General features: G+C 40.3%; 29 protein-coding genes, 2 long non-coding RNA genes and 2 pseudogenes across 31 annotated transcripts; 14 read left to right on the forward strand and 19 right to left on the reverse strand.

The window, feature by feature from the left end:
- Window positions 1-1046: 1046 nt before the first annotated feature.
- On the reverse strand, window positions 1047-3862 carry LOC141770762 (extracellular calcium-sensing receptor-like). The gene is made up of 5 exons (XM_074640608.1): window positions 3611-3862; window positions 2648-3463; window positions 2331-2561; window positions 2093-2216; window positions 1047-1960 (listed from the first exon to the last, which is right to left on the reverse strand). Exons 1-5 carry the CDS (start codon window positions 3860-3862, stop codon window positions 1047-1049), a joined length of 2337 nt encoding a protein of 778 aa, XP_074496709.1.
- A 156-nt stretch (window positions 3863-4018) lies between these two features.
- On the reverse strand, window positions 4019-10252 carry LOC141770865 (extracellular calcium-sensing receptor-like). Its single transcript, XM_074640710.1, has 7 exons — window positions 10053-10252; window positions 9671-9959; window positions 8614-9417; window positions 8299-8526; window positions 7966-8089; window positions 5695-6590; window positions 4019-4132 (listed from the first exon to the last, which is right to left on the reverse strand). Exons 1-7 carry the CDS (start codon window positions 10250-10252, stop codon window positions 4019-4021), a joined length of 2655 nt encoding a protein of 884 aa, XP_074496811.1.
- Window positions 10253-11629: 1377 nt separating this feature from the next.
- Window positions 11630-16623, reverse strand: LOC141770763 (extracellular calcium-sensing receptor-like). The gene is made up of 6 exons (XM_074640610.1): window positions 16472-16623; window positions 16089-16377; window positions 15039-15842; window positions 14724-14951; window positions 14394-14517; window positions 11630-12839 (listed from the first exon to the last, which is right to left on the reverse strand). Exons 1-6 carry the CDS (start codon window positions 16606-16608, stop codon window positions 11932-11934), a joined length of 2490 nt encoding a protein of 829 aa, XP_074496711.1. The 5' UTR covers window positions 16609-16623; the 3' UTR covers window positions 11630-11931.
- Window positions 16624-18781: 2158 nt separating this feature from the next.
- Window positions 18782-23515, reverse strand: LOC141770764 (extracellular calcium-sensing receptor-like). Its single transcript, XM_074640611.1, has 6 exons — window positions 23316-23515; window positions 22934-23222; window positions 21884-22687; window positions 21569-21796; window positions 21239-21362; window positions 18782-19689 (listed from the first exon to the last, which is right to left on the reverse strand). Exons 1-6 carry the CDS (start codon window positions 23513-23515, stop codon window positions 18782-18784), a joined length of 2553 nt encoding a protein of 850 aa, XP_074496712.1.
- Window positions 23516-24572: 1057 nt separating this feature from the next.
- On the reverse strand, window positions 24573-30630 carry LOC141771716 (extracellular calcium-sensing receptor-like). Its single transcript, XM_074642275.1, has 6 exons — window positions 30584-30630; window positions 30113-30410; window positions 29179-29973; window positions 28799-29026; window positions 27989-28112; window positions 24573-26612 (listed from the first exon to the last, which is right to left on the reverse strand). The coding sequence occupies exons 1-6, from the start codon at window positions 30613-30615 to the stop codon at window positions 25705-25707; spliced, it is 2385 nt and encodes a 794-aa protein (XP_074498376.1). The 5' UTR covers window positions 30616-30630; the 3' UTR covers window positions 24573-25704.
- A 5220-nt stretch (window positions 30631-35850) lies between these two features.
- LOC141771718 (extracellular calcium-sensing receptor-like) lies at window positions 35851-40366 on the forward strand. The gene is made up of 7 exons (XM_074642276.1): window positions 35851-35863; window positions 36458-36617; window positions 36699-36987; window positions 37242-38045; window positions 38132-38359; window positions 39171-39294; window positions 39462-40366. The coding sequence occupies exons 2-7, from the start codon at window positions 36481-36483 to the stop codon at window positions 40364-40366; spliced, it is 2487 nt and encodes an 828-aa protein (XP_074498377.1). The 5' UTR covers window positions 35851-35863; window positions 36458-36480.
- An 866-nt stretch (window positions 40367-41232) lies between these two features.
- LOC141770765 (extracellular calcium-sensing receptor-like) lies at window positions 41233-45250 on the forward strand. The gene is made up of 6 exons (XM_074640612.1): window positions 41233-41399; window positions 41481-41769; window positions 42024-42827; window positions 42914-43141; window positions 44004-44127; window positions 44295-45250. Exons 1-6 carry the CDS (start codon window positions 41248-41250, stop codon window positions 45188-45190), a joined length of 2493 nt encoding a protein of 830 aa, XP_074496713.1. The 5' UTR covers window positions 41233-41247; the 3' UTR covers window positions 45191-45250.
- Window positions 45251-56261: 11011 nt separating this feature from the next.
- Window positions 56262-60122, forward strand: LOC141770866 (extracellular calcium-sensing receptor-like). The gene is made up of 6 exons (XM_074640711.1): window positions 56262-56461; window positions 56543-56831; window positions 56879-57322; window positions 57409-57636; window positions 58446-58569; window positions 58737-60122. The coding sequence occupies exons 1-6, from the start codon at window positions 56262-56264 to the stop codon at window positions 59639-59641; spliced, it is 2190 nt and encodes a 729-aa protein (XP_074496812.1). The 3' UTR covers window positions 59642-60122.
- A 387-nt stretch (window positions 60123-60509) lies between these two features.
- Window positions 60510-64417, forward strand: LOC141770766 (extracellular calcium-sensing receptor-like). The gene is made up of 6 exons (XM_074640613.1): window positions 60510-60676; window positions 60758-61046; window positions 61301-62104; window positions 62192-62419; window positions 63223-63346; window positions 63513-64417. Exons 1-6 carry the CDS (start codon window positions 60525-60527, stop codon window positions 64415-64417), a joined length of 2502 nt encoding a protein of 833 aa, XP_074496714.1. The 5' UTR covers window positions 60510-60524.
- Window positions 64418-65344: 927 nt separating this feature from the next.
- LOC141770767 (extracellular calcium-sensing receptor-like) lies at window positions 65345-69304 on the forward strand. The gene is made up of 6 exons (XM_074640614.1): window positions 65345-65511; window positions 65593-65881; window positions 66135-66938; window positions 67025-67252; window positions 68116-68239; window positions 68409-69304. The coding sequence occupies exons 1-6, from the start codon at window positions 65360-65362 to the stop codon at window positions 69302-69304; spliced, it is 2493 nt and encodes an 830-aa protein (XP_074496715.1). The 5' UTR covers window positions 65345-65359.
- A 1870-nt stretch (window positions 69305-71174) lies between these two features.
- Window positions 71175-75597, reverse strand: LOC141770768 (extracellular calcium-sensing receptor-like). The gene is made up of 6 exons (XM_074640615.1): window positions 75446-75597; window positions 75064-75352; window positions 74001-74801; window positions 73687-73914; window positions 72441-72564; window positions 71175-72282 (listed from the first exon to the last, which is right to left on the reverse strand). Exons 1-6 carry the CDS (start codon window positions 75580-75582, stop codon window positions 71378-71380), a joined length of 2484 nt encoding a protein of 827 aa, XP_074496716.1. The 5' UTR covers window positions 75583-75597; the 3' UTR covers window positions 71175-71377.
- A 2473-nt stretch (window positions 75598-78070) lies between these two features.
- On the reverse strand, window positions 78071-83081 carry LOC141771720 (extracellular calcium-sensing receptor-like). Its single transcript, XM_074642277.1, has 6 exons — window positions 82978-83081; window positions 82505-82802; window positions 81572-82366; window positions 81192-81419; window positions 80314-80437; window positions 78071-78978 (listed from the first exon to the last, which is right to left on the reverse strand). Exons 1-6 carry the CDS (start codon window positions 83064-83066, stop codon window positions 78071-78073), a joined length of 2442 nt encoding a protein of 813 aa, XP_074498378.1. The 5' UTR covers window positions 83067-83081.
- Window positions 83082-85387: 2306 nt separating this feature from the next.
- On the reverse strand, window positions 85388-89948 carry LOC141771722 (uncharacterized). The gene is made up of 3 exons (XR_012594758.1): window positions 89899-89948; window positions 86303-86387; window positions 85388-85653 (listed from the first exon to the last, which is right to left on the reverse strand). It is a non-coding gene; the product is annotated as an uncharacterized LOC141771722 (long non-coding RNA).
- A 278-nt stretch (window positions 89949-90226) lies between these two features.
- Window positions 90227-101066, forward strand: LOC141771719 (extracellular calcium-sensing receptor-like; annotated as a pseudogene).
- Window positions 92077-93522, reverse strand: LOC141771721 (uncharacterized). The gene is made up of 2 exons (XR_012594757.1): window positions 92282-93522; window positions 92077-92160 (listed from the first exon to the last, which is right to left on the reverse strand). It is a non-coding gene; the product is annotated as an uncharacterized LOC141771721 (long non-coding RNA).
- Window positions 101067-101788: 722 nt separating the features above from the next.
- Window positions 101789-105686, forward strand: LOC141770769 (extracellular calcium-sensing receptor-like). The gene is made up of 6 exons (XM_074640616.1): window positions 101789-101955; window positions 102037-102325; window positions 102580-103383; window positions 103470-103697; window positions 104501-104624; window positions 104791-105686. Exons 1-6 carry the CDS (start codon window positions 101804-101806, stop codon window positions 105684-105686), a joined length of 2493 nt encoding a protein of 830 aa, XP_074496717.1. The 5' UTR covers window positions 101789-101803.
- A 2471-nt stretch (window positions 105687-108157) lies between these two features.
- On the forward strand, window positions 108158-112219 carry LOC141770771 (extracellular calcium-sensing receptor-like). The gene is made up of 6 exons (XM_074640617.1): window positions 108158-108309; window positions 108391-108679; window positions 108933-109736; window positions 109823-110050; window positions 110968-111091; window positions 111259-112219. The coding sequence occupies exons 1-6, from the start codon at window positions 108173-108175 to the stop codon at window positions 112152-112154; spliced, it is 2478 nt and encodes an 825-aa protein (XP_074496718.1). The 5' UTR covers window positions 108158-108172; the 3' UTR covers window positions 112155-112219.
- An 11270-nt stretch (window positions 112220-123489) lies between these two features.
- On the forward strand, window positions 123490-127456 carry LOC141770772 (extracellular calcium-sensing receptor-like). Its single transcript, XM_074640618.1, has 6 exons — window positions 123490-123656; window positions 123738-124026; window positions 124280-125083; window positions 125170-125397; window positions 126261-126384; window positions 126552-127456. Exons 1-6 carry the CDS (start codon window positions 123505-123507, stop codon window positions 127454-127456), a joined length of 2502 nt encoding a protein of 833 aa, XP_074496719.1. The 5' UTR covers window positions 123490-123504.
- Window positions 127457-132194: 4738 nt separating this feature from the next.
- Window positions 132195-135779, reverse strand: LOC141770867 (extracellular calcium-sensing receptor-like). The gene is made up of 5 exons (XM_074640712.1): window positions 135559-135779; window positions 135177-135465; window positions 134246-134914; window positions 133287-133410; window positions 132195-133128 (listed from the first exon to the last, which is right to left on the reverse strand). Exons 1-5 carry the CDS (start codon window positions 135777-135779, stop codon window positions 132224-132226), a joined length of 2208 nt encoding a protein of 735 aa, XP_074496813.1. The 3' UTR covers window positions 132195-132223.
- A 9483-nt stretch (window positions 135780-145262) lies between these two features.
- Window positions 145263-151078, reverse strand: LOC141770773 (extracellular calcium-sensing receptor-like). Its single transcript, XM_074640619.1, has 6 exons — window positions 150927-151078; window positions 150545-150833; window positions 149481-150284; window positions 149166-149393; window positions 146379-146502; window positions 145263-146211 (listed from the first exon to the last, which is right to left on the reverse strand). Exons 1-6 carry the CDS (start codon window positions 151061-151063, stop codon window positions 145307-145309), a joined length of 2487 nt encoding a protein of 828 aa, XP_074496720.1. The 5' UTR covers window positions 151064-151078; the 3' UTR covers window positions 145263-145306.
- Window positions 151079-153168: 2090 nt separating this feature from the next.
- LOC141770774 (extracellular calcium-sensing receptor-like) lies at window positions 153169-159135 on the reverse strand. The gene is made up of 6 exons (XM_074640621.1): window positions 158936-159135; window positions 158554-158842; window positions 157477-158280; window positions 157161-157388; window positions 154404-154527; window positions 153169-154236 (listed from the first exon to the last, which is right to left on the reverse strand). The coding sequence occupies exons 1-6, from the start codon at window positions 159133-159135 to the stop codon at window positions 153332-153334; spliced, it is 2550 nt and encodes an 849-aa protein (XP_074496722.1). The 3' UTR covers window positions 153169-153331.
- A 1869-nt stretch (window positions 159136-161004) lies between these two features.
- On the reverse strand, window positions 161005-164683 carry LOC141770775 (extracellular calcium-sensing receptor-like; annotated as a pseudogene).
- A 2548-nt stretch (window positions 164684-167231) lies between these two features.
- Window positions 167232-171500, reverse strand: LOC141770776 (extracellular calcium-sensing receptor-like). Its single transcript, XM_074640622.1, has 6 exons — window positions 171334-171500; window positions 170952-171240; window positions 169890-170690; window positions 169574-169801; window positions 168463-168586; window positions 167232-168302 (listed from the first exon to the last, which is right to left on the reverse strand). Exons 1-6 carry the CDS (start codon window positions 171483-171485, stop codon window positions 167407-167409), a joined length of 2490 nt encoding a protein of 829 aa, XP_074496723.1. The 5' UTR covers window positions 171486-171500; the 3' UTR covers window positions 167232-167406.
- A 2518-nt stretch (window positions 171501-174018) lies between these two features.
- On the reverse strand, window positions 174019-178282 carry LOC141770777 (extracellular calcium-sensing receptor-like). Its single transcript, XM_074640623.1, has 6 exons — window positions 178131-178282; window positions 177748-178036; window positions 176685-177485; window positions 176369-176596; window positions 175250-175373; window positions 174019-175089 (listed from the first exon to the last, which is right to left on the reverse strand). Exons 1-6 carry the CDS (start codon window positions 178265-178267, stop codon window positions 174194-174196), a joined length of 2475 nt encoding a protein of 824 aa, XP_074496724.1. The 5' UTR covers window positions 178268-178282; the 3' UTR covers window positions 174019-174193.
- Window positions 178283-180755: 2473 nt separating this feature from the next.
- Window positions 180756-185054, reverse strand: LOC141770778 (extracellular calcium-sensing receptor-like). Its single transcript, XM_074640624.1, has 6 exons — window positions 184903-185054; window positions 184521-184809; window positions 183633-184436; window positions 183317-183544; window positions 181806-181929; window positions 180756-181651 (listed from the first exon to the last, which is right to left on the reverse strand). The coding sequence occupies exons 1-6, from the start codon at window positions 185037-185039 to the stop codon at window positions 180756-180758; spliced, it is 2478 nt and encodes an 825-aa protein (XP_074496725.1). The 5' UTR covers window positions 185040-185054.
- Window positions 185055-191563: 6509 nt separating this feature from the next.
- LOC141770868 (extracellular calcium-sensing receptor-like) lies at window positions 191564-196703 on the reverse strand. Its single transcript, XM_074640713.1, has 6 exons — window positions 196552-196703; window positions 196170-196458; window positions 195104-195907; window positions 194789-195016; window positions 192636-192759; window positions 191564-192468 (listed from the first exon to the last, which is right to left on the reverse strand). The coding sequence occupies exons 1-6, from the start codon at window positions 196686-196688 to the stop codon at window positions 191564-191566; spliced, it is 2487 nt and encodes an 828-aa protein (XP_074496814.1). The 5' UTR covers window positions 196689-196703.
- A 3188-nt stretch (window positions 196704-199891) lies between these two features.
- LOC141770869 (extracellular calcium-sensing receptor-like) lies at window positions 199892-203872 on the reverse strand. The gene is made up of 6 exons (XM_074640714.1): window positions 203673-203872; window positions 203291-203579; window positions 202204-203007; window positions 201888-202115; window positions 200964-201087; window positions 199892-200796 (listed from the first exon to the last, which is right to left on the reverse strand). The coding sequence occupies exons 1-6, from the start codon at window positions 203870-203872 to the stop codon at window positions 199892-199894; spliced, it is 2550 nt and encodes an 849-aa protein (XP_074496815.1).
- A 2842-nt stretch (window positions 203873-206714) lies between these two features.
- Window positions 206715-209736, reverse strand: LOC141771725 (extracellular calcium-sensing receptor-like). The gene is made up of 6 exons (XM_074642281.1): window positions 209516-209736; window positions 209143-209431; window positions 208311-209045; window positions 208002-208229; window positions 207785-207908; window positions 206715-207622 (listed from the first exon to the last, which is right to left on the reverse strand). Exons 1-6 carry the CDS (start codon window positions 209734-209736, stop codon window positions 206715-206717), a joined length of 2505 nt encoding a protein of 834 aa, XP_074498382.1.
- A 4205-nt stretch (window positions 209737-213941) lies between these two features.
- LOC141771723 (extracellular calcium-sensing receptor-like) lies at window positions 213942-217844 on the forward strand. Its single transcript, XM_074642279.1, has 6 exons — window positions 213942-214135; window positions 214291-214588; window positions 214746-215540; window positions 215715-215942; window positions 216121-216244; window positions 216937-217844. The coding sequence occupies exons 1-6, from the start codon at window positions 214047-214049 to the stop codon at window positions 217842-217844; spliced, it is 2442 nt and encodes an 813-aa protein (XP_074498380.1). The 5' UTR covers window positions 213942-214046.
- A 1544-nt stretch (window positions 217845-219388) lies between these two features.
- On the forward strand, window positions 219389-223208 carry LOC141771724 (extracellular calcium-sensing receptor-like). The gene is made up of 6 exons (XM_074642280.1): window positions 219389-219492; window positions 219648-219945; window positions 220105-220899; window positions 221069-221296; window positions 221480-221603; window positions 222301-223208. The coding sequence occupies exons 1-6, from the start codon at window positions 219404-219406 to the stop codon at window positions 223206-223208; spliced, it is 2442 nt and encodes an 813-aa protein (XP_074498381.1). The 5' UTR covers window positions 219389-219403.
- Window positions 223209-224810: 1602 nt separating this feature from the next.
- On the forward strand, window positions 224811-228578 carry LOC141770779 (extracellular calcium-sensing receptor-like). Its single transcript, XM_074640625.1, has 6 exons — window positions 224811-224857; window positions 225013-225310; window positions 225468-226262; window positions 226434-226661; window positions 226844-226967; window positions 227666-228578. Exons 1-6 carry the CDS (start codon window positions 224826-224828, stop codon window positions 228571-228573), a joined length of 2385 nt encoding a protein of 794 aa, XP_074496726.1. The 5' UTR covers window positions 224811-224825; the 3' UTR covers window positions 228574-228578.
- A 1801-nt stretch (window positions 228579-230379) lies between these two features.
- On the forward strand, window positions 230380-233564 carry LOC141770939 (extracellular calcium-sensing receptor-like). The gene is made up of 6 exons (XM_074640791.1): window positions 230380-230543; window positions 230654-230942; window positions 231135-231947; window positions 232031-232258; window positions 232372-232498; window positions 232645-233564. The coding sequence occupies exons 1-6, from the start codon at window positions 230380-230382 to the stop codon at window positions 233562-233564; spliced, it is 2541 nt and encodes an 846-aa protein (XP_074496892.1).
- Window positions 233565-238682: 5118 nt separating this feature from the next.
- Window positions 238683-241951, forward strand: LOC141770940 (extracellular calcium-sensing receptor-like). The gene is made up of 6 exons (XM_074640792.1): window positions 238683-238882; window positions 238970-239258; window positions 239450-240253; window positions 240383-240610; window positions 240822-240945; window positions 241032-241951. The coding sequence occupies exons 1-6, from the start codon at window positions 238683-238685 to the stop codon at window positions 241943-241945; spliced, it is 2559 nt and encodes an 852-aa protein (XP_074496893.1). The 3' UTR covers window positions 241946-241951.
- The last annotated feature ends 2797 nt before the right edge of the window (window positions 241952-244748 follow it).

Raw genomic sequence — 244748 nt, forward strand, 5'->3', positions numbered from 1 at the left:
TATACTATAACTGATACGCAGAGGCCCAACTGGCCTGATTCTAACTAGCACTGGTATCTGCAAGACTGCTGTGCATGGGTCAACAGAATATAGAAACTTGTGTTGCTCACTGAGAGTTTCTGAATGAGTCTGTGTCTTGAGTTAAAAGATTATAAGCTGTATGTCTTTATTTTACATACAGTTTAAGGTTCTAGATAAATGAGAGTGACAGACTAGGCACCAAGTGTTTTAATTATGTTTAATTAAGAATGAACGACTTCCTGATACGTTGATTCATACACTGACTCAATGATTCATTTTGAAATGATTACGTCTCTGTAATGTGTACTGCACAGCAATTCTGTGTAATAGAGTTTACTGTGGATGTGCAGTTTTGTACTGTGATGTGAACTACTATGGTGAATATTTTTTCATGGCTGTGAATTACAACACAAAAAAGACTGCACATTTCATGCAATATTTAAATTTTATTTCTTTTTTCTTTATACATATTGTTTAAATGCAAACATGTCTTTAAATTCAATTCAATTCAATTCAAAGTGGCTTTATTGGCATGAAAGTTTAAAAAAACAATATTTCCAAAATATCAAAATACATAAGTATACAATAATATTTATATGAATATTAACACAACATTACAATTGTTATATAAGAATGATATACATACAGTATAACAATTATATTTCAATAAATAAATATGTCTGTGTTAAATTAAATATAAATTAAATTATTTTTTTATGTTCAAGTTGAACATTGAGGTTCATTCTTGACTTTAGGGACACATCAACAGTGATAAGTTAAATAAAACTACATTTATTTTCAAGTCAGCTGAGTTGTTCATATACAGACATCATAAGGACGTTTTAAAGCAGAGCTATAACTTGTTTTTCATTTAAGCTAGTGAATCAACCCTTTTTTAAATTATTTTGTGTACTTACAGTATGACCTGAAAATTGTAATTTCCTCAGAAATTACTATATTTTAAGTATATATATACATAGAAAAGAAAATACAAACAAATATAGTGCTGCGATTTAACAAATAAATCAAAGGGCTCTTGGGGTCACTTTACCCAACAGATGTTTCTTTGTATTGTTCTCAGGCTTTAATAAAATGATGTAGCACTTGGGCAAAAAAATACAAAACAGCATTCCATAACTGGAGGCTAAAATAGCAAATATCTCCACAGCCACAGTGAACTTCCCAGGAGAGCTGGCATAAGCTGGGATAAATGTGATCCAGACTGCACAGAATATCAGCATGCTGAAGGTGATGAATTTAGCTTCATTGAAATTATCAGGCAGCTTTCGAGCCAAAAAAGCGATTACAAAACACAACACAGCTAGGAGCCCTATGTATCCTAACACAGCCCAGAACCCTACAGGTGATCCCAGGGCACACTCTAGTATAATCTTCTCTTTATAGTGGTTCATATTTTTGAAGGGAAAAGGAGGGTTGATTGTCAGCCAAAGTATGCAAATTAAAACCTGTATGAGAGTGAAACCCAGGACGCTGAGCCTCTGCTGTGCAGGCCCAAACCATTTCATCATATTACTACCTGGAAATGTCGCTTTAAAGGCCATTAACACTACTATAGTTTTCCCTAGAACACAAGAGATGCAGAGGACAAAGGTGATGCCGAACGCTGTGTGTCGCAGCATGCAGGACCACTCAGAGGGCCGGCCGATGAAGGTCAGTGAACACAGGAAACACAGAGTCAAGGAGAAGAGCAGCAGGAAGCTCAGCTCAGAGTTGTTGGCCCTTACGATAGGAGTGTGCCTGTAGTGGAAAAATATCAGGGCTATAGTCATCGCCAGGCAGGCGCCGAAGACAGAAAAGGTGACCAACAGTATACCCATCAGTTCCCTGAAGGTGAGGAACTCAATAGCTTTCAAGTCACAGTGATTCCTCTCTTCGTTGGACTTGTACTCGGGGAGGCATTTGTCACATTTCACTGCATCTGAAAGCATAAATATGTTTAGGCTGTACAGCGCGCACATCTTCAGGTAGACCAGTAAAGTGCTGGCGGTGATTTTACCCAACAGAAAGCCTACGAGCGCTAGAGTAAAGGCTAGGAATCCCGCTGTCTCACTTGTGCTGTTGCTGAACTCCCCATCAGCACAGGCGATGCAATCGAAACAGCAGATAGGCTTGCCCTTGACGAAAGCCCGGCGGGTCCCTGGCAAGCAGCTCTCACTGCAAACAGACCTCGGTACCTGCATCACAGTGACAGCATTAAAAAATATGTTTTGTCAAAGAATTGTTTATCGCTCATGATAAAAGGAAGAATGTTACGTTAAAAAAGCTCATGGCTGTCTAGAGTTACTTACTTCCAGATTCTCGCCTGCCCAGATAGCTCTCACATCTAGTTTCATCTCAAACTGCTGACCCTCAGGCTGGGAGGCATCGTAGAAACCAATGGTTTCAAAGACTATGTAATCCGTCTCATCCATCTGCCAGTTTACCAGTGCGTAACGTGCCACAGGGTCGCCGAACTCATCAAAGAACACATTTTCACCAATCTTAGTGGTGAAATTGACCTGCGTTAGGTAGTGCAGCACCTGCAGGGAAACAGAGATGCTGTTATTTAACTACATAATCCTACAGTAGTTTTGATTTAGGCTCAGAATTTTGTTTTCATGTTTACCTGCCATGGTTGAACATTTTCCCTATCAGCGCAAGTATTGTTCTCAAAAGGCCCCTTTCCATCTTTGCAGGTAAACAACATGTGCAACGCTTGAGCGACAGCATACGTGGCCTTGTAAACATTATTCAGCAAACTGGCATCTGAAACATCTGTGAAGCGTGTGTTCGTGTCCCACAGAGACTCTTTCCCAGTGCACGGGGCTGCGACTGAACCCTCTGCTTGGGGAGTCAGGGTGCAGCCGAACACCGTCTCCCACAACTCCACCAGTCCCTGGTCCCCCGGCATGGTGGAGGGCCGGCTGTTAGCCAGGAACTCCTGCAGCCCGGGAATGTGAGCGTTTAGCGCCGCAAAGCCCACCGCCCCCTGCACCACGGCGTAGTTCACCGGAGAGGCAATGTAGCGATAGGTGATCCAGCCCTCGCTGCCCACCCACTGCAGGCCTGTCACATTCTGAGCGTGAAGCTCCTTAATAAGTATGTCGAGGTCTGTACCGTCAGCAAACGCCACTATCACCTTAGAGGTGGATTTCTTTATAATGTCTACCACCTCTAGGAACCACTTCCTGGGATCAGTTCTGTAAATAGCCACCGAGTACTCGACACACACGCCTTCCCTTTCTGCTGCTTCCAGGAAAGTGGCCATGCCGCCGTTCCCATAGTCACTATTAGTTCTAATAGCGCCTACCCAGGTCCAGCCAAAGTGTTTCACAAGCTTTGCTAGGGCTTTGCTCTGGTAAATGTCACTAGGTATGGTTCTGAAGAAAGATGGATAGTCTCTTCTGTTGCTAAGACATGCACAAGTGGCTGAATGACTGATCTGAAATACAAGTAAAACAGAGAAATTGCTATTTTTCGTAGATGCCTTCAATGCCCACACATGTAATAAAACATTTTCTCTCATTCAACAACACAAATTCACTTGACAGTTTGTGTGCAGAGAGCGTGCATGCCCCCCAACACTCACCACAGGTATATGGAAGGGTCCCATGGTGCGTGCAATACCTATTGTAGAGGTAGATGTGGTTTCCCCTATGACAGCGTGCACATTTGTGAGTTTGCTACAGCTGCCTTCCCCACTGTCATATCTATTCATCAGGTTTAGCGACGCCCTGATGGACAGAGGGATGCTGGGGCAGGAGTCGAAGATCCTGTAACCCAGCGTCACTCCCGGCAGCATCTCTGAGCTGTTGTTGATCTCCTCTATGGCAAATATCATAGTGTACGCGTACTGAAGCTCTCCTGGGTCCAGTCTTACAAATAAAAGAGAGGGATCAAATTGTACAATTTGTGAAAAATACAGGATTTATACGTACAGTAAAACATGACTAAACAATACATATTGTCAAAAGATTTTCATTTTTATATCCCTCTCTTACCCTTCACACTGGATTGTTCCCGGGTTGACTTGGTGAGCTGGATTGACACTGACTGGGTTCTGATGGAAGGAGAAAATGCCTCCAATGTTGATGTCTCCCTCCTTAGAAAACTGAGACCGTTCTTTTGTGCCATATGTTTGACACATGGGCTTCCCTCCTCTGACAGCCAGAAGAGAAAGAAGCAGCAGATCTGCTATCAGCAGCATCATAGTTCACCTCAATATTTACTACCCAAGGCCCAAAGATAAAACCCCTCAACTCTGACCATTTTATAGGCTTTTTTCTTCTAGCTATCACAGAGCCACAGGAACCTAGGGGCAACCTATGTGAATACTGTGTTTCTGTCCACCAATGGCAGCGCTTGTGGTGTGACGGAGAGGTAAATGGGCCTATTAGAGGGCCTACTACATGTATGTCATCTTTGTTTTTGGCATAACTAATTCCTTGCAATAATAATTTTCAGAAACCTGCGTCCATGGGGATATCTGAGCTGTTGTTGTGTATTGGATATTATATTTCCTTTTTTTATTTTTTATTTTGAGCTAGGTGTTAATTAATATAACCCTTTAGGTTTTAAAGAGCTGAACTCTGTTCAACACATCAAATTTGTCATTGAGAAATCATTCTGCATAAAATGGCCAAAGTTAAACCAAATCTGAAACAGTGCATTTTAAAGCTGGAGTAGGTAGAATTGGAGCAAATATTAAAAAAAGTTATTTTTATAAAACGGTCAATATATCCTGACACTAGTTCATGAGACAGGTAATCTGAAATAAATCATGTGCCTCTGTGTCCTCCGGTGCTCCTAACGGCATCTGCAAGATTTCACAGACCGGAGGAAAACAACCAATCAGAGCCGAGCTGGAGACTTGCCGTCTCTGAGCAGCTGCCAATCACTTGCAAACTCTGATCAAACTGTCAAACTAGGCAGCGCTGATAAAATATGAATCAATATTCTGTTACTGTAATGCCTATTTCTTGCTTCATGTTTTCAGAAACATCTTGTAGTGTACTGTTTAGCTGTAAAATTAGAGAGTTTGTGACCCGGCAGCCATGTTGAGATCAGTTGAGGAAATAACAAGCACCGCCCACTATGCGGAGCAAACTTTCTCATTTTACAGCTAAACATTTTACAGCTATATTTGATCAGCGCTGCCTAGATCGACTGTTTGATCGGAGTTTGCGAGTGATTGACAGCTGCCTCCATTGAATGAACAGCCAATAGGAACGCTTTCTCTTTGCAAAGTCTCCTGTCACGGGATAGTTTTTTTAACACCTGAAAACAGAGCCATGAGGAGGTGCAGAAGTCTAGTTTTCTCTCAAAACACTTGAATTACAAAATGCTGAAAGATTATTATGGAATTTTTGCACAATGATGCCAAAAATATTATGACTTCTGCCGCTTTAATGCATGCTGCTATGCTTCCCTTTCCCGTATTATAAATGTATGCATTTATTCAGGTATTTAGTTCAGTACGGCTGAGATTTTTCAATTTAGAATTCAGCTTCAGGAATGGTAATGCACTGAAATTGTTTATCGCATAAAAAAAACAACTGCAAATATGGCCAGTCTAAGTGCTCTGCTCATGGCCTGCAAAGTCATGATCTATAGTCTTTAATAAATTAAGCTTAAAACAGCATTCATACATTTTAGTGTTACTATTCTGCATACTCTGATTCTCCCCATCATTTGTTTTTTAGTGTTTCTCTCCGGTTTTAATAGTAAAATATAACACTTTGGGGCAAATACACAGAAAAGCAACCCAAAGCTAGAGGCAAGAATAGCAAATATCTCCACAGCCACAGTGAACTTCCCAGGAGAGCTGACATATGCTGGGATAAATGTGATCCAGACTGCACAGAATATCAGCATGCTGAAGGTGATGAATTTAGCTTCATTGAAATTATCAGGCAGCTTTCGAGCCAGAAAAGCGAAGACAAAGCACAGCACAGCCAGGAGTCCTATATACCCCAACACAGCCCAGAACCCGATAGGTGAACCTAAATCACACTCTAGAATAATCCTTTCAGTGGCATGAGCTGTATTTTTGTAGGGGAATGGCGGGGCAAGAGTTAACCACAGCACACAAATTAACACCTGCAGTAAAGTACAGCTGAGAACGCTTGTTCTCTGAAGTGGAGCAGAGCACCGAGGAACTGTGTTAGCTGGCCTTTTGGCCTTAAAGGCGTTCACCACTGCCATGGTTTTAGCCAAGATACAAGACATGCACAGGGCAAAGGTGATGCCAAAAGCTGTGTGTCGCAGCATGCAGGACCACTCAGAGGGCCGGCCGATGAAGGTCAGAGAGCACAGGAAACACAGAGTCAAGGAGAAGAGCAGCAGAAAGCTCAGCTCAGAGTTGCTGGCTTTGACGAGAGGTGTGTGACGAAAGCGAAAGAATACACATGACACCACCAGTGTTAAACCTGCTCCGAACAACGAGAAAGCAGCGAGGAGAACGCCCATGGTTTCTCCATAAGATAGGAACTCGATCACCTTTGGAACACACTGGCTGTGATCTTCATTTGACCAGTACTCCAGTGGACACCGCAAACACTCGGCAGAATCTGAATGGAAAAATATGGAACGCTGAAATGTGCTATGAGAGCAGAGATCATATTAAAATAAGCCATGGCTGTACAGAGCTCAACATGAGGTTTCCAGAAGTGAAAATCCCATTCATATTCTGAATCAAGGATTTTATTATTAACCACAATGTTGTAATCATCCAAGGTAGACTTACCACGAGCTACGTAAGGGATAATGTACAGGGAGCCGGTATAACTCCGACAGGGCGAAGCAGAGGGGTCTTGCATCGCCCTGCTTCACGTTTTGGTTTATTTCACTACAATGACCTGCTAGCTGTACATTATCCTGTTTATTACACAGCTACTTAATTAAGAAAATCAATAATTTGAAACAAAAACAGTCCACTGGAGTCCGACATCAGGACTGCGTCCATAACAATGGTCTGTTAAACATTGCAACGCTCTGCTATAAAGAAATAACAGACCGTAGAAAGCCATGATTGACCAATCAGAATTGAGTATTCAACAAAGCTGTGTAATAAGAGATTGTGAATGATGGTAGGCTATATCCTCCTGTAGAAGCCACAAGTCCATATGTAAAAATAGGGATGTGAATTGATTAAAATATTTAATCGTGATTAATCCCAATTTTTTATTTGTTCATAAATGTACCTTAAAGGGAGATTTGTCAAGTGTTTAACTTTGTCTCAGTGCGCTGACTTGACTATGACTTGCCCAAAACTGCATGTTATTATCATAAAGTGGGCATTTCTGTAAAGGAGAGACACCTGGGTAACCATAGAAGCCATTTTGATTCACATATCTTGAGGTCAAAGGTCAAGGGAACCCTTTGAAAATGGCCAAGACAATATTTTCTCGCCAAAATTTTGCGGAAGTTTGGAGCATTAATAAACCTCATTCACGACAAGCTAGGATGGCAAAATGATTTTCTAGTTTCATATGATACCAGTATCTTCACTCTAGCTTTAAAACTGAGTCCGCTACAACCTGAAAATTGCAAGTTGTGTTAATGCATTAAAGAAATTAGTTGCGTTGAAATGAATTTGCGTGAAAGCATTATTAGCACGTTAACTATGACAGCCCAAGTACACAGTCTTGTACCTATGCCGTTTTTCCATTTTCAAATATTATTTTTGTTCTGAATCAAATATTTTATGGTCGCGATTCATATCGTAGCTGATTGCATTGGTTCCATTCTTAAAACTCTGTATATGAGGAATTTCTGAAATGTCAATGGAGTGAATGAATGGGAAATTCACTTCCCGAAACGGAGCTGTTCAAAAAATGGGCAGTCAGTGTTGAACTGTATTTAGAGACTGATAGAGATACTGGACAGAATATATTTTGTACAACTATCACATGATAAATTACAGACAGGAAAGTTTCTACTCACTGCTGGAGTTGCTGATCTCTCCATCAGCACAGGCAATGCAGGAGAAACAGCAGATGGGTTTGCCTTTAATCACAGCCTGCCGGAAACCTGGCAGACAATTCTCACTGCAGACAGACTGTGGCCTCTGTAACAACACCACAACTCATCAGTTGTTCATAGTTTGTTGCCCCTGTAATCCAAAAACTTAATTTACCTCCAAAACAATGCGGAATTGACCAATTTTTAATGATGGAAATGACTCAGGGAGCAGTTATCACTTTTAAAATCAACCCTCACAATTGTTATTGAATTATATAAGTATTATTATAGAAGTATTTCATGTTTGTTTGATACCTTTGGGGATCCGGCAGCCCATGTTGTGTTTATTCCGTTCATAATAAACTGCTTTCCATTCGGTAGTGAGGCATCGTAGCTCCCTACAGCCACAAACACAGTATCTCCTGCTTGGTTTCTCTGCCAGTTCACCAGCTCATAAGTTGCTGCAGGGTCTCCGTTTTCATCAAAACCCACAGTTTCTCCTGACTGAAGAGTAAAATTCACATCTTGGAGGTGTTTCGCAATCTACCAACAGAGAAAAATGGTGAATAACTTAAAGTACAGGGTTATGAGTTCAAATTATTTACTTATTTCTTGAAGGCGACCTTTAACCTGTTTTGGCTCTAAAAAATCTTTCCAGATACAAGACTGATTCACTGCTTCACCACTTTGTCCACATTTCAACATGTTGTGCATGGCATGAGCCACAGCATACACAGCCTTATACACATTGTTGGAAATCCTTAGCTCTGACACATCTGTGAAAAGATTGTTGATGTCCTCTAGTCTCTCAGAACCAGAGCACTGGGTCTGACCATGCAGACTGGGTTGGAAACTGCAACCAAATGTGGCTTCCCAGAACTCTCTCAGCAGATTATTACGAGGGTCTTGACTTGGGTTAACCTGCAAAAGAAACTCTCGCAGGCCCGGGATCTTTGCTTTTCTGATGGTGAAGCCCAGAGACCCTGTGAGGATTCCAGAGTACCCCTTGGTGGCCAGATAGCTTGATGTAATCCAGGACTCGCTGCCCACCCACTGCAGCCCAGTTAAATTCTGCTTCAGAGCTTCCTTAAGCAGCATTTCCAGCCCCTGGGAGATGAAGGCAACTAAAACCTTTGCACTGCCGCTTTGGATCACTCTGACCACCCTGGCAATATGCCCACTGGGGTCAGTGCTTGAGATGGCCTCTGAGTACTCAATACAGACCCCCTCCTGCCTTGCTTCTGTGATAAATGTTTCCATGCCATTGTTACCATAGTCATTGTCACTTCTAACTGCCCCAACCCATGTCCAGCCAAAGTGCTTTACCAGTTTTGCCAAGGCTCTGCTCTGATAGTAGTCACTAGGGATGGTTCTGAAGAAGGAGGGGTACTCCTTTCTGTTACTCAGACAAGCACAAGTGGCAAAGTGACTGATCTAATAGAAAAGAAAAGGAGGGAAAAAATGTATAACATTCGAGGATAAGTAATAACTGACAAAAGGTAGACTTTTGACTTAATCTGCTGCATCTGTGCAAACCCTGTCAACCTTAATCCTGACCTTAAAGCCCTGAAATGAACCATACTACTACCAGAATTCAGTCTTTGTTGGTGGTCCCTTCATGCTAAGTTATAAAAAGGAATATGGTGAAATCAGTCAAAAAATAAATAGAAATATGACACATATTTACCATTGGTATTTGGAAAACCCCTGCAATTCGTAGCATTGCAATGGTTGAGGAGGAGTCAGATGGTCCGATGATGGCATGAACAGATGACTGGCCAGAGCAGCTTTGACCCAAAGTCCTTTCCTGCCCATTCATTAGACCCATCATCACACTCGTTGAAGACTGTGTTGAACCACATTTGTCAAACACCTTATAACCAATTGAGATATTAGGCAGCAGAGAGCTGCTATTATTGATCTCCTGGATGGCAAAAATCATTGTTTGGGCGAATTGAAATGATCCCATACTTATCCTGAAAAGAGAGAGAACAGTTTTAACTAACATCTTTTCGACTTTTCTTCTGTGAAGTAAGAAAACAAATGAGAAAGGAGACAACAAACAGTACCCGGAGCATACTATAGGTTCTGGAGCATTTGTGAAGGAGGGCGGAGGCTGCAGTATTGAATTGTGGATGTAGAAAACTCCTCCAATAGTGATATCTCCTTCCTTAGATAACAGAGGAAACTCTGGCCTCCCCAGCATCTCACAGAGCGCCGTGTCTTCCTCTGCTCCAAAGGCTCCCACAAAAAGCACAAACAGTAACATGACATAGGCACAGTCACACATCTGGTACAAACAGGCACACACTAACCTGTATACGCTGTGATGAGTTCTTCTACCGCTGACCAACAGGTGCGCCTCCTGTCATGGGCAGAGCTTTATACTTCTGCAGATGGTCCTCTTATCGAATCATTGTATAATGATGTCATATCGCTTTGTTGTTCTTTCAGATGATTCTGTTTCTAAGACCATTATGTCATTATTACTCTAAGTTAAATTGTAGGGGGGAGTGATGATGGAAACACAGAATTTAAACATATTTTAGCTGCAAACTGAGGATATCAAGAAGTTTGTTTTGAAGCTAAAGATTTTTTTTATTTGACAAATCTACAACAATGAAAAGGGAAAAATAGAAAAAAGAAAAGCTGGGAATCAAACTCAATAATCAGGAGAGTATTTGGAGAATCACTATAGAATAATTGTTATTCAGACAAATATGGTGAACAAAAATGTGAAACTTGTCCAGCCGGCTCCTCGGCACCGTAATGCCGGCAGCACATGCAGATCGGTGCCCATCTGAATCCATGCCACCGGGTAAGCAGAGCAGATTTAGAAATGGGTGGCAGACTGAAACAGAGTCGGTGATTGTTGAAAAGACTAACCAAGACGGTTTTAGTGACTTTTATTTGTTTCTGTTGAGTTTTGAACAGCTTATCCTCCAGCAGAAACTACGGCAGCGGGGGACGGGGTGTGTGCACTGCACCGTAGACACACACACACACACACACACACACACACACACACACACACATACACACACACACACACACACACACACACACACACAGTTGTGTACTTCTATCTTTTTGAGGACACTGATGGACATAATGCATTCCCAAGCCACTAAACCCTGACCTTAACTATCACAAGTAAATGCCTGACCCCAACCTTTACTCTTACCCTAACCTAAACATAACTCTAACCTAAACCTTAAAACCAAGTCTGAACCCTCAAACAGGTCTTTGATGGTCTGTTTGAAGGTGAGGACCTGGCAAAATGTCCTCATTTTTCAAATATGTCCTCACTCTGAAGGTCTAAAACTCATATTGGTCCCCACAAAGATAGCTGTACAAGCACACACACACACACACACACACACACACACACACACACACACACACACACAGACACACCTGATGTATGTCTATAGCTACATGTTGCAAAATGACTTCTCTACCACGAAAGATTCATCACGTTACATGTCTGTCTGTCTGAGTCATTCCACTCAACCATAAATATGGTCATGTCTAGAAGGTAACAAACGCGTTGGGAAACTCTTGCGAGTTGGTTAAGGTTAGGCACTGATCTTGAATGCTTATGGTTAGTATAGGTCGCCTGGCTGCGAGTCTTGCGTGAGTTTTTGCAAATTTTTGCGGATTTCAGATCAGATTTAGCAATTTGTGAATTACCTTCTAGACACAACCATACAATATGCATGTTGTGCAACAAACTGGCAACCAGTGCGAAGTGAATGCAATGGGATGGGGGAGGGAGAATGCAACATATAGTGGCCGAAAGAATATACTATTTATATATATTCAGTATATATATATATATATATATATATAATAATGGCAATAATAAATGACGATAGACTAATTCATAGACTGATTAACAAATGATTATGTAAAAATTATTATGGTACTAGAATGCCTTTTGTAAAATTATTTTGGTGCCCCCTTCCCCATTATATTCGTTTTTGTATTCTTCTCAGGTTTCAGTAAAATAATATAACATTTTGGAATAAAAATACAAATGAGCAGTCCAAAACTAGAGGCCAGAATAGCAAATATTTCCACAGCAACACTGAACTTCCCAGGAGAGCTGACATATGCTGGGATGAAAGTGATCCAGACTGCAGAGAATATCAACATGCTGAAGGTGATGAATTTGGCTTCATTGAAATTATCAGGCAGTTTCCGGGCCAGAAAAGCAAGAATGAAACATAACATGGCCAGAAGTCCTATGTATCCAAGTACAGCCCAAAAGCCTACAGCTGAGCCCAGAGCACACTCTAAGATTATTTTGTCCTTGAATTGCTTAAAATTCTTAAATGGAAAAGGAGGAGAAATTGTTAACCAGAGGATACATATGATAACTTGTATGAGAGTGAAAGCCAGAACACTGAGCCTCTGCTGTACAGGCCCAAACCATTTCATCATATTACTACCTGGAAGTGTGGACCTAAAGGCCATTAACACCACTATAGTTTTCCCCAGAACACAAGAGATGCAAAGGACAAAGGTGATGCCGAACGCTGTGTGTCGCAGCATGCAGGACCACTGAGAGGGCTGACCGATGAAGGTCAGAGAGCACAGGAAACACAGAGTCAAGGAGAAGAGCAGCAGAAAGCTCAGCTCAGAGTTGCTGGCTTTGACGAGAGGTGTGTGACGAAAGTGAAAGAAGACACATGACACCACCAGTGTTAAACTTGCTCCGAACAATGAGAAAGCAGCGAGGAGGGCGCCCATGGTTTCTCCATAAGATAGGAACTCAATCACCTTTGGAACACACTGGCTGTGATCTTCATTTGACCAGTACTCCAGTGGACACCGCAAACACTCGGCAGAATCTGAATGGAAAAATATGGAACGCTGAAATGTGCTATGAGAGCAGAGATCATATTAAAATAAGCCATGGCTGTACAGAGCTCAACATGAGGTTTCCAGAAGTGAAAATCCCATTCATATTCTGAATCAAGGATTTTATTATTAACCACAATGTTGTAATCATCCAAGGTAGACTTACCACGAGCTACGTAACGGATAATGTACAGGGAGCCGGTATAACTCCGACAGGGCGAAGCAGAGGGGTCTTGCATCGCCCTGCTTGGCATTGGGGTTTATTTCACAACAATGACCTGCTAGCTGTACATTATCCTGTTTATTACACAGCTACTTAAATAAGAAATTAATAATTTGACACAAAAACAGTCCGCCGGAGTCCGACATCAGAACTGCGTCCATAACAATGGTCTGTTAAACATAGCAACGCTCTGCTATAAAGAAATAACAGACCATAGAATGATTGACCAATCATAATCGAGCTGTGTAATAAGAGATTGTGAATGATGGTAGGCTATATGCTCCTGTAGAAGCTACAAGTCCATATGACAAACTAGGGCTGTGAATCGATTAAAACATTTAATCATGATTAATCGCATGATTGTCCGTAGTTAATCGCGATTAATCGCAAATTAATCGCACATTTTTATTTGTTCAAAAATGTACATTAAAGGGAGATTTGTCAAGTATTTAATACTCTTATCAACATGGGAGTGGGCAGATACACTTACTTTATGCAAATGTATGTGAATATTTATTATTGAAAATCAAATAACAACACAAAACGATGACAAATATAATCCAGAAACCCTCACAGGTACTGCATTTAACATAACAAATAGGTTAACTATGAGTCAGTGTGCTGACTTGACTATGACTTGCCCAAAACTGCATGTGATTATCATAAAGTGGGCATTTCTATAAAGGAGAGACTCCTGGGTACCCATAGAAGCCATTTTGATTCACATATCTTGAGGTCAAAGGTCAAGGGACCCCTTTGAAAATGGTCATAACATTTTTATTCTCGCCAAAATTTTGCGGACGTTTGGAGCATTAATAATCCTCCTTCACGAAAAGCTAGGATTGCATTACGATTTTCTAGTTTCATATGATACCAGTATCTTCACTCTAGCTTTAAAACTGAGTCCGCTACAACCTGTAAATTGCAAGTTGTGTTAATGCATTAAAGAAATTAGTTGCGTTGAAATGAATTTGCGTGAAAGCATTATTAGCACGTTAACTATGACAGCCCAAGTACACAGTCTTGTACCTATGCCGTTTTTCAATTTTCAAATATTATTTTTGTTCTGAATCAAATATTTTATGGTTGCGATTCATATCGTAGCTGATTGCATTGGTTCCATTCTTAAAACTCTTTATATGAGGAATTTCTGAAATGTCAATGGAGTGAATGAACGGGAAATTCACTTCCCGAAACGGAGCTGTTCAAAAAATGGGCAGTCAGTGTTGACCTGTATTTAGAGACTGATAGAGATACTGGACAGAATATATTTTGTACAAATATGACATAATAAATTACAGACAGGAAAGTTTCTACTCACTGCTGGAGTTGCTGATCTCTCCATCTGCACAGGCGATGCAGGAGAAACAGCAGATGGGTTTGCCTTTAATCACAGCCTGCCGGAAACCTGGCAGACAACTCTCACTGCAGACAGACTGTGGCATCTGTAACAACACCACAATTCATCAGTTGTTCATAATTTGTTGCCCCTGTAATCCAAAAATTTAATTTACCTCCAAAACAATGCGGAATTGACCAATTTTTAATGATGGAAATGGCTAAGGGAACAGTTATCACTTTTAAAACCAACCCTCACACTTGTTATTGAATTATATAAGTATTATATAAGTATTTCATTTTTGTTTGATACCTTTGGGGATCCGGCAGCCCATGTTGTGTTTATTCCGTTCATAATAAACTGCTTTCCATTCGCTAGTGAGGCATCGTAGCTCCCTACAGCCACTAACACAGTATCTCCTGCTTGGTTTCTCTGCCAGTTCACCAGCTCATATGTTGCTGCAGGGTCTCCGTTTTCATCAAAACCCACAGTTTCTCCTGACTGAAGGGTGAAATTCACATCTTGGAGGTGTTTCACAACCTACCAAAGGAGATCAATGGTGAATAACTTAAAGTACAGGGTTATGAGTTCAAATTATTTACTTATTTCTTGAAGGCGACCTTTAACCTGTTTTGGCTCTAAAAAATCTTTCCAGATACAAGACTGATTCACTGCTTCACCACTTTGTCCACATTTCAACATGTTATGTATGGCGTGAGCCACAGAATACACAGCCTTATACACATTGTTGGAAATCCTTAGCTCTGACACATCTGTGAAAGGATTGTTGATGTCCTCTAGTCTCTCAGAACCAGAGCACTGGGTCTGACCATGCAGGCTGGGTTGGAAACTGCAACCAAATGTGGCTTCCCAGAACTTCCTCAGCAGATTACTATGAGGGTCTTGATTTGGGTTAACCTCCAAAAGAAACTTTCTCAGGCCCGGGATCTTTGCTTTTCTGATGGTGAAGCCCAGAGACCCTGTGAGGATTCCAGAGTACCCCTTGGTGGCCAGATAGCTTGATGTAATCCAGGACTCGCTGCCCACCCACTGCAGCCCAGTTAAGTTCTGCTTCAGAGCTTCCTTAAGCAGCATTTCCGGCCCCCGGGAGAGGAAGGCAACTAAAACCTTTGCACTGCCGCTTTGGATCACTCTGACCACCCTGGCAATATGCCCACTGGAGTCAGTGCTTGAGATGGCCTCTGAGTACTCAATGCAGACCCCCTCCTGCCTTGCAGCAATGATAAATGTTTCCATGCCGTTGTTACCATAGTCATTGTCACTTCTAACTGCCCCAACCCATGTCCAGCCAAAGTGCTTTACCAGTTTTGCCAAGGCTCTGCTCTGATAGTAGTCACTAGGGATGGTTCTGAAGAAGGAGGGGTACTCCTTTCTGTTACTCAGACAAGCACAAGTGGCAAAGTGACTGATCTAATAGAAAAGAAAAGGTGCGATACAAAAAAACACATTTATAACATTAGAGTATAGACTTTTGACTCAATTTGCTCTATCTGTGCAAACCCTGGCAACCTTAATCCTAACCTTATAGCCCTGAAATGAACCATACTACTACCAGAATTAAGTCTTTGTTGGTGGTCCCTTCATGCTAAGTTATAAAAAGGAACATGGTGAAATCAGTCAAAAAATGAACAGAAACACATACAGACAAATATTTACCATTGGTATTTGGAAAAGCCCTGCAATTCGTAGCATCGCAATGGTTGAGGAGGAATCAGCGGGTCCAATTATGGTATGAACAGATGACTGGCCGGAGCAGCTTTGACCTAAAGTCCTTTCCTGCCCATTTATTAGACCCATTACCACACTCGTTGAAGACTGTGTTGATTCACAGCTATCAAATACCTTATAACCAATTGAGATATTAGGCAGCAGAGAGCTGCTATTGTTGATCTCCTGGATGGCAAAAATCATTGTTTGGGCATATCTAAATGATTCCATACTTATCCTGAAAAGAGTGAGACCAGTTTTAACTAACAGCTTTTCAACTTTTCTTCTGTTAAAAAAAATAAATAAATGAGAAAGGAGACAACAAATAGTACCCGGAGCATATGAGAGGTTCTGGAGTATCTGTGAAGGAGGACGGAGGCTGCGGTATTGGATCGTGGATGGTGAAAACTCCTCCAATAGTGATATCTCCTTCCTTAGATAACAGAGGAAACTCTGGGCTACCCAGCATCTCACAGAGCACCGTGTCTTCCTCTGCTCCAAAGGCTCCCACAAAAAGCACAAACAGTAACATGACATAGGCACAGTCACACATCTGGTACAAACAGGCACACACTAACCTGTATACGCTGTGATGAGTTCTTCTACCGCTGACCAACAGGTGCGCCTCCTGTCATGGGCAGAGCTTTATACTTCTGCAGATGGTCCTCTTATCGAATCACTGTATAATGATGTAATGTTGCTTTGTTGTTCTTTCAGATGATTCTGTTTCTAAGACCATTTTGTCATTATTACTGTGTTAAATTGTAGGGGGGAGTGATGATGGGAACGCAGCATTTAAACATATTTTTGCTGCAAACTGAGGATATCAAGAACTTAGTTTTGAAGCTGAAGATTTTTTTTATTTGCCAAATCTACAACAATGAAAAGGGAAAGAAATAAAAAAATAAAAGCTGGGAATCAAACTCAATAATCCGGAGAGGATTTTGAGAATCACTATAGAATAATTGTTATTCAGACAAATATGGTGAACAAATATTTGAATCATTTTTAAAATAATTCTTTAGTTACAACCGACACACTTGAATAAGCTACTCTATCAGAAAGTAAGCACAAATACAAGCCAAGTAAACCTTTCTGTAGGCCTATAAGGTAAGAATACTTAACTATACATTTCTAAACAATATCCCAGTCAAAAGATTAAGTACAATTAGGCCTTTAAGCCAAGCATACTTAGACTTTTCTGTATATTTGTCAGGATGAGCCAAGTATACTTATGTATACTTTTGTAAAGTATATTTCTGATAAGTATATAACAGGTAAACTTAAAGTTAACTCTCTTATTTTAAGTTTGAATGAAGTATACTAATAGCACACTTGAATAAACTTCTTTTTGGTAAGGGAATGTCATGTAATGCTCCCAAAGGGAAACTTGGCCAACCGGCTCCTCTGCATCATAGTGCTGGCAGAACATGCAGATCGGTGCCTGTCTGAATCCATGCCTCCGGGTAAGCAAGGAGCCCCAGCAGTTTGCACAGTAATTCCCTCAAACAATATAAAATGAAGGTACATATCAGAGGGGTTTTAGAAATGGGTGGCAGACTGAAACAGAGTTGGCAATTGTTGAAAAGACTAACCAAGATGGTTTTAGTGACTTTTATTTGTTTCTGTTGAGTTTGGAACAGCTTATCCACCAGCTGAAACTACGGCAGCGGGAGACGGGGTGTGTGTGCCGCACCATAGACACACACACACACACACACACACAAACATACACACACACACACACACACAGTTGTGTACTTCTATCTTTTTGAGGACACTGATGGACATAATGCATTCCCAAGCAACTTACCCTGACCTTAACCATCACAAGTAAATGCCTGACCCCAACCTTTACTCTTACCCTAACCTAAACATAACTCTAACCTAAACCTTAAAACCAAGTCTGAACCCTCAAACAGGTCTTTGATGGTCTGTTTGAAGGTGAGGACCTGGCAAAATGTCCTCATTTTTCAAATATGTCCTCACTCTGAAGGTCTAAAACTCAAATTGGTCCCCACAAAGATAGCTGTACAAGCACACACACACACACACACACACACACACACACACACACACACACACACACACACAGACACACCTGATGTATGTCTATAGCTACATGTTGCAAAATGACTTCTCTACCACGAAAGATTCATCACGTTACATGTCTGTCTGTCTGAGTCATTCCACTCAACCATAAATATGGTCATGTCTAGAAGGTAACAAACGCGTTGGGAAACTCTTGCGAGTTGGTTAAGGTTAGGCACTGATCTTGAATGCTTATGGTTAGTATAGGTCGTCTGGCTGCGAGTCTTGCGTGAGTTTTTGCAAATTTTTGCGGATTTCAGATCAGATTTAGCAATTTGTGAGTTACCTTCTAGACACAACCATACAATATGCATGTTGTGCAACAAACTGGCAACCAGTGCAAAGTGAATGCAATGGGATGGGGGAGGGAGAATGCAACATATAGTGGCCGAAAGAATATACTATTTATATATATTCAGTATATATATATATATATATATGTATATATACATATAATAATGGCAATAATAAATGACGATAGACTAATTCATAGACTGATTAACAAATGATTATGTAAAAATTATTATGGTACTAGAATGCCTTTTGTAGAATTATTTTGGTGCCCCCTTCCCCATTATATTCGTTTTTGTATTCTTCTCAGGTTTCAGTAAAATAATATAACATTTTGGAATAAAAATACAAATGAGCAGTCCAAAACTGGAGGCCAGAATAGCAAATATCTCCACAGCAACACTGAACTTCCCAGGAGAGCTGACATATGCTGGGATGAAAGTGATCCAGACTGCAGAGAATATCAACATGCTGAAGGTGATGAATTTGGCTTCATTGAAATTATCAGGCAGTTTCCGGGCCAGAAAAGCAAGAATGAAACATAACATGGCCAGAAGTCCTATGTACCCAAGTACAGCCCAAAAGCCTACAGCTGAGCCCAGAGCACACTCTAAGATTATTTTGTCCTTGAATTGCTTAAAATTCTTAAATGGAAAAGGAGGAGAAATTGTTAACCAGAGGATACAAATGATAACTTGTATGAGAGTGAAAGCCAGAACACTGAGCCTCTGCTGTGCAGGCCCAAACCATTTCATCATATTACTACCTGGAAGTGTGGACCTAAAGGCCATTAACACCACTATAGTTTTCCCCAGAACACAAGAGATACAAAGGACAAAGGTGATGCCAAAAACTGTGTGTCGCAGCATGCAGGACCACTCAGAGGGCTGACCGATGAAGGTCAGAGAGCACAGGAAACACAGAGTCAAGGAGAAGAGCAGCAGAAAGCTCAGCTCAGAGTTGCTGGCTTTGACGAGAGGTGTGTGACGAAAGTGAAAGAAGACACATGACACCACCAGTGTTAAACCTGCTCCGAACAATGAGAAAGCAGCGAGGAGGGCGCCCATGGTTTCTCCATAAAATAGGAACTCAATCACCTTTGGAACACACTGGCTGTGATCTTCATTTGACCAGTACTCCAGTGGACACCGCAAACACTCGGCAGAATCTGAATGGAAAAATACGGAATGCTGAAATGTGCTATGAGAGCAGAGATCATATTAAAATAAGCCATGGCTGTACAGAGCTCAACATGAGGTTTCCAGAAGTGAAAATCCCATTCATATTCTAAATCAAGGATTTTATTATTAACCACAATGTTGTAATCATCCAAGGTAGACTTACCACGAGCTACGTAACGGATAATGTACAGGGAGCCGGTATAACTCCGACAGGGCGAAGCAGAGGGGTCTTGCATCGCCCTGCTTGGCATTGGGGTTTATTTCACAACAATGACCTGCTAGCTGTACATTATCCTGTTTATTACACAGCTACTTAATTAAGAAATTAATAATTTGACACAAAAACAGTCCGCCGGAGTCCGACATCAGAACTGCGTCCATAACAATGGTCTGTTAAACATAGCAACGCTCTGCTATAAAGAAATAACAGACCATAGAATGATTGACCAATCAGAATTGAGCTGTGTAATAAGAGATTGTGAATGATGGTAGGCTATATGCTCCTGTAGAAGCTACAAGTCCATATGACAAACTAGGGCTGTGAATCGATTAAAACATTTAATCATGATTAATCGCATGATTGTCCGTAGTTAATCGCGATTAATCGCAAATTAATCGCACATTTTTATTTGTTCAAAAATGTACATTAAAGGGAGATTTGTCAAGTATTTAATACTCTTATCAACATGGGAGTGGGCAGATACACTTCCTTTATGCAAATGTATGTGAATATTTATTATTGGAAATCAAATAACAACACAAAACAATGACAAATATAATCCAGAAACCCTCACAGGTACTGCATTTAACATAACAAATAGGTTAACTATGAGTCAGTGTGCTGACTTGACTATGACTTGCCCAAAACTGCATGTGATTATCATAAAGTGGGCATTTCTATAAAGGAGAGACTCCTGGGTACCCATAGAAGCCATTTTGATTCAAATATCTTGATGTCAAAGGTCAAGGGTCCCCTTTGAAAATGGCCATAAAAGTTTTTTCTCGCCAAAATTTTGCGGAAGTTTGGAGCATTAATAAGCCTCATTCATGACAAGCTAGGATTGCATTACAATTTTCTAGTTTCATATGATACCAGTATCTTCAGTCTAGCTTTAAAACTGAGTCTGCTACAACCTGAAAATTGCAAGTTGTGTTAATGCATTAAAGAAATTAGTTGCATTGAAATTAATTTGCGTGAAAGTATTATTAGCACGTTAACTATGACAGCCCTAGTACACAGTCTTGTACCTATGCCTTTTTTCAATTTTCAAATATTATTTTTGTTCTGAATCAAATATTTTATGGTTGCGATTCATCTCGTAGCTGATTGCATTGGTTCTATTCTTAAAACTCTTAAAACTCTTTCTGAAATGTCAATGGAGTGAATGAACGGGAAATTCACTTCCCGAAACGGAGCTGTTCAAAAAATGGGCAGTCAGTGTTGACCTGTATTTAGAGACTGATAGAGATACTGGACAGAATATATTTTGTACAAATATCACATGATAAATTACAGACAGGAAAGTTTCTACTCACTGCTGGAGTTGCTGATCTCTCCATCAGCACAGGTGATGCAGGAGAAACAGCAGATGGGTTTGCCTTTAATCACAGCCTGCCGGAAACCTGGCAGACAACTCTCACTGCAGACAGACTGTGGCCTCTGTAACAACACCACAACTCATCAGTTGTTCATAGTTTGTTGCCCCTGTAATCCAAAAATTTTATTTACCTCCAAAACAATGCGGAATTGACCAATTTTTAATAATGGAAATGGCTAAGGGAACAGTTATCACTTTTAAAATCAACCCTCACACTTGTTATTGAATTATATAAGTATTATATAAGTATTTCATTTTTGTTTGATACCTTTGGGGATCCGGCAGCCCATGTTGTGTTTATTCCGTTCATAATAAACTGCTTTCCATTCGGTAGTGAGGCATCGTAGCTCCCTACAGCCACTAACACAGTATCTCCTGCTTGGTTTCTCTGCCAGTTCACCAGCTCATAAGTTGCTGCAGGGTCTCCGTTTTCATCAAAACCCACAGTTTCTCCTGACTGAAGGGTGAAATTCACATCTTGGAGGTGTTTCACAACCTACCAAAGGAGAACAATGGTGAATAACTTAAAGTACAGGGTTATGAATTCAAATGATTTACTTAATTCTTGAAGGCGACCTTTAACCTGTTTTGGCTCTAAAAAATCTTTCCAGATACAGGACTGATTCACCGCTTCACCACTTGGTCCACATTTCAACATGTTATGTATGGCGTGAGCCGCAGAATACACAGCCTTATACACATTGTTGGATATCCTTAGCTCTGACACATCTGTGAAAGGATTGTTGATGTCCTCTAGTCTCTCAGAACCAGAGCACTGGGTCTGACCATGCAGGCTGGGTTGGAAACTGCAACCAAAAGTGGCTTCCCAGAACTTCCTCAGCAGATTATTTTGAGGGTCTTGATTTGGGTTAACCTGCAAAAGAAACTTTCTCAGGCCCGGGATCTTTGCTTTTCTGATGGTGAAGCCCAGAGACCCTGTGAGGATTCCAGAGTACCTCTTGTTGGCCAGATAACTTGCCGTAATCCAGGACTCGCTGCCCACCCACTGCAGCCCAGTTAAGTTCTTCTTCAGAGCTTCCTCAAGCAGCATTTCCGGCCCCTGGGAGAGGAAGGCAACTAAAACCTTTGCACTGCCGCTTTGGATCACTCTGACCACCCTGGCAATATGCCCACTGGAGTCAGTGCTTGAGATGGCCTCTGAGTACTCGATGCAGACCCCCTCCTGCCTTGCAGCAATGATAAATGTTTCCATGCCGTTGTTACCATAGTCATTGTCACTTCTAATTGCCCCAACCCATGTCCATCCAAAGTGTTTTACCAGTTTTGCCAAGGCTCTGCTCTGATAGTAGTCACTAGGGATGGTTCTGAAGAAGGAGGGGTACTCCTTTCTGTTACTCAAACAAGCACAAGTGGCAAAGTGACTGATCTAATGAAAAAGAAAAGGAGGAATACACAAAAACACATTTATAACATTAGAGTATAGACTTTTGACTCAATTTGCTCTATCTGTGCAAACCCTGGCAACCTTAATCCTGACCTTATAGCCCTGAAATTAACCATACTACTACCAGAATTAAGTCTTTGTTGGTGGTCCTTTCATGCTAAGTTATAAAAAGGAATATGGTGAAATCAGTCAAAAAATGAACAGAAACACATACAGACAAATATTTACCATTGGTATTTGGAAAAGCCCTGCAATTCGTAGCATCGCAATGGTTGAGGATGAATCAGAGGGTCCGATTATGGTATGAACAGATGACTGGCCGGAGCAGCTTTGACCTAAAGTCCTTTCCTGCCCATTTATTAGACCCATCACCACACTCGTTGAAGACTGTGTTGAACCACATTTGTCAAATACCTTATAACCAATTGAGATATTAGGCAGCAGAGAGCTGCTATTATTGATCTCCTGGATGGCAAAAATCATTGTTTGGGCATATTGAAATGATTCCATACTTATCCTGAAAAGAGTGAGAACAGTTTTAACTAACATCTTTTCGACTTTTCTTCTGTGAAGTAACAAAACAAATGAGAAAGGAGACAACAAATAGTACCCGGAGCATATTAGAGGTTCTGGAGCATCTGTGAAGGAGGACGGAGGCTGCAGTATTGGATCGTGAATGGTGAAAACTCCTCCAATAGTGATATCTCCTTCCTTAGATAACAGAGGAAACTCTGGGCTACCCAGCATCTCACACAGCGCCGTGTCTTCCTCTGCTCCAAAGGCTCCCACAAAAAGCACAAACAGTAACATGACATAGGCACAGTCACACATCTGGTACAAACAGGCACACACTAACCTGTATACGCTGTGATGAGTTGGTCTACCGCTGACCAACAGGTGCGCCTCCTGTCATGGGCAGAGCTTTATACTTCTGCAGATGGTCCTCTTATCGAATCACTGTATAATGATGTCATATTGCTTTGTTGTTCTTTCAGATGATTCTGTTTCTAAGACCATTTTGTCATTATTACTGTAAGTTAAATTGTAGGGGGGAGTGATGATGGGAATGCAGCATTTAAACATATTTTAGCTGCAAATTGAGGATATCAAGAACTTTGTTTTGAAGCTGAAGATTTTTTTTATTTGCCAAATCTACAACAATGAAAAGGGAAAAAAATAAAAAAATAAAAGCTGGGAATCAAACTCAATAATCAGGAGAGGATTTTGAGAATCACTATAGAATAATTGTTATTCAGACAAATATGGTGAACAAATATTTGAATCATTTTTAAAATAATTCTTTAGTTACAACCGACACACTTGAATAAGCTACTCTATCAGAAAGTAAGCACAAATACAAGCCAAGTAAACCTTTCTGTAGGCCTATAAGGTAAGAATACTTAACTATACATTTCTAAACAATATCCCAGTCAAAAGATTAAGTACAATTAGGCCTTTAAGCCAAGCATATATATATTTGTCAGGATGAGCCAAGTATACTTATGTATACTTTTGTAAAGTATATTTCTGATAAGTATATAACAAGTAAACTTAAAGTTAACTCTCTTATTTTAAGTTTGAATGAAGTATACTAATAGCACACTTGAATAAACTTCTTTTTGGTAAGGGAATGCCTGGTCATGTAATGCTCCCAAAGGGAAACTTGGCCAACCGGCTCCTCTGCATCAAAGTGCTGGCAGAACATGCAGATCGGTGCCTGTCTGAATCCATGCCTCCGGGTAAGCAAGGAGCCCCAGCAGTTTGCACAGTAATTCCCTCAAACAATATAAAATGAAGGTACATATCAGAGGGGATTTAGAAATGGGTGGCAGACTGAAACAGAGTTGGCAATTGTTGACAAGACTAACCAAGACGGTTTTAGTGACTTTTATTTGTTTCTGTTGAGTTTGGAACAGCTTATCCACCAGCTGAAACTACGGCAGCGGGAGACGGGGTGTGTGCGCCGCACCATAGACAAACACACAAACACACACACAAACACACGCACACACACACACACACACACACACACATACACACAGTGTACTTCTATCTTTATGAGGACACTGATGGACATAATGCATTCCCAAGCCACTTATCCTGACCTTAACCAACACAAGTAAATGTCTGACCCCAACCTTTACTCTTACCCTAACCTAAAATTAACTCTAACCTAAACCTTAAAACCAAGTCTTAACCCTCAAACAGGCCTTTGAAGGTCTGCTTGAAGGTGAGGACCTGGCAAAATATCCTCATTTTTCAAAAATGTCCTCACTCTGAAGGTCTAAAACTCATATTGGTCCCCACAAAGATAGCTGTACAAGCACACACACTCACTTACACACACAAACACACAAACATGCACACACACACACGCACACACACGCACACACACACACACACACACACACACACACACACACACACACACACACACACACACACACACACACACACACACACAGACACCTGATGTAGGCCTTTAGCTACATGTTGAAAAATGACTTCTCTACCACGAAATATTCATCAAGTTACATGTCTGTCTGTCTGAGTCATTCCACTCAACCATAAATATGGTCATGTCTGGAAGGTAACACACGCGTTGGGAAACTCTTGCAAGTTGGTTAAGGTTAGGCACTGATCTTGAATGCTTATGGTTAGTAAAGGTCATCTGGCTGTGAGTCTTGCGAGAGTTTTTGCAATTTTTTGCAGATTTCAGATCTGATTTAGCAATTTGTGAGTTACCTTCTAGACACATCCATAAAATATGCAGGTTGTGCAACAAACTGGCAACCATTTGTTGTGAAGTGAATGCAATGGGATGAAGGAGGGATAATATGAGAATGCAACATCTAGTGGCTGAATGAATATACAGTATATATATATATATATATATGTATAAAATAATGGCAATAATAAATGACGATAGACTAATTGACAGTCTGATTAACAAATGATTATGTAACCATTATTATGGTACTAAAATGCCTTTCACAGAATTATTTTGGTGCACCCTTCCCCATCATATTCTTTTTTGTATTCTTCTCAGGTTTCAGTAGAATAATATAACATTTTGGAATAAAAATACAAATGAGCAGTCCAAAACTGGAGGCCAGAATAGCAAATATCTCCACAGCAACACTGAACTTCCCAGGAGAGCTGACATACGCTGGGATGAAAGTGATCCAGACTGCAGAGAATATCAACATGCTGAAAGTGATAAATTTGGCTTCATTGAAATTATCAGGCAGTTTCCGGGCCAGAAAAGCAAGAATGAAACATAACATGGCCAGAAGTCCTATGTATCCAAGTACAGCCCAGAAGCCTACAGCTGAGCCCAGAGCACACTCTAAGATGATTTTGTCCTTGAATTCCTTAAAATTCTTAAATGGAAAAGGAGGAGAAATTGTTAACCAGAGGATACATATGATAACTTGTATAAGAGTGAAAGCCAGAACACTGAGCCTCTGCTGTACAGGCCCAAACCATTTCATCATATTACTACCTGGAAATGTGGACCTAAAGGCCATTAACACCACTATAGTTTTCCCAAGAACACAAGAGATGCAAAGGACAAAGGTGATGCCGAACGCTGTGTGTCGCAGCATGCAGGACCACTCAGAGGGCCGGCCGATGAAGGTCAGAGAGCACAGGAAACACAGAGTCAAGGAGAAGAGCAGCAGGAAGCTCAGTTCAGAGTTGTTGGCCCTGACAATAGGAGTTTTTCTGTATCTGAAGAAAATGAATGCCACAACAGCTGTGAGGCATGTTCCAAATAAGGACGCTGCAGTGAGCAGCGCTCCCATGATCTCTTCATATGATAGAAACTCGGCCTCTTTCTTCACACAGGCATCTCTTCTCTCATTTGACCAGAACTCAGGGTGGCATCGCACACAGGTGATAGAATCTGAAAAATAATATTAAAGCAGGTTATATTCTTGTTCAGTACATTTCAATACATACACACTACATGAGTACCAGATAATAAATTGACAGCCTTATGACAGTTGTATGGTAAAAGTATAGTATGTAAGTACAAGATACAGTATAAAGAGCTATTATTTACACATTTTTCTTTGTCTTGTTTAATTTCTTTAATGTTCTTCTCGACTGGTAGAGAACATTTCAAGTTTAATGGGTTGAACTTAACTCAATTAACTCTAAGCCATCTACACCATTCAGTTTAGGTATGTTATGCTAAAAAAAATGCACTATTTGTCACTGTGTCTTTAAATAGCATGCCTTTTCAGTCCGCATTCTTACAGGAAGTTAGCAACAAAAAAAGTCACGCCAGACATGAGGACTCTGTTTGGTCTAATTGCCAAAGGCAGGCATATTTTCTTCAACATATCATAGTTTCAGAGGCCTTAATGAACAGAATCATATAACTTGATACAAAAAAGGTGCAAAAAAATTTATAAGAACATGCTTTAACAAACAGTTCAGTTGTCCTTTCATGGTAAAGGTAGTAAAGCTGATGATGTAATTCAAATTTACCATTTTCTACAAAATAAAAAAAAAACAGGTGATCATTGCTAAATAATATGATACTTTTAAGGCTATTCCATTATTTTGTATGCTGAAATATTGTATTATTATGATTATTATTATTATTAATAATACTACTACTACTACTAATAATAATAATAATTATTATTATTATTATTTTTATTATAATTATATCTGCATGTTTTTTCATCATTTCTGACATGTTCTCTAAGTAGCCTACTGTAAAAAGGCCTGTGTTAAATATCTAGAATAAATATATGGAATAATATTAGTAATGGTAATACAACTAATTATATGGCAACAAACAGACATATGTTGCTATACTAACCTATTACTAGCATAATAACAGCACATAGTTTGTATTTTTATTTTACCATGAAGCAACATCTGAATCATTTGGTAAGGGCCTACATTTAAAAAAACAAACAAAAAAAAAAAAAAACGTTGATTATTTTTATTGTTGCTCCAAGGACATAAAAAATGCAAAGATATATTTTGTCCCATTATTTTTTTCTAAGTGATGACATTGAAGGGTTATATACAATTTTAAATGTCAATTTTCAATGCTGCTGTACAAACACCACAAAATTCACACTTAATGCATTCATTTCAGAGAGAGAGAGAGAGATGTCACATGAGACCAACACTATCTGCATGCTCAGATACCACTAGGAGTTGAAAAAATACTGTAGACTTGTTTGTAATATGAGCGAGCTGACCCTTTAATGACCACTTTTTTAAATTAACTTTTTTACCAATATAATATTACTACACCTGTAATGTTGCTTATTTCTCCCTCTGCACATCTTAAACAGTCATAGCAGCAGACAGGCTTTCCTTTCTGGAGAACCTTGCGAGTTCCTGGAGGACACTTCTTGCTGCAAACTGACAAAGGCACCTGCATGGACAAAACAACTATGAGAAGAAATGTATGGGCATTCACTTTGACAAGGCCTTGTCTTTGCAAGCCTCTATCGTACATTTGATGCAACAAAACCAAACAGTATTATGTCACATTAACTAATCACATATACGCTTATAACCAGTGATGGAAAGTAACTAAGCACATTTACTCAAGTACTGTACTTAAGTACAATTTTTAGGTATTTGTACTTTACTTGAGTATACCATTTTCTGCTACTTTATACTTCTACTCCACTACATCTCAGAGGAAAGTATTGTACTTTTTACTCCACTACATTTATTTGACAATATTAGTTACTTTGCAGATTGATAATATTAAATATAATCAACATATAAATTATGTTGTAATAATAGATCAAGATAAATCTTTATTGATCTCTGTGGTAAATTCACAAATTACCCAGCAGTATATAATTAAAGTAATTAAAGGTGAGCTTATATATAATATAATAGTATATATTATTCAGCATAATGATTACTTTTACCTTTGGTACTTTATATTTTAATGCTAATATATTTCTACTTTTACTGAGGTAAGATTCTGGACATATAGAATATTTCCACACTATGTTATTATTTTTTTTTACTGCAGTACTTCTTCCACTTCTTATTATAACATAGATGCTAATTATCAGTTAAAGTGACCACATTGCATCTTACCTGTTTTGAGTTCTGTGCCCAAATGAAAGACTTATTTTGCAGATTCAGCTGTTTGTCTGCAGGTAAAGATGCATCATAAAGACCAACTGTGACAAAGTCCACAATTCCATTGTCTGTTGGCTGCCAGTTTATAATTTCATACTTTGCTGCTGGTTCTCCATTTTCATTAAAGTAGACCTCATCTCCTTCCTTTGTTTTGAACTGAATCTTTTTTATGTGCTGTAAAATCTAAGTCAATATAAATTGAATTAATACATTGTAAATCAATGTAAATCATTATCAAACAAACATTTTGTAGGCCTATTGGTTCAACAGACTGCAACAGTTTATTTTTCAAAATTCAAACAATTTTCCTTGTTAATGTGACTCAAAAAACTCACCGTAAATGGATCTAGCTGCACCTTGTTGTCACATGTTTTGTTACAGCTCAGAATGTTATGAAGTGCGTGGGCCACAGCATACACTCCTTTATAGATATTGTTAAAGATAGGCATGAACGACATATCTGTGAAGCTGTTTTGCACTCCAGTCAGATCTTCATGTCCAGTACATTTTCTCTGATTCCCTTCTGAAGACTTTGACTGGTTGAATTTACAGCTGAACAATGTCTCCCAAAACTCTGTGAACATTTCATTACTAGATGAACTGAGTGGCTTCACATCCAACATGAACTCTCTCATGCCACTGACATGTGCTTTGGGGATGGACATGCCTATGGCACCATCCAAAATGTGATGCCTATCCATGGCTGCAATTTGGGGATCAAAGATCCAGGCCTCACTGCCTACCCACTGGTACCCAGTCAAGTTGTGGTGAGACAACTCATGTAGTAACACATCCATATCCATGTGGGAGAGGAAAGTGAAAATCACCTTGGCAGTGGAAGCCTTGATAATATCAATTATCTTTTGTATTTTGTCTAGTGGATCTGTTCTAAAGAAAGATACTGAGTACTCCAGACAGATGCCCAGCTGATGGGCGGTTTCTATGAATGTGGCCATGCCATTATTGCCGTAATCAGCATTTGATCTAATAGCTCCAACCCAAGTCCAACCAAAGTGCTTGACCAACTGGGCCAGGGCTCTGCTCTGGTAGTAGTCACTGGGTATTGTTCTGAGGAAGGATGGGTACTTGGTTTCATCACTGAGACAAGCACAAGTAGCAAAGTGGCTGATCTAAAAGAAAAAAAAAGAAAAATAACCTAAATTTCAAGATAAAGATGTGAAATATAAAACATTCATACAGCCAACTCCAATTATTTAAAACCCATTTTGCTATGACATGCTGGAAGAAGTAAAGATTAATAATAGCCACCATTGGGATATGAAAAGGTCCGATGACAGTAGCTATAGCCATGCAAGGAGAGGAAGAGGTCTCTCCCATAATGGCCTGCACTTGGGCAAGTTTTGTACATGGTGCCTCGGAGGGTGCAGATGCCACTTCATTACCATTAGCCAAGGCCAGTGCTACCCTCACACTTTTGGCCACGGAGCCACAGGTATCGTAGATCTTATATCCCAGAGAGATGCCAGGCAGTAGGTCTGTGCTGTTATTAATCTCCTCTATGGAAAAGAGCATCGCCTGGGTAAACTGGAATTCTCTGAAATTCAAACTAGATGCATACAGTTATAAATATTTGGTATCTGTTTGTGAAATAGAAACAATAGCATAGTAAATGGAAATATTTGATGGTATTAATAGACACAACAGGGAATATTTATCATTTTATATACTCAGTTTGACTTCCTCTTAAATATTTTAAATCTAAATAGATTTGTAATTTACCTGGTGCATTGCAGTGGCAGTGGTTTGTGCATGTAGGTATCCTCTCTGTTTTTCCAGCTGCTGTGTAAAGAGAAGATTCCCCCCAACATAATATCCCCATCCTTAGATAGCTGGGGGTTCTCAGGATCCCCTCTCTGCCTGCACACAGGCTCCTCGGCCTGAGAGAAAGATGCCACCAGCAACAGCTGTAAGAGTGCCCATCCCTGCTCTGGCCACCTCTCTGTGGATGGCATACCGTCTGAGAGAGCTAAACCACTGGGTGGCATCACATGTACCTTAATGTAAATTCAAAGCTTGCACTGGTATTTATACATGTTGGAGCAGCATGGACAATAATAATAGAAAGTAAGGTTTTATGTCTGTGGAGTTACAAGGTTGGGCAAGAGGAGGGAGGTGCCCAAACAGAAAAAGGGTCTGGGGCCTTAGCAAGAATGGCAAGTATGAAAGCTTCCACCACCAAATGTCATGGGCTCTGTTGGTCCTTGTGTGCTCTCTATGATTGACACCAAGCAGTCACCAGCCTTGCCTGCCATTTTCTTGGTATGAGTATGGAATTACCAACGAACCCTTACCAAATGAATACACAGGCTTCTTGAAATCCCCCCCCGCTTCTGGAAATGGGACCCCAAATTTATCCATGAAGTAACATTCTTCAGGTGACATTTTTTTGCAAGCACAGTTTCAGATCCGGTTTCTCCTGAACCCATCACTCCAGGCTCTTCTGCAACTCACTTAGCTAACCTCCAGCCTGCAATCTGGCCTGCCTGAAGATCTGGCAGGGCATCGGCGGAGACAGCGAACTGAAGATCTGGCTTGGCGTCAGTGGTGATGGCCAATTGGATGACAGAGATTAGTGGCAGGTGGTCTATGGCACAGGGCAGCGCAGGCTCTGTGGTGCTGGGCAACCGAGGCACCAAGTAGCTGCGCAGCAAAGAAAACCAGCCTGTCTGCCCTGATCCTGTATGTCCTGATCCTGTACGTCCTGAACACTATGAGCCTTTAATGGACCTGTTGAGGAGCCACCCTGTTGTACGGCGGCCATCTCTCATTGGGTCTCACCTTGCCATTTTCGGGGGTCCCTAAAAGAAGGTATGGACCATGCTATCTCGATGGACCCAAGCCACAATCTTTCCATGTAGCCTACCCCCTGGCAACTGCAGTAGTTAACCACGAGGTACTGGGAATCACTGTTTTAGACAATAGTATACTTCCAACTTTGTGGCCGACATCAGTGCCCAACTTAATTTATTCCTAATTCTAAGACACTTGTGGTTGAGTGGGAGGAAATTTCAGCAGCCAAGTTTAGAAATGCTGTGGACAGTCTTCAAAGGAGAGTGTCGTAGAGCTGCATATTAATACCCATAATTTTAGTGCAATATGTTCAACAGTTATAATGTGCTAATACAATGTTATATGTAAAACAGGAACATGTGGCGAACAGTCAATGCATGGTTGGGTCCTTTCTTCAATTTGTTCTTGTTTTGATTGTCTTAATGTGAGCTAACCACTCAGCCATTATGCCGATCGACGTGATAATAGTGCTTTTAAATTGTAAGTATTCAGTAGAACTAGTCATTCCTGTTTGCACACCTTTTTGCCCCAAAATGGAATAAAATGTTTTTTCTTTCAGAATGGAAATATAATTTTGTAGATCCAGGAAATATATCTTATTACATATAAATCGTCACATTTTCTCACAATAAAAATATTGTAAAATATTTAATAACATTCCTTTGTCATGTGCTTTTCGTTGTGAAGTTACTGTCAAATCTAAACTGTCTAGTTTAGGAATTGACATCTGGATGTTTTCTGTAAACCATTTAGCACACCACAATAAGTTTTGAATCCCCTTTCAATATTTTTAAAAAAAGCATGTAAACTTAAATGTATGTCTTTATTTATTTTATTCATTATTGAAGTTTGGTGAGTTCAACAGGCAACATCATGGTCAAAGGGCACTGTCTTGTACAAAGGCCTCACAAGTTCTCCAGTAGCAATCTTAAGGGGATCATGATGAAACAGCCCTGACGGGAAGTTTCCAGTGTAAGCCTTGAGGACAGGTATGGAGTGGATGTAGGCTGGAGACACTGTGAACTCTTGAGGGAGTTTGTTAGTTCGTTAGAGTGCTTGTGAGCGGGAAGAGCTTGAGGTGTAAGTCATGGTCAGGCCTGAGGCACACGCACTTCACCACATGTGCTCCAATCAACCCCCAAAGGACATAACCTCTGGAGAGGTCCAAAGTGTTTCATAAACTAACAGGCATCTCTGCAAACACACAAACAACAATTTCATTTTAATTAAAGAAGGCCTATGAGGCATATCAGCTGACTATTAAACATCCCTTTGACTGGAAAATAACAATAGCACCAAATTAAATATCACATGGCCCAATGCCTCGCAAAATCAGGTGTGTGTTAAATTGTTTATTTTGATCCGCTGTCAAAAGTGTAACTTTAATTCCATCATCCAAATGCAGAATTCCCTAAAAATGATGTGACATGTAGGGTAAAATAATAGAAACAGCACCGGAGCAGCTGTGGCTCGTTACGAAGTAGTGAACTGGCAGCGCGGATCAGATGACTCAGTCCAGTTTAAACCTGTTGGCTATTATGAATGTTTGTCCTCAAAACTGAAGCCATAATGAGGCCTGGAGGAAAGACAGAGGCAAATATCATAATTGACAGTAACATGTACATTTATGTAATTCAAGGGTTTGACATACAATTTGACAATGAAAAACATTTTCTTTGATTCAAAGTCACCTGTGTCAATGTGCAGTGAGAGCTGTCGTCCAGGAACTTATAAAGTCCCGCAGAAAGGAAAGCCGGCCTGCTGCTATGACTCTATACCATATGCAGAGGTATATGCTCCACAGACCTGAGATGAGCCAATTTGCATACATTGTTTACTTTACACACTCTATGTTATATATTAAAGCTCGCTATGGTACAGTCTCTTATTTACGTTTTTAGGTTGTAAACTGATAAAATTACAATAACCGTGACAATATTTCTATTACAGATTCTTATGACTGCAAAAAGTGTCCTGAAGAGTATTGGTCCAATCATAACAGAGATGTATGTGTACTGAAACATGTTGAGTTCCTCTACTTCACTGAGTCTGAGCTGAGCTTCCTGCTGCTCTTCTCCTTGACTCTGTGTTTCCTGTGTTCTCTGACCTTCATCGGCAGGCCCTCTGAGTGGTCCTGCATGCTGCGACACACAGCGTTCGGCATCACCTTTGTCCTCTGCATCTCTTGTGGTCTGGGGATAAAGATAGTGGTGTTAATGGCCTTCAGGGCTACACTTCCAGGTAGTAATGTAGTAATGTGTAGTGTGTAATGTGATGAAATGGTCCGGGCCTGCACAGCAGAGGCTCAGTGTCCTGACTTTCACTCTCATACAGGTTGTAATTTGCATACGTTGGCTGACAATCAACCCTCCTTTTCCATCAAAAACATGAAACGCTATAAAGAGAAGATTATACTAGATCATGCCCAGCAGCTCTCCTGGGAAGTTCACTGTGGCTGTGGAGATATTTCCCATTCTGGCCTCCAGTTATGGACTACTTCTCTTTGCACCAAAGTGCTTTATTATTGTTCTCAAACCTGAACTCAACACAAAAATACATCTCATGGGGAAAACAGGATCTCATTAAACATAAATGAAATGACAGCATTTTACTATTTTATTTCATGGCTTGTGGTTTGGCTTTAATTTTGAAGTGACCCCAGAATTATTTTCACTTAAAAATACATATAATATAGCTTTCTTTTTTCTCTGTATCAAAATCTAAATAAATGCTACAAAGCAACTATATATTCTTTCCAAAGTCAACTCAACATTGTTGACTGGCAGTTAAACTCACATTTTGATTTTAGGTAATTCCATGATGTAGGGAATCCTACCTATTGGGTGCTTCAATAGACAGTTAAAAAATACTTTCGGCGAAAAATACTTGCAGCGATGATTGGGCCCTCGCACCTTTGCGTGCGTCTGGGGTACTGGCGGGACACCGATTGACGCGGCCGGGCACAATGAACCTGGAACTATGCTGAGTGCAATGATGCCTGCAACTAGAGTCTGCGACCAAACGTTCATGGATTCTGAAAAGGGACGGGGCTAAAGTGTTCGGGGCGGGGAACACCGTCATTAATGAAAGAGGATCTCCGTAGTGAGTCCAATGATGCCTCTCACGACTCAGACAAAAGTCTACGACAAACGGTTCAAGAGTTATGAACGGGGGCGTTGCTATGTGTAGGGGGCGAGAATAACCATACCAATGGATCTGCTGCGTGCAATGACTCCTCCCACAAGAGTCTATGACAAACGGTTCATGAGTTATGGAATGGGGCGGAACTTATGTGTAGGGGCGGGGCTCTGAGTTTATATTGGCATGTGAATGACGGCAGGCCTGCACCATTATCATGGCTGTGAAATTTGGAGCAGATTGGACTATGTACAGTGGAGTTACAATAACTTCCTGTTTCATGGCGAATGGCCCAAATTGGCCGCCACACCACAGCAAATTCGTTCAATGAAAACTCAAGATTTTAATAACTTTTCATCCTTAAGGTCTTTAGATGGTCCTGACCAAATTTCTGATCAATCTGATTAATTAATGGAGGAGTTTGTTACACGGCCTATAAAACGCTAAAAATGGGCAAAAATGGGCAAAAATGGTACACTGAATTCAAAATGGCTGACTTCCTTTTGAGTTTGGGTATACCTCCAAGAAGCTTTTTTGTGCGTCCCCACATGTTAATTTGCATTTAATATATACAATTTTTTTTTAAATCATGTTCTGTAATATCTTACACTTGTATTGTTACCACTTTATTTTATTTCAATAAAAATAAGTAAAAGAATGTAAAAACTATTCATGACTTCCTGTCTCTTCATTTTAATGAGAACAATAGGGCCCTCACCATGTACACTGTCATCACAAGAGAACAATATCAACATTTACAAAAAACAAAAAGGTGAAAAGGCATTGTTAATATGAAAAAAAAACACTTGAAAATAACCTGAACCGGGTTCTCTTTTTCAGGAATGCCATGTTCACACTCAAACAGTTACAAATATTCACACCTTGAACCCGACTAGTGGATATAGCTCCACTGAATTTAACCTTTAATCTTAAAGACCTTGCTTAAGGGCTCATCGGTGGTCTGTCGATTGAACCAGCGACCAAAAGTCACAAGAAAGCATACGATATATCATGAATATATATATGTATATATACTAAACATGTTTTCAGGGTTTCATTTAGTACACACCAGCAAAACGTAGGCTACATTAGTACATTGACATGCATGCTAACAACCATCGAAACCTATCGTGCTGGTGTTAGCATAACATTTAGCATGTTAGTATGCTAAATAAAACACTGCTATTCAGAGCCACTTGCTGGACAGTTAATATATAGTAATTGTGATGAATGTATCCAAATAAAACTACTTCTTTGATATGTACAAATACATATAAGGTATAGTTGAAATATACGCAGCTCTTGTTGTAGATTTGGCGAAATAGAAAAATTCTCGTGATTTGAAACAAACTTGTTGATATCCTCAGTCTGCAGCTTAAGTATGATTTAACTTACAGTAATATTTACATAATGGTCTTAGAAACAGATTGTACCATCTCAAATCAAGAACAACAAAGTGATATGACATCATTATAGAGTGATTCGATAAGAGGACAATCTGCAGAAGTATAAAGCTCTGCCCATCACAGGAGACGCACCTGTTGGTCAGCGGTAGAAGAGCTCATCACAGCGTACAGGTTAGTGTGTGTGCCTGTTTGTACCAGATGTGTGACTGTGCCTATGTCATGTTACTGTTTGTGCTTTTTGTGGGGGCCTTTGGAGCAGAGGAAGACACGGCGCTCTGTGAGATGCTGGGTAGCCCAGAGTTTCCTCTGTTATCTAAGGAAGGAGATATCACTATTGGAGGAGTTTTCTACATCCAAAAAGAAATGTTGAAGACTTCGCTTTCTTTCACAGATGCTCCAGAACCTCTCATATGCTCCGGGTACTATTTGTTGTCTTCTTTGTTATTGGTTTTGATTTAAGTCGAAAAGTTCTTAGTTAAAACTGTTCTCTCTCTCTTCAGGATGAATATGATACAATTTCACTTTGCCCAAACAATGATTTTTGCCATCCAGGAGATCAACAATAGCAGCTCTCTGCTGCCTAATATCTCAATTGGTTATAAGGTGTTTGACAACTGTGCTTCAACACTGTTTTCAACGAGTGTTGTGATGGGTCTAATAAATGGGCAGGAAAGGACTTTGGGTCAAACCTGCTCTGGCCAGTCATCTGTTCATGCCATCATCGGACCCTCCGATTCCTCCTCATCCATTGGGATGCAACAAATTGCAGGGCTTTTCCAAATACCAATGGTAAATATGTGTCATATTTTTAATAATATTTTTACCATGTTCCTTTTTACAATGTAGCATAAAGGGACCATCAACAAACACTGAATTATGGTGGTATTATGGTTCATTTCAGGGCTATAAGGTCAGGATTAAGGTTGCCAGGGTTTGCACAGATGCAGCAAATTGAGTCAAAAGTCTACCTGTTGTCAGTTATTTCTTATATTATAATGTTATAAATGTGTTTTTTTTGTATCCCACCTTTTCTTTCCTATTAGATCAGTTACTATGCCACTTGTGCTTGTTTGAGTAACAGAAAGGAGTACCCCTCCTTCTTCAGAACCATCCCTAGTGACTACTATCAGAGCAGAGCCTTGGCAAAACTGGTAAAGCACTTTGGCTGGACATGGGTTGGGGCAGTTAGAAGTGACAATGACTATGGTAACAATGGCATGGAAACATTTATCACAGCTGCAAGGCAGGAGGGGGTCTGCATCGAGTACTCAGAGGTCATCTCAAGCACTGACTCCAGTGGGCATATTGCCAGGGTGGTCAGAGTGATCCAAAGCGGCAGTGCAAAGGTTTTAGTTGCCTTCCTCTCCCAGGAGATAGAAATGCTGCTTGAGGAAGCTCTGAAGCAGAACTTAACTGGGCTGCAGTGGGTGGGCAGTGAGTCTTGGATTACGGAAAGTCCTCTGGCCACCAAGGGGTACTCGGGAATCCTGACAGGATCTCTGGGTTTCACCCTCCGAAAAGCAAAGATCCCAGGCCTGAGAGAATTTCTTTTGCAGGTTAACCCAAGTCAAGACCCTCATAATAATCTGGTGAGAGAGTTCTGGGAAGCCACATTTGGTTGCAGTTTCCAACCCAGTCTGCATGGTCAGGCCCAGTGCTCTGGTTCTGAAAGACTAGAGGACATCAACAATCCTTTCACAGATGTGTCAGAACTAAGGATATCCAACAATGTGTATAAGGCTGTGTATGCTGTGGCTCATGCCTTGCATAACATGTTGAAATGTGGACAAAGTGGTGAAGTGGTGAATCAGTCCTGTATCTGGAAAGATTTTTTAGAGCCAAAAGAGGTTAGAGGTCCCCTTCAAGAATTAAGTAAACATTTTAAATAAAAACCCTGTACTTTAAATTATTCACCATTATTCTCTTTTGGTAGATTGTGAAACACCTCCAAGATGTGAATTTCACCCTTCAGTCAGGAGAAACTGTGGGTTTTGATGAAAACGGAGACCCTGCAGCAACTTATGAGCTGTTGAACTGGCAAAGAAACCAAGCAGGAGATACTGTGTTTGTGGCTGTAGGGAGCTACGATGCCTCACTACCGAATGGAAAGCAGTTTATCATGAACGGAATAAACACAACATGGGCTGCCGGATCCCCAAAGGTACCAAACAAACATGTTAGGTATGAAATAGGCTAAACATTATGGAGGTTGATTTTAAAAGTATTATCTGTGATTCCCATCATTAAAAATAGGTACATTCTGCATTGTTTAGGAAGTCATATAAAAGTAAAAACATGACATGCCAAGTGTACAGAGTTTTACTTCTGATGTATATTGATGTCCAAGATCAAGGTATAAAGCTTAAACTAGTTTTTAGGAACCCTAGAAAAGACCCTAATGCTGATTAAATCAAACCAATTAAATTAAAGCTGCTGTCAGTAACTTTCAGCAAATATGATAAAAAGTTAATTTTATAATACTGTCACTATATCCTGACAATAATACATGAGACAGATTATTTGTGAAAAAAATGATTCTTCTTCTGCATAGTCCTAGTGCCTCTAATAGCATTTGAAATTTCCTACCGTGCCCAAATAAACACAACCAATCAGAGCCAAGGAGTCTCTAGAGCCGCTGTCAGTCACTGCTCGCGAAATTCGCGAACTCCGATCAAACAGTCAAACTAGGCAGCGCTGATCAAACATATTCTAAAGACTCCTCGGCTCTGATTGGCTGTCTTCCTTCAGTGCTTTGAAATATAGAAAAATCATAAGCAGAGCAGTACACAAAGTAATATGAATATTTTTTCTTTTCAGATTATCTGTCTCATGCACCTCTGTCAGTGTATAGTCACTGTTAAAAAAAAACTTTTTTTTATCATATTTTCTCAAAGTTACAGACTGTAATTTTAAGTATTTAGACTACAAGGCAACAAACTATGAGTAACTGATGAGTTGTGGTGTTGTTACAGAGGCCACAGTCTGTCTGCAGTGAGAGTTGTCTGCCAGGTTTCCGGCAGGCTGTGATTAAAGGCAAACCCATCTGCTGTTTCTCCTGCATCGCCTGTGCTGATGGAGAAATCAGTAACTCCAGCAGTGAGTAGATCTGTAATTTATTATGAAATATTTGTATGAAATCAATGCTTTCCAGTATCTTTATAAGTCACTTAATACAGCAGGTGCTTATTTTAATATGAGCTCTGCTCTAATAACTCGCAGCTGACAGCATAAACACATTTCAGCGTTCCATGTTTTCCATTCAGATTCTGCCGAGTGTTCACGGTGTCCACTGGAGTACTGGTCAAATGAAGATCACAGCCAGTGTGTTCCAAAGGTGATCGAGTTCCTATCTTACGGAGAAACCATGGGCGCCCTCCTCGCTGCTTTCTCATTGGTCGGAGCAAGTTTAACACTGGGGATATCATGTGTCTTCTTTCGCTTTCGTCACACACCGCTCGTCAAAGCCAGTAACTCTGAGCTGAGCTTCCTGCTGCTCTTCTCCTTGACTCTTTGTTTCCTATGCTCTCTGACCTTCATCGGCCGGCCCTCTGAGTGGTCCTGCATGCTACGACACACAGCATTCGGCATCACCTTTGTCCTGTGCATGTCTTGTATCTTGGCTAAAACCATGGCAGTGGTGAACGCCTTTAATGCTAATAGGCCATCGAACACAGTTCTTCAGTGCTCTGCTCCGCTTCAGAGAACAAGCGTTCTCAGCTGTACTTTACTGCAGGTGTTAGTTTGTGTGCTGTGGTTAACTCTTGCCCCGCCATTCCCCTACAAAAATACAGCTCATGCCACTGAAAGGATTATTCTAGAGTGTGATTTAGGTTCACCTATCGGGTTCTGGGCTGTGCTGGGGTATATAGGACTCCTGGCTGTGCTGTGCTTCGTCTTCGCTTTTCTGGCTCGAAAGTTACCTGATAATTTCAATGAAGCCAAATTCATCACTTTCAGCATGCTGATATTCTGTGCAGTCTGGATCACATTTATCCCAGCGTATGTCAGCTCTCCTGGGAAGTTCACTGTGGCTGTGGAGATATTTGCTATTTTAGCCTCCAGTTATGGACTACTTCTCTGTATATTTGCACCAAAGTGCTTTATTATTGTTCTCAAACCTGAATTGAACACAAAAAAACATCTGATGGGGAAAACAGGATCCCATTAAACATAAATTAAATGACAGTCTTTGACTTTTTTATTTCTAGACTTGTGGCTTGGTTTCAATTTGGAAGTGACCCCAGAATACTTTTCATGATAACATATGTATTATTTAGCTTTCTTTTTTTCTTTATCAAAATATAAAAAAAGCAACAAAGCAGCTGTAATGTTTTTTCTTTTTCGAAGTCAATTCAACATTGTTGACACTCCGCGACCCCTAATGGGATAAGCTGTTGCAGATGATGGATGATGAATTTGCATTTCATGTGAAAAAAAACAACAACTTTAAAAAATATCTTTAGCACACCTGACTCATTGAACTTTTATCTGACTAAAGATTGTTAGAATCGGTGGCCCCAACCATGGCTCTGAAATATCAGTTGCCTAACTGTACTGTGTATTGGTAAATCCATGACGCGGTCCATGGTGCTGAACTTGCAGATGGATTTGTAATTCAGACTTTTTATCTGTGTCTGTTCTGTTTTACCTTTTTCATTGTTATAGATTTGGCAAATAAAAAAATCCATCTTTGAAACAAACTTGCTGATATTCTCAGTTTCCAGCTAAAGTATGTTTCCCCCTCATCACACCCCCCTACAATTTAACTTACAAGATTAATAACATAATGGTCTTAGAAAAAAAATATACCATCTGAAATGAAGAACAACAAAGTGATGTCACATCATTAAAGAGTGATTCGACAAGAGGACCATCTGCAGAAGTATAAAGCTCTGCCCATCACAGGAGACGCACCTGTTGGTCAGCGATAGAAGAGCTCATCACAGCGTACAGGTTAGTGTGTGTGCCTGTTTGTACCAGATGTGTGACTGTGCCTATGTCATGTTACTGTTTGTGCTTTTTGTGGGGGCCTTTGGAGCAGAGGAAGACATGGTGCTCTGTGAGATGCTGGGAAGCCCAGAGTTTCCTCTGTTATCTAAGGAAGGAGATATCACTATTGGAGGAGTTTTCTACATCCAAAAAGAAATGTTGAAGACTTCGCTTTCTTTCACAAATGCTCCAGAACCTCTCATATGCTCCGGGTACTATTTGTTGTCTTCTTTGTTATTGGTTTTGATTTAAGTCGAAAAGTTCTTAGTTAAAACTGTTCTCTCTCTCTTCAGGATGAATATGATACAATTTCACTTTGCCCAAACAATGATTTTTGCCATCCAGGAGATCAACAATAGCAGCTCTCTGCTGCCTAATATCTCAATTGGTTATAAGGTGTTTGGCAACTGTGCTTCAACACTGTTTTCAACGAGTGTTGTGATGGGTCTAATAAATGGGCAGGAAAGGACTTTGGGTCAAACCTGCTCTGGCCAGTCATCTGTTCATGCCATCATCGGACCCTCCGATTCCTCCTCATCCATTGGGATGCAACAAATTGCAGGGCTTTTCCAAATACCAATGGTAAATATGTGTCATATTTTTAATAATATTTTTACCATGTTCCTTTTTACAATGTAGCATAAAGGGACCATCAACAAACACTGAATTCTGGTGGTATTATGGTTCATTTCAGGGCTATAAGTTCAGGATTAAGGTTGCCAGGGTTTGCACAGATGCAGCAAATTGAGTCAAAAGTCTACCTGTTGTCAGTTATTTCTTATATTATAATGTTATAAATGTGTTTTTTTTGTATCCCACCTTTTCTTTCCTATTAGATCAGTTACTATGCCACTTGTGCTTGTCTGAGTAACAGAAAGGAGTACCCCTCCTTCTTCAGAACCATCCCTAGTGACTACTATCAGAGCAGAGCCTTGGCAAAACTGGTAAAGCACTTTGGCTGGACATGGGTTGGGGCAGTTAGAAGTGACAATGACTATGGTAACAATGGCATGGACACATTTATCACAGCTGCAAGACAGGAGGGGGTCTGCATCGAGTACTCAGAGGTCATCTCAAGGACTGACTCCAGTGGGCATATTGCCAGGGTGGTCAGAGTGATCCAAAGCGGCAGTGCAAAGGTTTTAGTTGCCTTCCTCTCCCAGGAGACAAAAATGCTGCTTGAGGAAGCTCTGAAGCAGAACTTAACTGGGCTGCAGTGGGTGGGCAGTGAGTCCTGGATTACGGCAAGTCATCTGGCCACCAAGAGGTACTCGGGAATCCTGACAGGATCTCTGGGCTTCACCATCCGAAAAACAAAGATCCCAGGCCTGAGAGAATTTCTTTTGCAGGTTAACCCAAGTCAAGACCCTCATAATAATCTGGTGAGAGAGTTCTGGGAAGCCACATTTGGTTGCAGTTTCCAACCCAGTCTGCATGGTCAGACCCAGTGCTCTGGTTCTGAAAGACTAGAGGACATCAACAATCCTTTCACAGATGTGTCAGAACTAAGGATATCCAACAATGTGTATAAGGCTGTGTATGCTGTGGCTCATGCCTTGCATAACATGTTGAAATGTGGACAAAGTGGTGAAGCGGTGAATCAGTCCTGTATCTGGAAAGATTTTTTAGAGCCAAAAGAGGTTAGAGGTCGCCTTCAAGACTTAAGTAAACATTTTAAATAATAACCCTGTATTTTAAGTTATTCACCATTATTCTCTGTTGGTAGGTTGTGAAACACCTCCAAAATGTGAATTTCACCCTTCAGTCAGGAGAAACTGTGGGTTTTGATGAAAACGGAGACCCTACAGCAACTTATGAACTGGTGAACTGGCAGAGAAACCAAGCAGGAGATATTGTGTTTGTGGCTGTAGGGAGCTACGATGCCTCATTTCCGAAAGGAAGACAGTTTATCATGAACGGAATAAACACAACATGGGCTGCCGGATCCCCAAAGGTATCAAACAAACATGTTAGGTATGAAATAGGCTACATAATGTGGAATTTGATTTTAATTAAAGTATTAAGTGTGATTACCATTATTAAAAATAGTTCAATTCTGCATAGTTTAGGAAGTCTTATAAAAGTTAAAAACAAAACAAAACAAAAATACACATATATAAAAATGATTGATATGCAAGATCAAGGTATAAAGCTCAAGCAATACTTTTTAAAGCATGAATAAGACCGTAATGCTGATAAAATTAAACCAAATAAATTAAAGCTGGTCTCAGTAACTTTGAGCAAATATGATGAAAATGTATTTTTACAAAACAGTCACTATATCCTGACAATAGTACAAGAGACAGATAATCTATTAAAAAAACATCATCTTCCTCTGTATTGTCCTAGTGCTTCTAATGGCATTTGAAATGTCCTACCCTGCCTGAACAAACACAACCAATTAGAGTTGAGCAGTCTCTGGGCAGCAAAAGCTGTGAACTCCGAACAAATGGTAAAACTAGGAAGCGCTGATCAAAAATGAATCAAGATTGTGTTACTGTAGTGCTTATTTCTCGCCTCAAATGTTTTCAAACATTTTTCAGCTAAACAGTAGACTAAAATATATTTCTGAAAACATTTGAGGCAAGAAATAGACATTACAGTAACATCATTTTGTTTCATGTTTGATCAGCGCTGCCTTTTTTGGCATTGTGATCGGAGTTTGTGAGTTTTGCAAGCAGCGATTGACAGCTGATCTATAGACCCCTTGTCTCCAATTGACTGTTTTTATCATATTTGCTCATTATTTGCTTTAAGTAATTGGATAACAGGGGCAACAAACTATGAGTAACTGAGGAGTTGTGGTGTTGTTACAGAGGCCACAGTCTGTCTGCAGTGAGAGTTGTCTGCCAGGTTTCCGGCAGGCTGTGATTAAAGGCAAACCCATCTGCTGTTTCTCCTGCATCGCCTGTGCTGATGGAGAGATCAGTAACTCCAGCAGTGAGTAGATCTGTAATTTATTATGTAATATTTGTATGAAATCAATGCTTTCGAGTATCTTTAAAAGTCACGAAATACAGCAGGTGCTTATTTTAATATGAGCTCTGCTCTAATAACTCGCAGCTGACAGCATGAACACATTTCAGCGTTGCATGTTTTCCATTCAGATTCTGCCGAGTGTTCAGAGTGTCCACTGGAGTACTGGTCAAATGAAGATCACAGCCAGTGTGTTCCAAAGGTGATCGAGTTCCTATCTTACGGAGAAACCATGGGCGCCCTCCTCGCTGCTTTCTCGTTGTTCGGAGCAAGTTTAACACTGGTGGTGTCATGTGTCTTCTTTCACTTTCGTCACACACCTCTCGTCAAAGCCAGCAACTCTGAGCTGAGCTTCCTGCTGCTCTTCTCCTTGACTCTGTGTTTCCTGTGCTCTCTGACCTTCATAGGCCGGCCCTCTGAGTGGTCCTGCATGCTGCGACACACAGCATTCGGCATCACCTTTGCCCTGTGCATGTCTTGTATCTTGGCTAAAACCATGGCAGTGGTGAACGCCTTTAAGGCTAAAAGGCCCTCAAACACAGTCCCTCAGTGCTCTGCTCCGCTTCAGAGAACAAGCGTTCTCAGCTTTACTTTGCTGCAGGTGTTAGTTTGTGTGCTGTGGTTAACTCTTGCCCCGCCATTCCCCTACAAAAATACAGCTCATGCCACTGAAAGGATTATTCTAGAGTGTGATTTAGGTTCACCTATTGGGTTCTGGGTTGTGTTGGGGTATATAGGACTCCTGGCTGTGCTCTGCTTCGTCTTCGCTTTTCTGGCTCGAAAGCTGCCTGATAATTTCAATGAAGCTAAATTCATCACCTTCAGCATGCTGATATTCTGTGCAGTCTGGATCACATTTATCCCAGCGTATGTCAGCTCTCCTGGGAAGTTCACTGTGGCTGTGGAGATATTTGCTATTTTAGCCTCCAGTTATGGACTACTTCTCTGTATATTTGCACCAAAGTGCTTTATTATTGTTCTCAAACCTGAACTGAACACAAAAAAACATCTGATGGGGAAAACATGATCCCATTAAACATAAATTAAATGACAGTCTTTTACTTTTTTATTTCATGACTTTTGGCTTGGTTTCAATTTTGAAGTGACCCCAGAATACTTTTCATGATAACATATGTATTATTTAGCTTTCTTTTTTTCTTTATCAAAATATAAACAAAAGCAACAAAGCAGCTGTAATGTTTTTTTTTTTTCTAAGTCAATTCAACATTGTTGACTGGCAGCTAAACTCACATTTTGATTTCAGGTATTTCCATGATGTAGGGAATCCTACCTATCTGGTGCTACAATCCGTAGTTGAAAATACTTGCGTTGAAATAGTAATAATAATAATTATTTGCATTTCATATGAAAAAAAACAACAACTTTAAAAAACATCTTTAGTACACCTGACTCATTGATCTTTTATCTGACTAAAGATTGTAAGAATCGATGGCCCCAACCATGGCTCTGAATATCAGTAGCCTAACTGTACTGTGTATTGGTAAATCCATTACGCTGTCCCTGGTGCTGAACTAGCAGATGGATTTGTAATTAGGGCCCGAGCACGAAGTGCAAGGAAACCTATTGTTTATCTTGATATTATTATTATTTTTCTGCCCGGAGATTGCCTTTTTGGGACCTTTCCCATCCCCAAAAAGTCACTAAAAGTGGAATATGCGTCAGAAGTGGCGCGAAATTCAATATTCTGGAGTGATTGGGCTTGGGTGTCACCAGCGGGCGAGGTAGCGCCCCCTAATGTAGGCAGTTTTTCAGGGAAAGTTTTTTTGATCTTCACTAAATTCTAGTATGTCATTGTTCACATCCTCAAACCCGTATTATTTTTTCGGCCAACAGGAAGTCAGCTATCTTGGACTTCCTGCGTGATTTTAAAATTTACGAACACATGTTTGAGGACTTTTGGATGCACAAAAACTCATGACACTTTACACGCACATCTAAACTAGTAATTACTTTGATTTAGTGGTAAAATGTTGCTGGGGCGTGGCATTTTGGCTCTCTAGCGCCCCCTTATGTCTTTTATCTTTTGAACATGTCTATGATGCCCTTGGTATACTCGAAAACTCATGAAAGTTGTCAAAAAGATGGACACCTGCGATTTAATTCAGCGTGTTTAGTGGGCTCTATAGCGCCCCCTAATGCGTGGAAGGTCGTAGTTTGGTCAAAGGTGATCCTATATTCATGAAATTTGTTAGGTACATCCTGCTCATTATTGCTAACATATTCGTCATCGGGTTTCATTAGCTCCGCCCACCCGGAAGTCGGCCATCTTAGAATATGTGCGTTTTTCATTTATTTTTTGCATACTTTTACAAACTTCTCCTAGAGAGTTCATCAGATTCGCGTGAAATTTGGGTGGTATAACCCTCAAACTACTGTGAAGGAAGTTTTGATCGCTCAAACGGTGATGTCGTACGTGAATTTCGATTAGTCGCCATGACACAGGAGGCTGTTGTTACTTGACTTTACATAGTCTGATCTGCCCCAAATTTCACAAGCTGGATAATAGTCCAGGCCTAAAGACATATATGTGCCATTATGAGTGAAAGTCATAGCGTCCCTACAGGAAACAGGAAATTCTTGTAAATTGATTTTACATTGTCTGATCTGCCCCAAATTTTGTAGGCATAATCCTCCTCATTATTTCAGACATATTCCTCATTGGGTTTCATTAGCTCCGCCCAACCGGAAGTCGGCCATCTTGAATATTAGGTCATTTTGTTACCATATCCAGGCGCTGTACTTTAACGAACTCCTCCTAGATATTTAACCCGATCAACTTGAAATTTGGTCAGTAGTATCTTAAGACCTTTGTGATGAAAATCTATTCAAAGATCAAAAACTTATTGAACTATGTTGCCGTGGTAGGGCGGCGAAAATGCGCCTTTCGCCAAAAAACAGGAAGTTGTTGTAACTTTGGCGTATGGTAACCAATCTGCTCCAAATTTCTCATGCGAGATAAAAGTCCCTGTGTGACGACATCCACATGCAAATTTGGGCTCGCAGTCATAGCGCCACCTAGTGGTAACAGGAAATATCATGTTTTAGACGTTGATGTTCTCTGCATCAAAAATGATTCACATCTACCTCAAATTAGGTCAGAAAAGCCTTAAGACCTCGATGATGCTTCCTTTCGAAAATCGGGAGTTTCTATTGAATGGCATCGCCGTGGTGGCATGGCGAATTTCGATGAGTCGCCATGACACAGGAGGCTGTTGTTACTTGACTTTACATAGTCCGATCTGCCCCAAATTTCACAAGCTGGATAATAGTCCAGGCCTGAAGACATATATGTGCCATTATGAGTGAAAGTCATAGCCCCCTCTACAGGAAACAGGAAGTTGTTGTAAATTGACTATGCATCAACTATGTCCAATCTTCATCAAATTTGACATGTTTTACATGAGTCCCGGCCTGAAGACGTATAAGTACCATTATTGAGTTATGGTGATAAGGCAAACTATTGGACTGTCTGTAAACTGACTGTACAGCATTGTGTTGCAACGGGATCCAGAGCAGCACGTCAGAGTGCTTCATGAAATTGTCATTTTGGTCAAGACAGAGATATAGGATTTCTGATAAGAAGTTGAAATTGGGTAATATCTGGAAACAAGTATTGAAACAGACATGAAAATGCTGTACAATATTTACATGTGTGAATGTAAGGAATGATTGTACTGTAGTTACATGTCTAACATGTAGTGGTAGCTAGCCATGACACCAAGGTAGATTAGAGTGGTTGTTATTGGAAATTAGTTTGTGCAATAACTTCATTCACATGCTTAATAAGAATCCATGCCTGTGGACATATGTTTGTAAATTGTGAGTTATACTGTTGACAGTTGTCAACAAGAAGATACTTGTATGTGACACATATGTTTGGGAAGTGTAGGATGAGCCTTAACAATAAACAAGGACACTGCAGGGAGTCGAACCCCATCCCTGTAAACAGAGAGTCCATCACCAGTGTCTTTTCTTTTTGTGGCTAAATTGTTAGAAAAAGCAAAACCTGCATTACATTATCAATGTTTAGCATTTTTAGAATACTTTTTAGAATGAATGCACAATAGGCATGGGATTGGAAATAATTTGACTTATAGACAAGCTATTGTAATGCAGAACAATACATAAAGTAGATGTTGTGTTAATTTGTTAGAATACTTACACCATGTGATTGTAGTTCGACTAGCTGTATTTGTTATATTGTTACATAACCCAAGTTATTGTACACTTTGTTATTGCTATAATATGTGGCGGATTAGAAATCCAGACAACAGTTATGCATCAACTCGACAGGGATGAAGGCAACATTTGCATGTCACCTCTCCCTATTTCAACCGTCAATACATAAGCAAAATTACCTCTCCCTATCTCAACCGTCAATACATAACCCAAGTTATTGTACCTTATGTTATTGCTTTAAGAAGTTGCGGATTAAAAATCCAGACAACAGTCATGTATCAACTCAATAGGGATCAAGATAACATTTGCATGTCACCTCTCCCTATCTCAGCCGTCAATACATAACCAAAAACATGTACATTATGTTATCGCATTAAGAAGTTGCTGATTAGAAAACCCGACGGTCAGGCATGTCTTTCTCTTTTTTGTTGAATGTACAATGAACGGCTTCATGTGTACTAAAATAAACAGGCACAACCTGTGTGTTACTATTATATTGGCTTGTGTGTTTTATGTAGACATGATCAATCATTGTTCCACTTTCTGTAGTGGGTTCTGTTACTGTCTGCATGTATCCTAAACTTGCCACTAAAGTTGACACTGACAATGACTTCAGCTCGTTGTGGTTGAAGTCTCCCAAAATTACAATATTGTCTGATGTCGAAGCAATAATGTTGCTCAGCTGTTTCACATTCTTTTTGAATAAAGATAGTGGATATGTGGGTGGCCGGTAAAGTACCGCTACAATCATGTCTTCTCTAATGAAATGACAGCATATGCATTCTAGATCAACATTTGGTGTATCCATGATTTGGTACTCCAAATGTTCCTGACAATAAATGCCAACACCTCCATGTTGCATGTCTTTGAATGATTTCAAAGTAGTGTTGTCTGTGTTGTATGCATAGCAACGTGGAGCGCTATGGAAATTATAATTTTCAATAACAGTATGGTTATTTGGTACACTTGCAGGTAGCCAAGTTTCTGTGACTGCTATACAACTGACACTATATGGCTGGACTGAAACTCTTAAGTCAGGCAAATGTCCACGTAAACTTTGCACATTGACTAGGAATGCTGTGAATAATTGACTGTTGTTTGCTAGCGTATTAGCAGAGGATACCAATTTTGGCATTTGTATAATGGAACTGTGGATGTTTTCTTTGCAGTAAATTGCTTTCTCTGCAAAATTGTGGATGGTCAGCCCAGTTAGTCTTTTGACACGGCTTAAAGCAACATATGCCTGACCTGCAGCACAAATCTTCTTAAGCGAAACTACAGCTTCCTCAACAGTTAAACCCTGCACTTTGTGTACTGTGCAAGCCCATGCTAATTTTAATGGGAATTGCCTACGGGATCCTCTCTTACTGCTAACCCTGTCTGCCTCCATATAAATTGGAGTAGCAAACCTATTTTCACTAGGTAATTGTCTACTCTGCCTTCTTTTTCTTCCTACATTTTCCTCATCAAAGTGCACTAACACAGTGCTGGCAACGGTATTATTAACATTTGTGACAAGGTCGACTACAACCCCACAAACTCCATTAACCAATCCATCAGACACATCGATGTTCTTCACCAACATCACACAGGCACCCTTTCCTAACATAAATTTTTGGGGTAAACAAGAATTGTACACCTTTGAGAAGTGCCCCGTTTTCAGCTCTAGACGTCCTGTTGATTTATTTTTCTCAAAGTCCTGAGCCTCTAGACAAATGAAGTCTGGGCAGCACACAGTCAACTGTTTAACATTGTGCTCATCCACTTTTTGTGGGAAAAATAAGCAATGCAGAAGAGCCTTCCCCAGTTTCACATTTTTTCAGCAAGTCAACATCACTAGCTTGAAGCGGTGTGCCCTTAGCATGTGTACGCAACCTGTTGAGAAGTTCTGCGAAGGTAGAATTTTGCTGACGAACAATAGTTGTCAATTCGACAACTGCAAAATTGCCATTCCACAAATCAATTGGAGTATTCTCCAAATACATTGGCTTTCCCCTTACTGGGCTCAGTTGGAAGAAGTCTCCTACTGCTATTATGCATACCTTACCAAAAGGTGAATGGTCACCAGTCTGCTTAATCTGTCTAAGTCTACCATGAACATAAGCCAGCAAGTTATGGTCTACCATGGAAATCTTGTCAATTACCAATATCTGCAAATCAGATAAAGAAGCACATATGGTATTGACTTTTTCCTCCCCTAAAGGTGTGTATGGTAGTTTGACATCTATTCCTATAGAGAAAGTGCTGTGGATTGTGCCAGCTCCTAAATTAAATGCAGCAATCCCAGTTGGAGCAGTCAACAACATAGTGACTCTGTCTGGTGCACTTGCTACTTGTGACAGCAACCTAGTTGCTTCATAGTGAATGGCCTTAATCAGATGTGTCTTGCCTGTCCCAGCACCTCCTGTAATAAATACAGGGAAAGGTTCTGGCTTCAACATCAACATGTTCATTATCCACTTTTGGTTGCTCTCGAATTTCCTGTTCACATTCTAACTGCTCTAGCTGGTGCTCAGGACACATTTCACACCATGCATCTTCAAGACCACCTGTGCCATTGAATACATTCTCAGCATGAACAATGTCTTCGCCTTCCTTTTCATACTTTTGCCTGTTGACATCAACTACAGCCTTAGCATTTTGAACAATGCCATTAAATGTACACTGACCATTATGATAATAATAATAATAATAATAATATCTTGGATTTATATAGCGCCTTTCATGAAACCCAAGGACGCTTAACAAAGACATAACTAAATACAACAAATGTAACAGTAGCTAGAGGCCATAGGCCTTGGTGAAGAGGTGGGTTTTGAGGAGTCTTTTGAAGGTGTCCAGAGATGGTGCGTTGCGGAGCTCTATGGGGAGAGAGTTCCCAAGTGTGGGGGCTGTCACACTGAAGGCTCTGTCCCCAAAAGTTCTCATTCTTATGTGAGGGACGGAGAGCTGACCCGTGCCTGAGGATCTAAGGTTCCGGGGCTGTGTGTAAGGGTGGAGGAGGTCAGATAGGTACTGAGGAGCCAGGGCATTGAGGGATTTGTAGGTGAGGAGGAGGATTTTGTAGGTGATGCGGGACTTGACCGGGAGCCAGTGGAGGTGGATGAGGGTGGGGGTGATGTGCTGCTAATATTGTTAAAAATTTTGATAGGCTGTTGGTTTCAAATCAACATCCAAACAATAAGGTAGGAAAAGTTGCAAAATGCTTTGGAAGTATTTCTCAGAGTCAGAGTCTGGTTTGAAGCGTGCATATCGCACAACTGCTGGCTGTGTCCTCGTTCTCTTCCTAACAAAACCTAAATCTTTCCCCAATTTTATTTTTGCTGTCGCCTTCTCTGTCTTGGCTAAAACTCGATATTCTGACACAAATGTAGCTAAACACATCTCATTGAAGATGTTCTCCTCTGGCCTGGCTTTATAACGATCAACATGACTCGTCATCCACATATCCTGCTCACTGAGGTCCTGTGTCTGTACCTTCAGAGGCAAACTCAAACGTGTAGAATGTAGGTATAAACATAACCTTACGAGAACATTCCTTGAGATGCATATTTGTTACCCTATATACTGCCTCTTGTGCACACACATCGCGGTTGTGTAAATACACACTGCCCAACTTTTTCAAAGTGGCTTTGGCATCTGTATTACCTTGCTTAGCCTCATTCTGAGCATTACTTAACAATAATCCCATCTGACGTTCAGCTTTGGATATGTATGAAATAATGTACACAATGCAGGCATATGCGTCTACAATATATTGTATGTCCATGTTTGCATTCCAAGCCTTAAGCAGATCTTTGTTATATGGATTTACCCACACATCGTTAACTTGACGTTTCAACACAACTTCAGATTTCTTAACTACGCATTCACATGCTGATTCAAACTTGTGTTGGTCAATACCTAGACTGTCAAACAACTGTGTCACTGAAGTAAAGGCAGATTTTTCATCTGTTAATGCCCATTTAACTGAAGACATTATTTTACTAGCCTGTTCTTTGGTCAATTTATCTGTCAATTTCTCATGTTTTACAGAACAAGAACATGTATTGTCTGTACAATCACAAGTTTTCCCTGCAACATCTGCATTACTGACTCTGGGAATAAATGTGCGCTCACTAGGTGGTCTTGGGAAATTGAATCGGCATACCGTATTCTTCTTCCTGCACGTCTTTGAATGTCTCCTTTTCCATTTGTACAGTTGAGACTATTTCAAGAAGTTCCTCATCATCATGTGGTAGTTCACATGTGATATATTTGTCAACAAATGTAACTACATGCTCATCACTCTGTCTATCAACTTGAGGGCTGTTTTCTATCCAGAAAATTGCGTGAATGTGAGGACTCCCTCTCTGCTGAACCTCAACACGATAGAAATAATCTACTACTTTCCCTATTGGTTGACTGGGTGAAAATATGACATCCTTCAAAAAGGTATGCCATCTGTAGTCAAACATGCGAGCAGCAGTAACAGGGTTGCGTCGCAAAAGATCACATTTGGCTGCCCAGTCTAAATCTTCAGGATTCTCACTTCTACCCTCTTGATGCAACATACAACTTAACAAATTTCCCTATGTCATGTCAGCTGATGAGAAAGAACAGAAGAAAGTAGGCAGACCAATCTGTCTAACCATTGCAAACAAATCCTTTTGGATCCCAGACCAAAAAGCAGGGGTGCCTCGAATTGGCTTCATAAACCTATATCCCTCATCATTCTGAAAGAAACGTTGCAAAGACTGGTTGTTATTCAGCATGTCAGCTGAGATTTTAGATGTATTATTCCAATCATGCCCCTTGCATAAAGCTATTGAAATGTTGGATGAAACCTGATCCACTTCACTCATGTATTGGGCGTAGAAAATATATTCAAAATTTGTAGCAAACCTGCCATCAGCATTCAAGATGCTATTATTAACATAGCGTGACAAAGTCAATCTATTGTTACTCGGAAGTCCAACATATCATGACTTCCGATTGGGAATAAAGTTGGGAAACTTTTTGCCTCATTAGTTTTATCTTGGAGGACTTGAACAGGGGGTTGCACCCTCAGCAGGTGCAACATTTAAATTTTTGTCAAAGTGATCTAATATCTCCTGCCCTAAGTCTATTGGTTGAAGGCATGTATCCATGAACATGCCATGTGATTGGCGATAATGTAAATTGTCTGCTTCAGCACTTGCCTCCCCTTCCACATCCACATGCATAGCTTCATCGTTGCCTTGTTCAAAATCATTTAGCCAATCATTATTGAATGCTATATCCAAGGCCAACATCTTCATAAAAGGAATGTGTAATGCAACCAAATGCTGTTCTAAACTATTAAGACAACTCAGCTCTGGAGGAATAGGATACAAATGCAAGTTGTTAACAATGCTCTCTGCTGGCATTTCACCTCGATTTGACTTAAAACCACTTCATAAACCGAAAAACAATCACCCACTGCAACATTATTGACCAGATGCTGTTTTATAAGTAGGCTAAATGGATATTAAATTAAATACAAAAAAACTCACCTTCACACCAAAATTAACTGGTTTGGAGATCAAACTTCGTAGAATCCTATGAGGGGTCCTCAAAGCAGATTGTACTCTCTCGTTAAAAATCAAGAAAGTGGGTTCCTGCTGAGAGAATCTCGAATATATGGGCCAACATGTGGGTTTCTGTGGGCGTGTCTAAAAACAAGGAACTAATCACAACACATGTGTGGTTCTGTGGAAGACACCAAAAACAAGGCACCAACGAAACAAAACACCATCTGGGAAAAACTCTACATAAAAATACAATTTAAAAAGAATATAATCTTTTCTTGTGGGTTAATCCGTGATAAAAATACTAAGAACATATTAAGAAATATGAATCTTGTAACCTCCAATGATGAAACAAAACTTTTCCTTCTAACTTTTCCATATATATATATATATATATATATATATATATATATATATATATATATATATAACACATATAACCAAGCAATCTGTAACAGAGGGTTTCTCATATTATACAAACAGGCTAAAGTAATGTTTTACAAAAACCCTGGAAAAGGTAAAAGTTTTTCATGGACCCACAAGCTACTTCAGAAAGAAGTGCTCATTTATGTATTAAGAAAATTCTCATAATAATCAAGCTAAATAAACTATATAAAAAATCTCTTGGATCCTAATAAAATACATGTATTGTGACAATGCCCCACAGTAACTGTTTTATAATATTTGTACTTGTGTTCAAGGTATCCTATTGTTCCAGTATTGTAGTGTTCAGCAACACAATGTGGCAAACAGAAAAACTATGTGACACATTTCAAAATGCACAAAGATGAAAACTTTTATTGTCATTTCACAAATATACTGGACATGTTTTAACTGTTTAATGGTAAAATAGCTGAATCAGTACCAGTGTTGGTACTTTAAATCAGAGCTCATTTACACATTCTTGCACCAGTTAATGGGCCAAAGGTGGGTCATTGTCATCAAACCAGTGTTGGTACTTTTACATCAGAGCTCATTTACACATTCTTGTACCAGTTAATGGGCCATAGGTGGGTCATTGTCATCAAACCAGTGTTGGTACTTTACATCAGAGCTCATTTACACATTTTTGCACCAGTTAATGGGCCATAGGTGGGTCATTATCGTCAAACTGGCATTTACAGTCTAATCAAGCAGCTGATATGCATATGTATGGTACCAAGTCTATAGTGAAACCTGTTTAAAAGACATGCAGATTATTTACATTTAAAACCTTGCATGGAACCAATTGTTGAGTCTTGATATTAGTTTGATTACATGTTAGGTACACCAAAACATTTTAATATATGAATAATATAGTACATACATATGACTTTCTAAAATTACATTTTGTAGTATCACTTTTGGAGTAAATGTGATGTTTGTCGATGCACTTAAACCAGAGAAAAGCTGAGATCAAATGAGACTGATTACCTCTGTGAGACCCACAATAGACCTGTTTTTGTCTTCATTAGGGGTGTCCAGGGGGTCTTTAAGGGGGGATAGCAGGTCTACAGTAGATGTTCCATAGAAGAGCGGAGAATTTACATGATTCGCCATTGAAAGACAAACTGTTGTTGACTGTACTTGGTCCAATCTGCCCCAAACTTGATCTACTTCATAAGAGTTCAGGCCTGAGGACATTTACATGGCAATATTGATTCATAGTCACAGCCCTACCTACTGGCAACAGGAAGTCAGCGATATGTGAAAAACATAATCTGATTCATGAAATTTACATTGTGTGGTCTACACTTGATAATGATCAACATGATGAATGTTTAACTGTGTTCACTAGCGCCTCATAGTGGACACAGGAAAAGGTGAAAAATTGCAATACGTAATTTCCTGTCCCACTCAGTACACACAGGAAATAACGTCTAACTTGTGCATGCAGTGTCCGATGGTCACTGAAATGTACAGGTATGTTGTCCGGCATCCCGCCAGTACCCCCGATGCACCAGGAGGGGCGAGGGCCCGCTCATCGCTGCTCGCAGCTTTAATTCAGATTTTTTATCTGTGTCTGTTCTGTTTTACATTTTTCATTGTTGAAGATTTGGCAAATAAAAAAAATCCATCTTAGAAACAAACTTGTTGAAATTCTCAGTTTGCAGCTAAAGTATGTTTCCCCGTCATCACACCCCCCTACAATTTAACTTACAAGAATAATAACATAATGGTCTTAGAAAAATAATATACCATCTGAAATGAAAAACAACAAAGTGATGTGACATCATTAAACAGTGATTCGATAAGAGGACCATCTGCAGAAGTATAAAGCTCTGCCCATCACAGGAGAAACACCTGTTGGTCAGCGATAGAAGAGCTCATCACAGCATACATGTTAGTGTGTGTGCCTGTTTGTACAAAACGTGTCATTGTGCCTATGTCATGTTTCTGTTTGTGTTTTTTTTGGGAGCCTTTGGAGCAGAGGAAGACATGGTGCTCTGTGAGATGCTGGGGAGGCCAGAGTTTCCTCTGTTGTCTAAGGAAGGAGATATCACTATTGGAGGAGTTTTCTACATCCAAAAAGAAATGATGAAGCCTTCGCTTTCCTTCACAGATGCTCCAGAACCTCTCATATGCTCCAGGTTCTGTTTGTTGTCTCCTTTCTCATTGGTTTTGATTTAAGTCGAAAAGCCGTTAGTTAAAACTGTTCTCTCTCCTTTCAGGATGAAAATGAGACAATTTCACTTCGTCCAAACAATGATTTTTGCCATACAGGAGATCAACAATAGCAGCTCTCTGCTGCCTAATATCTCAATTGGTTATACGGTGTTTGACAACTGTGCTTCAACACTGTATTCTTCAAGTGTGGTGATGGGTCTAATAAATGGGCAGGAAAGGACTTTGGGTCAAACCTGCTCTGGCCAGTCATCTGTTCATGCCATCATCGGACCCTCCGATTCCTCCTCATCCATTGGGATGCTACAAATTGCAGGGCTTTTCCAAATACCATTGGTAAATATGTGTCATATTTTTAATAATATTTTTACCATGTTCTGAAGCAGAACTTAACTGGGCTGCAGTGGGTAGGCAGTGAGTCTTGGATTACGGAAAGTCCTCTGGCCACCAAGGGGTACTCGGGAATCCTGACAGGATCTCTGGGCTTCACCCTTCGAAAAGCAAAGATCCCAGGCCTGAGAGAATTTCTTTTGCAGGTTAACCCAAGTCAAGACCCTCATAATAATCTGGTGAGAGAGTTCTGGGAAGCCACATTTGGTTGCAGTTTCCAACCCAGTCTGCATGGTCAGTCCCAGTGCTCTGGTTCTGAAAGACTAGAGGACATCAACAATCCTTTCACAGATGTGTCAGAACTAAGGATATCCAACAATGTGTATAAGGCTGTGTATGCTGTGGCTCATGCCTTGCATAACATGTTGAAATGTGGACAAAGTGGTGAAGCGGTGAATCAGTCCTGTATCTGGAAAGATTTTTTAGAGCCAAAAGAGGTTAGAGGTCGCCTTCAAGACTTGAGTAAACATTTTAAATAAAAACCCTGTACTTTAAATTATTCACCATTATTATCTGTTGGTAGCTTGTGAAACACCTCCAAGATGTGAATTTCACCCTTCAGTCAGGAGAAACTGTGGGTTTTGATGAAAACGGAGACCCTGCAGCAACTTATGAGCTGTTGAACTGGAAAAGAAACCAAGCAGGAGATACTGTGTTTGTGGCTGTAGGGAGCTACGATGCCTCACTACCGAATGGAAAGCAGTTTATCATGAACGGAATAAACACAACATGGGCTGCCGGATCCCCAAAGGTACCAAACAAACATGTTAGGTATGAAATAGGCTACACATTGTGGAGGTTGATTTTAAAAGTATTATCTGTGATTCCCATCATTAAAAATAGGTACATTCTGTATTGTTTAGGAAGTCATATAAAAGTAAAAACATGACATGCCAAGTGCACAGAGTTTTACTTCTGATGTATATTGATGTCCAAGATCAAGGTATAAAGCTTAAACTAGTTTTTAGGAACCCTAGAAAAGACCCTAATGCTGATTAAATCAAACCAATTAAATTAAAGCTGCTGTCAGTAACTTTCAGCAAATTTGATAAAAAGTTAATTTTATAATACTGTCACTATATCCTGACAATAATACATGAGACAGATTATTTGTGAAAAAAAATGATTCTTCTTCTGCATAGTCCTAGTGCCTCTAATAGCATTTGAAATTTCCTACCGTGCCCAAAAAAAACAACCAATCAGAGCCAAGGAGTCTCTAGAGCCGCTGTCAGTCACTGCTCGCGAAATTCGCGAACTCCGATCAAACAGTCAAACTAGGCAGCGCTGATCAAACATACTCTAGAGACTCCTCGGCTCTGATTGGCTGTCTTCCTTCAGTGCTTTGAAATCTAGAAAAATCATAAGCAGAGCAGTACACAAAGTAATATGAATATTTTTTCTTTTCAGATTATCTGTCTCATGCACCTCTGTCAGTGTATAGTCACCGTTATATAAAACTTTTTTTATCATATTTTCTCAAAGTTACAGACTGTAATTTTAAGTATTTAGACTACAAGGCAACAAACTATGAGTAACTGAGGAGTTATGGTGTTGTTACAGAGGCCACAGTCTGTCTGCAGTGAGAGTTGTCTGCCAGGTTTCCGGCAGGCTGTGATTAAAGGCAAACCCATCTGCTGTTTCTCCTGCATCGCCTGTGCTGATGGAGAGATCAGCAACTCCAGCAGTGAGTAGATCTGTAATTTATAATGTAATATTCTTACGAAATCAATGCTTTCCAGTATCTTTATAAGTCACTAAATACAGCAGGTGCTTATTTTAATATGAGCTCTGCTCTAATAACTCGCAGCTGACAGCATGAACACATTTCAGCGTTCCATGTTTTCCATTCAGATTCTGCCGAGTGTTCACAGTGTCCACTGGAGTACTGGTCAAATGAAGATCACAGCCAGTGTGTACCAAAGGTGATCGAGTTCCTATCTTACGGAGAAACCATGGGCGCCCTCCTCGCTGCTTTCTCATTGGTCGGAGCAAGTTTAACACTGGGGATATCATGTGTCTTCTTTCGCTTTCGTCACACACCGCTCATCAAAGCCAGTAACTCTGAGCTGAGCTTCCTGCTGCTCTTCTCCTTGACTCTTTGTTTCCTGTGCTCTCTGACCTTCATAGGCCGGCCCTCTGAGTGGTCTTGCATGCTACGACACACAGCATTCGGCATCACCTTTGTCCTGTGCATGTCTTGTATCTTGGCTAAAACCATGGCAGTGGTGAACGCCTTTAATGCTAATAGGCCATCGAACACAGTTCTTCAGTGCTCTGCTCCGCTTCAGAGAACAAGCGTTCTCAGCTGTACTTTACTGCAGGTGTTAGTTTGTGTGCTGTGGTTAACTCTTGCCCCGCCATTCCCCTACAAAAATACAGATCATGCCACTGAAAGGATTATTCTAGAGTGTGATTTAGGTTCACCTATTGGGTTCTGGGCTGTGCTGGGGTATATAGGACTCCTAGCTGTACTCTGCTTCGTCTTCGCTTTTCTGGCTCGAAAGCTGCCTGATAATTTCAATGAAGCCAAATTCATCACTTTCAGCATGCTGATATTCTGTGCAGTCTGGATCACATTTATCCCAGCGTATGTCAGCTCTCCTGGGAAGTTCACTGTGGCTGTGGAGATATTTGCTATTTTAGCCTCCAGTTATGGACTACTTCTCTGTATATTTGCACCAAAGTGCTTTATTATTGTTCTCAAACCTGAATTGAACACAAAAAAACATCTGATGGGGAAAACAGGATCCCATTAAACATAAATTAAATAACAGTCTTTGACTTTTTTATTTCTAGACTTGTGGCTTTGTTTCAATTTGGAAGTGACCCCAGAATACCTTTCATGATAACATATATATTATTTAGCTTTCTTTTTTTCTGTATCAAAATATAAAAAAAGCAACAAAGCAACTGTAATGTTTTTTCTTTTTCGAAGTCAATTCAACATTGTTGACCCTCCGCGACCCCTAATGGGATAAGCTGTTGCAAATGATGGATGATGAATTTGCATTTCATGTGAAAAAAAACAACAACTTTAAAAAACATCTTTAGCACACCTGACTCATTGATCTTTTATCTGACTAAAGATTGTTAGAATCGGTGGCCCCGACCATGGCTCTGAAATATCAGTAGCCTAACTGTACTGTGTATTGGTAAATCCATGAAGCGGTCCATGGTGCTGAACTTGCAGATGGATTTGTAATTCAGACTTTTTATCTGTGTCTGTTCTGTTTTACCTTTTTCATTGTTATAGATTTGGCAAATAAAAAAAATCCATCTTTGAAACAAACTTGTTCATATATTCTCTTTCCAGCTAAAGTATGTTTCCCCCTGATCACACCCCCCTACAATTTAACTTAGAAGAATAATAACATAATGGTCTTACAAAAAAAAATATACCATCTGAAATGAAGAACAACAAAGTAATATGACATCATTATACAGTGATTCGATAAGAGGACCATCTGCAGAAGTATAAAGCTCTGCCCATCACAGGAGACGCACCTGTTGGCCAGCGATAGAAGAGCTCATCACAGCGTACAGGTTAGTGTGTGTGCCTGTTTGTACCAGATGTGTGACTGTGCCTATGTCATGTTACTGTTTGTGTTTTTTGTGGGAGCCTTTGGAGCAGAGGAAGACATGGTGCTCTGTGAGATGCTGGGAAGCCCAGAGTTTCCTCTGTTATCTAAGGAAGGAGATATCACTATTGGAGGAGTTTTCTACATCCAAAAAGAAATGTTGAAGACTTCGCTTTCTTTCACAAATGCTCCAGAACCTCTCATATGCTCCGGGTACTATTTGTTGTCTTCTTTGTTATTGGTTTTGATTTAAGTCGAAAAGTTCTTAGTTAAAACTGTTCTCTCTCTCTTCAGGATGAATATGATACAATTTCACTTTGCCCAAACAATGATTTTTGCCATCCAGGAGATCAACAATAGCAGCTCTCTGCTGCCTAATAACTCAATTGGTTATAAGGTGTTTGACAACTGTGCTTCAACACTGTTTTCAACGAGTGTTGTGATGGGTCTAATAAATGGGCAGGAAAGGACTTTGGGTCAAAGCTGCTCTGGCCAGTCATCTGTTCATGCCATCATCGGACCCTCCGATTCCTCCTCATCCATTGGGATGCAACAAATTGCAGGGCTTTTCCAAATACCAATGGTAAATATGTGTCATATTTTTAATAATATTTTTACCATGTTCCTTTTTACAATGTAGCATAAAGGGACCATCAACAAACACTGAATTCTGGTGGTATTATGGTTCATTTCAGGGCTATAAGTTCAGGATTAAGGTTGCCAGGGTTTGCACAGATGCAGCAAATTGAGTCAAAAGTCTACTTGTTGTCAGTTATTTCTTATATTATAATGTTATAAATGTGTTTTTTTTGTATCCCACCTTTTCTTTCCTATTAGATCAGTTACTATGCCACTTGTGCTTGTTTGAGTAACAGAAAGGAGTACCCCTCCTTCTTCAGAACCATCCCTAGTGACTACTATCAGAGCAGAGCCTTGAAAAAACTGGTAAAGCACTTTGGCTGGACATGGGTTGGGGCAGTTAGAAGTGACAATGACTATGGTAACAATGGCATGGAAACATTTATCACAGCTGCAAGGCAGGAGGGGGTCTGCATCGAGTACTCAGAGGTCATCTCAAGGACTGACTCCAGTGGGCATATTGCCAGGGTGGTCAGAGTGATCCAAAGTGGCAGTGCAAAGGTTTTAGTTGCCTTCCTCTCCCAGGAGATAGAAATGCTGCTTGAGGAAGCTCTGAAGCAGAACTTAACTGGGCTGCAGTGGGTGGGCAGTGAGTCTTGGATTACGGCAAGTCATCTGGCCACCAAGAGGTACTCGGGAATCCTGACAGGATCTCTGGGCTTCACCATCCGAAAAACAAAGATCCCAGGCCTGAGAGAATTTCTTTTGCAGGTTAACCCAAGTCAAGACCCTCATAATAATCTGGTGAGAGAGTTCTGGGAAGCCACATTTGGTTGCAGTTTCCAATCCAGCCTGCATGGTCAGACCCAGTGCTCTGGTTCTGAAAGACTAGAGGACATCAACAATCCTTTCACAGATGTGTCAGAACTAAGGATATCCAACAATGTGTATAAGGCTGTGTATGCTGTGGCTCATGCCTTGCATAACATGTTGAAATGTGGACAAAGTGGTGAAGCGGTGAATCAGTCCTGTATCTGGAAAGATTTTTTAGAGCCAAAAGAGGTTAGAGGTCCCCTTCAAGAATTAAGTAAATCATTTTAAATAATAACCCTGTATTTTAAGTTATTCACCATTATTCTCTGTTGGTAGATTGTGAAACACCTCCAAGATGTGAATTTCACCCTTCAGTCAGGAGAAACTGTGGGTTTTGATGAAAACGGAGACCCTGCAGCAACTTATGAGCTGTTGAACTGGAAAAGAAACCAAGCAGGAGATACTGTGTTTGTGGCTGTAGGGAGCTACGATGCCTCACTACCGAATGGAAAGCAGTTTATCATGAACGGAATAAACACAACATGGGCTGCCGGATCCCCAAAGGTACCAAACAAACATGTTAGGTATGAAATAGGCTAAACATTGTGGAGGTTGATTTTAAAAGTATTATCTGTGATTCCCATCATTAAAAATAGGTACATTCTGCATTGTTTAGGAAGTCATATAAAAGTAAAAACATGACATGCCAAGTGCACAGAGTTTTACTTCTGATGTATATTGATGTCCAAGATCAAGGTATGAAGCTTAAACTAGTTTTTAGGAACCCTAGAAAAGACCCTAATGCTGATTAAATCAAACCAATTAAATTAAAGCTACTGTCAGTAACTTTCAGCAAATATGATAAAAAGTTATTTTCATAATACGGTCACTATATCCTGACAATAATACATGAGACAGATTATTTGTGAAAAAAATTCATCTTCTTCTGCATAGTCCTAATGCCTCTAAAAGCATTTGAAATTTCCTACTGTGCCCTAAAAAACACAACCAATCAGAGCCGAGGAGTTTCGAGAGCAGCTGTCAGTCACTGCTCGCGAAACTCGCGAACTTTGATCAAACAGTCAAACTAGGCAGCGCTGATCAAACATACTCTAGAGACTCCTCGTCTCTGATTGGCTGTTTTCCTTCAGTACTTTGAAATCTAGAAAAATCATAAGCACTGCAGCACACAGAGTAATATGATTTTTTTCAAATTATCTGTCTCATGAACTTCTGTCAGCGTATAGTCATCTTTATATAAATCTTTTTTTATCATATTTGTTCAAAGTTACCAACTGTACCTTTAAGTATTTGGACTACAGGGGCAACAAACTATGAGTAACTGATGAGTTGTGGTGTTGTTACAGAGGCCACAGTCTGTCTGCAGTGAGAGTTGTCTGCCAGGTTTCCGGCAGGCTGTGATTAAAGGCAAACCCATCTGCTGTTTCTCCTGCATCGCCTGTGCTGATGGAGAGATCAGCAACTTCAGCAGTGAGTAGATCTGTAATTTTTTATATAATATTTTTATGAAATCAATGATTTCCAGTATCTTTATAAGTCACTTAATACAGCAGGTGCTTATTTTAATATGAGCTCTGCTCTAATAACTTGCAGCTGACAGCATGAACACATTTCATTGTTCCATGTTTTCATTCAGATTCTGCTGAGTGTTCACGATGTCCACTGGAGTACTGGTCAAATGAAGATCACAGCCAGTGTGTTCCAAAGGTGATCGAGTTCCTATCTTACGGAGAAACCATGGGCGCCCTCCTCGCTGCTTTCTCGTTGTTCGAAGCAAGTTTAACACTGGTGGTTTCATGTGTCTTCTTTCGCTTTCGTCACACACCTCTCGTCAAAGCCAGCAACTCTGAGCTGAGCTTCCTGCTGCTCTTCTCCTTGACTCTGTGTTACCTGTGCTCTTTGACATTCATCGGCCGGCCCTCTGAGTGGTCCTGCATGCTGCGACACACAGCATTCGGCATCACCTTTGCCCTGTGCATGTCTTGTATCTTGGCTAAAACCATGGCGGTGGTGAACGCCTTTAAGGCTAATAGGCCATCGAACACAGTTCTTCAGTGCTCTGCTCCACTTCAGAGAACAAGCGTTCTCAGCTGCACTTTACTGCAGGTGTTAGTTTGTGTTCTGTGGTTAACTCTTGCCCCGCCATTCCCTTACAAAAATACAGCTCATGCCACTGAAAGGATTATTCTAGAGTGTGATTTAGGTTCAGCTATCGGGTTCTGGGCTGTGCTGGGGTATATAGGACTCCTGGCTGTACTCTGCTTCGTCTTCGCTTTTCTGGCTCGAAAGCTGCCTGATAATTTCAATGAAGCCAAATTCATCACTTTCAGCATGCTGATATTCTGTGCAGTCTGGATCACATTTATCCCAGCGTATGTCAGCTCTCCGGGGAAGTTCACTGTGGCTGTGGAGATATTTGCTATTTTAGCCTCCAGTTATGGACTACTTCTCTGTATATTTGCACCGAAGTGTTTTATTATTGTTCTCAAATCTGAACTGAACACAAAAAAACATCTGATGGGGAAAACAGGAACCCATTAAACATAAATTAAATGACAGTCTTTTACTTTTTATTTCACGACTTGTGGCTCGGTTACAATTTTGAAGTGACCCCAGAATACTTAATGTGATAACACGTATTATTTAGCTTTCTTTTTTTCCGTATCGAAATATAAACAAAAGCAACAAAGCAGCTGTAATTTTTTATTTTTTTTTAAAGTCAATTCAACATTGTTGACTGGCAGCTAAACTCACATTTTGATTTCAGGTATTTCCATGATGTAGGGAATCCTACCTATCTGGTGCTACAATCCGTAGTTGAAAATACTTGCGTTGAAATAGTAATAAAAATAATTATTAGCATTTCATATGAAAAAAAAACAACTTTAAAAATCATCTTTAGTACATCTGACTCATTGATCTTTTATCTGACTAAAGATTGTTAGAATCGGTGGCCCCGACCATGGCTCTGAAATATCAGTAGCCTAACTGTACTGTGTATTGGTAAATCCATTACGCTGTCCATGGTGCTGAACTAGCAGATGGATTTGTAATTCAGACTTTTTATCTGTGTCTGTTCTGTTTTACATTTTTCATTGTTGTATATTTGGCAAATAAAAAAAATCCATCTTTGAAACAAACTTGTTGATATTCTCAGTTTGCAGCTAAAGTATGTTTCCCCCTGATCACACCCCCCTACAATTTAACTTACAAGAATAATAACATAATGGAAAAAGAATATACCATCTGAAATGAAAAACAACAAAGTGAAGTCACATCATTAAACAGTGATTCGATAAGAGGACCATCTGCAGAAGTATAAAGCTCTGCCCATAGCAGGAGACGCACCTGTTGGTCAGCAATAGAAGAGCTCATCACAGCTTACAGGTTAGTGTGTGTGCCTGTTTGTACCAAATGTGTGACTGTGCCTATGTCATGTTACTGTTTGTGTTTTTTGTTGGAGCCTTTGGAGCAGAGGAAGACATGGTGGTCTGTGAGACGCTGGGGAGGCCAGAGTTTCCTCTGTTGTCTAAGGAAGGAGATATTACTATTGGAGGAATTTTCTACATCCGAAAAGAAATGTTGAAGCCTTCGCTTTCCTTCACAGATGCTCCAGAACCTCTCATATGCTCCAGGTACTGTTTGTTGTCTCCTTTGTCATTGATTTTGATTTAAGTCGAAAAGCTGTTAGTTAAAACTGTTCTCTCTCCTTTCAGGTTAAAATTGAGACAATTTCAATATGCCCAAACAATGATTTTTGCCATCCAGGAGATCAACAATAGCAGCTCTCTGCTGCCTAATATCTCAATTGGTTATAAGGTGTTTGACAACTGTGCTTCAACACTGTATTCTTCGCGTGTGGTGATGGGTTTAATAAATGGACAGGAAAGGACTTTGGGTCAAAGCTGCTCCGGCCAGTCATCTGTTCATGCAATCATCGGACCCTCTGATTCCTCCTCAACCATTGCGATGCTACAAATTGCAGGGCTTTTCCAAATACCAGTAGTAAATATGTCTCATATTTTTAATAATATTTTGAACATGTTCCTTTTTACAATGTAGTATGAAGAGGCCATCAACAAACACTGAATTCTGGTGGTATTATGGTTCATTTCTGGGCTATAAGGTCAGGATTAAGGTTGCCAGGGTTTGCACAGATGCAGCAAATTGAATCAAAATTCTACCTGTTGTCAGTTATTTCTTATACTCTAATGTTATAAATGTGTTTTTTTGTATCCCACCTTTTCTTTCCTATTAGATCAGTTACCTTGCCACTTGTGCTTGTCTGAGTAACAGAAAGGAGTACCCCTCCTTCTTCAGAACCATCCCTAGTGACTACTATCAGAGCAGAGCCTTGGCAAAACTGGTAAAGTACTTTGGCTGGACATGGGTTGGGGCAGTTAGAAGTGACAACGACTATGGTAACAATGGCATGGACACATTTATCACAGCTGCAAGGCAGGAGGGGGTCTGCATCGAGTACTCAGAGGTCATCTCAAGGACTGACTCCAGTGGGCATATTGCCAGGGTGGTCAGAGTGATCCAAAGTGGCAGTGCAAAGGTTTTAGTTGCCTTCATCTCCCAGGATATAGATATGCTGTTTGAGGAAGCTCTGAAGCAGAACTTAACTGGGCTGCAGTGGGTGGGCAGTGAATCCTGGATTACGGCACCTTACCTGGCCACCAAGAGGTACTCGGGAATCCTGACAGGGTCTCTGGGCTTCACCATCAGAAAAGCAAAGATCCCAGGCCTGCGAGAGTTTCTTTTGCAGGTTAACCCAAGTCAAGACCCTCATAATAATCTGCTGAGAGAGTTCTGGGAAGCAACATTTGGTTGCAGTTTCCAACCCAGCCCGCATGGTCAGACCCAGTGCTCTGGTTCTGAGAGACTAGAGGACATCAACAATGGTTTCACAGATGTGTCAGCGCTAAGGATATCCAACAATGTGTATAAGGCTGTGTATGCTGCGGCTCATGCCTTGCATAACATGTTGAAATGTGGACAAAGTGGTGAAGCGGTGAATCAGTCCTGTATCTGGAAAGATTTTTTAGAGCCAAAAGAGGTTAGAGGTCCCCTTCAAGAATTAAGTAAACATTTTAAATAATAACCCTGTATTTTAAGTTATTCACCATAATTCTCTGTTGGTAGGTTGTGAAACACCTCCAAGATGTGAATTTCACCCTTCAGTCAGGAGAAACTGTGGGTTTTGATGAAAACGGAGACCCTACAGCAACTTATGAACTGGTGAACTGGCAAAGAAACCAAGCAGGAGATATTGTGTTTGTGGCTGTAGGGAGCTACGATGCCTCATTTCCGAAAGGAAGACAGTTTATCATGAACGGAATAAACACAACATGGGCTGCCGGATCCCCAAAGGTATCAAACAAACATGTTAGGTATGAAATAGGCTACATAATGTGGAGTTTGATTTTAATTAAAGTATTAAGTGTGATTACCATTATTAAAAATAGTTCAATTCTGCATAGTTTAGGAAGTCTTATAAAAGTTAAAAACAAAACAAAACAAAAATACACATATATAAAAATGATTGATATGTAAGATCAAGGTATAAAGCTCAAGCAATACTTTTTAAACCATGAATAAGACCGTAATGCTGATAAAATTAAACCAAATAAATTAAAGCTGGTCTCAGTAACTTTGAGCAAATATGATGAAAATGTATTTTTACAAAACAGTCACTATATCCTGACAATAGTACAAGAGACAGATAATCTATTAAAAAAACATCATCTTCCTCTGTACTGTCCTAGTGATTCTAATGGCATTTGAAATTTCCTACCCTGCCTGAACAAACACAACCAATTAGAGTTGAGCAGTCTCTGGGCAGCAAAAGCTGTGAACTCCGAACAAATGGTAAAACTAGGAAGCGCTGATCAAAAATGAATCAAGATTGTGTTACTGTAGTGCTTATTTCTCGCCTCAAATGTTTTCAAACATTTTTCAGCTAAACAGTAGACTAAAATATATTTCTGAAAACATTTGAGGCAAGAAATAGACATTACAGTAACATCATTTTGTTTCATGTTTGATCAGCGCTGCCTTTTTTGGCATTGTGATCGGAGTTTGTGAGTTTTGCAAGCAGCGATTGACAGCTGATCTACAGACCCCTTGTCTCCAATTGACTGTTTTTTATCATATTTGCTCATTATTTGCTTTAAGTAATTGGATAACAGGGGCAACAAACTATGAGTAACTGAGGAGTTGTGGTGTTGTTCCAGAGGCCACAGTCTGTCTGCAGTGAGAGTTGTCTGCCAGGTTTCCGGCAGGCTGTGATTAAAGGCAAACCCATCTGCTGTTTCTCCTGCATTGCCTGTGCTGATGGGGAGATCAGTAACTCCAGCAGTGAGTAGATCTGTAATTTATTATGTAATATTTGTACGAAATCAATGCTTTCGAGTATCTTTAAAAGTCACGAAATACAGCAGGTGCTTATTTTAATATATGAGCTCTGCTCTAATAACTCGCAGCTGATAGCATGAACACATTTCAGCGTTGCATGTTTTCCATTCAGATTCTGCAGAGTGTTCAGAGTGTCCACTGGAGTACTGGTCAAATGAAGATCACAGCCAGTGTGTTCCAAAGGTGATCGAGTTCCTATCTTATGGAGAAACCATGGGCGCCCTCCTCGCTGCTTTCTCGTTGGTCGGAGCAAGTTTAACACTGGTGGTGTCATGTGTCTTCTTTCACTTTCGTCACACACCTCTCGTCAAAGCCAGCAACTCTGAGCTGAGCTTCCTGCTGCTCTTCTCCTTGACTCTATGTTTCCTGTGCTCTCTGACCTTCATAGGCCGGCCCTCTGAGTGGTCCTGCATGCTGCGACACACAGCATTCGGCATCACCTTTGCCCTGTGCATGTCTTGTATCTTGGCTAAAACCATGGCAGTGGTGAACGCCTTTAAGGCTAAAAGGCCCTCAAACACAGTCCCTCAGTGCTCTGCTCCGCTTCAGAGAACAAGCGTTCTCAGCTTTACTTTACTGCAGGTGTTAGTTTGTGTGCTGTGGTTAACTCTTGCCCCGCCATTCCCCTACAAAAATACAGCTCATGCCACTGAAAGGATTATTCTAGAGTGTGATTTAGGTTCACCTATTGGGTTCTGGGCTGTGTTGGGGTATATAGGACTCCTGGCTGTGCTCTGCTTCGTCTTCGCTTTTCTGGCTCGAAAGCTGCCTGATAATTTCAATGAAGCTAAATTCATCACCTTCAGCATGCTGATATTCTGTGCAGTCTGGATCACATTTATCCCAGCATATGTCAGCTCTCCTGGGAAGTTCACTGTGGCTGTGGAGATATTTGCTATTTTAGCCTCCAGTTATGGACTACTTCTCTGTATATTTGCACTAAAGTGCTTTATTATTGTTCTCAAACCTGAACTGAACACAAAAAAACATCTGATGGGGAAAACATGATCCCATTAAACAAAATTAAGTGAGAGTCTTTTACTTTTTTAATTCATGAGTTGTGGCTTGGCTTTAATTTTGAAATGAGCCCAGAATACTTTTCATGATAATATATGTTGGGACCCACCAATGTGACTCCTGGCAAGTGACCACATGAACCCAGTAATATGATCCATGACCCATTGACTCAGCCCAGTAGCCATTGGCTACTGTAGCATTCACACATACTTGTGAAATTCACACTAAAATCAGAGGAATCTCTTTGTTCCTCCTTTTTCTTCGCCCCTCTTCACCGCTATTTTAGCCTCCAGTTATGGACTACTTCTCAGTATATTTGCACCAAAGTGCTTTATTATTGTTCTCAAACCTGAACTGAACACAAAAAAAACATCTGATGGGGAAAACAGGATGCCATTGAATATAAATGAAATAACAGCCTTTTACTTTTTTATTTCACAAACTTGGCTTTGATTTTAAAGTGATCCCAGAATACTATTAATTAAAACATACATTTTATTTAGCATTCTTTTTTTCGCTCTGTATCAAAATATATACAAAAGCAACAAAGCAGTTTTTGTCAATTCAACATTGTTGACTGGCAGTTAAACTCACATTTTAATTTTAGGCAATTCTATTTTGTAGTGAATCCTACCTATCCTACCTATCTGCTGCTAAAATAAAAAGTTAAGAAATACGTTAACATAATAATAATAATAATAATATGCACTTCATATGAATAAAAACACTTTTAAAAACATGTTTTGCATTATCTAACACATCTTATTATATTGTTACCACTTTTTTGCATGATCAAAATAAAGAAAACAAATAAAAAAGTATCCATGACTTCCTGTCTCTTTGTTTTAATTCCTATTATAGGGCTTTCACCATGTACACTGTATTCACACAAGCATATTATACACATATTTTACAGAAAACATACGGGTGAAAAGGTTTTTTCATTTATGAAAAAGACTCTTGAAAAGAACATGCACTTGACACTAACCTATCCCACACAGACGGTCTTGTCTTTAATATCCCCAAATATAAAGTAGCTAATGTAATAACAGAGATCTTAACCTTAATTCATTCAGGGTAGTTATATTGCGAACAGGGTTCTCTTTTTCCGGGATGCCCTGTTCACACTCAACCAGTTACAGACATTCACATCAAACCTTGAACATGGCCAGTGCATATAGCTCCACTGAATCAGGTTTAATCTTAAAGGCCTGGCTCATCAGTGGTCTGTGGATTGAACCGGCGACCAAAAGTAACAAGAAATCATAATATATATTTTAAGTATGATATTTACTGAACATGTATTCAGGGTTTTCATTCAGTAAACACCAGCAAAAAAGAGTAGGCTACATTAGTTGATTAACGTGCATGTTAACAATCATCAAATCCTAACATGCTGGTGTTAGCATAACATTTAGCATGTTAGCATGCTAAATAAAAGACTTCTATTCAGTGCCACTTGCTGTATAGTTAATATATTGTAATTGTGATGAATGTATTAAAATAAAAAAACTTCACTGATATGTTATGTGCATATATATATATAGTGTATATGGTTATATTAAAACCCAGATTAGGTTCAGTCCCAACATTTAAAGAAATGTTCTCCATAATCTGTACGACTATGTTAATTAAAATGAAGGGACAGGAAGTCGTGGATAGTTTTTATATTTATTTTATTTATTTTTATTGTGCAATAAATTGGTAACAATACAAGTGTAAGACAATGCAAAACATTTTTTTTTTAATATTTATATGAAATGCAAATTACTATTACTATTATTATTATTATTATAACTCAAACATGTTTTAACTGTCTATTGTAGCAACAGATAGGTAGGACTCCCAACATCATGGAATTATCTAAAATCAAAATGTGAGATTAACTGCCAGTTAACAATGTTGACACAGTTGCTTTGTAGATTGTGTCTGAATTTTGATTAAAAAAAAGCAAGCTAAATAATATGTATGTTATAATTAATAGTATTCTGGGGTCATTTCAAAATTAAAGCCAAGCCACAACTCGTGAAATAAAAAAGTAAAAGACTGTCATTAAATTTATGTTTAATTGGATCCTGTTTTCCCCATCAGATGTTTTTTTGTGTTCAGTTCAGGTTTGAGAACAATAATAAAGCACTTTGGTGCAAATATACAGAGAAGTAGTCCATAACTGGAGGCTAAAATAGCAAATATCTCCACAGCCACAGTGAACTTCCCAGGAGAGCTGACATACGCTGGGATAAATGTGATCCAGACTGCACAGAATATCAGCATGCTGAAAGTGATGAATTTAGCTTCATTGAAATTATCAGGCAACTTTCGAGCCAGAAAAGCGAAGACGAAGCAGAGCACAGCCAGGAGTCCTATATACCCCAGCACAGCCCAGAACCCGATAGGTGAAACTAAATCACACTCTAGAATAATCCTTTCAGTGGCATGAGCTGTATTTTTGTAGGGGAATGGCGGGGCAAGAGCTAACCACAGCACACAAACTAACACCTGTAGTAAAGTAAAGCTGAGAACGCTTGTTCTCTGAAGCGGAGCAGAGCACTGAAGAACTGTGTTCGATGGCCTATTAGCCTTAAAGGCGTTCACCACCGCCATGGTTTTAGCCAAGATACAAGACATGCACAGGGCAAAAGTGATGCCGAATGCTGTGTGTCGCAGCATGCAGGACCACTCAGAGGGCCGGCCTATGAAGGTCAGAGAGCACAGGAAACACAGAGTCAAGGAGAAGAGCAGCAGGAAGCTCAGCTCAGAGTTGCTGGCTTTGACGAGAGGTGTGTGACAAAAGCGAAAGAAGACACATGACACCACCAGTGTTAAACTTGCTCCGAACAACGAGAAAGCAGCGAGGAGGGCGCCCATGGTTTCTTCGTAAGATAGGAACTCGATCACCTTTGGGACACACTGGTTGTGATCTTCATTTGACCAGTACTCCAGCGGACACCGCGAACATTCGGCAGCATCTGAATTGAAAACAGTGAAAGCTGAAATGTTTCATGCTGCAATTTATGAGAGCAGAGCTCATGTTAAAATAAGCGCTTGCTATATTTTCTGACTCAAAAGCTACTGTAAAGCATTGATTTTGTACAAATATTACATAGTACATTACAGATCTACTCACTGCTGGAGTTACTGATCTCTCCATCAGCACAGGCGATGCAGGAGAAACAGCAGATGGGTTTGCCTTTAATCACAGCCTGCCGGAAACCTGGCAGACAACTCTCACTGCAGACAGACTGTGGCCTCTGTAACAACACCACAACTCCTCAGTTACTCATAGTTTGTTGCCGGTGTAGTCCAAATTCTTAAAGCGAATATGATAAAAAAAAGTTATTTTCATAAACGGTCATTATACAATGATAGTAGTGCATGAGACATGTAATCTGAACAAAATAATGTTACTTTGTGCCCTCCTGTGCATCATGGCATTTGCAAGATTTCACAGCAACGAAGGAAAGCAGCCAATCAACACTGAGGAGTCTGTAAGAACCTTTAAATTACTGCTCGCAAAACGCATGAACTCCAATAAAACTGCCCATCTCGGCAACACCGATCAAATATGAATCAAGATTTTGTTACTACAATGCCTATTTCTTGCCTCAAAAGTTTTTAGAAAGATATTTTAGTTTGCTGTTAAGCTCTTAAATGAGAAAGTTTGCTCCGGCTGGTGGGCGCTTGGTATTGGTATTGTTTCATGATGGCCAGGTCACAAGCTTTCTCATTTTACAGCTAAACAGTACACTAAAATATGTTTCAAAAAACATTTGACCTGAGAAATAAGTATTACAGTTACATAATGTTGATTATGCTAGTTTGACCGTTTGATCTGAGTTAACAGGTTTTGCTGCTCAGAGACTGCTCAACTCTAATTGGTTGTTTTTGTTCGGCACGGTTTGAAATTTCAAATGCCATTAGAAGCACTAGGACGATGCAGAGGAAGATGATGTTTTTTTTCATAGATTATCTGTCTCATGTGCTATTGTCAGGATATAGTGACAGTTTTGTAAAAAATAACTTTTCATCATATTTGCTAAAAGTAACCAACTGCAGCTTTAATTTAGTTGTTTAAATTTAATCAGCATAAGGGTCTTTTTTAGGATCTAAAAACTCTAGTTTAAGCTTTATACCTTGATCTTACAAATTAATCTACATCAGAAATGAAATTCTTGGCACTTGGCATGTCAGTCTGCAAAATCCACAGTATTTTTATATATGTGTATTTTTTATTTTATTTTTGTTTGCTTTTCTATGACTTCCTAAACGATGCAGAATTGACCTTTTTTAGTGATAGAAGGGGCTCTCATTAGTTTTTAAATCAACCTTCACAAGTGGTAACCTATTTCATACCTCACATGTTTGTTTGATACCTTTTGGGATCCGGCAGCCCATGTTGTGTTTATTCCGTTCATGATAAACTGCTTTCCATTCGGTAGTGAGGCATCGTAGCTCCCTACAGCCACAAACACAGCCTCTCCTGCTTGGTTTCTCTGCCAGTTCACCAGTTCATAAGTTGCTGTGGGGTCTCCGTTTTCATCAAAACCCACAGTTTCTCCTGACTGAAGGGTGAAATTTACATCTTGGAGGTGTTTCACAACCTACCAACAGATAATAATGGTGAATAACTTAAAGTACAGGGTTATTATTTAACATATTTACTTCATTCTTGAAGGTGACCTCTAACCTCTTTTGGCTCTAAAAAATCTTTCCAGATACACGACTTTTTCACTGCTTCTCTTTGCCCACATTTCAACATGTTGTGCATGGCATGAGCCACAGCATACACAGCCTTATACACATTGTTGGATATCCTTAGCTTTGACACATCTGTGAAAGGATTGTTGATGTCCTCTAGTCTCTCAGAACCAGAGCACTGGGTCTGACCGTGCACACTAGGTTGGAAACTGCAACCAAATGTGGCTTCCCAGAACTCCCTCAGCAGATTATTACGAGGGTCTTGACTTGGGTTAACTTGCAAAAGAAACTCTCGCAGGCCCGGGATCTTTGCTTTTCTGATGGTGAAGCCCAGAGATCCTGTCAGGATTCCTGAGTACCTCTTGGTGGCCAGGTAACTTGCCGTAATCCAGGACTCGCTGCCCACCCACTGCAGCCCAGTTAAGTTGTTCTTCAGAGCTTCCTCAAGCAGAATTCCCAGCCCGTGGGAGAGGAAGGCAACTAAAACCTTTGCACTGCCGCTTTGGATCACTCTGACCACCTTGGCAATTTGCCCACTGGGGTAAGTGCTTGAGATGACTTCTGAGTACTCGATGCAGACCCCCTCTTGGCTTGCAGCTTTGATAAATGTTTCCATGCCATTGTGACCATAGTCATTGTCACTTCTAACTGCCCCAACCCATGTCCAGCCAAAGTGCTTTACCAATTTTGCCAAGGCTCTGCTCTGATAGTAGTCACTAGGGATGGTTCTGAAGAAGGAGGGGTACTCCTTTCTGTTACTCAGACAAGCACAAGTGGCATAGTGACTGATCTAATACAAAAGAAAAGGAGGAATACAAAAAAACACATTTATAACATTTGAGTACAAGTAATAACTGACAAAAGGTAGACTTTTGACTCAATCTGCTGTATCGGTGCGAACCCTGGAAACCTTAATTCTGACCTTATAGCCCTGAATTGAACCATAATACTACTAGAATGCATTATTTGTTGATGGTCCCTTCATACTAAGTTGTAAAAAGGAACATGGTGAAATCAGTCAAAAAAATTATACAAATATGACACATATTTACCATTGGTATTTGGAAAACCCCTGCAATTTGTAGCATCGCAATAGTTGAGGATGAATCAGAGGGTCCGATGATGGCATGAACAGATGACTGGCCAGAGCAGGTTTGACCCAAAGTCCTTTCCTGTCCATTTATTAGACCCATCACCAGACTCGTTGAAGACTGTGTTGAACCACATTTGTCAAACACCTTATAACCAATTGAGATATTAGGCAGCAGAGAGCTGCTATTGTTGATCTCCTGAATGGAAAAAATCATTGTTTGGGCAAAGTGAAATGCTCGCATATTCATCCTGAAAAAGAGAGAGAACAGTTTTAACTAACAGCTTTTAGACTTTTCTTTTGTTAAAAACAAAACAAATGAGAAATGAGACAACAAACAGTACCCAGAGCATATGAGAGGTTCTGGAGCATCTGTGAAGGAGGGCGGAGGGTTAAATGTTGGTTTGTGGATGGAGAAAGCTCCTCCAATAGTGATATCTCCTTCCTTAGATAACACAGGAAACACTGGGCTCCCCAGCATCTCACAGAGCACCGTGTCTTCCTCTGCTCCAAAGGCTCCCACAAAAAGCACAAACAGGAACATGATATAGGCACAGTCACACATCTGGAACAAACAGGCACACACACTAACCTGTACGCTGTGATGAGTTTGTCTTTCGCTGACCAACAGGTGCGTTTCCTGTCATGGGCAGAGCTTTATACTTCTGCAAATGGTCCTCCTATCGAATCACTGCATCATGATGTCATTTAACTTTGTTGTTCTTCATTTGAGATGGTACATTCTGTTTCGAACACCATTATGTCATTATTACTGTCAGTAATAAGTTTATTTCGAAGCTGGACATTCTTTTATTTTTGCCAAATCTATGCCAATGAAAAGGGAGAAACAGAAAAAAAGAAACGCTGGAAATCAAACTCAATAATTAGGAGATGAGTTGGAGAAACACCATAAAATAATTGTTATTCAGGCAAATATGGAAAAAAAAAATTTGAGGCAGTGCTTTGATGTTATACTTGAATAATTTGTTTAAATAATTATATAGTTACAACAGAACTACAAATGTTGTTAGGCTCTTCATGTTTGTTTGGGGCAGTACACTTTAAATGTTTCAGGCCCAGATACCAAAAAAATGAGTACATTAGAGTGTGTGTGAAGAAAGCTTCTGACAGAGTTCAGTCGAGATGAAGAATATAGCTTTATGATATGTTGTATGAACTATTTTGGTACAGTATCAGCAGAAATACAGGTGGTGTATCAGTGCAAACCAAACATTTAAATCCCTCAAGTCCTGTCTGTTTACAAACATATGTGTTTTGTGTGTTTATATGTGTGTGTGTTGGGAGTGTGGTTGTGGGCATATGTTTTATCATATGTGTTTATTTATTATTAAACAATCTTTACAAAAACATACATAATATGTCAGCACCAGTATTCCTAAGATTTACATCTGTATTGGACGATTCTACTACACCTCACGATTAAGTACAATGTTCAGTGCCAATGCAGGACATAGTTAGTGGTGTGGAGGTTATGGTGGTGAAAAAGCATGTAGCAAATCTGGGTTGGAGATTGGATCCTGTTACAGTTCGCTCTTTCCCAAACCTTAACCAGTGTTTTTGTTGCTTGACCCTAACCATAATTTAACCACCATTCATTCACCAGAAGCATGATCTTTCCTTAACTTTAACCTTAACATAGTTTTGCAGAAATGTTATGTAGTTAAAATTTCAAAAATAATATGATTGAACCTAATCTGGGGTTTCACAGCATCTTCAAATACTGAAGGTCATTTAATAGAGTTACATATGTATACACTATGTATGTATTGTATATGTATATATTAAATAGTTTTATTTGAATCATTTCATCACAATTACATATATATTAACTGTCCAGCAGGTGGCACTGAAGAACATCCTTTTATTTAGCATGCTAACATGCTAAATGTTATGTTAACATCAGCATGTTAGGAGTCAATGGTTGTTAACCTGCATGTTAATGTTCTAATGTAGCCTCCTCTTTTTCTGGTGTTGGCTGAATGAAACCCTGAAAACATGCTCAGTAATTATCAGATATGTTATGATATATCTTAGGCAACTTTTGGTGGCTGGTTGAATCAACAGACCACTGATATGCCGTTGAGCAAGGCCTTTAACTCTTAACCTATTTCAGTGGAGCTATATGCATTAGCTGAGTTCAGGGTGTGATTGATTGTAACTGTTTGAGTGTGAACAGGGTATCCCTGAAAGTGACACCCTGGTTCGCAATTGAACTTCCCTGAATAAATTATGATCTTTATTATTTCATTAGCTACTGTATATTTGGGGATATTAAAGACAGGATATTCTGTGTCGGAGAGGTTTGTGTCAAGTTCAGGTTCTATTCAAGTAGTTTTAATAAAATAACTAAGCTTTTCACCTACATGTTTTTGTAAAACATTTGCATATTATGTTTGTGTGATGACAGTTTACAAGGTAAAGGCCATATTATACAAACTTAAATGAAGAGACAGGAAGTCATGGATAGTTTATATATGTTTTTTTATTTTTTTTTTGTGAAATAAAATGGTAACAATACAAATGTAAGATAATACAAAACATGTTTTTAATATTTTTTTTTAATATGAATTGTAAATTATTATTATTTTAACGCAAGCATTTTTTAACTGTCTATTGTAGCACCTAGCTTTTTTCTAGATTCTGATTCAGAAAAAGCAAGCTAAATAATGTGGTTGTTTTAATGAATAGTATTCTGGGGTCACTTCAAAATTAAAGCCAAGCCACAAGGCGTGAAATAAAACAGTAAAAGATTAATTTCATTTATGTTTATTGGGATCCTGTTTTCCCCATCAGATGTTTTTTTGTGTTCAGTTCAGGTTTGAGAACAATAATAATGCACTTTGGTGCAAATATACAGAGAAGTAGTCCATAACGATAGACTAATTGACAGTCTGATTAACAAATGATTATGTAACCATTATTATGGTACTAAAATGCCTTTCACAGAATCATTTTGGTGCACCCTTCCCCATCATATTCTTTTTTGTATTCTTCTCAGGTTTCAGTAGAATAATATAACATTTTGGAATAAAAATACAAATGAGCAGTCCAAAACTGGAGGCCAGAATAGCAAATATTTCCACAGCAACACTGAACTTCCCAGGAGAGCTGACATACGCTGGGATGAAAGTGATCCAGACTGCGCAGAATATCAACATGCTGAAAGTGATCAATTTGGCTTCATTGAAATTATCAGGCAGTTTCCGGGCCAGAAAAGCAAGAATGAAACATAACATGGCCAGAAGTCCTATGTACCCAAGTACAGCCCAGAAGCCTACAGCTGAGCCCAGAGCACACTCTAAGATGATTTTGTCCTTGAATTCCTTAAAATTCTTAAATGGAAAAGGAGGAGAAATTGTTAACCAGAGGATACATATGATAACTTGTATGAGAGTGAAAGCCAGAACACTGAGCCTCTGCTGTACAGGCCCAAACCATTTCATCATATTACTACCTGGAAGTGTGGCCCTGAAGGCCATTAACACCACTATAGTTTTCCCCAGAACACAAGAGATGCAAAGGACAAAGGTGATGCCGAACGCTGTGTGTCGCAGCATGCAGGACCACTCAGAGGGTCGGCCGATGAAGGTCAGAGAGCACAGGAAACACAGAGTCAAGGAGAATAGCAGCAGGAAGCTCAGCTCAGAGTTGTTGGCCCTGACAATAGGAGTTTTTCTGTATCTGAAGAAAATGAATGCCACAACAGCTGTGAGGCATGTTCCAAATAAGGACGCTGCAGTGAGCAGCGCTCCCATGATCTCTTCATATGATAGAAACTCTGCCTCTTTCTTCACACAGGCATCTCTTCTCTCATTTGACCAGAACTCAGGGTGGCATCGCACACAGGTGATAGAATCTGAAAAATAATATTAAAGCAGGTGCAATTCTTCTTCAGTACATTTCAATACATACACACTACATGAGTACCAGATAATAAATTGACAGCCTTATGACAGTTGTATGGTAAAAGTATAGTATGTAAGTACAAGATACAGTATAAAGAGCTATTATTCATACATGTTTCTTTGTCTTGTTTAATTTCTTACTCTTTAATGTTCTGCTTGACTGGTAGAGCATATTTTGAATTCAATGTGTTGAACTTAACTCAACCTGACTGAGCCATCTCCACGACTCGGTTAAGGTATGTTAATGCTAAAAAAATCCACTAGATGTCACTGTGTCTTTAAATAGCATGCCTTTTCAGTCCGCTTTCTTACAGGAAGTTTACAACAAAAAAAGTCATGTCAGACTTACTGGTCTAATTGTCAAAGGCAGGCATATTTTTTTCAACATCATAGTTTCAGAGGCCTTATTGAACAGAATCATATAACTTGCTGATCGAATCAAATTTACCATTTTCTACTAAATAAAAAAACAGGTATATACAGTATATATATATATATATATATATATATATATATATATATATTTATTTATGTTTTACTGTCGAAAATGTTCTACCAAACAGTTGAATTGTCCTTAACTGGTGAAAGAAGTGATGTTAAGATAATAAATTAAAGATGTTCCTGAAAAAAAACATATTATTAACAATCACTGCTGTTGATAGCATTTGTTAATATGATATATTTAATTTTATTTCATGATATATTTGGTGAAGAAAAATATATCTGCATGATTTCTAATAATTTCTGACATATTTTCAAAGTAGCCTACTGTAAATAGGTTTGTGTTAAATATCTAGAATAAATAAATGGAGAATAATATTAGTACTGTTAATACTACTAATTCTATGGCAACAAACATACATATGTTGCTATACTGACCTATTACTAGTATAATAAGAGCACATAGTTTGTATTTTTATTTTACCATGAAGCAACATCTCAATCATTTGGTAAGGGCCTACATTAATTATTTTTATTGTTGCTCCAAGGACATACAAATGCAAAGATATTTTTGTATCCATTATTTTGTGATGACATTGAAGGGTAATATATATTTTCAAATTTCATTTTTCAATGCTGCTGTACAAACACCACAAAATCCACACTTAATGCATTAATTTCAGAGAGAGAGAGAGATGTCACATGAGACCAAAACTATCTGCATGCTCAGATACCACTAGGAGTTGAGAAAATACTGTAGACTTGTTTGTAATATGAGCGAGCTGACCCTTTAATGACCTTTCTTTTTTTTAAATAACTTTTTTACCGATATAATATTACTACACCTGTAATGTTGCTTATTTCTCCCTCTGCACATCTTAAACAGTCATAGCAGCAGACAGGCTTTCCTTTCTGGAGAACCTTGCGAGTTCCTGGAGGACACTTCTCGCTGCAAACTGACAAAGGCACCTGCATGAACAAAACAACTATGAGAAGAAATGTATGGGCATTCACTTTGACAAGGACTTGTCTTTGCAAACCTCTATTGTAAATTTGATGCAACAAAATCAAACAGTATTATGTCACAATAACTATCACATATACGCTTATAACCAGTGATGGAAAGTAACTAAGCAAATTTACTCAAGTACTGTACTAAAGTACAATTTCGAGGTATTTGTACTTTACTTGAGCATACCATTTTTTATTACTTTATACATCTACTCCACTACATCTCAGAGGAAAGTATTGTACTTTTTACTCCACTATATTTATTTGACAATATTAGTTACTTTGCAGATTCATAATATTACATATTATCAACATATAAATTACGTTGTAATAATATATTAAGATACAACTTTATTGATCCCTGGGGTAAATTCACAATTTACCCTGCAGTATATAAAGTAATTTAAATGAGCTCCACCTTTAATGCCGCAACATTATAGTGATGAACACATTAATGCATCAATAATTATAATCCAATAATATTATATATATATATATATATATATTATTATTATTCAGCATAATGAGTACTTTTAACTTTGGTACTTTATATTTTAATTCTAATACATTTATACTTTTACTGACGTAAGATTCTGGACTTACAGAGTATTTCCACACTGTGGTATTACTATTTTCACTGCAGTACTTCTTCCGCCCTTTTATTATAACATAGACTGTAATTAACAGTTACAGTGATCACATTGCATCTTACCTGTTTTGAATTCTGTGCCCAAATTAAAGGCTTATTTTGCAGATTCAGCTGTTTTTCTGCAGGTAAAGATGCATCATAAAGACCAACTGTGACAAAGTCCACAATGCCATTTTCTGTTGGCTGCCAGCTTATAATTTCATACTTTGCTGCTGGGTCTCCATTTTCATTAAAGTAGACCTCATCTCCTTCCTTTGTTTTGAACTGAATCTCTTTTATGTGCTGTAAAATCTAAGTCAATGTAAATTGAATTAATACATTATAAATCAATGTCAATTATTATCTAACAAACATTTTATAGGCCTATTGGTTCAACAGACTGCAACAGTTTATTTTTCCAAATTTGAACAATTTTCCTTGTTAATGTGACTCAAAAAACTCACCGTAAATGGATCTAGCTGCACCTTGTTGTCACATGTTTTGTTACAGCTCAGAATGTTGTGAAGCGCGTGGGCCACAGCATACACTCCTTTATAGATATTGTTAAAGATAGGCATGAGCGACATATCTGTGAAGCTGTTTTGCACTCCAGTCAGATCTTCATGTCCAGTACATTCTCTCCGATTCCCTTCTGAAGACTTTGACTGGTTGAATTTACAGCTGAACAATGTCTCCCAAAACTCTGTGAACATTTCATTACTAGATGAACTGAGTGGCTTCACATCCAACATGAACTCTCTCATGCCACTCACATGTGCTTTGGGGATGGACAGGCCTATGGCACCATCCAAAATGTGATGCCTATCCATGGCTGCAATTTGGGGATCAAAGATCCAGGCCTCACTGCCTACCCACTGGTACCCAGTCAAGTTGTGGTGAGACAACTCATGTAGTAACACATCCATATCCATGTGGGAGAGGAAAGCGACAATCACCTTGGCAGTGGAAGCCTTGATAATGTCAATTGTCTTTTGTATTTTTTCTGGTGGATCCGTTCGAAAGAAAGGTACAGAGTACTCCAGACAGATGCCCAGCTGATGGGCGGTTTCTATGAATGTGGCCATGCCATTATTGCCGTAATCAGCATTTGTTCTAATAGCTCCAACCCAAGTCCAACCAAAGTGCTTGACCAACTGGGCCAGGGCTCTGCTCTGGTAGTAGTCACTGGGTATTGTTCTGAGGAAGGACGGGTACTTGGTTTTGTCACTGAGACAAGCACAAGTAGCAAAGTGGCTGATCTAAAAGAAAAAAAAAGAAATTAACCTAAATTTCAAGATAAAGATGTGAAATATAAAACATTCATACAGCCAACTCCAATTATTTAAAACCCATTTTGCTATGACATGCTGGAAGAAGTAAAGATTAATAATACCCACCATTGGGATATGAAAAGGTCCGATGACAGTAGCTATAACCATGCAAGGAGAGGAAGAGGTTTCTCCCATAACGGCCTGCACTTGGGCAAGTCTTGTACATGGTGCCTCGGAGGGTGCAGATGCCACTTCATTACCATTAGCCAAGGCCAGTGCTACCCTCACACTTTTGGCCACGGAGCCACAGGTATCGTAGATCTTATAGCCCAGAGAGATACCAGGCAGTAGGTCTGTGCTGTTATTAATCTCCTCTATGGCAAAGAGCATCGCCTGGGTAAACTGGAACTCTCTGAAATTCAAACTAGATGCATACAATTATAAATAATTGACATTTGTCTGTGAAATAGAAACAATAGCATAGTAAATGGAAATATTTGATGGTATTAATACACACAACAGGGAATATTTATCATTTTAAATAATCAGTTTCAAACTTTCTCTTATATATTTTAAGTCTAAATAGATTTATAATTGACCTTATGCATTGCAGTGGCAGTGGTTTGTGCATGTAGTTATCTTGTCTGTCTTTCCAGCTGCTGTGTAAAGAGAAGATTCCCCCCAACATAATGTCCCCATCCTTAGAAAGCTGGGGGTTCTCAGGATCCCCTCTCTGCCTGCACACAGGCTCCTCGGCCTGAGAGAAAGATGCCACCAGCAACAGCTGTAAGAGTGCCCATCCCTGCTCTGGCCACCTCTCTGTGGATGGCATACCGTCTGAGAGAGCTAAACCACTGGGTGGCATCACATGTACCTTAATGTAAATTCAAAGCTTGCACTGGTATTTATACATGTTGGAGCAGCTTTGACAATAATAATAGAAAGTGAGGTTTTATGTCTGTGGAGTTACATGGTGGGGCAAGAGGAGGGAGGTGCCCAAACAGAAAAAGTGTTTGGGGCCTTAGCAAGAATGGCAAGTATGAAAGCTTTCACCACCAAATGTCATGGGATCTGTTGGTCATTGTGTGCTCTCTATGATTGACACCAAGCAGTCACCAGCCTTGCCTGCCATTTTCTTGGTATGAGTATGGAATTACCAAGGACCCTTTACCAAATGAATACCCAGGCTTCTTGAAATCCCCCCCTGCTTCTGGAAATGGGACCCCAAATTTATCCATGAAGTAGCATTTGTCAGGTGAAATTTTTTTGCAAGCACAGTTCCAGATCCGGTTTCTCCTGAACCCATCACTCCTGCCTCTTTTGCAACTCACTTAGCTAACCTCCAGCCTGTAATCTGGCCTGCCTGAAGATCTGGCAGGGCATCGGCGGAGACAGCGGGCTGAAGATCTGGCTCAGCGTCAGCGGTGATGGCCAATTGGATGATAGAGATTCGTGGCAGGTGGTCAACGGCACTGGGCAGCGCAGGCTCTGTGGTGCTGAGCAGCAGAGGAACCAGGGGGTTGATAGCCAGGGGGACCACGCCTTCTGATCTGCCTGCCCTGAGCTGGGTAGTCCGCCGCCTGTCTCCCCTGATCCTGTATGTCCTGACAACTATGAGCCTTTAATGCACCTGTTGAGGAGCCACCCAGTTGTACGGCGACCATCTCTCATCGGATCTCACCTTGCCATTTCCGGGGGTCCCTAGAAGAAGGTATGGACCATGCTATCTCCATGGACCCAAGCCACAATCTTTCCATGTAGCCTACCCCCTGGCAACTGCAGTAGTTAACCACGAGGTACTGGGAATCACTGTTTTAGACAATAGTATACTTCCAACTTTGCGGCACTAGTTAGCCCTTCCGTGCCCTTCAACTTGACAATGTTGTCCTGCATACAGCCAGGTCCATGAAAATGGGAGTTTGGTATGGACGAATCGGATTAGCCTCCACAGAGCCCTGGTCTTCACCCCATCAAAAGCCTTTAGGTTAAACTGAAACACAGACTGTGATCCAGGCTGTATCACCCGACATCAGTGCGTAAATTAATTTATTCCTAATTCTAAGACAATTGTGGCTGAATGGGAGGAAATTTCAGCAGTCAAATTTAAAAATCCTGTGGACAGTCTTCAAAGGAGAGTGTCGTAGAGCTGCATATTATACCCATAATATTAGTGCGATATGTTCAACAATTATACAGGGATGTAAAGTTTGGGTAACCACATCATTTTGGTCATATCATCTAGATAGATAGATAGATAGATAGATAGATAGATAGATAGATAGATAGATAGATAGATAGATAGATAGATATATCATCGTTAATGTGCTAATACAATGTTATATGGAAAACAGGAAGTGAAGTGAGTGTCAAATCTAAACTGTTTATTATAGGAATTGAAATATGGATGTTTTCTGTAAACCATTCATCAAACCACAATAAGTGTTAAATCCCCTTTCAATATTTTAAAAACAAAAGCATATGAACTTAAATGAATGTCTTTATTTATTTTATTCATTATTGAAGTTTGGTGAGTTCAACAGGCAACATCATGATCAAAGGGCACTGTCTTGTACAAAGGCCTCACAAGTTCTCCAGTAGCAATCTTAAGGGGATCATGATGAAACAGCCCTGACGGGAAGTTTCCAGTGTAAGCCTTGAGGACAGGTAAGGAGTGGATGTAGGCTGGAGACACTGTGAACTCTTGAGGGAGTTTGTTAGTTCGTTAGAGTGCTTGTGAGCGGGAAGAGCCTGAGGTGTAAGTCATGGTCAGGCCAGAGGCACATGCACTTCACCACATGTGCTCCAATCAACCCCCAAAGGACATAACCTCTGGAGAGGTCCAAAGTTTTTTCATAAACTAACAGGCATCTCTGCAAACACACAAACAACAATTTAATTTTTAATTAAAGAATGCCTCTGAGGCATATCAGCTGACTATTAAACATCCCTTTGACTGGAAAATAACAATAACACCATATTAAATATCACATGGCCCAATGTCTCGCAAAATCAGGTGTGTGTTAAATTGTTTATTTTGATCAGTTGTCAAAAGTGTAACTTTAATTCCATCATCCAAATGCAGAATTCCCTAAAAATGATGTGACATGTAGGGTCAAATAATAGAAACAGCACCGTAGCAGCTGTGGCTCGGTACGAGGTGGTGAACTGGCAGCGCGGATCAGATGACTCAGTCCGGTTTAATCCTGTTGGCTATTATGAAGCCTCCCTACCTCCTGGACAGAAGTTTGTCCTCAAAACTGAAGCAATAATGAGGCCTGGAGGGAAGACAGAGGCAAATATCATAATTGACAGTAACATGTACATTTATGTAATTCAAGGGTTTGACATGCAATTTGACAATGAAAAACATTTTCTTTGATTCAAATTCGCCTGTGTCAATGTGCAGTGAGCGCTGTCGTCAAGGAACTTATAAAGTCCTGCAGAAAGGAAAGTCGGTCTGCTGCTATGACTGTATACCCTGTGCAGAGGTATATGCTCCACAGACCTGAGATGAGCCAATTTCCATATATTGTTTACTACACACTCTATGTTATATATTAAAGCTCGCTATGGTACAGTCTCTTATTTACGTTTTTAGGTTGTGAACTGATACAATTACAATAACAGTGACAATATTTCTATTAAAGATTATTATGACTGCAAAAGTGTCCTGTAGAGTATTGGTCCAATCATAACAGAGATGCATGTGTACTGAAAAATGTTGAGTTCCTCTACTTCACTGAGGTTATGGGTATAATACTTATAAAAAATAGTAATTTTCACTTTGTTTGGCGTGTTCCTCACTTTAATTGTGACCACTCTATTTTTGATCATTATGGACTCTCCCTTTGAGAGGGCCATCAACTCTGAGCTGAGCTTCCTGCTGCTCTTCTCCTTGACTCTGTGTTTCCTGTGCTCTCTGACCTTCATCGGCCGGCCTTCTGAGTGGTCCTGCATGCTGCGACACACAGCGTTCAGCATCACCTTTGTCCTCTGCATCTCTTGTGCTCTGGGGAAAATGATAGTGGTGTTAATGGCCTTCAGGGCTACACTTCCAGGTAGTAATGTAGTAATGTGTAGTGTGTAATGTGATGAAATGGTCCGGGCCTGCACAGCAGAGGCTCAGTGTCCTGGCTTTCACTCTCATACAGGTTGTAATTTGCATACGTTGGCTGACAATCAACCCTCCTTTTCCATCAAAAACATGAAACACTATAAAGAGAAGATTATACTAGAGCAGTGGTCTCAAACTCAATTTACCTGGGGGCCGCTGGAGGCAGAGTCTGGGTGAGGCTGGGCCGCATCAGGTATTCCACAAAAAAAGCTTTGTTAAAAAAAAAAACAATCTTCTCAAACGTCATTATTAACAGTTCTTTAACTTGAATGGGTTCTTCTGAACATGAACTGTCCTGAACATTAATGGAACATTGAAGAACATGAACGGTTCTTCTGAACATGGCCTCTATTGCGTCTCCCACTTTTCCTGAAATTGTCTGTGCTCGTCACCAACCTTTCTCTTCACTGCAGGCTTTGAAAAAGACATGATTGGGGCTGTGTGACAAGATATATATTCATTCCACTTGGTGTCACTCCGCAATAAAGTTGTGCCTGCTGTGTTTGTGTTGCTCTGCAATTACACCACCAAACCGCTAGTTGGCGGCGGCGTCTCTATGAGTTTCCTTCTTCTTCTTGTACTACAAACAGAAACTGAGCGGAGTTGGAGCTAATAACTGTTGAACCACAGAACTTTTACTGACATTACTGCAACGCCGAAAAGAGAAAATATATCTGAGTGGATTTGTGTGAACAAACATTGAAAAGATGGAGGCAGAGAGAAGTAGAACTTTCTGTGGTTGTCCGGGGTCCTGGCCGCTCAGCATCGCTGAGAGACTGGACCAATCACAGCTGTTGCGGTCTGCGTCGCCGCGACGTGTAGTTACATTTCTGGAGAGGTGCACGTCAGGCTACGGCGTCGATTCAACGCAGAAGTATAAATCAAGCTTTAATCAAGCTTATGCGATGTTACACGGGCGCCGCCACAGTTGTTGTGAAATGTTTCTCTGCTTGCATCAAGCCCGGCCGATTGCCCGTCCCCGGGAGCCATATACCCCACTGTGATTGGTAGGTTCGTTCAGCTCGGGCTCGCGCAACAAAGGGACCTTCAACGGCAAACTGCCATTCACATAAAACTCGCGGGCCGAGGGCGCCTGGTTAGCTCAGTTGGTAGAGCGGGCGCCCATGTAACAAGACTTGGTCCTGACCGCGGCGGCCCGGGTTCGAATCCGGCCTGTGGCCCTTTACGCATCCACTCTCTCTCTCCCCCCTTTCCAAGACTCTATCCACTGTCCTGTCAATAAAAATGAAAAAATGCCCCCAAAAAAAACTTTATAAAAAACTTTATAAAAAAAAAAAAAATTTGCGGGCCGCACTAACATTAAACTTTCATATCAAGGTGGGGGCCACAAAATATCGTCTTGCGGGCCGCAATTGGCCCGCGGGCCGCGAGTTTGAGACCCCTGTACTAGAGCATGCCCAGCAGCTCTCCTGGGAAGTTCACTGTGGCTGTGGAGATATTTCCCATTCTGGCCTCCAGTTATGGACTACTTCTCTTTGCACCAAAGTGCTTTATTATTGTTCTCAAACCTGAACTCAACACAAAAATACATCTCATGGGGAAAACAGGATCTCATTAAACATAAATGAAATGACAGCATTTTACTATTTTATTTCATGGCTTGTGGTTTGGCTTTAATTTTGAAGTGACCCCAGAATTCTTTTCACTTAAAAATACATATAATATAGCTTTCTTTTTTCTCTGTATCAAAATCTAAATAAATGCTACAAAGCAACTATATATTCTTTCCAAAGTCAACTCAACATTGTTGACTGGCAGTTAAACTCACATTTTGATTTTAGGTAATTCCATGATGTAGGGAATCCTACCTATTGGGTGCTTCAATAGACAGTTAAAAAATACTTTCGGCGAAAAATACTTGCAGCGATGATTGGGCCCTCGCACCTTCGCGTGCGTCTGGGGTACTGGCGGGACACCGATTGACGCGGCCGGGCACAATGAACCTGGAACTATGCTGAGTGCAATGATGCCTGCAACTAGAGTCTGCGACCAAACGTTCATGGATTCTGAAAAGGGACGGGGCTAAAGTGTTCGGGGCGGGGAACACCGTCATTAATGAAAGAGGATCTCCGTAGTGAGTCCAATGATGCCTCTCACGACTCAGACAAAAGTCTACGACAAACGGTTCAAGAGTTATGAACGGGGGCGTTGCTATGTGTAGGGGGCGAGAATAACCATACCAATGGATCTGCTGCGTGCAATGACTCCTCCCACAAGAGTCTATGACAAACGGTTCATGAGTTATGGAATGGGGCGGAACTTATGTGAAGGGGCGGGGCTCTGAGTTTATATTGGCATGTGAATGACGGCAGGCCTGGACCGTTATCATGGCTGAGAAATTTGGAGCAGATTGGACTATGTACAGTGGAGTTACAATAACTTCCTGTTTCATGGCCCAAATTGGCCGCCACACCACAGCAAGGTTGTTCAATGAAAACTCAAGATTTTAATAACTTTTCATCCTTAAGGTCTTTAAATGGTCCTGACCAAATTTCTAATCAATCTGATTAATTAATGGAGGAGTTTGTTACACGGCCTATAAAACGCTAAAAATGGGCAAAAATGGGCAAAAATGGTACATTGAATTCAAAATGGCTGACTTCCCTTTGAGTTTGGGTATACCTCCAAGAAGATTTTTTGTGCGTCCCCACATGTTAATTTGCATTTAATATATACAATTTTTTTTTTTAAATCATGTTCTGTAATATCTTACACTTTATTTTATTTCAATAAAAATAAGTAAAAGAATGTAAAAACTATTCATGACTTCCTGTCTCTTCATTTTAATAAGAACAATAGGGCCCTCACCATGTACACTGTCATCACAAGAGAACAATATCAACATTTACAAAAAACAAAAAGGTGAAAAGGCATTGTCAATATAAAAAAAAAACACTTGAAAATAACCTGAACCGGGTTCTCTTTTTCAGGAATACCATGTTCACACTCAAACAGTTACAAATATTCACACCTTGAACCCGACTAGTGGATATAGCTCCACTGAATTTAACCTTTAATCTTAAAGACCTTGCTTAAGGGCTCATCGGTGGTCTGTCGATTGAACCAGCGACCAAAAGTCACAAGAAAGCATACAATATATCATGAATATATATATGTATATATACTAAACATGTTTTCAGGGTTTCATTTAGTACACACCAGCAAAACGTAGGCTACATTAGTACATTGACATGCATGCTAACAACCATCGAAACCTATCGTGCTGGTGTTAGCATAACATTTAGCATGTTAGTATGCTAAATAAAACACTGCTATTCAGAGCCACTTGCTGGACAGTTAATATATAGTAATTGTGATGAACGTATCCAAATAAAACTACTTCTTTGATATGTACATATACATATAAGGTATAGTTGATACATACGCAGCTCTAGTTGTAGATTTGGCGAAGTAGAAAAATTCTCCTGATTTGAAACAAACTTGTTGATATCCTCAGTCTGCAGCTTAAGTATGATTTAACTTACAGTAATATTGACATAATGGTCTTAGAAACAGAATGTACCATCTCAAATCAAGAACAACAAAGTGATATGACATCATTATAGAGTGATTCGATAAGAGGACAATCTGCAGAAGTATAAAGCTCTGCCCATGACAGGAGACGCACCTGTTGGTCAGCGGTAGAAGAGCTCATCACAGCGTACAGGTTAGTGTGTGCCTGTTTGTTCCAGATGTGTGACTGTGCCTATGTCATGTTACTCTTTGTGCTTTTTGTGGGAGCCTTTGGAGCAGAGGAAGACACGGCGCTCTGTGAGATGCTGGGAAGCCCAGAGTTTCCTCTGTTATCTAAGGAAGGAAATATCACTATTGGAGGAGTTTTCTACATCCAAAAAGAAATGTTGAAGACTTCGCTTTCTTTCACAGATGCTCCAGAACCTCTCATATGCTCTGGGTACTATTTGTTGTCTTCTTTGTTATTGGTTTTGATTTAAGTCGAAAAGTTCTTAGTTAAAACTGTTCTCTCTCTCTTCAGGATGAATATGATACAATTTCACTTTGCCCAAACAATGATTTTTTGCCATCCAGGAGATCAACAATAGCAGCTCTCTGCTGCCTAATATCTCAATTGGTTATAAGGTGTTTGACAACTGTGCTTCAACACTGTTTTCAACGAGTGTTGTGATGGGTCTAATAAATGGACAGGAAAGGACTTTGGGTCAAACCTGCTCTGGCCAGTCATCTGTTCATGCCATCATCGGACCCTCTGATTCCTCCTCATCCATTGGGATGCAACAAATTGCAGGGCATTGCTGGTATTATGGTTCATTTCAGGGCTATAAGTTCAGGATTAAGGTTGCCAGGGTTTGCACAGATGCAGCAAATTCAGTCAAAAGTCTACCTGTTGTCAGTTATTTCTTATATTATAATGTTATAAATGTATTTTTTTTGTATCCCACCTTTTCTTTCCTATTAGATGAGTTACTATGCCACTTGTGCTTGTTTGAGTAACAGAAAGGAGTACCCCTCCTTCTTCAGAACCATCCCTAGTGACTACTATCAGAGCAGAGCCTTGGCAAAACTGGTAAAGCACTTTGGCTGGACATGGGTTGGGGCAGTTAGAAGTGACAATGACTATGGTAACAATGGCATGGAAACATTTATCACAGCTGCAAGGCAGGAGGGGGTCTGCATTGAGTACTCAGAGGTCATCTCAAGGACTGACTCCAGTGGGCATATTGCCAGGGTGGTCAGAGTGATCCAAAGCGGCAGTGCAAAGGTTTTAGTTGCCTTCCTCTCCCAGGAGATAGAAATGCTGCTTGAGGAAGCTCTGAAGCAGAACTTAACTGGGCTGCAGTGGGTGGGCAGTGAGTCTTGGATTACGGAAAGTCCTCTGGCCACCAAGGGGTACACGGGAATCCTGACAGGATCTCTGGGCTTCACCCTTCGAAAAGCAAAGATCCCAGGCCTAGAGAATTTCTTTTGCAGATTAACCCAAGTCAAGACCCTCATAATAATCTGGTGAGAGAGTTCTGGGAAGCCACATTTGGTTGCAGTTTCCAACCCAGTCTGCATGGTCAGACCCAGTGCTCTGGTTCTGAGAGACTAGAGGACATCAACAATCCTTTCACAGATGTGTCAGAACTAAGGATATCCAACAATGTGTATAAGGCTGTGTATGCTGTGGCTCATGCCTTGCATAACATGTTGAAATGTGGACAAAGTGGTGAAGCGGTGAATCAGTCCTGTATCTGGAAAGATTTTTTAGAGCCAAAAGAGGTTAGAGGTCCCCTTCAAGAATTAAGTAAACATTTTAAATAAAAACCCCGTACTTTAAGTTATTCACCATTATTCTCTTTTGGTAGGTTGTGAAACACCTCCAAGATGTGAATTTCACCCTTCAGTCAGGAGAAACTGTGGGTTTTGATGAAAACGGAGACCCTGCAGCAACTTATGAGCTGTTGAACTGGCAAAGAAACCAAGCAGGAGATACTGTGTTTGTGGCTGTAGGGAGCTACGATGCCTCACTACCGAATGGAAAGCAGTTTATCATGAACGGAATAAATACTGTAGCTCTCTTCACAACAACACAGACACAGGTCGGTTCTTTGATACGGGCGTTTATTGCTTGGACACGTCTTTCTCTGATGCTTCACTTCTGAGTCACGTCATGCACACGCCGTGAAAACTACGAATCAACATAGCACAAGCATATCGGTAAAATACACTTGACATAGCATGAGAACAAAGGAAAATACAAATTGGCGGGAACATGAGTTAAATTGCATTTACAGGTAGAACAACAATACCTCGTTGGCCGCTTGTCATGAAAAGAGGTTCTTGAGTCCATGAAAGTCCTTTTGAAAGTCTCTTTGACTGTCTGCTTTTAGCTTCAGACGTCGATAATCATAGCTTTAAACACTTTACAGAGCCTGCGAAAGGCATCTGCTCCTTCACTTACGTTGGATTGTTTCAGTCCCTCAATGAATTCCGTCGTAGTGGTACTACACAGGGAACATTGGTTCCGGGGCGGAACGTAAAACACAGTGGACTAATGTACTTTTGACTGAAACACTTCTACCTGTTACACATTTTGAACTGTATGAAACAAATAATTTTACTCACATCATATTTAAATTTTTAACCTTACATTAAATGAATTATCTATTTATTTATTTATTGCATGAACTTATGGGATCAATTACTAATTATATATCATGAACACATTTATGCAACGGCACTTACACTCCCACCAAATCACTCATTAACTCTGAATGTGGGATTTTCTTTAAAACAAAGATTATGAAAAGAATCAATAAAGTGTTTTAAGTCGGAATGACTGATCTTATGTATGTGACTTAGTTGGCCTCTAGCAAGGTAACTACTTTGTGAATAGGCCTTTCAAGGTAAACTGATGTAGTATGTGGTTTTCCTTTATCAAGTGTAGTGTCACTGACTAGTAGCTTCAGCTTTCGCACCATGCCGTCTGCACTGGGGTGAGCTTCCACAACTCTGGCGAGCTTCCACTCGTTTCTTGGTGAGCTGTCATCTTGTAGAATCACAATGTCATCTACTTGTGAATTCCGGGATGTTCTTTGCCATTTCTGTCGTTGTTGAAGGTTGAGCAGATATTCCCTCTTCCATCTTTGCCAAAATTCGTTGGCTAGGAACTGCACTCTTCTCCACCTTTTACACAGATAGAGGTCTTCTTTGCAGAATTGTCCAGGAGGGGGCAGAATAACTGATGATTTCATGGTTAGTATATGGTTGGGTGTGAGAGGTTCTGGGCCGGTAGGATCGTGAAGATGTTCGACACTTAGTGGCCTGCTGTTGATTATAGCCATTGTTTCGTAAAGAAACGTCCTCAGAGTTGTAGTGTCGAGTCTGCTTGCTGACTTATCAAGCATGACAGTTAGAATGCTTCGGATTGTTCGAATTTGGCGCTCCCAGACTCCACCCATATGGCTTGCCGATGGGACGTTCATCACAAATTCACAACCGATAGCTCTTTGACGTTCTTGATCCATTCCCTTGAGCAACTCAGAAAACACTCTCTTAGCGCCCATGAAATTTGTTCCCTGGTCGCATCTTAATTGACGTACAGGTCCTCTGATGGCTACGAATGTGCGCAGCGCATTCATGAATGCGTCTGTTGTCAAGTCGTCAAGTGTTTCTATATGTACTGCTTTCGAGCATAAGCAGGTAAACAACAATCCATATCGTTTTAATTCCTTTCTTCCTTCCTTTACGATGAAAGGGCCAAAACAATCGATGCCGCAGTAGGTAAAGGGAGGGGATGTCTCAGTTCTCTCTTCCGGCAGATCCGCCATTTGTTGAACCTCTGTAGTTCTTCTGTATCTTCTACATTTTACACACTTGTAAATGTGTGAGGAGACAGCATTTCTGCATCCTAAGATCCATATTCCGTTTGCACGCAACTCGTTCATAGTCATGCCTCTTCCTTGGTGGTGTATACATTCATGATGATGTTTGATGAGCAGCGCTGACACATGAGATTTCTTCGGAAGTATTGCGGGATGCTTTACGTCATGGTGTAAGGCTGATCGGGATAGCCGTCCTCCCACCCTGAGGACATTGTTCTTGTCCAAGAAAGCATTCAACTGGTGTAACTTGTTGTGCTTGTTCAGGGTGTTTTCTTTCTGGAGTTTGATTTTTTGAATGCCTTCAGCAAAGGCTTCTTCTTGCACCAACTTGATAATGAAGATTTCTGCTTCTCTTCTTTCTTCAAGACTGGTTGCTTCGTTCGTTCTTTTCTGAAGTGCCTTGAATTCTCTGACATATCTCTTGAGCCTGGCGACTGCTCTCACGGCTCTGGACCAGTCAGAAAACTTAGTGAAGCGGTTCGCCATTGAATCCACTTCTTTCGTCTTGACTGCGTGAACATGTGCTTTGCGAAGCTCAGGGTCAGTCGTTTCTACTTCTCCCACCATTTCCTCTTCACATGGGAGATTAGGTTTGTCTGTCTTGAAAGGAAGTGGGAGTTCATAGTGGCCATCTTCTTTCTGCCTTATACCTTCTTTCACTTTAGACAAGAAGAGAAGGTCTTCCTGAGAGACTAGGTTATCGTCTGCAGTGTGCTCTGTGAAGTCAGCTTCGAGAGCCTTGATGATGTCTGTTGGATTTATCTCTTTGACTTGAGTTTTGCACACAAAGTGCACTTCTTTCTTTAGCTCAACTGATGGTTGCACAGCAGGTGTCACTTGTCGCACTATGACTCTGTGACTGGTTCCTATAGCATCACCGTAGTCAGTTGCTGGATTTGAGCAGCCAACGATGCTCCAGCCAAGATCAGTCCGCTGTGCGTATGGATAATTTTCTTCACCGGACAGGATCTCTCTTGGAAGAAGGGCTTGTTGACAGTTATAGCCAATCAGAAGGCCTACCTCGCAATCCAATGGTGGTGGAATCTTGTCTGACAATTGTTCAAGATGAGGCCATTTTAGAGCTGTTTCAGAAGTCGGAATGTGCGACCTTTCTGCTGGAATGAACTCTCGTGTGAAAAGTGATGGCAATTGAATCCTCTTTTCCAAGTTGTATCCTCTTACTTGTAGATTTGACAGTTTCTGGCAGGGTATGACTGTCGACTTTGTTGACATTGTAGACAGTCGCAAACTAACGTTCTCCTTGTTTGTATTGAGGTCTTGGGCCACTTCGTCCAGGATAAAGGTTGTATCGCTTTGCGTGTCTAAGAGTGCATAGACAAGAACTTCTTGATCTGGCTGTTTAGTGGATGAGACCCAAACTGGTATGATTGAAGACGTTTGTGTGCTTTGGCCGTCTTGCATGACTCTGTTGGTAGTTGCGGTTGCAGCTATTTCTTTGGTGTCTACGTTGTACTTTGAGTTGTCTGCTCCCTTTGGAGCTGTCGACCTTTGATCTTTGAACTTGTCATCATGCAAACATGTCGGGTGTTTTTTCTGACACCTTTCACATGTGCTCTTGTTATCACACTTTCTTGAGTGATGACCAGTCTTCAAACATCCAAAACAAAGCTTCTTTGCATACACAAACTTGACACGCTCTTGAACTGTCTTTTCAACGAACCTTCTGCACTTGGCAAGAACATGTCCTATTCTTTCGCAGAAGATGCATGTCGGAATGCTGCTCTGTGTTGTGTTTGTGGACAGTGTCTTTGCTTGAATGGTTTGACTTCGTGAATATTTTGGTTTCTCGCTTTCCATATTCTTGAGCACTTGTATCGAGGTTATGGGATCACAAGCAATATCTGCTTCCTTCGATACAAAGTCTACAAACACTTTGAATGGTGGGTACTCAGCATTTGCTTGTCTGACTTCAATCGCTTTGCGGCTCCATCTGGACGCCAACCAATCTGGCAATTTCAGCAGAATTTTTTGATTCTCATTGCAGTCATTGAGAACTTCCAATGACTTTATGTGGGACATTGCTGCCTCGCAGGTCCTGAGGAAGTCTGCAAGTTCTCTTAGCTCACAACCATCTTTAGAGCTTACTTTTGGCCATCCGTGCAGCTTATCTCTGAAGGACTTCCCTATAATGAATGGGTCTCCAAAACGTTTTTCCAACAGCTGCCAGGCTGCGTCGTACGCTGCTTCGGTGCCCAGTAGGAAAAATCCTTCGACTGCTTTCTTTGCGTTGCCACCCAAGTACTTTCTTAGGTAATAAAGTTTTTCAGTCTTTGGAATGTTTTTCCTATCTATTAATGTTTCAAAGGATAGTCGCCAGTCTTTGAATTTCAAAGGATCTCCAGTGAACAATGTAGGCTCTGGTGTTGGAAGACGATTGGCACTTATAGCTTCTGCTAGCATGCTGACCAAATCAGAGCTGATCTGCACTTGAGACATGGATGTTAAAGTTGTTGGAGCTTGACCTGTAACTGGTAGGGGTCGAGGAACGAATGGGGGACTTGAGGCATTTAGGCTTGGTGTTACAACTGGCAGTGATTGAGGAATGACTGTAGGAATCGTGAGGTTTAGAACTTGGCTTTCTCCTGCTAGTTCAACATCTTGCGGCAAGTCAATAGCTTCAAAGTTTTCTTCAACTTGATTGTAGACCTTTACTCGAGCTCTTGCAGCGTTCAACTTCTTGACTTCCTGTAGGCGCTCAAGCTTTCTACGCTTGTCTTGCATTGCCTGTTGCCTGGCTAGGTTCTCAGATTCAAATTGTGCCAGCTGCTGTTTATCTTCAGCCTCGAGCCTTTGCAGTTCTGTCACTTCCTTTTCTTGTTCAGCCAACACTGCTAAAACTTCCTGAGACGCGGCAGCTTCAGCCACAGCTTCATTTCTTTTGACTGAGTAGATGCTAGACCGCGTAGAACCACATTTTGATTGACGAGACAGTGGTCTTGATAAAGAACCTGTTGAGTCTAGGATCGAACCAACATCAGGCCAAGATTCTTCTTCTTCATCTGCTGTAGGCCCTTTAAGTTGCCTTTTTGCCTTTTGAATAATGAATCCTGAAAGCGACATGCATGTGTCAACTCTGCGTCGCAGTTCTGGTTCAGGAGCTTGTGTTCGTCGTAACTCTTCATAAATTACCTTTATATCAGAACATGTGCTTTCTATGTTCTCAACTAGTTCATTCAATTCATCGTTGGAAGCTTCATCAATCAATATTTCCTTGCCTATTCTTGCATGATACCTCCATTTCTCATAAACGATTCTGAACCTGCGTTGTACACTCTTAAGCCTTTCCCTTTCAAGTTCTCTTCCTTTCTCTGTCAGGGTTCGTGTTCTTTCACTTCTTCGAAACCCTTCCACTTCTTCTTCAGATTCAGTGTCTGTAGCTTTTGGTTGAGTGGGTAATTTGGCATTTTCAAGGCAGGTCTCAGTGCTTGAAACTGACATTTTGAGATAACTTGAATGGCTAAAGAGTATGTGCAAATATTGAATTGGATTTCTATTAGACTATGTGTACATGTAAGTTACAGCAAGCCTAAATGTGAGTAACAAGGACGGTTGTTAACTGTATGAAATCCTTGGTAACTGTGTGAAGACTATATGAGAAGCCTAACCCTTTTAATATAGACTTCAATATTGTATCAAGACAACTGTATCAACATTTAAAGTTATCTAAACTTCAAGTGGACTTCAATTTCGAAACAAAAAAATAAGATTTGAAATCACTTTTGGCACAAATATGCAAACAAACCTTAATTTCAGAGCTAATATGCTTAGAAATGCATTAAATCATTTATCCTTCACATAAGAAAGTTTTCACTATCAATAGAGTAACCCTTTAAATTTCACTTAAGTTGCCCTTTAAACTTGGTTACTTTCGTAAAATGCACAATTTTACAAATCTTAATGTCCTATTTCCTTTAATCTTTACAAAGGACTTTCACTTACTTATGGATTCATATTACTGTTAAACCTCACTTATGGGATGGAGTTCCCCTTTAAACCTTATAACATGTAACAACCACGAACACCAGCACATTAGATTTATCCCCAAACACATAGGCTAAGCACACTGTAAAAGGTTAATAGACATGAGTCCTTAGTTGCAGTTTCCAAGTTGAACCACTTCTCACACCACTTTCACTTGAAGATTGTGGTAGAGCACTTCTTGGCTTCAGCATGAAACACTGCGCTTTCAACACAGTCTAATCACCGTTGCTTGAGGTTGCTATGGCAACAATGCGCCATGGGCTTTGCTTATCTGTTGCTGGATCTCCGTCGCGCCGTTACCCGCTGCGGTGTCGTCTCTCCTACCCGTGTTGAGCAGGCGAGTTTTCACTGTAGCTCTCTTCACAACAACACAGACACAGGTCGGTTCTTTGATACGGGCGTTTATTGCTTGGACACGTCTTTCTCTGATGCTTCACTTCTGAGTCACGTCATGCACACGCCGTGAAAATTACGAATCAACATAGCACAAGCATATCGGTAAAATACACTTGACACAGCATGAGAACAAAGGAAAATACAAATTGGCGGGAACATGAGTTAAATTGCATTTACAGGTAGAACAACAATACCTCGTTGGCCGCTTGTCATGAAAAGAGGTTCTTGAGTCCATGAAAGTCCTTTTGAAAGTCTCTTTGACTGTCTGCTTTTAGCTTCAGACGTCGATAATCATAGCTTTAAACACTTTACAGAGCCTGCGAAAGGCATCTGCTCCTTCACTTACGTTGGATTGTTTCAGTCCCTCAATGAATTCCGTTGTAGTGGTACTACACAGGGAACATTGGTTCCGGGGCGGAACGTAAAACACAGTGGACTAATGTACTTTTGACTGAAACACTTCTACCTGTTACACATTTTGAACTGTATGAAACAAATAATTTTACTCACATCATATTTAAATTTTTAACCTTACATTAAATGAATTATCTATTTATTTATTTATTGCATGAACTTATGGGATCAATTACTAATTATATATCATGAACACATTTATGCAACGGCACTTACAAATACAACATGGGCTACCGGATCCCCAAAGGTACCAAACAAACATGTTAGGTATGAAATAGGCTACACATTATGGAGGTTGATTTTAAAAGTATTATCTGTGATTCCCATCATTAAAAATAGGTACATTCTGTATTGTTTAGGAAGTCATATAAAAGTAAAAACATGACATGCCAAGTGCACAGAGTTTTACTTCTGATGTATATTGATGTCCAAGATCAAGGTATAAAGCTTAAACTAGTTTTTAGGAACCCTAGAAAAGACCCTAATGCTGATTAAATCAAACCAATTAAATTAAAGCTGCTGTCAGTAACTTTCAGCAAATATGATAAAAAGTTAATTTTATAATACTGTCACTATATCCAGACAATAATACATGAGACAGATTATTTGTGAAAAAAATGATTGTTCTTCTGCATAGTCCTAGTGCCTCTAATAGCATTTGAAATATCCTACCGTGCCCAAAAAAAACAACCAATCAGAGCCAAGGAGTCTCTAGAACCGCTGTCAGTCACTGCTCGCGAAATTCGCGAACTCCGATCAAACAGTCAAACTAGGCAGCGCTGATCAAACATACTCTAGAGACTCCTCGGCTCTGATTGGCTGTCTTCCTTCAGTGCTTTGAAATCTAGAAAAATCATAAGCAGAGCAGTACACAAAGTAATATGAATATTTTTTCTTTTCAGATTATCTGTCTCATGCACCTCTGTCAGTGTATAGTCACCGTTATATAAAACTTTTTTTTATCATATTTTCTCAAAGTTACAGACTGTAATTTTAAGTATTTAGACTACAAGGCAACAAACTATAAGTAACTGATGAGTTTTGGTGTTGTTACAGAGGCCACAGTCTGTCTGCAGTGAGAGTTGTCTGCCAGGTTTCCGGCAGGCTGTGATTAAAGGCAAACCCATCTGCTGTTTCTCCTGCATCGCCTGTGCTGATGGAGAGATCAGCAACTCCAGCAGTGAGTAGATCTGTAATTTATAATGTAATATTCTTACGAAATCAATGCTTTCCAGTATCTTTATAAGTCACTAAATACAGCAGGTGCTTATTTTAATATGAGCTCTGCTCTAATAACTCGCAGCTGACAGCATGAACACATTTCAGCGTTCCATGTTTTCCATTCAGATTCTGCCGAGTGTTCACAGTGTCCACTGGAGTACTGGTCAAATGAAGATCACAGCCAGTGTGTTCCAAAGGTGATCGAGTTCCTATCTTACGGAGAAACCATGGGCGCCCTCCTCGCTGCTTTCTCATTGGTCGGAGCAAGTTTAACACTGGGGATATCATGTGTCTTCTTTCGCTTTCGTCACACACCGCTCATCAAAGCCAGTAACTCTGAGCTGAGCTTCCTGCTGCTCTTCTCCTTGACTCTTTGTTTCCTGTGCTCTCTGACCTTCATAGGCCGGCCATCTGAGTGGTCTTGCATGCTACGACACACAGCATTCGGCATCACCTTTGTCCTGTGCATGTCTTGTATCTTGGCTAAAACCATGGCAGTGGTGAACGCCTTTAATGCTAATAGGCCATCGAACACAGTTCTTCAGTGCTCTGCTCCGCTTCAGAGAACAAGCGTTCTCAGCTGTACTTTACTGCAGGTGTTAGTTTGTGTGCTGTGGTTAACTCTTGCCCCGCCATTCCCCTACAAAAATACAGCTCATGCCACTGAAAGGATTATTCTAGAGTGTGATTTAGGTTCACCTATTGGGTTCTGGGCTGTGCTGGGGTATATAGGACTCCTGGCTGTACTCTGCTTCGTCTTCGCTTTTCTGGCTCGAAAGCTGCCTGATAATTTCAATGAAGCCAAATTCATCACTTTCAGCATGCTGATATTCTGTGCAGTCTGGATCACATTTATCCCAGCGTATGTCAGCTCTCCTGGGAAGTTCACTGTGGCTGTGGAGATATTTGCTATTTTAGCCTCCAGTTATGGACTACTTCTCTGTATATTTGCACCAAAGTGCTTTATTATTGTTTTCAAACCTGAATTGAACACAAAAAAACATCTGATGGGGAAAACAGGATCCCATTAAACATAAATTAAATAACAGTCTTTGACTTTTTTATTTCTAGACTTGTGGCTTGGTTTCAATTTGGAAGTGACCCCAGAATACCTTTCATGATAACATATATATTATTTAGCTTTCTTTTTTTCTGTATCAAAATATAAAAAAAGCAACAAAGCAACTGTAATGTTTTTTCTTTTTCGAAGTCAATTCAACATTGTTGACCCTCCGCGACCCCTAATGGGATAAGCTGTTGCAAATGATGGATGATGAATTTGCATTTTGTGAAAAAAAACAACAACTTTAAAAAAGATCTTTAGCACACCTGACTCATTGATCTTTTATCTGACTAAAGATTGTTAGAATCGGTGGCCCCGACCATGGCTCTGAAATATCAGTAGCTTAACTGTACTGTGTATTGGTAAATCCATGAAGCGGTCCATGGTGCTGAACTTGCAGATGGATTTGTAATTCAGACTTTTTATCTGTGTCTGTTCTGTTTTACCTTTTTCATTGTTATAGATTTGGCAAATAAAAAAAATCCATCTTTGAAACAAACTTGTTCATATTTTCTCTTTCCAGCTAAAGTATGTTTCCCCCTGATCACCTCCCCCCCTACAATTTAACTTAGAAGAATAATAACATAATGGTCTTACAAAAAAATATATACCATCTGAAATGAAGAACAACAAAGTAATATGACATCATTATACAGTGATTCGATAAGAGGACCATCTGCAGAAGTATAAAGCTCTGCCCATCACAGGAGACGCACCTGTTGGTCAGCGATAGAAGAGCTCATCACAGCGTACAGGTTAGTGTGTGTGCCTGTTTGTATCAGATGTGTGACTGTGCCTATGTCATGTTACTGTTTGTGTTTTTTGTGGGAGCCTTTGGAGCAGAGGAAGACATGGTGCTCTGTGAGATGCTGGGAAGCCCAGAGTTTCCTCTGTTATCTAAGGAAGGAGATATCACTATTGGAGGAGTTTTCTACATCCAAAAAGAAATGTTGAAGACTTCGCTTTCTTTCACAAATGCTCCAGAACCTCTCATATGCTCCGGGTACTATTTGTTGTCTTCTTTGTTATTGGTTTTGATTTAAGTCGAAAAGTTCTTAGTTAAAACTGTTCTCTCTCTCTTCAGGATGAATATGATACAATTTCACTTTGCCCAAACAATGATTTTTGCCATCCAGGAGATCAACAATAGCAGCTCTCTGCTGCCTAATATCTCAATTGGTTATAAGGTGTTTGACAACTGTGCTTCAACACTGTTTTCAACGAGTGTTGTGATGGGTCTAATAAATGGGCAGGAAAGGACTTTGGGTCAAAGCTGCTCTGGCCAGTCATCTGTTCATGCCATCATCGGACCCTCCGATTCCTCCTCATCCATTGGGATGCAACAAATTGCAGGGCTTTTCCAAATACCAATGGTAAATATGTGTCATATTTTTAATAATATTTTTACCATGTTCCTTTTTACAATGTAGCATAAAGGGACCATCAACAAACACTGAATTCTGGTGGTATTATGGTTCATTTCAGGGCTATAAGTTCAGGATTAAGGTTGCCAGGGTTTGCACAGATGCAGCAAATTGAGTCAAAAGTCTACTTGTTGTCAGTTATTTCTTATATTATAATGTTATAAATGTGTTTTTTTTGTATCCCACCTTTTCTTTCCTATTAGATCAGTTACTATGCCACTTGTGCTTGTTTGAGTAACAGAAAGGAGTACCCCTCCTTCTTCAGAACCATCCCTAGTGACTACTATCAGAGCAGAGCCTTGGCAAAACTGGTAAAGCACTTTGGCTGGACATGGGTTGGGGCAGTTAGAAGTGACAATGACTATGGTAACAATGGCATGGAAACATTTATCACAGCTGCATGGCAGGAGGGGGTCTGCATCGAGTACTCAGAGGTCATCTCAAGGACTGACTCCAGTGGGCATATTGCCAGGGTGGTCAGAGTGATCCAAAGTGGCAGTGCAAAGGTTTTAGTTGCCTTCCTCTCCCAGGAGATAGAAATGCTGCTTGAGGAAGCTCTGAAGCAGAACTTAACTGGGCTGCAGTGGGTGGGCAGTGAGTCTTGGATTACGGCAAGTCATCTGGCCACCAAGAGGTACTCGGGAATCCTGACAGGATCTCTGGGCTTCACCATCCGAAAAACAAAGATCCCAGGCCTGAGAGAATTTCTTTTGCAGGTTAACCCAAGTCAAGACCCTCATAATAATCTGGTGAGAGAGTTCTGGGAAGCCACATTTGGTTGCAGTTTCCAACCCAGTCTGCATGGTCAGACCCAGTGCTCTGGTTCTGAAAGACTAGAGGACATCAACAATCCTTTCACAGATGTGTCAGAACTAAGGATATCCAACAATGTGTATAAGGCTGTGTATGCTGTGGCTCATGCCTTGCATAACATGTTGAAATGTGGACAAAGTGGTGAAGCGGTGAATCAGTCCTGTATCTGGAAAGATTTTTTAGAGCCAAAAGAGGTTAGAGGTCCCCTTCAAGAATTAAGTAAACATTTTAAATAAAAACCCTGTATTTTAAGTTATTCACCATTATTCTCTGTTGGTAGATTGTGAAACACCTCCAAGATGTGAATTTCACCCTTCAGTCAGGAGAAACTGTGGGTTTTGATGAAAACGGAGACCCTGCAGCAACTTATGAGCTGTTGAACTGGAAAAGAAACCAAGCAGGAGATACTGTGTTTGTGGCTGTAGGGAGCTACGATGCCTCACTACCGAATGGAAAGCAGTTTATCATGAACGGAATAAACACAACATGGGCTGCCGGATCCCCAAAGGTACCAAACAAACATGTTAGGTATGAAATAGGCTAAACATTGTGGAGGTTGATTTTAAAAGTATTATCTGTGATTCCCATCATTAAAAATAGGTACATTCTGCATTGTTTAGGAAGTCATATAAAAGTAAAAACATGACATGCCAAGTGCACAGAGTTTTACTTCTGATGTATATTGATGTCCAAGATCAAGGTATGAAGCTTAAACTAGTTTTTAGGAACCCTAGAAAAGACCCTAATGCTGATTAAATCAAACCAATTAAATTAAAGCTGCTGTCAGTAACTTTCAGCAAATATGATAAAAAGTTATTTTCATAATACGGTCACTATATCCAGACAATAATACATGAGACAGATTATTTGTGAAAAAAATTCATCTTCTTCTGCATAGTCCTAATGCCTCTAAAAGCATTTGAAATTTCCTACTGTGCCCTAAAAAACACAACCAATCAGAGCCGAGGAGTTTCGAGAGCAGCTGTCAGTCACTGCTCGCGAAACTCGCGAACTTTGATCAAACAGTCAAACTAGGCAGCGCTGATCAAACATACTCTAGAGACTCCTCGTCTCTGATTGGCTGTTTTCCTTCAGTACTTTGAAATCTAGAAAAATCATAAGCACCGCAGCACACAGAGTAATATGATTTTTTTCAAATTATCTGTCTCATGAACTTCTGTCAGCGTATAGTCATCTTTATATAAATCTTTTTTTATCATATTTGTTCAAAGTTACCAACTGTACCTTTAAGTATTTGGACTACAGGGGCAACAAACTATGAGTAACTGATGAGTTGTGGTGTTGTTACAGAGGCCACAGTCTGTCTGCAGTGAGAGTTGTCTGCCAGGTTTCCGGCAGGCTGTGATTAAAGGCAAACCCATCTGCTGTTTCTCCTGCATCGCCTGTGCTGATGGAGAGATCAGCAACTCCAGCAGTGAGTAGATCTGTAATTTTTTATATAATATTTTTATGAAATCAATGATTTCCAGTATCTTTATAAGTCACTTAATACAGCAGGTGCTTATTTTAATATGAGCTCTGCTCTAATAACTTGCAGCTAACAGCATGAACACATTTCATTGTTCCATGTTTTCATTCAGATTCTGCTGAGTGTTCACGATGTCCACTGGAGTACTGGTCAAATGAAGATCACAGCCAGTGTGTTCCAAAGGTGATCGAGTTCCTATCTTACGGAGAAACCATGGGCGCCCTCCTCGCTGCTTTCTCGTTGTTCGGAGCAAGTTTAACACTGGTGGTTTCATGTGTCTTCTTTCGCTTTCGTCACACACCTCTCGTCAAAGCCAGCAACTCTGAGCTGAGCTTCCTGCTGCTCTTCTCCTTGACTCTGTGTTTCCTGTGCTCTCTGACATTCATCGGCCGGCCCTCTGAGTGGTCCTGCATGCTGCGACACACAGCATTCGGCATCACCTTTGCCCTGTGCATGTCTTGTATCTTGGCTAAAACCATGGCGGTGGTGAACGCCTTTAAGGCTAATAGGCCATCGAACACAGTTCTTCAGTGCTCTGCTCCACTTCAGAGAACAAGCGTTCTCAGCTGCACTTTACTGCAGGTGTTAGTTTGTGTTCTGTGGTTAACTCTTGCCCCGCCATTCCCTTACAAAAATACAGCTCATGCCACTGAAAGGATTATTCTAGAGTGTGATTTAGGTTCAGCTATCGGGTTCTGGGCTGTGCTGGGGTATATAGGACTCCTAGCTGTACTCTGCTTCGTCTTCGCTTTTCTGGCTCGAAAGCTGCCTGATAATTTCAATGAAGCCAAATTCATCACTTTCAGCATGCTGATATTCTGTGCAGTCTGGATCACATTTATCCCAGCGTATGTCAGCTCTCCGGGGAAGTTCACTGTGGCTGTGGAGATATTTGCTATTTTAGCCTCCAGTTATGGACTACTTCTCTGTATATTTGCACCGAAGTGTTTTATTATTGTTCTCAAACCTGAACTGAACACAAAAAAACATCTGATGGGGAAAACATGATCCCATTAAACAAAATTAAGTGAGAGTCTTTTACTTTTTTAATTCATGAGTTGTGGCTTGGCTTTAATTTTGAAATGAGCCCAGAATACTTTTCATAATAACATATGTTGGGACCCACCAATGTGACTGCTGGCAAATGACCAAATTAACTCAATAACATGATCCTTGACCCATGGACTCAGCTCAGTAGCCATTGGCTACTGTAGCATTCACACATATTTGTGAAATTCACCCAGGACAAAACCAGAGTAATCTCTTTGTTCCTCCTCTTTCTTCACCCCCTTCTCACCCTTTGGCCCTGCTGGAGGTGAGCTGCTGCTCTCCAGACCAGAAGCTGTAGAAGCAGCTCCGCTCTGATCTATGGCCTGTTAGGAAACAGCCATAGAAACACAAGGAACTTTTCTTCTAAGCAGAAGACGCGAGAGCCTGCCTTTTTACCAACTAACTTCAATCAACAACAGCAAGGAAGTTAGCACCAAGCTATCAAGCTGCTGGGATGAAAGTATTGGAGCGACCAGCTTCCTCCAATCTGCACAACTTGATTTGAGCACAGCAAAGACAACATCTTTGACTTGGAACCACAACTTCAACACATGGAATTACCAACCTTTTCTTCCATGAATTGGTAACATATTGGGCTTATCTTAGCATTAGTAACTACACACGGCTGAGCAAGACTGTTCAACTTTGATTTCTGAAATGTACCTATATTGATATGTTTAAAGTTATTCATTGAGTTTGACTGTTGTGATGTTATTTGTAGTTAAGATAATTGGGCAGCTGGCTTTGCCACATCTGATATGTTTAGTCTATGCTTCACATAGACAAGGTATTGCATACAAACTAACCATCTTCCTAACCCACTGCATTATCTGACACACATTAAGATCACATACATAAACTGTGAATTAGTGTTAAACATAAACATACACATTCAGATAATCTCAACCCCCACATCACACCCCCTTTGTCCTTCCTGAGCACATGTGCTCCGAAGAATAAAGAGGCCATATAGTAGTATGTTGACGGCCGTCTTTGATCCCGCCATCTTTGTAGTTTTACAGTGCTCGCCATTTTGTCTGTAGGCACATGCAGACATCTTGAGACAAGTAGTCAGCCATCTTGTCTCTCTCTCTCTCTCTCTCTCTCTCTCTCTCTCTCTCTCTCTCTCTCTCTCTCTCTCTCTCTCTCTCTCTCTCTCACACACTGTGTTTGGATTGTTTAGTTTAGTTATTTAGTTAGATTATTATTGTGTTTTACACCTTTATTATCTTGGAAATAAATGTTTGTGGAATATACATGATGGTCTTTTTAATGATGTACAAGAGTGAATAATACCAACCTCTGCTATGTCAAGAACTCCAATATCCTTCAACCTTTACTATCTATTTTGGTTATAGTTATTAATTTAATTATTAATCAAAGTTCCAAATGGATAGTTTAGTAAATTTAATTAGACTATTTTAACGTTTTGGTTATTGGTCCCTGATTCTAGGGTGGTGCCCCGTTTATTATTAATGTTTATTGATCATTTTTATTAATACTAATAATTATTTTATTATTATTAATGAATTTGCTAATAACCAAACCTGTTCCTACTAAATTCCCACACATACATATTATTTAGCTTTCTTTTTTTCTGTATCAAAAAATAAACAAAAACAACAAAGCAGCTCTAATGTTTTTTTTTTTCAAAGTCAATTCAACATTGTTGACTGGCAGTTAAACTCACATTTTGATTTCAGGTATTTCCATGATGTAGGGAATCCTACCTATCTGGTGCTAAAATAGACAGTTGAAAATACGTGCGTTGAAATAATAATAATAATAATAATATATTGCACTTCATATGTAAAAAAACAACAACTTTAAAAAACATCTTTAGTACACCTGACTCATTGATCTTTTATCTGACTAAAGATTGTAAGAATCGATGGCCCCAACCATGGCTCTGAATATCAGTAGCCTAACTGTACAGTGTATTGGTAAATCCATTACGCTGTCCATGGTGCTGAACTAGCAGATGGATTTGTAATTCAGACTTTTTATCTGTGTCTGTTCTGTTTTACATTTTTCATTTTTATAGATTTGGCAAATTAAAAAAATCCATCTTTGAAACAAACTTGTTGATATTCTCAGTTTGCAGCTAAAGTATGTTTCCCCTTCATCACACCCCCCTACAATTTAACTTACAAGAATAATAACGTAATGGTCTTAGAAAAAGAATATACCATCTGAAATGAAAAACAACAAAGTGATGTCACATCATTAAACAGTGATTCGATAAGAAGACCATCTGCAGAAGTATAAAGCTCTGCCCAACGCAGGAGACGCACCTGTTGGTCAACGATAGATGAGCTCATCACAGCGAACAGGTTAGTGTGTGTGCCTGTTTGTACTAGATGTGTGACTGTGCCTATGTCATGTTACTGTTTGTGTTTTTTGGGGGAGCCTTTGGAGCACAGGAAGACTTGGTGCTCTGTGAGATGCTGGGGAGGCCAGAGTTTCCTCTGTTGTCTAAGGAAGGAGATATCACTATTGGAGGAGTTTTCTACATCCAAAAAGAAATGATGAAGCCTTCGCTTTCCTTCACAGATGCTCCAGACGCTCTCATATGCTCCGGGTACTGTTTGTTGTCTTCTTTCTCACTGGTTTTGATTTAAGTCGAAAAGCTGTTAGTTAAAACTGTTCTCTCTCTTTTCAGGATTAAAATGAGACAATTTCACTTCGTCCAAACAATGATTTTTGCCATCCAGGAGATCAACAATAGCAGCTCTTTGTTGCCTAATATCTCAATTGGTTATAAGGTGTTTGACAACTGTGCTTCAACACTGTATTCTTCACGTGTGGTGATGGGTCTAATAAATGGACAGGAAAGGACTTTGGGTCAAAGCTGCTCCGGCCAGTCATCTGTTCATGCCATCATCGGAACCTCTGATTCCTCCTCAACCATTGCGATGCTACAAATTGCAGGGCTTTTCCAAATACCAGTGGTAAATATTTGTCATATTTTTAATAACATTTTGACCATGTTCTTTTTTACAATGTAGTATGAAGGGACCATCAACAAACACTGAATTCTGGTGGTATTGTGGTTCATTTCTGGGCTATAAGGTGAGGATTAAGGTTGCCAGAGTTTGCACAGATACAGCAAATTGAGTCGAAAGTCTACCTGTTGTCAGTTATTACTTGTACTCAAATGTTGTAAATGTGTTTTTTTGTATCCCACCTTTTCTTTCCTATTAGATAAGTTACTATGCCACTTGTGCTTGTCTGAGTAACAGAAAGGAGTACCCCTCCTTCTTCAGAACCATCCCTAGTGACTACTATCAGAGCAGAGCCTTGGCAAAACTGGTAAAGCACTTTGGCTGGACATGGGTTGGGGCAGTTAGAAGTGACAATGACTATGGTAACAATGGCATGGAAACATTTATCACAGCTGCAAGGCAGGAGGGGGTCTGCATCGAGTACTCAGAGGTCATCTCAAGGACTGACTCCAGTGGGCATATTGCCAGGGTGGTCAGAGTGATCCAAAGTGGCAGTGCAAAGGTTTTAGTTGCCTTCATCTCCCAGGATATAGATATGCTGTTTGAGGAAGCTCTGAAGCAGAACTTAACTGGGCTGCAGTGGGTGGGCAGTGAATCCTGGATTACGGCACCTTACCTGGCCACCAAGAGGTACTCGGGAATCCTGACAGGGTCTCTGGGCTTCACCATCAGAAAAGCAAGTATCCCAGGCCTGCGAGAGTTTCTCTTGCAGGTTAACCCAAGTCAAGACCCTCATAATAATCTGCTGAGAGAGTTCTGGGAAGCAACATTTGGTTGCAGTTTCCAACCCAGTCTGCATGGTCAGTCCCAGTGCTCTGGTTCTGAGAGACTAGAGGACATCAACAATGGTTTCACGGATGTGTCAGCGCTAAGGATATCCAACAATGTGTATAAGGCTGTGTATGCTGTGGCTCATGCCTTGCATAACATGTTGAAATGTGGACAAAGTGGTGAAGCGGTGAATCAGTCCTGTATCTGGAAAGATTTTTTAGAGCCAAAAGAGGTTAGAGGTCGCCTTCAAGACTTAAGTAAACATTTTAAATAATAACCCTGTACTTTAAGTTATTCACCATTATTCTCTGTTGGTAGGTTGTGAAACACCTCCAAGATGTGAATTTCACCCTTCAGTCAGGAGAAACTGTGGGTTTTGATGAAAACGGAGACCCTACAGCAACTTATGAACTGGTGAACTGGCAGAGAAACCAAGCAGGAGATATTGTGTTTGTGGCTGTAGGGAGCTACGATGCCTCACTTCCGAATGGAAAGCAGTTTATCATAAACGGAATAAACACAACATGGGCTGCCGGATCCCCAAAGGTATTAAACAAACATGTTAGGTATGAAATAGGCTACATAATGTGGAGGTTGATTTTAATTAAAGTATTAAGTTTGATTACCATTATTAAAAATAGGTCAATTCTGCATAGTTTAGGAAGTCTTATAAAAGTAAAAAAACAAACCAAAAAAAATACACATATATAAAAACACTGTATATTTTGCAGACTGACATGCAAATTCCCAAGATTTTTACTTTTGAAGTAGATTGATGTGTAAGATCAAGGTATAAAACTCAAGCAAGAGTTTTTAAACCATGAATAAGACCCTAATGCTGATTAAATTAAACCTATTAAATTAAAGCTGCTGTCAGTAACTTTATAGCAAATATGATGAAAATGTATTTTTACAAAACAGTCACTATATCCTGACAATAGTACAAGAGACAGATAATCTATGAAAAAAAACATCATCTTCCTCTGCATTGTCCTAGTGCTTCTAATGGCATTTGAAATGTCCTACCCTGCCTGAACAAACACAACCAATTAGAGTTGAGCAGTCTCTGGGCTGCAAAAGCTGTGAACTCCGATCATATGGTCAAACTAGGAAGCGCTGATCAAATAAGAATCAAGATTGTGTTACTGTAGTGCTTATTTCTCGCCTCAAATGTTTTCAAACATTTTTCAGCTAAACAGTAGACTAAAATATATTTCTGAAAACATTTGAGGCGAGAAATAGACATTACAGTAACATCATTTTGTTTCATGTTTGATCAGCGCTGCCTTTTTTGGCATTGTGATCGGAGTTTGTGAGTTTTGCAAGCAGTGATTGACAGCTGCTCTATAGACCCCTTGTCTCCAATTGGCTGTTTTTATCATATTTGCTCATATTTGCTTTAAGTATTTGGACAACAGGGGCAACAAACTATGAGTAACTGAGGAGTTGTGGTGTTGTTACAGAGGCCACAGTCTGTCTGCAGTGAGAGTTGTCTGCCAGGTTTCCGGCAGGCTGTGATTAAAGGCAAACCCATCTGCTGTTTCTCCTGCATCGCCTGTGCTGATGGAGAGATCAGCAACTCCAGCAGTGAGTAGTTCTGTAATTTATTATGTAATATTTGTATGAAATCAATGCTTTCCAGTATCTTTATAAGTCACTAAATACAGCAGGTGCTTATTTTAATATGAGCTCTGCTCTAATAACTCGCAGCTGACAGCATGAACACATTTCAGCGTTGCATGTTTTCCATTCAGATTCTGCCGAGTGTTCACGATGTCCACTGGAGTACTGGTCAAATGAAGATCACAGCCAGTGTGTTCCAAAGGTGATCGAGTTCCTATCTTACGGAGAAACCATGGGCGCCCTCCTCGCTGCTTTCTCGTTGTTCGGAGCAAGTTTAACACTGGTGGTGTCATGTGTCTTCTTTCGCTTTCGTCACACACCTCTCGTCAAAGCCAGTAACTCTGAGCTGAGCTTCCTGCTGCTCTTCTCCTTGACTCTGTGTTTCCTGTGCTCTCTGACCTTTATCGGCCGGCCCTCTGAGTGGTCCTGCATGCTGCGACACACAGCATTCGGCATCACCTTTGCCCTGTGCATGTCTTGTATCTTGGCTAAAACCATGGCAGTGGTGAACGCCTTTAAGGCTAAAAGGCCATCGAACACAGTCCCTCAGTGCTCTGCTCCGCTTCAGAGAACAAGCGTTCTCAGCTGTACTTTACTGCAGGTGTTAGTTTGTGTGCTGTGGTTAACTCTTGCCCCGCCATTTCCCTACAAAAATACAGCTCATGCCACTGAAAGGATTATTCTAGAGTGTGATTTAGGTTCACCTATTGGGTTCTGGGCTGTGTTGGGGTATATAGGACTCCTGGCTGTGCTCTGCTTCGTCTTCGCTTTTCTGGCTCGAAAGTTACCTGATAATTTCAATGAAGCTAAATTCATCACCTTCAGCATGCTGATATTCTGTGCAGTCTGGATCACATTTATCCCAGCGTATGTCAGCTCTCCTGGGAAGTTCACTGTGGCTGTGGAGATATTTGCTATTTTAGCCTCCAGTTATGGACTACTTCTCTGTATATTTGCACCAAAGTGCTTTATTATTGTTCTCAAACCTGAACTGAACACAAAAAAACATCTGATGGGGAAAACATGATCCCATTAAACATAAATTAAATGACAGTCTTTTACTTTTTTATTTCATGACTTTTGGCTTGGTTTCAATTTTGAAGTGACCCCAGAATACTTAATGTGATAACATACGTATTATTTAGCTTTCTTTTTTTCTTTATCAAAATATAAACAAAAGCAACAAAGCAGCTGTAATGTTTTTTTTTTTTCTAAGTCAATTCAACATTGTTGACTGGCAGCTAAACTCACATTTTGATTTCAGGTATTTCCATGATGTAGGGAATTCTACCTATCTGGTGCTACAATCCGTAGTTGAAAATACTTGCGTTGAAATAGTAATAATAATAATTATTTGCATTTCAAATGAAAAAAAACAACAACTTTAAAAAACATCTTTAGTACACCTGACTCATTGATCTTTTATCTGACTAAAGATTGTAAGAATCGATGGCCCCAACCATGGCTCTGAATATCAGTAGCCTAACTGTACTGTGTATTGGTAAATCCATTACGCTGTCCCTGGTGCTGAACTAGCAGATGGATTTGTAATTAGGGCCCGAGCACGAAGTGCAAGGAAAAATATTGTTTATCTTGGTATTATTATTATTTTTCTGCCCGGAGATTGCCTTTTTGGGACCTTTCCCATCCCCAAAAAGTCACTAAAAGTGGAATATGCGTCAGAAGTGGCGCGAAATTCAATATTCTGGAGTGATTGGGCTTGGGTGTCACCAGTGGGCGAGGTAGCGCCCCCTAATGCAGGCAGTTTTTTAGGGAAAGTTTCTTCGATCTTCACTAAATTCTAGTATGTCATTGTTCACATCCTCAAACCCGTATTATTTTTTCGGCCAACAGGAAGTCAGCTATCTTGGACTTCCTGCGTGATTTTAAAATTTACGAACACATGTTTGAGGACTTTAGGATGCACAAAAACTCATGACACTTTACACGCACATCTAAACTAGTAATTACTTTGATTTAGTGGTAAAATGTTGCTGGGGCGTGGCATTTTGGCTCTCTAGCGCCCCCTTATGTCTTTTATCCTTTGAACATGCCTATGATGCCCTTGGTATACTCGAAAACTCATGAAAGTTGTCAAAAAGATGGACACCTGCGATTTAATTCAGCGTGTTTAGTGGGCTCTATAGCGCCCCCTAATGCGTGGAAGGTCGTAGTTTGGTCAAAGGTGATCCTATATTCATGAAATTTGTTAGGTACATCCTGCTCATTATTGCTAACATATTCGTCATCGGGTTTCATTAGCTCCGCCCACCCGGAAGTCGGCCATCTTAGAATATGTGCGTTTTTCATTTATTTTTTGCATACTTTTAAAAACTTCTCCTAGAGAGTTCATCAGATTCGCGTGAAATTTGGGTGGTATAACCCTCAAACTACTGTTATGCTAATCTCCAAAGGAAGTTTTGATCGCTCAAACGGTGATGTCGTACGTGAATTTCGATTAGTCGCCATGACACAGGAGGCTGTTGTTACTTGACTTTACATAGTCTGATCTGCCCCAAATTTCACAAGCTGGATAATAGTCCAGGCCTAAAGACATATATGTGCCATTATGAGTGAAAGTCATAGCGCCCCTACAGGAAACAGGAAATTCTTGTAAATTGATTTTACATTGTCTGATCTGCCCCAAATTTTGTAGGCATAATCCTCCTCATTATTTCAGATATATTCCTCATTGGGTTTCATTAGCTACGCCCAACCGGAAGTCGGCCATCTTGAATATTAGGTCATTTTGTTACCATATCCAGGCGCTGTACTTTAACGAACTCCTCCTAGATATTTAACCCGATCAACTTGAAATTTGGTCAGTAGTATCTTAAGACCTTTGTGATGAAAATCTATCCAAAGATCAAAAACTTATTGAACTATGTTGCTGTGGTAGGGCGGCGAAAATGCGCCTTTCGCCAAAAAACAGGAAGTTGTTGTAACTTTGGCGTATAGTAACCAATCTGCTCCAAATTTCTCATGCGAGATAAAAGTCCCTGTGTGACGACATCCACGTGCAAATTTTGGCTCGCAGTCATAGCGCCACCTAGTGGTAACAGGAAATATCATGTTTTAGACGTTGATGTTCTCTGCATCAAAAATTATTCACATCTACCTCAAATTAGGTCAGAAAAGCCTTAAGACCTCGATGATGCTTTCTTTCGAAAATCGGGAGTTTCTATTAAACGGCATCGCCATGGTGGCATGGCGAATTTCGATGAGTCGCCATGACACAGGAGGCTGTTGTTACTTGACTTTACATAGTCCGATCTGCCCCAAATTTCACAAGCTGGATAATAGTCCAGGCCTGAAGACATATATGTGCCATTATGAGTGAAAGTCATAGCCCCCTCTACAGGAAACAGGAAGTTGTTGTAAATTGACTATGCATCAACTATGTCCAATCTTCATCAAATTTGACATGTTTTACATGAGTCCCGGCCTGAAGACGTATACGTACCATTATTGAGTTATGGTGATAAGGCAAACTATTGGACTGTCTGTAAACTGACTGTACAGCATTGTGTTGCAACGGGATCCAGAGCAGCACGTCAGAGTGCTTCATGAAATTGTCATTTTGGTCAAGACAGAGATATAGGATTTCTGATAAGAAGTTGAAATTGGGTAATATCTGGAAACAAGTATTGAAACAGACATGAAAATGCTGTACAATATTTACATGTGTGAATGTAAGGAATGATTGTACTGTAGTTACATGTCTAACATGTAGTGGTAGCTAGCCATGATACCAAGGTAGATTGAGTGATAGAGTGGTTGTTATTGGAAATTAGTTTGTGCAATAACTTCATTCACATGCTTAATAAGAATCCATGCCTGTGGACATATGTTTGTAAATTGTGAGTTATACTGTTGACAGTTGTCAACAAGAAGATACTTGTATGTGACACATATGTTTGGGAAGTGTAGGATGAGCCTTAACAATAAACAAGGACACTGCAGGGAGTCGAACCCCATCCCTGTAAACAGAGAGTCCATCACCAGTGTCTTTTCTTTTTGTGGCTAAATTGTTAGAAAAAGCAAAACCTGCATTACATTATCAATGTTTAGCATTTTTAGAATACTTTTGAGAATGAATGCACAATAGGCATGGGATTGGAAATAATTTGACTTATAGACAAGCTATTGTAATGCAGAACAATACATAAAGTAGATGTTGTGTTAATTTGTTAGAATACTTACACCATGTGATTGTAGTTCGACTAGCTGTATTTGTTATATTGTTACATAACCCAAGTTATTGTACACTTTGTTATTGCTATAATATGTGGCGGATTAGAAATCCAGACAACAGTTATGCATCAACTCGACAGGGATGAAGGCAACATTTGCATGTCACCTCTCCCTATTTCAACCGTCAATACATAAGCAAAATTACCTCTCCCTATCTCAACCGTCAATACATAACCCAAGTTATTGTACCTTATGTTATTGCTTTAAGAAGTTGCGGATTAAAAATCCAGACAACAGTCATGTATCAACTCAATAGGGATCAAGATAACATTTGCATGTCACCTCTCCCTATCTCAGCCGTCAATACATAACCAAAAACATGTACATTATGTTATCGCATTAAGAAGTTGCTGATTAGAAAACCAGACGGTCAGGCATGTCTTTCTCTTTTTTGTTGAATGTACAATGAACGGCTTCATGTGTACTAAAATAAACAGGCACAACCTGTGTGTTACTATTATATTGGCTTGTGTGTTTTATGTAGACATGATCAATCATTGTTCCACTTTCTGTAGTGGGTTCTGTTACTGTCTGCATGTATCCTAAACTTGCCACTAAAGTTGACACTGACAATGACTTCAGCTCGTTGTGGTTGAAGTCTCCCAAAATTACAATATTGTCTGATGTCGAAGCAATAATGTTGCTCAGCTGTTTCACATTCTTTTTGAATAAAGATAGTGGATATGTGGGTGGCCGGTAAAGTACCGCTACAATCATGTCTTCTCTAATGAAATGACAGCATATGCATTCTAGATCAACATTTGGTGTATCCATGATTTGGTACTCCAAATGTTCCTGACAATAAATGCCAACACCTCCATGTTGCATGTCTTTGAATGATTTCAAAGTAGTGTTGTCTGTGTTGTATGCATAGCAACGTGGAGCGCTATGGAAATTATAATTTTCAATAACAGTATGGTTATTTGGTACACTTGCAGGTAGCCAAGTTTCTTTGACTGCTATACAACTGACACTATATGGCTGGACTGAAACTCTTAAGTCAGGCAAATGTCCACGTAAACTTTGCACATTGACTAGGAATGCTGTGAATAATTGACTGTTGTTTGCTAGCGTATTAGCAGAGGATACCAATTTTGGCATTTGTATAATGGAACTGTGGATGTTTTCTTTGCAGTAAATTGCTTTCTCTGCAAAATTGTGGATGGTCAGCCCAGTTAGTCTTTTGACACGGCTTAAAGCAACATATGCCTGACCTGCAGCACAAATCTTCTTAAGCGAAACTACAGCTTCCTCAACAGTTAAACCCTGCACTTTGTGTACTGTGCAAGCCCATGCTAATTTTAATGGGAATTGCCTACGTGATCCTCTCTTACTGCTAACCCTGTCTGCCTCCATATATATTGGAGTAGCAAACCTATTTTCACTAGGTAATTGTCTACTCTGCCTTCTTTTTCTTCCTACATTTTCCTCATCAAAGTGCACTAACACAGTGCTGGCAACGGTATTATTAACATTTGTGACAAGGTCGACTACAACCCCACAAACTCCATTAACCAATCCATCAGACACATCGATGTTCTTCACCAACATCACACAGGCACCCTTTCCTAACATACATTTTTGGGGTAAACAAGAATTGTACATCTTTGAGAAGTGCCCCGTTTTCAGCTCTAGACGTCCTGTTGATTTATTTTTCTCAAAGTCCTGAGCCTCTAGACAAATGAAGTCTGGGCAGCACACAGTCAACTGTTTAACATTGTGCTCATCCACTTTTTGTGGGAAAAATAAGCAATGCAGAAGAGCCTTCCCCAGTTTCACATTTTTTCAGCAAGTCAACATCACTAGCTTGAAGTGGTGTGCCCTTAGCATGTGTACGCAACCTGTTGAGAAGTTCTGCGAAGGTAGAATTTTGCTGACGAACAATAGTTGTCAATTCAACAACTGCAAAATTGCCATTCCACAAATCAATTGGAGTATTCTCCAAATACAATGGCTTTCCCCTTACTGGGCTCAGTTGGAAGAAGTCTCCTACTGCTATTATGCATACCTTACCAAAAGGTGAATGGTCACCAGTCTGCTTAATCTGTCTAAGTCTACCATGAACATAAGCCAGCAAGTTATGGTCTACCATGGAAATCTCGTCAATTACCAATATCTGCAAATCAGATAAAGAAGCACGTATGGTATTGACTTTTTCCTCCCCTAAAGGTGTGTATGGTAGTTTGACATCTATTCCTATAGAGAAAGTGCTGTGGATTGTGCCAGCTCCTAAATTAAATAAAGCAATCCCAGTTGGAGCAGTCAACAACATAGTGACTCTGTCTGGTGCACTTGCTACTTGTGACAGCAACCTAGTTGCTTCATAGTGAATGGCCTTAATCAGATGTGTCTTGCCTGTCCCAGCACCTCCTGTAATAAATACAGGGAAAGGTTCTGGCTTCAACATCAACATGTTCATTATCCACTTTTGGTTGCTCTCGAATTTCCTGTTCACATTCTAACTGCTCTAGCTGTTGCTCAGGACACATTTCACACCATGCATCTTCAAGACCACCTGTGCCATTGAATACATTCTCAGCATGAACAATGTCTTCGCCTTCCTTTTCATACTTTTGCCTGTTGACATCAACTGCAGCCTTAGCATTTTGAACAATGCCATTAAATGTACACTGACCATTATGATAATATTGTTCAAAATTTTGATAGGCTGTTGGTTTCAAATCAACATCCAAACAATAAGGTAGGAAAAGTTGCAAAATGCTTTGGAAGTATTTCTCAGAGTCGGAGTCTGGTTTGAAGCGTGCATATCGCACAACTGCTGGCTGTGTCCTCGTTCTCTTCCTAACAAAACCTAAATCTTTCCCCAATTTTATTTTTGCTGTCGCCTTCTCTGTCTTGGCTAAAACTCGATATTCTGACACAAATGTAGCTAAACACATCTCATTGAAGATGTTCTCCTCTGGCCTGGCTTTATAACGATCAACATGACTCGTCATCCACATATCCTGCTCACTGAGGTCCTGTGTCTGTACCTTCAGAGGCAAACTCAAACGTGTAGAATGTAGGTATAAACATAACCTTACGAGAACATTCCTTGAGATGCATATTTGTTACCCTATATACTGCCTCTTGTGCACACACATCGCGGTTGTGTAAATACACACTGCCCAACTTTTTCAAAGTGGCTTTGGCATCTGTATTACCTTGCTTAGCCTCATTCTGAGCATTACTTAACAATAATCCCATCTGACGTTCAGCTTTGGATATGTATGAAAAATTTACACAATGCAGGCATATGCGTCTACAATATATTGTATGTCCATGTTTGCATTCCAAGCCTTAAGCAGATCTTTGTTATATGGATTTACCCACACATCGTTAACTTGACGTTTCAACACAACTTCAGATTTCTTAACTACGCATTCACATGCTGATTCAAACTTGTGTTGGTCAATACCTAGACTGTCAAACAACTGTGTCACTGAAGTAAAGGCAGATTTTTCATCTGTTAATGCCCATTTAACTGAAGACATTATTTTACTAGCCTGTTCTTTGGTCAATTTATCTGTCAATTTCTCATGTTTTACAGAACAAGAACATGTATTGTCTGTACAATCACAAGTTTTCCCTGCAACATCTGCATTACTGACTCTGGGAATAAATGTGCGCTCACTAGGTGGTCATGGGAAATTGAATCGGCATACCGTATTCTTCTTCCTGCACGTCTTTGAATGTCTCCTTTTCCATTTGTACAGTTGAGACTATTTCAAGAAGTTCCTCATCATCATGTGGTAGTTCACATGTGATATATTTGTCAACAAATGTAACTACATGCTCATCACTCTGTCTATCAACTTGAGGGCTGTTTTCTATCCAGAAAATTGCGTGAATGTGAGGACTCCCTCTCTGCTGAACCTCAACACGATAGAAATAATCTACTACTTTCCCTATTGGTTGACTGGGTGAAAATATGACATCCTTCAAAAAGGTATGCCATCTGTAGTCAAACATGCGAGCAGCAGTAACAGGGTTGCGTCGCAAAAGATCACATTTGGCTGCCCAGTCTAAATCTTCAGGATTCTCACTTCTACCCTCTTGATGCAACATACAACTTAACAAATTTCCCCATGTCATGTCAGCTGATGAGAAAGAACAGAAGAAAGTAGGCAGACCAATCTGTCTAACCATTGCAAACAAATCCTTTTGGATCCCAGACCAAAAAGCAGGGGTGCCTCAAATTGGCTTCATAAACCTATATCCCTCATCATTCTGAAAGAAACGTTGCAAAGACTGGTTGTTATTCAGCATGTCAGCTGAGATTTTAGATGTATTATTCCAATCATGCCCCTTGCATAAAGCTATTGAAATGTTGGATGAAACCTGATCCACTTCACTCATGTATTGGGCGTAGAAAATATATTCAAAATTTTTAGCAAACCTGCCATCAGCATTCAAGATGCTATTATTAACATAGCGTGACAAAGTCAATCTATTGTTACTCGGAAGTCCAACATATCATGACTTCCGATTGGGAATAAAGTTGGGAAACTTTTTGCCTCATTAGTTTTATCTTGGAGGACTTGAACAAGGAAACCGGTGGTTTGCCTACTCCGGGTAGGGAATGAGTCCTTACCCCAAGTGAAGGAGTTTAGGTATCTCGGGGTCTTGTTCGCGAGTGAGGGGACGATGGAACGTGAGATTGGTCGGAGAATCGGAGCAGCAGGGGCGGTATTGCATTCGCTTTACCGCACCGTTGTGACGAAAAGAGAGCTGAGCCGGAAGGCAAAGCTCTCGATCTACCGTTCAATCTTCGTTCCTACTCTCACCTATGGTCATGAGGGTTGGGTCATGACCGAAAGAACGAGGTCGCGGGTGCAAGCGGCCGAAATGGGTTTCCTCAGGAGGGTGGCTGGCGTCTCCCTTAGAGATAGGGTAAGAAGCTCAGTCATCCGTGAGGGACTCGGAGTAGAGTCCTTGCTCCTTTGCGTCGAAAGGAGCCAGTTGAGGTGGTTCGGGCATCTAGCACGGATGCCTCCTGGGCGCCTCCCTTGGGAGGTGTTCCAGGCACGACCAGCTGGGAGGAGACCACGGGGAAGACCCAGGACTAGGTGGAGAGATTATATCTCTACTCTGGCCTGGGAACGCCTCGGGATCCCCCAGTCAGAGCTGGTTAATGTGGCCCGGGAAAGGGAAGTTTGGGGTCCCCTGCTGGAGCTGTTGCCCCCGCGACCCGATCCCGGATAAGCGGTTGAAGATGGATGGATGGATGGACTTGAACAGGGGGTTGCACCCTCAGCAGTTGCAACATTTAAATTTTTGTCAAAGTGATCTAATATCTCCTGCCCTAAGTCTATTGGCTGAAGGCATGTATCCATGAACATGCCATGTGATTGGCGATCATGTAAATTGTCTGCTTCAGCACTTGCCTCCCCTTCCACATCCACATGCATAGCTTCATCGTTGCCTTGTTCAAAATCATTTAGCCAATCATTATTGAATGCTATATCCAAGGCCAACATCTTCAGAAAAGGAATGTGTAATGCAATCAAATGCTGTTCTAAACTATTAAGATAACTCAGCTCTGGAGGAATAGGATACAAATGCAAGTTGTTAACAATGCTCTCTGCTGGCATTTCACCTCGATTTGACTTAAAACCACTTCATAAACCGAAAAACAATCACCCACTGCAACATTATTGACCAGATGCTGTTTTATAAGTAGGCTAAATGGATATTAAATTAAATACAAAAAAATTCACCTTCACACCAAAATGAACTGGTTTGGAGATCAAACTTCGTAGAATCCTATGAGGGGTCCTCAAAGCAGATTGTACTCTCTCGTTAAAAATCAAGAAAGTGGGTTCCTGCTGAGAGAATCTCGAATATATGGGCCAACATGTGGGTTTCTGTGGGCGTGTCTAAAAACAAGGAACTAATCACAACACAGGTGGGGTTCTGTGGAAGACACCAACAACAAGGCACCAACGAAACAAAACACTGTCTGGGAAAAACTCTACATAAAAATACAATTTAAAAAGAATATAATCTTTTCTTGTGGGTTAATCCGTGATAAAAATACTAAGAACATATTAAGAAATATGAATCTTGTAACCTCCAATGATGAAACAAAACTTTTCCTTCTAACTTTTCCATATATATATATATATATATAACACATATAACCAAGCAATCTGTAACAGAGGGTTTCTCATATTATACAAACAGGCTAAAGTAATGTTTTACAAAAACCCTGGAAAAGGTAAACGTTTTTCATGGACCCACGAGCTACTTCAGAAAGAAGTGCTCATTTATGTATTAAGAAAATTCTCATAATAATCAAGCTAAATAAACTACATAAAAAATCTCTTGGATCCTAATAAAATACATGTATTGTGACAATGCCCCACAGTAACTGTTTTATAATATTTGTACTTGTGTTCAAGGTATCCTATTGTTCCAGTATTGTAGTGTTCAGCAACACAATGTGGCAAACAGAAAAACTATGTGACACATTTCAAAATGCACAAAGATGAAAACTTTTATTGTCATTTCACAAATATACTGGACATGTTTTAACTGTTTAATGGTAAAATAGCTGAATCAGTACCAGTGTTGGTACTTTAAATCAGAGCTCATTTACACATTCTTGCACCAGTTAATGGGCCAAAGGTGGGTCATTGTCATCAAACCAGTGTTGGTACTTTTACATCAGAGCTCATTTACACATTCTTGCACCAGTTAATGGGCCATAGGTGGGTCATTGTCATCAAACCAGTGTTGGTACTTTACATCAGAGCTCATTTACACATTTTTGCACCAGTTAATGGGCCATAGGTGGGTCATTATCGTCAAACTGGCATTTACAGTCTAATCAAGCAGCTGATATGCATATGTATGGTACCAAGTCTATAGTGAAACCTGTTTAAAAGACATGCAGATTATTTACATTTAAAACCTTGCATGGAACCAATTGTTGAGTCTTGATATTAGTTTGATTACATGTTAGGTACACCAAAACATTTTAATATATGAATAATATAGTACATACATATGACTTTCTAAAATTACATTTTGTAGTATCACTTTTGGAGTAAATGTGATGTTTGTCGATGCACTTAAACCAGAGAAAAGCTGAGATCAAATGAGACTGATTACCTCTGTGAGACCCACAATAGACCTGTTTTTGTCTTCATTAGGGGTGTCCAGGGGGTCTTTAAGGGGGGACAGCAGGTCTACAGTAGATGTTCCATAGAAGAGCGGAGAATTTACATGATTCGCCATTGAAAGACAAACTGTTGTTGACTGTACTTGGTCCAATCTGCCCCAAACTTGATCTACTTCATAAGAGTTCAGGCCTGAGGACATTTACATGGCAATATTGATTCATAGTCACAGCCCTACCTACTGGCAACAGGAAGTCAGCGATATGTGAAAAACATAATCTGATTCATATGAAATTTACATTGTGTGGTCTACACTTGATAATGATCAACATGATGAATGTTTAACTGTGTTCACTAGCGCCTCATAGTGGACACAGGAAAAGGTGAAAAATTGCAATACGTAATTTCCTGTCCCACTCAGTACACACAGGAAATAACGTCTAACTTGTGCATGCAGTGTCCGATGGTCACTGAAATGTACAGGTATGTTGTCCGGCATCCCGCCAGTACCCCCGATGCACCAGGAGGGGCGAGGGCCCGCTCATCGCTGCTCGCAGCTTTAATTCAGATTTTTTATCTGTGTCTGTTCTGTTTTACATTTTTCATTGTTGAAGATTTGGCAAATAAAAAAAATCCATCTTAGAAACAAACTTGTTGAAATTCTCAGTTTGCAGCTAAAGTATGTTTCCCCGTCATCACACCCCCCTACAATTTAACTTACAAGAATAATAACATAATGGTCTTAGAAAAAGAATATACCATCTGAAATGAAAAACAACAAAGTGATGTGACATCATTAAACAGTGATTCGATAAGAGGACCATCTGCAGAAGTATAAAGCTCTGCCCATCACAGGAGACACACCTGTTGGTCAGCGATAGAAGAGCTCATCACAGCATACAGGTTAGTGTGTGTGCCTGTTTGTACAAAATGTGTCATTGTGCCTATGTCATGTTTCTGTTTGTGTTTTTTCTGGGAGCCTTTGGAGCAGAGGAAGACATGGTGCTCTGTGAGATGCTGGGGAGGCCAGAGTTTCCTCTGTTGTCTAAGGAAGGAGATATCACTATTGGAGGAGTTTTCTACATCCAAAAAGAAATGTTGAAGCCTTCACTTTCCTTCACAGATGCTCCAGAACCTCTCATATGCTCCAGGTTCTGTTTGTTGTCTCCTTTCTCATTGGTTTTGATTTAAGTCGAAAAGCCGTTAGTTAAAACTGTTCTCTCTCCTTTCAGGATGAAAATGAGACAATTTCACTTCGTCCAAACAATGATTTTTGCCATACAGGAGATCAACAATAGCAGCTCTCTGCTGCCTAATATCTCAATTGGTTATAAGGTGTTTGACAACTGTGCTTCAACACTGTATTCTTCGAGTGTGGTGATGAGTCTAATAAATGGGCAGGAAAGGACTTTGGGTCAAAGCTGCTCCGGCCAGTCATCTGTTCATGCCATCATCGGACCCTCTGGTTCCTCCTCAACCATTGCGATGCTACAAATTGCAGGGCTTTTCCAAATACCAGTGGTAAATATGTGTCACATTTTTAATTATATTTTGACCATGTTCCTTTTTACAATGTAGCATAAAGGGACCATCAACAAACACTGAATTCTGGTGGTATTATGGTTCATTTCTGGGCTAGAAGGTCAGGATTAAGGTTGCCAGGGTTTGCACAGTTGCAGCAAATTGAGTCAAATGTCTACCTGTTGTCAGTTATTTCTTATACCCTTAATTTATAAATGTGTTTTTTTGTATCCCACCTTTTCTTTCCTATTAGATCAGTTACCTCGCCACTTGTGCTTGTCTGAGTAACAGAAAGGAGTACCCCTCCTTCTTCAGAACCATCCCTAGTGACTACTATCAGAGCAGAGCCTTGGCAAAACTGGTAAAGCACTTTGGCTGGACATGGGTTGGGGCAGTTAGAAGTGATAATGACTATGGTAACAATGGCATGGAAACATTTATCTTAGCTGCAAGGCAGGAGGGGGTCTGCATCGAGTACTCAGAGGTCATCTCAAGGACTGACTCCAGTGGGCAAATTGCCAGGGTGGTCAGAGTAATCCAAAGTGGCAGTGCAAAGGTTTTAGTTGCCTTCATCTCCCAGGAGATAGACATGCTGCTTGAGGAAGCTCTGAAGCAGAATTTAACTGGGCTTCAGTGGGTGGGCAGTGAATCCTGGATTACGGCACCTTACCTGGCCACCAACAGGTACTTGGGAATCCTGACAGGGTCTCTGGGCTTCACCATCAGAAAAGCAAAGATCCCAGGCCTGAGAGAGTTTCTTTTGCAGGTTAACCCAAGTCAAGACCCTCATAATAATCTGCTGAGAGAGTTCTGGGAAACCACATTTGGTTGCAGTTTCCAATCCAGCCTGCATGGTCAGACCCAGTGCTCTGGTTCTGAGAGACTAGAGGACATCAACAATGGTTTCACAGATGTGTCAGCGCTAAGGATATCCAACAATGTGTATAAGGCTGTGTATGCTGTGGCTCATGCCATGCATAACATGTTGAAATGTGGACAAAGTGGTGAAGCGGTGAATCAGTCCTGTATCTGGAAAGATTTTTTAGAGCCTAAAGAGGTTAGAGGTCGCCTTGAAGAATTAAGTAAACATTTTAAATAATAACCCTGTATTTTAAGTTATTCACCATTATTCTCTGTTGGTAGGTTGTGAAACACCTCCAAGATGTGAATTTCACCCTTCAGTCAGGAGAAACTGTGGGTTTTGATGACAACGGAGACCCTACAGCAACTTATGAGCTGGTGAACTGGCAGAGAAACCAAGCAGGAGATATTGTGTTTGTGGCTGTAGGGAGCTACGATGCCTCACTACCGAATGGAAAGCAGTTTATTATGAACGGAATCAACACAACATGGGCTGCCGGATCCCCAAAGGTATCAAACAAACATGTTAGGTATGAAATAGGCTACATAATGTGGAGGTTGATTTTAATTAAAGTATTAAGTGTGATTACCATTATTAAAAATAGGTCAATTCTGCATAGTTTAGGAAGTCTTATAAATGTAAAAAAAAAAAAAAAAAATAAAATACACATATATAAAAATGATTGATATGTAAGATCAAGGTATTAAGCTCAAGCACGAGTTTTTAAACCATAAATAAGACCCTAATGCTGATTATATAAAACTAATTAAATTAAAGCTGCTGTCAGTAACTTTGAGCAAATATGATGAAAATGTATTTTTACAAAACAGTCACTATATCCTGACAATAGTACAAGAGACAGATAATCTATGAAAAAAAACATTATCTTCCTCTGCATTGTCCTAGTGCTTCTAATGGCATTTAAAATGTCCTACCCTGCCTGAACAAACACAACCAATTAGAGTTGAGTAGTCTCTGGACAGCAAAAGCTGTGAACTCCGATCAAATGGTCAAACTAGGAAGCGCTGATCAAATATGAATCAAGATTGTGTTACTGTAGTGCTTATTTCTTGCCTCAAATGTTTTCAAACATTTTTCAGCTAAACAGTAGACTAAAATATATTTCTGAAAACATTTGAGGCGAAAAATAGACATTACAGTAACATCATTTTGTTTCATGTTTGATCAGCGCTGCCTTTTTTGGCAGTGTGATCGGAGTTTGTGAGTTTTGCAAGCAGTGATTAACAGCTGCTCTACAGACCCCTTGGCTCCAATTGGCTGTTTTTATCATATTTGCTCATATTTGCTTTAAGTATTTGGACAACAAGAGCAACAATCTATGAGTAACTGGGGAGTTGTGGTGTTGTTACAGAGGCCACAGTCTGTCTGCAGTGAGAGTTGTCTGCCAGGTTTCCGGCAGGCTGTGATTAAAGGCAAACCCATCTGCTGTTTCTCCTGCATCGCCTGTGCTGATGGAGAGATCAGCAACTCCAGCAGTGAGTAGATCTGTAATTTATAATGTAATATTCTTACGAAATCAATGCTTTCCAGTATCTTTATAAGTCACTAAATACAGCAGGTGCTTATTTTAATATGAGCTCTGCTGTAATAACTCGCAGCTGACAGCATGAACACATTTCAGCGTTCCGTGTTTTCCATTCAGATTCTGCCGAGTGTTCACGGTGTCCACTGGAGTACTGGTCAAATGAAGATCACAGTCAGTGTGTTCCAAAGGTGATCGAGTTCCTATCTTACGGAGAAACCATGGGCGCCCTCCTCGCTGCTTTCTCGTTGTTCGGAGCAAGTTTAACACTGGTGGTGTCATGTGTCTTCTTTCACTTTCGTCACACACCTCTCGTCAAAGCCAGCAACTCTGAGCTGAGCTTCCTGCTGCTCTTCTCCTTGACTCTGTGTTTCCTGTGCTCTCTGACCTTCATAGGCCGGCCCTCTGAGTGGTCTTGCATGCTACGACACACAGCATTCGGCATCACCTTTGCCCTGTGCATGTCTTGTATCTTGGCTAAAACCATGGCGGTGGTGAACGCCTTTAAGGCTAAAAGGCCATCGAACAAAGTCCCTCAATGCTCTGCTCCGCTTCAGAGAACAAGCGTTCTCAGCTTTACTTCACTGCAGGTGTTAGTTTGTGTTCTGTGGTTAACTCTTGACCCGCCATTCCCCTACAAAAATACAGCTCATGCCACTGAAAGGATTATTCTAGAGTGTGATTTAGGTTCACCTATCGGGTTCTGGGCTGTGCTGGGGTATATAGGACTCCTGGCTGTGCTCTGCTCCGTCTTCGCTTTTCTGGCTCGAAAGTTGCCTGATAATTTCAATGAAGCTAAATTCATCACTTTCAGCATGCTGATATTCTGTGCAGTCTGGATCACATTTATCCCAGCGTATGTCAGCTCTCCTGGGAAGTTCACTGTGGCTGTGGAGATATTTGCTATTTTAGCCTCCAGTTATGGACTACTTCTCTGTATATTTGCACCAAAGTGCTTTATTATTGTCCTCAAACCTGAACTGAACACAAAAAAACATCTGATGGGGAAAACAGGATCCCATTAAACATAAATTAAATGACAGTCTTGTGTTGTGTTGTGGCTTGGTTTCAATTTTGAAGTGACCCCAGAATACTTTTCATGATAATATATGTTGGGACCCACCAATGTGACTGCTGGCAAGTGACCACATGAACTCAGTAATATGATCCTTGACCCATTGACTCAGCTCAGTAACCATTGGCTACTGTAGCATTCACACATACTTGTGAAATTCACCCAGGACAAAATCAGAGGAATCTCTTTGTTCCTCCTTTTTCTTCGCCCCTCTTCACCGCTATTTTAGCCTCCAGTTATGGACTACTTCTCAGTATATTTGCACCAAAGTGCTTTATTATTGTTCTCAAACCTGAAATGAACACAAAAAAAACATCTGATGGGGAAAACAGGATGCCATTGAATATAAATGAAATAACAGCCTTTTACTTTTTTATTTCACAAACTTGGCTTTGATTTTAAAGTGATCCCAGAATACTATTAATTAAAACATACATTTTATTTAGCATTCTTTTTTTCGCTCTGTATCAAAATATATACAAAAGCAACAAAGCAGTTTTTGTCAATTCAACATTGTTGACTGGCAGTTAAACTCACATTTTAATTTTAGGCAATTCTATTTTGTAGTGAATCCTACCTATCCTACCTATCTGCTGCTAAAATAAAAAGTTAAGAAATACGTTAACATAATAATAATAATAATAATATGCATTTCATATGAATAAAAACACTTTTAAAAACATGTTTTGCATTATCTAACACATCTTATTATATTGTTACCACTTTTTTGCATGATCAAAATAAAGAAAACAAATAAAAAAGTATCCATGACTTCCTGTCTCTTTGTTTTAATTCCTAATATAGGACCTTCACCATGTACACTGTATTCACACAAGCATATTATACACATATTTTACAGAAAACATACGGGTGAAAAGGTTTTTTCATTTATGAAAAAGACTCTTGAAAAGAACATGCACTTGACACTAACCTATCCCACACAGACGGTCTTGTCTTTAATATCCCCAAATATAAAGTAGCTAATGTAATAACAGAGATCTTAACCTTAATTCATTCAGGGAAGTTATATTGCGAACAGGGTTCTCTTTTTCCGGGATGCCCTGTTCACACTCAACCAGTTACAGACATTCACATCAAACCTTGAACATGGCCAGTGCATATAGTTCCACTGAATCAGGTTTAATCTTAAAGGCCTGGCTCATCAGTGGTCTGTGGATTGAACCGGCGACCAAAAGTAACAAGAAATCATAATATATATTTTAAGTATGATATTTACTGAACATGTATTCAGGGTTTTCATTCAGTAAACACCAGCAAAAAAGAGTAGGCTACATTAGTTGATTAACGTGCATGTTAACAATCATCAAATCCTAACATGCTGGTGTTAGCATAACATTTAGCATGTTAGCATGCTAAATAAAAGACTTCTATTCAGTGCCACTTGCTGTATAGTTAATATATTGTAATTGTGATGAATGTATTAAAATAAAAAAACTTCACTGATATGTTATGTGCATATATATATATAGTGTATATGGTTATATTAAAACCCAGATTAGGTTCAGTCCCAACATTTAAAGAAATGTTCTCCATAATCTGTACGACTATGTTAATTAAAATGAAGGGACAGGAAGTCGTGGATAGTTTTTATATTTATTTTATTTATTTTTATTGTGCAATAAATTGGTAACAATACAAGTGTAAGACAATGCAAAACATTTTTTTTTTAATATTTATATGAAATGCAAATTACTATTACTATTATTATTATTATTATAACTCAAACATGTTTTAACTGTCTATTGTAGCAACAGATAGGTAGGACTCCCAACATCATGGAATTATCTAAAATCAAAATGTGAGATTAACTGCCAGTTAACAATGTTGACACAGTTGCTTTGTAGATTGTGTCTGAATTTTGATTAAAAAAAAGCAAGCTAAACGAGAGCTGCACGCAGCTATGAAAGGGCCCTCGCCCCTGCTCGCGGGTCGGGGTTGCTGGCGGGACGCCGACCGACGCGAAACCAAAACTCTGACGAGCGCCACGACGCCTGCCGCAAGGCTCTACGACAAGCGGTTCACGAGTTATGAAGGGGGGCGTGGCTAATGTGTAGGGGGCGGGCATAACTTTCACCAATGAAACAGGCACTCTCTGCTGAGTGATATGACACTTCCCACAAGACTCTACGACAAACGGATCATGAGTTATGAAAGGGGGCGGGGCTAATGTGTAGGGGGCGGGCATAACTTTCACCAATGAAACAGGCACTCTCTGCTGAGTGATATGACACTTCCCACAAGACTCTACTACAAACGGTTCATGAGATATGAAAGGGGGCGGGGCTAATGTGTAGGGGGCGGGCATAACATTTACCAATGAAACATGAACTCTCTGCTGAGTGATATGACACTTCCCTCAAGACTCTACTACAAACGGTTCATGAGATATGAAAGGGGGCGGGGCTAATGTGTAGGGGGCGGGCATAACATTTACCAATGAAACAGGCACTCTCTGCTGAGTGATATGACACCTCCCGCAAGACTCTACGACAAACGGTTCATGAGTTATGAAAGGGGGCGGGGCTAATGTGTAGGGGGCGGGGCTGCCCTTAACGAATAAAACAGGAACTCTCTGCTGAGTGATATGACACCTCCCATAAGCCTGTACGACAAACGGTTCATGAGTTATGAAAGGGGGCGGGGCTAACGTCTTAGGGCGGGGCTATGAGTATAATTTTTCATATACATGTCCTCAAGACTGGACCACCATCATACCTGAGAAATCTGGGGCAGATCGGACTATGTACAGTTGAGTTACAATAACTGCCGAATGGCTCAAAATGGCCGCCACGCCACGGTCCGCTCGTTAAGTGAACACTCACCATTTTAATAACTTTTCATCCTCGAGGTCTTGAGATGGTCCTGACCAAATTTCAACTCGATATGATCAAATCTGTAGGAGGAGTTCGTTAAAGTACGCTGCCAATAAAACGCAAAAATTGGGAAAATCGTACATAAAATCCAATATGGCCGACTTCTGGGTGGGCGGAGCTAATGAAACCCAATGAGGAATATGTTTCAAATGATAATTTGGGGCAGATCGAACTATGTACAGTTGAGTTAGGGTTAACCCACTCTCTGCTGAGTGATATGACACCTCCCACAAGACTCTACGACAAACGGTTCATGAGATATGAAAGGGGGCGGGGCTAACGTCTTGGGGCGGGGCTATGAGTATATTTTTTCATATACATGTCATCAGTACTGGAGCACCATCATACCTGAGAGATTTGGGGCAGATCGGACTATGTACAGTTGAGTTACAATAACTGGCGAATGGCTCAAAATGGCCGCCACGCCACGGTCCGCTCGTTAAGTGAACACTCACCATTTTAATAACTTTTCATCCTCAAGGTCTTGAGATGGTCCTGACCAAATTTCAAATCGATATGATCAAACCTGTAGGAGGAGTTCGTTAGAGTACGCGGCCAATAAAACGCAAAAATTGGGAAAATCGTACATAAAATCCAATATGGCCGACTTCTGGGTGGGCGGAGCTCATTGAGTATGAGTATATTTTTTCATATACATGTCATCAGTACTGGAGCAACATCATACCTGAGAGATTTGGGGCAGATCGGACTATGTACAGTTGAGTTACAATAACTGGCGAATGGCTCAAAATGGCCGCCAAGCCACGGTCCGCTCGTTAAGTGAACGCTCACCATTTTAATAACTTTTCATCCTCGAGGTCTTGAGATGGTCCTGACCAAATATCAACTCGATCTGATCAAATCTGTAGGAGGAGTTCGTTAAAGTACGCGGCCAATAAAACGCAAAAATGACATAAAAATCCAATATGGCCGACTTCTGGGTGGGCGGGGCTAATGAAACCCAATGAGGAATATGTTTCAAATGATGAGTGGGATATGCATACCAAATTTCATGAATATCGGATCAACTTTGACAAAGTTAAAATTTCAACGCGTTAGGGGGCGCTATAGAGCCGAATAAAAACACACCGAGCCTAATGGCTATGCAGTTACATAAAGTTCACAGGTGTCTATCATTTTGCCAAATTTTATGAGATTCCGAGCACCTAAAGGTATGTTCGAAATCTGAAAGACATAAGGGGGCGCTAGAGAGCCAACATGCCACGCCCAAGCAAAATTTCACCACTAAAATTAAGTAATTACTAGTTTGGATGTGTGTGTAAAGTTTCATAAATTTTTGTGCATCCTAAAGTCTTCAAATATGCGTTCGTAAATTCTAAAATCACGCAGGAAGTCCAACATGGCTGACTTCCTGTTTGCCGAAGAAATCTCAAAATCATTTAATCCAGGTATGAGGGCGTGAGCAACGACATACTTGAATTTCGTGAAGATCGAAGAAACTTTCTCGGAAAAACTGCGTACGTTAGGGGGCGCTATGGAGCCCCCTGGAGACACCCGAGCCCAGTCACTCCAGAACATTGAATTTCCCACCAGTTCTGACGCATACTCCACTTTTCGTGAGTTTTGGGGATGGCTAAGGTCGTCAAAAACGCGTTCTTGCAGCGGAAAAAGAATAATAATCTGCAGAAAAACAATAGGTTCCTTGCACTTCGTGCCAGGACACCGTTGGGTCCTGGCACTTTCGTGCTCGGGCCCTAATAATATGTATGTTATAATTAATAGTATTCTGGGGTCATTTCAAAATTAAAGCCAAGCCACAACTCGTGAAATAAAAAAGTAAAAGACTGTCATTAAATTTATGTTTAATTGGATCCTGTTTTCCCCATCAGATGTTTTTTTGTGTTCAGTTCAGGTTTGAGAACAATAATAAAGCACTTTGGTGCAAATATACAGAGAAGTAGTCCATAACTGGAGGCTAAAATAGCAAATATCTCCACAGCCACAGTGAACTTCCCAGGAGAGCTGACATACGCTGGGATAAATGTGATCCAGACTGCACAGAATATCAGCATGCTGAAAGTGATGAATTTAGCTTCATTGAAATTATCAGGCAACTTTCGAGCCAGAAAAGCGAAGACGAAGCAGAGCACAGCCAGGAGTCCTATATACCCCAGCACAGCCCAGAACCCGATAGGTGAACCTAAATCACACTCTAGAATAATCCTTTCAGTGGCATGAGCTGTATTTTTGTAGGGGAATGGCGGGGCAAGAGCTAACCACGGCACACAAACTAACACCTGTAGTAAAGTAAAGCTGAGAACGCTTGTTCTCTGAAGCGTAGCAGAGCACTGAAGAACTGTGTTCGATGGCCTATTAGCCTTAAAGGCGTTCACCACCGCCATGGTTTTAGCCAAGATACAAGACATGCACAGGGCAAAAGTGATGCCGAATGCTGTGTGTCGCAGCATGCAGGACCACTCAGAGGGCCGGCCTATGAAGGTCAGAGAGCACAGGAAACACAGAGTCAAGGAGAAGAGCAGCAGGAAGCTCAGCTCAGAGTTGCTGGCTTTGACGAGAGGTGTGTGACAAAAGCGAAAGAAGACACATGACACCACCAGTGTTAAACTTGCTCCGAACAACGAGAAAGCAGCGAGGAGGGCGCCCATGGTTTCTTCGTAAGATAGGAACTCGATCACCTTTGGGACACACTGGTTGTGATCTTCATTTGACCAGTACTCCAGCGGACACCGCGAACATTCGGCAGCATCTGAATTGAAAACAGTGAAAGCTGAAATGTTTCATGCTGCAATTTATGAGAGCAGAGCTCATGTTAAAATAAGCGCTTGCTATATTTTCTGACTCAAAAGCTACTGTAAAGCATTGATTTTGTACAAATATTACATAGTACATTACAGATCTACTCACTGCTGGAGTTACTGATCTCTCCATCAGCACAGGCGATGCAGGAGAAACAGCAGATGGGTTTGCCTTTAATCACAGCCTGCCGGAAACCTGGCAGACAACTCTCACTGCAGACAGACTGTGGCCTCTGTAACAACACCACAACTCCTCAGTTACTCATAGTTTGTTGCCGGTGTAGTCCAAATTCTTAAAGCGAATATGATAAAAAAAAGTTATTTTCATAAACGGTCATTATACAATGATAGTAGTGCATGAGACATGTAATCTGAACAAAATAATGTTACTTTGTGCCCTCCTGTGCATCATGGCATTTGCAAGATTTCACAGCAACGAAGGAAAGCAGCCAATCAACACTGAGGAGTCTGTAAGAACCTTTAAATTACTGCTCGCAAAACGCATGAACTCCAATAAAACTGCCCATCTCGGCAACACCGATCAAATATGAATCAAGATTTTGTTACTACAATGCCTATTTCTTGCCTCAAAAGTTTTTAGAAAGATATTTTAGTTTGCTGTTAAGCTCTTAAATGAGAAAGTTTGCTCCGGCTGGTGGGCGCTTGGTATTGGTATTGTTTCATGATGGCCAGGTCACAAGCTTTCTCATTTTACAGCTAAAAAGTACACTAAAATATGTTTCAGAAAACATTTGACCTGAGAAATAAGTATTACAGTTACATAATGTTGATTATGCTAGTTTGACCGTTTGATCTGAGTTAACAGGTTTTGCTGCTCAGAGACTGCTCAACTCTAATTGGTTGTTTTTGTTCGGCACGGTTTGAAATTTCAAATGCCATTAGAAGCACTAGGACGATGCAGAGGAAGATGATGTTTTTTTTCATAGATTATCTGTCTCATGTGCTATTGTCAGGATATAGTGACAGTTTTGTAAAAAATAACTTTTCATCATATTTGCTAAAAGTAACCAACTGCAGCTTTAATTTAGTTGTTTAAATTTAATCAGCATAAGGGTCATCTGTGAAAGGATTGTTGATGTCCTCTAGTCTCTCAGAACCAGAGCACTGGGTCTGACCGTGCACACTAGGTTGGAAACTGCAACCAAATGTGGCTTCCCAGAACTCCCTCAGCAGATTATTATGAGGGTCTTGACTTGGGTTAACTTGCAAAAGAAACTCTCGCAGGCCCGGGATCTTTGCTTTTCTGATGGTGAAGCCCAGAGATCCTGTCAGGATTCCTGAGTACCTCTTGGTGGCCAGGTAACTTGCCGTAATCCAGGACTCGCTGCCCACCCACTGCAGCCCAGTTAAGTTGTTCTTCAGAGCTTCCTCAAGCAGAATTCCCAGCCCGTGGGAGAGGAAGGCAACTAAAACCTTTGCACTGCCGCTTTGGATCACTCTGACCACCTTGGCAATTTGCCCACTGGGGTAAGTGCTTGAGATGACTTCTGAGTACTCGATGCAGACCCCCTCTTGGCTTGCAGCTTTGATAAATGTTTCCATGCCATTGTGACCATAGTCATTGTCACTTCTAACTGCCCCAACCCATGTCCAGCCAAAGTGCTTTACCAATTTTGCCAAGGCTCTGCTCTGATAGTAGTCACTAGGGATGGTTCTGAAGAAGGAGGGGTACTCCTTTCTGTTACTCAGACAAGCACAAGTGGCATAGTGACTGATCTAATACAAAAGAAAAGGAGGAATACAAAAAAACACATTTATAACATTTGAGTACAAGTAATAACTGACAAAAGGTAGACTTTTGACTCAATCTGCTGTATCGGTGCGAACCCTGGAAACCTTAATTCTGACCTTATAGCCCTGAATTGAACCATAATACTACTAGAATGCATTATTTGTTGATGGTCCCTTCATACTAAGTTGTAAAATGGAACATGGTGAAATCAGTCAAAAAAATTATACAAATATGACACATATTTACCATTGGTATTTGGAAAACCCCTGCAATTTGTAGCATCGCAATAGTTGAGGATGAATCAGAGGGTCCGATGATGGCATGAACAGATGACTGGCCAGAGCAGGTTTGACCCAAAGTCCTTTCCTGTCCATTTATTAGACCCATCACCAGACTCGTTGAAGACTGTGTTGAACCACATTTGTCAAACACCTTATAACCAATTGAGATATTAGGCAGCAGAGAGCTGCTATTGTTGATCTCCTGAATGGAAAAAATCATTGTTTGGGCAAAGTGAAATGCTCGCATATTCATCCTGAAAAAGAGAGAGAACAGTTTTAACTAACAGCTTTTAGACTTTTCTTTTGTTAAAAACAAAACAAATGAGAAATGAGACAACAAACAGTACCCAGAGCATATGAGAGGTTCTGGAGCATCTGTGAAGGAGGGCTGAGGGTTAAATGTTGGTTTGTGGATGGAGAAAGCTCCTCCAATAGTGATATCTCCTTCCTTAGATAACACAGGAAACACTGGGCTCCCCAGCATCTCACAGAGCACCGTGTCTTCCTCTGCTCCAAAGTCCCCCACAAAAAGCACAAACAGTAACATGACATAGGCACAGTCACACATCTGGTACAAACAGGCACACACACTAACCTGTATACGTTGTGATGAGCTCTTCTACTGCTGATGTGGTATATTTTCAGGTGTTACACAAGACAGCGGGGCCCCTAAATGTAAACATGGGTAAACAGCATAACGGGGACACAGGGTCGGACCAAAGTCCAGTGGTTGAAAGATAAACATGTAGGACATACATGTTTTTATGCTCAGCTCGCATGTTGCATGACAGATGTTGCATAACATCTGAGCCCGATATAAGGAGGCACGAGAGCCCCGAAGTGCAGGACTTTCAGATTTGAGTTGAGACCTTCGGACGCTCTAGACGTTCGTTATGACATTTGTTGCTTGTTTGTAATAAACTCTATTATGCCAAAAAAAGAACAGTGTCCGCGGAGCATCCTTCCTCATCACTTCAACAGCACTGTCGCAGGAAAGATACGACAAATTTGGCGTCACGAATACAGGATCGGAGGTGGCCTCAGCGACAACTTCACAGACGGTGAGCTCACTCGATTGAATGCTTGTCATTAATTGGGGCTGTTATGTGGAGTTGTTTGGACACACCGTAAATTAAGAACCTTCTTGTTATGGACATGTCCTGTTGATTTGATGTTTAAAGTGAGGCTCCGTGCTAAATTTAATGAAAAAAGGGGGAATGAATAGAGAAAAGATATAAAGTGAAGAAAAGAAGTATGAGAAATAGTTTAGAATAGCTTCATGGTAACGATAAGGTGGGCTAAAAAGTATCGTGCAAGATTAATGAAGAGGGGCCCTCAACTTCTTAACGGTAAGACGCATGCATATTAGCCACTGCGTAACGATGGCTCTGACATAGTCCGGAATTAAGTTAGAAAGACAAAATTGGGAAACCTGGATCCAGGTAATTCGAATAAATAAATGTAAAGAGTGTTAAGAGACAGAGTGATAAAAGAGAGATAAGGAAATAAAGAGAGAGATAAGGAAATAAAGGAAATAAAGGAAATAAAGGAAATGATCATATGACAAGCCGCAAATCGGATAGAATAGAGCCCTCAAGTGTAGGAGCATGTAGTACGGGCCGATTAAAACCTAGAACGACATCTTATGGTCAGTTTAATAACTGGAGAGTGTAGAATCACAATTCGAATGACCGTTACCACTCTGACGTTTGTTGACGAACGGTGTCTGAAGCAGCCTCTCGTCGAAGATTTTACACCTCAGAGGTAGCATAAATTTTATGAGAAAAAGTAAGGAAATAGCGGCAGAAAGCATGCTGTATGAATGAAGATATCTAAAACTGGTGAAGAGAATGTGTGTGTGTGTTTACTTTGGGATGAGCAGAAGCGGAGGGGGATGTGTGTGCTGAATGTGTGTGTGTGTTTACTTTGGGATGAGCAGAAGCGGAGGGGGATGTGTGTGCTGAATGTGTGTGTGTGTTTACTTTGGGCCATATGTGTGCCATAAAATGCATGGGAAGAGAATATATGTGTCAAAGTTAATAATTTGTAAGAATAGATACGTGGCCCGATGTATTGTATAAAACCATGAGCTTCTGTTTCCAGAAGACTAAATGAATTAAATAATGTAAAACATAAGCTGTTGATTGTGGGAATTTCTCTGGATCAGAGATCGAAGCGCACCCTCTCTGGATCACTGTTGTCACTCACGCCGTTGGGCGTGATGGCACGGCCGGTAGGAGTGGACGCTTGTTTTCTCTGCAAAAGAGGGATTTCCGGGAGATACAGTAAAAAGAATAAAACGATGAGCCACTGAAATGAGCCTGGTTACGATAAACGCATACACATAAGATAAATAACTATAAACCAGGACAAATAAAGTGGAGTTGTGTAACTGCAGTACCCGTATAACCCTTGGAAAAGAATAGAAATATATAATAATAAGAATAAATAATGTATAAAACCATGAACTTCGTTTAAGAAGGGTAGCGTTTGAAACCCCCCCCTCTCACTCGTCTCAGAATTCCCTAGAGGAGGTTGGAATGTGGGAGTATCCTTTGTCGTTTGAACTGTTTGGTTCAGTGGGGTTCACTAAGTGCTTTAATGTGTAGGTAGGGGTTTAAGTTAGGAATAAAATTGATGATGCTGTTAAAGGGACCTAATGGGTTCACAAGAGACTAAATCATTGCATGTTTTTTGTCTGTTATGTCATTTATGGTGAATGAGAATTGAGACGGGAGGCAAGGCAGCGGGCCGGCACATCACGGAGTGTGGCTTGCTGACGTCCACAGGGAGGCTTCCGCTTCAATCTATTAAAGGCCGGTACAAATTTATCCACAGACTCTTTAACAAAAACAAAACCTGCATTTCCATATTTGTATATGTTCTCAGTCGTAAGCAATATTGATGGTACACATATAAACCTGCTTTCATTTATAAAATAAGAGGATACTGACCTGCTCCTATACACCTGAAAGAGTACATGCTCTAGGCAGTTAGGAGAAATAAATAAATGAATAAATAGAAAACTTGGCAACGGATTGATCAGTTAATACATTTGATTAATTAATGGCATATGATTGTTTAGTTTAACCCCTGCTGACAATGCAGATGTTCATTTATGTTATTGTGCGTGGTTTGTCTGATCTGTGATGTGGTGGATATTCAATGCGGTGACTGTTTGACGAATTGAGCTGAAAAAGGGGGAAGTAATCTAAATAGCCTTGAGTAGTTTTAAGTTTAGCAATTACTTCTTAAAGTACAATAACGGAACATAAGGAAGCCGTTATAATGGGGAAAAAGAACACTAAAAATCCAAAAGTAATCACTCCTGTTGAGATAGTACAGAAGAATAATCCTTTAATTAGGGGCATCGCAAACATTGCAAAAATATCGGAAAAATGGCACAAACGCTGGCCTGAAATTGACCAACCATGGCCAATGGAGGGGACTCTTAACCCAGATGTAATTAAAATAATGCCGGTACTTGTATCCACATACAAGTACCGGCACATCCACATACAAGGCAGAGCAAAAGAAGGGAAAAAAGGGGAGAAAACGCAAGGAGAAGAGGCAAGTGGAGCTTGGCATTCTCCAGTTGTTTGAAGATGAGGGACAGAAACTGATCAAAGCTGCAAACGATAAAAGGGATAAAGTTGTAGAAGAAATAAAACAAAATACAGAACAAACAGAAAAACTGAGGAAAGACACCAATTCATCGTTCTCACATATGAACCCAGTGAAGGGACCACCACCTTATGAGGTAAAGACGAAGGCTAAGAAAATCTATCCTCAGATCCCGGTGATCAGTCAGGAGGGTGACTACCGTATCAGAAACGAGGAGGACAGAACAATAGAAACAGGACGAGCGGAGACAACTATAACGATGTATCCAAGATCCAAAAATAAGAATAAAGCAAGGTTTGGGTCTGGGAAGCAAAAGCGGGACCATGGAAACGAGAGTGACCAAAGCGATCAGGAAGGGAGCAGGGGAGGATATGACCCTGCAGTCAGACGGATGTTGGCAAGAGCGGAAATAAGAGGAAATGTTATCTCTGATGACAGTGAGGATGAAGAGGGCCATGAAGAGGAAGCCCGGAAGGCTTTAAGAAAGATCAAAATAAGCATAGACCGATGTCACCGCGAACGACAAAAAACTGATAATCCAGAAGAACTAAGAGATCTAGAGTACCAGCTAGAGGAATTGCAGTTTCGGAAGGAAGAGTTAGAGAATGAAAACTACGAACAATCTGCCCCGACAACTAGAGGGCGCTATAGAAAACAGTCGAATCCCAAAAAGATGATTCCAGTGGTCATCCGAGGACAGAATTTGGAGTATAAGCCTTGGCAGAGTACAGATATGTCAAACATACTTGAAAAGTTACCTACTCTTCAAGATGGAGCACATCCTTGGATTTCAAAGTTGGAAGAGATCATAGTGGGAGAGCAACCGGCCATGGGAGATATCAAGAGACTCTTGGCCAACCTCATTGGAATTCACGGTATGGGAGAGATTCTACAGAAAGCTGGACTTAATCGATATGTGGGAACTGCTGTGAATGATTCAGAGCTGTTTGCTGCAAGTAGAGGTCAAGTGTGCAGGGCGCTGAAAGAAACATTTCCGACAAATGTACATCCTGACAATATTTTTATTGAACCACTGGGACAAGAGGAAAACCCGAGGGCCTATGTGTCGAGAGTTCATCAAGTGTGGAGAAATGTCACAGGAAATGACCCGGATTTGAATAAAATGGAGCAGTCGATTTTGCGAACCAGAATACAGAAGGGGCTGCCCCTGCCAGTGAGAAGCAAATTGGCAGAGGTGGTTGGTCTTGGAAGCATGGCAAAGAGTGTTTATACGGATCATATAGCCCACCAAGTGGAGCTGTATAGGAAAAAGGAACGTGATCAAAAAGACCAGGACCACGAGACCCTCAGGAAACTTAATCAAATACAACTGATGGATAACAAGAGGATGGAGAAGAAGCAGGCTCTGGTTATGCAGAATCAGGCTCCACTAAATCAACTAGTACCACAACCACAGCCGAACCAGGTTCAGCTCCAATCGTTCCAGCCACCGCCGGTGGTTCCAGTTGTCTCCTACCCACAGCCAGCTTTTGATCAAGCGCAGCCCTGGAGAGGAAGAGATCAAAGAAATTAACAGTTGTGGCTAGACCGAGGTGCCACCCGAGATGCTACTGGACTTTGGAGAAATCATGAGGGGCTGATACTATCACCTCCAGACCTGTTGGGTCTGATGATTCAGGAGGCGCATGGCTTAGCTCACGTTGCAAGGGGGGAAGTTAAGAGAAAGATTACAAAAGAGTATGATTTTTGGGCACCATGTTTGCTTGAACAGATTGATTATGTCATAGGCAGGTGTAACTAGTTGTGGACTATGTTGACATGATAAAACCGATTGAAGGGAATGCTCAATCGGTTGCCAAGTTCTTATGTAGAGAGGTCATAAGCAGGTGGGGACTTCCAGATCGAATATCCTCAGACAATGGGAAAGAGTTTGTGGATAAGACGGTGAAATTGATTTTGCAAAAACTAGGAATTAAACAGCGTACAATTTACTACAGTAACCACTGCAAAGGTAAATAACACACGGATAGAAGCTGCTATTTTAAATTTGAAATCAATAAATAATGATAATGCTTTCGATCAGAATACTACCTTGGCGGCAACATTAACGCCTAGGAAATTGGAGAATGGGACACAGACACTTGATAAAGTATCCTTGAAAGTGAAAGAGATGGTAAATAAGAACCGGAAGTCTATGTTAGAGATGGGGATTAGTGTGTATAGTAGGAAGGAGATTGAGGAAGTGAAGGTTGTAAATTCATCTGAGACTGTTCAGAAGAATATTGTAGAAGTGGGAAAGGAGTTTGTTGACTCGGATCAGATATCACAGGAGATGTTTGAACAGAACCATGTATTGCAGAAGAGAGAAGCTAAGTGGAAAGCATATGGATTTGATGCTTCAGCGTTGGGAATTGTAGACCCATGGGCAGGTAGAAATTTATGGTTTCAGCAGTTAACACACTCAGTGAGATCAATCAAGAAATTGAAGGGTCCATGTTTGTTGAAAGTACCAACACCAGGTACATGGCCTTCAATTTTGGAGGCGGTACCGGAACCATTAACTACTTCATGTCAATCTTCTGTACTGTCATGGCTCTTGTATCAACAGCAATCATCAGTGGATAAAGTGATGGCTTTATCAATGAACCTTTTTAAGCCTAGATTGAATTGTTCTTGGTTGGCAGGATTACCATATGAGAATTTACTTGAACAACATGAAAATGTGATGACAGCGGTACCTGATCCGATGGAAGTGAAACCTGTGAGGGCAAAGTACTGTTTTTGCTCAAATGAAACTAAGAAGGGGTCTGGAATGTTTATGGGAATATCAGAGTGTGATGGTTATATGATGGATTTAGGAAAGCGTGAGGATAAGGATGTGAATAAGTTGTATGAAGTGATTTTTCAAGTGTCAAAGCGTAAGCCGAGTAGAACTTTGATGGTAGAACATCAAGTTTTGCCTGGTAATGTGACTATAGGCAATTTCAGGGATATTTGGTGGATTTGTGGTGAAGGAATATCCATTTTAAATATATCAGATGATTATAATCCTATGATTTACCTCTGTTTTTGCTTGCGTAGTTTGTAGTGTTGATTTGGGTTTGCTCTTTCGAGACTTTGTTTAGTCTCGAAGGGGGGGTATGGCAACAAATGAACAATATGATTAATGGATAATATGATTTCTAATTTCACATTTTTTACTTATAGAAGTGTTCGTATTCTGTGTTTGATGTTTTAATTTGTATCTGTTATGTATGCAAAAGATACTGGTTTTCTTTTCTTTCATTCTATGGTGGTGGATTGTCAGGGACTCCGATGGGCTGAATGGATTCAGACACTTCAAACATGAAAATACGAATGGCCTGAAGAACTCTGAACGTGGACTGGCGATACAACATCCAGAGTCAAGACGTCATCGATACTACACCTGAGTCAAGGCTGCTGAGAAACCGCAGCGTTATACAGTCTTATGTCTTCTCTTAGATGTTACCTTAGTATTATTGAAAATGAATTTTCTTTTTTGTGTATTACATGCTTGGGAAATGATGGTTTCTAAATATAATGGGACCTCAGATGTTTTCTTTTTCTTTTTCTCGATGTTTAGGGACAGTGGGGTAGGCAGGAAAAGGTCCATAGAAAGGTGCGATGGGTCGACCAGCCTGACTTTGGACATTATCTTGTTTTGATTTGCTGAGAGTTCCATATGCATTTGCTTAAGTCATTTCCATACACAAATTGCTAAAATTCCTCATTTCAGTGTTATGGAGTACTACGTATGGTCGCCTTGGCAGAGGGACCGTGAGAGAATTTTCCTGTCTACATTGTTTAATGGATATTTCAAGAAAGATTAGCTGCCTGACAGGTTTTTCACTCTCATTTTTATACTCCATGTAGTTGTTTCAATGGTAAAAAGGAAGGGTTGTTAAATTTGTCATGTTTATACACCTGTATGTCTTTTCTTTTATTTTTTCGAGACTTTGTGTAAGTCTCGAAGGGGGGAATATGTGGTATATTTTCAGGTGTTACACAAGACAGCGGGGCCCCTAAATGTAAACATGGGTAAACAGCATAACGGGGACACAGGGTCGGACCAAAGTCCAGGGGTTGAAAGATAAACATGTAGGACATACATGTTTTTATGCTCAGCTCGCATGTTGCATGACAGATGTTGCATAACATCTGAGCCCGATATAAGGAGGCACGAGAGCCCCGAAGTGCAGGACTTTCAGATTTGAGTTGAGACCTTCGGACGCTCTAGACGTTCGTTATGACATTTGTTGCTTGTTTGTAATAAACTCTATTATGCCAAAAAAAGAACAGTGTCCGCGGAACATCCTTCCTCATCACTTCAACAGCACTGTCGCAGGAAAGATACGACACTGACCAACAGGTGTGTCTCCTGTGATGGGCAGAGCTTTATACTTCTGCAGATGGTCCTCTTATCGAATCACTGTATTCGTGATGTCATATCACTTTGTTGTTTTTCATTTGAGATGGTACATTCTGTTTCGAACACCATTATGTCATTATTACTGTCAGTAATAAGTTTATTTCGAAGCTGGACATTCTTTTATTTTTGCCAAATCTATGCCAATGAAAAGGGAGAAACAGAAAAAAAGAAACGCTGGAAATCAAACTCAATAATTAGGAGATGAGTTGGAGAAACACCATAAAATAATTGTTATTCAGGCAAATATGGAAAAAAAAAATTTGAGGCAGTGCTTTGATGTTATACTTGAATAATTTGTTTAAATAATTATATAGTTACAACAGAACTACAAATGTTGTTAGGCTCTTCATGTTTGTTTGGGGCAGTACACTTTAAATGTTTCAGGCCCAGATACCAAAAAAATGAGTACATTAGAGTGTGTGTGAAGAAAGCTTCTGACAGAGTTCAGTCGAGATGAAGAATATAGCTTTATGATATGTTGTATGAACTATTTTGGTACAGTATCAGCAGAAATACAGGTGGTGTATCAGTGCAAACCAAACATTTAAATCCCTCAAGTCCTGTCTGTTTACAAACATATGTGTTTTGTGTGTTTATATGTGTGTGTGTTGGGAGTGTGGTTGTGGGCATATGTTTTATCATATGTGTTTATTTATTATTAAACAATCTTTACAAAAACATACATAATATGTCAGCACCAGTATTCCTAAGATTTACATCTGTATTGGACGATTCTACTACACCTCACGATTAAGTACAATGTTCAGTGCCAATGCAGGAAATAGTTAGTGGTGTGGAAGTTATGGTGGTGAAAAAGCAGTTCGCTCTTTCCCAAACCTTAACCAGTGTTTTTGTTGCTTGACCCTAACCATAATTTAACCACCATTCATTCACCAGAAGCATGATCTTTCCTTAACTTTAACCTTAACATAGTTTTGCAGAAATGTTATGTAGTTAAAATTTCAAAAATAATATGATTGAACCTAATCTGGGGTTTCACAGCATCTTCAAATACTGAAGGTCATTTAATAGAGTTACATATGTATACACTATGTATGTATTGTATATGTACATATTAAATAGTTTTATTTGAATCATTTCATCACAATTACATATATATTAACTGTCCAGCAGGTGGCACTGAAGAACATCCTTTTATTTAGCATGCTAACATGCTAAATGTTATGTTAACATCAGCATGTTAGGAGTCAATGGTTGTTAACCTGCATGTTAATGTTCTAATGTAGCCTCCTCTTTTTCTGGTGTTGGCTGAATGAAACCCTGAAAACATGCTCAGTAATTATCAGATATGTTATGATATATCTTAGGCAACTTTTGGTGGCTGGTTGAATCAACAGACCACTGTTATGCCGTTGAGCAAGGCCTTTAACTCTTAACCTATTTCAGTGGAGCTATATGCATTAGCTGAGTTCAGGGTGTGATTGATTGTAACTGTTTGAGTGTGAACAGGGTATCCCTGAAAGTGACACCCTGGTTCGCAATTGAACTTCCCTGAATAAATTATGATCTTTATTATTTCATTAGCTACTGTATATTTGGGGATATTAAAGACAGGATATTCTGTGTCGGAGAGGTTTGTGTCAAGTTCAGGTTCTATTCAAGTAGTTTTAATAAAATAACTAAGCTTTTCACCTACATGTTTTTGTAAAACATTTGCATATTATGTTTGTGTGATGACAGTTTACAAGGTAAAGGCCATATTATACAAACTTAAATGAAGAGACAGGAAGTCATGGATAGTTTATATATGTTTTTTTGTTTTTTTTTGTGAAATAAAATGGTAACAATACAAATGTAAGATAATACAAAACATGTTTTTAATATTTTTTTTTAATATGAATTGTAAATTATTATTATTTTAACGCAAGCATTTTTTAACTGTCTATTGTAGCACCTAGCTTTTTTTCTAGATTCTGATTCAGAAAAAGCAAGCTAAATAATGTGGTTGTTTTAATGAATAGTATTCTGGGGTCACTTCAAAATTAAAGCCAAGCCACAAGGCGTGAAATAAAACAGTAAAAGATTAATTTCATTTATGTTTAGTGGGATCCTGTTTTCCCCATCAGATGTTTTTTTGTGTTCAGTTCAGGTTTGAGAACAATAATAATACACTTTGGTGCAAATATACAGAGAAGTAGTCCATAACTGGAGGCCAGAATAGCAAATATCTCCACAGCCACAGTGAATTTCCCAGGAGAACTGACATACGCTGGGATAAATGTGATCCAGACTGCACAGAATATCAGCATGCTGAACGTTATAAATTTAGCTTCATTGAAATTATCAGGTAACTTTCGAGCCAGAAAAGCGAAGACGAAGCACAGTACAGCCAGGAGTCCTATATACCCCAACACAGCCCAGAACCCAATAGGTGAACCTAAATCACACTCTAGAATAATCCTTTCAGTGGCATGAGCTGTATTTTTGTAGGGGAATGGCGGGGCAAGAGTTAACCACAGCACACAAACTAACACCTGCAGTAAGGTACAGCTGAGAACGCTTGTTCTCTGAAGCGGAGCAGAGCACTGAAGAACTGTGTTCGATGGCCTATTAGCATTAAAGGCGTTCACCACTGCCATGGTTTTAGCCAAGATGCAAGACATGCACAGGGCAAAGGTGATGCCGAATGCTGTGTGTCGCAGCATGCAGGACCACTCAGAGGGCCGGCCTAAGAAGGTCAGAGAGCACAGGAAACAAAGAGTCAAGGAGAAGAGCAGCAGGAAGCTCAGCTCAGAGTTGCTGGCTTTGACGAGAGGTGTGTGACGAAAGCGAAAGAAGACGCATGACACCACCAGTGACAAACTTGCTCCGAACAAGGAGAAAGCAGCGAGGAGGGCGCCCATGGTTTCTTCGTAAGATAGAAACTCGATCACCTTTGGAACACACTGGCTGTGATCTTCATTTGACCAGTACTCCAGTGGACACCGCAAACACTCAGCAGAATCTGAATGGAAAACATGGAACGCTTAAATTTATTTATGATGTCAGCTCCGAGTTATGAGAGCAGAGGTCATATTAAAATAAGCACTGGCTGCATTTCGTGACTTATAGAGATACTGGAAAGCATTGTTTTTGTACAAATATTACATAATAAATTACAGATCTACTCACTGCTGGAGTTGCTGATCTCTCCATCAGCACAGGCGATGCAGGAGAAACAGCAGATGGGTTTGCCTTTAATCACAGCCTGCCGGAAACCTGGCAGACAACTCTCACTGCAGACAGACTGTGGCCTCTGTAACAACACCACAAATCGAGTGTAGCGTTAGTTCAGGCAGGCCATGATGTCAAGCTCTGCTCATATGATGGCTATCAGCTGACAACAGCTGATCTTAAGCCAGCCCAATCAGCTGATGCATCAGCTGACGGATCAGCTGATTCCTCTCTATGCATTCATTGGTAAATTTCATACAGGGCGCCTTATTTAAGCTGCTTCAGCCGGCCTACCGTTGCTGCTTCCTCTACAAGCCGCTCGCAACCCACCTCCACCCCACCACCTGCTTTTAATACTGTTTCTAGGGCTGGGCGGTATGGCCTAGGAATAATATTGCGATATTTTAGGCTATATCGCAATACACGATATATATCGCAATATTTTCAAATATCCTCTAAGCACTTTATAAATGCTCAATTTAACCCTTTGATGCATACAATCACACCAATATTATGATTCTTGTAGTCCCTGCAGCATATGTCTGCATTTAAACCTTCTGTTGATATTCATTAGTGGTTCTTTGGAACAATTTTAATCTTTCATACAAAAAGGGATGGCTTGGAAACATTACATGACAATTTGTGTTCGATGTTCGCGATGTAGTCATTTTCTGTACCACGCAGGGGACAAGCCACGATACATCGACTGTATTCGATGTGTCGCCCACCCCTAACTGTTTATGACTTAATCAATGTCAATTCTGTTGTCATTGATGCCGGCTCTGTTCTGCACCCAGGGGGGTCTTTGCTGCTGCTCTCCCTGCCTTTGGCTTTCCATGTCTGCACATGGAAGGGCAAGGAGGTGTGCTCTACTTGCCTCATGCTACCACGTAGGCTTGTGGATCCACGCATGCGCGTGGATGGGCAGGGAGGGCCCAGAACAGAGCCATACCGCCAAATATAATGTGTATATTACTGCAAATGGAATAAGTGTCTTTGACTAAAGTGGTCCTGACTGAACTCATCAGTTACTTATAGTTTGTTGCCCCTGTAGTCCAAATACTTAAAGCTACAGCCTGTAATTTTGAGCAAATATCCATCCATCCATCCATCCATCTATCCATCAATCCCTCCATTTTCTCCCGCTTAACCGGGCTCGTGGGGGGAAGCAGGTCCAGACATTCGTCTCCCCAGCTACGTTTCCAGCTCTTCCTCGGACCCCTTAAGCGTTCCCAGGCTAGACGAGATAAATAATCTCTCCAGCGTTTTCTGGGTCTATCCCGGGGCCTCTTACAAGTTGGCCGTGTCTGGAAAACCTCCAAAGGGAGGTGTCCAGGAGGCATCCTGATCAAATAACTGAACCACCTCAGCTGGCCCCTTTCGACGCAAAGGAGCAGCGGCTCTACTCCGAGCTCCCTCCAGATATCTGAAATCCTCAACCTATCTCTAAGGCTGAGCCCAGCCACCCTACGAAGGAAACTTATTTTGGCCGCTTGTATCGGCGTTCTTTTGGCCACTACCCAAAGCTCATGACCATATGTAAGGATTTGAACGTAGAAAGATTTGTAAATCGAGTGCGAGAAATTCTTCCGGAGGTGGGAGTTGAAGACCTCGCGTACAGGGGCCTCAGCCAGACATTCCCAGTTCACCCTCAATACATGTTTTGGTTTCCCAGGTCTGCCCAGCAGCCTCCCCCGCTATCTGATCCAACTCACCACCAGGTGGTGATCAGTTGACAACTCCGCTCCTCTTCACCCAAGTGTCCAAGACATCAGATCTGATGATACAACCACTAAGTCGATCATCAATCGTTAGCCTAGGGTGTTCTGGTACCAAGTACACTTATGAACCACCCTATGCTTGAACATTGTGTTTGTTATGGTCAATCCATGACTAGCACGGAAGTCCAACAAGAAAGCACCGCTCGGGTTCGGATCAGGCAGGCCGTTCCTCCCAGTCACCCCCCTTCAGCTTTCTCCATCGTTGCCCACATGGGCAATGAAGTCCCCCAGCAGAACTATAGAGTCCCCAGTCGGTGCCCTTTCCAGGAAGCCAGACAGAGACTCCAAGAAGGTCATGTACTCTGAGCTGCTGTTTGGTGCATAAGCATCAACAACAGTCAGAGACTTCCTCAGTAGAGACTCGCAGCCGCAAAGAGGCGACCCTCTTTTTCTCTGGGGAGAAAGCTGGGCAAAACTAAGCTGGAGGCTCGTGAGTATCCCCACACCATAGTAACCATAGTAAGGTAGACAATGAGCTACAACCTTGTTTTAAGCAAGACGAGACGTCCTCCGACCTGGACACATAACATTGGTCTCTATGCGCAGCCGGCTGTGAGACGAGTGGTCAGGCACCGTCTACAAAGTGCAACGGCAAAAAGAGATGCTATGAAAATATTCAATAACTTCACTGTTATACAGTGTAGTACCACCAAAATTACTTCACACATCAATGGTCTCCTCATAGTTGTACTACAATATTTAGTTCGAAAAAATATGCTCTTGTATAATTTTGGTAAATCTCTAATCAGAAGTGAAACTCTTAGCACTTGACAAGTCAGTCTGCAAAATGCACAGTATTTTTATTTATGTGTATTTTTCATTTTAATTTTGTTCTACTTTTATATGACTTCCTAAACTATGCAAAATTGACCTATTTTTAAAATGATGGGTATGGCACTTCTTACTTTGAAAATAACCCTGACAATGTGTAACCTATTGCATAACTAACATGTTTATTTGATACCTTTGGGGATCCGGCAGCCCATGTTGTGTTTATTCCTTTCATGATAAACTGCTTTCCATTCGCTAGTGAGGCATCGTAGCTTCCTACAGCAACAAATACAATATCTCCTGCTTGGTTTCTCTGCCAGTTCAGTAGCTCATAAGTTGCTGCAGGGTCTCCGTTTTCATCAAAACCCACAGTTTCTCCTGACTGAAGGGTAAAATTCACATCTTGGAGGTGTTTCACAACCTACCAACAGAGAATAATGGTGAATAACTTAAAGTACAGATTTATTATTTCAGATTTTTTACTTAATTATTGAAGGCGACCTCTAACCTCTTTAGGCTCTAAAAAATCTTTCCATATACACGACTGATTCACCGCTTCACCACTTTGTCCACATGTCAACATGTTATGCATGGCATGAGCCACAGCATACACAGCTTTATACACATTGTTGGATATCCTTAGCTTTGAAACATCTGTGAAAGAAGTGTTGATGTCCTCTAGTCTCTCAGAACCAGAGCACTGGGTCTGACCATGCAGACTGGGTTGGAAACTGCAACCAAATATGGCTTCCCAGAAATCTCTCAGCAGATTATTATGAGGGTCTTGACTTGGGTTAACCTGCAAAAGAAACTCTCGCAGGCCTGGGATCTTTGCTTTTCGGATGGTGAAGCCCAGAGATCCTGTCAGGATTCCCGAGTACCTCTTGGTGGCCAGACGACTTGCCATAATCCAGGACTCACTGCCCACCCACTGCAGCCCAGTTAAATTCTGCTTCAGAGCTTCCTCAAGCAGAATTCCCAGCCCGTGGGAGAGGAAGGCAACTAAAACCTTTGCACTGCCGCTTTGGATCACTCTGACCACCCTGGCAATATGCCCACTGGAGTCAGTGCTTGAGATGACTTCTGAGTACTCGATGCAGACCCCCTCCTGCCTTGCAGCTGTGATAAATGTTTCCATGCCGTTTTTACCATAGTCATTGTCACTTCTAACTGCCCCAACCCATGTCCAGCCAAAGTACTTTACCAGTTTTGCCAAGGCTCTGCTCTGATAGTAGTCACTAGGGATGGTTCTGAAGAAGGAGGGGTACTCCTTTCTGTTACTCAGACAAGCACAAGTGGCAAAGTAACTGATCTAATAGGAAAGAAAAGGTGGGATACAAAAAAACACATTTATAACATTTGAGTACAAGTAATAACTGACAACCGGTAGACTTTTGACTCAATCTGCTGCATCTGTTCGAATCCTGGAAACCTTAATTCTGACCTTATAGCCCTGAAATGAACCATAATTATACCATAATTCAGTCTTTGTTGATGGTCCCTTCATACTAAGTTGTAAAAAGAAACATGGTGAAATCAGTCAAAAAATAAATACAGATATGTCATATTTACCACTGGTATTTGGAAAACCCCTGCAATTTGTAGCATCGCAATGGTTGAGGAGGAATCAGATGGTCCGATGATGGCATGAACAGATGACTGGCCAGAGCAGGTTTGACCCAAAGTCCTTTCCTGTCCATTTATTAGACCCATCACCAGACTCGTTGAAGACTGTGTTGAACCACATTTGTCAAACACCTTATAACCAATTGAGATATTAGGCAGCAGAGAGCTGCTATTATTGATCTCCTGGATGGCAAAAATCATTGTTTGGGCATATTGAAATTGTCTCATAATTATCCTGAAAAGAGTGAGAAGAGTTTCAACAAACAGCTTTTCAACATTTCTTCTGTTAAAAAACAAAACAAATGAGAAAGGAGACAACAAAAAATACCCAGAGCATATGAGAGGTTCTGGAGTATCTGTGAAGGAGGACGGAGGCTTTGATATTGGATTATGGAGGGAGAAAACTCCTCCAATAGTGATATCTCCTTCCTTAGATAACACAGGAAACTCTGGACTTCCCAGCATCTCACAAAGCGGTGTGTCTTCCTCTGCTCCAAAGGCTCCCACAAAAAGCACAAACAGTAACATGACATAGGCACAGTCACACATCTGGAACAAACAGGCACACACACTAACCTGTACGCTGTGATGAGTTTGTCTTTCGCTGACCAACAGGTGCGTCTCCTGTCATGGGCAGAGCTTTATACTTCTGCAAATGGTCCTCTTATCGAATCACTGCATCATGATGTCATTTAACTTTGTTGTTCTTCATTTGAGATGGTATATTCTGTTTCTAAGACCATTATGTTTCTTTCAATGCTGGAGATTTTTTATTTGTCAACAAAAAAAGGGATAAACAGGATAAAAAAATGATGGAAATTAAACTCAATAATTAGGGGATGATTTGGAGAAACACCATAAAAAATTATTATTCAGGCAAATATGGGAACCAAACTTTGAGGTAGTGCTTTGATTTTATACTTGAATCATTTTTTTTAAATAATTATGTAGTTATCATAGAACTAAACATTTTATTAGGGCCTTCATGTTTGTTTGGGGCAGTACACTTTAAGTGTTTCAGGCCAAGATACCAAATCTGAGAACATGAGAGTGTGTGTGACGAAAGCTTTTGACAGAGTTCAGTGGAGACGAAGAATATAGCTTCATGATATGTTGTATTAATTATTTTGGTGCAGTATATCAGTAGAGAGACAGGTGGTGGATCAGTGCAAAACCAAACTTTTAAATCCTTCAAGTCCTGTATGTGCTCAACCATATATGTTTTGTGTGTTTATGTGTGTGTGTGTTGGGAGTGTGGTTGACGACATATGTGTTATCATAATTGTTTATTTATCATTAAACAATTTGTTTAAAAAAATCCGTACAAAAAAAAAATATGTCAGCATCTGTATTCTTAAGAATTACGTCTGTATTGGACGATTCTTCTACACCTCACGATTAAGAACAATGTTCAGTGCCAATGCAGGACGTAGTTAGTGGTGTGGAGGTTATGGTGGTGAAAGAGCATGTAGCAAATCTGGGTTGGAGATTGGATCCTGTTACAGTTCACTCTTTCCCAAACCTTAACCAGTGTTTTTGTTGCTTGACCCTAACCATAATTTAACCACCATTCATTCGCCAGAAGCATGATCTTTCCTTATCTTTAACCTTAACATAGTTTTGCAGAAATTTTATGTAGTGAAAATTTCAAAAATAATGAGATTGAACCTAATCTGGGGTTTCACAGCAACTTCAAATACTGAAGGTCATTTAATAGAGTTACATATGTATACACTATGTATGTATTGTATATGTACATATTAAGTCATTTTATTTTAATCATTTCATCACAATTACATGTATATTAACTGCCCAGCAGGTGGCACTGAAGAACATCCTTTTATTTAGCATGCTAACATGCTAAATGTTATGCTAACACCAGCATGTTAGGAGTCAATGGTTGTTAACCTGCATGTAAATGTACTAATGTAGCCTCCTCTTTTTCTGGTGTTGGCTGAATGAAACACTGAAAATTATCAGATATTTTATGATATATCTTAGGCGACTTTTGGTGGCTGGTTCAATCAACAGGGTACTGATATGCCGTTGAGCAAGGCCTTTAACTCTTAACCTATTTCAGTGGAGCTATATGCATTAGCTGAGTTCAGGGTGTGATTGATTGTAACTGTTTGAGTGTGAACAGGGTATCCCTGAAAGTGACACCCTGGTTCGCAATTGAACTTCCCTGAATAAATTATGATCTTTATTATTTCATTAGCTACTGTATATTTGGGGATATTAAAGACAGGATATTCTGTGTCGGAGAGGTTTGTGTCAAGTTCAGGTTCTATTCAAGTAGTTTTAATAAAATAACTAAGCTTTTCACCTACATGTTTTTGTAAAACATTTGCATATTATGTTTGTGTGATGACAGTTTACAAGGTAAAGGCCATATTATACAAACTAAAATGAAGAGACAGGAAGTCATGGATAGTTCATATATGTGTTTTTATTTTTTTTTTGTGAAATAAAATGGTAACAATACAAATGTAAGATAATACAAAACATGTTTTTAATATTTTTTTTTAATATGAATTGTAAATTATTATTATTTTAACGCAAGCATTTTTTAACTGTCTATTGTAGCACCTAGCTTTTTTCTAGATTCTGATTCAGAAAAAGCAAGCTAAATAATATGGTTGTTTTAATGAATAGTATTCTGGGGTCACTTCAAAATTAAAGCCAAGCCACAAGGCATGAAATAAAACAGTAAAAGATTCATTTAATTTATGTTTAGTGGGATCCTGTTTTCCCCATCAGATGTTTTTTTGTGTTCAGTTCAGGTTTGAGAACAATAATAATGCACTTTGGTGCAAATATACAGAGAAGTAGTCCATAACTGGAGGCCAGAATAGCAAATATCTCCACAGCCACAGTGAATTTCCCAGGAGAACTGACATACGCTGGGATAAATGTGATCCAGACTGCACAGAATATCAGCATGCTGAACGTTATAAATTTAGCTTCATTGAAATTATCAGGTAACTTTCGAGCCAGAAAAGCGAAGACGAAGCAGAGTACAGCCAGGAGTCCTATATACCCCAACACAGCCCAGAACCCAATAGGTGAACCTAAATCACACTCTAGAATAATCCTTTCAGTGGCATGAGCTGTATTTTTGTAGGGGAATGGCGAGGCAAGAGTTAACCACAGAACACAAACTAACACCTGCAGTAAAGTACAGCTGAGAACGCTTGTTCTCTGAAGCGGAGCAGAGCACTGAAGAACTGTGTTCGATGGCCTATTAGCATTAAAGGCGTTCACCACTGCCATGGTTTTAGCCAAGATACAAGACATGCACAGGGCAAAGGTGATGCCGAATGCTGTGTGTCGCAGCATGCAGGACCACTCAGAGGGCCGGCCGATGAATGTCAGAGAGCATAGGAAACACAGAGTCAAGGAGAAGAGCAGCAGGAAGCTCAGCTCAGAGTTGCTGGCTTTGACGAGAGGTGTGTGACGAAAGCGAAAGAAGACGCATGACACCACCAGTGACAAACTTGCTCCGAACAAGGAGAAAGCAGCGAGGAGGGCGCCCATGGTTTCTTCGTAAGATAGGAACTCGATCACCTTTGGAACACACTGGCTGTGATCTTCATTTGACCAGTACTCCAGTGGACACCGCAAACACTCAGCAGAATCTGAATGGAAAACATGGAACGCTTAAATGTATTTATGATGTCAGCTCCGAGTTATGAGAGCAGAAGTCATATTAAAATAAGCACTGGCTGCATTTCGTGACTTATAGAGATACTGGAAAGCATTGTTTTTGTACGAATATTACATAATAAATTACAGATCTACTCACTGCTGGAGTTGCTGATCTCTCCATCAACACAGGCGATGCAGGAGAAACAGCAGATGGGTTTGCCTTTAATCACAGCCTGCCGGAAACCTGGCAGACAACTCTCACTGCAGACAGACTGTGGCCTCTGTAACAACACCACAAATCGAGCGTAGCGTTAGTTCAGGCAGGCCATGATGTCAAGCTCTGCTCATATGATGGCTATCAGCTGATAACAGCTGATCTTAAGCCAGCCCAATCAGCTGATGCATCAGCTGACGGATCAGCTGATTCCTCTCTATGCATTCATTGGTAAATTTCATACAGGGCGCCTTATTTAAGCTGCTTCAGCCGGCCTACCGTTGCTGCTTCCTCTACAAGCCGCTCGCAACCCACCTCCACCCCACCACCTGCTTTTAATACTGTTTCTAGGGCTGGGCGGTATGGCCTAGGAATAATATTGCGATATTTTAGGCTATATCGCAATACACGATATATATCGCAATATTTTCAAATATCCTCTAAGCACTTCATAAATGCTCAATTTAACCCTTTGATGCATACAATCACACCAATATTATGATTTTTGTAGTCCCTGCAGCATATGTCTGCATTTAAACCTTCTGTTGATATTCATTAGTGGTTCTTTGGAACAATTTTAATCTTTCATACAAAAAGGGATGGCTTGGAAACATTACATGACAATTTGTGTTCGATGTTCGCGATGTAGTCATTTTCTGTACCACGCAGGGGACAAGCCGCGATACATCGACTGTATTCGATGTGTCGCCCACCCCTAACTGTTTATGACTTAATCAATGTCAATTCTGTTGTCATTGATGCCGGCTCTGTTCTGCACCCAGGGGGGTCTTTGCTGCTGCTCTCCCTGCCTTTGGCTTTCCATGTCTGCACATGGAAGGGCAAGGAGGTGTGCTCTCCTTGCCTCATGCTACCACGTAGGCTTGTGGATGGGCAGGGAGGTCCCAGAACAGAGCCATACCGCCAAATATAATGTGTATATTACTGCAAATGGAATAAGTGTCTTTGACTAAAGTGGTCCTGACTGAACTCATCAGTTACTTATAGTTTGTTGCCCCTGTAGTCCAAATACTTAAAGCTACAGCCTGTAATTTTGAGCAAATATCCATCCATCCATCCATCAATCCCTCCATTTTCTCCCGCTTAACCGGGCTCGTGGGGGGAAGCAGGTCCAGACATTCGTCTCCCCAGCTACGTTTCCAGCTCTTCCTCGGACCCCTTAAGCGTTCCCAGGCTAGACTAGATAAATAACCTCTCCAGCGTTTTCTGGGTCTATCCCGGGGCCTCTTACAAGTTGGCCTTGCCCGGAAAACCTCCAAAGGGAGGTGTCCAGGAGGCATCCTGATCAAATAACTGAACCACCTCAGCTGGCCCCTTTCGACGCAAAGGAGCAGCAGCTCTACTCCGAGCTCCCTCCAGATATCTGAAATCCTCAACCTATCTCTAAGTCTGAGCCCAGCCACCCTACGAAGGAAACTTATTTTGGCCGCTTGTATCTGCGTTCTTTCGGCCACTACCCAAAGCTCATGACCATATGTGAGGATTTGAACGTAGAAAGATTTGTAAATCGAGTGCGAGAAATTCTTCCGGAGGTGGGAGTTGAAGACCTCGCGTACAGGGGCCTCAGCCAGACATTCTCAGTTCACCCTCAATACACGTTTTGGTTTCCCAGGTCTGCCCAGCAGCCTCCCCCGCTATCTGATCCAACTCACCACCAGGTGGTGATCAGTTGACAACTCCGCTCCTCTTCACCCAAGTGTCCAAGACATCAGATCTGATGACACAACCACTAAGTCGATCATCAATCGTTAGCCTAGGGTGTTCTGGTACCAAGTACACTTATGAACCACCCTATGCTTGAACATTGTGTTTGTTATGGTCAATCCATGACTAGCACGGAAGTCCAACAAGAAAGCACCGCTCGGGTTCGGATCAGGCAGGCCGTTCCTCCCAGTCACCCCCCTTCAGCTTTCTCCATCGTTGCCCACATGGGCAATGAAGTCCCCCAGCAGAACTATAGAGTCCCCAGTCGGTGCCCTTTCCAGGAAGCCAGACAGAGACTCCAAGAAGGTCATGTACTCTGAGCTGCTGTTTGGTGCATAAGCATCAACAACAGTCAGAGACTTCCTCAGTAGAGACTCGCAGCCGCAAAGAGGCAACCCTCTTTTTCTCTGGGGAGAAAGCTGGGCAGCACTAAGCTGGAGGCTCGTGAGTATCCCCACACCATAGTAACCATAGTAAGGTAGACAATGAGCTACAAACTTGTTTTAATCAAGACGAGACGTCCTCCGACCTGGACACATAACATTGGTCTCTATGCGCAGCCGGCTGTGAGACGAGTGGTCAGGCACCGTCTACAAAGTGCAACGGCAAAAAGAGATGCTATGAAAATATTCAATAACTTCACTGTTATACAGTGTAGTACCACCAAAATTACTTCACACATCAACGGTCTCCTCATAGTTGTACTACAATATTTAGTTCGGAAAAATATGCTTTTGTATAATTTTGGTGAATCTCTAATCAGAAGTGAAACTCTTAGCACTTGGCAAGTCAGTCTGCAAAATGCACAGTATTTTTATTTATGTGTATTTTTCATTTTAATTTTGTTCTACTTTTATATGACTTCCTAAACTATGCAAAATTGACCTATTTTTAAAATGATGGGTATGGCACTTCATACTTTGAAAATAACCCTGACAATGTGTAACCTATTGCATAACTAACATGTTTATTTGATACCTTTTGGGATCCGGCAGCCCATGTTGTGTTTATTCCTTTCATGATAAACTGCTTTCCATTCGCTAGTGAGGCATCGTAGCTCCCTACAGCAACAAATACAATATCTCCTGCTTGGTTTCTCTGCCAGTTCAGTAGCTCATAAGTTGCTGCAGGGTCTCCGTTTTCATCAAAACCCACAGTTTCTCCTGACTGAAGGGTGAAATTCACATCTTGGAGGTGTTTCACAACCTACCAACAGAGAACAATGGTGAAAAACTTACAAGTACAGGGTTATTATTTCAGATTTCTTACTTAAATATTGAAGGCGACCTCTAACCTCTTTAGGCTCTAAAAAATTGTTCCATATACACAACTGATTCACCGCTTCACCACTTTGTCCACATGTCAACATGTTATGCATGGCATGAGCCACAGCATACACAGCTTTATACACATTGTTGGATATCCTTAGCTTTGACACATCTGTGAAAAAATTGTTGATGTCCTCTAGTCTCTCAGAACCAGAGCACTGGAACTGACCATGCAGACTGGGTTGGAAACTGCAACCAAATGTGGCTTCCCAGAACTCTCTCAGCAGATTATTATGAGGGTCTTGACTTGGGTTAACCTGCAAAAGAAACTCTCGCAGGCCTGGGATCTTTGCTTTTCTGATGGTGAAGCCCAGAGACCCTGTCAGGATTCCTGAGTACCTCTTGGTGGCCAGACGACTTGCCATAATCCAGGACTCACTGCCCACCCACTGCAGCCCAGTTAAATTCTGCTTCAGAGCTTCCTCAAGCAGAATTTCTATCTCCTGGGAGAGGAAGGCAACTAAAACCTTTGCACTGCCGCTTTGGATCACTCTGACCACCCTGGCAATATGCCCACTGGAGTCAGTGCTTGAGATGACTTCTGAGTACTCGATGCAGACCCCCTCCTGCCATGCAGCTGTGATAAATGTTTCCATGCCGTTTTTACCATAGTCATTGTCACTTGTAACTGCCCCGACCCATGTCCAGCCAAAGTGCTTTACCAGTTTTGCCAAGGCTCTGCTCTGATAGTAGTCACTAGGGATGGTTCTGAAGAAGGAGGGGTACTCCTTTCTGTTACTCAGACAAGCACAAGTCGCATAGTAACCGATCTAATAGAAAAGAAAAGGAGAGATACATAAAAAACAGAACATAAAACACATTTATAACATTTGAATACAAGTAATAACTGACAAAAGTTAGACTTTTGATTCAATCTGCTGCATCTGTTCGAATCCTGGAAACCTTAATTCTGACCTTATAGCCCTGAAATGAACCATAATTATACCATAATTCAGTCTTTGTTGATGGTCCCTTCATACTAAGTTGTAAAAAGAAACATGGTGAAATCAGTCAAAAAATAAATACAGATATGTCATTTTTACCACTGGTATTTGGAAAACCCCCGCAATTTGTAGCATTTTAATGGTTGAGGAGGAATCAGAGGGTCCGATGATGGCATGAACAGATGACTGGCCGGAGCAGCTTTGACCCAAAGTCCTTTCCTGCCCATTCATTAGACCCATCACCACACGCGTTGAATACAGTGGTGAACGACAGCTGTCAAACACCTTATAACCAATTGAGATATTAGGCAGCAGAGAGCTGCTATTATTGATCTCCTGGATGGCAAAAATCATTGTTTGGGCATATTGAAAGTGTCTCATAAGTATCCTGAAAAGAGTGAGAAGAGTTTCAACAAACAGCTTTTCAACATTTCTTCTGTTAAAAAACAAAACAAATGAGAAAGGAGACAACAAAAAATACCCAGAGCATATGAGAGGTTCTGGAGTATCTGTGAAGGAGGACGGAGGCTTTGATATTGGATTATGGAGGGAGAAAACTCCTCCAATAGTGATATCTCCTTCCTTAGATAACAGAGGAAACTCTGGGCTTCCCAGCATCTCACAAAGCGCCGTGTCTTCCTCTGCTCCAAAGGCTCCCACAAAAAGCACAAACAGTAACATGACATAGGCACAGTCACACATCTGGTACAAACGGGCACACACTAACCTGTACACTGTGATGAGCTCTTCTACTGCTGACCAACAGGTGCGTCTCCTGTCATGGGTAGAGCTTTATACTTCTGCAGATGGTCCTCTTATCGAATCACTGTATCATGATGTCATTTAACTTTGTTGTTCTTCATTTGAGATGGTATATTCTGTTTCTAAGACCATTATGTTTCTTTCAAAGCTGGAGACTTTTTATTTGTCAACAATGAAAAGGGATGAACAGGAAAAAAAAATGCTGGAAATTAAACTCAATAATTAGGGGATGATTTGGAGAAACACCATAAAATAATTGTTATGCAGGCAATTAAATAATTATGTAGTTATGATAGAACTAAACATGTTATTAGGGCCTTCATGTTTGTTTGGGGCAGTACACTTTAAGTGTTTCAGGCCAAGATACCAAATCTGAGTTCATGAGAGTGTGTGTGACGAAAGCTTTTGACAGAGTTCAGTTGAGACGAAGAATATAGCTTCATAATATGTTGTATTAATTATTTTGGTGCAGTATATCAGTAGAGAGACAGGTGGTGGATCAGTGCAAAACCGAACTTTTACATCCTTCAAGTCCTGTCTGTGCTCAACCATATATGTTGTGTATGTTTATGTGTGTGGGTGTGTTGGGAGTGTTGTTGACGATATATGTGTTAGCATATGTGTTTATTTATCATTAAACAATGTGCTTAAAAAAATCCTTACAAAATAAAATATGTCAGCATTAGTATTCTTAAGAATTACGTCTGTATTGGACGATTCTTCTACACCTCACGATTAAGAACAATGTTCATTGCCAATGCAGGACGTAGTTAGTGGTGTGGAGGTTATGGTGGTGAAAGAGCATGTAGCAAATCTGGGTTGGAGATTGGATCCTGTTACAGTTCACTCTTTCCTAAACCTTAACCAGTGTTTTTGTTTCTTGACCCTAACCATAATTTAGCAAAATAGCGAAAATTAAAAAAAATAATGAGATTGAATCTAATCTGGTGTTTCACAGAATCGTCAAATACTGAGGGTCATGATATTTGATCCAGTTACATATGAATACATTATGGTATATGTATATATTAAATAGGTTGTTTCATTTGAAAACATTCATCACAATTACAATATATTAACTGTCCAGCAGGTGGCACTGAAGAACATCCTTTTATTTAGCATGCTAACACGCTAAATGTTATGTTAACATCAGCATGTTAGGAGTCGATGGTTGTTAACATGCATGTTGATGTTCTAATGTAGCCTCCTCTTTTTCTGGTGTTTACTGAATGAAACACTGAAAATATGCTCAGTAATTATCATATATTTTATGATATATCTAAGGCAACTTTTCGTGGCTGGTTCAATCCACGGGGTACTGATCTGCCGTTTAGCAAGGGCTTAACTCCCAACCTATTTCAGTGGAGCTATATGGATTAGCTGAGTTCAGGGTGTGAATGATTGTAACTGGTTGAGTGTGAACAGGGCTTCCCTGAAAATGAGAACCTAGTTCGCAATGGAAATTCCCTGAATGAATTACGATCTTTGTTATTTCATTAGCTACTGTATATTTAGGGATATTACAGACATGATATTCTGTGGGGGAGAGGTTTGTGTTGAGTTCATGTTGTATTCAAGTATTTTTATTTAATGACAAGACCTTTTCATCTGTATGTTTTTGTAAAATATGTGCATATTATGTTTGTGTGATAACAATATACATGGTGAAGGCCCTATTATACAAATTTAAATGAAGAGAGAGGAAGTCATGGATAGTTTATATATATTTTTTAATTGTATTTTTTGTGCAATAAAGTGGTAACAATACAAGTGTAAGACAATACAAAACTTATTGTTAATATTTTTGTTATTGATATAAAATGCAAATTATTATTATTTTAAGGCATGCATTTTTTAACTGTGTTTTGTAGCACCGACCTTTTCTAGATTTTGATACAGAGAGAGCAAGCCAAATAATATTGTTGTTTTAATGAAGAGTATCTTGGGGTCACTTCAAAATTAAAGCCAAGCCACAAGTCTAGAAATAAAAAAGTCAAAGACTGTCATTTAATTTATGTTTAATGGGATCATGTTTTCCCCATCAGATATTTTTTTGTGTTCAGTTCAGGTTTGAGAACAATAATAAAGCACTTTGGTGCAAATATACAGAGAAGTAGTCCATAACTGGAGGCTAAAATAGCAAATATCTCCACAGCCACAGTGAACTTCCCAGGAGAGCTGACATACGCTGGGATAAATGTGATCCAGACTGCACAGAATATCAGCATGCTGAAGGTGATGAATTTAGCTTCATTGAAATTATCAGGCAGCTTTCGAGCCAGAAAAGCGAAGATGAAGCAGAGCACAGCCAGGAGTCCTATATACCCCAGCACAGCCCAGAACCCGATAGGTGAACCTAAATCACACTCTAGAATAATCCTTTCAGTGGCATGAGCTGTATTTTTGTAAGGGAATGGCGGAGCAAGAGTTAACCACAGCACACAAACTAAAACCTGCAGTAAAGTACAGATGAGAACGCTTGTTCTCTGAAGCGGAGCAGAGCACTGAAGAACTGTGTTTGAGGGCCTTTTAGCCTTAAAGGCGTTTACCACTGCCATGGTTTTAGCCAAGATACAAGACATGCACAGGGCAAAGGTGATGCCGAATGCTGTGTGTCGCAGCATGCAGGACCACTCAGAGGGCCGGCCGATGAATGTCAGAGAGCATAGGAAACACAGAGTCAAGGAGAAGAGCAGCAGGAAGCTCAGCTCAGAGTTGCTGGCTTTGACGAGAGGTGTGTGACGAAAGCGAAAGAAGACGCATGACACTACCAGTGACAAACTTGCTCCGAACAAGGAGAAAGCAGCGAGGAGGGCGCCCATGGTTTCTCCATAAGATAGGAACTCGATCACCTTTGGAACACACTGGCTGTGATCTTCATTTGACCAGTACTCCAGTGGACACCGCAAACACTCAGCAGAATCTGTAAGGAAAACAGGGAATACTGAAATATGTTTATGCTGTCAGATGCGAGTTATGAGAGCAGAGGTCATATTAAAATAAGTACTGGATGTATTTAGTGACTGATAGTGAAACTGAAAAGCATTTTTTCATACAAATATTACATAATAAATTACAGATCTACTCACTGCTGGAGTTGCTGATCTCTCCATCAGCACAGGCGATGCAGGAGAAACAGCAGATGGGTTTTCCTTTAATCACAGCCTGCCGGAAACCTGGCAGACACTCTCACTGCAGACAGACTGTGGCCTCTGTAACAACACCACAACTCCTCAGTTACTCATAGTTTGTTGCACCTGTAGTCCCAATACTTAAAGCTGCAGTCTGTAACTTTGAGCAAATGATAAAAAAAAGTTATTTTTATAAAAGCTCTAGTTTATACTTAATACCTCGGTTTAGCACATCAACCTAAATCAGAAGTGAAACTCTTGGCACTTAACATGTCAGTCTGTGAAATATACATACTTTTTTAATATTTTCTTTTAACTTTTAATTACTTCCTAAATGATGCACAGTTCTATGTTTAATGATGGGAATCACACTTATTACTTTCAAAATCAACTTCAACAATGTGTAGCCAATTTCATATATATCATGTTTGTTTGATACCTTTGGGGATCCGGCAGCCCATGTTGTATTTTTTCCATTCATGATAAACTGCTTTCCATTTGGTAGTGAGGCATCGTAGCTCCCTACAACCACAAACACAACATCTCCTGCTTGGTTTCTCTGCCAGTTCACCAGCTCATAAGTTGCTGCAGGGTCTCCGTTTTCATCAAAACCAACAGTTTCTCCTGACTGAAGGGTGAAATTCACATCTTGGAGGTGTTTCACAACCTACCAACAGAGAACAATGGTGAATAACTTAAAATACAGGGTTATTATTTAAAATGTTTACTTAAATCTTGAAGGCAAACTCTAACCTGCTTTGGCTCTAAAAAATCTTTCCATTTACACGACTGATTCACCGCTTCATTACTTTTTCCACATTTCAACATGTTGTGTATGGCATGAGCCACAGCATACACAGCCTTATACACATTGTTGGATATCCTTAGCTTTGACACATCTGTGAAAGAATTGTTGATGTCCTCTAATCTCTCAGAACCAGAGCACTGGGTCTGACCATGAACACTAGGTTGGAAACTGCAACCAAATGTGGCTTCCCAGAATTTCCTCAGCAGATTATTATGAGGTTCTTGACTTGGGTTAACCTGCAAAAGAAATTCTTTCAGGCCTGGGATCTTTGCTTTTCTGATGGTGAAGCCCAGAGACCCTGTCAGGAGTCCTGAGTACCTATTGTTGGCCAGATAACTTGCTGTAATCCAGAACTCACTGCCAACCCACTGCAGCCCAGTTAAGTTCTGCTTTACAGCTTCCTCAAGCAGCATTTCTATCTCCTGGGAAAGGAAAGCAACTAAAACCTTTGCATTGCCGCTTTGGATCACTCTGACCACCCTGGCAATTTGCCCACTGAGGTCAGTCCTTGAGATGACCTCTGAGTACTCGATGCAGACCCCCTCCTGGTTTGCAGCTGTGATAAATGTTTCCATGCCGTTGTTACCATAGTCATTGTCACTTCTAACTGCCCCAACCCATGTCCAGCCAAAGTGCTTTACCAGTTTTGCCAAGGCTCTGCTCTGATAGTAGTCACTAGGGATGGTTCTGAAGAAGGAGGGGTACTCCTTTCTGTTACTCAGACAAGCACAAGTGGCAAAGTGACTGATCTAATAGAAAAGAAAAAGAGGGAAAAAAACAAAACTTTTATAACATGTGAGTATAAGTTATAACTGACAAAAGGTAGACTTTTGACTGAATCTGCTGCATCTGTGCAAACCCTGGCAACCTTAATACCGACCTTATAGCCCTGAAATGAACCATAATACTACCAGAATTCAGTCTTTGTTGATGGTCCCTTTATACTAAGTTGTAAAAAGGAACATGGTAAAATGATTCAAAAAATGAATACAACTATGACACATATTTACCACTGGTATTTGGAAAAGCCCTGCAATTCGTAGCATCGCAATGGTTGAGGAGGAATCAGAGGGTCCGATGATGGCATGAACAGATGACTGGCCTGAGCAGCTTTGACCCAAAGTCCGTTCCTGCCCATTTATTAGACCCATCACCACAAGCGTTGAATACAGTGTTGAACGACAGCTGTCAAACATCTTATAACCAATTGAGATATTAGGCAGCAGAGAGCTGCTATTGTTGATCTCCTGGATGGCAAAAATCATTGTTTGGACAAATTGAAATTGTCTCAAATTTATTCTGAAAAGAGGGAGAACAGTTTTAACTAAAAGTTTTTCGTCATTTCTTTTGTTAAAAACAAAACAAATGAGAAATGAGACAACAAACAGTACCCAGAGCATATGAGAGGTTCTGGAGTATCTGTGAAGGAGGACAGAGGCTTTGATATTGGATCGTAGATAGAGAAAACTCCTCCAATAGTGATATCTCCTTCCTTAGATAACAGAGGAAACTCTGGGCTCCCCAGCATCTCACAGAGCACCGTGTCTTCCTCTGCTCCAAAGGCTCCCACAAAAAGCACAAACAGGAACATGACATAGGCACAGTCACATATCTGGAACAAACAGGCACACATACTAACCTGTTCACTTTGATGAGCTCTTCTACCGCTGACCAACAGGTGTGTCTCCTGTCATGGGCAGAGCTTTATACTTCTGCAGATGGTCCTCTTATCGAATCACTGTATAGTGATGTCATATCGCTTTGTTGTTCTTCATTTGAGATGGTATATTCGGTTTCTAAGACCTTTACGTCATTATTCCTGTAAGGTAAATTGTAGGGGTGTGTGATGAGGGGGAAACCTACTTTAGCTGCAAACTTAGAATATCAAGAAGTTTATTTTGAAGATGGAATTTTTTTTGTTTGCCAAATCTACAACAATGAAAATGGAAAAACAGAACAGCCTCAGAGAAAACTTTCAATTACAAATCCAAAGCAATCGTCAGTCAGATAAAGGATGAATGAGTCAGGTGGACTAGACTAACATATTAAACAAAACAACCCACATGCCCCTTCACTGTCTCTGTCTCTACTACTAAATGATATGGGGGAGGGGGGGGGGGTTAACAATGTGTACTTATATTAAATAAATCAACACAGAAAAAATATATAATATTCCAGGTCAATGTTCCTAAGAATTATATGTATATTGGATGATTCTACTACACCTTACGGTGAAGGACAGTTCCAATGTGTAGTACTAGGGATGCTATTTTGGAAAAAAATTCTTACCCAATAACTGACCCTCGTTAACCGTTTATTAACCGTTAACCGACAAGATTTATGCCTCGCATGCAGCGGTGCGCCAGCTGTTGTGTAGGAGCACAACAGACAACTGAGTCCCCAGTTCCCCCGTCCGGGAGCTTTAACTAAGCAGCCACTGTGTTGCATGTAGTGTTGCGGAGATGCTGCCATTTTCCCAGTAAACGTCTCCACCGCACATTTAGTTTAGTTTAGCAGGTTGTCAGCTGTGTGTCTGCCCACCGTAACGATACTTTGTCTGCCCAGATTAACTTTAGCGAGTGTCCGACAAACAGTGTGTGTATCTGTACTACGTTAGCAGCTCTAGCATTGCCGGAGGCTTCGTGCTCACCGCCGCCACACACGTAGGCTAGAGTCTGCGTAACTTTAGCGAGTTTCCGACAGACCGTGTGTGTGGGTTGGCGGGGAGTGTGAGGTTGTTGGTGACGTTATAGCTGTGAACGTAGGTGTAGCAGTGTGTGCACAGTTTATTTGTTGGTGAATAAATACAACGAAACTACAACTCCTCCGTTCCGCTCAAGCCATGGATGTATTAAAAGAACTGGATACAGCGTTGGAAGCGGGGCCCCGGTCATTCCTATGAGAGTTGCTCATTGGTACATGAAGCCTAAATGGCTCCACTGTCGTCTGGAAAAGTGTTCGGATCTTGGCGAAGTAGCGTCCGAGATGATTGGCGGAGTAGTGTCCGCTCGTCACGCCGTCGTCATGGCTTGCGCTCCAGCCTCGGTCTGGGTCTCACTCACATGAACAGAGGAAGGGAAATAACTCTGGATTGCCTATTAGTGTGTTTTACTACTTTAAAAATTATTTTTTAAATAAGGGCTATTTAGGTGTTTGTACTGGGAAGTTGATTAACCTAAAAAAAAATATCCGCTGAGTTATAGACGTCTCTTTCCCAATGTAAGTCTATGGTAAAAAGTATTTTTGGGCCCAATGGCATCACGTAACTGACACGGAAGTTGCAGTACCGCCGTTTGGCCACTACGAAAGTCCGGATCGATGCCCGGCGCTCTTCCTCGGGGCTTGGCTCAAGCAAGCTTGAGAGACAGGGGTCAACTTCCTGTATCCTGCAACTCCGGCTCCGCCTCTTAAGGTGGGCTTCTAAGGTGGACCAGCTTTTCTCTTTAAAGTGACAAGCCGCTCCTCTGAGCCGCTCAGCTTTTTAATTAATTAATAACATTTCTTTTAACCGTTGGTTACATGGACATGTAACAAGCCTGTCTTCAAGCAGCAGACTGGAGTTTGGATCCTGATTCAGTGGAGCTATATGCACTGGTCGGGTTCAAGGTGCTAATGTCTGTAACTGGTTGAGTGTGAACTGGGCATACCTGAAAAAGAGAACCCGGTTTGTAATGGAACTTAGCTGAATAAATTATGGTTAAGATCTTTGTAATTTCATTAGCTACTGTATATTTGGGGATACTAAACACAGAACAGTCTGTGTGGAAGAGGTTAGTGTCAAGTTCAGGTTCTCTTCAAGTTTTTTTTATATAATAACAAAGCCTTTTAACCTGTATGTTTTTGTAAAATATGTGCATATTATGCTTGTGTAATGACAGTGTACATGGTGAAGGCCCTATTGTGCTAATTACAATGAAGAGACAGGAAGTCATGGATAGTTTTTTCTTTTTAAAATGTATTTTTATCATGCACAAAAGTGGTAACAATCCAAGTGTAAGACAATAAAAAACATATTGTTAACATTTTTTGTATTGATATGAAATGAAAATTATTATTATTTTAATGCAAGCATTTTTTTAACTGCATATTGTAGCATTTACATTTTCTAGATTTTGATACAGGAAAAAGAAAGAAAAATAATATGTATGTGTAAATGAATAGTATTCTGGGGTCACTTCAAAATTAAAGCCAAGCCACAAGCCGTGAAATAAAAAAAGTAAAAGATTGTCATTTCATTTACGTTTAATGGGATCATGTTTTCCCCATCAGATGTTTTTTAGTGTTCAGTTCAGGTTTGAGAACAATAATAAAGCACTTTGATGCAAATATACAGAGAAGTAGTCCATAACTGGAGGCCAGAATAGCAAATATCTCCACAGCCACAGTGAACTTCCCAGGAGAGCTGACATACGCTGGGATAAATGTGATCCAGACTGCACAGAATATCAGCATGCTGAAGGTGATGAATTTAGCTTCATTGAAATTATCAGGCAGCTTTCGAGCCAGAAAAGCGAAGACGAAGCAGAGCACAGCCAGGAGTCCTATATACCCCAACACAGCCCAGAACCCAATAGGTGAACCTAAATCACACTCTAGAATAATCCTTTCAGTGGCATGAGCTGTATTTTTGTAGGGGAATGGTGGGGCAAGAGTTAACCACAGCACACAAACTAACACCTGCAGCAAAGTACAGATGAGAACGCTTGTTCTCTGAAGTGGAGCAGAGCACTGAGGGACTGTGTTCGCTGGCCTTTGGGCCTTAAAGGCGTTTACCACTGCCATGGTTTTAGCCAAGATACAAGACATGCACAGGGCAAAGGTGATGCCGAATGCTGTGTGTCGCAGCATGCAGGACCACTCAGAGGGCCGGCCGATGAATGTCAGAGAGCACAGGAAACACAGAGTCAAGGAGAAGAGCAGCAGAAAGCTCAGCTCAGAGTTGCTGGCTTTGACGAGAGGTGTGTGACGAAAGTGAAAGAAAACACATGACACCACCAGTGTTAAACCTGCTCCGAACAACGAGAAAGCAGTGAGGAGGGCGCCCATGGTTTCTCCGTAAGATAGGAACTCGATCACCTTTGGAACACACTGGCTGTGATCTTCATTTGACCAGTACTCCAGTGGACACCGCAAACACTCGGCAGAATCTGAATGGAAAACATGGAACGCTGAAATGTGTTCATGCTGCAAGTTATGAGAGCAGAGGTCATATTAAAATAAGCACTGGCTATATGTAGTGACTTATAAAGATACTGGAAAGCACTGATTTCGTGCGAATATTACATAAAAAATTACAGATATACTCACTGCTGGAGTTGCTGATCTCTCCATCAGCACAGGCGATGCAGGAGAAACAGCAGATGGGTTTGCCTTTAATCACAGCCTGCCGGAAACCTGGCAGACAACTCTCACTGCAGACAGACTGTGGCCTCTGTAACAACACCAAAACTCATCAGTTATTTATAGTTTGTTGCCCCTGTAATCCAAATACTTAAACCTACAGTCGGTAACTTTGAGCAAATATCCATCCATTCATCCATCCATCCATCCATCCATCCATCCATCCATCCATCCATCTATCTATCCATCCATCCATCCTGTTTGCCTTGGGAGACCCTGCCAGGTGCTAATCCCCCCGACAACACAACTCCTAGGATCACTGGGGCACACAAAGTGTACTGTTTAGCTATAAATTGAGAAAGTTCTCTCTGGCTGGTGGGCGCTGCTTGGTTTTGTCTAGACTGTTTTTTTCATGGAGGCCGGTTGACCAACTTTCTCATTTTACAGCTAAAGAGTAGAGTAAAATATGTTTCTGAAAACATTTGAAGAAAGAAATAGATATTACAGTAACAGAATATTGATTCATATTTGATCAGAGTTCATAAGTTTCGCGAGCAGTCATTGACAGCAGAGACTGTTCGACTGATTGGTTGTTTTTGTTTGGGCATGGTAGAAAATTGCAAATGTCATTAGGAGCAATAGGATGATGCAGAAGAACATAATTTTTTTTCACAGATTATATTCTCATGTACTATTGTCAGGATATAGTGACAGTTTTATAAAAATAACTTTTTATCATATTTTTTCAAAGGTAAAGACTGCAGTTTTAATGTAATTGCTTTAATTTTATCAGCATCTGGGTCTTTTTTAAGGTCTCCAAAAACTGTAGTTTAAGCTTTATACCTTGATCTTAGACATCAATCTACATCGGAAGTAAAACTCTTGGCATTTGGCATGTCAGTCTGCAAAATACACAGTATTTTCATATATGTGTATATTTTAAATTCTTTACTTTTATATGACTTCCTAAACTATGCAGAATTGACCTATTTTTAATTATGGATGTGACACTTAATACTTAAACAAATTACCTCCACAATGTGTAACCTATTTAATGCCTAACATGTTTGTTTAATACCTTTGGGGATCCGGCAGCCCATGTAGTGTTTATTCCGTTCATGATAAGCTGCTTTCCAATTGGTAGTGAGGCATCATAGCTCCCTATAGCCACAAACACAATATCTCCTGCTTGGTTTCTCTGCCAGTTCACCAGCTCATAAGTTCCTGCAGGGTCTCCGTTTTCATCAAAACCCACAGTTTCTCCTGACTGAAGAGTCAAATTCACATCTTCGATGTGTTTCACAACCTACTGACAGAGAGCAATAGTGAGTAACTTACAAGTACGGGATTAGTATTTCAGATTTTTTACTTAATTATTGAAGGCGACCTCTAACCTGTTTTGGCTCTAAAAAATCTTTCCGAATACATGACTGATTCACTGCTTCACTTTGTCCACATTTCAACATGTTATGCATGGCATGAGCCACAGCATACACAGCCTTATACACATTGTTGGATATCCTTAGCTTTGACAAATCTGTGAAAGGATTGTTGATGTCCTCTAGTCTCTCAGAACCAGAGCACAGGGTCTGACCATGCACACTAGGTTGGAAACTGCAACCAAATGAGGCTTCCCAGAACTTCCTCAGCAGATTATTATGAGGTTCTTGACTTGGGTTAACCTGCAAAAGAAATTCTTTCAGGCCTGGGATCTTTGCTTTTCTGATGGTGAAGCCCAGAGACCCTGTCAGGAGTCCTGAGTACCTCTTGTTGGCCAGATAACTTGCTGTAATCCAGAACTCACTGCCAACCCACTGCAGCCCAGTTAAGTTCTGCTTTACAGCTTCCTCAAGCAGCATTTCTATCTCCTCGGAAAGGAAAGCAACTAAAACCTTTGCATTGCCGCTTTGGATCACTCTGACCACCCTGGCAATTTGCCCACTGAGGTCAGTCCTTGAGATGACCTCTGAGTACTCGATGCAGACCCCCTCCTGGCTTGCAGCTGTGATAAATGTTTCCATGCCGTTGTTACCATAGTCATTGTCACTCCTAACTGCCCCAACCCATGTCCAGCCAAAGTGCTTTACCAGTTTTGCCAAGGCTCTGCTCTGATAGTAGTCACTAGGGATGGTTCTGAAGAAGGAGGGGTACTCCTTTCTGTTACTCAGACAAGCACAAGTGGCAAAGTAACTGATCTAACAGAAAAGAAAAAGAGGGAAAAAAGCAAAACATTTATAACATGTGAGTATAAGTTATAACTGACAAAAGGTAGACTTTTGACTGAATCTGCTGCATCTGTGCAAACCCTGGCAACCTTAATCCTGACCTTATAGCCCTGAAATGAACCATAACACTACCAGAATTCAGTCTTTGTTGATGGTCCCTTTATACTAAGTTGTAAAAAGGAACATGGTAAAATTATTCAAAAAATGAATACAGCTATGACACATATTTACCACTGGTATTTGGAAAAGCCCTGCAATTCGTAGCATCGCAATGGTTGAGGAGGAATCAGAGGGTCCGATGATGGCATGAACAGATGACTGGCCTGAGCAGCTTTGACCCAAAGTCCGTTCCTGCCCATTTATTAGACCCATCACCACAAGCGTTGAATACACTGTTGATTGACAGCTGTCAAAAATCTTATAACCAATTGAGATATTAGGCAGCAGAGAGCTGCTATTGTTGATCTCCTGGATGGCAAAAATCATTGTTTGAACAAATTGAAATTGTCTCAAATTTATTCTGAAAAGAGGGAGAACAGTTTTAACTAAAAGTTTTTCGTCATTTTTTTTTGTTAAAAACAAAACAAATGAGAAATGAGACAACAAACAGTACCCAGAGCATATGAGAGGTTCTGGAGCATCTGTGAAGGAGGGCGGAGGTTTAAATGTTGGTTTATGGATGGAGAAAGCTCCTCCAATAGTGATATCTCCTTCCTTAGATAACACAGGAAACACTGGGCTCTCCAGCATCTCACAGAGCACCATGTCTTCCTCTGCTCCAAAGGCCCCCACAAAAAGCACAAACAGTAACATGACATAGGCACAGTCACATATCTGGAACAAAAAGGCACACATACTAACCTGTTCACTTTGATGAGCTCTTCTACTGCTGACTAACAGGTGTGTCTCCTGTCATGGGCAGAGATTTATACTTTTGCAGATGGTCCTCTTATCGAATCACTGTATAGTGATGTCATATCGCTTTGTTGTTCTTCATTTGAGATGGTATATTCGGTTTCTAAGACCTTTACGTCATTATTCCTGTAAGGTAAATTGTAGGGGTGTGTGATGAGGGGGAAACCTACTTTAGCTGCAAACTTAGAATATCAAGAAGTTTATTTTGAAGATGGAATTTTTTTTGTTTGCCAAATCTACAACAATGAAAATGGAAAAACAGAACAGCCTCAGAGAAAAACTTTCAATTACAAATCCAAAGCAATCGTCAGTCAGATAAAGGATGAATGAGTCAGGTGGACTAGACTAACATATTAAACAAAACAACCCCCATGCCCCTTCACTGTCTCTGTCTCTACTACTAAATGATATGGGGGAGGGGGGGGGTTAACAATGTGTACTTATATTAAATAAATCAACACAGAAAAAATATATAATATTCCAGGTCAATGTTCCTAAGAATTATATGTATATTGGATGATTCTACTACACCTCACGGTGAAGGACAGTTCCAATGTGTAGTACTAGGGATGCTATTTTGGAAAAAATGTCTTAACCGATAACTGACCCTCGTTAACCGTTTATTAACCGTTAACCGACAAGATTTGTGCCTCGCATGCAGCGGTGCACCAGCTGTTGTGTAGGAGCACAACAACAACTGAGTCCCCAGTTCCCCCGTCTGGGAGCTTTAACTAAGCAGCCACTGTGTTGCATGTAGTGTTGCGGAGATGCTGCCATTTTCCCAGTAAACGTCTCCACCGCACATTTAGTTTAGTTTAGCAGGTTGTCAGCTGTGTGTCTGCCCGCCTTAATGATACTTTGTCTGCCCAGATTAACTTTAGCGAGTGTCCGACAAACAGTGTGTGTATCTGTGCTACGTTAGCAGCTCTAGCATTGCCGGAGGCTTCGTGCTCACCGCCGCCACACACGTAGGCTAGAGTCTGCGTAACTTTAGCGAGTTTTCGACAGACCGTGTGTGTGGGTTGGCGGGGAGTGTGAGGTTGTTGGTGACGTTATAGCTGTGAACATAAGTGTAGCAGTGTGTGCACAGTTTATTTGTTGGTGAATAAATACAACGAAACTACAACTCCTCCATTCCGCTCAAGCCATGGATGTATTAAAAGAACTGGATACAGCGTTGGAAGCGGGGCCCCGGTCATTCCTATGAGAGTTGCTCATTGGTACATGAAGCCTAAATGGCTCCACTGTCGTCTGGAAAAGTGTTCGGATCTTGGCGGAGTAGCGTCCGAGATGATTGGCGGAGTAGTGTCTGCTCGTCACGCCGTCGTCATGGCTTGCGCTCCAGCCTCGGTCTGGGTCTCACTCACATGAACAGAGGAAGGGAGATAACTCTGGATTGCCTATTAGTGTGTTTTACTACTTTAATTTTTTTTTTTTTTAAATAAGGGCTATTTAGGTGTTTGTACTGGGAAGTTGATTAACCTAAACAAAAATATCCTCTGAGTTATAGACGTCTCTTTCCCAATGTAAGTCTATGGTAAAAAGTCTTTTTGGGCCCAATGGCATCACGTGACTGACACGGAAGTTGCAGTACCGCCGTTTGGCCACTACGAAAGTCCGGATCGACACCCGGCGCTCTTCCTCGGGGCTTGGCTCAAGCAAGGTTGAGAGACAGGGGTCAACTTCCTGTATCCTGCAACTCCGGCTCCGCCTCTTAAGGTGGGCTTCTAAGGTGGACCAGCTTTTCTCTTTAAAGTGACAAGCCGCTCCTCTGAGCCGCTCAGCTTTTTAATTAATTAATAACATTTCTTTTAACCGTTGGTTACATGGACATGTAACAAGCCTGTCTTCAAGCAGCAGACTGGAGTTTGGATCCTGATTCAGTGGAGCTATATGCACTGGTCGGGTTCAAGGTGCTAATGTCTGTAACTGGTTGAGTGTGAACTGGGCATACCTGAAAAAGAGAACCCGGTTTGTAATGGAACTTAGCTGAATAAATTATGGTTAAGATCTTTGTAATTTCATTAGCTACTGTATATTTGGGGATACTAAACACAGAACAGTCTGTGTGGAAGAGGTTAGTGTCAAGTTCAGGTTCTCTTCAAGTTTTTTTTATATAATAACAAAGCCTTTTAACCTGTATGTTTTTGTAAAATATGTGCATATTATGCTTGTGTAATGACAGTGTACATGGTGAAGGCCCTATTGTGCTAATTACAATGAAGAGACAGGAAGTCATGGATAGTTTTTTCTTTTTAAAATGTATTTTTATCATGCACAAAAGTGGTAACAATCCAAGTGTAAGACAATAAAAAACATATTGTTAACATTTTTTGTATTGATATGAAATGAAAATTATTATTATTTTAATGCAAGCATTTTTTTAACTGCATATTGTAGCATTTACATTTTCTAGATTTTGATACAGGAAAAAGAAAGAAAAATAATATGTATGTGTAAATGAATAGTATTCTGGGGTCACTTCAAAATTAAAGCCAAGCCACAAGCCGTGAAATAAAAAAAGTAAAAGATTGTCATTTCATTTACGTTTAATGGGATCATGTTTTCCCCATCAGATGTTTTTTAGTGTTCAGTTCAGGTTTGAGAACAATAATAAAGCACTTTGATGCAAATATACAGAGAAGTAGTCCATAACTGGAGGCCAGAATAGCAAATATCTCCACAGCCACAGTGAACTTCCCAGGAGAGCTGACATACGCTGGGATAAATGTGATCCAGACTGCACAGAATATCAGCATGCTGAAGGTGATGAATTTAGCTTCATTGAAATTATCAGGCAGCTTTCGAGCCAGAAAAGCGAAGACGAAGCAGAGCACAGCCAGGAGTCCTATATACCCCAACACAGCCCAGAACCCAATAGGTGAACCTAAATCACACTCTAGAATAATCCTTTCAGTGGCATGAGCTGTATTTTTGTAGGGGAATGGTGGGGCAAGAGTTAACCACAGCACACAAACTAACACCTGCAGCAAAGTACAGATGAGAACGCTTGTTCTCTGAAGTGGAGCAGAGCACTGAGGGACTGTGTTCGCTGGCCTTTGGGCCTTAAAGGCGTTTACCACTGCCATGGTTTTAGCCAAGATACAAGACATGCACAGGGCAAAGGTGATGCCGAATGCTGTGTGTCGCAGCATGCAGGACCACTCAGAGGGCCGGCCGATGAATGTCAGAGAGCACAGGAAACACAGAGTCAAGGAGAAGAGCAGCAGAAAGCTCAGCTCAGAGTTGCTGGCTTTGACGAGAGGTGTGTGACGAAAGTGAAAGAAAACACATGACACCACCAGTGTTAAACCTGCTCCGAACAACGAGAAAGCAGTGAGGAGGGCGCCCATGGTTTCTCCGTAAGATAGGAACTCGATCACCTTTGGAACACACTGGCTGTGATCTTCATTTGACCAGTACTCCAGTGGACACCGCAAACACTCGGCAGAATCTGAATGGAAAACATGGAACGCTGAAATGTGTTCATGCTGCAAGTTATGAGAGCAGAGGTCATATTAAAATAAGCACTGGCTATATGTAGTGACTTATAAAGATACTGGAAAGCACTGATTTCGTGCGAATATTACATAAAAAATTACAGATATACTCACTGCTGGAGTTGCTGATCTCTCCATCAGCACAGGCGATGCAGGAGAAACAGCAGATGGGTTTGCCTTTAATCACAGCCTGCCGGAAACCTGGCAGACAACTCTCACTGCAGACAGACTGTGGCCTCTGTAACAACACCAAAACTCATCAGTTATTTATAGTTTGTTGCCCCTGTAATCCAAATACTTAAACCTACAGTCGGTAACTTTGAGCAAATATCCATCCATTCATCCATCCATCCATCCATCCATCCATCCATCCATCCATCCATCCATCCATCTATCTATCCATCCATCCATCCTGTTTGCCTTGGGAGACCCTGCCAGGTGCTAATCCCCCCGACAACACAACTCCTAGGATCACTGGGGCACACAAAGTGTACTGTTTAGCTATAAATTGAGAAAGTTCTCTCTGGCTGGTGGGCGGTGCTTGGTTTTGTCTAGACTGTTTTTTTCATGGAGGCCGGTTGACCAACTTTCTCATTTTACAGCTAAAGAGTAGAGTAAAATATGTTTCTGAAAACATTTGAAGAGAGAAATAGATATTACAGTAACAGAATATTGATTCATATTTGATCAGAGTTCATAAGTTTCGCGAGCAGTCATTGACAGCAGAGACTGTTCGACTGATTGGTTGTTTTTGTTTGGGCATGGTAGAAAATTGCAAATGTCATTAGGAGCAATAGGATGATGCAGAAGAACATAATTTTTTTTCACAGATTATATTCTCATGTACTATTGTCAGGATATAGTGACAGTTTTATAAAAATAACTTTTTATCATATTTTTTCAAAGGTAAAGACTGCAGTTTTAATGTAATTGCTTTAATTTTATCAGCATCTGGGTCTTTTTTAAGGTCTCCAAAAACTGTAGTTTAAGCTTTATACCTTGATCTTAGACATCAATCTACATCGGAAGTAAAACTCTTGGCATTTGGCATGTCAGTCTGCAAAATACACAGTATTTTCATATATGTGTATATTTTAAATTCTTTACTTTTATATGACTTCCTAAACTATGCAGAATTGACCTATTTTTAATTATGGATGTGACACTTAATACTTAAACAAATTACCTCCACAATGTGTAACCTATTTAATGCCTAACATGTTTGTTTAATACCTTTGGGGATCCGGCAGCCCATGTAGTGTTTATTCCGTTCATGATAAGCTGCTTTCCAATTGGTAGTGAGGCATCATAGCTCCCTATAGCCACAAACACAATATCTCCTGCTTGGTTTCTCTGCCAGTTCACCAGCTCATAAGTTGCTGCAGGGTCTCCGTTTTCATCAAAACCCACAGTTTCTCCTGACTGAAGAGTCAAATTCACATCTTCGATGTGTTTCACAACCTACTGACAGAGAGCAATAGTGAGTAACTTACAAGTACGGGATTAGTATTTCAGATTTTTTACTTAATTATTGAAGGCGACCTCTAACCTGTTTTGGCTCTAAAAAATCTTTCCGAATACATGACTGATTCACTGCTTCACTTTGTCCACATTTCAACATGTTATGCATGGCATGAGCCACAGCATACACAGCCTTATACACATTGTTGGATATCCTTAGCTTTGACAAATCTGTGAAAGGATTGTTGATGTCCTCTAGTCTCTCAGAACCAGAGCACAGGGTCTGACCATGCACACTAGGTTGGAAACTGCAACCAAATGAGGCTTCCCAGAACTTCCTCAGCAGATTATTATGAGGTTCTTGACTTGGGTTAACCTGCAAAAGAAATTCTTTCAGGCCTGGGATCTTTGCTTTTCTGATGGTGAAGCCCAGAGACCCTGTCAGGAGTCCTGAGTACCTCTTGTTGGCCAGATAACTTGCTGTAATCCAGAACTCACTGCCAACCCACTGCAGCCCAGTTAAGTTCTGCTTTACAGCTTCCTCAAGCAGCATTTCTATCTCCTCGGAAAGGAAAGCAACTAAAACCTTTGCATTGCCGTTTTGGATCACTCTGACCACCCTGGCAATTTGCCCACTGAGGTCAGTCCTTGAGATGACCTCTGAGTACTCGATGCAGACCCCCTCCTGGCTTGCAGCTGTGATAAATGTTTCCATGCCGTTGTTACCATAGTCATTGTCACTTCTAACTGCCCCAACCCATGTCCAGCCAAAGTGCTTTACCAGTTTTGCCATGGCTCTGCTCTGATAGTAGTCACTAGGGATGGTTCTGAAGAAGGAGGGGTACTCCTTTCTGTTACTCAGACAAGCACAAGTGGCAAAGTAACTGATCTAACAGTAAAGAAAAAGAGGGAAAAAAACAAAAAAAATTATAACATGTGAGTATAAGTTATAACTGACAAAAGGTAGACTTTTGACTGAATCTGCTGCATCTGTGCAAACCCTGGCAACCTTAATCCTGACCTTATAGCCCTGAAATGAACCATAATACTACCAGAATTTAGTCTTTGTTGATGGTCCCTTTATACTAAGTTGTAAAAAGGAACATGGTAAAATTATTCAAAAAATGAATAGAACTATGACACATATTTACCACTGGTATTTGGAAAAGCCCTGCAATTCGTAGCAACACAATGGTTGAGGAGGAATCAGAGGGTCCGATGATGGCATGAACAGATGACTGGCCTGAGCAGCTTTGACCCAAAGTCCGTTCCTGCCCATTTATTAGACCCATCACCACACTCGAAGAATATAGTGTTGAAGCACAGTTGTCAAACACCTTATAACCAATTAAGATATTTGGCAGCAGAGAGCTGCTATTGTTGATCTCCTGGATGGCAAAAATCATTGTTTGGGCAAATTGAAATTCTCTCATATTTATCCTGGAAAGAGTGAGAAGAGTTTTAACCAACAATTTTTTGACTTTTCTGCTGTTAAAAAATAAAAACAAATGAGAAAGGAGACAACAAACAGTACCCAGAGCATGTGAGAGGTTCTGGAGTATCTGTGAAGAAGGAAGGAGGCTTCGATATTGGATTATGGATGGCAAAAACTCCTCCAATAGTGACATCTCCTTCTTTAGATAACAGAGGAAACTCTGGGCTCCCCAGCATCTCACAGAGCGCCGTGTCTTCCTCTGGTCCAAAGGCTCCCACAAAAAGCACAAACAGTAACATGATATAGGCACAGTCACACATCTGGTACAAACAGGCACACATACTAACCTGTACGCTGTGATGAGTTTGTCTTTCGCTGACCAACAGGTGTGTCTCCTGTCATGGGCAGAGCTTTATACTTCTGCAGATGGTCCTCTTATTGAATCACTGAATAATGATGTGACATCACTTTGTTGTTCTTCATTTGAGATGGTATATTCTGTTTTTAAGACCATTATGTCAATATTACTGTAATTTACATTTTAGGGGGATGTGATGAGGGGGAAACAGACTTTAGCTGCAAAATGAGAATATCAAGAAGTGTGTTTTGCAGCTGGTGATCTTTTTTAATTTGCCAAATCTACAACAATGAAATGGCGAAACAGAAAAAAAGTAAAGCTGGAACTCAAAAAAAAAAATTAGGAGATGATTTAGAGAAAACACTATAAAATAATTGTGATTCAGACAAATATGGGAACCAAAATTTGAGGTAGTGCTTTGATTTTATAGTTGAATATTTTTTTTAAAATAATGATATCGTTACAACAGAACTAAAAATGTTATTAGGCCCTTCATGTTTGTTTGGGGCAGTACACTTTAAATGTTTCAGGCCCAGATACCAAAGAAATAGGTTTGTGTTGAATGAATTGTTTTGGTGCAGTATAGAGACAGGTGGTGGATCAGTGCAAACCGAACATTTAAATCCTTCAAGTCCTGTCTGTGCTCAACCATATACGTTGTGTGTGTTTATGTGTGTGTGTGTGTTGGGAGTGTTGTTGACGACATATGTGTTATCATATGTGTTTATTTAATATTAAACAATGTGTTTAAAAAAATCATTATAAAAAAATACATAATATGTCAGCACCAGTATTCCTAAGAATTATGTCTGTATTGGACGATTCTTCTACACCTTAGGATTAAGAACAATGTTCAGTGCCAATGCAGGATGTAGTTAGTGGTGTGGAGGTTATGGTGGTGAAAGAGCATTTAGCAAATCTGGGTTGGAGATTGGATCCTGTTACAGTTTACTCTTTCCCAAAACTCAACCAGTGTTTTAGTTGCTTGACCCTAACCATAATTTAACCATCATTTGTTTGCCAAAAGCATGATCTTTCCTTAACTTTAACCTTAACATAGTTTTGCAGAAATTTTATGAAGCGAAAAATTCAAAAATAATGAGATTGAACCAAATCTGGGGTTTCACAGAATCTTTAAATACTAACGGTCATGATATTTGTTAACGTTAGATGTGAATACACTATATATATGTATGGTAATATATATATATATATATATATATATATATATATATATATATATATATATAATATATATTAATTAAATAGTTTAATTTTAATATTTTTATTTCAATTACAACATATTAATTGTCCAGCAGGTGGTACTGAAGAACAGCCTTTTATTCAGCATAGTAACATGCTAAATGTTATGCTAACACCAGCATGTTAGGAGTCGATGGTTGTTGACATGCATATTTATGTACTAATGTAGCCTCCTCTTTTTCTGGTGTTTATTGAATGAAACCCTGAAAACATGCTCAGTAAATATCATATATTTTATGACATATCTTAGGCGACTTTTGGTGGCTGGTTCAATCCACAGGGTACTGATCTGCCGTTGAGCAAGGTCTTTAACTCTCAACCTATTTCAGTGGAGCTATATGCATTAGTTGAATTCAGGGTGTGATTGATTGTAACTGTTTGAGTGTGAACAGGGTATCCCTGAAAATGAGAACCTGGTTCGCAATTGAACTTCCCTGAATAAATTATGATCTTTATTATTTCTTAGCTACTGTATATTTGGGAATGTTAAAGACAGGATATTCTGTGTGGGAGAGGTTAGTGTCGAGTTCAGGTTCTATTCAAGTATTTTTATATAATGACAAGGCCTTTTCACCCACATATATTTTGTAAAATATGTGCATATTATTTTTGTGTGATGACAGTGTACATGGTGAAAGACCTTTTATACAAACTAAAATGAAGAGACAGGAAGTCATGGATAGTTTTTATATTTTTTCTAAATGTATTTTGTTGTGCAATAAAGTGGTAACAATACAAGTGTAAGACAATACAAAGCCTTTTTTATATTCATATGAAATGCAAATTATTATTATTATTATCATTTAATGCAAGCATTTGTTTAACTGTCTATTGTAACACCTGATAGGTAGGATTAACTACATCATGGAATAACCTAAAATCAAAATGTGAGTTTAACTGACAGTCAACAATGTTGAAATTACTTTGAAAAAAAAAAACTGTTGCTTTGTAGGTTTTGTCTGGATTTTGATACAGAAAAAGCAAGCTAAATCATATGTATGATTTAATGAATAGTATTATGAGGTCACTTCAAAATTAAAGCCAAGCCACAAGCCGTGAATTAACAAATTAAAAGACTGTCATTTAATTTATGTTTAATGGGATCATGTTTTCCCCATCAGATATTTTTTTGTGTTCAGTTCAGGTTTGAGAACAATAATAAAGAACTTTTGTGCAAATATACAGAGAAGTAGTCCATAACTGGAGGCTAAAATAGCAAATATCTCCACAGCCACAGTGAACTTCCCAGGAGAGCTGACATACGCTGGGATAAATGTAATCCAGACTGCACAGAATATCAGCATGCTGAAGGTGATGAATTTAGCTTCATTGAAATTATCAGGCAGCTTTCGAGCCAGAAAAGCGAAAACGAAGCAGAGCACAGCCAGGAGTCCTATATACCCCAACACAGCCCAGAACCCAATAGGTGAACCTAAATCACACTCTAGAATAATCTTTTCAGTGGCATGAGCTGTATTTTTGTAGGGGAATGGCGGGGCAAGAGTTAACCACAGCACACAAACTAACACCTGCAGTAAAGTACAGCTGAGAACACTTGTTCTCTGAAACGGAGCAGAGCACTGAAGAACTGTGTTCGCTGGCCTTTTGGCCTTAAAGGCGTTCACCACCGCCATGGTTTTAGCCAAGTTACAAGACATGCACAGGGCAAAGGTGATGCCGAATGCTGTGTGTCGCAGCATGCAAGACCACTCAGAGGGCCGGCCTATGAAGGTCAGAGAGCACAGGAAACACAGAGTCAAGGAGAAGAGCAGCAGGAAGCTCAGCTCAGAGTTGCTGGCTTTGACAAGAGGTGTGTGACGAAAGCGAAAGAAGACACATGACACCACCAGTGTTAAACCTGCTCCGAACAATGAAAAAGCAGCGAGAAGGGCACCCATGGTTTCTCCATAAGATAGGAACTCGATCACCTTTGGAACACACTGGCTGTGATCTTCATTTGACCAGTACTCCAGTGGACACCGCAAACACTCTGCAGAATCTGAATGGAAAACATGAAACGCTGAAATGTGTTCATGCTATCAGCTGCAAGTTATGAGAGCAGAGTTCATATTAAAATAAGCACTGGCTGTATTAGTGACTTATAAAGATACTGGAAAGCATTGATTTCGTCAAAACATTACAGATCTACTCACTGCTGGAGTTGCTGATCTCTCCATCTGCACAGGCGATGCAGGAGAAACAGCAGATTGGTTTGCCTTTAATAACAGCTTGCCGGAAACCTGGCAGACAACTCTCACTGCAGACAGACGTTGGCCTCTGTAACAACACCACAACTCATAAGTTACTCATAGTGTGTTGCATCTGTAATCCGAATACTGAAAACTGAAGTCGGAACTTTGAGCAAATATGATAAAAAAAGTTATTTTTATCAAACGGTCACTATACCCTGACAGTAGTGCATGAGACAGATAATCTGAAAAAAAGAAAATTATGTTACTCTGTGTCCTCCTGTACTCCTAATGGCATCTGTAAGATTTCACAGCACCAAAGGAAAATAGCCAATCAGAGCTGAGTAGTCTCTAGAGCAGCTGCCAATCACTTCTCGTGAAACTCGCGACCTCCGATCAAACTTCCAAACTAGGCAACAAAATGAGAAAGTTTGCTCCAGCTGGTGGGCGGTGCTTGGTATTGTCTCAACTGTTTTTCATGGCTTTTCTTTCATGGTTCTCATTTTACAGCTAAACAGTAAGGCTGGGATGATACACCTATCTCCCGATTCAATACTATCATACTTGGGTGCTGATTGAATATATATTGCAATTTCTAACTATTGTGATTTTACAAGTATTACAATTCAATATTACCATTTACTGCGATTTTTGATAACTTTTTTTAAAAACAGACCATGGGAAAAAGTTGAATCATACACTTCTAGGGACTTTTACTTTGAAAAATCTCTAAATTCTTCATTAAAATATTTGATTTCCAGCATGTATGTAGTGAGAGATGTCCTGAATTCAAATATCAGTCCTTGTCAGGAAATGTTTATTAAATGTTTTTTTCCAGTAACTCAAAAATCAAAGAATAAAGACATTTCCCTCACAAGTTAGTGTTATTTATTTTTAATTTATAAGGTACATGTAATGTAATCCAATCATTTCCAATTATTCCATATATGTATTTTGTATATACAGTTCCCTTTGTTAACACCTTATTTTGAAACAGGACGGGGTCACACGTGTGTACTTCCGCTACCTTTGTCAAGTTTGTGCTCTACAGTTGTAGCATTGTCTGATTTGACTACAGAGATGGGAGTGACAGCTGGATTGACCGCACGTTAAGATAACTCTTTCCATGACAGAGTTAGCATGCAGCTTTAGTCATGATGTCTAGCTCTGCTTTTCCTGGCAATGTGTGAAACCCAAAGTGTTTCCCTACTTCATTATATGTGTAGTGTTTGGCACTTTGGATTTAAAATGTGACGGTGCAGGTTGTATCCATGCGTTTTCTACTTTATGTGGTTTGTTTTGGTTGACGGATACGGAACAGATATAACATCACGTTATTCTGACGTGTATAGTTTTTTATGACTTCCTAAACGATGCAGAGTTCTATGTTTAATGTGGGGAATCACACTTATTACTTTAAAAATGAACCTCCACAATGTGTAACCTATTTCATACAGAACATGTTTGTTTGATACCTTTGGGGATCCAGCAGCCCATGTTGTGTTTATTCCATTCATGATAAACTGCCTTCCATTCGGTAGTGAGGCATCGTAGCTCCCTACAGCCACAAACACAGTATCTCCTGCTTGGTTTCTCTGCCAGTTCACCAGCTCATAAGTTGCTGCAGGGTCTCCGTTTTCATCAAAACCCACAGTTTCTCCTGACTGAAGGGTGAAATTCACATCTTGGAGGTGTTTCACAACCTACCAACAGAGAACAATGGTGAATAACTTACAAGTACAGGGTTATTATTTCAAATTATGTACTTAATTGTTGAAGGCAAATTCTAACCTCTTTTGGCTCTAAAAAATCTTTCCAGATACAGGACTGATTCACCGCTTCACCACTTTGTCCACATTTCAACATGTTATGCATGGCATGAGCCACAGCATACACAGCCTTATACACATTGTTGGATATCCTTAGGTTTGACGCATCTGTGAAAGAATTGTTGATGTCCTCTAGTCTCTCAGAACTAGAGCACTGGGTCTGACCATGCAGACTGGGTTGGAAACTGCAACCAAATGTGGTTTCCCAGAAATCCCTCAGCAGATTATTATGAAGTTTTTGACTTGGGTTAACCTGCAAAAGAAACTCTCGCAGGCCTGGGATCTTTGCTTTTCTGATGGTGAAGCCCAGAGACCCTGTCAGGATTCCCGAGTACCTCTTGGTGGCCAGGTAACTTGCCGCAATCCAGAACTCACTGCCCACCCACTGCAGCCCAGTTAGGTTCTGCTTCAGAGCTTCCTCAAGCAGCATTTCTATCTCCTGGGCGAGGAAGACAACTAAAACCTTTGCACTGCCGCTTTGGATCACTCTGACCACCCTGGCAATATGCCCAATGGGGTCAGTGCTTGAGATGGCCTCTGAGTACTCGATGCAGACCCCCTCCTGCTTTGCAGCTGTGATAAATGTTTCCATGCCATTGTTACCATAGTCATTGTCACTTCTAACTGCCCCAACCCATGTCCAGCCAAAGTGCTTTACCAGTTTTGCCAAAGCTCTGCTCTGATAGTAGTCACTAGGGATGGTTCTGAAAAAGGAGGGGTACTCCTTTCTGTTACTCAAACAAGCACAGGTGGCAAAGTGACTGATCTAAAAGAAAAGAAAAGGAGGGAATTGTAAAAAGGAACATGGTGAAATAAGTCATAAAATGAATACAAATATGACAACATTTACCACTGGTATGTGGAAAACCCCTGCAATTCGTAGCAATGCAATAGTTGAGGAGGATTCAGAGGCTCCGATGATGGCAAGAACAGATGACTGTCTGGAGCAGGTTTGACCCAAAGTCCTTTCCTGCCCATTCATTAGACCCATCACCACACGCGTTGCATACAGTGTTGAAAAACAGCTGTCAAACACCTTATAACCAATTGAGATATTAGGCAGCAGAGAGCTGCTATTGTTGATCTCCTGGATGGCAAAAATCATTGTTTGGACAAATTGAAATTGTCTCAAATTTATCCTGAAAAGAGTGAGAACAGTTTTAACCAGCAGCTTTTCGACTTGTCTTCTGTTAAAAAATAAAACAAATAAGAAAGGAGACAACAAACAGTACCCAGAGCATATGAGAAGTTCTGGGGTATCTGTGAAGGAGGACGGAGGCTTCGATATTGCATCATAGATAGAGAAAACTCCTCCAATAGTGATATCTCCTTCCTTAGATAACAGAGGAAACTCTGGGCTCCCCAGCATCTCACAGAGCGCCGTGTCTTCCTCTGGTCCAAAGGCTCCCACAAAAAGCACAAACAGTAACATGACATAGGCACAGTCACACATCTGGAACAAACAGGCACACATACTAACCTGTTCGCTTTGATGAGCTCTTATTTTGCTGACCAGCAGGTGTTTCTCCTGTCATAGGCAGAGCTTTATACTTCTGCAGATTGTCCTCTTATCGAATCACTGTATATTGACGTCATATTGCTTCGCTGTTCTTCATATGAGATGGTACATTCTGTTTCTAAGACCATTACGTCATTATTACTGTCAGTTAAATTGTAGGGGTGTGTGATCAGGGGGACTGAAGCTGGAGATTTTTTTTCATTTGCCAAATTTGCAACAATGAAAAGGGAAAAACAGAAAAGAAAAAAGTTGGGAATCAACCTCAATTATCAGGAGAGGATTCGGAGAAACACTACAGAATAATTGTTATTCAGATAAATATGGTAACCAAATATTAAATAGTTTTATAGTTACAACTCACACATTTTAATATGCTACTCCATCAAAATTAAGCACAACTACAAGCCAAGTATACCTTTATGTAGGCCTATAAAACAAAAATACTTAATTATACTTTTCTCAAGTATATCTCGATCAAAACATTAAGTACAATTAGTCCTATGAGCCAAGCTTACTTAGACTTTTCTGTATTTTTGTCAGTATGAGCCAAGTATACTTATGCATACTTTTGTTAAGTATATCTCTGATAAGTACATATAAAGTAAACGTAAAGTATACTCTCTTATTTTAATGTTAAACAAAGTTTACTAATAGCACACTTGAATAAATGTCTTTTTGGTAAGGGTTTCTACTGAGCTATAAATGTGCTCAACATTATACATTGTGTGTGTTTGTGTGTGTGTGTGTGTGTGTGTGTGTGTGTGTGTGTGTGTGTGTGTGTGTGTGTGTGTTGGGAGTCTGGTTGTGGGTATATGTGTTATCATTATGTGTTCATGTAATATTAAACAATGTGTACTAATGTATAAAAACACATACCGAAAAAATATAACATGCCAGCCCAGTATTTCCAAGAATTACGTCCATATCGGATGATTCTACTACATCTCATTATTAAGTACAGTGAATATTTTAAGTGACAATGCAGGACGTAGTTAGTGGTAGGTTATGGTGGTAGCATGAGACTGCAGTTTGATTCCTGTCTACCATTTCCCAAACTTCAAATAGTGTTTTAGCTGCTTGACCCTAACCATAATTTAACATTCAGTTGCCAAAAACATGATCTTGCCTTAAAGGTCACATATTATACTCCATTTAAACTAGTTATTATAGGTCTCAGACACCTCCAAACCATGTCTCTGAAGTTTTTTTTTCAAAAAAACAATCAGATCATGCATTCCAGCATGTCTCTATAACCTCTGTTTCAGCCCATTTCCAAAAGTGCTGATTTCTGTGTCTGTAGCCTCTGTCTCCTCCCACTCTGCTCTGATTGGTCAGCGTTTTCTGTCAATCAAACGTCCTCAACAACACAGCGTCACCCTCCCCGCCCCCCTCGCGGCCTGAGAGCAGGGAGAGAGAGGAGCTAGAATAGAGCTTATAAACCACTTTAAAGTTTATAAACCAGAAACTTCACCCAGCGCACGTTACCGGAGGAATCTGATCAGAAATCGGCGACACATGATGAACATCTGCGGTCCAGATTCCAGGTTTTCCTGACGGTTTCTCTCAGGTAAATAATACTATTTATATCTCTGTTAGTTAGCTCAGTGTTTACCTCATGCATCAACTCTGTAAACCGTAAACATACACTCTGCTTTACGTCAGTCTTTACAGATCCATCTGTGAGAAATGACCGACAGAATCATCCCAGAGGAGAGCAGATAGCTGAGAGCAGACAGCTGAGAGCAGACAGCTGAGAGCAGATGGCTCTGTTTACATGGAGATACAGAGCTAACCCGGTAGCATGTAGCTAACCCGTTAGCATGTAGCTACATGCTAACGGGTTAGCTACATGCTACCGCTATGACACGGTGTGTAAACACAGCGACCATCAGGGTGGAAAATAGAAGATGTGAAACAGTAGTCAGTTCATTATTTCTGCTAAAAGATAAATGTATGGAAGATCAGAGTAATGGTATATTATTTACAGTAGTAGCTGTCTCTGTGTTACCATGACTACAGACCACCGGAGCTTAGCTTACCATAGTTTACCAGAGCTGAAGACTTTCTCCTGTACCATGTTAACATAACTAACTAACAGGTGAGATGATTACAAATGCTGTGAATAATTAATATTGTCATCTGTCTACTCAAATAAAGTTTGACTGTGAAACAGAAATGTGTTGTGTTGCTTACAAGTCACTATTTACTACCTGTACTCTTCTACATGCATGACATCAAATATATATAATATATAAATATCATCTGTTTAAACAGTGTAATTACATAAAGCCTTTGTGAAAGAACATGTTATATTTAGATGATGGGAGTACATGAAGCCTGTTCTGCTGGTTCTTGCAGACTAACTGTAGGAGCTACTTTGCTCAAGTTCGGTTGAGGAGGAGAGACAGTGACGCGCTGTGGGGCGGGGTCAGCTACTGAAGGTTCTCTCTGGTTCGACCAGGAAACCCTCACGTGGCTTGCATTCCCTAATGACGTCAGGATACAAGGAAAAAAGCAATTTTTTTTTCTGCACCCATTTCCGGACAAACGGAGGAGGAGAAAAAGAGAGAGGATGGTCTTTTATGATACTATGGTGGCCTGTAGACACACTAAGGACATATATTGATGTTTAAAAGACATGGAAAAGTGCATTTTGCATAATAGGTGACCTTTAACTTTAACCTTAACATAGTTTTGCAGATATTGTATGACGCGACAATTTTAAAAACTTTGGGATTGAACCTAATCTGGGGTTTCACAGAATCATCAAATACCGACATTCTTGTTATTTGATAGAGTTGCATATGTATACACCAGTGACAGCTGGTGACTCAAAAAATTGTGGAGGACGGGTGGAAAACCAACCTATGGCATCATGTTATTTTACACTAGTTGGATACTTATCTCTACTTTCTTTATTTATTAAACATAAGAACATAATTCACATTCAGTATAACAATAACAAAAGAGTCAGAGGTATATCACACTAAACAAATATACAATATAAGGTATTTAATGTTAAATGTATATGTATGAATAAAAGATTAAACGAAAACATATCAAATTTATCATAACAAAATATTGTTTTGGTGTTTTTTGAAGAAACCAAACACCACACTTTCCCATAATAATGTTTTTAAAGATATGATCAATTACAAATCTGCAAAGGCCTTTTTGTCTTTTTTTTTTTATTTCTGCATGTAGTGATTTACTTCATTAACCTTATTCACTATTAGGTATTTATGTGGAAGAATCCGGACCTTCTTCCAATGGCCTATGTTGGGAACGCAGATAGGAGCTGGTCTAGTTATTAGAAAATATTAAAGATAATTATCAATATTAATAAAATAATATTAATAAATTATCAATATATGTTAATAATAACAGGGCACCAAATTACATTGGTACATACGCTCAAAATACATTAAAATGTCTATCAAAAGTAAATGATAATTATCAAAATAATTATTAATTATATTGAACAATATGATTTAATGTATATTAAATCATCCTCGGGGCACCACTCTTTGAAAGAAAGAGAAAAATGATAGCACATTAATGTAGTCTTATACTGTAGATAAGACTCATTAAATATTGTAAAACTACTTGGCTAACTTTGATTAGTAATTAAATTAATAACTATAACCAAATTAGATAGTAAAGGTTGAAGGACATTGGAGTTCTTGACATAGCAGAGGTTGGCATTATTCACTCTTGTACAACATTAAACAGACCAGCATGTATAATCCACAAACATTTATTTACAAGATAATAAAGGTTTAAAACACAACATTAATCTAACTAAATAACTAAACTAAACAAACCAAACACATTGTGTGAGCATGTGTGTGTGTGTGTGAGAGAGAGAGAGATTTCATGGAGGAGATCAGCATTTTGCGTTCTTAGGCTGTCAACCTCTTTTTCCAGGGCTGCTTTACACTGAATAGCAAGGCTGCTCTGCCTGTCTGTGAGGAGCAATTATTTTTCTTTCCTGCACTCACTGAAACTCAACCTGCTGATGAGTTCAGGGCAGCCAGGGTTTAGGTTCTGTGCTAGGGAAGAAATAAAATGCTCTACACAGGGGTTCTCCATTGTTAAACCTGGAATGGAGGGTGAAACTAAACAGGATGTCTAGTAGAAAACAAAAACAATGTGGTTGGCTATGGTGTTGCGTTGGAAGACACCTTGTAGTGTAGTTTGGGAGGTACACTAGCCTAAATAATGTACTGGCCTACACTATGGGGGTAGCTTCCTGTGGGGGAGGGGTAGCTACAGCACCAACTAGTGACTGTAGTGGGCATCAAACAAAAGGGGCCAGTAAAGTAAACACAGGTTTACCAAAGAAGTTTGCTTACACTTACAACATGCACTAACTGAGATGCAGGGCAGTAACAGTTGTGATGATGTCTCTTAAAGGTGACTCAAGCTGGAACATGTAGAAGTAACAGCTAGGTGCAAACTTATATCATAGGGCTGGAAGCACACTGTGGCTCTAATTTAGGCTCAATTTAACTCAGACTGGAATGCTTGGCAGTTACAGCCAGGTACAAGTTCTCTATGTTACACAGGACTGATGGCACGCTGTGTCATTAAAGGAACACTTATATTAACAGCAAATTAAGACAACATGACTAGATTGCACTGAATACTTGGTATTCAAATGCTAAACCAAAATTCTTTCAAGTTCTACAGCGTAGGTTAACTTGAATTAGCAGCAAAAGCAAGTTCTTAAAATTAACACTATGAAGGCTTAAAGTGTTAATAATCAAAGTCTCTCAAACAATAATTCTAAACACAATGTACTTGTTCAAAAGTACAGCTGGACGTCTACTCCTGTGGAAGACTAGTGGTGTAGAATGTAAACACCTTTGGTTTGTTTAGAAATGGAAACCAAATTGTTGGTTTTGACCAAAAATTATGCTGAAAATTAATATTGCATAATTATGAACAATTTGCCAACAATAATACCATGGCTCACACGGGGCACCATGATGTTGGGGACACAGATAGGACCTGGTCTAGTTATTAAAAAATATTAAAGATAATTATCAATATTAATAAAATTAATATTAATACATGAATATATGTTAATAATAACAGAGCACCAAATTACATTGGTACATACGCTCAAAATGCATTAAAATGTCTATCAAAAGTAAATGATAATTATCAAAATAATTATTAATTATATTGAATAATATGATTTAATGTATATTAAATCATCCTCGGGGCACCACTCTTTGAAAGAAAGAGAAAAATGACATTAATGACATTATGACATTTAATATGTCATTTAATATGTCTCCCTCATTCCTCTCAAAAAATTGAGGAGGAGCAACCTCCTCTGCCACTATGGACCAGTCTCCACTGGTAGACACTAGCTTATTTGTATATGTATATATTAAATAAGTAGTTTTACCAGAATACATTAATCACAATTACAATTAATTAACTGTGCAGCAAGTGGCACTGAAGAACAGCCTTTTATTCAGCATGCTAACATGCTAAATGTTATGTTAACACCAGCATGTTAGGAGTCGATGGTTGTTAACATGCATGTTAAAGTACTAATGTAGCCTCCTCTTTTTCTGGTGTTTACTGAATGAAACACTGAAAACATGCTCAGTAATTATCAAATATTTTATGATATATCTTAGGCAACTTTTTGTGGCTGGTTCAATCAACAGACTACTAACATGCCCCTGAGCAAGGCATTTAACTCTTAACCTATTTCAGTGGAGTTATATGCATTAGCCGAGTGTGAATTATTGCAACTGGTTGAGTGTGAACAGGGGGGCATCCCTAAAAATGAGAACCTGGTTTGCAATGGAATTTTCCTGAATGAATTAAGATCTTTGTTATTTCATTAGCTACTCTATATTTAGGGATATTAAAGACCGGATATTCTGTGTGAGGTTAGTGTCAAGTTCAGGTTCTATTCAAGTATTTTTATATAATGACAAAGCCTTTTCACCCACATGTTTTTGTAAAATATTTGCATATTATGTTTGTGTGATGACAGTGTACATGGTGAACAACCTATTATACAAATTAAAATGAAGAGAAAGGAAGTCACGGGTAGTTTTTTATATTTTTTTCTAAATTTATTTTTTGTGCAATAAAGTGGAAAAAATAGAAGTGTAAGACAATACAAACGTTTTCATTTATTTATAGGAAATGCTAATTATTATTGTTATTATTATCATTATTTTAACTTTCTATTGTAGCACCTGATAGGTAGGATTAACTACATCATGGAATTACCTAAATTCAAAATGTGAGTTTAACTTTATCTTTAACTTAATCAATAGTATTCTGGGGTCACTTCGAAATTAAAGCCAAGCCACAAGCCGTAAAATAAAAAGACAGTCATTTCATTTATGTCCTGGTTTCCCCATCATATGTTTTTTTGTGTTTAGTTCAGGTTTGAGAACAATAATAAAGCACTTTTGTGCAAATATACAGAGAAGTAGTCCATAACTGGAGGTTAATATAGCAAATATCTCCACAGCCACAGTGAACTTCCCAGGAGAGCTGACATAAGCTGGGATAAATGTAATCCAGACTGCACAGAATATCAGCATGCTGAAGGTGATGAATTTAGCTTCATTGAAATTATCAGGCAGCTTTCGAGCAAGAAAAGCGAAGACGAAGCAGAGTACAGCCAGGAGAGCTATATACCCCAGCACAGCCCAGAACCCAATAGGTGAACCTAAATCACACTCTAGAATAATCCTTTCAGTGGCATGAGCTGTATTTTTATAGGGGAATGGCGGGGCAAGAGTTAACCAGAGCACACAAACTAACACCTGCAGTAAAGTACAGCTGAGAACGCTTGTTCTCTGAAGCGGAGCAGAGCACTGAGGGACTGTGTTGGCTGGCCTTTTAGCCTTAAAGGCGTTCACCACCGCCATGGTTTTAGCCAAGATACAAGACATGCACAGGGCAAAGGTGATGCCGAATGCTGTGTGTCGCAGCATGCAGGACCACTCAGAGGGCCGGCCGATGAAGGTCAGAGAGCACAGGAAACACAGAGTCAAGGAGAAGAGCAGCAGGAAGCTCAGCTCAGAGTTGCTGGCTTTGACGAGAGGTGTGTGACGAAAGCGAAAGAAGACACATGATATCACCAGTGTTAAAGTTGTTCCGAACAATGAAAAAGCAGCGAGGAGGGCGCCCATGGTTTCTTCGTAAGATAGGAACTCGATCACCTTTGGAACACACTGGCTGTGATCTTCATTTGACCAGTACTCCAGTGGACACCGCAAACACTCGGCAGAATCTGAATGGAAAACATGGAACGCTGAAATGTGTTCATGCTGTCAGCTGCGAGTTATCAGAGCAGAGGTCATATTAAAATAAGCACTGGCCGCATTAAGTGATTTATAGAGATACTGGAAAGCATTGATTTCATACAAATATTACATTATAAATTACAGCTCTACTCACTGCTGGAGTTGCTGATCTCTCCATCAGCACAGGCGATGCAGGAGAAACAGCAGATGGGTTTGCCTTTAATCACAGCCTGCCGGAAACCTGGCAGACAACTCTCACTGCAGACAGACTGTGGCCTCTGGAACAACACCACAACTCATCAGTTATTCATAGTTTGTTTCACCTGTAATCCGAATACTGAAAACTGAAGTCGGTAACTTTGAGCAAATATGATAAAAATATATATTTTTATAAAACGGTCACTATACCCTGACAGTAGTGCATGAGACAGATAATCTGTATCCTCCTGCACCCCTAATGGCATCTGCAAGATTTCGCAACACCGAAGAAAGACAGCCAATCAGAGCTGAGTAGTTTCTATAGCAGCTGCCAATCACTGCTCACAAATCTCGCGACCTCCGATCAAACTGCCAAACTAGGCAACAAAATGGGAAAGTTTGCTCCAGCTGGTGGGCGGTGCTTGGTATTGTCTCATCTGTTTTTTCATGGCTTTTCTTTCATGGTTCTCATTTCACAGCTAAACAGTAGGGCTGGGATGATACACCTATCTCCCAATTCAATACTATCATACTTGGGTGCTGATTAAATATGTATTGCAATTTTTAACTATAACAAGTATTGCGATTCAATATTATGATTTATTGCGATATTTGTTAACTTTTTTGACACTAGACCATGGGAAAAAGTTGAATCATGCACTTCTAGGGACTTTTACTTTGTAAAATCTCTAAATTAATACAGTAAAAAATATTTGATTTTCAGCATGTATGTAGTCAGAGATATCCTGATGTCAAATACATCAGTCATTGTCAGGGATTATTTATTACCTTTCTTTTTTCCAGTAACTCAAAAATCAAAAAATAAAGACATTTCCCTCACAAATTAGTGGTATTTCTTTTTAATTTATAAGGTACATGTAATGTAATCCAATCATTTCCAATTATTTCATATATGTATTTTGTATATACAGTTCCCTTTCTTAACACCTTATTTTGAAAACAGGACGTGGTCACACGTGTGTACTTCCACTAACTTTGCCAAGTTTGTGCTCTTCCATTGTCTGATTTGACCAAGGAGATGGGAGAGACAGCTGGATTGACCGCCCGTTACCGCAATAAGTTAACGTTTCCTTTCCGTGACAGAGTTAGCATGCAGCTTTAGCCATGATGTCTAGCTATGCTTTTCCTGGCAATGTATGAAACCCAAAGTCTTTCCTTACTTTATTGTATGTGTAGTGTTTGTCACTTTGGATTTAAAATGTGAGAGTGCATGTCTTATCCATGCGCACCCTCCACCGTTTTCTAATTTCTATGGTTTGTTTTGGTTGACGGATACGGAACAGATATGACGTCACGTTATTCTGACAAACAATAAAAGCAGGAATTTCCTCAACCTCAACATAGACTTAAATGAAGCAAATATACAGATTCTTGAATTTAAAAATCAATTTCTAAGTGGTAAAAAAAAAATCGCAATTCATAGGTGAATCGATTTCTTTCCCACCCATACTAAACAGTACACTAAAATATGTTTCTGAAATCATTTGAGGAGAGAAATAGGCCTAACAGTAACAACATTTCGATTCATATTTGACCAGTGCTGCTTAGTTTGACAGTTTGATCGGAGTTCATGACTTTTGCGAGCACTGATTGATAGCTGCCCAGAGACTGTTCTGATCTGTTTTGTTGTTGTTGTTCGGGCACGGTGAGAAATTGCAAATGCCATTAAAAGCACTAGGACGAAGCAGAGGAACATTTTTTTTTCACAGATTATCTGTCTCATGTACTATTGTCAGAATATAGTGACTTTTTAACATATTTGCTCAAAGTTTCTGACAGCAGCTTTAATTTAATTGGTTTAATTTAATCATCATTAGGATATGTTTTAGGGTCTCTAAAAGCTCTAGTTTACACTTTATACCTCGATCTTACACATCAATCTACATCAGAAGTGAAACTCTTGGCTTTTTGCATGGCAGTCTGCTAAATACCAATATTTTTTTTTTTTGATTTTTTTTTTTTTACTTTTTTATGACATCCTAAACGATGCAGAGTTCTATGTTTAATGATGGGAATCACACATACTACTTTAAAAATGAACCTCCACAATGTGTAGCCTATTTCATACCTAACATGTTTGTTTAGTACCTTTGGGGATCCAGCAGCCCATGTTGTGTTTATTCCATTCATGATAAACTGCTTTCCATTCGGTAGTGAGGCATCGTAGCTCCCTACAGCCACAAACACAGTATCTCCTGCTTGGTTTCTTTGCCAGTTCAACAGCTCATAAGTTGCTGCAGGGTCTCCGTTTTCATCAAAACCCACAGTTTCTCCTGACTGAAGGGTGAAATTCACATCTTGGAGGTGTTTCACAATCTACCAAAAGAGAATAATAGTGAATAACGTACAATACAGCGTTATTATTTCAGATTATTTACTTAATTCTTGAAGGCGAACTCTAACCTGTTTTGGCTCTAAAAAATCTTTCCGGATACACGACTGTTTCACCGCTTCACCACTTTGTCCACATTTCAACATGTTGTGTATGGCATGAGCCACAGCATACACAGCCTTATACACATTGTTGGATATCCTTAGCTTTGACACATCTGTGAAAGCATTGTTGATGTCCTCTAGTCTCTCAGAACCAGAGCACTGGGTCTGACCATGCAGACTGGGTTTGAAACTGCAACCAAATGTGGCTTCCCAGAACTCCCTCAGCAGATTACTATGAGGGTCTTGACTTGGGTTAACCTGCAAAAGAAACTCTCTCAGGCCTGGGATTTTTGCTTTTCTGATGGTGAAGCCCAGAGACCCTCTCAGGATTCCCGAGTACCTCTTGGTGGCCAGGTAACTTGAGGTAATCCAGTACTCACTGCCCACCCATTGCAGCCCAGTTAAGTTCTGCTTCAGAGCTTCCTCAAGCAGAATTTCTATCTCCTGGGAGAGGAAAGCAACTAAAACCTTTGCACTGCCGCTTTGGATCACTCTAACCACCTTGGCAATATGCCCACTGGGGTCAGTCCTTGAGATGACCTCTGAGTACTCGATGCAGACCCCCTCCTGTCTTGCAGCTGTGATAAATGTTGCCATGCCATTGTTACCATAGTCACTATCACTTCTAACTGCCCCAACCCATGTCCAGCCAAAGTGCTTTACCAGTTTTGCCAAAGCTCTGCTCTGATAGTAGTCACTAGGTATGGTTCTGAAGAAGGAGGGGTACTCCTTTCTGTTACTCAGACAAGCACAAGTGGCAAAGTGACTGATCTAGCAGAAAAGAAAAAGAGGGGAAAAAAACAAAACATTTATTACATGTGAGTATAAGTAATAACTGACAAAAGGTAGACTTTTGACTCAATCTGCTGCATCTGTGCAAACCCTTGCAACCTAAATCCTGACATTATAGCCCTGAAATGAACCATAATACTACCAGAATTCAGTCTTTGTTGATGGTCCCTTTATACTAAGTTGTAAAAAGGAGCATGGTGAAATCAGTCAAAACATGAACAGAACTATGACAAATATTTACCACTGGTATTTGGAAAAGCCCTGCAATTCGTAGCATCGCAATGGTTGAGGAGGAATCAGAGGCTCCGATGATGGCATGAACAGATGATTGGCCAGAGCAGGTTTGACCCAAAGTCCTTTCCTGCCCATTTATTAGACCCATCACCACACGCGTTGAATACAGTGTTGAACGACAGCTTTTAAACACCTTATAACCAATTGAGATATTAGGCAGCAGAGAGCTGCTATTGTTGATCTCCTGGATGGCAAAAATCATTGTTTGGGCAAATTGAAATTGTCTCATAATTATCCTGAAAAGAGTGAGAAGAGTTTTAACAAGCAGTTTTTCAACATTTATTCTGTTAAAAAAAAAAAAAAATGAGAAAGGAGACAACAAACAGTACCCAGAGCATGTGAGAGGTTCTGGAGTATCTGTGAAGAAGGAAGGAGGCTTCGATACTGGATCGTGGATGGTGAAAACTCCTCCAATAGTGATATCTCCTTCCTTAGATAAGAGAGGAAACTCTGGGCTCCCCAGCATCTCACAGAGCGTCGTGTCTTCCTGTGCTCCAAAGGCTCCCACAAAAAGCACAAACAGTAACATGACATAGGCACAGTCACTCATCTGGTACATACAGGCACACACACTAACCTGTATGCTGTGATGAGTTATTCTACCGCTGACCAACAGGTGCGTCTCCTGTCATGGGCAGAGCTTTTATACTTCTTCAGATGGTCCTCTTATCGAATCACTGTATAATGATGTCATATTGCTTTGCTGTTCTTCATTTCAGATGGTACATTCTGTTTTTAAGACCATTACGTCTTTATTTGTGTCAGTTGAATTCTAGGGGGATGTGATGAGGGGGAAACATACTTAAACTGCAGGCCGAAGCTGGAGATTTTATTTTATTTGCCAAATCTACAACAATAAAAAGGGAAAAACAGAAAAGAAAGTTGGGAATCAACCTCAATTATCAGGAGAGGATTCGGAGAAACACTACAGAATAATTGCTATTCAGATAAATATGGTAACCAAATATTAAATAGTTTTATAGTTACAACTCACACATTTTAATATGCTACTCCATCAAAAATTAAGCACAACTACAAGCCAAGTATACCTTTCTGTAGGCCTATAAAACAAAAATACTTAATTATACTTTACTTGAGTATATCTCGATCAAAAGATTAAGTACAATTAGGCCTATGAGCCAAGCATACTTAGACTTGTCTGTATTCTTCTCAGTATGAGCCAAGCATACTTAAACTTGTTTGTAGTCTTTTCAGTATGAGCCAAGTATACTTATACAGACTTTTGTTAAGTATATCTCTGATAAGTACATAAAAAGTAAACTAAAAGTATACTCTCTTATTTGAAGGTTTAACGTAGTATACTAATAGCACACTTGAATAAATGTCTTTTTGGTGAAGGTGTCTACTGAGCTAAAAGTGTTATTAGATCCTTCATGTTTGTTTGGGGAAGTACACTTTATAGGTTTCAGACCCAGATGCCAAAAATGAGTCCTGAATTCTTATCCTTATTCACTATTAGGTATTTATGTGGAAGAATCCGGACCTTCTTCCAATGGCCTATATATCATTTACCAACCGATTCCAATATGCCATGATGACATATGAACATCTTTTTTAAACAGGGAAGTTATGACTCTATTATTATTTTGGAGATGTGGTGAGAAACATATTAGTGAGAAAGATATTCTTCCTACTGGGGAGTTAGCTGGGTTGGGCTTGTCTCTACTTTCTTATCAAGCAGTAAAACAACGACTTACAAGATTTCTAATAAACAATCACTGCAGTCTCTGAAAGGGGATGAACTTTGTGTATGCGTCTGTGTCACTAGAAGCCTGTCAGTCCAACAAGCGGTGATGCGGCACCCAGTACGTTTCAGGGGTGCGCAGAGTAAGTTACAGAAGCACTCGTCAGAACGGGACACCGACAGTCCCACCGTAGTCCCGCCGTCAGTCCAGCCCGGACAGCTGAGGCAGCGGGGCCCGAGGTCTGCACCGTCAGAGAGGAGCTCTCCATTCTCTCCCCGGCACCGTCCTGCTACTGCAACACCCTCCAGTCCAAATCCATTCTCCATTAGTTTACAGTCATTCAGGTCTGCTACAACAAGTTACTAACTGTTGCATTAGCTAATATGCTACTGTATTCATCTATCGCTTTACTCCCAGTGTGTCCCACTCGGTCCCACTCACGTACACACACAGTGGTAGAAAATTGAAGATGAAGCTTGGACATCATCATTGAATTAACCTGCTGTCAATGTTTTATTCTGTTGGTTGTTGATTGGAAGGAACCAAGGGAGGTTATCCTTCCTTGGAGCATAATTTTACGTATTTTGGCCAATCACAGACAAGCATGAAAAAACAAAATGCATTGAGTTGATAGGAGAGATCCCGACCTAAGGGAGGACAGAGGGTGCTTGACATGCACCCACGATGCCCACAACCACTTCACACACACAGGCTGCCCTTTCCCCTCTGCCCTGCAGGCGTCGCTGTTGAGGCATTTTAATTAGAATCTAAATAATGGATTTTTTGCAAAGAAGAGAGAAAAATATTTTAGAAATGATACCGAGATTTGGTAATGCCTTATTTCAGCTAATTACTCTTTGTAATATTTTCATCTCCCCCTCTTTCCTCTCAAAAAATTGAGGAGGAGCAACCTCCTCTGCCACTATGGACCAGCCTCCACTGGTATACACTATAGCTTATTTGTATATATACATATTAAATAAGTAGTTTTATTAGAATACATTCATCACAATTACAATTAATTAACTGTGCAGCAAGTGGCACTGAAGAACAGCCTGTTATTCAGCATGCTAACATGCTAAATGTTATGCTAACACCAGCATGTTAGGAGTCGATGGTTGTTGACATGCATGTTAAAGTACTAATGTAGCCTCCTCTTTTTCTGGCGTTTACTGAATGAAACACTGAAAACATGCTCAGTAATTATCAAATATTTTATTACATATCTTTTGGTGTCTGGTTCAATCAACAGACTACTGATGTGCCCCTGAGCAATGCCTTTAACTCTTAAGCTATTCTAGTGGAGCTATATGCATTAGCAGAGTTCAGAGTGTGAATGATTGTAACTGGTTGAGCGTGAACAGGGGGGCATCCCTGAAAATGAGAACCTGGTTTGCAATGGAATTTCCCTGAATGAATTAAGATCTTTGTTATTTCATTAGCTACTCTATATTTAGGGATATTAAAGACCGGATATTCTGTGTGAGGTTAGTGTCAAGTTCAGGTTCTATTCAAGTATTTTTATATAATGACAAAGCCTTTTCACCCACATGTTTTTGTAAAATATGTGCATGTAATGCTTGTGTGATGACAGTGTACATGGTGAAGGACCTATTATACAAATTAAAATGAAGAGACAGAAAGTCACGGGTAGTTTTTATATTTTTTTCTAAATTTGTTTTTTGTGCAATAAAGTGGAAACAATACAAATGTAAGATAATACAAATTTTTTTTATTTATTTATATGAAATGCTAATTATTATTTTTATTATTATTATTATTTTAATGCAAGCCTTTTTTTAACTTTCTATTGTAGCACCCGATTGGTAGGATTAACTGCATCATGCAATTAACTAAAATCAAAGTGTGAGTTTAACTTCATTTTTAACTTAATGAATAGTATTCTGGGGTCACTTCAAAATTAAAGCCAAGCCACAAGCCGTAACATAAAAAGATTGTCATTTCAAGTATGTCTTGGTTTCCCCATCATGTGTTTTTTTGTGTTTAGTTCAGGTTTGAGAACAATAATAAAGCACTTTTGTGCAAAAATACAGAGAAGTAGTCCATAACTGGAGGTTAATATAGCAAATATCTCCACAGCCACAGTGAACTTCCCAGGAGAGCTGACATACGCTGGGATAAATGTGATCCAGACAGCACAGAATATCAGCATGCTGAAGGTGATGAATTTAGCTTCATTGAAATTATCAGGTAACTTTCGAGCAAGAAAAGCGAAGACGAAGCAGAGTACAGCCAGGAGTCCTATATACCCCAACACAGCCCAGAACCCAATAGGTGAACCTAAATCACACTCTAGAATAATCCTTTCAGTGGCATGAGCTGTATTTTTGTAGGGGAATGGCGGGGCAAGAGTTAACCACAGCACACAAACTAACACCTGCATTAAAGTAAAGCTGAGAACGCTTGTTCTCTGAAGCGAAGCAGAGAACTGAAAAACTGTCTTCGATGGCCTATTAGCCTTGAAGGCGTTCACCACCGCCATGGTTTTAGCCAAGTTACAAGACATGCACAGGGCAAAGGTGATGCCGAATGCTGTGTGTCGCAGCATGCAGGACCACTCAGAGGGCCGGCCTATGAAGGTCAGAGAGCACAGGAAACACAGAGTCAAGGAGAAGAGCAGCAGGAAGCTCAGCTCAGAGTTGCTGGCTTTGACGAGAGGTGTGTGACGAAAGCGAAAGAAGACACATGACACCACCAGTGTTAAAGTTGCTCCGAACAAGGAGAAAGCAGCGAGGAGGGCGCCCATGATTTCTCCGTAAGATAGGAACTCGATCACCTTTGGAACACACTGGCTGTGATCTTCATTTGACCAGTACTCCAGTGGACACCGCAAACACTCGGCAGAATCTGAATGGAAAACATGAAACGCTGAAATGTGTTCATGCTGTCAGCTGCGAGTTATGAGAGCAGAGCTCATATTAAAATAAGCACTGGCTGTATTTAGTGACTTATAAAGATACTGGAAAGCATTGATTTCGTACAAATATCACATAATAAATTCCATCTCTACTCACTGCTGGAGTTGCTGATCTCTCCATCAGCACAGGCGATGCAGGAGAAACAGCAGATGGGTTTGCCTTTAATCACAGCCTGCCGGAAACCTGGTAGACAACTCTCACTGCAGACAGACTGTGGCCTCTGTAACAACACCACAACTCCTCAGTTACTCATAGTTTGTTGCCCCTGTAATCTGAATACTGAAAACTGAAGTCGTTAACTTTGAGCAAATATGATAAAAAAAGTTATTTTTTATAAAACGGTCACTATACCCTGACAGTAGTGCATGAGACAGATAATTTATAAAAAAAGACATGTTTCTCTGTGTCCTCCTGTAGTCCTAATGGCATCTGCAAGATTTCACAGCACCGAAGGAAAACAGCCAATCAGAGCTGAGGAGCCTCTAGAGCAGCTGCCAATCACTGCTTGCGAAACTCGCGACCTCCAATCAAACTGCCAAACTAGGCAACAAATTGAGAAAGTTTTCTCCAGCTGGTGGGTGGTGCTTGGTATTGTCTCAACTGTTTTTCATGGCTTTTCTTTCATGTCACATCTGTAAGAGATGTCCTGAAGTCAAATATATCAGTAATTATCAGGAATTATCTATTAATATTTTTTTGCTCAAAGTAACTGACAGCAGCTTTAATTAATTGGTATAATTTAATCAGCATTAGGGTATTTTTAGGGTCTCTAAAAGCTCTAGTTTAAGCGCTATCCCTCAATTTTACACAGCAATCTACATCAGAAGTGAACCTATTGGAACTTGGCATGTCAGTCTGCAATATATATATATATATATATATATTTCTTTTTACTTTTTGATGACTTCCTTAATCATGCAGAGTTGCCCTATGTTTAATGATCGGAATTGCACTTATTACTTTTAAAATCAACCTCCACAATGTGTAACCTATTTCATATATAACATGTTTATTTGATACCTTTTGGGATCCGGCAGCCCATGTTATGTTTATTCCCTTCATGATAAACTGCTTTCCATTCGGTAGTGAGGCATCGTAGCTCCCTATAGCCACAAATACAATATCTCCTGCTTGGTTTCTCTGCCAGTTCACCAGCTCATAAGTTGCTGCAGGGTCTCCGTTTTCATCAAAACCCACAGTTTCTCCTGAATGAAGAGTGAAATTCACATCTTGGAGGTGTTTCACAACCTACCAAGAGAGAACAATGGTGAATAATTTACAAGTACAGGATTATTATTTCAGATCATTTACTTAATTCTTGAAGGCGAACTCTAACCTGTTTTGGCTCTAAGAAATATTTCCAGATACAGGACTGATTCACCGCTTCACCACTTTGTCCACATCTCAACATGTTATGTATGGCATGAGCCACAGCATACACAGCCTTATACACATTGTTGGATATCCTTAGCTCTGACACATCTGTGAAAGGATTGTCGATGTCCTCTAGTCTCTCAGAACCAGAGCACTGGGTCTGACCATGCAGACTGGGTTGGAAACTGCAACCAAATGTGGCTTCCCAGAACTCCCTCAGCAGATTACTATGAGGGTCTTGACTTGGGTTAACCTGCAAAAGAAACTCTCTCAGGCCTGGGATCTTTGCTTTTCTGATGGCGAAGCCCAGAGACCCTGTCAGGATTCCAGAGTACCTCTTAATGGCCACTTGTCCTGACGTAATCCAGGACTCATTGCCCACCCACTGCAGCCCAGTTAAGTTCTGCTTCAGAGCTTCCTCCAGCAGAATGTCTATCTCCTGGCTGAGGAAGGTCACTAAAACCTTTGCATTGCCGCTTTGGATCACTCTGACCACCCTGGCAATATGCCCACTAGGGTCATTCCTTGAGATGACCTCTGAGTACTCAATACAGACCCCCTCATGGCTCGCAGCTGTGATAAATGTTTCCATGCCGTTGTTACCATAGTCATTATCACTTCTAACTGCCCCAACCCATGTCCAGCCAAAGCGCTTCACCAGTTTTGCCAAGGCTCTGCTCTGATAGTAGTCACTAGGGATGGTTCTGAAGAAGGAGGGGTACTCCTTTCTGTTACTCAAACAAGCACAGGTGGCAAAGTGACTAATCTAATAGAAAAGAAAAAGAGGAATACAAAACAACACATTTAGAACATTTGAGTAAGTGTAATAACTGACAAAAGGTAGACTTTTCACTCAATCTGCTCTATCTGTGCAAACCCTGGAAACCTTAATTCTGACCTTATATCCCTGAAATGAACCATTACCATATTTCAGGTTTTGTTTATATTCCCTTCATACTAAGTTGTAAAAAGGATTCCCTTTTACAACTTATTATGAAGAAATAGGTGAAATCAGTCAAAAAATGAATACAAATATGACACATATTTACCACTGGTATTTGGAAAAGCCCTGCAATTTGTAGCATCGCAATGGTTGAGGAGGAAGCAGAGGGTCCGATGATGGCATGAACAGATGACTGGCCGGAGCAGCTTTGACCCAAAGTCCTTTCCTGCCCATTCATTAGACCCATCACCACACGCGTTGAATACAGTGTTGCACCACAGATTTTAAACACCTTATAACCAATTGAGATATTAGGCAGCAGAGAGCTGCTATTGTTGATCTCCTGGATGGCAAACATCATTGTTTGGGCAAATTGAAATTGTCTCATAATTATCCTGAAAAGAGTGAGAAGAGTTTCAACAAACAGCTTTTCAACTTTTCTTCTGTTAAAAAACAAAACAAATGAGAAAGGAGACAACAAATAGTACCCAGAGCATATGAGAGGTTCTGGAGTATCTGTAAAGGAGGACGGAGGCTGCAGTATTGGATCGTGGATGTTGAAAACTCCTCCAATAGTGATATCTCCTTCCTTAGATAAGAGAGGAAACTCTGGGCTCCCCAGCATCTCACAGAGCGCCGTGTCTTCCTCTGCTCCAAAGGCTCCCACAAAAAGCACAAACAGTAACATGACATAGGCACAGTCACACATCTGGTACAAACAGGCACACACTAACCTGTACACTGTGATGAGTTCTTCTACCGCTGACCAACAAGTGCGTCTCCTGTCATGGGCAAAGCTTTATACTTCTGCAGATGGTCCTCTTATGAAATCACTGTATAATGATGTCATATCACTTTGTTGTTCTTTTAGATGATTCTGTTTCAAAGACCATTACGTCATTATTACTGTAAGTTAAATTGTAGGGGGATGTGATGAGTAGGAAACAGATTTTAGCAGCAAACTGAGGATTTCAAAAAGTTTGTTTCGAAGCTGAAGATTATTTTTTGCAATGAAACAATGAACAATGAAAAGGGAGAAACAGAAAAAAAGAAACGCTGGAAATCAAACTCAATAATTAGGAATTGGTTTGGAGAAACACTATAAAATAATTGTTATTCAGACAAATATGGAAACCAAAATTTGAGGTAGTGCTTCAATTTTATACATGAATCATTTTTTAAATAACTTTGTAGTTACAACATAACTATGTTTGTTTTGGGGCAGTACACTTTAAATGTTTCAGGCCCAGATACCAAAACTTAGTTCATGAGAGTGTGTGTGAAGAAAGCTTTTGACAGAGTTCAGTAGAGATGAAGAATATAGCTTTATAATATGTTGTATGAATTGTTTTGGTGATGTATATCAGTAGAGAGACAGGTGGTGGATCAGTGCAAACCGAACATTTCCCCAACACAATACCCAATTTCCTGTCTGTGCTCAACCATATATATTGTGTGTGTGTTGTATGTGAGTGTGTTGGGAGTGTGGTTCTGTGCCTATGTGTTATCATATGTGTTTGTTTAATTACCTCCTTCCTAGTCCTTGGCCTAGGAAGGAGGTTATATTTTCACCGGCGTTGGTTTGTTGGTTTGTTTGTGGTGTGGATTTGAATGAAATTTTTTGGAGGGTTGGGGTGTGGCACAATGAACAATCCATTAGATTGTGGTGGCGATCTGGATCATGATCTGGCTTCGGGAATTTTTTTTAATAACTCCGGTCAGCCTGTGCATTAACACCTCAGGCTTTAGAACATATACAGTGTAACTGATGACGCTTTCATGACACGTCACCCTGCATCTTTCCTTCTTCCTTCAGAGGGACAGAGAGAGAGCGGGGGGTGGAGGGAGGGGGGAGACACCTGCAGATTCTGCGTTTTTACAAAAACAATGATTGAACCTAATCTGGGGTTTCACAGAATCGTCAAATACTGAAGTTTTTTGTTATTCAATATTGATGCATATTTATACATTATGTATAGAATAACATTATAAAGAAATAGTTTTATTTTAATTGGGGCTGTCAAAGTTAACGCGATAATAACGCCTTAACAAATTTGTTTAAACGCAACTAATTTCTTTAACTCAAGGTTGAAACTACTAAACTATGGAATCCGTTGGTACCAACCATGTCATTGTATCTTGTCGCAAAGGAGGCAAAATAACACTCCAAACTGGCGCTAAATGTTGTCGAAGGAAAAACTGTCATGGCCATTTTCAAAGGGGTCCCTTGACCTCTGACCTCCAGATATGTGAATGAAAATGGGTTATATGGGTACCCACGAGTCTCCCCTTTACAGACATGCCCACTTTATGATAATCACATGCAGTTGTGTGCAAGTCATAGTCAAGTCAGCACACTGACACACTGACAGCTGTTGTTGACTGTTGGGCTTGAGTTTGACACGTTATAATTTGAGCATACTTTTTATGCTAAATACAGTACCTGTGAGGGTTTCTGGACACTATTTGTCATTGTTTTGTGTTGTTAATTGATTTCCAATAATACATATATACATTTGCATAAAGCAGCATATTTGTCCACTCTCATGTTGATAAGAGTATTAAATACTTGAAAAATCTCCCATTAAAGTACATTTTGAATGGATAAAAAATGTTTCATTAATTTGTGATATATCAGGGACAATCATGCGATTAATGGGGGTTACATTTTCAAATCTATTGACTGCCCTTATTTGAATACATTCATCACAATTACAATATATTAGCTGTCCAGCAGGTGGCACTGATTAGCAGCCTTTTATTTAGCATGCTAACATGCTAAATGTTATGTTAACACCAACATGTTAGGATTCAATGGTTTTTAGCATGTACTAATGTAGCTTACTCTTTTCTGGTGTGTAGGCTACTGAATTAAAATCTGAAAACATCTTCAGTAAATATTATATTGATGATATATCTCATGTTTGCTTTTGACTTTTGGTCGCCAGTCAATTCCACAGACCACTGATGAGCCTTTGAGCAAGGCCTTTAAATTTAAACCTGAGTCAGTGGAGCTATACTGTATGCACTGACCGGTTGTAAAGAGTGAATGTTTGTAACTGGTTGAGTGTTAACAGGGCTTCCTGAAAAAGGGAATGGAACTTCCCTGAATAAATTAAGATTAAGATCTTTGTTATTTCATTAGCTACTGTATATTTGGGGATATTAAAGACAGGATATTCTGTGTGGGAGAGGTTAGTGTCAAGTTCAGGTTCTTTTTTTTAAATGACAAAGCCTTTTCACCCATATGTTTTTATAAAATATGTGTATATCATGCTTGTATAATGACAGTGTAAATGGTGAAAGCCCTGTTGTAATAATTAAAATAAATAAACAAGAGGTCATTGAAAATGTTTACATTGTAATTATTTATGTATTTATTATTTGTTATTGTACAATAAAGTGGTAACAAGTGTAAGACAATGCAAAACATGTTTTCTAAAAGTTTTTTTATATGAAATGCAAAATATATTTTTTAACATAAACATTTTTTAACTGTCAACAAGCCAAGAAATAAAAAAAGTCAAAGTTTAATGGGATCCTGTTTTTCCCATCAGATGTTTTCTTGTGTTCAGTTCAGGTTTGAGAACAATAATAAAGCACTTTGGTGCAAATATACAGAGAAGTAGTCCATAACTGGAGGCTAAAATAGCAAATATCTCCACAGCCACAGTGAACTTCCCAGGAGAGCTGACATACGCTGGGATAAATGTGATCCAGACTGCACAGAATATCAGCATGCTGAAGGTGATGAATTTAGCTTCATTGAAATTATCAGGCAGCTTTCGAGCCAGAAAAGCAAGTATAAAACACAACATAGCTAGGAGTCCAATATATCCTAACACAGCCCAGAACCCTAGAGATGATCCCAGGGCACACTCTAGTATAATCTTCTCTTTATAGTGTTTCATATTTTTGATGGGAAAAGGAGGGTTGATTGTTAGCCACAGTATGCAAATTAAAACCTGTATGAGAGTGAAAGCCAGGACACTGAGCCTCTGCTGTGCAGGCCCAAACCATTTCATCATATTACTACCTGGAAGTGTGGCCCTAAAGGCCATTAACACCACTATTGTTTTCCCCAGAACACAAGAAATGCAGAGGACAAAGGTGATGCCGAATGCTGTGTGTCGCAGCATGCAGGACCACTCAGAGGGCCTGCCGATGAAGGTCAGGGAACACAGGAAACACAGAGTCAAGGAGAAGAGCAGCAGGAAGCTCAGCTCAGAGTTGTTGGCCTTCACCAAGGGAGAGTCCTTATTGATTAAGAATAGAGTGGCCACAATAAAAGTAAGGAACACGCCAAACAATGTGAAAAATACAAGTATTATACCCATAACCTCAGTGAAGTAGAGGAACTCGACATTTTTCAGTACACATGCATCTCTGTTATGATTGGACCAATACTCTTCAGGACACTTTTTGCAGTCATTAGAATCTGGAATAGAAATATCGTTACTATTATTGTGATTTTATCAGTTTACAACCTAAAAACGTAAATACAAGACAAGTACCATATTGAGCTTTAACATGAAACACAGAGTGTGGAAATTAAACAATGTATGCAAATTGACATATCTCAGGTCTGTGCAGCACATACCTGTGCTGTTGCTGATTTCTCCCTCTGCACAGGGTATACAGTCATAGCAGCATACTGGCTTTCCTTTCTGCAGGACTTTATATGTTCCTGGACGACAGCTCTCACTGCACATTGACACAGGCGACTTTGAATCAAAGAAAATGACAGACGTTAGGTTTGCATGTCAAACCCTTGCATTACATAAATATACATTTTTACTATCAATCATAATATTTGCCTCTGTCATCCCTCCAGGCCACATAATGGCTTCAGTCTTAAGGACAAACTTCTGTCCAGGAGGTAGGGAGGCGTCGTAATAGCCGACAGGTTTAAACTGGACTGAGTCATCTGATCCGCGCTGCCAGTTCACCACCTCGTACCGAGCCACAGCTGCTCCGGTGCTGTCAAACCACACCTGGTCCCCATTATTAATGGTGAAATTGACCTGCTTCAACGACTCCACAACCTAAAAAGCAGTAAGATGATATGTCAGTATGTAAATGAACAGAGCTAAGAAATAAACAGTTTAGTAATCTGCTCTTTTTACCTGCCAGGGAGTAACCTTTGCAGTCTTGTCACATCCCTGACTTTTGGAGCATTTTAGGATGCTGTGCAGAGAATGGGCCACAGCATAGATAGCTTTGTAGATGTTACTGGAGTATCTCAGCTCTGCCACATCATCATCGTAATCTTTGAACTTTATTAGATCCTTGTTTTTGTCGCATGGTGCTGTGGTGTTTGTCTCCTTACACTCTGTCTCCCAGAAATTTTTAATTAAAAAATCATCCATGCCACTGATATTAGCCTTTTGCACAGCAAATCCCAGCGCACCTCCCAGCACACTAAAGCTTGTGGGAGTCACAAGACTGTCAGCAGTGATCCAGGCCTCCACACCAATAAACTGCAGGCCTGTGATGTTGTGCAGACTCAACTGCTCTAGAAGGTTGTTCATCTCTACGTGGGCCAGGAAGCCGACAATGACGCGGGCTGTGCTCTTTCGGATCACTTCTACCACTTTCATGAGTTTTTCTGGTTCTGACCTGTGAAATTTCTCCGTGTACTCCACACACACTCCTTCCTCCTGGGCCGCAGCGAGGAAAATGGCCATGCCGTTGTTGCCGTAGTCGCTGTCGCTGTTGACTGCCCCGACCCAGGTCCAGCCAAAGTGCTTGACCAGCTGGGCGAGGGCTCTGCTCTGGTAGAGGTCGCTGGCAATGGTTCGGAAGAAAGAGGGATACTCCTTCCTGTTGCTTAAACACTCACAAGTAGCTGAATGACTTATCTGAGCATACATAAAGAGAGAGAAAGGAGAATGGAGAAAGGAAAAAGGAGAGTTTGCATGTAATATACACATTGAAAGACATTTTCTATGCTCTTACCACTGGTATTTTGAATGGTCCAGTAGTGCGTGACAGCACAATGGTTGAAGAGGATTCAGACTCCCCGATAATAGCATGAACATTTGATTGACCAGAGCAGCTCTTTCCCAAAGTCCACTCATCACCGTTCATCAGGGCCATCACCGCACGCATCGAGGATAATGTTGAGCCACAGTTGTCATAAATACGGTATCCAATCGAGACATTGGGAAGAAGAAATTTGCTTTTATTTATTTCCTCGATTGCAAAAATCATGGTCTGAGCAAATCGAAACTCCCTGAGGTTCACACTGAGACAACAAGAGTAAAAACAAACTTGTATTCACTGTGACAGAACTTGTGAGGAAACATTTTTGTACAAAGCTCAAAATTACCTGGAACATGTGAGGCGTGTTGGTTTCTCTGTAAAGGAAAGTAGAGGTTGCGTGATTTTGCTGTGGATGGAAAAGGCTCCCCCGATCATGACATGTCCCTCTTTAGACAGCAGGGGGAACTCTAGACTCCCCAGGATCCGACAGAAAGGAGCTTCCTCCTCCGCTGCTCCAAATGCAAGCAGGAGCCCCACAAAAAGCAGCACTGTTATCACTTGTGACATTTTCCACCCCCGAATGCTGATGGGGCAGAGCGACCCAGCCAGGTCAAATGTGATATTTTATTATCTTGGTTGACGGCAGGGGTCACTGGCCTCTTAGTGTACGAACCAATCAGAGATAAGTGAGTCTTGATTGGGTCTCGCCATGACATTTTTGTATGGAATTATTGTGCCATGGCAGGTGTAGTTACTAGTTACTTTGCAAATAGAGTTCTTTGTACACGACATATGATCATTTATGAAATATGGTTGTTATATGCATTGTTATAGATTAACAACTGTGTAGAAAAAAAGTTCACTTTGGATGCTCTAGGTATAATTTGCTGACAATACTTCTGTACTGGCAATAATAACAATTCTGATGTAAACCACAGCTCCTACAGTACGTTAATTGTACATTACACACACATATTATTAATGAATCAGCTACTCCCACTTTTGCTGAGAATGGAAAAAAGGGATACAATTCAAAACTTAATAATAAAAAAATTCAATTTTGATGACTAATACTACTGATTAGTACGTGCGTCTGTGTTTGGATATAAATTGTGATTCTTGAATTATATTTTTTAAATTTAAATTTGATATTCAAACATTAGTTATTAAATGCCTGCCTACTCCAGTTATGAGTGGTTAGGCTTATTTGAAAACTTCCACCAGCAGAGTTTTAAAACAGTGTTGAACAGGTCACACAGGCAAGGTAAAAGTGTGCTGTTTTGTGCAATCTGTTCTTTAAATCATACAAAATGGGTTTAGAGGTTGCACTCCATAACATGTATTACCCACAAATCGTCATTTGATGTTTAATACGATCACAAATTTGTTAACACAAAGTCTGATCAGACATCTTAAACATCTCATGAATGTGGGCTGATTTTTCTTTTATTTTGTAATTTTATCTTATATCTGTACCAGCCAGTAAGCTTTAACTGTATAAATAATCAACTCTGTAAATGTGGAAAAGAATGATTTTAGCACATTCATTTAATTTTTCATTATTTTACCCTACATGTCAAAACTTTTTTAGGGATTTCTGCTTGTGGATAGGGGGATTAAAGTTACACTTTTGACAACTAATCAAAATAAACAATTTAACACACACCTGATTTAGCAAGGCATTGGGCCATGTGATATTTAATATGGTGTTATTGTTATTTTCCAGTCAAAGGGATGTTTAATAGTCAGCTGATATGCCTCTTGGGCCCTCTTTAATTAAAACGAAAGTGTTGTTTGTGTGTTTGCAGAGATGCCTGTTAGTTTATGAAACACTTTGGACCTCTCCAGAGGTTATGTCCTTTGTGGGCTGATTAGAGCACATGTGGCGAAGTGCAGGTGCCTCAGGCCTGACCATGACTTACACCTCAGGCTCTTCCCGCTCACAAGCTTTCTAACGAACTAACAAACTAACAAACTAACAAACTAACAAACTCCCTCTGGAGTTCACAGTGTCTCCCGCCTAGCTCCACTCCACACCTGTCCTCTCAGCTTACACTGGAAACTTCCCATCAGGTCTGTTGCATCATGATCCCATTAAGATCTCTACTGGAGAACTTGTTAGGCCTTTGTCAAGACTGTGCCCTTTGACCATGATGTTGCCTTTTGAACTCAATGATCTCCAATAATGAATATAAGAAAGAAAGACACAATTTAAGTTTTTGTTTTTTGTGGGAAGATCAACTCTTAATGTGATGTGCTGAATGGTTTGCAGAAAACATCCAGTTAGATATCAGATCAATTCCTAACTAAGACAGTTTAGTTTTGCAAAAAAATCACAATAACTAGCACATGAAAATGTGTATGTTATGAAATGTTTTAGTGATATGATTTAAACCAGTCAATCAGAATAGGTGAATATTATATATCTTTTCTGGATCTACAAAATTATACTTCCATTTTATTGTATTTGAGGCAAAAAGTTGTGCAAACTGGGACAACTAGTTCTAATGAAGAATTAAAAAGCACCAAATATCACGTGGATCGGCACAATGGCTGAGTGGTTAGCTCACATCAAGAAAATCAAAACAAAAACAAAAAGAAAGGACTCAACCCTGTGGCCTTTGACTGTTCTCCACACGTTCCTATTGTCCATATAACAGTGTATTATCACATTAAAGACGATCTACCTATCTATCTACATGACATGGCCAAAATTATGTGCAGCTATACGACACTCTTCTATGAAGACAGTCCACAGGATTGCTGAACTAGCTGCAGGGATTTCCTCCTATTCAGCCACAAGTGTATTAGAAATAGGAATAAATTGAGTTGGGCACTGATGTTGGGTGATACAGCCTGGCTCACAGTCTCAGTTCAGCCCAAAGGTTTTTAATGGGGTTAAGGCCAGGGCTCTGTGCAGGCCAGTCCGATTCTTCTATACCAAACTCCCATTTTCATACACCTGGCTTTATGTAGGACAACATTGTCATGTTGAAAGGCAGAAGGGCCTCAACCAAACTGTTGCCACAAAGTTGTAAGTATATTATTGTTTAAAATACCAGTACCTCATGGGGTACTAGTGCAGTTGCCAGGGGTTAGGCTACATGGAAAGATTGTGGCTTGAGTCCATGGAGATGGCATGGTCCATACCTTTCTTTAAGGAATCCACAATACCCCTCGAAAATGGCAAGGTGAGACCCGATTAGAGATGGCTGCTGGACAACAGGGTGGCTCGTCAACTGGTCCATTGAAGGCTCATAGGGTTCAGATACAGGATCAGCGCAAACAGGCGGTGGAAAGCTGGCTCAAGGCAGGCAGATCAGAAGGCGTGTTCCCCATGGCTATCGAAGTCATTGGTTTTCTTTGCTGCACAGCTCCTTGGCGCCTCTGCTGCCCAGCACCACAAAGCCTCCACTGCACAGCGCCTACAACCAGCCAGAAACCTCTGTCATCCAATCGGCCATCACTGCTGACGCCGAGCCAGATCTTCAGTCCGCCATGTCCGCCGATGCCCTGCCAGATCTTCTAGATCTACAAGCAGACCAGGTTGCAGGCTGGAGTCCAGCAGCCCCGAGTGCAGGCTGGAGGTTAGCTAACTGAGGTGCAATGGAGGCTGGAGTGATGGGTTCAGGAGAAACAGGATATGAAGCTGTGCTTGCAAAAAATTACCACCTGAAAAATGTCACTTCATGGACAAAATCAGGGTCCCATTTCCAGATGCAGCAAGGGACTTCAAGAAGCTTGGGTCTTCATTTAGTAAAAGTTCCTTGGTAATTCCATACTTATGCCAAGAAAATGGCAGGCAGGGCTAGTGACTGTCTGGTGAATGTGTGGGCAGATTTCACTGTTACACAGGTGAGCACAATTAGGAACCAAATGCAGATAGTCCAGGCAGATAGGAAGACTTCAGAGATGTCTTAACAAACTTAAATACAAAAGCTCACTGGCATGGGCAGCATGCAGCATCTAAACAGAAGGAACTGAGAATCCACTGAAGAACAGGAAATGTGCAGGTAAGAAGTACAGGCAAACAAGCAGGCATACGGATTCAGGAACAGGTTCAGGTTCAGGTTCAGGTTCAGGCTCAGGTTCAGATGGTTAGAAAGCAAGGCACTGGCCGGAAAATATACTGCAGGGCTGATGAGGGAAAGTGGAGACAGGTGAGCAGGTAGAAGTGAGAGTCGGGTTACTGGGACGGGTGGGAGAATCTGAGTGCATCCGGTGGATGGATGAAGAATGGCAACATAGGAGCAATTTTGTTACATGTTGAGGCTTAAATGAAACGTATAGATGCACTGAGATCCAACGGTACAAGAATAGGAAACTCTGGCTCTGGCTTTGGCTATGAATGGCAACTTGGAAATAGGCCTTTGATTTGAGGGTAGAGAAGGTTCAAGATTTTATTTTTTGAGAAGTGGTTGAATAACAGCTTTTTTTAAATGAACAGGGACATGACCAGATATCAGTGAACTGGACCACACAAGGACAAAAAGAGCCAATAACATTTGCAAGTGGACGCTTTCATACATGCCATTCTTGCTAAGGCCCCAAACACTTTTTCTCTTTGGGCACCTCCCTCCTCTTCCCCCACCTTGTAACTCCACAGACATAAAACATCACTGTTCTATTATTATTGTCAAAGCTGCTCCAAAATGTATAAATACCAGTGCAAGCTTTGAATTAACATTAAGCTACATGTGATGCCGCCCAGTGGTTTAGCTCTCTCAGACGGTATGCCATCCACACAGAGGTGGCCAGAGCAGGGATGGGCACTCTTACAGCTGTTGCTGGTGGCATCTTTCTCTCAGGCTGAGGAGCCTGTGTGCAGGAAGAGAGGGGATCCTGAGAACCCCCAGCTATCTAAGGATGGGGACATTATGTTGGGGGGAATCTTCTCTTTACACAGCAGCTGGAAAGACAGACAAGATACCTACATGCACAAACCACTGCCACTTCAATGCACCAGGTAAATTATACTGTATCTAATCTATATTGATGTATAATATCTAAGAGGAAGTCAAACTGAGTATTGTAATAAGATATAGTCCCTGTATTAATTTGATGTTCTATTGTTTCTATTTCACGGACAAATGCCAACTATTTATAACTGTATGCATCCAGTTTGAATTTCAGAGGGTTCCAGTATACCCAGGCAATGTTATTTGCCATAGACGAGATTAATAACAGCACAGACCTACTGCCTGGCATCTCTCTGGGCTATAAGATCTACGATGCCTGTGGCTCCATTGCCAGAGGTGTGAGGGTTGCACTGGCCTTGACTAATGGTAATGAATTGGCATCTGCACCCTCCGAGGCATCATGTACCAGACTTGCCCAAGTGCAGGCCATTATGGGAGAGACCTCTTCCTCTCCTTGCATGGCTATAGCTACTGTCATCGGACCTTTTCATATCCCAATGGTGGGTAAGATTGGTAAAAATGTCATTATTATATTATTTAATTCTTCCAGCTTGTCATAGCAAAATGGGTTTTAAATAATTGTAATTGGCTGTATGGATGTTTTATATTTCAGATCTTTATCTTGAAATTTTGGCTAATTTTTTTTTTTTCTTTTAGATCAGCCACTTTGCTACGTGTGCTTGTCTCAGTGATAAAACCAAGTACCCATCCTTCCTCAGAACAATACCCAGTGACTACTACCAGAGCAGAGCCCTGGCCCAGTTGGTCAAGCACTTTGGTTGGACTTGGGTTGGAGCTATTAGAACAAATGATGATTACGGCAATAATGGCATGGTCACATTCACAGAAACCGCCCATCTGCTGGGCATCTGTCTGGAATACTCTGTACCTTTCTTTAGAACAGATCCACCAGACAAAATACAAAAGATAATTGACATTATCAAGGCTTCCACCGCCAAGGTGATAGTTGCTTTCCTCTCCCACATGGATTTGGATGTTTTACTACATGAGTTGTCTCACCACAACTTGACTGGGTACCAGTGGGTAGGCAGTGAGGGCTGGATCTTTGATTCCCAAACTGCAGCCATGGATAGGCATCACATTCTGGATGGTGCCATAGGCCTGTCCATCCCCAAAGCACATGTCAGTGGCATGAGAGAGTTCATGTTGGATGTGAAGCCACTCAGTTCATCTAGTAAGGAAATGTTTACAGAGTTTTGGGAGACATTGTTCAGCTGTAAATTCAACCAGTCAAAGTCTTCAGAAGGGAATCAGAGAAAATGTACTGGACATGAAGATCTGACTGGAGTGCAAAACAGCTTCACAGATATGTCACTCATGCCTATCTTTAACAATGTCTATAAAGGAGTGTATGCTGTGGCCCACGCACTTCATAGCATTCTGAGCTGTAACAAAACATGTGACAACAAAGTGCAGCTAGATCCATTTACAGTGAGTTGAACACCGCTAAGCTTATATTACATTTTTTTTTTTTTTAAGTCAGATTAACAAGGACAATTGTTTACATTTTGTAAAATAAATGATGGCAGTCTATCTACATTAATGTGGAATAACCCAACAAAATGTTTGTCAAATAATGATCTACATTGATGCATATCTTCTTAGATTTTACAGCATATACAAAAGATTCAGTTCAAAACAAAGGAAGGAGATGAGGTCTACTTTAATGAGAATGGAGATCCAGCAGCAAAGTATGAAATTATAAATTGGCAGCCAACAGAAAATGGCATTGTGGACTTTGTCACAGTTGGTCTGCATGATGCATCTTTACCTGCAGACAAACAGCTGAATTTTCAAAATAAGTCTTTAATTTGGGCACAGAACTCAAAACAGGTGAGATGCAATGGGATCACTGTAAATGTAAATTACAGTCTATTGTTATAATTGTATACGCTATTGTATCAAATAATGTTTGGTTTTGATGCATCAAATGTATAAGAGGCTTGCAAAGACAAGGCCTTGTCAAAGTGAATGCCCATACATTTTTTTCATAGTTGTTTTGTTCATGCAGGTGCCTTTGTCAGTTTGCAGCGAGAAGTGTCCTCCAGGAACTCGCAAGGTTCTCCAGAAAGGAAAGCCTGTCTGCTGCTATGACTGTTTAAGATGTGCAGAGGGAGAAATAAGCAACATCACAGGTGTAGTTATATTATATCGGTAAAAAGTTGTTTAAAAAAAGGTCATCAAAGGGTCAGCTCGCTCACAATGCAAAAAAAGGCTAACAGTATTTTCTCACCTCCTCCTAGTGGTATCTGAGTATGCAGATAATTTTGGTCTCATGTGACATCTCTCTCTCTGAAACTGCAATGAATGCACTTAGAGTGGATGGAATTGTATTCGTGCAACAGCATTGAAAATTGACATTTGAAAATATATATAACCCTTTAATGTCCTCACTATCAACAAAGCAATGGAAACATTTTTGTATTTCTTAATAATTTTTTTTTATTTTCTTCTTAAATGGACACCAGAGTATATTGGTTTTTTTTTCAATATAGGCCTCTACTAATATTATTTCATGTATTTATTCTTTATATTTCCCATAGGCCTATAGAGACTCAAAATGTGCTCTAGCAAACAGTCGAGCAAAAGATTAAAGAGATACTGTTTGTTATTAAGAAATGAAACAAGACAAACAAAAAATGTATGAATAATACCTCTTTATACTGTATCTTATAAAATCCCGATCCTTCATCTCGATACCATGCAACTGCCATAAGGCTCTCAATTTATTATCTGGTACTCATGTATTGTGTATGCATAGAAAAGATGAAACATACAGACAAAACAAAAGACAAATGACAACACTTGCTTTAATATTATTTCTCAGATTCTATCACCTGTGTGCGATGCCACCCTGAGTTCTGGTCAAATGAGAGAAGAGATGCCTGTGTGAAGAAAGAGGCCGAGTTTCTATCATATGAAGAGATCATGGGAGCGCTGCTCACTGCAGCGTCCTTATTTGGAACATGGGTCACTGCTGTTGTGGCATTCATTTTCTTCAGATACAGGAAAACTCCAATTGTCAGGGCCAACAACTTGGAGCTGAGCTTCCTGCTGCTCTTCTCCTTGACTCTGTGTTTTCTGTGCTCTCTGACCTTCATCGGCCGGCCCTCTCAGTGGTCCTGCATGCTGCGACACACAGCGTTCGGCATCACCTTTGTCCTTTGCATCTCTTGTGTTCTGGGGAAAACTATAGCGGTGTTAATGGCCTTTAGGTCCACACTTCCAGGTAGTAATGTAATGAAATGGTTTGGGCCTGCACAGCAAAAACTCAGTGTCCTGGGTTTCACTCTCATACAAGTGATCATATGTATCCTCTGGTTAACAATTTCTCCTCCTTTTCCATTTAAGAATTTTAAGGAATTCAAGGACAAAATCATCTTAGAGTGTGCTCTGGGCTCAGCTGTAGGCTTCTGGGCTGTACTTGGGTACATAGGACTTCTGGCCATGTTATGTTTCATTCTTGCTTTTCTGGCCCGAAAACTGCCTGATAATTTCAATGAAGCCAAATTTATCACCTTCAGCATGTTAATATTCTGCGCAGTCTGGATCACTTTCATCCCAGCGTATGTCAGTTCTCCTGGGAAGTTCAGTGTTGCTGTGGAGATTTTTGCTATTCTGGCCTCTAGTTTTGGACTGCTCATTTGTATTTTTATTCCAAAATGTTATATTATTTTACTGAAACCTGAGAAGAATACAAAAAAGAATATGATGGGGAAGGGGGCACCAAAATAATTCTGTAAAAGGCATTCTAGTGCTACATAATCATTTGTTAATTAGATAATCAAACTGTCAATTAGACTATACAATGTAATACACTATATATATATATATATATAAGCATATGTTGCATACTCCCTCCCCCTTTCCAATATCATTCACTTCACAACAAATGGTTGCCAGTTCGTTGCACAAACTTCATATATTATGGTCATGTCTAGAAGTTACCCGCAAATTGCGAAATCTGATCTGGAAACTGAAAAAACTCTTGCAAGACTTGCTGCCAGATGACCTATCCTAACTATAACTATTCAAGGCCAATGCCAAACCTTAACTATTCAAGATCAGTGCCTAACCTTAACCATCTCGCGGAAGTTTCCCAACTCGTGGGTTACCTTCTAGACACTGAGTGGAATGACTCAGACAAACAGTCATGTCACGTGATAAATCTTTCATGGTTGAGTAAATGTAGCTATAGGCCTACATTGGTGGCGCACACACCTCCTCACCCTCCCCCGCGGCTGTAGTTCAGCTCGGGGATCAGCTCTTCCAGATTTGACACAAACAAAAGAAAACTCACCAAAACCGTCTTGGTTAGTCTTTCCAACAATCATCAACTTTGGTTCAGTCTGTCATCCACTTCTAAATCGACTCTGATGTGCATCTTCTTTTATATATTGTTTGAGCTACAGAAACCGGGGGAGCTCCTCGCTCGCTCACCCGGTAGTGGCATGGACGTAGACGGGCACCGGTCTGCAAGTAAAAAAACAAAACAAAAATGCAACTAGCATTACTCTAACATAGTTTTAAAATGTTTTTTTTTATATGTTGTCATGTATGAAAAGACCTAATATGAACACTGTTAGCAGACTACTTGATTTCTCTAGGCCTAAGCTAATTATTTAACCAGCGTATAGAAATGATTCTGTCACAAGCTTCTTGATCCATATACTGTAGATGCACTGAGATCTAACAGTACCAGAACAGAAGACTCCTGTATCACCATGCATCAATATATCATTGGAGACTCTGGCTTTGGCTATAAATGGCAACTTGAAAAAAGGCCTGTGATTTGGGGTTAGAGAATGTTCAAGATTTTATTTTTTGAGAAGTGGTTGAATAACAGCTTTTTTTAAATGAGCATGGACATGACCGGATATCAGTGAACTGGACCACACAAGGAACAGCAGAGTCCATAACATTTGCTGGTGGACGCTTTCATAAATGCCATTCTTGCTAAGGCCCAAAACCCTTTTTCTGTTTGGGCACCTCCCTCCTCTTCCCCCACCTTGTAACTCCACAGACAAAAAACATCACTGTTCTATTATTATTGTCCATGCTTCTCCAAAATGTATAAATACCAGTGCAAGCTTTGAATTTGCATTAAGGTACATGTGATGCCACCCAGTGGTTTAGCTCTCTCAGACGGTATGCCATCCACACAGAGGTGGCCAGAGCAGGGATGGGCACTCTTACAGCTGTTGCTGGTGGCATCTTTCTCTCAGGCTGAGGAGCCTGTGTGCAGGAAGAGAGGGGATCCTGAGAACCCCCAGCTATCTAAGGATGGGGACATTATGTTGGGTGGAATCTTCTCTTTACACAGCAGCTGGAAAAACAGACAAGATACCTACATGCACAAACCACTGCCACTTCAATGCGCCAGGTAAATTATACTGTATCTAATCTATATTGATGTATAATATCTAAGAGGAAGTCAAACTGAGTATTGAAATAAGAAATAGTCCCTGTATTAATTTGATGTTCTATTGTTTCTATTTCACGGACAAATGCCAACTATTTATAACTGTATGCATCCAGTTTGAATTTCAGAGGGTTCCAGTTTACCCAGGCGATGCTATTTGCCATAGACGAGATTAATAACAGCACAGACATACTGCCTGGCATATCTCTGGGCTATAAGATCTACGATACCTGTGGCTCCATTGCCAGAGGTGTGAGGATAGCACTGGCCTTGGCTAATGGTAATGAAGTGGCATCTGCACCCTCCGAGGCACCATGCACCAGACTTGCCCAAGTGCAGGCCATTATGGGAGAGACCTCTTCCTCTCCTTGCATGGCTATAGCTACTGTCATCGGACCTTTTCATATCCCAATGGTGGGTAAGATTGGTAAAAATGTAATCATTATATTATTTAATTCTTCCAGCTTGTCATAGCAAAATAGGTTTTAAATAATTGTAATCGGCTGTATGGATGTTTCATATTTCAGATGTTTATCTTGAGATATAGGCTAATTCTTTTTTTTTTTCTTTTAGATCAGCCACTTTGCTACTTGTGCTTGTCTCAGTGATAAAACTAAGTACCCATCCTTCCTCAGAACAATACCCAGTGACTACTACCAGAGCAGAGCCCTTGCCCAGTTGGTCAAGCACTTTGGTTGGACTTGGGTTGGAGCTATTAGAACAAATGATGATTACGGCAATAATGGCATGGCCACTTTCACAGAAGCCGCCCATCAGCTGGGTATCTGTCTGGAGTACTCTGTACCTTTCTTTAGAACAGATCCACCAGACAAAATACAAAAGATAATTGACATTATCAAGGCTTCCACTGCCAAGGTGATTGTTGCTTTTCTCTCCCACATGGATATGGATGTGTTACTACATGAGTTGTCTCACCACAACTTGACTGGGTACCAGTGGGTAGGCAGTGAGAGCTGGATCTTTGATTCCCAAATTGCAGCCATGGATAGGCATCACATTCTGGACGGTGCCATAGGCCTGTCCATCCCCAAAGCACATGTGAGTGGCATGAGAGAGTTCATGTTGGATGTGAAGCCGCTCAGTTCATCTAGTAATGAAATGTTCACAGAGTTTTGGGAGACATTGTTCAGCTGTAAATTCAACCAGTCAAAGTCTTCAGTGGGGAATCAGAGAAAATGTACTGGACATGAAGATCTGACTGGAGTGCAAAACAGCTTCACAGATATGTCACTCATGCCTATCTTTAACAATGTCTATAAAGGAGTGTATGCTGTGGCCCACGCACTTCATAGCATTCTGAGCTGTAACAAAACATGTGACAACAAGGTGCAGCTAGATCCATTTACGGTGAGTTGAAAACCAATAACCTTAAATTAGATTTTTTTTTAAGTCAGATTAACAAGGAAAATTGTTGACATTTTGTTAAATAAATTATGTCAGTCTCTCTATCGTGATGTTGAATAGCCCGACAAAATGTTTGTCAAATAATGATCTACATTGATGCATATCTTCTTAGATTTTACAGCACATACAAAATATTCAGTTCAAAACAAAGGAAGGAGACGAGGTCTACTTTAATGAGAATGGAGATCCAGCAGCAAAGTATGAAATTATAAACTGGCAGCCAACAGACAATGGAATTGTGGACTTTGTCACAGTTGGTCTTCATGATGCATCTTTACCTGCAGACAAACAGCTGAATCTGCAAAATAAGTCTTTCAATTGGGCACAGAACTCAAAACAGGTAAGATGCAATGTGATCACTGTAAATGTTAATTACACTCCATTTGTTATAATTGTATACACTACTGTATCATAATAATGTTTGATTTTGATGCATACAATTTATAATAGAGGCTTGCAAAGACAACGCCTTGTCAAAGTGAATGCCCATAATTTTTTTCTCATAGTTGTTTTGTTCATGCAGGTGCCTTTGTCAGTTTGCAGTGAGAAGTGTCCGCCAGGAACTCACAAGGTTCTCCAGAAAGGAAAGTCTGTCTGCTGCTATGACTGTTTAAGATGTGCAGAAGGAGAAATAAGCAACATTACAGGTGTAGTAATATTATATTGGTAAAACGATATTTAAAAAAAGGTCATCAGAGGATCAGTTCACTCACAATACAAAAAAGGCCTACAGTATTTTCCCACCTCCTCCTAGTGGTATCTGAGTATGCAGATAATTTTGGTCTCATGTGACATCTCTCTCTCTGAAACTGCAACAAATGCATTTAGAATGGATAGAATTGTATTCGTGCAGCAGCATTGAAAAATTTACATTTGAAAATATATATAACCACTTAAATGTCCTCACTAACAGCAAAGCAATGTAAACATTTTCTCTTTGTATTTCTTAATATTTTTATTTTATTTTCTTGTTAAATGGACCCCACAGTATATTGTTTTTTTTTCAATATAGGCTTGTACAAATATTAATCCATGTATTTATTCTAGATATATACCATAGTCCTATAGAGACTCAAAATGTGCTCCACCAAACGGTCGGGCAGAAGATTAAAGAGATCATTTTAGTTATTAAAAAATGAAGCAAGACAAACAAAAAATGTTTGAATAATACCTCTTTATACTGTATCTTATAAAATCCCGATCTTTCATCTCGATAAAATGCAACTGCCATAAGGCTCTCAATTTATTATCTGGTACTCATGTAGTGTGTATGCATAGAAAAGATGAAACATACAGACAAAACAAAAGACAAATGACAACACTTGCTTTAATATTATTTCTCAGATTCTATCACCTGTGTGCGATGCCACCCTGAGTTCTGGTCAAATGAGAGAAGAGATGCCTGTGTGAAGAAAGAGGCAGAGTTTCTATCATATGAAGAGATCATGGGAGCGCTGCTCACTGCAGCGTCCTTATTTGGAACATGCCTCACAGCTGTTGTGGCATTCATTTTCTTCAGATTCAGGAAAACACCAATTGTCAGGGCCAACAACTCTGAGCTGAGCTTCCTGCTGCTCTTCTCCTTGACTCTGTGTTTTCTGTGCTCTCTGACCTTCATCGGCCGGCCCTCTGAGTGGTCCTGCATGCTGCGACACACAGCGTTCGGCATCACCTTTGTCCTCTGCATCTCTTGTGTTCTGGGGAAAACTATAGCGGTTTTAATGGCCTTTAGGTCCACACTTCCAGGTAGTAATATGATGAAATGGTTTGGCCCGGCACAACAAAAACTCAGTGTCCTGGGTTTCACTCTCATACAAGTGATCATATGTATCCTCTGGTTAACAATTTCTCCTCCTTTTCCATTTAAGAATTTTAAGGAATTCAAGGACAAAATCATCTTAGAGTGTGCTCTGGGCTCAGCTGTAGGCTTCTGGGCTGTACTTGGGTACATAGGACTTCTGGCCATGTTATGTTTCATTCTTGCTTTTCTAGCCCGGAAACTGCCTGATAATTTCAATGAAGCCAAATTTATCACCTTCAGCATGTTGATATTCTGCGCAGTCTGGATCACTTTCATCCCAGCGTATGTCAGCTCTCCTGGGAAGTTCAGTGTTGCTGTGGAGATATTTGCTATTCTGGCCTCCAGTTTTGGACTGCTCATTTGTATTTTTATTCCAAAATGTTATATTATTTTACTGAAACCTGAGAAGAATACAAAAAAGAATATGATGGGAAAGGGGGCACTGAAATAATTCTGTGAAAGGCATTCTAGTGCCATATAACTTCTACATAATAATTTGTTAATTAGATAATCAAACTGTCAATTAGACTATACGATGTAATACAATATATTTATGTGCATGTGTTGCATACTCCCTCCCCCGTTCCATTTGATTTATTTCACAACAAATGGTTGCCAATTTGTTGCACAAACTTCATATTTTATGGTCGTGTCTAGAAGGTAACCCGCAAATTGCGAAATCTGATCTGAAATCGGCAAAATCTCTCGCAGGACATGCTGCCAGACGACCTATACTAACCATAACTATTCAAGGCCAATGCCAAACCTTAACTATTCGAGATCAGTGCCTAATCTTAACCATCTCGCGGAAGTTTCCCAACTCGTGGGTTACCTTCTAGACACTGAGTGGAATGACTCAGACAAACAGTCATGTCACGTGATAAATCTTTAATGGTTGAGTAAATGTAGCTATAGGCCTATACGTCGGTGGTGCACACACCTCCTCCCCCTCCCCCGTGGCTGTAGTTCAGCTCGGCGATCAGCGCTTCCGGACTTGACACAAACAAAATAAAACTCACCAAAACCATCTTGGTTAGTCTTTCCAACAATCATCAACTTTGGTTCAGTCTGTCATCCACTTCTAAATTGCCTCTGATATGCATGTTCTTTTATACATTGTTTGAGCTACAGAAACCGTGGGAGCTCTTCGCTTGCTCACCCGGTAGCGGCATGGACAGAGACGAGCACCGGACTGCAAGTAAAAAAACAGAACAAAAATGCAACTAACAATAGTCTAACATAATTTTAAAATGTTTTTTCATATGTTGTCATGTATGAAAAGACACAAAATGAACACTGTTAGCGTCCTACTTGATTACTCTAGGCCTAAGCTAATTATTTAACCAGGGTATAGAAATTATTTTGTCCCAAGCTTCTTGATCCATATACTGTAGATACACTGAGATCCAACAGTACCAGAACAGAAGACTCCTGTATCACCATGCATCAAGATATCATTAGAGACTCTGGCTTTGGCTATGAATGGCAACTTGGAAATAGGCCTGTGATTTGGGGGTAGAGAAGGTTCAAGATTTTATTTTTTGAGAAGTGGTTGAATAACAGCTTTTTTTAAATGAGCAGGGACATGACCAGATATCAGTGAACTGGACCACACAAGGACCAACACAGCCAATAACATTTGCTAGTGGACGCTTTCATACATGCCATTCTTGCTAAGGCCCAAAACCCTTTTTCTGTTTGGGCACCTCCCTCCTCTTGCCCCACCATGTAACTCCACAGACATAAAACATCACTGTTCTATTATTATTGTCCATGCTTCTCCAAAATGTATAAATACCAGTGCAAGCTTTGAATTTACATTAAGCTACATGTGATGCCGCCCAGTGGTTTAGCTCTCTCAGACGGTATGCCATCCACACAGAGGTGGCCAGAGCAGGGATGGGCACTCTTACAGCTGTTGCTGGTGGCATCTTTCTCTCAGGCTGAGGTGCCTGTGTGCAGGCAGAGAGGGGATCCTGAGAACCCCCAGCTATCTAAGGATGGGGACATTATGTTGGGTGGAATCTTCTCTTTACACAGCAGCTGGAAAAACAGACAAGATACCTACATGCACAAACCACTGCCACTGCAATGCACCAGGTAAATGATACTGTATCTAATCTATATTGATGTATAATATCTAAGAGGCAGTCAAACTGAGTATTGAAATAAGAAATAGTCCCTGTATTAATTTGATGTTCTATTGTTTCTATTTCACGGACAAATGCCAACTATTTATAACTGTATGCATCCAGTTTGAATTTCAGAGGGTTCCAGTTTACCCAGGCGATGCTCTTTGCCATAGAGGAGATTAATAACAGCACAGACATACTGCCTGGCATCTCTCTGGGCTATAAGATCTACGATGCCTGTAGCTCCATTGCCAGAGGTGTGAGGGTTGCACTGGCCTTGGCTAATGGTAATGAAGTGGCATCTGCACCCTCCGAGGCACCATGTACCAGACTTGCCCAAGTGCAGGCCATTATGGGAGAGACCTCTTCCTCTCCTTGCATGGCTATAGCTACTGTCATCGGACCTTTTCATATCCCAATGGTGGGTAAGATTGGTAAAATTTGATTATTATATTATTTAATTCTTCCAGCTTGTCATAGCAAAATAGGTTTTAAATAATTGTTTTTGGCTGTATGGATGTTTTATATTTCAGATGTTTATCTTGAGATATAGGCTCATTCATTTTTTTTTCTTTTAGATCAGCCACTTTGCTACTTGTGCTTGTCTCAGTGATAAAACTAAGTACCCATCCTTCCTCAGAACAATACCCAGTGACTACTACCAGAGCAGAGCCCTTGCCCAGTTGGTCAAGCACTTTGGTTGGACTTGGGTTGGAGCTATTAGAACAAATGATGATTATGGCAATAATGGCATGGCCACTTTCACAGAAGCCGCCCATCAGCTGGGTATCTGTCTGGAGTACTCTGTACCTTTCTTTAGAACAGATCCACCAGACAAAATACTTCAGATAATTGACATTATCAAGGCTTCTACTGCCAAGGTGATTGTCGCTTTCCTCTCCCACAAGGATATGGATGTGTTACTACATGAGTTGTCTCACCACAACTTGACTGGGTACCAGTGGGTAGGCAGTGAGAGCTGGATCTTTGATCCTCAAATTGCAGCCATGGATAGGCATCACATTTTGGATGGTGCCATAGGTCTGTCCATCCCCAAAGCACATGTCAGTGGCATGAGAGAGTTCATGTTGGATGTGAAGCCACTCAGTTCATCTAGTAATGAAATGTTCACAGAATTTTGGGAGACATTGTTCAGCTGTAAATTCAACCAGTCGAAGTCTTCAGAAGGGAATCAGAGAAAATGTACTGGACATGAAGATCTGACTGGAGTGCAAAACAGCTTCACAGATATGTCTCTCATGCCTATCTTTAACAATGTCTATAAAGGAGTGTATGCTGTGGCCCACGCGCTTCATAACATTATGAGCTGTAACGAAACATGTGACAACAAGGTGCAGCTAGATCCATTTACGGTGAGTTGAAAACCAACAACCTTAAATTAGATTTTTTTTTTTAAGTCAGATTAACAGGGACAATTGTTGACATTTTGTTAAATAAATTATGGCAGTCTCTCTATTGTGATGTTGAATAGCCCAACAAAATGTTTGTCAAATAATGATCTACATTGATGCATATCTTATTAGATTTTACAGCACATACAAAAGATTCAGTTCAAAACAAAGGAAGGAGACGAGGTCTACTTTAATGTGCATGGAGACCCAGCAGCAAAGTATGAAATTATAAACTGGCAGCCAACAGAAAATGGCATTGTGGACTTTGTCACAGTTGGTCTTCATGATGCATTTTTACCTGCAGACAAACAGCTGAATCTGCAAAATAAGTCTTTCAATTGGGCACAGAACTCAAAACAGGTAAGATGCAATGTGATCACTGTAAATGTTAATTACAGTCTATTGTTATAATTGTATACACTACTGTATGATAATAATGTTTGATTTTGATGCATAAAATTTATAATAGAGGCTTGCAAAGACAACGCCTTGTCAAAGTGAATGCTCATACATTTTTTCTCATAGTCGTTTTGTTCATGCAGGTGCCTTTGTCAGTTTGCAGTGAGAAGTGTCCTCCAGGAACTCGCAAGGTTCTCCAGAAAGGAAAGTCTGTCTGCTGCTATGACTGTTTAAGATGTGCAGAAGGAGAAATAAGCAACATTACAGGTGTAGTAATATTATATTGGTAAAACGTTATTTAAAAAAGGGTCATCAGAGGATCAGTTCACTCACAATACAAAAAAAAGGCCTACAGTATTTTCTCACCTCCTCCTAGTGGTATCTGAGTATGCAGATAATTTTGGTCTCATGTGACATCTTTCTCTCTGAAACTGCAACGAATGCACTTAGAGTGGATGGAATTGTATTTGTGCAACAGCATTGAAAATGTACATTTGAAAATATATATAACCCTTTAATGTCCTCACTAACACTAAAACAATGGAAACATTTTCTCTTTGTATTTCTTAATGTTTTTATTTTATTTTCTTGTTAAATGGACCCCACAGTATATTGTTTTTTTTTCAATATAGGCTTCTACTAATATTATTCCATGTATTTATTCTTGATATTTACCATAGGCCTATAGAGACTCAAAATGTGCTCCAACAAACGGTCGGGCAGAAGATTAAAGAGATAATGTTTAGCTATTAAGAAATGAAACAAGACAAACAAAAAATTTATGAATAATACCTTTTTATACTGTATCTTATGAAATCCCGATCCTTCATCTCAATAAAATGCAACTGCCATAAGGCTCTCAATTTATTATCTGGTACTCATGTAGTGTGTTTGCATAGAAAAGATGAAACATACAGACAAAACAAAAGACAAATGACAACACTTGCTTTAATATCATTTCTCAGATTCTATCACCTGTGTGCGATGCCACCCTGAGTTCTGGTCAAATGAGAGAAGAGATGCCTGTGTGAAGAAAGAGGCCAAGTTTCTATCATATGAAGAGATCATGGGAGCGCTGCTCACTGCAGCGTCCTTATTTGGAACATGGGTCACTGCTGTTGTGGCATTCATTTTCTTCAGATTCAGGAAAACTCCAATTGTCAGGGCCAACAACTCGGAGCTGAGCTTCCTGCTGCTCTTCTCCTTGACTCTGTGTTTTCTGTGCTCTCTGACCTTCATCGGCCGGCCCTCTCAGTGGTCCTGCATGCTGCGACACACAGCGTTCGGCATCACCTTTGTCCTTTGCATCTCTTGTGTTCTGGGGAAAACTATAGTGGTGTTAATGGCCTTTAGGTCCACATTTCCAGGTAGTAATATGATGAAATGGTTTGGGCCTGCACAGCAAAAACTCAGTGTCCTGGGTTTCACTCTCATACAAGTGATCATATGTATCCTCTGGTTAACAATTTCTCCTCCTTTTCCATTTAAGAATTTTAAGGAATTCAAGGACAAAATCATCTTAGAGTGTGCTCTGGGCTCAGCTGTAGGCTTCTGGGCTGTACTTGGGTACATAGGACTTCTGGCCATGTTATGTTTCATTCTTGCTTTTCTGGCCCGGAAACTGCCTGATAATTTCAATGAAGCCAAATTCATCACCTTCAGCATGTTGATATTCTGCGCAGTCTGGATCACTTTCATCCCAGCGTATGTCAGCTCTCCTGGGAAGTTCAGTGTTGCTGTGGAGATATTTGCTATTCTGGCCTCCAGTTTTGGACTGCTCATTTGTATTTTTATTCCAAAATGTTATATTATTCTACTGAAACCTGAGAAGAATACAAAAAAGAATATGATGGGGAAGGGGGCACCAAAATAATTCTGTGAGAGGCATTCTAGTGCCATATAACTTCTACATAAGCATGTGTTAATTAGATAATCAAACTGTCTACTACAATAATTACTACAATGTAATACACTATATATAGATGCATATGTTGCATACTCCCTCCCCCGTTCCATTGCATTCACTTCACAACATATGGTTGCCAGTTCGTTGCACAAACTTCATATCTTATGGTCGTGTCTAGAAAGTAACCCGCAAATTGTGAAATCTGATCTGAAATTTGCAAAAAGTCTCACAAGACTTGCTGCCAGACGATCTATCCTAACCCTAACTATTCAAGGTCAATGCCAAACCTTAACTATTTGAGATCAGTGCCTAACCTCAACCATCTCACGGAAGTTTCTCAACTTGTGGGTTACCTTCTAGACACGACCATATTTTATGGTTGAGTGAATGACTCCGACAAGCAGTCATGTCACGTGATAAATCTTTCATGGTTGAGTCATTTTACAACATGTAGCTATAGGCCTACATTGGTGGCGCACACAACTCCTCCCCCCACAGAAACAAAATAAAACCCATCTTGGTTAGTCTTTCCAACAATCATCAACTTTGGTTCAGTCTGTCATCCACTTCTAAAACACCTCTGATGTGCATCTTCTTTTATACATTGTTTGAGCTACAGAAACCGGGGGAGCTCCTCGCTCACTCACCCGTTAGTGGCATGGACGGAGACGGGCACCGGTCTGCAAGTAGTTAACATTAGTCTAACATAGTTTTAAAATGTTTTTTCATAAGTTGTCATGTGTGAAAAAACCCAAAATGAACACTGTTGGCAGACTACTTGATTACTCTAGGCCTAAGCTAATTATTTAACCAGCGTATAGAAATGATTCTGTCCCAAGCTTCTTGATCCATATAAGCGGTTGCTGTATAACATTAGTTAACTGGACACAACCGTCACTAATGCTAAGATCTTAATGTAGCTCTTCAGGTATTGAAGCTATTATTTTTCTCATTTTGACAATCTAATTGGTGACAACACATTAGTTAAGATTGTACGGACTATGGCTGTTGGCTGTTGGTAGTTGTTGTTGGTTTTGTTTAAATATGCCAAATTGTAATTCTATAGGTTATTGTTGTTCAGATGATGAAGCTAAGACAGCTTATATGTGCTAACGTCAGTTGTCACTTGTTGCCACAGTAAATATTCACTTATTCTGCAGCCTGATGGAGACACCAGTGTCAAACTCAGCCATTAACCTGTTTAACTTACAATTTACAATTTACTTGCAACAGAGATACCACGTGAGACCAACGTTGTTATACTATTGGCTTATAAGCCTTGTTAGAAGTGGGAACCGAACATCAAATATCTTCCGCAGATATATGCATACATTAATTTTGAACCCATCAAAAAATTCAAAATGATTAATTCATTGTCATAATATTTATTTTGAGGAAAAGTTGACTTTTCTAAAAGCTCTGTGGATGTATTATTTTTTGAAAATGATTAATCTATATAAAAACATGTAATCAACAAAACCTTTATGTGCAAATAAATATAAAAGCCTAATACCTTACTTATTTTACAACATTTAATATCGTTTTTAAAATTGTAAGCAAAGAATAAATCAACATTTTCACAGACAAAAACATCTTTGGCTGAACTTGTTTGGTTTCCTCTGGTCTCCTGAGGCATGAGTTCAACCATGACAACTTCCCCCTTGTTGTTGAAGGTGTATAAAGCCCTGCCGTGGGCCGCAGAGCCGACTGGCTCGGCCTGGAGAGCAGAGCAGAGCTATGCCATTGTCGAGGCTGCTCCTCTTGGTTCTGCTAATGGGGAAGGGAGCCTCTGTGTGCCGACTGCAAGGCTCAGCACAACCACCTGAACTGGCCCAAGATGGCGACCTTGTTATCGGGGGCATATTTTCATTTCGCACAGGGCAGGATTATGTAATTAACACTTTTCAGACATTTCCAGAAGTACGGAAATGCAAAAAGTATGTACTGTATTGTTAGGCCTGTTTTAAATGGTGTATGTGTATCTTGTATTGCATATGAGACATTAACACAAAGGTATATTATTTCATTCTCTCTTTCATCACCCCAGCTTCAATTTCAGAGAATTCAAATTTGCTCAAGCAGTGATATTTGCCATAAATGAGATCAACAAAAATCCTGATTTGCTCCATAATGTTAAACTTGGCTACAAGATATATGATAACTGTGGAACTATGGACATACTTAGAGCTGCACTGGCACTGGTGAGCGGACTGAAGGGGGAAGTCAGTGACGACAACTGCATTAAAACTGAGTCAGTGCAAGCTATCTTGGGACATTCAGGATCGAGACCAACTATTGCATTTGCACAAGTTGTCGGAAGGTTTCATATACCTGTGGTAAGTTAAGGTCATCATAGTTAGTGTGAAGTGTTATTTAACTTTGTGTCAAGTGTGCTGTTGGAAATGTCTACCGTTTATTGCGATGTTCTGCACAATTTTATTCTAAATGGTCATTATGCAAGAATGTTATGTCATTATGCATTTTGCTCTGTCACTGTCAGTAAGATATTTGCAAATTTTTTTCTGCAGATCAGCCATTTTGCCACCTGTGCCTGTCTGAGCAACAGGAAAGAGTATCCCACTTTTTTCAGAACTATTCCCAGTGACTACTACCAGAGCAGAGCACTGGCAAAGCTGGTCAAGCACTTTGGTTGGACATGGATTGGGGCTTTAGCTGTGAATAACGAATATGGCCTCAATGGCATAGCCGCATTCATCCAAGCTGCACAAGAATATGGAGTGTGCATTGAGTACTCTGAAGCATTTTCATCATCAGATCCAGCTGATAGCCTGCAGAGAGTAATAGAGATCATTAAGCTTGCCACTTCCAAAGTGATCATGGCTTTTATGTCTCACAGAGAAATTAAGTTGCTGGCAAAAGAGTTGTACAAACAGAACATTACAGGACTGCAGTGGGTTGGCAGTGACGCCTGGATCACGGATCACTCTCTGACTAACAGCGAAGGACACAGCATCCTGGTGGGCTCGCTAGGCTTCACTGTCAGCAAAGCTGAGATCCCGGGGCTGGAGGAGCACCTGAGGCAGCTCCACCCCTCACAGTTTCCTGACAGTCAGTTTGTCAGAGATTTCTGGGAAGATGTGTTCCACTGCGCTCTGAACGACACTGCAAATACACAAAGAAAGCCATGCAGCGGCTCTGAGAGCCTGCAGAATGTCGAATCACCGTTCACTGATGTTTCTGAGCTGAGATTCACCAATAATGTGTACAAGTCAGTTTACGCAGTGGTCCATGCTCTCGACAACCTGATGAAATGTGAGGAGGGTAAAGGGCCTTTTTCAAATGGGAGCTGTGCTGATACCAAACATATTCAACCACAGCAGGTGAGGAACCGTCAGTTAAAGTGTGACAGAGTGATAACAATATGAATCTGTCATTTAATCTCTGTATAATTTCTTCACTATAGGTCTTGCAATATCTCAACACTGTGAATTTCACAACTGAGGAAGGGGAGAGAGTTTATTTTGACAGTAATGGAGACTCACCGGCAAGATATGAACTTGTTAATATACAAATGACAAACAAAGGAACCATGGAAGGAGTGACAGTCGGCATTTATGATGCTTCTCTTCCGGAGATTCATCAGTTTATCATGAATAACATTTCAGTTGTCAGGGGAAATGGGCTAACCAAGGTAAAGCAGACACTGACGTTTGGACGTCTTAACTGTTCATTGATTACTGAAAATTGTAAAAACCTTGATATGGATGTTGAGTTTTACATTTTTTGATGTGTTTATGTGTGTAGGAGGTTCCTGTGTCAGTCTGCAGTGAGAGCTGTCTCCCAGGAACCCGTAAGGTCCTCCAGAAAGGGAAGCCAATATGCTGTTATAATTGCATACCCTGTCCAGCAGGCGAGATCAGTAATTTAACAGGTAATTAAACATTGTACCAGTATTTAATTTGAAATGCAATCAAATATATTACACTTAATGACATAAGGGGGAGAACAAAGTTTGACCTTTGAAAGCATAACATCAATATTACTCCACATTTCTCTGTATTCTTGTTTATTTTGCAGATTCAATACACTGTATGAAATGCCCATCCGAGTACTGGTCCAACGAGCAGAGGGATGCTTGCACCCACAAAGCAATAGAATTTTTAGCATATGATGAAATCCTGGGGACACTGTTAGCCTTATTTTCTCTGCTGGGAGTTTGTCTAACTATGCTCACAACGCTCATCTTCTATGGCCACAAAGAAACCCCCGTAGTACGAGCCAACAACTCTGAGCTGAGCTTCCTGCTGCTCTTCTCCTTGACTCTGTGTTTCCTGTGCTCTCTGACCTTCATCGGCCGGCCCTCTGAGTGGTCCTGCCTGCTGCGGCACACAGCGTTCGGCATCACCTTTGTCCTCTGTATCTCGTGTGTTCTAGGAAAAACTATAGTGGTGTTAATGGCCTTCAGGGCCACACTTCCAGGTAGTAATATGATGAAATGGTTTGGGCCTGCACAGCAGAGGCTCAGTGTCCTGGCTTTCACTCTCATACAGGTTTTAATTTGCATACTTTGGCTGACAATAAACCCTCCTTTTCCTTTCAATAATATGTTACTCCATAAGGACAGAATCATCTTAGAGTGTAGTCTTGGCTCAGCAGTAGGGTTCTGGGCCGTGTTAGGATATATTGGACTCCTAGCTATATTATGTTTTATACTCGCTTTTTTGGCTCGAAAGTTGCCTGATCATTTCAATGAAGCCAAATTCATCACCTTCAGCATGCTGATATTCTGTGCAGTCTGGATCACCTTCATCCCAGCTTATGTCAGCTCTCCTGGGAAGTTCACTGTGGCTGTGGAGATATTTGCTATTCTGGCCTCCAGTTATGGACTTCTTTTCTGCATTTTTCTGCCAAAATGTTACATAATTTTGTTCAGGCCCGAGCAGAACACTAAGAAACACATAATGGGAAAGACATCTAATCATGATATACGTTATTAACCATTTCCCAAATCAGTTGTAATGTGTTTTTTTTCTCTTTTACAACCATAATGTAATCTGCCAGTCAAAGAGGGTTGCACAGATACGTAGTGAGAATTCTGGCTTTGGACAACTTAACTGGTTTTGGCCACCAGACTTTGCAAGTAAAATGAGTCAATAGGGTCTCAGGCCCATGTGGGGTTAGCAATGGTGTCAGACAAGGGGGAATGGATGTGACAGATGGAGTGAAGACGTCTCTGTTCAGAGCATATTGTACACCACTCTATACTGCACACTTGTGGTCAAACAACAGAAAAGCATGCTTACAGAGGCTTCAAGTAAATTATAATGATGCTATGAGAATATTACTGAACAGGTCTCAATGGTGTAGAGCAAGTGAAATGTTTGTGGTTGCAGGAGTCGATACACTACAAACTGCTTTAACTATTGTAAAATTGTATTTGCTGTCTTGGGCTTATCAAACATAAGGTTGTAAACATAACATTGTCTCTTTATAGGACACAGATTTATGTTCTTTTTAAACCACAAGTTTTTTATTGTGCTTTTTTTAATGTAATTTATTCTTTGTAATGTATATTCTTTTATCTGGACCCTGAGCTTATAATAAAGTTTTGAATGATTAATCTAGCTTCTACATCCATTTGCAAACCCAAAGTGAAGGAGAAGAAAACTATTTTGTTGACTCCAAAGGGGCTGCATCAAGCCCACATTATCTTTGTAATATCTATATCCAAACTTCATTCATGATACCAGAGTTTCCCTGTTAATTAATATTTGATAGATATGAAAAAAAGATGACATTTATCATGTAAATGGTATACATAATGCACACATCAAGAGGTTATATTCTTAATATCCATCACTTCTGGACAAATACAATGAACTTCATGTGCAAAGACATTAAACACAGGATAAGTGAGCTGCATGCTAACCACTTTTTAATCTTGACTACAGTTTAAAGGGATAGTTTGGGTGTTTTGAAGTGGGCTTGTATGAGGTGCTTATCTATAGTTAGTGGTCGGTTAGTTTGTTGGTGCTATTGTGTGACTTTAGTGAATCAGAACTAACCAAAGTCACACAATAACATAAACAAACTAACTGATTGAGGCAGCGGTAGACCAGCAACTCCTGTGTTCTGTGAGGTAAAATGACTATTTTTTTTTCAATGGAGTCTGGTTGCTTTGCCGAGAGCATAGATAACGGCTTAAGTTCCCCGTTGGAAACATAGACTGCATAGCTGTCTCACAGCAAGGTAAACTGTCAAAAATATTCTAAATATAGCGTCATAATACACTGACTATGAATAAGTACCTCATACAACCCCACTTCAAAAAGTCTGAACTATCCGTTTAAGTACAAGGTGTTCAAGCTACACAGTTAAGTATGTGGGCTGTAATCTAAAGCTTTTCTTACTCTCCCTTAAATCATTTCTAATTCTCCCTTTTGTAGTTAGATGTAATCAGATTTCAGGATAGGTTCACATTTTTCCAAGTAGGCCTACTCACATGCCCATATGTACATGTACAACGTGTTATTTCCTCAAGGTATTGTTTTCACCGGCGTTGGTTTGTTTGTCTGTCTGTCCGTTTGTTTGCAGGATTACTCCAAAAGTTCACGGTGGATTTTAATTCCATTTTTTGGAGTGGTGGAGTGTGGCACAATGAACAATCCATTAGATTGTGGTGGCAATCTAGATTATGATCCGGATTCAGGATTTTTTTTAAGAATTTCAATCAGCCTGAGCATTAAGGCCACAGGGTATAACACATGCGCAGTGTAACTGATGACTTGTTGATGGCGCATGACCACGCCTACTTCCTCCTTCTTAGAGAAAGGAGATACGTGTGTGGATGTGTGGCGATACTCCGAGGCGCGGGTGCTGCTGGCCGTCCGCGGTGAGAAAGAAAAAAATGGTAGACGACGGGATGACAGACAACGTAGTGTAACGTTATACAGACATAACAAGGCTGCTGAATGAGAGAGGCATCCGCCGATACGTTACACAGAATAAGCCGACCACCTCACGGTACCGCCAGCTGTGAGCTGTGATCTGTTTTTAAAGTCACGCACCTTGGCGGAGGATTGCGCTCTCCGAGTGCCTTTCTAGTTAGTCCCTGTAATCATTCCTCCAGTCTATACTGAAGATATAACAACCAAAATTGTTAAAATATTACTAATAGTGGTATATGGTGGCCATTTTTTTCACATCTTGGGTTCTGCTTGTCAGACTAAATCAAAGTTGCCCCTGTTCATACTCAGCATCCATGACTGTACTTCTTTTCAGCTTTGCTTACAGTTTCTCAAATATCTAAACAAATCAATAAAAGTTAAAAAGCAACAAAAGTGGATAAAGGGGATGTGAAGAGAGTAAATTAAAACAGTATTTGCCTTCACAGTGGTACTCAAGTTCAAATAAACAATGATGCAATACAGCAGAAACAAAGGTCACATGTGTACATACACAAAAACAACAAAGAAGAACAACTGTGGAAGATAAATTAGTCCCCATCTGTTGTAAGCATGACTTTATTACCCAGCGGCTTGACTCCAGTGGGAAAACTCCAGCAGGGCCCCAAAACACGCACACTAGAGATTATACACAGATTGCTTCATCCTTTTACACAACAACAGCAACAACAGGTGTCATATTGCTTCAAGCAGAAAAATAGGCTCTATGTTAATTAACATCCTTGTCACAACATGCAAATGCTACATTGTAAATCAATTAAAGGTTTGTTTTGATCTTTCTCTTCCTTCCTTGTTTATTGTTTTTTTCCTTTTAGCTCTGAGTTCAGGTCTGCTGTGCCCTGCCAGTGTTTGCCTGATCAGCAAACTAAAATAAATGTTGCATTTAAACTTTTTGGTACCATATAATAAATGTACATATCACTATTGATCATATTTTGGATTACTTTCTCTTTAGTTAGAGAGCCATGAAGGCCCTAAATCTCCTGTCTAAAGTCCCTCAATATGTGTCATCATCCAGCTACTGTCCGTAAGCACTTAGCTCCAAACATTATGCAATGTTATGATTTATCATTCACATTTATTGGGTTATTTAATTGCATTCATTTAATTTCATTCACACAGAAACACTGACTACTTCTACAGTATTTTTAAACTGCATTTTTGACCTCAAGAAATCCACAGGTTTTTTTTTCCCCATAAACTGTATATGAATTGGACGTAGTCACCGTGATATCATCCATTGGTTTGTGGACAACATAGGTGCCGGAATGGGGGGGGGGTCAAGACTTTTTGTCCCCCACTTTCAGTTGATATGGTAATAAAGTGGTAATGTCTAAACCAGGTATTACAGTCATGTTGGCAATAATACCTAAGCCTATGGGGTCTAACATTTTGGACCTTTATTCAATCAGCCACTGAATAGCCTAATTCAAATTAAATCAAAGTGATCTGACATCTAGCCTGCCACAGTCTAGGTAGGTCCACCACAGTTTCTTAATGAACAGAAAATATGTTTACACTTCTCAACAGGTGGGGTCCGTGCAGTCTTCCGGGGGGATTCAACTCATTGGGTCAGGTATGGCCGCTTGGTGTGGGAAGATCTCCTCATCGGATCTCTCCCCGGCGTTGGCTGGCCCTCACCGAGGGTATTTCTTCCAGTGTGCCGAACGCGGCTCTAGGTTTGCTTGGAAAGGCCTGGGGTGAAAGTGGGGGGAAAAGATCCGTCTGAGTTTTACAGCTCCCCTCGCCCTGTCAACCAGGGTGGACTGTCCTCAGTGTGTCAGGGGCGTGCGGCGATGTCGGCAACCAACCCAACCCGTCTTGGAACATGGGCCCTGTCTAGTTTACCATGCTTTGTGACTTTTTGCTGTTTCATCACCGTTCATATCTATACAACCAATGCATTTATGATTATATTGTTTATAGATAACAAAATTGTTTACAAGAGCACAACATTTTTCATATATATATAGCCTCTTAATGTTTCTCTCAAAGTGCACCTCATTGGTGCATTTAACTTTATACAAATGTATATACATTTTGTACAAAATTTTCTTCTGGGGGAGCATGCCCCTGAACCCCTCACTCCTGAGGGTCTGAGGTATACCCACCACAGTATGGCCATCGCCATCTTGTTTTTTTGGAACCAGAAGTGACACGAGAGGATGGAGCTAAATACATCGGAATGCTAAGTAAGACATTTTTAGACAATCAACATGTCACAATTAACTTTCATGAACTGAAAACACACTGTGAAAGGGTTAAAGTTCTAAGACAAAAACCCAGACAACTCCCAGACCGGACAACGTTGTGGTAGCAACCTGTCAATCACAAGGTAGCCACACCATAAAGCATACCCTGTTTATCATCTATTTGACTCTAAATGGGACCATCATTTACTAAATGAACATCATGCTGCATTGAAGAAGACTTGACACTAGCGATTGAGACCATAAACTAAGTAGGGTCTTTTCTCATAGACAATATAATCTGACTCCTTTTTGTAACCACAGGAGTCGCCCCCTGCTGGCTATTAGAAAGAATGCAAATTTAAGGCACTTCAGCATTGGCTTAACTTTTCAGAACTGGAAAACGTGAGCGATACAAATTGTATAATAAAGATATACTGTGTCAGTTATGAAACACTCATAGAGAGCATACCTGCAAATGATTTCACATTCTACTAAATATCATTTCAATATTCGAAAATGGGGAAAAAAACAAAAAACATTTGCATCTGGGTTGGCATCAAAATTCAACAACTTAAAGACAATTTTCAGTTCCAGTGGTTTCTGGTTCCAGTTATCTTAGTGTCTGGCAAAGTTGAGATATCCTGCTAAGTAACAAACAGACAAACAAATACAGAAAATGTGACTTCCTTGTCAATGGAAAAAAAAATAGGATAGAAGATATGGATTTCAGCTCAATAAATTAGCTACCAATACCATTTTTTCCCCTAATGCATACTCTTCTATTGCCATACACCACACACACCTTTTCTTCAGCCCCTGGGGGCAGCTCCTCATTTGCTTTACACCCTAAAGCCGCAGGTCCATGCATATGAGCATGGACATGCACTAAGGCCTATCGGCAGGGTATAAAGTCTGACACGGGGGCAGAGTTATAAAGGCCAGTCTGCAGAACGAAGCAATGCCACTGCTGAAGCTGGTCCTCCTGGTTCTTCTGATCAGGAGGGGGGCGCCTGTGTGCCAGCTGCAGGGGAGGACACAACCACCAGAGCTGACCAAGGCTGGAGACTTCGTCTTAGGTGGCATTTTCACCTTTCGCACCAGTTACAGAGGAAGTGTGCCCACCTTCCAAACCTTACCCGATCCCCCAATGTGCCTGCAGTGAGTATGTGTTCTGGGATTTTGTTATATCATGTGCTTTCTTGTTCAATGCAATCAAATCATTTAAAGAAATGCCTTTTTTTCTAGCATCAATGTCAGAGAATTCAAATTTGCCCAGACCATGATCTTTTCGATTCAGGAAATAAATCAAAATCCTGCTATTCTTCCCAACCACACACTGGGCTACAAGATATACAATTCCTGTGGAATGACAAACATAATAAAGTCTGCTCTAGATTTAGCCAGCGGACAAAGGGAGATCATAGATGAGAGGAACTGTACAAAGGCTGACACTGCACAGGCTGTACTAGGCCACTCTGGCTCTGCACCCACGGTGGGATTTGCTCGGATTATAGGAAGGTTCCAGATACCAGTGGTAAATGTTTTTATTTTATTCAGTGTGTTCATAAATCATTGTCATTTGGGTTGAAGTTATCTTGGATGTGTCTGGATTTCAAAGAGCTTCTTGATGTCTAATAATATAGATCCTTTCTTATTTTGTAATGACATTTTAGATAATTAAAATGTAATGAACGCATCTGTTCTGTCTAAATTTCTTTTGCACAGCTCAGCCACTTTGCAACCTGTGCATGTCTCAGCAACAGAGACGAGTTCCCATCCTTCTTCCGAACTATTCCCAGTGACCTCCATCAGAGCAGAGCCCTGGCAAAGCTTGTTAAGCACTTCGGCTGGACCTGGGTGGGGGCAATAAGCAACAAAAACGACTATGGCATCAACGGGATCGCCGCATTTATACAAGCTGCAGAAAAAGAGGGGGTTTGCATAGAGTATTACCGGGCATTTGAGCAAACCGGTCCTCTTCAGGAGCTATCAAAAGTGGTTGAAGCTGTGAAGCACTCAACCTCTAAAGTCATCGTGGCCTTCATGTCCCACAGAGAGGTTAAAGTGCTGGCGAGTGAGTTGTACAAACAGAACGTTACAGGACTGCAGTGGGTTGGCAGCGATGCCTGGATCACGGATCACTCTCTGACTGACAGCGAGGGACACAGCATCCTGGTGGGCTCGCTAGGCTTCGTTGTCAGCCGAGCTAAGATCCCGGGGCTGGAGGAGCACCTGAGGCGGCTCCGCCCTTCACAGTTTCCCGACAGTCGGTTTGTCAGAGATTTCTGGGAAGACATGTTTGACTGCGTTCTGAATGACACACAAAGGAAGCCGTGCAGCGGCTCTGAGAGCCTGCAGAATGTCCAATCATATTTTACAGATGTTTCTGAGCTGAGATTCACTAATAATGTCTACAAGTCAGTTTACGCAGTGGCTCATGCTCTCCACAGCCTGGTCACATGTGAGGAGGGGAGGGGGCCCTTCTACAGCGGGAGCTGTGCTGACACTAAACACATTCAACCATGGCAGGTGAGGAAGAAAAAAAAAGGGTTACTGAACTTTTGAAATCATTGTTTTGCTTATAAACCTCATATGCAATTTGAAACATACAGAAAAAGAGCCTGCTGTATTTAATTAAGTCCCTCTTCTTCTCTACAGGTGCTACATTACTTACAGAACATCAACTTCACAACCAGTCAGGGGGAAAGAGTGACTTTTGACTCCGATGGAGATCCACCAGCAAGATATGAACTCATAAATTTACAACACGTGACCTCAGGGATCATGCGTGTCGCCACAGTTGGGGTTTTTGATGCCACTCTGCCCCATGACCATCAATTTATAATGAACGACATGAAGATAGTGTGGGGAGAAGGAAGTCACACGGTACATATTCATATTGTTTTGTTCTCACATTTCTGGGTTGTTAGTCACAATGCAATACTGCATAATATTCCATAATTGAATACATAGAATAAAGTCTAGCAAAACTGGTTTATAACCTAATTTTTCTGAATAAAAAAATGACATGTGATCACCAAAAACAAAGAACAGTGAACACACTGTAGGTCAACTCCTCCACATATTCATGCACCAGGTGCCTGTGTCAGTGTGCAGTGAGAGCTGCCCCCCAGGGAAACGCAAAGTCCTTCAGAAAAGAAAACCTGTTTGCTGTTATGACTGCATACCGTGTGCAGAAGGAGAAATCAGCAATATAACAGGTTTGATTTAAAAAAGCAGAACTTTTACATGTGAAATACCGACTGGCTTATGAACTAATCAATGATTTTGTCTCTTTCAAAAACAGACTCTATGGATTGCGTGAAATGTCCCATTGATTATTGGCCGAATACCAGAGGAGACACATGCATCTTGAAGGAAATTGAATTTTTGTCGTATGCAGAGATCATGGGGATCATTTTAACATTATTTTGTCTGATGGGGGCGATTTTGACATCTATGATAGCACAAGTGTTCTTTCAATTCCGGGAAACTCCTATCGTCAGGGCCAACAACTCTGAGCTGAGCTTCCTGCTGCTCTTCTCCTTGACTCTGTGTTTCCTGTGCTCTCTGACCTTCATCGGCCGGCCCTCTGAGTGGTCCTGCATGCTGCGACACACAGCGTTCGGGATCACCTTCGTCCTCTGCATCTCTTGTGTTTTGGGGAAAACTATAGTGGTGTTAATGGCCTTTAAAGCCACACTTCCAGGTAGTAATGTGATGAAATGGTTCGGGCCTTTACAGCAGAGGCTCAGCGTCCTGGCTTTCACTCTCATACAGATTTTGATTTGCATACTGTGGCTTACAATCAACCCTCCTTTTCCCTTCAAAAATGTGAAACACTATAAAGAGAAGATTATACTGGAGTGTGCCTTGGGATCATCTCTAGGGTTCTGGGCTGTGTTAGGATATATTGGGCTCCTAGCTGTGTTGTGTTTTGTACTCGCTTTTTTGGCTCGAGAGTTACCTGATAATTTCAATGAAGCTAAATTCATCACCTTCAGCATGCTGATATTCTGTGCAGTCTGGATCACATTTATCCCAGCGTATGTCAGCTCTCCCGGGAAGTTCACTGTGGCTGTGGAGATATTTGCTATTCTGGCCTCCAGTTATGGACTTCTTTTCTGCATTTTTATCCCCAAATGTTATGTTATTTTACTGAGGCCAGAACAAAATACCAAAAAGCATATAATGGGCAAAACAAAAGATATTCAATGTTAATCTTACATTGTTGTGACTCCTTTCTTTTTAACTTTCCTTATTTTGTTTTGATAATTAATTACTCGTGTGCATATGTGTATACCATTCTTTCTGAAATACTACTTTTCTAATATTTAAGATGTTGTGAGTAATAGAGTTTGTAATAATTAATCTTTCAACAATAAACTATCTTAATTTTAATTGCATAATTATTTGAGTAACCCCACTCACTAACATTTCTTATTTCTATTTCAAACCAGTGCACATGTATGTTCTTACATGTATATTTTGAAGATCCTGAACAGAGCTTTCTGCATGTGTGTTTCTCCACCCACACCAAGGTTATGATAGTTTTGAATTTTCAATTAGTTTTTATTTAATTTAAGTTTTGACTTTTCGATTTCAGAATGTTGTGCTATGTTTTATTTTAGTTTCAGTTTTTCAAAAAAACTTTTTTAATATATTTAGGGCCACGTATAATGCCTCAAAGCCAAGTCAAGACTTGACTATGATGTCTCAAAAGTATGTAGATACATATACATAAAAAATACATGGTTGGATAACTCTGTGTGTGTGGCATGCATGTATTGTATATCCAGCACTTAAAGGTCCAGTGTGTAGGATCTGACGGTATCTAGCAGTGAGTTGAGGAGATTGCAACCAACTGAAGTCCCATGTGCCAAGCCTGTTGGAAAGCTACGGTGGCTGACACGAATGGCTCTCTCTAGAGCCAATTGTTGTGAGAGTAGCGTAGGTCATTTGGAGCAGGGCCAGTGTGTAGAGTGTGTGTGTACGTGGGAAGTGAGTGGTGAAGAAAGAGACAGAGAGTAGGAGCGAGTAACGATATCAACTCCGGCCTAAGCAGGAAAAGTTAACAGAGTTTGGTTTGTTCATTCTGGGCTACTGTAGAGACATGGCGGTGCAACATGGCAGACTCCGTGGAGAGGACCCGCGCCCTATATAGCTATAAACGGCTCATTCTATGGTGACGAAAACACAACGATTTTTATTATCAGGTGATTATACACTAAAGAAAACATACTTATTAATATTGTATTCCATTTCTGCCAATAAATCCCCTGAATTGTTATGCACTGGTTCTTTAAGCTTGTGATATAATAAGCAAGCATTTGGAATGATGACATTAATGTTTAATTGTATTATTTACACCTGCGCTTTTCCTAGTGTGACCTGTCATAATGTCATTCATGAAAAAGCCCCATAAGTATTGTGGAGGGCTGTACTACAGGGTGTGGAGAGAACTAGCAACAAACATTGGATGATGGCATAAGCAGATTTTTCTTTTAGAATTCATCAATTATTTACTGCTTGTGTGTGTTAATGAGACATTAGCCCTGACCTCTACAGACAGCTAGCTATCTTCTCAGTTATGTAGTAAACTAAACAAAGTAGAATCTGCACACAGTTCAGTCCACTATAGCCTACTTCTTCATATAGAGGTAATTCCTCAGCCAAAAACACAAACCAACAGTGCAGTCCTTTTCATACATGTGATCACTTTACCAGATAGTTAACCCATCAAATTGAGTTACTAAATTATTATAAATTGTGACATATATGCTTGGTAATTAATGTATTTTTAACATACTAAGTGACTTGCATGATGTGTTTGAAATGTATTCAGTGTTTATGCACACTTAACAGGCATACACATGCATTCACTTTTTAGTGCTGGCTTACAGAATCAGCTGTAAAAACTTATAGGCCTTAACCAAGTCGGTCTCAGTAAACACTCTAAACATCGTTAGGTTAGGAAATAGGGCCCATGTGTATTCTTGTCAGATTTATTTCTTCATGCCTGACATCCTTCAGGTCTTACGCAAAAAAAACGGTATTTGCATGTACTTCTGAGAATGGACCACTAAGTTGCCTCCTATCTGACAGGAAGCTATATAAAACACATCTCTACAAGAATCCCGACTGTGCCAAAGGCGAGGCTCTGAGATGACAACAGTCGCATTTGTCTCCTTAACACTGTTCACTTGGATGGTGTCATCCAGCACATGGCTCAGACTGGACCAGTGTACTGAGCTCAGTCAGTATGGGCACGATGAAGAGACAAAATCCTGCAGCTCAAATGCATCGTATAAAAACGCTGTTAATCATGACAAAACAAAACTGACACTGACATGTGAGAGGTGAGTAAATTGTTGCAAAATTGCAGTGTTTTCTGTTATCTCCATTTCCTCCATTTAAGTATCTTGCTCATTAACTTGCTTTTTTTGTTTCATCAAGGACCTGCATGGATACCCCATTGTGGTTTCCCACAGATTCATCAGCAATTAAGCTTGTAATTTAATGATTTCCTCAGCGGGGAACCAGCCTGAATTATTGGGGCCTAAACACCATACTGAGAGACCCCTCAAAAGACAATTAGAGGATCTCTAGAGGAGCTTTTATGAGCCAATTACAATTTGAAGTCACTTTACTGTAATTATATACAAAATAACCAACTCAGTTGGGCTATTATGCTTTCCATTTTGCACTGTTAGATTTGAAAAAGATTGTTTTTGCTTTTTAAATGCCTGTTTAGCTTATGTCTGGCTACAAATAGTGAACAGTTGGGTGATTAATGCAATGTATGACTGTAGTTAAGGGCTGTCTTATTCTATTTTAGCTTGTTTTTATTTATATTCTCTTGGTCTTAAAGTGGTTTACAGATCATGTATAATTTAACTATTGTAATTATTATTAGTATTCAGTGGGTTTTGATTTCCATCTTATTTTATGCTCTTCTATTCTTATTTGTATCCGTTTTATCTTTTATATGTGCTTCTTGATGCTTTTAATGTTTTATGTTTTA

The sequence above is a fragment of the Sebastes fasciatus genome, chromosome 7 (assembly GCF_043250625.1).
Source record: "Sebastes fasciatus isolate fSebFas1 chromosome 7, fSebFas1.pri, whole genome shotgun sequence".
In the NCBI taxonomy this organism is placed as follows: domain Eukaryota; kingdom Metazoa; phylum Chordata; class Actinopteri; order Perciformes; family Sebastidae; genus Sebastes; species Sebastes fasciatus.

Coding starts and splice junctions, on each gene's coding strand:
- LOC141771720 (XM_074642277.1), bottom strand. CDS start 83,066: ATGTTGGGGGGAATCTTCTCTTTACACAGCAGCTGGAAAGACAGACAA. Junction 81,420..81,571: donor TGCAGCTAGATCCATTTACG/GTGAGTTTTTTG, acceptor ACATTGACTTAG/ATTTTACAGCACATAAAAGA. Junction 80,438..81,191: donor GGGCACAGAATTCAAAACAG/GTAAGATGCAAT, acceptor TTGTTCATGCAG/GTGCCTTTGTCAGTTTGCAG.
- LOC141770940 (XM_074640792.1), top strand. CDS start 238,683: ATGCCACTGCTGAAGCTGGTCCTCCTGGTTCTTCTGATCAGGAGGGGG. Junction 239,259..239,449: donor GAAGGTTCCAGATACCAGTG/GTAAATGTTTTT, acceptor TCTTTTGCACAG/CTCAGCCACTTTGCAACCTG. Junction 240,946..241,031: donor AGAAATCAGCAATATAACAG/GTTTGATTTAAA, acceptor TTTCAAAAACAG/ACTCTATGGATTGCGTGAAA.
- LOC141770774 (XM_074640621.1), bottom strand. CDS start 159,135: ATGTTACTGTTTGTGCTTTTTGTGGGAGCCTTTGGAGCAGAGGAAGAC. Junction 158,843..158,935: donor GAACCTCTCATATGCTCTGG/GTATTTTTTGTT, acceptor CACTCTTTTCAG/GATACTTATGAGACACTTTC. Junction 154,237..154,403: donor AGAGATCAGCAACTCCAGCA/GTGAGTAGATCT, acceptor TTTTCCATTCAG/ATTCTGCTGAGTGTTTGCGG.
- LOC141770767 (XM_074640614.1), top strand. CDS start 65,360: ATGGTGGTCTGTGAGACGCTGGGGAGGCCAGAGTTTCCTCTGTTGTCT. Junction 65,512..65,592: donor GAACCTCTCATATGCTCCAG/GTACTGTTTGTT, acceptor CTCTCCTTTCAG/GTTAAAATTGAGACAATTTC. Junction 67,253..68,115: donor GGGCTGCCGGATCCCCAAAG/GTATCAAACAAA, acceptor GTGTTGTTCCAG/AGGCCACAGTCTGTCTGCAG.
- LOC141771716 (XM_074642275.1), bottom strand. CDS start 30,615: ATGCACAAACCACTGCCACTGCAATGCACCAG. Junction 29,027..29,178: donor TGCAGCTAGATCCATTTACG/GTGAGTTTTTTG, acceptor ATATTGACTTAG/ATTTTACAGCACATAAAAAA. Junction 28,113..28,798: donor GGGCACAGAACTCAAAACAG/GTAAGATGCAAT, acceptor TTGTCCATGCAG/GTGCCTTTGTCAGTTTGCAG.
- LOC141770764 (XM_074640611.1), bottom strand. CDS start 23,515: ATGTTACTGTTTGTGCTTTTTGTGGGAGCCTTTGGAGCAGAGGAAGAC. Junction 22,688..22,933: donor GGCTTTTCCAAATACCAATG/GTAAATATTTGT, acceptor CTTTTTCATTAG/ATCAGTCACTTTGCCACTTG. Junction 19,690..21,238: donor AGAGATCAGCAACTCCAGCA/GTGAGTAGAAAC, acceptor TTTTCCATTCAG/ATTCTGCCGAGTGTTTGCGG.
- LOC141770869 (XM_074640714.1), bottom strand. CDS start 203,872: ATGTTACTGTTTGTGCTTTTTGTGGGAGCCTTTGGAGCAGAGGAAGAC. Junction 203,008..203,290: donor GGCTTTTCCAAATACCAGTG/GTAAATATGTGT, acceptor CTTTTCTATTAG/ATTAGTCACTTTGCCACCTG. Junction 202,116..202,203: donor ATTTCTTAGAGCCAAAACAG/GTTAGAGTTCGC, acceptor CTCTCTTGGTAG/GTTGTGAAACACCTCCAAGA.
- LOC141770779 (XM_074640625.1), top strand. CDS start 224,826: ATGCACAAACCACTGCCACTGCAATGCACCAG. Junction 226,263..226,433: donor TGCAGCTAGATCCATTTACG/GTGAGTTGAAAA, acceptor ATATCTTATTAG/ATTTTACAGCACATACAAAA. Junction 226,968..227,665: donor AGAAATAAGCAACATTACAG/GTGTAGTAATAT, acceptor ATCATTTCTCAG/ATTCTATCACCTGTGTGCGA.
- LOC141770776 (XM_074640622.1), bottom strand. CDS start 171,485: ATGGTGCTCTGTGAGATGCTGGAGAGCCCAGTGTTTCCTGTGTTATCT. Junction 170,691..170,951: donor GGCTTTTCCAAATACCAGTG/GTAAATATGTGT, acceptor CTTTTCTGTTAG/ATCAGTTACTTTGCCACTTG. Junction 169,802..169,889: donor ATTTTTTAGAGCCAAAACAG/GTTAGAGGTCGC, acceptor CTCTGTCAGTAG/GTTGTGAAACACATCGAAGA.
- LOC141771723 (XM_074642279.1), top strand. CDS start 214,047: ATGTTGGGGGGAATCTTCTCTTTACACAGCAGCTGGAAAGACAGACAA. Junction 215,943..216,120: donor GGGCACAGAACTCAAAACAG/GTGAGATGCAAT, acceptor TTGTTCATGCAG/GTGCCTTTGTCAGTTTGCAG. Junction 216,245..216,936: donor AGAAATAAGCAACATCACAG/GTGTAGTTATAT, acceptor ATTATTTCTCAG/ATTCTATCACCTGTGTGCGA.
- LOC141770867 (XM_074640712.1), bottom strand. CDS start 135,779: ATGTGTGACTGTGCCTATGTCATGTTACTGTTTGTGCTTTTTGTGGGG. Junction 133,411..134,245: donor CTTTCACAGATGACCCTTAT/GCTGATTAAATT, acceptor GTGTTGTTACAG/AGGCCACAGTCTGTCTGCAG. Junction 133,129..133,286: donor AGAGATCAGTAACTCCAGCA/GTGAGTAGATCT, acceptor TTTTCAATTCAG/ATGCTGCCGAATGTTCGCGG.
- LOC141770866 (XM_074640711.1), top strand. CDS start 56,262: ATGTTTCTGTTTGTGTTTTTTTTGGGAGCCTTTGGAGCAGAGGAAGAC. Junction 57,323..57,408: donor ATTTTTTAGAGCCAAAAGAG/GTTAGAGGTCGC, acceptor ATCTGTTGGTAG/CTTGTGAAACACCTCCAAGA. Junction 58,570..58,736: donor AGAGATCAGCAACTCCAGCA/GTGAGTAGATCT, acceptor TTTTCCATTCAG/ATTCTGCCGAGTGTTCACAG.
- LOC141770766 (XM_074640613.1), top strand. CDS start 60,525: ATGGTGCTCTGTGAGATGCTGGGAAGCCCAGAGTTTCCTCTGTTATCT. Junction 62,420..63,222: donor GGGCTGCCGGATCCCCAAAG/GTACCAAACAAA, acceptor GTGTTGTTACAG/AGGCCACAGTCTGTCTGCAG. Junction 63,347..63,512: donor AGAGATCAGCAACTTCAGCA/GTGAGTAGATCT, acceptor GTTTTCATTCAG/ATTCTGCTGAGTGTTCACGA.
- LOC141770939 (XM_074640791.1), top strand. CDS start 230,380: ATGGGGAAGGGAGCCTCTGTGTGCCGACTGCAAGGCTCAGCACAACCA. Junction 230,943..231,134: donor GAAGGTTTCATATACCTGTG/GTAAGTTAAGGT, acceptor TTTTTTCTGCAG/ATCAGCCATTTTGCCACCTG. Junction 232,499..232,644: donor CGAGATCAGTAATTTAACAG/GTAATTAAACAT, acceptor TTTATTTTGCAG/ATTCAATACACTGTATGAAA.
- LOC141770763 (XM_074640610.1), bottom strand. CDS start 16,608: ATGCTGGGTAGCCCAGAGTTTCCTCTGTTATCTAAGGAAGGAGATATC. Junction 14,952..15,038: donor ATTTTTTAGAGCCAAAACAG/GTTAAAGGTCGC, acceptor CTCCTTTGGTAG/GTTGTGAAACACCTCCAAGA. Junction 12,840..14,393: donor AGAGATCAGCAACTCCAGCA/GTGAGTAGAAAC, acceptor TTTTCCATTCAG/ATTCTGCCGAGTGTTTGCGG.
- LOC141771725 (XM_074642281.1), bottom strand. CDS start 209,736: ATGTCACAAGTGATAACAGTGCTGCTTTTTGTGGGGCTCCTGCTTGCA. Junction 209,432..209,515: donor ACACGCCTCACATGTTCCAG/GTAATTTTGAGC, acceptor TTGTTGTCTCAG/TGTGAACCTCAGGGAGTTTC. Junction 209,046..209,142: donor GACCATTCAAAATACCAGTG/GTAAGAGCATAG, acceptor ATGTATGCTCAG/ATAAGTCATTCAGCTACTTG.
- LOC141770777 (XM_074640623.1), bottom strand. CDS start 178,267: ATGCTGGGGAGCCCAGAGTTTCCTCTGTTATCTAAAGAAGGAGATGTC. Junction 177,486..177,747: donor GGCTTTTCCAAATACCAGTG/GTAAATATGTGT, acceptor CTTTACTGTTAG/ATCAGTTACTTTGCCACTTG. Junction 175,090..175,249: donor AGAGATCAGCAACTCCAGCA/GTGAGTATATCT, acceptor TTTTCCATTCAG/ATTCTGCCGAGTGTTTGCGG.
- LOC141770865 (XM_074640710.1), bottom strand. CDS start 10,252: ATGTTACTGTTTGTGCTTTTTGTGGGAGCCTTTGGAGCAGAGGAAGAC. Junction 8,090..8,298: donor GGGCTGCCGGATCCCCAAAG/GTATCAAACAAA, acceptor GTGTTGTTACAG/AGGCCACAGTCTGTCTGCAG. Junction 4,133..5,694: donor AAATGATGGGGAGAATCAGA/GTATGCAGAATA, acceptor GAACGGTCTCAG/TTTTCTAAGGAGGGAGACAT.
- LOC141770772 (XM_074640618.1), top strand. CDS start 123,505: ATGGTGCTCTGTGAGATGCTGGGGAGGCCAGAGTTTCCTCTGTTGTCT. Junction 123,657..123,737: donor GAACCTCTCATATGCTCCAG/GTTCTGTTTGTT, acceptor CTCTCCTTTCAG/GATGAAAATGAGACAATTTC. Junction 125,398..126,260: donor GGGCTGCCGGATCCCCAAAG/GTATCAAACAAA, acceptor GTGTTGTTACAG/AGGCCACAGTCTGTCTGCAG.
- LOC141770778 (XM_074640624.1), bottom strand. CDS start 185,039: ATGCTGGGGAGCCCAGAGTTTCCTCTGTTATCTAAGGAAGGAGATATC. Junction 184,810..184,902: donor GAACTTCTCATATGCTCTGG/GTACTGTTTGTT, acceptor CACTCTTTTCAG/GATAAATTTGAGACAATTTC. Junction 184,437..184,520: donor GGGTTTTCCACATACCAGTG/GTAAATGTTGTC, acceptor CTTTTCTTTTAG/ATCAGTCACTTTGCCACCTG.
- LOC141770765 (XM_074640612.1), top strand. CDS start 41,248: ATGGTGCTCTGTGAGATGCTGGGAAGCCCAGAGTTTCCTCTGTTATCT. Junction 41,400..41,480: donor GAACCTCTCATATGCTCCGG/GTACTATTTGTT, acceptor CTCTCTCTTCAG/GATGAATATGATACAATTTC. Junction 42,828..42,913: donor ATTTTTTAGAGCCAAAAGAG/GTTAGAGGTCGC, acceptor CTCTGTTGGTAG/GTTGTGAAACACCTCCAAAA.
- LOC141770771 (XM_074640617.1), top strand. CDS start 108,173: ATGCTGGGGAGGCCAGAGTTTCCTCTGTTGTCTAAGGAAGGAGATATC. Junction 108,680..108,932: donor GGCTTTTCCAAATACCAGTG/GTAAATATTTGT, acceptor CTTTCCTATTAG/ATAAGTTACTATGCCACTTG. Junction 111,092..111,258: donor AGAGATCAGCAACTCCAGCA/GTGAGTAGTTCT, acceptor TTTTCCATTCAG/ATTCTGCCGAGTGTTCACGA.
- LOC141771724 (XM_074642280.1), top strand. CDS start 219,404: ATGTTGGGTGGAATCTTCTCTTTACACAGCAGCTGGAAAAACAGACAA. Junction 219,493..219,647: donor CTGCCACTTCAATGCGCCAG/GTAAATTATACT, acceptor GTATGCATCCAG/TTTGAATTTCAGAGGGTTCC. Junction 220,900..221,068: donor TGCAGCTAGATCCATTTACG/GTGAGTTGAAAA, acceptor ATATCTTCTTAG/ATTTTACAGCACATACAAAA.
- LOC141771718 (XM_074642276.1), top strand. CDS start 36,481: ATGCTGGGTAGCCCAGAGTTTCCTCTGTTATCTAAGGAAGGAGATATC. Junction 36,618..36,698: donor GAACCTCTCATATGCTCCGG/GTACTATTTGTT, acceptor CTCTCTCTTCAG/GATGAATATGATACAATTTC. Junction 38,046..38,131: donor ATTTTTTAGAGCCAAAAGAG/GTTAGAGGTCCC, acceptor CTCTTTTGGTAG/ATTGTGAAACACCTCCAAGA.
- LOC141770768 (XM_074640615.1), bottom strand. CDS start 75,582: ATGCTGGGGAGCCCAGTGTTTCCTGTGTTATCTAAGGAAGGAGATATC. Junction 74,802..75,063: donor GGGTTTTCCAAATACCAATG/GTAAATATGTGT, acceptor CTTTTGTATTAG/ATCAGTCACTATGCCACTTG. Junction 72,283..72,440: donor AGAGATCAGTAACTCCAGCA/GTGAGTAGATCT, acceptor TTTTCAATTCAG/ATGCTGCCGAATGTTCGCGG.
- LOC141770773 (XM_074640619.1), bottom strand. CDS start 151,063: ATGCTGGGAAGTCCAGAGTTTCCTGTGTTATCTAAGGAAGGAGATATC. Junction 150,834..150,926: donor GAACCTCTCATATGCTCTGG/GTATTTTTTGTT, acceptor CACTCTTTTCAG/GATAATTATGAGACAATTTC. Junction 149,394..149,480: donor ATTTTTTAGAGCCTAAAGAG/GTTAGAGGTCGC, acceptor CTCTGTTGGTAG/GTTGTGAAACACCTCCAAGA.
- LOC141770769 (XM_074640616.1), top strand. CDS start 101,804: ATGGTGCTCTGTGAGATGCTGGGAAGCCCAGAGTTTCCTCTGTTATCT. Junction 103,384..103,469: donor ATTTTTTAGAGCCAAAAGAG/GTTAGAGGTCCC, acceptor CTCTGTTGGTAG/ATTGTGAAACACCTCCAAGA. Junction 104,625..104,790: donor AGAGATCAGCAACTCCAGCA/GTGAGTAGATCT, acceptor GTTTTCATTCAG/ATTCTGCTGAGTGTTCACGA.
- LOC141770762 (XM_074640608.1), bottom strand. CDS start 3,862: ATGATATTTGCCATAGAGGAGATCAACAACAGCTCAGAGATGCTGCCG. Junction 2,562..2,647: donor AAAATGTTCAACCATGGCAG/GTAAACATGAAA, acceptor GTTTCCCTGCAG/GTGCTGCACTACCTAACGCA. Junction 1,961..2,092: donor GGAGTTCAGCAACAGCACAA/GTGAGACAGCGG, acceptor TTATGCTTTCAG/ATGCAGTGAAATGTGACAAA.
- LOC141770868 (XM_074640713.1), bottom strand. CDS start 196,688: ATGCTGGGGAGCCCAGAGTTTCCTCTCTTATCTAAGGAAGGAGATATC. Junction 192,760..194,788: donor GGGCTGCTGGATCCCCAAAG/GTACTAAACAAA, acceptor GTGTTGTTCCAG/AGGCCACAGTCTGTCTGCAG. Junction 192,469..192,635: donor AGAGATCAGCAACTCCAGCA/GTGAGTAGAGCT, acceptor TTTTCCATTCAG/ATTCTGCCGAGTGTTTGCGG.